Source organism: Copidosoma floridanum, unplaced genomic scaffold (genome assembly GCF_036245765.1).
Source record: "Copidosoma floridanum isolate Cflo_tuat_1 unplaced genomic scaffold, Cflo_Japanese_pri ptg000016l, whole genome shotgun sequence".
In the NCBI taxonomy this organism is placed as follows: domain Eukaryota; kingdom Metazoa; phylum Arthropoda; class Insecta; order Hymenoptera; family Encyrtidae; genus Copidosoma; species Copidosoma floridanum.
In genome coordinates this window covers 7296002-7584359 of record NW_028321893.1, presented here as the reverse complement: position 1 = coordinate 7584359, position 288358 = coordinate 7296002, and the positions used below count along the sequence as shown (strand labels likewise).

At 34.6% G+C, this 288358-nt stretch overlaps 2 protein-coding genes across 5 annotated transcripts; both read left to right on the top strand.

Moving 5' to 3' along the window:
- The first annotated feature begins 74712 nt into the window (after positions 1-74712).
- Positions 74713-111437, top strand: LOC106642401 (uncharacterized). Its single transcript, XM_089592412.1, has 3 exons — positions 74713-77620; positions 78068-78195; positions 111282-111437. The coding sequence occupies exons 1-3, from the start codon at positions 74713-74715 to the stop codon at positions 111435-111437; spliced, it is 3192 nt and encodes a 1063-aa protein (XP_089448538.1).
- Positions 95506-245804, top strand: Tim9a (translocase of inner membrane 9). Of its 4 annotated transcripts, none has more exons than XM_089592354.1 (4): positions 95506-95722; positions 147336-147535; positions 148628-148743; positions 245557-245804. In XM_089592354.1, the coding sequence occupies exons 3-4, from the start codon at positions 148699-148701 to the stop codon at positions 245776-245778; spliced, it is 267 nt and encodes an 88-aa protein (XP_089448480.1). In that variant the 5' UTR covers positions 95506-95722; positions 147336-147535; positions 148628-148698; the 3' UTR covers positions 245779-245804. The 4 variants fall into 4 exon arrangements, with proteins under 4 accessions (XP_089448480.1, XP_089448479.1, XP_014211679.1 ...); XM_089592353.1 differs by lacking the exon at positions 147336-147535 and adding an exon at positions 134661-134826; XM_014356193.2 differs by lacking the exon at positions 147336-147535.
- The last annotated feature ends 42554 nt before the right edge of the window (positions 245805-288358 follow it).

The window sequence follows — 288358 nt, the reverse complement described above, 5'->3', positions numbered from 1 at the left end:
GGGCAGCCTACTAGAGTTCCCACAAGAAATTCAGGAAGTCGTGTTGTACCGAGCCTTCCTAGCCGAAGACACCCACTAAGATTAGTAAGTGACAAGGGAAATTCCAGGAGTATAGAAGATTAAAGGACCAGGGATTCGGAGAGAGACAAAGGGAGGAGACAAGGTATAGAGAGAAGACAAGGGAAGGAGATAAGGTATAAATGGGAGACAAGGGAAGAGAACGCGGCCGAGAGGACACGGGGGACGCCGCGAACGCTGGCCGCGGAAACTACGGGATCGCAGGCGAGGCAAACCCGTAGAAGAGAGGACAGATATCGCGTGGACAAGAGGCCTACAGGGCCCACGTGAGTATAATTACGTACGTTATGGTAATCATTGCTTGGAGTCGTCGGTTGTATATCAGCTTAGAAGATGAAAAAGTATCTCCAGCCTAGGGGGGAAGAGTTTGTGACGTGGTAAAAGTAACGAAGTTACTTTTCACCCGTCCCACCGACGACTCCATGTGAGTCGACTAGTAGAAACGTATATATATATATAGTCATGCACTCGTGTTTTTCTCTTGTTTGTTGATACACATGTGGCTTCGAGGAAAGAGGCACGGTTGGACGAGACAAGGGCACGGCAGCGACAGACAGATATAGAAATGAAAGAATACATGCCCGCGTATATGCTGTGAGCGCTGCAGCGGCAGCGCCGCGAGAGAGAGAGATACCGGGAGTATGTTGCCGCGCGCGCGCTTGAGCCATTCCTTAGCGGGCTACTACGCCGAGAGGTTCGTTAGGAAAACCACCGAGTTTTTGCACAGTGTGTGTGTACGGAGAAATTTGCGCGTTGTCGGAGTGTGAGAGAAAAAAAGAGAGAGAGAGAGAGAGTAAATTGCCATCGGGGACAAGAGCGTCCGGAGATCGACCCAGGTCGTGACAACGACGGCCCCGCTGCCGTGCCACCTGCTGCCTTGCCACACCGCCTCCCGTCAACAAGACCTGCAGCAGAGGCCGAACGAGAGCACGCCATCGAGTCAGCGGGCCACGCCGAGTTCAACCGCCTGCCCAGCAGTCAGGCCCCGGGTACGACACGGCCCCGAGAGGTGACACCTGCCGCGGAGTCAGGGGAGAACAGAAGGAGAGAATTCGAGCCCCCCGAGAGAGCGATAACAAAGGGGGTTAACCAGCTCTTGTCGGGACGCGGCTCGTTCTCACGTGCGTACTTTCAGCCGTAAGGTACGATGTTTAGAATTATAATTGTTTTGACGTGGTGTTGAAGGAGAACCAGAGAGAGGTTGTTTCGCGGTGCATGTTACGAGAGAGGGATATTGTGTGGTCGTCGAACGTGGGGGGATGAGAGAGAGACAGCGATAAATAGTGGGCCAACGGGGGAAAAAGTGTATGGACGCGTGCAGGGCTCCCAAACGTGGCACCCAAAGAAGCGCAAAATTCAAATTGGCTATATGGAGCAAAACGCAAAAACCCACATAACTCAACAGAATTATCTAACATGATAAATAAATAAACCCCAAGCTATTAAACCCAAAAACCCAATGCTAAATAACCCAGTAACACGAAACGCCTACTAGCCACTTTTGAATTTAATGCTTTAAATAATAACAAAAGCGCCAATCACCACACAACCCGGGGAGCTTACTGGCCACTTTGTTAATTGATGTGATAAATAAAATAACACAAGCGCCAATCACCACAACACCTGGGGCGCTTACTAGCCACTTTGTTAATTAATATAATAAATGAAATAACACAAGCGCCAATCACCACACAACCCAGGGCGCTTACTGACCGCTTCGTTTATTAATGAAATAAATAAAACAACACAAGCGCCGATCACCACACAACCCGGGGCGCTTACTGACCACTTCGTTTATTAATTAAATGAATAAAACAACACAAGCACCGATCACCACACAACCTGGGGTGCTTACTAGCCACTTTGTTAATTAATATAATAAATAAAATAACACAAGCGCCAATCACCACACAACCCAGAGCGCTTACTGACCGCTTCGTTTATTAATGAAATAAATAAAACAACACAAGCACCGATCACCACACAACCCGGGGCGCTTACTGGCCACTTTGTTGATTGATATAATAAATGAAATAACACAAGCGCCAATCACAACACAACCTGAGGTGCTCACTAGCCACTTTGTTAATTAATATAATAAATAAAATAACACAAGCGCCAATCACCACACAACCCAGGGCGCTTACTGACCGCTTCGTTTATTAACGAAAAAAATAAAACAACACAAGCACCGATCAAGACACAACCCGGGGCGCTTACTGGCCACTTTGTTAATTAGTTGTTAAATTAAATAACACAAGCGCCAAACACCACACAACCTGGGGCGCTTACAAGCCACTTTGTTAATTAATATAATAAATGAAATAACACAAGCGCCAATTACCACACAACCCAGGGCGCTTACTGACCGCTTCGTTTATTAATGAAAAAAATAAAACAACATAAGCACCGATCACCACACAACCCAGGGAGCTTACTGACCACTGCGTTTATTAATTAAATAAATAAAACAACACAAGCACCGATCAAGACACAACCCAAGGCGCTTACTGACCACTTCGTTTAATAATGAAATGAATAAAACAACACAAGAACCGATCACCACACAACCCGGGGCGCTTACTGGCCACTTTGTTGATTGATATAATAAATGAAATTACACAAGCGCCAATCACCACACAACCTGAGGCGCTTACTAGCCACTTTGTTAATTAATATAATAAATAAAATTACACAACCGCTAATCACCACACAACCTGGGGCGCTTACTGACCGCTTCGTTTATTAATGAAATAAATAAAACAACACAAGCACCGATCAGCACACAACCCGGGGCGCTTACTGACGGCTTTGTTTATTAATTAAATGAATAAAACAACACAAGCACCGATCAAAACACAACCCAGGGCGCTTACTGGCCACTTTGTTAATTAATATGATAAATAAAATAACACAATCGCCAATCACCACACAACCGGGGGCGCTTACTGACCACTTTGTTTATTAATTAAATAAATAAAACAACACAAGCACCGATCACCACACAACCCGGGGCGCTTACTGGCCACTTTGTTGATTAATATAATTAATAAAATAACAAAAGCGCCAATCACCACACATCCTGGGGCACTTACTGGCCACTTTGTTAATTAGTATAATTAATAAAATAACAATAGCACCAATACAAACACGACCCGGGGCGCTTACTAGTCGCTTTGTTAAATAATATAATAAATAAAATAACAAAAGCGCGAATCAACACAAAACCCGGGGCGCTAACCGGTTGCTTTGTTAATTAATATAATAAATAAAATAACACAAGCGCCAATCACCACACAACCCGGGGCGCTTACTAATCTCTACGTTTGTTTATAAAATAAATAAAACAACACAAGCACCGATCACCACACAACCCGGGGCTCTTACTGACCGCTTCGTTTATTAATTAAATAAATAAAACAACACAAGCACCGTTATTAACACAACCAGAAGTGCTCACTGGCCACTTTGTTAATTAATTAAATAAATAAAACAACACTAGCACCGATCACCACACAACCCGGGATGCTTACTGTCCACTTCGTTTATTAATTAAATAAATAAAACAACACACGCACCGATCACCACACAACCCAGGGCGCTTACTGACCGCTTTGTTTATTAATTAAATGAATAAAACAACACATGCATTGATCACCACACAACCCAGGGCGCTTACTGGCCACTTTGTTAATTAATATGATATATAAAATAACACAAGCACCAATCACCACACAACCGGGGGCGCTTACTAACCACTTCGTTTATTAATTAAATAAATAAAACAACACAAGCACAAATTACAACACAATCCGGGGCGCTCACTCGCAACTTTGTTAATTAATATAATAGATTAAATAACACAAGCGCCAATCACCACACAACCCGGGGCGCTTACTGATCGCCTCGTTTATTAATTGATTAAATAAAACAACACAAGCACCGATCACCACACAACCAGGATCAATTACTGATCACTTCGTTTGTTAATTAAATAAATAAAACTACACAAGCACCGATCACCACACAACCCAGGGCGCTTACTGACCGCTTCGTTTATTAATTGAATGAATAAAACAACACAAGCACCGATCACAACACAACCTGGGGTGCTTACTGGCCACTTTGTTAATTAATATGATAAATGACATAACGAAATCGCCAATCACCACACAACCGAGGGCGCTTACTGACCACTTCGTTCATTAATTAAATAATTAAAACAACACATACACTGATCACCACACAACCCGGGGTGCTTATTGACCGCATTGTTTGTTAATTAAATAAATAAAACAACACAAGCACTGATCACCACACAAATTGGGGCGCTTACTGACCGCTTCGTTAATTGAATAAATAAATAAAACAACGCAAGCACTGATCACCACACAACCCGGGGCGCTCACTGACCGCTTCGTTTATTAATTAAGAAAAAAAAACAACACAAGCACCGATCACCACACAAACCGGGGCGCTTACTGACTGCTTCGCTTATGAATTAAATAAATAAAACAACAGAAGCACCGATCACCACAGAACCCGAGGCGCTTACTGGCCACTTTGTTAATTAATATGATAAATAAAATAACACAAGCGCCAATCACCACAACACCTGGGGCGCTTACTAGCCACTTTGTTAATTAATATAATAAATGAAATAACACAAGCGCCAATCACCACACAACCCAGGGCGCTTACTGACCGCTTCGTTTATTAATGTAATAAATAAAACAACACAAGCGCCGATCACTACACAACCCGGGGCGCTTACTGACCGCTTCGTTTATTAATTGAATGAATAAAACAACACAAGCACCGATCACCACAAAACCCGGGGCGCTTACTGGCCGATTTGTTAATTAATATGATAAATAAAACAACACAAGCGCCAATCACCACACAACCTGGGGTGCTTACTAGCCACTTTGTTAATTAATATAATAAATAAAATAACACAAGCGCCAATCACCACACAACCCAGGGCGCTTACTGACCGCTTCGTTCATTAATGAAATAAATAAAACAACACAAGCTCCGATCACCACACAACCCGGGGCGCTTACTGGCCACTTAGTTGATTAATATAATAAATGAGATAACACAAGCGCCAATCACAACACAACCTGAGGCGCTCACTAGCCACTTTGTTAATTAATATAATAAATAAAATAACACAAGCGCCAATCACCACACAACCCAGGGCGCTTACTGACCGCTTTGTTTATTAATGAAATAAATAAAACAACATAAGCACCGATCACCACACAACCCAGGGAGCTTACTGACCGCTGCGTTTATTAATTAAATAAATAAAACAACACAAGCACCGATCACAACACAACCTGGGGTGCTTACTGGCCACTTTGTTAATTAATATGATAAATGACATAACGAAAGCGCCAATCACCACACAACCGAGGGCGCTTACTGACCACTTCGTTCATTAATTAAATAATTAAAACAACACATACACTGATCACCACACAACCCGGGGTGCTTATTGACCGCATTGTTTGTTAATTAAATAAATAATACAACACAAGCACTGATCACCACACAAATTGGGGCGCTTACTGACCGCTTTGTTAATTGAATAAATGAATAAAACAACGCAAGCACTGATCACCACACAACCCGGGGCGCTCACTGACCGCTTCGTTTATTAATTAAGAAAAAAAAACAACACAAGCACTGATCACCACACAAACCGGGGCGCTTACTGACTGCTTCGCTTATGAATTAAATAAATAAAACAACAGAAGCACCGATCACCACAGAACCCGAGGCGCTTACTGGCCACTTTGTTAATTAATATGATAAATAAAATAACACAAGCGCCAATCACCACAACACCTGGGGCGCTTACTAGCCACTTTGTTAATTAATATAATAAATGAAATAACACAAGCGCCAATTACCACACAACCCAGGGCGCTTACTGACCGCTTCGTTTATTAATGTAATAAATAAAACAACACAAGCGCCGATCACTACACAACCCGGGGCGCTTACTGACCGCTTCGTTTATTAATTGAATGAATAAAACAACACAAGCACCGATCACCACAAAACCCGGGGCGCTTACTGGCCGATTTGTTAATTAATATGATAAATAAAACAACACAAGCGCCAATCACCACACAACCTGGGGTGCTTACTAGCCACTTTGTTAATTAATATAATAAATAAAATAACACAAGCGCCAATCACCACACAACCCAGGGCGCTTACTGACCGCTTCGTTCATTAATGAAATAAATAAAACAACACAAGCTCCGATCACCACACAACCCGGGGCGCTTACTGACCGCTTTGTTTATTAATGAAATAAATAAAACAACATAAGCACCGATCACCACACAACTTAGGGAGCTTACTGACCGCTGCGTTTATTAATTAAATAAATAAAACAACACAAGCACCGATCAAGACACAACTTTGGGCGCTTACTGGCCACTTTGTTAATTAATATGATAAATTAAATAACACAAGCGCCAATTACCACACAACCTGGGGCGCTTACAAGCCTCTTTGTTAATTAATATAATAAATAAAATAACACAAGCGCCAATCACCACACAACCCAGGGCGCTTACTGACCGCTTCGTTTATTAATGAAATAAATAAAACAACACAAGCACCGATCACCACACAACCCGTGGCGCTTACTGGCCACGTTGTTAATTAATATGATAAATAAAATAACACAAGCGCCAATCACCACACAACCCAAGGCGCTTACTGACCGCTTCATTAATAATGAAATAAATAAAACAACACAAGAACCGATCACCACACAACCCGGGGCGCTTACTGGCCACTTTGTTGATTGATATAATAAATTAAATAACACAAGCGCCAATCACCACACAACCTGAGGCGCTTACTAGCCACTTTGTTAATTAATATAATAAATGAAATTACACAAGCGCTAATCACCACACAACCCAGGGCGCTTACTAACCGCTTCGTTTATTCATTAAATAAATAAAACAACACAAGCACCGATCACCACACAACCCGGGGCGCTTACTGACGGCTTTGTTTATTAATTAAATGAATAAAACAACACAAGCACCGATCAAAACACAACCCAGGGCGCTAACTGGCCACTTTGTTAATTAATATGATAAATAAAATAACACAAGCGCCAATCACCACACAACCGGGGGCGCTTACTGACCACTTCGTTTATTAATTAAATAAATAAAACAACACAAGCACCGATCACCACACAACCCGGGGCGCTTACTGGCCACTTTGTTGATTAATATAATAAATAAAATAACAAAAGCGCTAATCACCACACAACCTGGGGCACTTACTGGCCACTTTGTTAATTAGTATAATTGATGAAATAACAATAACACCAATACAAACACAACTCGGGGCGCTTACTGGTCGCTTTGTTAATCAATATAATAAATGAAATAACACAAGCGCCAATCACCACACAACCCGGGGTGCTTACTAATCTCTACGTTTGTTTATAAAATAAATAAAACAACACAAGCACCGATCACAACACAACCTGGGGCGCTTACTGGCTGCTTTGTTAATTAATATGATAAATAACATAACACAAGCGCCAATCACCACACACTCGAGGGCGCTTACTGACCACTTCGTTCATTGATTAAATAAATAAAACAACACATACACTGATCACCACACAATCCAGGGCGCTTACTGACCGCTTCGTTTATTAATGAAATAAATAAAACAACACAAGCGCCGATCACCACACAACCCGGGGCGCTTACTGACCGCTTCGTTTATTAATTAAATGAATAAAACAACACAAGCACCGATCACCACACAACCTGGGGTGCTTACTAGCCACTTTGTTAATTAATATGATAAATAAAATAACACAAGCGCCAATCACCACACAACCCAGGGCGCTTACTGACCGCTTCGTTTATTAATGAAATAAATAAAACAACACAAGCACCGATCACCACACAACCCGGGGCGCTTACTGGCCACTTTGATGATTGATATAATAAATGAAATAACACAAGCGCCAATCACAACACAACCTGAGGTGCTCACTAGCCACTTTGTTAATTAATATAATAAATAAAATAACATAAGCACCGATCACCACACAACCCAGGGAGCTTACTGACCGCTGCGTTTATTAATTAAATAAATAAAACAACACAAGCACGGATCAAGACACAACCTTGGGCGCTTACTGGCCACTTTGTTAATTAATATGATAAATTAAATAACACAAGCGCCAAACACCACACAACCTGGGGCGCTTACAAGCCTTTTTGTTAATTAATATAATAAATGAAATAACACAAGCGCCAATTACCACACAACCCAGGGCGCTTACTGACCGCTTCGTTTATTAATGAAAAAAATAAAACAACATAAGCACCGATCACCACATAACCAAGGGAGCTTACTGACCACTGCGTTTATTAATTAAATAAATAAAACAACACAAGCACCGATCTAGACACAACCCAAGGCGCTTACTGACCACTTCGTTTAATAATGAAATAAATAAAACAACACAAGAACCGATCACCACACAACCCGGGGCGCTTACTGGCCACTTTGTTGATTGATATAATAAATGAAATTACACAAGCGCCAATCACCACACAACCTGAGGCGCTTACTAGCCACTTTGTTAATTAATATAATAAATAAAATTACACAACCGCTAATCACCACACAACCTGGGGCGCTTACTGACCGCTTCGTTTATTAATGAAATAAATAAAACAACACAAGCACCGATCAGCACACAACCCGGGGCGCTTACTGACGGCTTTGTTTATTAATTAAATGAATAAACCAACACAAGCACCGATCAAAACACAACCCAGGGCGCTTACTGGCCACTTTGTTAATTAATATGATAAATAAAATAACACAATCGCCAATCACCACACAACCGGGGGCGCTTACTGACCACTTCGTTTATTAATTAAATAAATAAAACAACACAAGCACCGATCACCACACAACCCGGGGCGCTTACTGGCCACTTTGTTGATTAATATAATTAATAAAATAACAAAAGCGCCAATCACCACACATCCTGGGGCACTTACTGGCCACTTTGTTAATTAGTATAATTAACAAAATAACAATAGCACCAATACAAACACGACCCGGGGCGCTTACTAGTCGCTTTGTTAAATAATATAATAAATAAAATAACAAAAGCGCGAATCAACACAAAACCCGGGGCGCTAACTGGTTGCTTTGTTAATTAATATAATAAATGAAATAACACAAGCGCCAATCACCACACAACGTGGGGCGCTTACTAATCTCTACGTTTGTTTATTAAATAAATAAAACAACACAAGCACCGATCACCACCCAACCCGGGGCTCTTACTGACCGCTTCGTTTATTAATTAAATAAATAAAACAACACAAGCACCGTTATTAACACAACCAGGAGTGCTCACTGGCCACTTTGTTAATTAATTAAATAAATAAAACAACACTAGCACCGATCACCACACAACCCGGGATGCTTACTGTCCACTTCGTTTATTAATTGAATAAATAAAACAACACACGCACCGATCACCACACAACCCAGGGCGCTTACTGACCGCTTTGTTTATTAATTAAATGAATAAAACAACACAAGCATTGATCACCACACAACCCAGGGCACTTACTGGCCACTTTGTTAATTAATATGATATATAAAATAACACAAGCACCAATCACCACACAACCGGGGGCGCTTACTAACCACTTCGTTTATTAATTAAATAAATAAAACAACACAAGCACAAATTACAACACAATCCGGGGCGCTTACTCGCAACTTTGTTAATTAATATAATAGATTAAATAACACAAGCGCCAATCACCACACAACCCGGGGCGCTTACTGACCGCTTCGTTTATTAATTAAATAAATAAAACAACACAAGCAACGATCACAACCCAACCTGGGGTGCTTACTGGCCACTTTGTTAATTAATATGATAAATGACATAACGAAAGCGCCAATCACCACACAACCGAGGGCGCTTACTGACCACTTCGTTCATTAATTAAATAATTAAAACAACACATACACTGATCACCACACAACCCGGGGTGCTTATTGACCGCATTGTTTGTTAATTAAATAAATAAAACAACACAAGCACTAATCACCACACAAATTGGGGCGCTTACTGACCGCTTCGTTAATTGAATAAATAAATAAAACAACGCAAGCACTGATCACCACACAACCCGGGGCGCTCACTGACCGCTTCGTTTATTAATTAAGAAAAAAAAACAACACAAGCACCGATCACCACACAAACCGGGGCGCTTACTGACTGCTTCGCTTATGAATTAAATAAATAAAACAACAGAAGCACCGATCACGACAGAACCCGAGGCGCTTACTGGCCACTTTGTTAATTAATATTATAAATAAAATAACACAAGCGCCAATCACCACAACACCTGGGGCGCTTACTAGCCACTTTGTTAATTAATATAATAAATGAAATGACACAAGCGCCAATCACCACACAACCCAGGGCGCTTACTGACCGCTTCGTTTATTAATGTAATTAATAAAACAACACAAGCGCCGATCACTACACAACCCAGGGCGCTTACTGACCGCTTCGTTTATTAATTGAATGAATAAAACAACACAAGCACCGATCACCACAAAACCCGGGGCGCTTACTGGCCGATTTGTTAATTAATATGATAAATAAAACAACACAAGCGCCAATCACCACACAACCTGGGGTGCTTACTAGCCACTTTGTTAATTAATATAATAAATAAAATAACACAAGCGCCAATCACCACACAACCCAGGGCGCTTACTGACCGCTTCGTTTATTAATGAAATAAATAAAACAACATAAGCACCGATCACCACACAACCCGGGGCGCTCACTGACCGCTTTGTTTATTAATTAAGAAAAAAAAACAACACAAGCACCGATCACCACACAAACCGGGGCGCTTACTGACCGCTTCGTTTATGAATTAAATAAATAAAACAACAGAAGCACCGATCACCACAAAACCCGAGGCGCTTACTGGCCACTTTGTTGATTAATATAATAAATAAAATAACAAAAGCGCCAATCACCACACAACCTGGGGCACTTACTGACCAATTTTTTTATCAATTAAATCAATAAAACAACACAAGCACCGATCACCACAGAACCCGAGGCGCTTACTGGCCACTTTGTTAATTAATATTATAAATAAAATAACACAAGCGCCAATCACCACAACACCTGGGGCGCTTACTAGCCACTTTGTTAATTAATATAATAAATGAAATAACACAAGCGCCAATCACCACACAAACCGGGGCGCTTACTGACTGCTTCGCTTATGAATTAAATAAATAAAACAACAGAAGCACCGATCACCACAGAACCCGAGGCGCTCACTGGCCACTTTGTTAATTAATATTATAAATAAAATAACACAAGCGCCAATCACCACAACACCTGGGGCGCTTACTAGCCACTTTGTTAATTAATATAATAAATGAAATAACACAAGCGCCAATCACCACACAACCCAGGGCGCTTACTGACCGCTTCGTTTATTAATGTAATTAATAAAACAACACAAGCGCCGATCACTACACAACCCAGGGCGCTTACTGACCGCTTCGTTTATAAATTGAATGAATAAAACAACACAAGCACCGATCACCACAAAACCCGGGGCGCTTACTGGCCGATTTGTTAATTAATATGATAAATAAAACAACACAAGCGCCAATCACCACACAACCTGGGGTGCTTACTAGCCACTTTGTTAATTAATATAATAAATAAAATAACACAAGCGCCAATCACCACACAACCCAGGGCGCTTACTGACCGCTTCGTTCATTAATGATATAAATAAAACAACACAGGCTCCGATCACCACACAACCCGGGGCGCTTACTGGCCACTTAGTTGATTGATATAATAAATGAAATAACACAAGCGCCAATCACAACACAACCTGAGGCGCTCACTAGCCACTTTGTTAATTAATATAATAAATAAAATAACACAAGCGCCAATCACCACACAACCCAGGGCGCTTACTGACCGCTTCGTTTATTAATGAAATAAATAAAACAACATAAGCACCGATCACCACACAACCCAGGGAGCTTACTGACCGCTTCGTTTATTAATTAAATAAATAAAACAACACAAGCACCGATCAAGACACAACCTTGGGCGCTTACTGGCCTCTTTGTTAATTAATATGATAAATTAAATAACACAAGCGCCAATTACCACACAACCTGGGGCGCTTAAAAGCCTCTTTGTTAATTAATATAATAAATAAAATAACACAAGCGATAATCACCACACAACCCAGGGCGCTTACTGACCGCTTCGTTTATTAATGAAATAAATAAAACAACACAAGCACCGATCACCACACAACCCGTGGCGCTTACTGGCCACTTTGTTAATTAATATGATAAATAAAATAACACAAGCGCCAATCACCACACAACCCAAGGCGCTTACTGACCGCTTCATTAATAATGAAATAAATAAAACAACACAAGAACCGATCACCACACAACCCGGGGCGCTTACTGGCCACTTTGTTGATTGATATAATAAATTAAATAACACAAGCGCCAATCACCACACAACCTGAGGCGCTTACTAGCAACTTTGTTAATTAATATAATAAATGAAATTACACAAGCGCTAATCACCACACAACCCAGGGCGCTTACTAACCGCTTCGTTTATTCATTAAATAAATAAAACAACACAAGCACCGATCACCACACAACCCGGGGCGCTTACTGACGGCTTTGTTTATTAATTAAATGAATAAAACAACACAAGCACCGATCAAAACACAACCCAGGGCGCTTACTGGCCACTTTGTTAATTAATATGATAAATAAAATAACACAAGCGCCAATCACCACACAACCGGGGGCGCTTACTGACCACTTCGTTTATTAATTAAATAAATAAAACAACACAAGCACCGATCACCACACAACCCGGGGCGCTTACTGGCCACTTTGTTAATCAATATAATAAATAAAATAACAAAAGCGCTAATCACCACACAACCTGGGGCACTTACTGGCCACTTTGTTAATTAGTATAATTGATAAAATAACAATAACACCAATACAAAAACAACTCAGGGCGCTTACTGGTCGCTTTGTTAATCAATATAATAAATGAAATAACACAAGCGCCAATCACCACACAACCCGGGGTGCTTACTAATCTCTACGTTTGTTTATAAAATAAATAAAACAACACAAGCACCGATCACCACAGAACCCGGGGCTCTTACTGACGGCTTCGTTTATTAATTAAATAAATAAAACAACACAAGCACCGTTAACAACACAACCAGGAGCGCTCACTGGCCACTTTGTTAATTAATTAAATTAATAAAACAACACAAGCACCGATCACCACACAACCCGGGATGCTTACTGACCGCCTCGTTTATTAATTGATTGAATAAAACAACACAAGTACCGATCACCACACAACAAGGATCGCTTACTGATCACTTTATTTGTTAATTAAATAAATAAAACAACACAAGCACCGATCACCACACAACCCAGGGCGCTTACTGACCACTTCGTTTATTCATTGAATAAATAATACAACACAAGCACTGATCACAACACAACCTGGGGCGCTTACTGGCTGCTTTGTTAATTAATATGATAAATGACATAACACAAGCGCCAATCACCACACACTCGAGGGCGCTTACTGACCACTTCGTTTATTAATTAAATAAATAAAACAACACATACACTGATCACCACACAACCCAGGGTGCTTACTGACCGCATTGTTTGTTAATTAAATGAATAGAACAACACAAGCACTGATCACCACACAAATCGGGGCGCTTACTGACCGCTTCGTTAATTGAATAAATAAATAAAACAATGCAAGCACTGATCACCACACAACCCGGGGCGCTCACTGACCGCTTTGTTTATTAATTAAGAAAAAAAAACAACACAAGCACCGATCACCACACAAACCGGGGCGCTTACTGACCGCTTCGTTTATGAATTAAATAAATAAAACAACAGAAGCACCGATCACCACAAAACCCGAGGCGCTTACTGGCCACTTTGTTGATTAATATAATAAATAAAATAACAAAAGCGCCAATCACCACACAACCTGGGGCACTTACTGACCAATTTTTTTATCAATTAAATAAATAAAACAACACAAGCACCGATCACCACAGAACCCGAGGCGCTTACTGGCCACTTTGTTAATTAATATTATAAATAAAATAACACAAGCGCCAATCACCACAACACCTGGGGCGCTTACTAGCCACTTTGTTAATTAATATAATAAATGAAATAACACAAGCGCCAATCACCACACAAACCGGGGCGCTTACTGACTGCTTCGCTCATGAATTAAATAAATAAAACAACAGAAGCACCGATCACCACAGAACCCGAGGCGCTTACTGGCCACTTTGTTAATTAATATTATAAATAAAATAACACAAGCGCCAATCACCACAACACCTGGGGCGCTTACTAGCCACTTTGTTAATTAATATAATAAATGAAATAACACAAGCGCCAATCACCACACAACCCAGGGCGCTTACTGACCGCTTCGTTTATTAATGTAATTAATAAAACAACACAAGCGCCGATCACTACACAACCCAGGGCGCTTACTGACCGCTTCGTTTATTAATTGAATGAATAAAACAACACAAGCACCGATCACCACAAAACCCGGGGCGCTTACTGGCCGATTTGTTAATTAATATGATAAATAAAACAACACAAGCGCCAATCACCACACAACCTGGGGTGCTTACTAGCCACTTTGTTAATTAATATAATAAATAAAACAACACAAGCGCCAATCACCACACAACCCAGGGCGCTTACTGACCGCTTCGTTCATTAATGATATAAATAAAACAACACAAGCTCCGATCACCACACAACCCGGGGCGCTTACTGGCCACTTAGTTGATTGATATAATAAATGAAATAACACAAGCGCCAATCACAACACAACCTGAGGCGCTCACTAGCCACTTTGTTAATTAATATAATAAATAAAATAACACAAGCGCCAATCACCACACAACCCAGGGCGCTTACTGACCGCTTTGTTTTTTAATATGATAAATAAAATAACACAAGCGCCAATCACCACACAACCCGGAGCGCTTACTGACCGCTTTGTTTTTTAAAATAATAAATAAAATAACACAAGCGCCAATCACCACACAACCCGGGGCGCTTACTGGCCGCTTTGATAATTAATTGAATAAATAAAATAACATAAGCGCCAATCACCACACAACCCGGGGCGCTTACTGGCCGCTTTGATAATTAATTGAATAAATAAAATAACATAAGCGCCAATCACCACACAACCCGGGGCGCTTACTGGCCGCTTTGATAATTAATTGAATAAATAAAATAACATAAGCGCCAATCACCACACATTCTAGAGCGCTAGATGATGATTTTGAAAAGTAATAAAATTTATATAGTAATAACACGAATGCCCATCACAAAACTATAAAGAGCACTTTCTAGTTGCGTAGAACTTTTTTTATCATTTGATGCTTTCTTCAAACAAACAATGCAACCAGTACGCGCCCCGGGTTGTAACACAAGCACCGATCACCACACAACCCGGGGCGCTTACTGGCCACTTTGTTGATTAATATAATTAATAAAATAACAAAAGCGCCAATTACCACACAACCTGGGGCACTTACTGGCCACTTTGTTAATTAGTATAATTAATAAAATAACAATAGCACCAATACAAACACGACCCGGGGCGCTTACTAGTCACTTTGTTAAATAATATAATAAATAAAATAACAAAAGCGCGAATCAACACAAAACCCGGGGCGCTAACTGGTTGCTTTGTTAATTAATATAATAAATGAAATAACACAAGCGCCAATCACCACACAACCCGGGGCGCTTACTAATCTCTACGTTTGTTTATAAAATAAATAAAACAACACAAGCACCGAGCACCACACAACCCGGGGCTCTTACTGACCGCTTCGTTTATTAATTAAATAAATAAAACAACACAAGCACCGTTATTAACACAACCAGGAGTGCTCACTGGCCACTTTGTTAATTAATTAAATAAATAAAACAACACTAGCACCGATCACCACACAACCCAGGATGCTTACTGTCCACTTCGTTTATTAATTAAATAAATAAAACAACACACGCACCGATCACTGCACAACCCAGGGCGCTTACTGACCGCTTTGTTTATTAATTAAATGAATAAAACAACACAAGCATTGATCACCACACAACCCAGGGCGCTTACTGGCCACTTTGTTAATTAATATGATATATAAAATAACACAAGCACCAATCACCACACAACCGGGGGCGCTTACTAACCACTTCGTTTATTAATTAAATAAATAAAACAACACAAGCACAAATTACAACACAATCCGGGGCGCTCACTCGCAACTTTGTTAATTAATATAATAGATTAAATAACACAAGCGCCAATCACCACACAACCCGGGGCGCTTACTGATCGCCTCGTTTATTAATTGATTAAATAAAACAACACAAGCACCGATCACCACACAACCAGGATCAATTACTGATCACTTCGTTTGTTAATTAAATAAATAAAACAACACAAGCACCGATCACCACACAACCCAGGGCGCTTACTGAGCGCTTCGTTTATTAATTGAATAAATAAAACAACACAAGCACCGATCACCACAGAACCCGAGGCGCTTACTGGCCACTTTGTTAATTAATATTATAAATAAAATAACACAAGCGCCAATCACCACAACACCTGGGGCGCTTACTAGCCACTTTGTTAATTAATATAATAAATGAAATAACACAAGCGCCAATCACCACACAAACCGGGGCGCTTACTGACTGCTTCGCTCATGAATTAAATAAATAAAACAACAGAAGCACCGATCACCACAGAACCCGAGGCGCTTACTGGCCACTTTGTTAATTAATATTATAAATAAAATAACACAAGCGCCAATCACCACAACACCTGGGGCGCTTACTAGCCACTTTGTTAATTAATATAATAAATGAAATAACACAAGCGCCAATCACCACACAACCCAGGGCGCTTACTGACCGCTTCGTTTATTAATGTAATTAATAAAACAACACAAGCGCCGATCACTACACAACCCAGGGCGCTTACTGACCGCTTCGTTTATTAATTGAATGAATAAAACAACACAAGCACCGATCACCACAAAACCCGGGGCGCTTACTGGCCGATTTGTTAATTAATATGATAAATAAAACAACACAAGCGCCAATCACCACACAACCTGGGGTGCTTACTAGCCACTTTGTTAATTAATATAATAAATAAAACAACACAAGCGCCAATCACCACACAACCCAGGGCGCTTACTGACCGCTTCGTTCATTAATGATATAAATAAAACAACACAAGCTCCGATCACCACACAACCCGGGGCGCTTACTGGCCACTTAGTTGATTGATATAATAAATGAAATAACACAAGCGCCAATCACAACACAACCTGAGGCGCTCACTAGCCACTTTGTTAATTAATATAATAAATAAAATAACACAAGCGCCAATCACCACACAACCCAGGGCGCTTACTGACCGCTTTGTTTTTTAATATGATAAATAAAATAACACAAGCGCCAATCACCACACAACCCGGAGCGCTTACTGACCGCTTTGTTTTTTAAAATAATAAATAAAATAACACAAGCGCCAATCACCACACAACCCGGGGCGCTTACTGGCCGCTTTGATAATTAATTGAATAAATAAAATAACATAAGCGCCAATCACCACACAACCCGGGGCGCTTACTGGCCGCTTTGATAATTAATTGAATAAATAAAATAACATAAGCGCCAATCACCACACAACCCGGGGCGCTTACTGGCCGCTTTGATAATTAATTGAATAAATAAAATAACATAAGCGCCAATCACCACACATTCTAGAGCGCTAGATGATGATTTTGAAAAGTAATAAAATTTATATAGTAATAACACGAATGCCCATCACAAAACTATAAAGAGCACTTTCTAGTTGCGTAGAACTTTTTTTATCATTTGATGCTTTCTTCAAACAAACAATGCAACCAGTACGCGCCCCGGGTTGTAACACAAGCACCGATCACCACACAACCCGGGGCGCTTACTGGCCACTTTGTTGATTAATATAATTAATAAAATAACAAAAGCGCCAATTACCACACAACCTGGGGCACTTACTGGCCACTTTGTTAATTAGTATAATTAATAAAATAACAATAGCACCAATACAAACACGACCCGGGGCGCTTACTAGTCACTTTGTTAAATAATATAATAAATAAAATAACAAAAGCGCGAATCAACACAAAACCCGGGGCGCTAACTGGTTGCTTTGTTAATTAATATAATAAATGAAATAACACAAGCGCCAATCACCACACAACCCGGGGCGCTTACTAATCTCTACGTTTGTTTATAAAATAAATAAAACAACACAAGCACCGAGCACCACACAACCCGGGGCTCTTACTGACCGCTTCGTTTATTAATTAAATAAATAAAACAACACAAGCACCGTTATTAACACAACCAGGAGTGCTCACTGGCCACTTTGTTAATTAATTAAATAAATAAAACAACACTAGCACCGATCACCACACAACCCAGGATGCTTACTGTCCACTTCGTTTATTAATTAAATAAATAAAACAACACACGCACCGATCACTGCACAACCCAGGGCGCTTACTGACCGCTTTGTTTATTAATTAAATGAATAAAACAACACAAGCATTGATCACCACACAACCCAGGGCGCTTACTGGCCACTTTGTTAATTAATATGATATATAAAATAACACAAGCACCAATCACCACACAACCGGGGGCGCTTACTAACCACTTCGTTTATTAATTAAATAAATAAAACAACACAAGCACCGATCACCACACAACCAGGATCAATTACTGATCACTTCGTTTGTTAATTAAATAAATAAAACAACACAAGCACCGATCACCACACAACCGAGGGCGCTTACTGACCACTTCGTTCATTAATTAAATAATTAAAACAACACATACACTGATCACCACACAACCCGGGGTGCTTACTGACCGCATTGTTTGTTAATTAAATAAATAAAACAACACAAGCACTGATCACCACACAAATTGGGGCGCTTACTGACCGCTTCGTTAATTGAATAAATAAATAAAACAACGCAAGCACTGATCACCACACAACCCGGGGCGCTCACTGACCGCTTCGTTTATTAATTAAGAAAAAAAAACAACACAAGCACCGATCACCACACAAACCGGGGCGCTTACTGACTGCTTCGCTTATGAATTAAATAAATAAAACAACAGAAGCACCGATCACCACAGAACCCGAGGCGCTTACTGGCCACTTTGTTAATTAATATGATAAATAAAATAACACAAGCGCCAATCACCACAACACCTGGGGCGCTTACTAGCCACTTTGTTAATTAATATAATAAATAAATTAACACAAGCGCCAATCACCACACAACCCAGGGCGCTTACTGACCGCTTCGTTTATTAATGTAATAAATAAAACAACACAAGCGCCGATCACTACACAACCCGGGGCGCTTACTGACCGCTTCGTTTATTAATTGAATGAATAAAACAACACAAGCACCGATCACCACAAAACCCGGGGCGCTTACTGGCCGATTTGTTAATTAATATGATAAATAAAACAACACAAGCGCCAATCACCACACAACGATGATAATAGCACGGTGTTCGAGTCTGCTGCCAGTGAAAGTGATGATAATATGAATGAAGATACTGATGAAATGAATAAAACTATTCAATATATGTCTAATAATGTTGAAATCAATGAAAACTTATCGAGGAACTCATATTTGCAAATGCTTGATAATGATCAAAAAAAGTTATTGGATTTGATGTATGGGGTACGAAAAGAAAATAGAACATATAAACTTGGGAATTTACCAATATATTTTGATAATAATAAAATTACAATGGACAAACTCGAATTTCCAATGACTGACGGATTAATGGAGCTACTCATAAAAAAACACCCGAATACAAATCTTACAACGGAAGAGGATATGCAAAAATATTATATGCTTTTAAAAATTTCGAGTGTTCATAGAAGAGGATTTGATAAAAATGAACCTCTTAGGCAACATAACAGTCACAAATTTAATAAAATTATTGCTCCTATGTTCGATTACGTTCCAAGTAAAACTGGAGGATCATTATTACCACAATACAAAATCGCTCGAAAAACACAGCATGTAGATTACGTGCACTGGGACAATCCCAACGAACTTGTGGATCGTTTACGATTACTCACAGCTGAAAGATCGGCAGGAAATCCAAGTCATGACAATGAAATAATATCAATTATTGAAGAGCTACGTGAGGCAGGGTATATATATTAAGGTGAGCAGTCATTTTGTTTCAGTATCACAATGAGTGTTGATGTATTTGGTCGTAAACTAGGTAGGAGTAAAGGCGGTACCCAAGGTCCTCCTGGGGTCGGATACAAACTTACTGAAGATGGACAGTATGACTTAGATAATAAAAGATTGTGCAATGTTGCAGCACCGAAACAACCTCGAGATGCTGTAAATCATGCTTACTTAACTGAAAAAATTATAAGTATTGAAAAAGAAATAGATAGCATTCGAATTTTCATATACAATTTACAAAAAAAATTCCCATTTATTCAAGCTGATTCAACAAAAATAAATTTAGACATTTAACACATGGAACGAGTTGTCGAGGAACTTCACAAGGCAGCAAGACGTAATTATCCTCGTCGAAAATTTGACGTGCGTGGCTTAGATGAGACTTGGCAAGCGGACCTTGTCGAGATGCAGCCTTACGCTAGTAAAAACAAAGGTTATAGGTATATACTTACTGTAATAGATGTTTTTTCAAAGTATGCATGGGCTGTACCGATAAAGAAAAAAACAGGTGAAATAGTGTCAACAGCGATGCAGTCTATATTAAAGGACGGAAGGGTGCCAGTAAACTTGCAAACTGACCACGGCAAGGAATTCTACAATTTTAAGTTTCAAAATCTAATGCAAAAATATAAAATAAACTTATACTCAACCTACAGCAACCTCAAAGCATCTATATGCGAACGATTCAATCGTACTTTAAAAGACCTTATGTGGAAACAATTTAGCTTACAAGGCAATTACAAATGGTTCCATGTTTTACAAACGTTGATCGAATTATATAATAATAGAAAACATCAAACAATTGGTATGAAACCAAAAGATGTTACTACTGAAAACGAAATTCAAGTCCTGACAAAATTTAAAAAAAGATGCAAACGTAGCAGCAAACCAAAACCAAAATTCAAAGTTGGTGATAAAGTACGCGTGAGCAAAATAAAACAAGTATTTGAAAAAGGCTATACTCCTAATTGGTCAACAGAATTATTTACAATCACTAATGTAGCAGGAACAAATCCAACTACGTATCGTCTCAAAGATTATCGAGATCAACCTATCTCCGGAGGTTTTTATGAGCAGGAACTGCAAAAAACAAAAAATCCTGATATTTACCTGGTGGAAAAAGTTCTTCGAAGACGTGGACAGCAAGTTTTTGTAAAGTGGTTGGGTTTTAACAACACTTACAATAGTTGGATTGATAAGCGTAAATTATGAAAAAATCTTTTTTCCATAACAAGTAAAAAATACTTTTTATATAATTGATCAAATAAATTATTAAAATAAAACTTTTTCAATTTTTAAAAAATGTGTTAAGAAAATTTTGTTCAATATGATGTATTAAATTGAATATTATATTAAGAAAAAATCGTTATAACTGTAACAGGAAGTGTATTCGAGAAATAAATACTTTAAATTTGAGAGAAATTGTCATTTTATTTACTTATTCTTAATCATAAGAAAATACAATGTGTTTCCCATTGTACATTAAATATAATCTAAACTTATTAACAGCATCCAGCAGTTCGTTATAAAAATCATCATTATCATACAGAGCTATGCATATTTTAAACGGTAAAAATATTTGAAAATCGTCAGCCAACTCAGCTACTACTGTTGGCCCAAATCTAGTGTTGACCTTCCTCAGTTTGGTCACCATATATTTCTTGTGTGGAATCATGTCGGAAATTTTTTTCTTCGGCAGAAAACCTTTGTTAGCGATGTTATTGAGTTGTGCAAGATCCATCTGCAACATTTTTTTTTTTTTTTTTTTTTTTTTTTTTTTTTTTTTTTTTTTTAAAGAAAAAAAATTGAAAAAATCATGCTAACCTGTGTGAAGTCTAGGCTTTTTACTCGGTGTAACCTTGTCAGAAACAATTACTGATGGCGACAGGGGCTCTTGTTGTCTTTTCAGTCCAGTCCTATTTGAACCTCTGGCTTGTAGTATAATGAGCTCTGCTGACTGTGACACTTCCTTATATGGAGCTAGCCCCTCCACTGTGGCTTGCCCCTCCACTGCAACTTCCCCCTCTATTTTGGATGGCTTTAGATGAGCAGTCTTCTCTCTTCCTGTTTCTTTATTCTGATTTGCTGTTTCGATCCCTACTTCTTCATTTTCGATCAGATTAGCTGTCTTTCCCCCTTCTAGCTCTTTACCTTGGTTTACTAATCCCCTCTCCACTATGCTGTAATGACCCCATGGTAGGGTGTCAGTAGAACCAGATTGAAAATAGCGTTTGTCATCATGTGCACTGAGCGCAATTTTTGTTTCTTTTTCAGTAAAGAGCTGATGATGTCGTGACCTGATACTTTTTTGCTCTCGAGTCATACTAGAATTTTCGCATAAGCACTTGATGTAATCATCAAAGTCTATCATAGCATTTACTACTGAGCTCTTGACACCCTTGGCTTTCTTCAATGGCTTTTGGTCTTGAATCCTTACACTATACATTTTGCTCCTCAATCCTACGAATTCCAACATGACTTTTCCATTGCACTCATCCTTCATAAGGCCAACAATTTTTTTATTACTACGAGGCATGTTAAAATCATTATTGATAGGATAGTCCCATGTGTCGAATTCTATGATATTTTCACGCATCACATTGTAGATATTGTTATTTGATATTTCATACAGAAGACTGTCGGTGTCTGTGTATAAAAGTTTGCATTGATCTGCCATTTGACTTTTCATAAAGTCATAATGAAATTGATATACAAGTGTCTTAGATAGGTCCAAGACACTCAATCCAACATATATTGGCTTCTTGATGGTGATTTCAGTGCGTAATAATTGTATAGCCACTAACTGATCATCAAATATGTCACAGCTGTGGAAATTTGGTCGAGCGATATAACTCTCTGCACCGTAACGTCCATCCCATTTGTTAATAAGCTTGACATCAATACGTTTGCGCTCATTCTCCATCGTTTTTCCATACACAGCATTATTAAATAATTTATATAACATTTTCTCAAAGTCATTCGTTGCATTCTTACGCTTTTCACTGTTAAAGTCTATATATTCCTTCAACCATGGACTTTGGTTGAACTGTAATACTCTATGAACTTTTTTTATGCGAAGACCATGGCTTACGGCTTGTTTGAGCGCGCGATAGTGGATCACATATCGTTGTTTATCGTATAGTGTAGTCATCAATTTTTTTTGCTTGGACGCTGGAGGTGCGATGTGCTCAGCACAGAAAGGTAGATCCTTATGGGCATCGTGAAGAGTCTTAGGATATTCAAGGTCCACTTCAAGTATGTAACCTATTTCTCCATCATCTGCCACGTTCAAAATACCAACTGGACTAACATTTTGAATCCATTTAAAGCCTCCATAAGGCAATGGTTTGGTCATAGCCCATCCATACAAATTATTAACATCATAATACATCAAATATTTATCACTTTTATTAGCTTCATAGCCTTCTTTCATGTACGAATTATTGGCCTTGGCATACCGATTGCAACATTGGCTTATACCACCACGAATTCCACGCTCGATGAACATAACCATATCTATGTCAGTCAACAGTTCCAATTTTACCTGTAATTATAATTTTATTTATATAAATTATATATGTGTAACGATCTTAATACTTTGCACATATTACGCACATTTGTAAATTTCAACATCGCGTCCCATGTTAGGCCAGGCGTTGTGTAATAATGAGCTGGATCTAAATGATATGCCTCAAGACAATTATTTCTAAAGTTTTCAAATATTTCAACTAGTAACAATACATCTGTCTTTAAATATAAGTCGGAATACTGCCCAAGTGTTTGTATGTTGAAAGTATTCCAAATATTTATAGCATGTTCATATTCTTCATCACTGATATGGGCTTCGAGTAAGCTGCTGTAGAAACTTTCTTTTGATGGCAGCCTACGTTCCTTAAGTTTTTGAAAAGAAGATGTATAATCGTAAGGGTACACACCTTTTTTTTTTAATAAATTTATTCGATCTGTAGTGTAATGATCATCATTTGAAAATACTGTTTCCAATATTTTTAATTCCTTTAAATAAGATGACAATTTATCAAGAGATGAAGTCATAAACTTGAAGGAATCAATAAATCGAAGACTGACATCAGTCCCTTCCACATATTTTGTAAATGAAATGTATTTTTCTTTTGTTTGTGGTAGAAGTTGGATTCTTCCCGAGAAGCATGTAGCAAGTTCTTTTACAAATAAATGTGAATCATATCCGCTCAAGTTGTGAAAAATTACGGGTATCATTCTTGAGTCTTGATAATTAAGATTGCATTTGTTATGAGCAAGACCACGGTATCTAAAATAAAAAAATATTGTACGCTTTATGATATAATATGTTAAAAAAAAAAGTACACTTACTTTCCAGTGAGATGACAGTGATCTCTAACTCTTATATCATCCAAGCTAAATGGTTGGTTGCATATGTGACACAAAGAAGCTTCATTATATTTAAACTGTTCTTCAAGTGTCAAATTTGTCATTTTTATAGGATTTTTGTATAATTCTTCTAGTTTTAGAGCAAGAAGATACAGAGAACGTACAAACCACTTAGCAGGTGTTTCATCATCGTTTTCGTCACTTTTTCTATAACTCTTATATTCTGATTTGCTATCGTCGTAAGAGCACTTAACAAAATAACCAATACTGAATGCTCTATGACTTTGATAAGCACGACTGCTCTTCGTAGGTTCTAGCAAACACTCAAAGTCTGCATATACAACGAAAGGTACTTTGTTTTTATACGTAAAATTTTTGAATTGTAGTATATCATCTTTCTGATTTCTATTGGGCAGTATAATTTTGCACTTATTTAGAATTTTGCAATCGACTTCATGCTTTTCTAACTTTTGTTTTGACGAAAAATAGTGAAAGCAACGATCACATGTATGTACTGCATGTCCATGTTTAGATAATTGTTTACATACCAAGCGGGATAAATTTTTTATCCAAACGTAATGATGTTTGTATTCTTCGTTTAAATGATTATTACCTTCATTTATATCATGATCTTCTTCATGATCTACATAGAAGCTTTCAAGAAGTAAAAGATTCACATGGACTTCTTTTTTATTTATTGTTAAGTGACTGGGAAAAACATTGTATACATCATTTCTCTTTTTTAAAAAATATAAATTCACCGATACTTTGTTTTGGTTTTCGAATTTCCTAATTTGCTTTGGGTTAACAGGAAAATCAATTCCATCAAAGTTTAACTCGTTTTCGTACTGAACATAGTTCGAGACCCGATTTGGATTTCTTTTTGTTGGATGTATTGCTGACAGAATAGCCCATTTAAAACACTGAACGTCTCTGTTCACTACATTTACACAAGCATTTTTGTTTTTTATGTAACCTGGCAAATCTATAAAAGAACTACCTCGCATAGGATTCAGTTTATTAATATTCACAACTAAATTCAAAATTGAAAGCAAAGACTAGCCTGATTCTTTGTCACTAAAATCATCCATATTTTTTTCTATTGGCTGTTGTATATTCACATCAAACCACTCATTCAAGTCTGTTGTCTGGAATATAGCTCGTGATTTTGTGTTGAAGTATTTTAAATCTACATTTTCAAAATTATCTTTAACTATTACATATTCAGCTGCCAACACTGTATTTACTTTTAACGCTTCATATTCACTAAGAGATCGATGGATCCGTTTTACAAACTCATGTTTAGCGTCTTTTAAAAACTTTTTCAGATCTAGGTGTTTTAAATTTACAATCAAAGCTGTCGTAATGCGTTTTTCAAATGCACTATTAACGTCATTTAAATTTACTGATCTATCATCCTGAAGAACGGGAGCTGCTGTCGCTTCTATCATACCTTCATCTTGAATGCTTGTTGTAGGGCCCATTTCTGTCACACCTTTACCTTGGACGCTTATTGCAAGGCCTGCTTTTTGTATACTTTCTGGTATAAAAATTGCAGGTTCATTTTCGAATGCCTTGGCTGCTGCTGTCACTTCTTGCTCACTGTCTGCCACAAAAACTTGAGGTTCATCTATAAAAATTCTCTCCGCCTCTACTATTTCCAAATGGTCATAAAGAAATTGTACGGTAGTTTTGAGTAAAGCCACAGCTGCCTGAAATTTTTGTTTTTCAGAGGTTGTTAACTTGCAACTCTTACTAAAAGTATCAGCATCCTTCAGTGTTACAAGACTACAATCTAACTGTCTTTGAATTTGAGCAGCGTTGACTTCACTTTCAACAACTTGTTGGTATGATTGCCACAGGCAAGTAGCCGAATCCTTGAAATGCTGTACAGTAGCCATGACTTCTTGCAGAAGGAAGCTTAGTAATCGAGTCACTGGGTTAAAATGAGCTGCTCTGTCAACGTTAACTCCTTTAAATACCTTCAGAGTTTAGCAAAAAAGCATATTTAAATAGGGGTGGGAAGCACGTGTGTATGTGTGTGAATGAGAGAAAGAGATGACTTGGGGTGGTGGTAAATACCTTACAAGTCAGTATTACAGGTATGATAATAATATAGTTATTAGAAAGGTATTAACATTAAACAAAAAGTTAATTAATAATTGTGGTAAAACTTTAATTTTAAAAGTTTTTTTTCTTATCTAAAAAGAAGTTTAACATTATGTTACAATAAAAGACTGAATATTAAAAAAATTAAATAATATTTATTACATTTAATAATACAGTTATATTCTTACGAAATTACAAATATAATTTTCATTATTCAACAGCTATAATTTTTTTTTTACATTAATATTTTTTTCTTCACTTTCTTCATTTTCTCTTTTTCTTTTCTTTTCTTTTGATTCAATCGCTTTGTTTTTTTTTTTCAGCTGGGCAGCTTGACGCTTCTCTTTTTCTTCTAATTTTTTCCGATTATTTTCGATTATTTTCAACCGAACTTTCATCATTTTGATGATTTCACCTGCCCTTATTTTTAATTCCTGCTGCTTTAGCAAGATTTGTACTCTCATATCCAGTTCTTTTTTATCAGCTTCTGTCCATTCCTCAATATTCTCTGGCAGCGGTTGAATTGACAATGGTGACTGCTGCTGCTGCTGCTGCTGATGTGATGATGTTGGTGGTAGTGTTGGTGATAGTGGTAGTGGCGGTGATTCTTTAAATGGTGATGGTAGAGTCGGAGCTGGTGGTAATGGTGGTGTTGATGATGGAGGAGGTGGTGGTGGTTGCTTGTACAGCTCCATCCACTCGCTCCATGATATAGGAGATGGTAGCGGTATATCCTTTACTTCTATTGTAGGTGGCATTAAAAGGACATCTTCTTTTATTGCTGGCACTTCTAATTTTTCTTTTGGTTGTGTTTGATTTTGATGAGGTAATTCATCGTCGTTGTCATCATCCTCTTCATCAAAGAGCCACCATAAAGGACCATCTGATTGAATTGGTGAAACTGGTCGTGGTAACGGGATGAAATTTTTACACACTTGTTCGAAGACATCGTCAAATAATACTGACATCTGCTCTGTAAAAAATTTTTAGTTTAAAAGTGATGTTAGATTATAACCAAGTAAAATTGGAAAAACTAAAAAATATCAAAAGATACCTTCTTCTATTTTTTTTGTTCCTTTTTCTTCTACTGATCGATCTTTAGACCGTGATGTTGAATTTTTTCCTGAATGATGAGTCAATATTGTCTTGACCATCGTAATGCTGTAAAAAAAATAGGAATACGTGAATGAACACTGCATTATGTATTATTTGAAAATAAAAATACTTTTTTCTATCTGAGAAATGGTTGAAATTTATAATATGAAGATCATGACCGCAGTAGAAAGTGAAAACATTCTTTCACAATACATCGTAGAAAGAAAAAATAAAACCAATCATTGTAATACAGATAACTTACCTTTGCTGCTGCTGGATGGGTCTCGTGGGATGCTTCAGTCCTTGTAACTTTATGGCACACTGCTTGCTGCTGCTTATCGTCCTAGCTATTTTCTTCCTAATGCTGGTGTGGGTACAGAAATTGAGTCAAGCTAAAACGAACAAAAATAATTTAAGTTTTGAAAAATAAAAAAAAATTTAAAGGCAGTGTGAATAAAACATATGTAGTAGATGTAACGAATTATGTGAAAGGAAAAGTAATTTTCACTTTGAGAATAAAAAATAAGTAAACGGTGAATGTGTCAGGAAAAATATTTTCACTCGGAAAATTTTTTCTTAGAAATATAGTTTTAGTTAAGCGCGTATAAGAAAAAGTAGAAAATAATTTATGAAAAGCAGTTGGTATCAAACCTATGTAGATTGATATAATAAAACTGAGAAAAAATATTTTTAGTTTGAAAAAAAATTTTAGTAGCTACAGTAAAATGTGTTGGGAAAAAATATTTTCACTACGAAAAGTCTTAGTCAAGCGAGTATGAAATAATTTTAGAAGTTCAGATTTGGTTTACTTTGTAAGAGAAAAATATTTTAGGATTTTAAAATCGAAGCACTCTCACCTTTGTTGCGTTAAATCGCGTACAAGAAAAGTAAAAATAATTTATAAAAGGTAGCTTGTATCAAACGTATGTAGATTGATATAATAAACTATGAAAAAAAATATTTTTAGTTTTGAAAAAAAAATTTTTTAGTAGCTTAATTTTAAAGTAAAATGTGTCAGAAAAAAAATTATGAAAAATATTTTCTTTACGAAAAGTTTTTCAGAGAGATAGTTTTAGTCAAGCGAGTTTTAGGAAAAAGTAGAAACAACTTTAGACATACATATTTAGGCAACTATGTAAGGGAAAAAAGCAAAAGATTTTATGATTTTAAAATCGAGGCACTCTTACTTTTGCTGCGTCAAATTTATGGACCACTTCCTTTACTGCTGCTTCTGTTTCGGCTACCGTTGATATTCTTTTTCCTTTTCCTTCTGGAATTGAGCTCCTTGTTTGCTGTTTTCTTCTTTCAGACTTGTTGCTTTCTTGAATGCTGTTGTAGAAGTGGGCAAATTTATTTTGCCACTCGAAGAAAATCAAGTGCATGACTAACTTGCGTACATACACATGCATGTATTAGGTGGGGGGGGAGTGTATTTTGGATGTGCCATTTCCCCTACTCATGAATTTTCGCACAATGATGGTCCAATGGCTACAAAACGCAGTTTTCCCCTACTCATGAATTTTTCCATGTATAATGCTGTTTACATTTAAAGAAGAGTGATAGATACAGTCATAATTGTATCCTTTACTAATACAATTTTCCCTTACTTATGGATTTCTGCTCACTGATGGTCCAATAGATGAAAGACGTAGTTTTCCCCTTCTCACGAATTTCTATATGTATAATGCTATTTGCATTTTAAGAAGAGAGATAGTAGCAGACATAATTGTATCCTTTTCTAATACTACAATTTTTCGGCGTAGCTGTTCGACTGCCTATTTAAACGAGGTGTTAGTCCCCCAGAAATTCATTCATTCATCGACATGGATTCTCGCCAAGTATCTTTTACACCGACGGAGCGTTTGGAAATGGAAGTCTGCAAGCAGTTGTTTGAGTCTTCACCAACCACCAACTCTCAGGATGCAGGACAAGTGATCGCTGACCATCAATTGCTGCTGCAACCACATGACTCTCAGGATGCAGGGCCACTCATCGCTGATCGCCTTTTTCCATCGCTGCCAGTTGAAGAAGAGCTGGGTGGATTAGTTGAATATTTACAAAGTGATGACCGCAACGACGATGATTTGTTTTGGCAGAGATTGGCCGCTCACCCAATATCACCGTTATTATTCGATGGACCCTTTCCACCGATAACATCAATAAGTCCTACTCCTTCTTTTACGAAGGAGTTCGATGAGCAGCGTGAAATCGCTAGACGTCAGACATCACCGCCACCTCCTGAACTGTCGCCCATAATTGACCTCACGTGGTCACCGCCACCTCCTGAACTGCCGCCTATAATTGATCTCACGTGGTCACCGGTATCAAAGGCAATGTTGTCAAATGTTGACCCTATACCACCAGTAATACTAAATATACGTTTGCCGTTGATATCACCATCAAGCCCAACTCCTTCATTTACGGAGGAGTTCGAAAAGAAGCATACTAGTCATCGGGCAACATCACCGTCACCGCGACCTGCATCACCACCAATAATTGATCTTACATGGTCACCCGTCAAACAATTGGTGATGTCTGAGGCAGCGTCGCCAATAGTTGGCCCGAATAGTGATGTACTGCAGCCTCTGGATTTATCAACTAAAAACCTCAGGCAGCAGGATAATATGCCATCACTACCACCCCCACCGCCACCAGTTGAACTTAAAAACTCGACAACCGTCAGAAAAAAAAGGAAGAGGAAGAGTACCATCAATGGAGGGAAGAAGAAAAAAAAAGTATGTCGAAGTATTATATAAAAAGAGAATGTTGAAGTATTATATACAAACTAAATTTTAATAAAATGTTGTAAAACAAATATTTTTATTACTTAAAAAATAAATGATAAAAAAGGTAAATAAAATTTGTTTTTAACGGAACTTATCACCTTATAATTTCAAAATTCCATCCTTGTCCCATTCGTGTTCGTATCTATTCAGATAAACCCTGTCTTAGAAATAAGTATTGGTTGTATTGCATGCGAAAGAGCATATGGCTGAGACACTTCGGTCATAAATAAAAGATAGTTCTGGCTACTGATGTATCCTATAGGTAAGTGTATCGTTGGATCTCTTAGTTATACGTAGAAAGGTAATAATACAAGATAACTCCTACTGCTGATTTTACCTGTGCGTAAACAGTCCACCAATAAAACACATTATACATAGGCTGGTAGTCAAATTCAAACGAAGGACCTGTCGATACACAAACAAGATGATTCCTACTGCTGTTATTTTCCTGATTCTATTCCTGCTGTGCATAAACAGTCCACCCATAAAAAAATCTATACATAGTCAAATTGAAACCAATGACCACTCGATCTAAATATACTGTGCTACATCATTAACTCTAATCCTACCCTATTACCTATCCATCATACATTTTAAATTAAAAATCTTTATAAAAATATATACATACACGCATCGTACGTAAGTATTTATCTATGTATGTAGATAAACATGTATATGTGTACACGTATTACCTTGAAAAGGTAACACTTATTTGTCACACCTCACACCTCACAGATATAAGCGTGTGGTTGGAGCTCTCATCCATGAACATACAAAACAACACGCTCTCCTACAGGCAAACCAGAGAGAAGGAAGCTGTGCACAACCCCTACCGCTTCGTGCAGAGTCGTAGCTGTCCGCGCACAGTCGTGCACGTGGGCAGGGAGGGGGACGTGTGCTGGATTCGGCGTGTGCTCGTATCGGCCTAGTTTATCTACTATTGTTTTTATTAATAAATAAAATAAAAGTGCGGCCAAGTAAGCGCTTTAGTTCGTTGGGAAAAAGCCGCTTGAGATTGTTCTGATTAATAAATAAAATAAAAGTGCGGCCAAGTAAGCGCACTGGGTCGTTAGGGATTAGCCACTATAAATTGTTCTGATTAATAAATAAAATAAAAGTGCGGCCAAGTTAGCGCACTGGGTCGTTGGGGATTAGCCGCTTGAGATTGTTTTTATTAATAAATAAAATAAAAGTGCGGCCAAGTTAGCGCACTGGGTCGTTGGGGATTAGCCGCTTGAGATTGTTCTGATTTATAAATAAAATAAAAGTGCGGCCAAGTAAGCGCACTGGGTCGTTAGGGACTAGCTGCTTGAGATTGTTTTTATTAATAAATAAAATAAAAGTGCGGCCAAGTAAGCGCGCTGGGTCGTTGGGGATTAGCCGCTTGAGATTGTTCTGATTAATAAATAAAATAAAAGTGCGGCCAAGTAAGCGCACTGGGTCGTTGGGGATTAGCAGCTTGAGATTGTTCTGATTAATAAATAAAATAAAAGTGCGGCCAAGTAAGCGCACTGGGTCGTTGGGGATTAGCCGCTTGAGATTGTTCTGATTAATAAATAAAATAAAAGTGCGGCCAAGTAAGCGCACTGGGTCGTTAGGGATTAGCCGCTTGAGATTGTTCTGATTAATAAATAAAATAAAAGTGCGGCCAAGTTAGCGCACTGGGTCGTTGGGGATTAGCCGCTTGAGATTGTTCTGATTAATAAATAAAATAAAAGTGCGGCCAAGTAAGCGCACTGGGTCGTTAGGGATTAGCCGCTTGAGATTGTTCTGATTAATAAATAAAATAAAAGTGCGGCCATGTAAGCGCACTGGGTCGTTGGGAACTAGCCGCTTGAGATTGTTTTTATTAATAAATAGAATAAAAGTGCGGCCAAGTAAGCGCACTGGGTCGTTGGGGACTAGCCACTTGAGATTGTTCTTATTAATTATTAAAATAAAAGTGCAGCCAAGTAAGCGCACTGGGTCGTTGGGGATTAGCCGCTTGAGATTTTCCTTACCAATAAACGAAAAAAAGTGCGGCCAAGTAAGCGCACGTGGTCGTTGGGAATAAGCCGCTTGAGATTGTTCTGATTAATAAATAAAATAAAAGTGCGGCCAAGTAAGCGCACTGGGTCGTTGGGGATTAGCCGCTTGAAATTTTTCTTACCAATAAACGAAAAAAAGTGCGGCCAAGTAAGCGCACTGGGTCGTTGTGGATTAGCCGCTTGAGATTGTTCTGATTAATAAATAAAATAAAAGTGCGGCCAAGGAAGCGCACTGGGTCGTTGGGGATTAGCCACTAGAGATTGTTCTTATTAATAAATAAAATAAAAGTGTGGCCAAGTAAGCGCTTTGGTTTGTTGGGGATTAGCCGCTTGAGATTGTTCTTATTAATAAATAAAATAAAAGTGCGGCCAGGTAAGCGCACTGGGTCGTTGAGGACTAGCCGCTTGAGTTTGTTTTTATTAATAAATAAAATAAAAGTGCGGCCAAGTAAGCGCTTTGGTTTGTTGGGGATTAGCCGCTTAGGATTGTTCTTATTAATAAATAAAATAAAAGTGCGGCCAAGTAAGCGCTTTGGTTTGTTGGGGATTAGCCGCTTGAAATTGTTCTGATTAATAAATAAAATAAAAGTGCGGCCAAGTAAGCGCCCTGGGTCGTTGGGGATTAGCCGCTTGAGATTGTTCTGATTAATAAATAAAATAAAAGTGCGGCCAAGTAAGCGCACTGGGTCGTTGGGGATTAGCCGCTTGAGATTTTCCTTACCAATAAACGAAAAAAAGTGCGGCCAAGTAAGCTCACTGGGTCGTTGGGGATTAGCCGCTTGAGATTTTCCTTACCAATAAACGAAAAAAAGTGCGGCCAAGTAAGCGCACTGGGTTGTTGGGGATTAGCCGCTTGAGATTTTCCTTACCAATAAACGAAAAAAAGTGCGGCCAAGTAAGCGCACTGGGTCGTTGGGGATTAGCCGCTTGAGATTGTTTTTATTAATAAATAAAATAAAAAAGCGGCCAAGTAAGCGCACTGGGTCGTTGGGGATTAGCCGCTTGAGATTTTCCTTACCAATAAACGAAAAAAAGTGCGGCCAAGTAAGCGCACTGGGTCGTTGGGGATTAGCCGCTTGAGATTGTTCTGATTAATAAATAAAATAAAAGTGCGGCCAAGTAAGCGCACTAGGTCGTTGGGGATTAGCCACTAGAGGTTGTTCTGATTAATAAATAAAATAAAAGTTTGGCCAAGTAAGCGCACTGGGTCGTTGGGGACTAGCCGCTTGAGATTGTTTTTATTAATAAATAAAATAAAAGTGCGGCCAAGTAAGCGCACTTGGTCGTTGGGGATTAGCCACTAAAGATTGTTCTAATTAATAAATAAAATAAAAGTGTGGCCAAGTAAGCGCACTGGGTCGTTGGGGATTAGCCGCTTGAGATTGTTCTGATTAATAAATAAAACAAAAGTGCGGCCAAGTAAGCGCACTGGGTCGTTGGGGATTAGCCACTATAAATTGGTCTGATTAATAAATAAAATAAAAGTGCGGCCAAGTAAGCGCACTGGGTCGTTGGGGATTAGCCACTAGCGATTGTTCTGATTAATAAATAAAATAAAAGTGTGGCCAAGTAAGCGCACTGGGTCGTTGGGGATTATCCGCTTTAGATTGTTCTGATTAATAAATAAAACAAAAGTGCGGCCAAGTAAGCGCACTGGGTCGTTGGGGATTAGCCACTATAAATTGTTCTGATTAATAAATAAAATAAAAGTGTGGCCAAGTAAGTGCACTGGGTCGTTGGGGATAAGCCGCTTGAGATTGTTCTGATTAATAAATAAAATAAAAGTGCGGCCAAGTAAGCGCACTGGGTCGTTGGGGATTAGCCGCTTGAGATTGTTCTGATTAATAAATAAAACAAAAGTGCGGCCAAGTAAGCGCACTGGGTCGTTGGGGATTAGCCGCTTGAGATTTTCCTTACCAATAAACGAAAAAAAGTGCGGCCAAGTAAGCGCACGTGGTCGTTGTGGATTAGCCGCTTGAGATTGTTCTGATTAATAAATAAAATAAAAGTGCGGCCAAGTAAGCGCACTGGGTCGTTGGGCATTAACCGCTTGAGATTGTTCTGATTAATAAATAAAATAAAAGTGTGGCCAAGTAAGCGCACTGGGTCGTTGGTGATTAGCCGCTTGAGATTGTTCTGTTTTATAAATAAAATAAAAGTGCGGCCAAGTAAGCGCACTGGGTCGTTGGGGATTAGCCACTAGAGAATGTTCTGATTAATAAATAAAATAAAAGTGTGGCCAAGTAAGCGCACTGGGTCGTTGGGGATTAGCCGCTTGAGATTGTTCTGATTAATAAATAAAACAAAAGTGCGGCCAAGTAAGCGCACTGGGTCGTTGGGGATTAGCCACTATAAATTGGTCTGATTAATAAATAAAATAAAAGTGCGGCCAAGTAAGCGCACTGGGTCGTTGCGGATTAGCCACTAGAGATTGTTCTGATTAATAAATAAAATAAAAGTGTGGCCAAGTAAGCGCACTGGGTCGTTGAAGATTATCCGCTTTAGATTGTTCTGATTAATAAATAAAACAAAAGTGCGGCCAAGTAAGCGCACTGGGTCGTTGGGGATTAGCCACTATAAATTGTTCTGATTAATAAATAAAATAAAAGTGTGGCCAAGTAAGTGCACTGAGTCGTTGGGGATAAGCCGCTTGAGATTGTTCTGATTAATAAATAAAATAAAAGTGCGGCCAAGTAAGCGCACTAGGTATTTGGGGATTAGCCACTAGAGATTGTTCTGATTAATAAATAAAATAAAAGTGCGGCCAAGTAAGCGCACTGGGTCGTTGGGGATTAGCCGCTTGAGATTTTCCTTACCAATAAACGAAAAAAAGTGCGGCCAAGTAAGCGCACGTGGTCGTTGTGGATTAGCCGCTTGAGATTGTTCTGATTAATAAATAAAATAAAAGTGCGGCCAAGTAAGCGCACTGGGTCGTTGGGCATTAACCGCTTGAGATTGTTCTGATTAATAAATAAAATAAAAGTGTGGCCAAGTAAGCGCACTGGGTCGTTGGTGATTAGCCGCTTGAGATTGTTCTGTTTTATAAATAAAATAAAAGTGCGGCCAAGTAAGCGCACTGGGTCGTTGGGGATTAGCCACTAGAGAATGTTCTGATTAATAAATAAAATAAAAGTGTGGCCAAGTAAGCGCACTGGGTCGTTGGGGATTAGCCGCTTGAGATTGTTCTGATTAATAAATAAAACAAAAGTGCGGCCAAGTAAGCGCACTGGGTCGTTGGGGATTAGCCACTATAAATTGTTCTGATTAATAAATAAAATAAAAGTGTGGCCAATTAAGCGCACTGGGTCGTTGGGGATTAGCCACTAGAGATTGTTCTGATTAATAAATAAAATAAAAGTGCAGCCAAGTAAGCGCACTGGGTCGTTGGGGACTAGCCGCTTGAGATTTTTCTTACCAATAAACAAAAAAAAGTGCGGCCAAGTAAGCGCACTGGGTCGTTGGGGATTAGCCGCTTGAAATTGTTCTGATTAATAAATAAAATAAAAGTGCGGCCAAGTAAGCGCCCTGGGTCGTTGGGGATTAGCCGCTTGAGATTGTTCTGATTAATAAATAAAATAAAAGTGCGGCCAAGTAAGCGCACTGGGTCGTTGGTGATTAGCCGCTTGAGATTTTCCTTACCAATAAACGAAAAAAAGTGCGGCCAAGTAAGCGCACTGGGTCGTTGGGGATTAGCCGCTTGAGATTTTCCTTACCAATAAACGAAAAAAAGTGCGGCCAAGTAAGCGCACTGGGTCGTTGGGGATTAGCCGCTTAAGAATTTCCTTACCAATAAACGAAAAAAAGTGCGGCCAAGTAAGCGCACTGGGTCGTTGGGGATTAGCCGCTTGAGATTGTTTTTATTAATAAATAAAATAAAAAAGCGGCCAAGTAAGCGCACTGGGTCGTTGGGGATTAGCCGCTTGAGATTTTCCTTACCAATAAACGAAAAAAAGTGCGGCCAAGTAAGCGCACTGGGTCGTTGGGGATTAGCCGCTTGAGATTGTTCTGATTAATAAATAAAATAAAAGTGCGGCCAAGTAAGCGCACTAGGTCGTTGGGGATTAGCTACTAGAGGTTGTTCTGATTAATAAATAAAATAAAAGTTTGGCCAAGTAAGCGCACTGGGTCGTTGGGGACTAGCCGCTTGAGATTGTTTTTATTAATAAATAAAATAAAAGTGCGGCCAAGTAAGCGCACTTGGTCGTTGGGGATTAGCCACTAAAGATTGTTCTGATTAATAAATAAAATAAAAGTGTGGCCAAGTAAGCGCACTGGGTCGTTGGTGATTAGCCGCTTGAGATTGTTCTGTTTTATAAATAAAATAAAAGTGCGGCCAAGTAAGCGCACTGGGTCGTTGGGGATTAGCCACTAGAGAATGTTCTGATTAATAAATAAAATAAAAGTGTGGCCAAGTAAGCGCACTGGGTCGTTGGGGATTAGCCGCTTGAGATTGTTCTGATTAATAAATAAAATAAAAGTGCGGCCAAGTAAGCGCACTAGGTAGTTGGGGATTAGCCACTAGAGATTGTTCTGATTAATAAATAAAATAAAAGTGCGGCCAAGTAAGCGCACTGGGTCGTTGGGGATTAGCCGCTTGAGATTGTTCTGATTAATAAATAAAATAAAAGTGCGGCCAAGTAAGCGCACTGGGTCGTTGGGCATTAACCGCTTGAGATTGTTCTGATTAATAAATAAAATAAAAGTGTGGCCAAGTAAGCGCACTGGGTCGTTGGTGATTAGCCGCTTGAGATTGTTCTGTTTTATAAATAAAATAAAAGTGCGGCCAAGTAAGCGCACTGGGTCGTTGGGGATTAGCCACTAGAGAATGTTCTGATTAATAAATAAAATAAAAGTGCGGCCAAGTAAGCTAACTGGGTCGTTGGGCATTAACCGCTTGAGATTGTTCTGATTAATAAATAAAATAAAAGTGTGGCCAAGTAAGCGCACTGGGTCGTTGGTGATTAGCCGCTTGAGATTGTTCTGTTTTATAAATAAAATAAAAGTGCGGCCAAGTAAGCGCACTGGGTCGTTGGGGATTAGCCACTAGAGAATGTTCTGATTAATAAATAAGATAAAAGTGTGGCCAAGTAAGCGCACTGGGTCGTTGGGGATTAGCCGCTTGAGATTGTTCTGATTAATAAATAAAATAAAAGTGCGGCCAAGTAAGCGCACTAGGTAGTTGGGGATTAGCCACTAGAGATTGTTCTGATTAATAAATAAAATAAAAGTGCAGCCAAGTAAGCGCACTGGGTCGTTGGGGATTAGCCGCTTGAGATTTTCCTTACCAATTAACAAAAAAAGTGCGGCCAAGTAAGCGCACGTGGTCGTTGTGGATTAGCCGCTTGAGATTGTTCTGATTAATAAATAAAATAAAAGTGCGGCCAAGTAAGCGCACTGGGTCGTTGGGCATTAACCGCTTGAGATTGTTCTGATTAATAAATAAAATAAAAGTGTGGCCAAGTAAGCGCACTGGGTCGTTGGTGATTAGCCGCTTGAGATTGTTCTGTTTTATAAATAAAATAAAAGTGCGGCCAAGTAAGCGCACTGGGTCGTTGGGGATTAGCCGCTTGAAATTGTTCTGATTAATAAATAAAATAAAAGTGCGGCCAAGTAAGCGCCCTGGGTCGTTGGGGTTTAGCCGCTTGAGATTGTTCTGATTAATAAATAAAATAAAAGTGCGGCCAAGTAAGCGCACTGGGTCGTTGGGGATTAGCCGCTTGAGATTTTCCTTACCAATAAACGAAAAAAAGTGCGGCCAAGTAAGCGCACTGGGTCGTTGGGGATTAGCCGCTTGAGATTTTCCTTACCAATAAACGAAAAAAAGTGCGGCCAAGTAAGCGCACTGGGTCGTTGGGGATTAGCCGCTTAAGATTGTTCTGATTAATAAATAAAACAAAAGTGCGGCCAAGTAAGCGCACTGGGTCGTTGGGGATTAGCCACTATAAATTGGTCTGATTAATAAATAAAATAAAAGTGCGGCCAAGTAAGCGCACTGGGTCGTTGCGGATTAGCCACTAGAGATTGTTCTGATTAATAAATAAAATAAAAGTGTGGCCAAGTAAGCGCACTGGGTCGTTGAAGATTATCCGCTTTAGATTGTTCTGATTAATAAATAAAACAAAAGTGCGGCCAAGTAAGCGCACTGGGTCGTTGGGGATTAGCCACTATAAATTGTTCTGATTAATAAATAAAATAAAAGTGTGGCCAAGTAAGTGCACTGGGTCGTTGGGGATAAGCCGCTTGAGATTGTTCTGATTAATAAATAAAATAAAAGTGCGGCCAAGTAAGCGCACTAGGTATTTGGGGATTAGCCACTAGAGATTGTTCTGATTAATAAATAAAATAAAAGTGCGGCCAAGTAAGCGCACTGGGTCGTTGGGGATTAGCCGCTTGAGATTTTCCTTACCAATAAACGAAAAAAAGTGCGGCCAAGTAAGCGCACGTGGTCGTTGTGGATTAGCCGCTTGAGATTGTTCTGATTAATAAATAAAATAAAAGTGCGGCCAAGTAAGCGCACTGGGTCGTTGGGCATTAACCGCTTGAGATTGTTCTGATTAATAAATAAAATAAAAGTGTGGCCAAGTAAGCGCACTGGGTCGTTGGTGATTAGCCGCTTGAGATTGTACTGTTTTATAAATAAAATAAAAGTGCGGCCAAGTAAGCGCACTGGGTCGTTGGGGATTAGCCACTAGAGAATGTTCTGATTAATAAATAAAATAAAAGTGTGGCCAAGTAAGCGCACTGGGTCGTTGGGGATTAGCCGCTTGAGATTGTTCTGATTAATAAATAAAACAAAAGTGCGGCCAAGTAAGCGCACTGGGTCGTTGGGGATTAGCCACTATAAATTGTTCTGATTAATAAATAAAATAAAAGTGTGGCCAATTAAGCGCACTGGGTCGTTGGGGATTAGCCACTAGAGATTGTTCTGATTAATAAATAAAATAAAAGTGCAGCCAAGTAAGCGCACTGGGTCGTTGGGGATTAGCCGCTTGAGATTTTTCTTACCAATAAACAAAAAAAAGTGCGGCCAAGTAAGCGCACTGGGTCGTTGGGGATTAGCCGCTTGAAATTGTTCTGATTAATAAATAAAATAAAAGTGCGGCCAAGTAAGCGCCCTGGGTCGTTGGGGATTAGCCGCTTGAGATTGTTCTGATTAATAAATAAAATAAAAGTGCGGCCAAGTAAGCGCACTGGGTCGTTGGTGATTAGCCGCTTGAGATTTTTCTTACCAATAAACGAAAAAAAGTGCGGCCAAGTAAGCGCACTGGGTCGTTGGGGATTAGCCGCTTGAGATTTTCCTTACCAATAAACGAAAAAAAGTGCGGCCAAGTAAGCGCACTGGGTCGTTGGGGATTAGCCGCTTAAGATTTTCCTTACCAATAAACGAAAAAAAGTGCGGCCAAGTAAGCGCACTGGGTCGTTGGGGATTAGCCGCTTGAGATTGTTTTTATTAATAAATAAAATAAAAAAGCGGCCAAGTAAGCGCACTGGGTCGTTGGGGATTAGCCGCTTGAGATTTTCCTTACCAATAAACGAAAAAAAGTGCGGCCAAGTAAGCGCACTGGGTCGTTGGGGATTAGCCGCTTGAGATTGTTCTGATTAATAAATAAAATAAAAGTGCGGCCAAGTAAGCGCACTAGGTCGTTGGGGATTAGCCACTAGAGGTTGTTCTGATTAATAAATAAAATAAAAGTTTGGCCAAGTAAGCGCACTGGGTCGTTGGGGACTAGCCGCTTGAGATTGTTTTTATTAATAAATAAAATAAAAGTGCGGCCAAGTAAGCGCACTTGGTCGTTGGGGATTAGCCACTAAAGATTGTTCTGATTAATAAATAAAATAAAAGTGTGGCCAAGTAAGCGCACTGGGTCGTTAGTGATTAGCCGCTTGAGATTGTTCTGTTTTATAAATAAAATAAAAGTGCGGCCAAGTAAGCGCACTGGGTCGTTGGGGATTAGCCACTAGAGAATGTTCTGATTAATAAATAAAATAAAAGTGTGGCCAAGTAAGCGCACTGGGTCGTTGGGGATTAGCCGCTTGAGATTGTTCTGATTAATAAATAAAATAAAAGTGCGGCCAAGTAAGCGCACTAGGTAGTTGGGGATTAGCCACTAGAGATTGTTCTGATTAATAAATAAAATAAAAGTGCGGCCAAGTAAGCGCACTGGGTCGTTGGGGATTAGCCGCTTGAGATTGTTCTGATTAATAAATAAAATAAAAGTGCGGCCAAGTAAGCGCACTGGGTCGTTGGGCATTAACCGCTTGAGATTGTTCTGATTAATAAATAAAATAAAAGTGTGGCCAAGTAAGCGCACTGGGTCGTTGGTGATTAGCCGCTTAAGATTGTTCTGTTTTATAAATAAAATAAAAGTGCGGCCAAGTAAGCGCACTGGGTCGTTGGGGATTAGCCGCTTGAGATTGTTCTGATTAATAAATAAAATAAAAGTGCGGCCAAGTAAGCGCACTGGGTCGTTGGGGATTAGCCGCTTGAGATTTTCCTTACCAATAAACGAAAAAAAGTGCGGCCAAGTAAGCGCACTGGGTCGTTGGGGATTAGCCGCTTGAGATTTTCCTTACCAATAAACGAAAAAAAGTGCGGCCAAGTAAGCGCACTGGGTCGTTGGGGATTAGCCGCTTGAGATTTTCCTTACCAATAAACGAAAAAAAGTGCGGCCAAGTAAGCGCACTGGGTCGTTGGGGATTAGCCGCTTGAGATTGTTTTTATTAATAAATAAAATAAAAAAGCGGCCAAGTAAGCGCACTGGGTCGCTGGGGATTAGCCGCTTGAGATTTTCCTTACCAATAAACGAAAAAAAGTGCGGCCAAGTAAGCGCACTGGGTCGTTGGGGATTAGCCGCTTGAGATTTTTCTGATTAATAAATAAAATAAAAGTGCGGCCAAGTAAGCGCACTAGGTCGTTGGGGATTAGCCACTAGAGGTTGTTCTGATTAATAAATAAAATAAAAGTTTGGCCAAGTAAGCGCACTGGGTCGTTGGGGATTAGCCGCTTGAGATTGTTCTGATTAATAAATAAAATAAAAGTGCGGCCAAGTAAGCGCACTGGGTCGTTGGGCATTAACCGCTTGAGATTGTTCTGATTAATAAATAAAATAAAAGTGTGGCCAAGTAAGCGCACTGGGTCGTTGGTGATTAGCCGCTTGAGATTGTTCTGTTTTATAAATAAAATAAAAGTGCGGCCAAGTAAGCGCACTGGGTCGTTGGGGATTAGCCGCTTGAGATTGTTCTGATTAATAAATAAAATAAAAGTGCGGCCAAGTAAGCGCACTGGGTCGTTGGGGATTAGCCGCTTGAGATTTTCCTTACCAATAAACGAAAAAAAGTGCGGCCAAGTAAGCGCACTGGGTCGTTGGGGATTAGCCGCTTGAGATTTTCCTTACCAATAAACGAAAAAAAGTGCGGCCAAGTAAGCGCACTGGGTCGTTGGGGATTAGCCGCTTGAGATTTTCCTTACCAATAAACGAAAAAAAGTGCGGCCAAGTAAGCGCACTGGGTCGTTGGGGATTAGCCGCTTGAGATTTTTCTGATTAATAAATAAAATAAAAGTGCGGCCAAGTAAGCGCACTAGGTCGTTGGGGATTAGCCACTAGAGGTTGTTCTGATTAATAAATAAAATAAAAGTTTGGCCAAGTAAGCGCACTGGGTCGTTGGGGACTAGCCGCTTGAGATTGTTTTTATTAATAAATAAAATAAAAGTGCGGCCAAGTAAGCGCACTTGGTCGTTGGGGATTAGCCACTAAAGATTGTTCTGATTTATGAATAAAATAAAAGTGTGGCCAAGTAAGCGCACTGGGTCGTTGGGGATTAGCCGCTTGAGATTGTTCTGATTAATAAATAAAACAAAAGTGCGGCCAAGTAAGCGCACTGGGTCGTTGGGGATTAGCCACTATAAATTGGTCTGATTAATAAATAAAATAAAAGTGCGGCCAAGTAAGCGCACTGGGTCGTTGGGGATTAGCCACTAGAGATTGTTCTGATTAATAAATAAAATAAAAGTGTGGCCAAGTAAGCGCACTGGGTCGTTGGGGATTATCCGCTTTAGATTGTTCTGATTAATAAATAAAACAAAAGTGCGGCCAAGTAAGCGCACTGGGTCGTTGGGGATTAGCCACTATAAATTGTTCTGATTAATAAATAAAATAAAAGTGTGGCCAAGTAAGTGCACTGGGTCGTTGGGGATAAGCCGCTTGAGATTGTTCTAATTAATAAATAAAATAAAAGTGCGGCCAAGTAAGCGCACTGGGTCGTTGGGGATTAGCCGCTTGAGATTGTTCTGATTAATAAATAAAACAAAAGTGCGGCCAAGTAAGCGCACTGGGTCGTTGGGGATTAGCCGCTTGAGATTTTCCTTACCAATAAACGAAAAAAAGTGCGGCCAAGTAAGCGCACGTGGTCGTTGTGGATTAGCCGCTTGAGATTGTTCTGATTAATAAATAAAATAAAAGTGCGGCCAAGTAAGCGCACTGGGTCGTTGGGCATTAACCGCTTGAGATTGTTCTGATTAATAAATAAAATAAAAGTGTGGCCAAGTAAGCGCACTGGGTCGTTGGTGATTAGCCACTAGGGAATGTTCTGATTAATAAATAAAATAAAAGTGTGGCCAAGTAAGCGCACTGGGTCGTTGGGGATTAGCCGCTTGAGATTGTTCTGATTAATAAATAAAACAAAAGTGCGGCCAAGTAAGCGCACTGGGTCGTTGGGGATTAGCCACTATAAATTGGTCTGATTAATAAATAAAATAAAAGTGCGGCCAAGTAAGCGCACTGGGTCGTTGGGGATTAGCCACTATAAATTGTTCTGATTAATAAATAAAATAAAAGTGTGGCCAAGTAAGTGCACTGGGTCGTTGGGGATAAGCCGCTTGAGATTGTTCTGATTAATAAATAAAATAAAAGTGCGGCCAAGTAAGCGCACTAGGTAGTTGGGGATTAGCCACTAGAGATTGTTCTGATTAATAAATAAAATAAAAGTGCGGCCAAGTAAGCGCACTGAGTCGTTTGGGATTAGCCGCTTGAGATTTTCCTTACCAATAAACGAAAAAAAGTGCGGCCAAGTAAGCGCACGTGGTCGTTGTGGATTAGCCGCTTGAGATTGTTCTGATTAATAAATAAAATAAAAGTGCGGCCAAGTAAGCGCACTGGGTCGTTGGGCATTAACCGCTTGAGATTGTTCTGATTAATAAATAAAATAAAAGTGTGGCCAAGTAAGCGCACTGGGTCGTTGGGGACTAGCCACTAAAGATTGTTCTGATTTATGAATAAAATAAAAGTGTGGCCAAGTAAGCGCACTGGGTCGTTGGGGATTAGCCGCTTGAGATTGTTCTGATTAATAAATAAAACAAAAGTGCGGCCAAGTAAGCGCACTGGGTCGTTGGGGATTAGCCACTATAAATTGGTCTGATTAATAAATAAAATAAAAGTGCGGCCAAGTAAGCGCACTGGGTCGTTGGGGATTAGCCACTAGAGATTGTTCTGATTAATAAATAAAATAAAAGTGTGGCCAAGTAAGCGCACTGGGTCGTTGGGGATTAGCCGCTTGAGATTGTTCTGATTAATAAATAAAATAAAAGTGCGGCCAAGTAAGCGCACTAGGTCGTTGGGGATTAGCCACTAGAGATTGTTCTGATTAATAAATAAAATAAAAGTGTGGCCAAGTAAGCGCACTGGGTCGTTGGTGATTAGCCGCTTGAGATTGTTCTGTTTTATAAATAAAATAAAAGTGCGTCCAAGTAAGCGCACTGGGTCGTTGGGGATTAGCCACTAGAGAATGTTCTGATTAATAAATAAAATAAAAGTGTGGCCAAGTAAGCGCACTGGGTCGTTGGGGATTAGCCGCTTGAGATTGTTCTGATTAATAAATAAAACAAAAGTGCGGCCAAGTAAGCGCACTGGGTCGTTGGGGATTAGCCACTATAAATTGGTCTGATTAATAAATAAAATAAAAGTGCGGCCAAGTAAGCGCACTGGGTCGTTGGGGATTAGCCACTATAAATTGTTCTGATTAATAAATAAAATAAAAGTGTGGCCAAGTAAGTGCACTGGGTCGTTGGGGATAAGCCGCTTGAGATTGTTCTGATTAATAAATAAAATAAAAGTGCGGCCAAGTAAGCGCACTAGGTAGTTGGGGATTAGCCACTAGAGATTGTTCTGATTAATAAATAAAATAAAAGTGCGGCCAAGTAAGCGCACTGAGTCGTTGGGGATTAGCCGCTTGAGATTTTCCTTACCAATAAACGAAAAAAAGTGCGGCCAAGTAAGCGCACGTGGTCGTTGTGGATTAGCCGCTTGAGATTGTTCTGATTAATAAATAAAATAAAAGTGCGGCCAAGTAAGCGCACTGGGTCGTTGGGCATTAACCGCTTGAGATTGTTCTGATTAATAAATAAAATAAAAGTGTGGCCAAGTAAGCGCACTGGGTCGTTGGGGACTAGCCGCTTGAGATTGTTTTTATTAATAAATAAAATAAAAGTGCGGCCAAGTAAGCGCACTTGGTCGTTGGGGATTAGCCACTAAAGATTGTTCTGATTTATGAATAAAATAAAAGTGTGGCCAAGTAAGCGCACTGGGTCGTTGGGGATTAGCCGCTTGAGATTGTTCTGATTAATAAATAAAACAAAAGTGCGGCCAAGTAAGCGCACTGGGTCGTTGGGGATTAGCCACTATAAATTGGTCTGATTAATAAATAAAATAAAAGTGCGGCCAAGTAAGCGCACTGGGTCGTTGGGGATTAGCCACTAGAGATTGTTCTGATTAATAAATAAAATAAAAGTGTGGCCAAGTAAGCGCACTGGGTCGTTGGGGATTAGCCGCTTGAGATTGTTCTGATTAATAAATAAAATAAAAGTGCGGCCAAGTAAGCGCACTAGGTCGTTGGGGATTAGCCACTAGAGATTGTTCTGATTAATAAATAAAATAAAAGTGTGGCCAAGTAAGCGCACTGGGTCGTTGGGGACTAGCCGCTTGAGATTGTTTTTATTAATAAATAAAATAAAAGTAGGGCCACGTAAGCGCACTGGGTCGTTGGGGATTAGCCGCTTGAGATTGTTCTGATTAATAAATAAAATAAAAGTGCGGCCAAGTAAGCGCACTGGGTCGTTGGGGATTAGCCACTAGAGATTGTTCTGATTAATAAATAAAATAAAAGTGTGGCCAAGTAAGCGCACTGGGTCGTTGGGGATTAGCCGCTTGAGATTGTTCTGATTAATAAATAAAACAAAAGTGCGGCCAAGTAAGCGCACTGGGTCGTTGGGGATTAGCCACTATAAATTGGTCTGATTAATAAATAAAATAAAAGTGCGGCCAAGTAAGCGCACTGGTTTGTTGGGGATTAGCCACTAGAGATTGTTCTGATTAATAAATAAAATAAAAGTGTGGCCAAGTAAGCGCACTGGGTCGTTGGGGATTAGCCGCTTGATATTGTTTTTATTAATAAATAAAATAAAAAAGCGGCCAAGTAAGCGCACTAGGTCGTTGGGGATTAGCCACTAGAGATTGTCATGATTAATAAATAAAATAAAAGTGTGGCCAAGTAAAAGCACTGGGTCGTTGGGGACTAGCCACTTGAGATTGTTTTTATTAATAAATAAAATAAAAGTGCGGCCAAGTAAGCGCACTGGGTCGTTGGGGACTAGCTGCTTGAGATTGTTTCTATTAATAAATAAAATAAAAGTGCGGCCAAGTAAGCGCCCTGGGTCGTTGGGGATTAGCCGCTTGAGATTGTTCTGATTATTAAATAAAATAAAAGTGCGGCCAAGTTAGCGCACTGGGTCGTTGGGGATTAGCCGCTTGAGATTGTTCTGATTAATAAATAAAATAAAAGTGCGGCCAAGTTAGCGCACTGGGTCGTTGGGGATTAGCCGCTTGAGATTGTTCTGATTAATAAATAAAATAAAAGTGCGGCCAAGTAAGCGCCCTGGGTCGTTGGGGATTAGCCGCTTGAGATTGTTCTGATTAATAAATAAAATAAAAGTGCGGCCAAGTTAGCGCACTGGGTCGTTGGGGATTAGCCACTATAAATTGTTCTGATTAATAAATAAAATAAAAGTGTGGCCAAGTAAGCGCACTGGGTCGTTGGGGATTAGCCACTATAAATTGTTCTGATTAATAAATAAAATAAAAGTGCGGTCAAGTAAGCGCACTGGGTCGTTGGGGATTAACCGCTTGAGATTGTTCTGATTAATAAATAAAATAAAAGTGCGGCCAGGTAAGCGCCCTGGGTCGTTGGGGATTAGCCGCTTGAGATTGTTCTGATTAATTAATAAAATAAAAAAGCGGCCAAGTAAGCGCACTGGGTCGTTGGGGATTAACGGCTTGAGATTGTTCTGATTAATAAATAAAACAAAAGAGCGGCCAAGTAAGCGCACTGGGTCGTTGGGGATTAGCCGCTTGAAATTGTTCTGATTTATAAATAAAATAAAAGAGCGTTCAAGTAAGCGCTTTGGGTCGTTGGGGACTAGCCTCTTGAGATTGTTTTTATTAATAAATAAAATAAAAGTGCGGCCAAGTAAGCGCACTGGGTCGTTGGGGATTAGCCGCTTGAGATTTTCCTTACCAATAAACGAAAAAAAGTGCGGCCAAGTAAGCGCACGTGGTCGTTGTGGATTAGCCGCTTGAGATTGTTCTGATTAATAAATAAAATAAAAGTGCGGCCAAGTAAGCGCACTGTGTCGTTGGGCATTAACCGCTTGAGATTGTTCTGATTAATAAATAAAATAAAAGTGTGGCCAAGTAAGCGCACTGGGTCGTTGGGCATTAACCGCTTGAGATTGTTCTGATTAATAAATAAAATAAAAGTGCGGCCAAGTAAGCGCACTGGGTCGTTGGGGATTAGCCGCTTGAGTTTGTTCTGATTGATAAATAAAATAAAAGTGCGGCTAAGTAAGCGCACTGGGTCGTTGGGTATTAGCCGCTTGAGATTGTTCTGATTGATAAATAAAATAAAAGTGCGGCCAAGTAAGCGCACGTGGTCGTTGTAGAGTAGCCGCTTGAGATTGTTCTGATTAATAAATAAAACAAAAGTGCGGCCAAGTAAGCGCACTGGGTCGTTGGGGATTAGCCGCTTGAGATTGTTCTGATTAATAAATAAAATAAAAGTGCGGCCAAGTAAGCGCACTGGGTCGTTGGGGATTAGCCGCTTGAGATTGTTCTGATTAATAAATAAAATAAAAGTGCGGCCAAGTTAGCGCACTGGGTCGTTGGGGATTAGCCGCTTGAGATTGTTCTGATTAATAAATAAAATAAAAGTGCGGCCAAGTAAGCGCACTGGGTCGTTGGGGACTAGCCGCTTGAGATTGTTTTTATTAATGAATAAAATAAAAGTGCGGCCAAGTAAGCGCACTGGGTCGTTGGGGATTAGTCGCTAGAGATTGTTCTGATTGATAAATAAAATAAAAGTGCGGCCAAGTAAGCGCTTTGGTTCGTTGGGGATTAGCCGCTTGAGATTGTTCTTATTAATAAATAAAATAAATGTGCGGCCAGGTAAGCGCACTGGGTCGTTGGGGATTAGCCGCTTGAAATTGTTCTGATTAATAAATAAAATAAAAGTGCAGCCAAGTAAGCGCACTGGGTCGTTGGGGATTAGCCGCTTGAGATTTTCCTTACCAATACACGAAAAAAAGTGCGGCCAAGTAAGCGCACTGGGTCGTTGGGGATTAGCCGCTTGAGATTGTTTTTATTAATAAATAAAATAAAAGTGCGGCCAAGTAAGCGCACTGGGTCGTTGGGGATTAGCCGCTTGAGATTGTTCTGATTAATAAATAAAATAATAGTGCGGCCAAGTTAGCGCACTGGGTCGTTGGGGATTAGCTGCTTGAGATTGTTCTGATTAATAAATAAAATAAAAGTGCGGCCAAGTTAGCGCACTGGGTCGTTGGGAATTAGCCGCTTGAGATTGTTCTGATTAATAAATAAAATAAAAGTGCGGCCAAGTAAGCGCACTGGGTCGTTGGGGACTAGCCGCTTGAGATTGTTTTGATTAATAAATAAAACAAAAGTGCGGCCAAGTAAGCGCACTGGGTCGTTGGGGACTAGCTGCTTGAGATTGTTTTTATTAATAAATAAAATAAAAGTGCGGCCAAGTAAGCGCACTGGGTCGTTGGGGATTAGACGCTTGAGATTGTTCTGATTAATAAATAAAATAAAAGTGCGGCCAAGTAAGCGCTTTGGTTCGTTGGGGATTAGCCGCTTGAGATTGTTCTTATTAATAAATAAAATAAAAGTGCGGCCAGGTAAGCGCACTGGGTCGTTGGGGATTAGCCGCTTGAAATTGTTCTGATTAATAAATAAAATAAAAGTGCGGCCAAGTAAGCGCACTGGGTCGTTGGGGATTAGCCGCTTGAGATTTTCCTTAACAATAAATTAAAAAAAGTGCGGCCAAGTAAGCGCTTTGGGTCGTTGGGGATTAGCCGCTTGAGATTGTTCTTATTAATAAATGAAATAAAAGTGCGGCCAAGTAAGCGCACTGGGTCGTTGGGGATTAACCGCTTGAGATTGTTCTTATTATTAAATAAAATAAAAGTGCGGCCAAGTAAGCCTACTGGGTCGTTGGGGACTAGCCTCTTGAGATTGTTTTTATTAATAAATAAAATAAAAGTGCGGCCAAGTAAGCGCACTGGGTCGTTGGGGATTAGCCGCTTGAGATTTTCCTTACCAATAAACGAAAAAAAGTGCGGCCAAGTAAGCGCACGTGGTCGTTGTGGATTAGCCGCTTGAGATTGTTCTGATTAATAAATAAAATAAAAGTGCGGCCAAGTAAGCGCACTGGGTCGTTGGGCATTAACCGCTTGAGATTGTTCTGATTAATAAATAAAATAAAAGTGTGGCCAAGTAAGCGCACTGGGTCGTTGGGCATTAACCGCTTGAGATTGTTCTGATTAATAAATAAAATAAAAGTGCGGCCAAGTAAGCGCACTGGGTCGTTGGGGATTAGCCGCTTGAGTTTGTTCTGATTGATAAATAAAATAAAAGTGCGGCTAAGTAAGCGCACTGGGTCGTTGGGGATTAGCCGCTTGAGATTGTTCTGATTGATAAATAAAATAAAAGTGCGGCCAAGTCAGCGCACGTGGTCGTTGTAGAGTAGCCGCTTGAGATTGTTTTGATTAATAAATAAAACAAAAGTGCGGCCAAGTAAGCGCACTGGGTCGTTGGGGATTAGCCGCTTGAGATTGTTCTGATTAATAAATAAAATAAAAGTGCGGCCAAGTAAGCGCACTGGGTCGTTGGGGATTAGCCGCTTGAGATTGTTCTGATTAATAAATAAAATAAAAGTGCGGCCAAGTTAGCGCACTGGGTCGTTGGGGATTAGCCGCTTGAGATTGTTCTGATTAATAAATAAAATAAAAGTGCGGCCAAGTAAGCGCACTGGGTCGTTGGGGACTAGCCGCTTGAGATTGTTTTTATTAATGAATAAAATAAAAGTGCGGCCAAGTAAGCGCACTGGGTCGTTGGGGATTAGTCGCTAGAGATTGTTCTGATTGATAAATAAAATAAAAGTGCGGCCAAGTAAGCGCTTTGGTTCGTTGGGGATTAGCCGCTTGAGATTGTTCTTATTAATAAATAAAATAAATGTGCGGCCAGGTAAGCGCACTGGGTCGTTGGGGATTAGCCGCTTGAAATTGTTCTGATTAATAAATAAAATAAAAGTGCGGCCAAGTAAGCGCACTGGGTCGTTGGGGATTAGCCGCTTGAGATTTTCCTTACCAATACACGAAAAAAAGTGCGGCCAAGTAAGCGCACTGGGTCGTTGGGGATTAGCCGCTTGAGATTGTTTTTATTAATAAATAAAATAAAAGTGCGGCCAAGTAAGCGCACTGGGTCGTTGGGGATTAGCCGCTTGAGATTGTTCTGATTAATAAATAAAATAATAGTGCGGCCAAGTTAGCGCACTGGGTCGTTGGGGATTAGCTGCTTGAGATTGTTCTGATTAATAAATAAAATAAAAGTGCGGCCAAGTTAGCGCACTGGGTCGTTGGGAATTAGCCGCTTGAGATTGTTCTGATTAATAAATAAAATAAAAGTGCGGCCAAGTAAGCGCACTGGGTCGTTGGGGACTAGCCGCTTGAGATTGTTTTGATTAATAAATAAAACAAAAGTGCGGCCAAGTAAGCGCACTGGGTCGTTGGGGACTAGCTGCTTGAGATTGTTTTTATTAATAAATAAAATAAAAGTGCGGCCAAGTAAGCGCACTGGGTCGTTGGGGATTAGACGCTTGAGATTGTTCTGATTAATAAATAAAATAAAAGTGCGGCCAAGTAAGCGCTTTGGTTCGTTGGGGATTAGCCGCTTGAGATTGTTCTTATTAATAAATAAAATAAAAGTGCGGCCAGGTAAGCGCACTGGGTCGTTGGGGATTAGCCGCTTGAAATTGTTCTGATTAATAAATAAAATAAAAGTGCGGCCAAGTAAGCGCACTGGGTCGTTGGGGATTAGCCGCTTGAGATTTTCCTTAACAATAAATTAAAAAAAGTGCGGCCAAGTAAGCGCTTTGGGTCGTTGGGGATTAGCCGCTTGAGATTGTTCTTATTAATAAATGAAATAAAAGTGCGGCCAAGTAAGCGCACTGGGTCGTTGGGGATTAACCGCTTGAGATTGTTCTTATTATTAAATAAAATAAAAGTGCGGCCAAGTAAGCCTACTGGGTCGTTGGGGATTAGCCGCTTGAGATTGTTTTTATTGATAAAAAAAATAAAAGTGCGGTTAAGTAAGCGCACTGGGTGTTGGGGATTAGGCATTTGGGTTTCATGTGTTCGGGCTTTGAGCGCTGTGTCTTTGAATTTTGGACGTTCAAACGACGCTCAGTCGCTCGGCCAATCAGAGGCCGGCTGCGCACAAGTGTGCGCGAGTTCTCAGCACGATCTCGGCACACTGCTTTGAGCTCGGATTTCTCAAAATTTTGACTCATTTGAAATATAATTCAGACTACCATTAAATTCAGTAGACTTTTATTTACAAGAAATAATATATCTCTGTTTGGGGACTTCCGCGAAGGAGCCCCCTTAAAATATAATTAAAAGCATAATTAACACAAAGGAACTCGTGAAAAAATATTGGTTTTTTATTTTTTATACTTGTATTATACTTTTTATTTATACTTAGTTGTTTCAGTGACCAAACGCACAATTAATTTTTATTTACACAGAAAAAACGGACGAAATAGGTAAATAAACATTTATCAATCGACGTATATGTATGGCTATATCTACATACATATATCTCGAGACATACGTATATGTAGATATAATTACTTTGAGGTGGATGCAATAGATAAGTTTTAGTTTAAACTTTGGCCTCTTCGTTTCATTGTAGAGGCACTTCAGCGCTGTAGTAATCACATCTTCCTCTAATATAGCGTCGCGATGGAAGGCGCAGAACCGAGTGAAAATGAGATCTCGGAACGCCACTCAGTCAAAAATTTATAGCTATTAATATGCCTATAATTTATAGCTATAATTATAGCTATAACTACCTATAAAACAGCCATAATAATGTATAAAATTTAGCTATACATATAGCTATAAACTGCAGCTGTAAATTTTTCACAAATAATGAATGAAAATTAGTTTAAAATCGGATTTTTTCAACATATATCGATTAGTACAGATGGTATCATTCGTATAACAGTAAAACTGGGGTCCTGAAGTATTTTTGAATAAGTAGAAAAAAAAACAAGAAATCATATACAGTTTCAAGTTTTTTAAAAATTGTTTAAAAATACTTGAGGCCCTCAGTTTTACTGTTATCACACGGATGATACCGTCAATACTGATCGATATATGTTGAAAAAATCTGATTTCAAACTAATTTTTATTCAAAATTTGTGAAAAGAGTACAGCTGTAATTTATAGCTATATTTATAGCTGAATTTCATATATTATCATAGCTGTTTTATAGGTAGTTATAGCTATTATTATAGCTATATTTCAAAGGTATTATAATAGCTAAAAATTTTTAACTGAGCACACCTTGTATTTTTACATTATGCACAACAACCAGATAATTGTTAAAGCTTACAAAGATGCTAAAAGTCATTAATTACATGGAAGTCACCTCAAAAACATTTATTTCGTGCCCGGAAAATCTTTATGTACTATAATATGAACATTTAAATGGCTAGCAAAAAATCGATTTGACAATGGTTAAAAAACTAAACCAGCCGCAACGCTCACCAAATTTAAACCTCCTTTAGATTTAATGAGATGCAGTATGTATTTGTCATACTTCAGAACAAGAGTTATGGTTATTAACGTTGTGCCATCACGTCCATTAATTAAACTAGCCGCAAGCTGCATTCATGGATAATTAATCAATTTGCAGTATTCAACGACAAATTCTATATGCAGCAAATTAATACATTACGCATCTAGGTCGCAAAAGTAATGAAAAAATCCGAGGACCATGAACGAACGCTCATCATCAGTAGAGCGTCAACTGTGGACTGGAGTCCCTTACATGCGCTGCGCAAACGCAGATTTCACAAGTGTACCAGCGTTGAGATACAGTGGCCTGGATACAGTTCCGGCCAGACTGCGGAATTCTCTAGGACCCAACCTCTCCGACGTGAAAAATCACTAGATCAAGAATAAAGTGCTGAACGTGAGGAGCGAAATTTAAGTAAGGTTCAATAACACAAGCACCTATCACCCGATGACCCGGGGTAATATACTGGCCACTCTGTCAAATAATTATTAATAAATAACACAAGCGCCTAATACCCAATGACTCGGGGCGCTTACTGGCCATGGCGCAGCGCAAGACGCTAGAACGGGACGAAAGAGAAAGGGGATAGCCCCCACACACTCCCCCCCGAAAAACGTAGTTAAATACTAATGAAAATTTTGTAGGTATTTTGACAAAAAACGTCAGCTTAGTGAAATAACATGTTTATGGCACACGTCAAAAAAGCAGGCAAATCTGATCTTCGTTGATGGTTGAAAAGCGCCACAAATACGATAAAGAATGTAAGTTTAATACACATTTATAGCAAAAAATATTGCAAATAAAACGCTTCAAAAAATTGGCGTATAATATGAACCTAGATCTTGAATAGTTGGGATAAAATTAGTTCGTAAGCATTGATCAGCCTCACCGGTTACAGTGTCGGGTACGGAAAGCACATAGGCTTTGTGACTACAGAATAAGTGGTGTGAGTCAATGTTAAAAGTTTATACGAACATCACAATCGCAGCATTTAAGGACTAACAAGGACTAAATTAACTTGTAGCTTAATTATAATCAGGTATCGCTGAGAGATTTACAAACTACTTTAGACTAATAACAAGAAAAAATGAATTTTTTAATGCCTTTTTGATTGGTATTCTTCTTAGGTTGATAAGTTTTTAAAATCGGAATAGGCCCTGGAGGCTGGATTTAAGAAACTAACAGACCGAGTCTTGGAGAGGCTAAATCATCCGGCAGAAAATGAGCTGGTTCGAGCAACTCAGATGAAACGACTTTAGGTACTCCATTAACGTCGATCTTGAAATCAAGATCGGAAACGCGCTCAATCACCTTGTGTGGATCAGTGTAAGGTCGTTCGAGCGATTTGTGAGCCGGAGTTCGACGAAAGACGTGCGAACAAGAACGCAGATCTTTGAAGAAGAAGGGACGAGGTTTTAGGCGGTGAGCCGCAGGAACTGGTCTCAGTTAACGCATGTGCTCTCGATAATCCTCAATAAATATTTAAGGATTGGCGAAGAAATTATCCGGGATGAAAAATTCGGCTGGGATGCGGAGAGTAGTTCCAAACAGGAATTCAGCTGGTGAAGCGCCAGTGTCTTTCCGAACAGCCGAACGGTCCAGGAGGACTGTGGACTGTAATTTGACCCAGTTAGCATCGTTGTGACACATCAAGGGAGCTTTGAAGCTTCGGTGCCAACGCTCAATAAGACCATTAGCAGCCGCATGGTAGGCTGCTGTTCTCTTTCTCTGACATCCGATGAAAGAAAGATAAGCGTTGAAAATCTTCGACTCAAATTGAAAGCCCTGGTCAGTAGTCAGGTATCTGGGAGCACCAAAACGAGCTACCCGGTGGTCCTGAAAAGCTTGAAAAACAGTGGAAACTTCGATGTTTTTAAGAGAGATAGCTTCTGGCCAACGAAAAAACGTTTAACTATTGTAAGAAGATAGGAGTAACCTTCACAGGTTTTCAAGGGGCCTACAATGTCCATATGGACGTGGCGAAACCTGTCATCAGAAGCCGTAAATTGAGCCAGCTCGTTTTTCACATGACGCGAAATCTTCGATTGTTGACAGTCAATACAGCCCTTGCACCAGGATTTAACATCTTGGTGCATGTCAGGCCAGACATAACGTTTTCTGATAAGCTGGTCAGTGACTTTGGGACCAGGATGCGCCGAGGAGTGAAGAAGATTGAAAACAAGCATCCTGGGAGTCTTTGAAATGTATGGGCGAATGATTTTACCAGTCAAGTCGCAAAAAGACGACTCTAATCATGACCAAACTCAATGCTTTTGATGTTCAGAGAGTGATTCGAAGAATCAAGCAATTCCTTGAGTTCGGTGTCGTCCTGCTGATGCTGTACCTGTTCAGGCATTTTAATTCTGTGGGTAGACAAAGCATATCAATGCGTGAGAGAGCGTCTGCGGCGACATTGTCAAAGCCAGGTAAGTATTCAAAATTCATAGTGAATTGAGAGATGAAACTGAGCTGTCGAAGTTGACGAGGTAAAGCCTTATCTGCTTTTTTGTTTAAAAGCGTAAATAAGAGGCTTGTGATCAGTGACAACCTTGAACTCTCGGCTCTCCAAAAAGTACTTGAAGTACTTGAGAGATTTAAAAATAGCTGTGAGTTCTCTATCATAAGCACTGTAATTGCGCTTAGCTGAAGATAATTTGTGAGAGAAGAAAGCCTGAGGTTTCCAAGCATCGTCAACAAACTGCTCAAGCACTGCACCCATTGCAAAATCTGAGGCGTCCGTTACCAATCTGGTCAGAGCCTCTGATGACGGATAAGTGAGTTGGCAAGCCTCGACTAAGTCGGATTTGGTTTTCTGAAAAGCTTGGATGGCCTCCGGAAACCAATCAATGATTCGTTGGTCATTTTTCTTGGAATTGTGAAAGTATGCGTAGAGTAGAGCTTGTACGGAAGCAGCGTGAGGAAGGCTTCGACGATAAAAATTAACCAGGCCTAAGAATCTACGCAATTGAGCCACAGTTACAGGCTGAGGAAAGTCCGAGGCCGCTTGAACTTTCTCGAGACTGGGTCTAGAGCCATTTTGATCAATTAGATGACCAAGAAAGACAAGCTCTGCCTTACCAAATTCACATTTGGAAATATTCAACCGAAGACAATGTTGCTTTAAACGGTCAAGCACTATACGAAGATGCTTCTCGTGCTCCTCAATAGAAGATGAAAAAATTAAAATGTCGTCCAAGTAAACAAAAATAAACTCGAGATCTCCAATGGCGCGGGAGATATATCTCTGAAATGATTAAGATGCATTCCTGAGGCCAAAAGGCATGAATACGTACTCAAAAAGACCAAACAGCGTCGTCACAGCAGTTTTGAGAACATCTGCTGGTGCTACTGGAATTTGGTAGTAGGCTTTGAGTAAGTCAAGTTTGGAGAAAACTTTTTTACCTTATAGGAGCATAGAGTAATCATGCAGAAAAGATATCGGAAACTTGTCAGGGACCGTGCCGGCATTGAGACGACGATAATCGCCACAAATACGCCAAGTGCCATCTGACTTCCTTACCATGTGAATAGGGCTGGCCCAAGGACTTTGGAGTACCTACAAGTGCCATGTCTAACCAAATTTTTAAATTCCTCTCTGGCCGCTTTAAACATAATGAGATTAAGACGCCTAGTGCGTTCAGTGATCGGAGGACCTGATGTTTTAGTAAAGTGGAAAATATCCTTCATTGCTATTGGCTAAGGAGGTTTTTCGTCTGTGACTTCAGGGAAGTCAGCAAGAATTTCTGAATAGCGAGAGGCAGGATTTACAATGCTCAGCGACGAGGAGCAATCAGCTAATCTAAAACACCCGATAGAGAACGTGTTAGAGTACGGATCGATGATCCTGCGTCTGCGTACGTCTATCAAGAGATCGAAGAAATTCAGGAAGTCAGCGCCAAGAATTGGGCTTGGAACATCTGCCGTACGAAATTTCCAAGGAAACAGACGCCTGAGGCGAAGGTTAAGATAGACTTCAACTTTCCCATAGGTGTTAATGACCAAGTCATTTGCCGCAAACAGTTTGAAACTAGATGGCTTAGCCCCAGCATTGGTATTAGGCAGTAACGAGATTTCCGCCCCGGTGTCAACTAAAAAATTTTTTCCTGTTTTAAGGTCACGGACATAGGAGCATTTGGTTTTAGAAGAAACCTTCTTCGAAGCCTCCACTCGAGGAGAAGAGATTAGTTTTCCAAAGTGGGCGACTTCCAGGAGCAATTACCCCGGCAGTATTAAGCTTTGTTGCCGTATCTAGCATGTATTGAGCACAGCTTATCACCAGTGCTGGCCTTGGATTGGTCCGAAGGATTCGGGGGGTTATTACCCGTCTGATTAAAATTGCGACCGCAAGAATTAGAACGACTGTGGCGACGGTTATTATTGCACCCTGATTGTTTACCCATTTCCGAAGTAAGTTGTTGAACATTGAGTGACAGTCGCTCGATTGCGTTAAGAATCGAGGCGTTCGGCGACAGCTCTTGAGTTTTGACAGACGAAATTTGGGAACTGTCGGAAGCCAGGGATTCGACAAATTGATTGGCGGCTGACGCGAAATCGGTGAGCGAGGTTATGTAATCGGCTTTGGTTGCAGACACTGTGATGCCAGCATTCATTCCTCAATGAAATTTCTGCAAGTGCGAACCAAGCTTGAGGGTTAGAGCTAATAAAATTTGCAATTTTTGGTGCTCGTGCAGCAGCAACCTGTAAAGGGGGTTGGCTGCCTCCCTCCATACCTTGAAAATTATTTTGCAAGTCTACTATTTTGGCATTAGCGGATGCCAGCTCAGAGCGTAGCTGCTCAAGATCTTCCTTGGTGCACATATCTAACAAAATATTATGTCAGCGTAAACTAGAAAACGGTCTAGCTTGCACACGCAGGAGCAGTACAAAAATTTTCAAAGAAAATAACGGACCGACAGTGACAAACTTCGTTAATTATAATTTGCAAAAGTTACGAAGAGGCGAAAAAGGTAATGCATAAACACTCATGCATCAAAAGATCTTTAAAGAAAAAACGCGACTCGATTCGGAGAACGGAGGGATAAACAAAAAAGAAAAATAAAAAAGCAACAGAATTCTTAACAAACTCGAAAGCTGTAAACACAAGCGAGAACCACAGGCAATTCCGAGAAATTTACAACGGTTGCCTGACAAGTTCGCGCCGTCTCCCCTCTCCTTTTTCTTCTTCACTATAGTGCTCATCCGGTCTTCTCTCTCAGAGAGGAGACTCAGACCAGATTTAGCCTTTGAGTCGTGAACTCCTCTCAAAAAAAGAGCAAGCATTCGCGCCTATCCTAAGTATTCGTACTTATAAAATAAGCATTCGTGCTGCATTCATATATTGAATTTTTAGGCGTCGCGGAACATCGTGTCGTGTCTCTCTTGTCGTGTGTGGTGAATAGTTACTGTAATCATTTTATTTTTATTATTTTATAAATAAACGCTTAATATATGATGCAGGGACCAAAATTGCAGCGCCTGTAAGTAATTTTGTGCGTCAAATATACTAAAAGTAGCTAAAGCCTTGCGTTTCTTATTTAATAAATGTTATTTTTGGTATATTTCTTGTTCTTAAGAAGTGTGTTATTTGTCCGCTCATATCCAAATCGCAGCGTAGGGTCGAGACATTTAAAGACAATTAGAAAGGGGCTATCCTTTACGGAAAGTCGCTTTTCGACGAAACAACGAGTTAGATAGTGAGGTTCGATTCTAATTGCCGTCAGATTGTGTTTTTTTTCTTGATTTTTTTTGTTTTCTAGTGAAACTCATTATTTTGTTTTAGTTTTTATTTTAACTTTCGTTTTAATTTATTAATGTTGTCAACACTTTTTTGTACGGGCACGTCAAAATCATTATATTTTTAAACTCGAGTCTATTAAATAATTTATATTTATGTTAATAACTCTTATTTGCAAGGCTATTTCATAAATTTATAATACTAAACAAAGAATTTTTAAGAATGTGAATAAAATTTAAAGGATTTAAAAGTTCCGAAAAATCATGAACATACAGTTTACGAGAGAAAACAGCCGAAAAATTTACTTTTGTTTTAATGCCACTAACAATTGTTACCATCAAATTTCTACAATAGTATTCTTTCAATTTTAAGAAGTCAATGCTTAATATTTTGATGCTGTCTGCGCACGGATATTAAAAACATATTCAAATTCTACAATTCAAATTACACTTTCATCTCTGGAAATCTTTCGATTAGTTATAATAATACCAAATTCCAATTTTCAAAACCATCTTACTAGTGGCATACAGGCCGCGTAGCCGTCTCAGCTTGGCCTACGGCCTACAGTTCATAGCGATTATGATACGTAAAAACATAAATCGTAGTTAAGGTGGTTGTTGAGATTTCAAAAAGTCACGTGACTCTCGCGATATATATAGCCAATTGGGGAAAATTATGAGACAGGCCATTTGAGTGCAGTTGGATTTTTTATTCTTTTTACACGTTCAACGATTGTAGTAAGATTCAAAGCCTATAAATAATATGTGTTTGAGAAGATGACGATACCTTATAAGGTAATAACTATAGTTATTTTCATCCAACTCAAAGTTTTGCGACTTATCATACGATTTACTGTATAAATAACCACTGTTACCAGCGTCCACGCTACAAAGTTGAAATAATTGCACTTTGTAACGTGAAGTCTATAAGCGACACACACATATATAGGTGTATATATATATATATATATATATATATTAGTGGGGCTACGCCCCCTCTGCGTGCTCCGGGCGCCAACCCTCCATTTTCAATTTTTTGTTTCATTGTAAGGGCGGCGAGGGGCGGATAGGGGTGGCTAGATACCACTGAATTCCTTACAAATATGTAATATAGGAATATATATATATATATATATATATATACACATACACTAGTCGGGCTTCGACCCCCTGCACGCGCCGCCCGCCAACCCCTCACACTGTAATGATTTAATTTTTTTGAAAAATAATGATTGATACTTATAAATGTTTATAGTATACAAAATACTCATATATAGTTTGGAAAAATTACAAACATCAGGAATACCTACTTTAATATATTTTCATAAAATTTGACTTAGGCAATTGTTATTATAATTTTAATTTATAATATTTATTTGTTTATTGACAGTAATATATTAAAAATTTTTTCTTGCACCTAATTCTTTTGAATATTGTCTCTAGAAATTAGAGTTTAAGAGGATTTAATCCTATCCCAATCACACAGTTAATCGAAAACCTATATATGGGGACGCTTGTAGGATTTTGAGGTTGGATTAAAAAATTCAACTGATTGAAAATCACAGAGAAAATAAACAATTTTTCCATTATTTTATGAAGGGTATTGAGGAGGGGCCGCGGGGGGGGTTGTCGCCTGCCCCCCCTCCCCCCAAAAAAACTATATAATATAGGAAGATATATGTTCGTATTAAACTAGCAGACGTTCAGATACAGCTGGGTGGTCATAGAGTACAAACAAACATAGATAAGAAATTATTTACGTCACAAGACTTTCAGCGTTCTAGCGTCTTAGCTTGAGAGCACGAAAAGGCACCGTATGTGGCAGCGTGATCAGAGTCAGAGAGACAAAGATAAATTCTTTTTATGCAGCGATCTTTCTCTACGCTGATCACGCTCCAGTCGCTCTCTCGCGCACTCTATTCTTATTTTCTATAGTTGTAGTAAGACCAACAAAAAAAACGAACAGATTTTTGTTTTTACCATATCCTTGGAAAAAAATAGCTGTCATAAGAACTTACGTAAGAAATTACGTAAGATCTTACGTAAGAACTTACGTAAATTCTTATGTCGATAACTGTACGTGAGTAGTCACGTCAGTTCTTATGTAAGAACTTACGTATAATCTTACGCAAGAATTGACGTAAGATCTTACGTTATAACTTACGTGAAAACTTACGTAATTTCTTGCGTAAGATTATACGTCAGTTCTTGCAAAGCATTTTTAGCTGGGACGTATGAAAAAAATAAAAATAGAATTGCACCCATAAGGCCTGTCTTATTTTTTCCCCATGTGGTTGTATGTACCGGAAGAGTTACGTGACCGTTTAGAATCCCAATAAACATACTGGGAACCTCAAAAAAAAGTTTAAGCTTAATATTTTTATCATACTACTTTCTTTGATACACCGTATTATACAAAAATCTAAATTAAAAAATAAATGCCTTGAAAGTCTGCGTGCTTACAATTGTAAGCATTACTCAGTCAAAAATTTATAGCTATTTAATATGCCTATAATTTATAACTATAATTATAGCTATAACTACCTACAAAACAGCTATAATAATGTATAAAATTGAGCTATAAATATAGCTATGAACTACAGCTGTAAATTTTTCACAAATAATAATGAATAAAAATTAGTTATAATAAGATTTTTTCAACATATATCGATCAGTACAGAGGGTATTATCCGTATGATAACAGTAGAACTGGAGGCCTGTAGTATTTTTAAATAAGTAGAAAAAAAACAAGAAAACATTTACAATTTCAAGTTTTTTCAAAGTTGTTTTAAAATACTTTAGGCCCTCAGTTTTACTGTTATCACACCGATGATGCCGTATATACCGATCGATATTTGTTGAAAAAATCTGATTTTAAACTAATTTTTATTCAAAATTTGTGAAAAGATTACAGCTGTATAATTTATAGCTATATTTATAGCTGAATTTTATACATGATTATAGCTGTTTTATAGGTAGTTATAGCTATAATTATAGCTATAATTTATAGGTATAATTATACCTATAAATTTTTAACGGAGTAAGTTGTACAATTTAATTTTCGAAAAATCATGTGGCTATAACCTCTCTTAAACTTTCATATGTTATACAAAATTGTAAAGTGAAAGAATAAGTCTTTTATTTTACAAACAAAACCCAGACGGCAGGCATATTCCAATAGAGTTTAAAAAGAATTCTGGTTAAGTATTCTTTAAGAATTATATAAAAATAATAGTAATATAATTGTTTAAGGGTACTTTACAAAATAAATAATTCATTAAAAGTTCTTATTTCATTCGTATAATATTTTCAGAATGCATCTAAAACTATACTATAAGTATACCAGCTACGACACCAAAATATAATTCACTTAAGTATGCATTTAGCATTGTGTAAATAAAAAAAATTACACATTAAAAATTTTCAACTGTACCTACCGTAGCTTAAGTGTCATTCATTAATAACGCATATATATTAAAAAAAAAACTCATTATGGAAATTTAACCATAATGAAAATGTCTGTTTCTTATTATTTAATAGTTTTATTATAACTTATTGACCATGCTTTCATTAAAATTATTTTTTCATCGGGTTTTCAACAGATTTTTGTATTAGTTTATAAATTAACTTATAAATAATATAAATAACACATAAAACATTTCAAGTATTAAAATTTTCATGACAAATATAGGTGTATAATAACTTGCATAAAACAAATATCCATAGTATGTAAGCAATGCATTAATAATGTTAATACAGTATCAAGGCAAATTAGCGTAAAAAATATTTTTAAACATTTGTGTTTACGATGATTTACAAACACAATGGATCATTTTACATAATTATTTTCGAGGATTCTTGAAATACCCACAAAATACTAAGGCTTAAGAATTATTTCAGAATGGTATTTACAACATTGCGGAACATACTGCGTACTAATGTATTTGTATATGTTCATATTCACATATACTTTCATCATTTCGTGTGTGTGTGTGTGCGCATGCGTGCGTGATACACTGATATAGCTAAGGATAACTGGATAAGAGGTTAAGAGTGATATTATATTTTCACCATACTGCGCCGAAAGAAGGTACTTTCGTCCCGCTACGCGGAACGAAAATCCCTTCTCTTGACGCAGGGATGGTGAAAAGTCGTATACGCACTACGGGAGGAAATAAAAAATTCTCAGATCACCCGTTTGCCACGGGTGATCTAGAGCATTCTTTACTTTTCCTCCCTTGGTGCGTAATATACTATAGCTTGGTAAGCGTTGTTTTACTAATCACGTACATAGTCGATGACTGAAGAACTGAAGGGCTGTACAACAGCAGTGTCAGTATAAGCGTGAAAACTTTGTAAGTTACTACTGTAATGATAACAACATTAAAGAATCTATGATAAAAATCTTTTAATAATTATGTTTATGTAATAATAAATGACTAAAATTTTTTGTTGAATAATTATTTACATATTGATAATGTATACACTGTCGCTGCCGTTGTGCGGTGCTTCAGTTCTTCAGTCATAGACTATGTGCGTGATACACTTGTAAAACAACGCCACGTCGCCACAATCACTCTCAGTCACGGTCAGTGGTGGGTAAATGACATGAAATTGAGGTTACCGACACATACATGTCAGCAGTTGTAGGAAATGTAAGAAAGTGTAATCTGTGTCATAAATGTCATCAACTGTAGAAGCTGTTAAGAGCCGACACCTGACTTCCGCAAAGTTCAAAACTATCAAAATAAAATAAATTAAAGCTAATTAAACGATACGATAGAAACCATTTATATGCACGATGCGATAGTATAGGTCTGTTCGTAAAGGTAAACTTTGTCCAAAGCACGTTCTTTAAGACGTTTTAAAGAAATCTTCAAGTCTTTAAAAATGTAAATCTATTGGATGTCATAAACGTCAGAATTGGTCGGAAACAAATACAAGCTAATCTACCAGTAGATTACCTGTATGAAACGTGGTATGTTTACCAGGGTAAACTACCTACCCACCCATGGTCACGGTCAGTAGTGGGTAAACGACACGTTCGGGCAGTTTCCGACACATACCGATAACAAACTGGTCAGAATGTCAGAAATGTCGTTTACTGGTAAGAAATGTCGGAAACTCAGGAGCAAATGGAGCAGACATACTTTTCTGCTCCAAACAGTTGCTTATCTATAAATTACATATTAGTATTTTAAATATGAATTATAAGAACTAATGTCAATAACAATTTGAGTAGTTATCGTTAATATTATAGTTTAGCCGGTTTTAGGAAGGTCAAACGTCAAAAGTATAAATAAATAGTAGCAGAATAGTGACCGTGAGGGAGTGTGAAGACACTGTTGGGATCGCTGTTGATTGGTCAGCCTCCATATTCGAGGCTCTAGGGACTTTCGTCAAATACTTGTAAATATGTATACATCCATACATATATATGTATATTGTGAAGTATATATATGCTAAATGCTGCATTTTCAAGCCCACGCCTTTCCCCATGAGCCGCACAAATGGTGGACGTTGTCTTCTCACTCCCTCCAAGCTCACTACGGCAAAATTAAAGTAAACTCGCGCCGTAGCATGTGTAGCATTGCACTGCAGTAAGCACTATCTCTTTTAAGATCTGGTACTGACTCAGTACGCCATTCAGGTGAATGAGTCGAGTCCCTTGCACCGTATACTCTCTATTCTCACAGAAATATAAGAAGAATTAGACAGCTCATTTTTAAGGGGGCTCCTTCGCGAAAGTTCCCAAACAGAGATATATTATTTCTTGTAAATAAAAGTCTACTGAATTTAATGGTGGTCTAAATAATATTTCGAATGGGTCAAAATTTTGAGAAATCCGAGCTCAAAGTTGTAACTATTAGCACGTGTTCCTATGGGGCAGCGTGAAAAACAATTTGTTTTCGTTTATAATAAACCTAAATTAAAAGTCCCAGCAGACTGAATATATCCGTTTTGTAGATGAAGTCTTCCTCTGTAATATGCTGTATTAAAAATTGTGGATAAAGGACCATTTTAGCGAGATATTTGTGATGGAAATAAATAAATAGTGTCCGGGAGGTCAGGAGGTCACGTGGGTAGCAGACGTACTTGTTCACGACATATATATACCATGTACCTATATATTACATCGCTATACTACACCAACACAGGTGGTCTGGTCTGGTGGTGTACCCTCGTATGCACTAGACTGGTCAAAACAATAATTAGTTTTTCGTACAAAGTTAAACTGCACACATAAATATCATTTTTCCCACTTCATACGTTATTAAAAATATCGTAATGATTTTCAGACACATTTGTTTATTGAAAAACAAAACTATTTTTTGTTTGTCTTTGACCTCAGCAGTAGTCGTAAGACTTGTGAAGTTGGCGCCCGTAAATATTAAATATTAATATTTTGCACCTATTCAGGGCTTAAACAATTCCTCCTTACTTGCGGATTTATCCTCCACTTGAATTTTTATTTGCGGATCAATAGTTTGCGAGATATTTGCAAAATAAAAAGTCGAAAATGGGTGCGGCGCTGAAGTATAAAAAACTTTGTTTTAAGTGCTAAATTGGGTTAAAATCCAATTCTACCTGTACGATTCGATTCCTCCTCATTTGCGGATTACGGAGGTATATAAATTAATGTAATTAAATGTCACAAAGTTTGTAAATAATGAATTTAATTATTGAGTGAGAGAATCTAGTAACTTTTGTCTAGTGACTTTTGGTTCAGTGCACCGTTCCTGTTGTTCGGTACATGTCGTTTCCTCCGTACTGCGGGTTTTACAAAATATTTATCAGAATAGAAAACTTTAGTAGGTATTAATCTATTAATTATTAGTTATAAGTTATTCAGCTTTTGAGTCAATACACACACACACACATACATTACATACTTGAAACTCAAAGAAAATATTATTTGTCAATAGATACAGATTTTTCATCTTGAGAATCTAATATCTGGAATCTATTGTGGCAAACACTGTGGACTAATATTTATTCATTACGCGCGAAATTTTAATATTTGTTGTTATTCAAAAAACAAATAACAACACAACTAAAAAGTAGCAGTACAGCTATCATTACAATACAAGCCACAGCTAAGTAAGCTCACAAGTCATAATTTTGTTTGGACAAGTTTTAGAAAACAGCTCAAGCATTCAAATTTCACGCGTAAATGATCAATCAGGCGAATTGAAGATCAAGTTACCGACCAGTGGAAACGGATAAAAGTGACACAGGCTGTGTTCGCCTAAGGCTCTGTTTGTTATTAAGTCTGTTAAGGTCACGTGATCATTTATCATAAGTGCGAGGGAGACAGCATGATGTCACCGTCTCACTCGCACTTATCATAAATGATCACGTGACCTTAACATACTACAAACGGAGCCTATGCAAACACAGCCCCAGTAATAAAAGTACTCAATTTAAAAAAATGTTTATTAAATGGGTTTACTCTAGATTGCATAGTCATCGAAAAATGTGTTTGTGTGTGTGTATTTACCTAAAGGCTGAATAACTAATAACTAATAATTAATAGATTAATACCTACTAAAGTTTTCTATTCTAATAAATATTTTGTAGAACCCGCTGTACGGAGGAAACGACATGTACCGAACAACAGGAACGGTGCACTGGACCAAAAGTCACTAAACAAAAGTTACTAGATTCTCTCACTCAATAATTAAATTCATTATTTACAAACTTTGTGACATTTAATTACATTAATTTATATACCTCCGTAATCCGCAAATGAGGAGGAATCGAATCGTACAGGTAGAATTGGATTTTAACCCAATTTAGCACTTAAAACAAAGTTTTTTATACTTCATCGCCGCGCCCATTTTCGACTTTTTATTTTGCAAATATCTCGCAAACTATTGATCCGCAAATGAAAATTCAAGTGGAGGATAAATCCGCAAGTAAGGAGGAATCGTTTAAGCCCTGAATGGGTGCAAAATATTAATATTTAATATTTACGGGCGCCAACTTCACAAGTCTGTAGTCGTAGGAGCCCCCTTCAGTACGGCACTCATCTAAAGCACAAGTAGAAAGAGACAACATTAAGCGTGGATATCTGTCTCTCTTGCACATTGTCAACTGTTTAGGGGGTCAGGCCTGTCAGGGTTTGTCACATAGAGATGATAGAAATAGAGTGTGAGCTATATGCCCCTGGAGTTTAACTAGCCACTATATTGAACTAACTGGCCACTATATTAAATAAATAATTATGAATCACGCAAGCGCCTGTCACCCAATGACCCACGGTGCTTACTTGCCACTGTATAAATTAATAAAAGGTTAATTAATAACCCAAGGGCCTATCACAAAGTGACCCGGGGCGCTTACTAGTCGCTTTATTAAACAATACATATTATTAATTTATAGCACAAGCGCCTGTCACCCGATGACCCAGGGCGCTTACTGGCCTCTCTATTAAAAAATAAAATATTAATTAACAGCGCAATTACCTATCACCTGATGACCGTTATGCTATTAATTGATAATATATATCGTTTAATAAAGCGACCAGTAAGTACCCCAGGTCATCGAGTGATAGGACTCATCGGATCCTAATGTGTACATATATATAGCTCACTCTGAATCGGTTGTTGGAAACGTTAGAAATGTTTTATACCGTATGAATCCAAAAATCAATGTATTTAATCACCTCCGGTGCTTCGGTTTTGTGGTAATTATAGTGGTACCGTATAGTCTGTTTTATTGACTAGCCGCAACTTACACCAATGGATAGCAAATAAAAAGTTGTTGCGTAGAAGTGCCATTTGCGCTACAATTAAAATGCATCTTGTACCCAAAAATCGATCTCCAAAAATATGGATATTGTATTCTTTTCTATGTTATCTATAACGCTTGATCTGTTGTCTTAAATGAGTGTTAGAGATGAGATCGTGTAGGGAGTCCATATTTTTTAAGGCGAATTTTAGGGTAAAAGATGTATTTTAATCTTGCCGCAAATGACACTGTCACGTGACAACTTTCAATTTTCTATCCATTGGTGTAAGTTGCGGCTAGTTCATAAAGAAGATTATACGGCACCACTACAATTACCACATAAATCTTCACCACTATTAAATATGACCGAAATATTTAAGATCTCCACAAATCTTAGAGTTCGTCAAATTTTGTAGAAGTGGCGGCTGGTTAAAATTTTGACCACCCTCCGGCCTTAGCTCTTGGTCTAGATATAGTTTTGCATTTTTGGCTTTGCGACGAGAGAGAGGGGATAGCCCCCACACTAAGACCTATATACAGCTACAGATCCTAGTGAGAAAAATGCAAAAGCTGAATAGGAGGAGGGAGGAAGCCAGTGGCTCTCCCCAAATGTGACTGGCAAACTTGCGAGGAATTCCAATTGCCTATATGGGGCAAAACGCAAATCCCTAAATAACTCGACACAATTTTATGCAAAACATTTTAAGGACGTTCATTACAGTTATAGAGAAAACGTAGAGAGTGCAGTATTGCAGTGAGGGGGGAGCGAGCATGCGGCAGCGCCGGCAACTATTTTGACTGCATTTGTATACCTATATATAGGCGTCTGACACTATTTTCTTTTATTTAAGTGCAAAAGTAACTGGTGAAAAGATCTCTCTGAAAATTGAAAATAAGACCAGTATTATGGTATTGCGTCATGCAAAAAAAATTGGAAAAATTCTACATACCATTTTCTTATGAATCTCATTTTTATGTAAATGCTCCATAAGATAACGTGTTTAGTTGAAGTTTTTCTAACATTTAATATTAAAAAAACGGTGTTGTAAAACGATTTCAAATTTTACATACTAATCTCAAGCTATTTAATCCAATAACCCAATAGGCCAATAAGTAACCTCGTGAGTTAAAATGAACAATAAAATTTATTTACGTCACTGGTGCTCTATAAGTGAAAATTACTACCCGCTATGTAGGCGGGATTTTTTACTTACCGAGCACCAGGAGACGTGAAATCGTATAAGGACCACGTTCGGAGGTAAAGAAATAACCTAGATTTCACATTAACCGCCCTCAGCTTCGCCTTGGGCGTTTATTTATGTGACATCTGCGACATTCTTAACCTCGCTCACTAGGTGCGTAATGTACTATAATTAACAACGCAAGCGCCAATCCCGCCACAAGACTCGGGGTGCTTACTACTCGCTTACTTAACTTATAATAAATAAAATAATAACGTATGCACTTGTCCCCTCATAATCCAGGGCACTTACTGGTCGCTTTGATTATTTATGATTAATCAAATAATAACGCAAGCGCCAATCCCCACACAACTAGAAGCGTTTACTGATTACTTTAACTATTGATTTAATAAAATAATAACACAAGCGCCAACCCAAACACAACCCGGGGCGCTTACTGATAACTTACTTTATTCATAATAAATAAAATAATAACGCAAGCGCCAATCCCCACACTACCCGGGGCGCTGACTGGTCGCTTACTCATTTTATTTTATCAATAATTAATGCAGCCAGTTAGCACTTCCGGTTGTATAGGGATTGGCACTTGCGTTATTATTTGATTAATTATAAGTAATCAAAGCGACCAGTAAGCACCTTGGGTTGTGTGGGGATTGGCGCTTACGTTGTTAATTAATAAATGTTATTGCTCATTCAAACTCATAAGGCTACTTATTGGCCCGTTGGGTTATTGGGTTAAATAGCTTGAAATTAGTTTATATAGCCAGTTTGAATTTCTCACAAGTTTGCCAGTCACATTTGGAGAGAACCATGGCTTCCTCCCTCCTCCTATTCAGCTTTTGCATTCTTTTCACTAGATTCTGTAGCTATATATAGTTCCTAGTGACAAAAATGCAAAATTGTATGCGCCTTATACCTCATACTGATTATGCACCCAGTGAGTGAGGTTAAAAGTGTCGCTGATATCACCTGAATAAACGCCTAAGGCAAATCCAAGGGTGGATAACGTGAAATCTAGGACATTTTTCAACCTCTGAGCGTAGTAGTGCGTATACTATTTTTCTGCGCATACTTTCGCCAGAAGAGCTAATCATCTGTTTTGGAGCAAGTCGGATATGAAGCAGTTTCGGCGGGGGTATGCAGAAATATAATTTTTTCTTACATTTGCACCGAAAGTTCGTGGCGTCTAACCCGATTTCAAACTAGAAAAAGTCTCATCAGTCCTGCCGTATGTGTGCAGGTATATATAGTTATACATTATGTGAGGAGGAATAGTATTTTTTCTTTGTGTTTCCATGAAAGAATGTACAAAACATCAGCATAAATTGACTTCTAAATACAATAATCGACTGTCACAAGAGCGTAGCCGCTGCATATACAGTGAAGAGATAGAGGTTCAAAAAGTATAACAAGTTAACTTCTAGAATAAAATGATCAACTATCACAGGAGCGTGAATGCTGCATACAGTGCAGAGGTACAGGTTTCAAGAACCATAAATATGATTACAACGAGGAGTACGAATTTTAGCAGAGCTTATTTTATTTGTCATTCTGCCGCGTGGACTCCTAAATTCTTAATTTTTTATTTTGAGGCTTATTGATCATTTCCGACACTAAAAATCGTGTTTTATCATTTTTGCTATTTACTTAATTGAAGCCTTAGCAGAAAATATTGTATACCTATAAGTATACAAAAAAGCCGAGCCCTTCCCGTGCACTCCCCCTCTTTGGCTTCTGGAACGTTCAATGCTACCACTGAACTGTCAAGAGCCTACCGTCAGAGTTAGGTGGTGCTAACGATTGACGCGTCGCCGTTCAATGCTGTATTGAACGCATATAGTGCAATCTTCTACCTGTATAAAGTCGAGCTCAGGACTGTTATACCTTACAGAGGTGGTTGAACACAAACATTCCAATCACCTAGGCTGTTTAAGTACCAAAATTATTTCTGTGCACTCTATTGAAGATAAAATGTGAAAAAGTAACACAAGCGCCTGTCACCCAATGACCCGTGCTCTTACTGGCCACTCTATAAAGTAAAAAATGTTAAATAATAATAAGAGAAAAATAAAACAAGAAACAAAGAAAAAAAAAACAAGAAATTAAGAAAAAAAAAAAAAAAAAAAAAAAAAGGAAAAAATTATAAAGGAAATTAAAACAACAAACCAGGGGGTATTAATGGGTCATGGGACCCACGGTCAGAACGAAGTTCTCTAAACATGAGATGAATATAGACACAATTTCTCAGGTAACAAGGGGGTCGCCAGACCCACAGGAAGAACGAAGTTCTATAAACTTTAGTACTGCATTCATGTTGTTTACTAAAACAAAAACTTAAAAAACGAATAAAAAAAAAAAAATAGCTTACTACTTACGATGATTGAACTTCGTGAGTGATGTATGTATGCACGACGTTCTCACGAAGTTCAACCATCGTGAGTAGTAAACTTAAGAAAAAAATTCAAAGTAAAATAAAAATTATTGTGGGAAAATAAAATTAAAATTTGTTCCGTCGAGGGACGGAATTGAGCGAATTCCTTTTCGTTCCGAATTCCAGAATCGCACGCACCTCATTTTCCCCTGGAGCCTTGCGCGCGCCCGCCTCCGTCGCTGATTGGCTCATGTCCCATCGGCACGGTGACGGGAGGGGCGGGACTTCAGGACTTGTCGGTTGCTTTTCGCTTGCACTCTCTCTCTTGCTTGGCCTGCCGAATTGGAAGCATCTTCACGCTTAGTGTTTTTTTTATCGCTTGCAGTCTGCACCGTCAGCAGGAGATTTCGCCGCTGTCATCGAGCCCCAGGACTCAGGACATCGACATCGAGACGCTAAGTTTTTTTTTATCACAATTCATTTAATTTGTATTTCATCTTCATCTTTCGTTCATTAACTCGACTTCTCATTCTCTCATGACTTGCCTCTTCATCACATCTCATTAAGCACGCGTCGTGCTAAGTCGGTACCGCTACAGCCTCCATTCTCATTTGCTCATCGTCATCCATCGACCCCTTGCTCGTCCTCATCGTCATCACAACCTTTTTTCCTCTCGTTCGTGCTACTCTTCTATTTTCTATCCAACCCTTCTCTACTCGGAATCACCTTCACAGTCGCTCTCGACTTATCCTTTTTCACCCGTCTACACGCCTACGCTTATCCCATCTGCATCATCTGCGCCCTGCTCAACACATATCTCGCTAATCATTTCACCTCACGTCAACGAACAGCTTATCCATACGTCACGTCACCCTACAACCTCTATCATCATCCGCTCAGTATCTCTGGCTACATATTTCCAACATCATTTTAGGTTAACTTCTATCCACGCATCCGCACTCAATCACACCATAACCTGCATCAATCATACGTCTATTATACCAATCACACGTCCGTTACACCATACTCAGTGCATATCGTCATCCCGCTGTCATCACGCCACGTCTCATCCGTTCAATCCCGTTTCTCGTTCCGGAATCAGGGTCCTCACCCGAATACGCCATTCACATAACATCATTACTGAGCTGCCGCAGGTGGTAGTTAATTTCGACTTTCGGGCGTCGGCCCGCTTTCACCAGCCTTGCGCTGACTCGTGCGACCGTGCAGGGCCCGCCGGTTCGCAGAGGAGATCACTCCTCCCTCATTCGCCTTGAATTCACACACACTGGGAGTCGTTACCACCAGGTCCTCCCGCACATCCTCACACATACCCATACTAACACAACTTAGGTTATTATTGTTTCCATTGTTAATTGTATAATTAGTTTAACTGTTTTTTCTTCAATTGTATTAGTTCTGATTCGTTTTTTAATAAATCTGGGTTTTTTATGCCATAGGCTTTTTCCCATTAATTAGTTGTTCTTATTGTGTTAACTTTCCTCTCCCTTTAATTCTATTTAATTTTTAATCCCTAATTGTTTTTTTTTGTATTATTTTTTTTTAATTTAACTTAAACAACCCTTCTATATAGTACAAGCCCCCCCCCCTATATCTATATCTCATTCCTTTGAATTCGAACCAGGCAATCCATGTGGGATCGGCTGTGTTCACACGCAACAATTTGGTGCCTCGTGTGAGGTCTGAAGTATCACCGCCTTATCACGTACACGTCAATCATCGTCGCTTCCAGCGCCGTCGCTCCCAAGGATCATCAACCTGCTCCCAGCTGCCAGGAGTCGTGGCAACGTCTTTAAACAGATAAGATTTGATTTTTCTCTTTTGTTTTTTCCTTTTACTTTTTCCTAATTAGGGATAGCTTACTTTATTTATTTATCTAACGGGGCCATAGGGGTAAAGATTAGGGGGTTTCAAGTTTATATACAGTAAGAGGGATCCTTAGCTCGACGCCATCAACATGGCAACTACACTTCCCAAAAGTTTATCGGTAAAGGTAAGATTATTTGCTGATAAGTTAGAAGGCTTAGAAAAATTTGTAGAGGGCGCAGACGTCGACAAAACCAGCGCGACCTTGCGTTTGGGGGATCTAACTAGGAAATTTCAAGTATGTGAGGACCTTATAGAAGAGCTTAGTGTTGCGAGCGAAAAGGTGATTGAAGTGCAGGCTTGGTCAGAACTCAGCACACGGTATTACCAGGTAGCCAGCGACATTGCAAGGTTAAACGCTCGCGATGGGAGGAATAACGCTTCTTTGGCAGGACAGGGAGGAGGAATGGGCTCGTCGACCTTTATCGAACAGCAGCGACTTTTGAAACTCCCAGTAGCAGAACTTCCTAAGTTTAGTGGGGGGCACGAAGAGTGGCTATCGTATAAAAATTCCTTTTTAAGCATGATCGACTCTCGGACTGACATCGATAATTTAGTTAAGTTCATGTACCTACGTAACACGTTGCAGGGGGATGCGTTAAGTAAGGTGGCGATTTATGACATAAGCGCGGGAAATTACAGCAAGGCTTGGAAGACTTTGACGGAGTCCTACGAAAGAAAGCGCATTCTAGTCTCGAAACACCTTGATGCCATTTTAGACATCGTCCCACTTGAGTCCCCAACATCTAGAGACATCTCTAAGATGGTTGATGAGGTGAAACAACACCTGAACACCCTCCAATCTCTAGGTGTTGAAGAACCCTCTCGTATGGTAGTACGTTTGCTTGAAAGGGCCTTACCGCCCTCTATTAGACAGAAATGGGAGGATTCTTTGACCCTAGATGAACTGCCCACCCTCGATCAGTTCTATAAATTTATTGACGGAGTAGTGTCTAGGTTATACACCATGGAAACCGATGTTCCCAGAGGAAGTGAGGCCGCAAGAGAAGGTTCAGTCGTTAAGCCCAACGTCGAACCTAGAAAGGCTAGAAAGGTCCAAGATAGGACACGCGTTTTTGTTACTTCTGCTGAGCAAATTAGTTGTCCCCAATGTAGCCAAGCTCATTCCTTATACCGTTGTCCGGGATTCAATAACTTGTCCAGTCAAAGACGATGGGACTTTGTCAGAGCTCATCGACTGTGCTTTAACTGTTTGCGGTCTCACCCCGGCAAATGCGTACTTAGCCACTGCAAGCGTTGCGACCGATATCACAATACTCTTTTGCACTCAGATTCAAAGGGTACAAACTCTCAGAAGTCTGACCAAGATATCAAGAATCCTCAATCCACAACGTGACTAGATTTTGAAGTATTCAGTGCAGTTTCTAGGTCTCTTACTTCCCAGCTATTGATGAGCGCAGTTGTGTTGGTTAGGACCAACAGAGGGCAGTTTTTAGAAGGGCGCGCCCTATTAGACACATGCTCTACAAATCATTTTATAACAGAAGGGTTTGCTCGAAAGCTCCAGTTGCAGACACAAACATGCGAAACCTCGATTAAGGGATTTGGGGGAATCGGGTCCACATCTATGGGGAGCGTTGACATTGTCATTCAGTCTCGCATCAACAAGTTCCAAAGGACGTTAAACTGTCTTATCGTCCCTAATATAACTAGTGCTATTCCTAATGAACCCTTTCCTCGAGAAGCAATCGACATACCTAATGGGATTCGATTAGCTGACCCACAGTTCCATGTTCCACGTTCCGTTGACATCCTCATAGGCTCAGGCGAAACACTCTCATTCCTATCCATCGGGCAACTTCATCTGTCAAGAAATAATTGCGATTTGTATTTACAAAAAACTCAGCTAGGGTGGGTAATAGTAGGAGGCATTAAGTCAAATCCAGAGGGCGTTGCTACATGTAATTTAGTAGAATTGAACGAACGGCTCGCGAAATTTTGGGAATTGGAGGAATTTAGTAGTCAGTCAGTTTCTACCACGGAGGAAAGTGCATGCGAGAATCATTATGTACAGAATACCAGACGTGATGATAGCGGTAGGTATATCGTTAGGCTGCCTTTTAAATCACCAAATCCAGAATTAGGGGATTCTCGTTCCAAAGCCTTCCGGCTACTGCAAGCTATGAGACATCGATTTAAGGGTAATCCTAACCTCGAAGTAGAATATACAAAGGTTATGCAGGAATATGTAGACTCAAATCACATGACACTGATAGAGGATAAGGGTGCCGGGGGATATTGTATGCCCCATCACGCCGTTGTCAAACCATCCAGTACCACAACGAAGACCCGAGTAGTTTTCAATGCATCTTCCAAGACCGATAAAAATCTTTCGCTGAATGACATGCTCATGGTGGGGCCTACAATTCAACCAAAACTCTTCAACCACCTCCTCAGGTTTCGCACTCATACTTACGTCGTTACTGCAGACATAGAAAAGATGTATAGACAGATTTTAGTAGATCCCCGGGACCGGCCCTACCAACGAATTCTATGGGTACATCAGGGTAGAATTAGGACTTACGAGCTGAACACGGTTACCTTTGGAGTATCATCCGCTCCCTTTCTAGCTATTAGGACGATTCATCAGTTAGCAGAGGATGAAAAGGCAAATTTCCCTAAGGCTAGTGTTATCTTGAAGCGGGATTTTTATGTAGATGATCTACTTACTGGGGCAAATTCTTTACAGGAGGTTCTACAGATTCGGGATGAGTTAATTCAATTGTTAGCTAGCGGGGGGTTTCCTATTAGAAAATGGGCTTCAAATCACGCTCATGCACTTGACGATTCAGAGGGGAGGGTCTTTAAAATGGATAGCTTAACAGAGGGGGATCCGATAGTTAAAACCTTAGGTATATCTTGGGACTCCCAATTAGATTGTTTTTCATATGTAGTTAAACGAATAGAAACGCCCCAAATAGTCACGAAACGAGTCATTCTATCCGAAATCGCAAAGATTTTCGATCCCCTAGGGCTTTTAGGGCCAGTCGTGTTCGCAGCTAAGGTCATCATGCAGGATTGTTGGAAGGCAAAGGTAGGATGGGATGAATCAGTGCCACAAGAACTACACACCAGGTGGCGTTTATTTGTAGAGCAACTAGATCGATTAGAAGAAGTATCGTTCCCTAGACATCTTATTTTACCCGGCGCATTAGCGATTGAGGTGCACGGATTTTGCGACGCAAGCAAGCGAGGATATGGTGCTTGCATATACTTAAGATCATTCGATAAAACCAACCAGGTCCTCGTTCGCTTAGCGTGCGCCAAGTCTCGGGTAGCTCCAGTCAAGCAAACCACCATTCCCCGGCTTGAATTGTGTGGCGCTCTAACGCTAGTGAGATTGTTTAGGGAGTTTCGGGAATCATTTGAAGTTTCGTTCCACAAGGTCGTGTTTTGGTCCGATTCAGAGATTGTTTTGCAGTGGATTAAAAAGCCTCCACAAGCCCTTAAGGTTTTTGAAGGGAATCGTGTCGCAGAAATCCAAGAGTTGTCGAGTATCGTTGAATGGCGTCATGTCTCCAGCAAAAACAATTTCGCCGATGTTCTTTCTAGGGGTCAAGTTCCAGCCGAGTTCATTCAGAATGATACATGGAGTTCAGGGATGAAATGGCTGTACCAATCAGAGGAAAAATGGCCCAAATCTGCGAGAGACCCCAACGTCGAACTTCCAGGATTAAGAACTCCAACCTGTCTTGCACTCACTGCTAATGAAGTTCTGCCTTCAAAGGTCCCTAGGCCCAACCCCTTGTCACAGGACCCATTAAGTTACAGGCGCTTTTCATCCTATCAGTCGCTACTTAATTCACTTGCGTATTGTTTGCGTTGGCGTTTTTCAGCTGATCGAAACCATGATTCACTCAGGGTAGCCGAGAGATCCAGAGCAGAATGGAGATTATTGAAATCGATCCAATACGAGCAGTTTGAAAGGGAAATTAGGCAAATCGAGAAAACTGGTTCTACAAAAAATACGAAATTAGCAGCGTTCAACCCCTTTATCGATCCCAACGGTTTACTTCGTGTAGGTGGCCGGCTTCGCAACGCGCAGATTTCTGATGAACAAAAATATCCAATATTGCTACCCTCTTATCACCACGTAACGGATCTCATTATTCGCCAAACTCATCAGTCGTTATTGCATGCAGGAATCCAGAGCACGTTGTATAGAATTCGTCAGAAATTTTGGTTGTTAGATGGAAAAAATCAAGTTAGGAGAATTGTGCGGCATTGCGTCACATGCGTAAAACATCGTCCAGTAGCCTTTCAGGGAAAAATGAGCGATTTACCCCAGGCGCGCGTGCAACAAGCTTCGGTCTTCGAACACGTAGGAGTAGATTACTTTGGCCCTATCAACATCAAGGAAAAACAGTTTAGGAATCGTGTTATTCTTCAAGCTTATGGTTGCGTTTTTATCTGTATGAACACAAAGGCAGTCCACATTGAGATAGCGAGCGATCAGACTACCGATGGATTTCTAGGTGCGTTCAAAAGATTCGTAAGCCGCCGGGGAATTCCATCTCACGTATATTCGGACAACGGGACAAACTTTGTAGGTGCGAATAATCAGTTGAGTAAGATTTACGCCTTGATTCAGTCAGAACCCTTTCGCGATGCACTTAGCGGATACACCCAACAACGTAACATTGTCTGGCATTTTAACCCACCTCTTTCTCCTCACTTTGGGGGTATTTGGGAAGCAGCCGTCAAATCCTTTAAACATCATCTTAAACGAGTTATAGGACAGCAGTTACTAACCTTCGAACAACTCAATACTTTATGCGTAGAAGTAGAGTCGATTTTAAATTCCCGCCCGATTAGTTGTATGTCAGCGGATCCAAACGATCCTGCCGCACTGACTCCTGCGCATTTTCTTATTGGCCGACCACTAACTATGTTACCTGATCATGACATGACTTCTATTCCAGATAATCGTCTTCCAGCATGGAAATTCATCGTCAAGGCACGGCAGGATTTTTGGAAACGTTGGCACACAGAGTACCTCAGCGAATTGCAAAAACGACAGAAATGGCTTGGGAGCAAGGGAGAAGTCAAGGTGGGCGCAGTCGTAGTAATCAGCGATAAGAATAGAGATTATAACCAATGGCCGTTGGGAGTAGTCATGGAGGTTTATCCTGGGAGCGATGGCGTCGTCCGAGTGGTGTCTGTGAAAACCAAGACAGGAATCTACAAGAGAAATATTACTCAGTTATGCCCGCTGTTAGACTGTAGTCAAATTTAATTGTATTTGGACTCAATATGTAGCGCCACTAACATGTTACACAGACACAAACACACTTCAAATCATTTTGCTCGCATACTCTCGCAACGGGGGGAGCCTGTTCCGTCGAGGGACGGAATTGAGCGAATTCCTTTTCGTTCCGAATTCCAGAATCGCACGCACCTCATTTTCCCCTGGAGCCTTCCGCGCGCCCGCCTCCGTCGCTGATTGGCTCATGTCCCATCGGCACGGTGACGGGAGGGGCGGGACTTCAGGACTTGTCGGTTGCTTTTCGCTTGCACTCTCTCTCTTGCTTGGCCTGCCGAATTGGAAGCATCTTCACGCTTAGTGTTTTTTTTATCGCTTGCAGTCTGCACCGTCAGCAGGAGATTTCGCCGCTGTCATCGAGCCCCAGGACTCAGGACATCGACATCGAGACGCTAAGTTTTTTTTTATCACAATTCATTTAATTTGTATTTCATCTTCATCTTTCGTTCATTAACTCGACTTCTCATTCTCTCATGACTTGCCTCTTCATCACATCTCATTAAGCACGCGTCGTGCTAAGTCGGTACCGCTACAGCCTCCATTCTCATTTGCTCATCGTCATCCATCGACCCCTTGCTCGTCCTCATCGTCATCACAACCTTTTTTCCTCTCGTTCGTGCTACTCTTCTATTTTCTATCCAACCCTTCTCTACTCGGAATCACCTTCACAGTCGCTCTCGACTTATCCTTTTTCACCCGTCTACACGCCTACGCTTATCCCATCTGCATCATCTGCGCCCTGCTCAACACATATCTCGCTAATCATTTCACCTCACGTCAACGAACAGCTTATCCATACGTCACGTCACCCTACAACCTCTATCATCATCCGCTCAGTATCTCTGGCTACATATTTCCAACATCATTTTAGGTTAACTTCTATCCACGCATCCGCACTCAATCACACCATAACCTGCATCAATCATACGTCTATTATACCAATCACACGTCCGTTACACCATACTCAGTGCATATCGTCATCCCGCTGTCATCACGCCACGTCTCATCCGTTCAATCCCGTTTCTCGTTCCGGAATCAGGGTCCTCACCCGAATACGCCATTCACATAACATCATTACTGAGCTGCCGCAGGTGGTAGTTAATTTCGACTTTCGGGCGTCGGCCCGCTTTCACCAGCCTTGCGCTGACTCGTGCGACCGTGCAGGGCCCGCCGGTTCGCAGAGGAGATCACTCCTCCCTCATTCGCCTTGAATTCACACACACTGGGAGTCGTTACCACCAGGTCCTCCCGCACATCCTCACACATACCCATACTAACACAACTTAGGTTATTATTGTTTCCATTGTTAATTGTATAATTAGTTTAACTGTTTTTTCTTCAATTGTATTAGTTCTGATTCGTTTTTTAATAAATCTGGGTTTTTTATGCCATAGGCTTTTTCCCATTAATTAGTTGTTCTTATTGTGTTAACTTTCCTCTCCCTTTAATTCTATTTAATTTTTAATCCCTAATTGTTTTTTTTTGTATTATTTTTTTTTAATTTAACTTAAACAACCCTTCTATATAGTACAAGCCCCCCCCCCTATATCTATATCTCATTCCTTTGAATTCGAACCAGGCAATCCATGTGGGATCGGCTGTGTTCACACGCAACAAAATTTGTTTAACAATTAATTGCTTGGGAGTGTAAGGGGGAATGGTGGGTAAAGGTGTGCAGAAGAGGAACACGAAACGGTTGGCAGATATACATATATAGTTGTGAGAGGGGAAGTGTATAGAGAACAGTAAGTGAGGGGGACGGGGTAAGGGGGGAAACTTGAGAGGAAGAGACTTCGGGTGAAACAACTTTCGTTTCAAAAAAAAAAATCTGTCGGTTTTAAAATTTCAGCCCCCCGAGTAACGCGACATAAAAAACTTCGTTCTAAATAGCCTACTACCTAAAATGACTCAGGGCGCTTTCTGTCACTCTGTAGAATGATGAAATGTTGAATAATAACACAAGCATCTACGATCCAATGACTCGTGCTATTACTGGCCACTCTATAAAGTAATAAAATGTTAAATAATTACACAAGGAGCTATCACCTCAAGACCCAAGATGCGGACTAGGCACTTTGTGGAACGATAGTACGTTAATTAATAAGGAAAGCACCTATTACCTAATGATCCGATAAGCTTAGTGGCCACACTTTTTATTAATATAATGTTAAAAAATAGCACAAGCGCCTATCACTTAATGACTGGAGGCGCTTATTAGCCACTATATAAAGTGATAAAATATCAAATAATAACACTTATGCCCTGTCTTCAACGATCAGGTGAGATCTTACCTAAGTTTTCAGCTGATTTCTCAGTTGAACTTTCATGCTAAAATCTCAGCTGAAAACTCAGCTGAGAAACCACCTGAGATCTTACCTGAGATTTTTGAAAAAAGTTTTCCTAGGAGCTTGTTATTTTTTCATTTTAAACAATTTCTACTCGGTTAAGATACATATTTTAAGAATTTTTTTTTAATTTTCCAACCCCATGCATCGGGACTTCAAAATTTTCGAGAATGAAAAAAAAACGTCATCTATTAATTAGTTTTGTTATAGTTACGGGGATGTTGTCTGATTTATCGCAACTACCCCTTTACAGATATATCATCTAGAGCTGTTTTATTCCTACAATAAGATGTGTGACATCATTAGAAAAATAAAATGGCGGTTGGTGCAATATGGCAAACGAGCGTTTTCTTCATGCACTCTCGAAAATATGTTTTAAATAAATGGGTTTAATATGTTTTATATTTAAGAATGATAATAAGCGAAACGCCAATTCCCATAAATAATGTGGTGATCTATACAAAATGGCGAATTACATATGTTTTTGCGACTCTCGTAATATGGGTGTCAAATAATGGGGTTTAAAAAATGGAGTACACATAACTAAATAGCCCTACGTTTAGTCCAATATGGTGGCCACAACAGTAATATAACACTACGTGACTAGTTTTAAATATTACCATAGTAAATAAATATTAATCAAGATTTCATTAGTCAATGTATGATTGAAGGATCAAGAGAGCATTGTCGTATGACTAATATTTCAATCGTCTAAAATCAAATAGGAAGAATAAGAAGAACTTGTGAGACTGAGTTGTCACACTTGTATTTTTATGACACCGTGTTCAGGACTTGATGACTGTTATTAATGCTTATTCAGAAATAGGGTTTTTACCTTAAATATACATCTAATCAAATTAAAAAATTTTTTTGGAATGTTAAAAGAGGGGCTTGCAAATATGGTTTAACATTACAGATAACTCATGAATAAATTTATTACTTTGTTTTCAAATATATATTAATGAACGGTCATGATATTATCCCATGTCTCGTACCGTAATTGTTTCATATATTGTGTATTACATATGATAAATCATAACAATTTATAACGATTTCCTTAGTATAACAAAATAAGTGAAAAAAGTGGTTGTATCTCATAAAAGATAAGGATTTGTCGTAAGATATAAGGTGTTTTTTTTAAACTTTGTTGTGCAGTAAAATACTTTTGAAAAACCACGTTATTTAATTATAACGGTATTTTTTGAAGAAATATGCGGTAATGTAAGTTAAAATCACTTAGTTTATAAAAGTAATACCACACAGTTTTAACATTAACCAATTAATTTAAAATGTTTGGTACTGGGCATAAATACATTAATGTAATATTACATATAACACTTTAACGGAGTACGCAAATCTTGTCGATGTCTTCTGTAAGAACTATTGCATCTGTTTCTTCAATTTGTTGTACTAATTGCACATTTTCACACAACTTATCAAAATTTTTTGTCTGTACTTTGTTGCTGCACAGTATTACTTCTAAATGTATTTCATGATCTATATTGAAAGCAACTTTTCGAATATATTCGCCATTTTTTGGTTTTGCAACTAAAAGAGTTGTTGGACCTTTTTTAATTTTTCAAGTCACTCGTACAAAAATTTTGTTTTTACCACGTTAGTATAAATATTAACCTGACTTGACAAATTTAAGTTGTTATATAGTAAAAGACTTATTTAGTTTTGTGTGTTCATTTTTTAAAGCCCTACTATATGACAACCATATCATGGCAGTCGCAAAAACATATGTAATTCACTATTTTGTATTAACCAACGTATTGAATAGGAATTGGCGTTTCGCTGATTATCTTTATTAAACATAATACATATTAAACCCATTTATTTAACACATATCATTCGAGAATGCGCAAGAAAAAGAAGCTCGTTTGCAATATTGTGCCATCCGCCAAATTATATTTCCAATGACGTCACACATTTTATTGTACAAATAAAGCAGCTCTAGAAAATATCTATCAAGAAGTAGTTGCGATAAATTAGACAAATTACCCGTAACTACAACAAAACTAATTAATAGATAACGTTTTCTTTCATTCTTAAAATTTTTCAAAGTCTTGATGCATACCAGGATAAAATTAAGAAAAAATTTGGTAAAAGTGTAGTTTACGACTCCCTCTGAGAAGTTAGCCACGATTGTAACAGTGCTGCCAACTAAGCGTAGCGCGCTAAATTTAAAAAGTAAGTGGCGGGATATTTGAATTTGTAGAACCTGTAGTATTACGTTTGAATTATTTGATTAGTCCTGAAAAGGACTGATTGAAAAAACTCGCACACTAGGCGTAAAAGGACTCAGGAATGAGTGGAGTAGATCGTTGAAAGCTCAACAGCGGTGAATAGCAAATAGAACACATGATCGCGACAGTATTTCGCGGGATATTCAAAATTAAAAAAAAAAAGAACTTGAAATTTTCCACAGTAATGGCTCGCTCGCTCGCTTCGCTCGCTCTCTCGCGCTGAAAATAATAACCATCCCTATACAGTACCCACAGTATAATTACTGACCGCATAAGTGTAAAATTTAAAAGTAAATAATAAATAAAATTATCCACAGTAATGGCTCGCTCGCTCGCTTCGCTCGCTCTCTCGCGCTGAAAAAAATAACCATCCCTATACAGTACCCACAGTATAATTACTGACCGCATATGTATCGGAAACATTGAACAAAATTTCGAATTTTGAATTACCCGCCATCCATACATAGTATGATTGTAAATATTTTTTCTAAATGTAAGGTTGGTACTATAGCTATAGTGGTTCACTCGGAGCCAACTTCTCGGAGGGAGTCGTAAACTACACATCCGCCAAAAATTTTCTTAAAACAAGTAGCTTAAGCAACTAGAAATTGTTTAAAATGAAAAAATTACAAGCTCCTCGGAAAACTTTTTCCAAAAATCTCAAGTGAGATCGCAGATGACTTCTCAGCTGAGTTTTTGGCTGAGTTTTTGACATGAAATTTCACCTGAGAATTCAGCTGAGAACTCAGGTGAGATCTCAACTGATCACTGAAGACATGCCGACAGGGTGCCTATCACCCAACGACACGTGCGCTTACTGGCCACTGTGCAAAATAATGAAATGTAAAATTATAACACAAGCACCTATCACCTAATAACCCAGAACGTTTATTGGCCACTAAATTCAATTTTTAAATGTTACATACTGACACCATTGCCTGTAACCCTATTACCTGTGAGCATATTGTCCACTCCAGACTCCATAAAATAATAAAATACGGGTAATAATAACACAAACGCCTATTAACTAATGACCCTAAGAGCTTACTAGCCACTGTATTAAATGATATAATCTTAAATAATTATAAAAGCACCAATAACCCAATGACCCATGTTTCTAATAACAATGCAGCATTATGTAAAAGCGTAAGTTGTGTTTTTTTTGCCTTAAATTTTGATAAGCTATTTTTCGTGTAGTTCCCTTAAGTTTTCATTTTAGTATTATGAATGCAAGCATGCAGTAATTAGATGCTTCTTAAAGGAAATGTCGGACATTTCACACTGAGCTTCAAAACGTACCAACAAAAACAAACAATCACCGTTGATCAGCTGGTTATGTTATTTCATTTCGGAGAGACAAAGTTCGCTATTGTTGCATTTGCGAAAACGACCGATCCGAAACTTTTTACGCCCGTGAGTGCGAGTGAGAAAGAGATACTTTAAATCTCTCACTCGCACTCACGGGCCAGCGATGGGATATAGTTCCGGCCAGATTTGGGAATTCTCTAGGACCCAACCTCTCTGACGTAGAAAATCACTAGATAAAAAAAAAATAGAACTGAAGGTGACGCGCGAGATTCAAATAAGGTCCAATAACACAAGCATCAATCACCTGATGACCCGGGGCGCATACTGGCCACTCTGTTAAATAAATAATTATTAATAACACAAGCGCCTATCACCTAATAACCAGGGGCGCTTACTGGCCACTCTTTTAAATAAAAAATTATTAATATCACAAGCGCCTATCACCTGATGACCCGGGGCGCTTACTGGCCACTTTGTTAAATAAATGATTATTATTAACACAAGCGCCTATCACCTATTAACCCGGGGCACTTACTGGCCACTCTTTTAAATAAATAATTATTAGTAAATAACACAAGCGCCTATCACCTAATAACAAGGGGCGCTTACTGGCCACTTTGTTAAATAAATAATTATCAATAACATAAGCACCTATCACCTAATAACCAGAGGCGCTTACTGGCTACTCTTTTAAATAAATAATTATTAATAACACAATTGCCTATCACCCAATAACCCGGGGCGCTTACTGGCCACTTTTTAAAATAAATAATTATTAATAAATAACACAAGCGCCTATCACCTGATGATCAAGGGCGCTTACTGGCCAGTTTGTTAAATAAAAAATTAATAACAACACAAGCGCCTATCACCTGATAACCAGGGGCGCTTACTGGCCACTCTGTTAGATAAATAATTATTAATAACACAAGTGCCTATCACCCAATAACCCGGGGCGCTTACTGGCCACTTTTTAAAATAAATAATTAATAATAAATAACACAAGCGCCTATCACCTGATGATCAAGGGCGCTTACTGGCCAGTTTGTTAAATAAAAAATTAATAATAACACAAGCGCCTATCACCTAATGACCCGGGGCGCTTACTGGCCACTTTGTTAAATAAAAAATTATTAATAACACAAGCGCCTATCACCTAATAACCAGGGGCACTTACTGGCAACTTTTTTAAATAAATAATTATTAATTAATAACACAAGAGCCTATCACCGTATTACCTAGGGCGCTAATTGCAAATCTAGTTAATAAATAATTATTCATAAATATATGTTAAGCACCTTCTTCCTGATGATCCAGGACACTTATTTGCAACACTTAAATAATAAAAAGTTGATCGATAACATATCAAACATATCACAATTTTGATTGCCTATCTAGTACGACAATGATCTTTTTAATTGGCGCTTTTGTAATTACTTGATAATTTAGTATTCAATAGTAGCTAGTCAGTACCCAGGGTTATTAGGTGATAGGCGCTTGTGTTAATAATAATTATTTATTTAACAGAGTGGCCAGTAAGTACCCCGGGTTATTAGGTAATAGGCGCTTGTGTTATTAATAATTATTTGTTTTAAAGAGTGGCCAGTGAGCGCCCCGGGTTATTGGGTTATAGGCGCTTATGTTATTAATAATTATTTATATAACAAAGTAACCAGTAAGCGCCCCGGGTCATCAGGTGATAGGCGCTTGTGTTATTAATAATTATTTATTTAACAAAGTGGCCAGTAAGCGCCCCTGGTTATTAGGTGATAGGCGCTTGTGTTATTAATAATTTTTTATTCAAAAGAGTGGCCAGTAAGCGCCCCTGGTTATTAGGTGATAGGCGCTTGTGTTATTAATAATTATTTATATGACAGAGTGACCAGTAAGCGCCCCGGGTCATCGGGTGATGGATGCTTTTGTTATTGGACCTTATTTAAATCTCGCGCGTCACCTTCAGTACTATTTTTTTTTTTGATCTAGTGATTTTCTTCGTCAGAGAGGTTGGGTCCTAGAAAATTCCTAAATCTGGCTGGAACTATATCCCATCGCTGTCACGGGCCTACATGGGCTTACGCATCGGTCTTTCCTGCACATAGGATCATACCAAACTTTGCCTCTCCGAAATAGAAACGTCTGCAATAGAGTCATGACATTTTCTGATTGTAAACAAAGCATATTGTGCTAGACGTAAACAAACACGCAGACAAAAAAAAATAGTTTCAAGTGCCAAAAACAAAAATGGAAATAACAGCTTTACTGCTGGCGGGATCGCGCGGGATCACAGCAAAAACGGAAATAACAGCTCTACTGCTGGCAGAATTGCGCGTGATTACAGCAAAAATGTCACGAAAAAGAGCAAGTAGACTGACGTCGTCTGCTTTACTGCTCGTGGGATTGCTGATCACATCACCAGTAAATCGACAGTAGCGCCACCAACCACGCAACGTTGTCACGTCTTACACATGTAACTGCTGGCGGCGATTGCGGATTACACCCTCTGATTGGCTGTTTCTATTGCGGACAGTCTATTGCGGAGCTTATTTCGTACCACGTACGGGACTGCACCCTAAAGCTGCAGTCACATAGAGCGCAATAGAGCAAGAAGGATAAAATTGTCCCCGTAAGCGACTGTGTTAAGTCTATTGCGCTGCAGGATAGCCCTATTGCGCGGCGCAATAGACTTAATACAGTCGCTTCTACCACCTACACCCTAGCCTGCAAAGTGTAAACAAAAATAAAAAATAAAGGGTCGTATATTTTCAATTGCTTTTACCACCTTTACATAAAGTTTCAATTGATTCTGTCTTAAAACAGCAAAAAAAAAAAAAAATATTTGAAATAACGTCCAATAGTGGAACTGTCAAATTTTGTATTTATTAACAAACAAAACGATGTTTCGGCCGTTTACATAATGTCCCAGCCCTCATCAGGTACAAAAATCTCTGAGTAATAAAAACTTTTTTACAATACAAATTTTGATAAATACAATAAACGCAAATCAAGTAAAGTGTATAATGAACTTCTGACTCGTACGAAGTGGATGTAAAATCGTACTGTAGTCAGAAGTTTCGTTGCTTTTATATCCTGCATATACACACATGCACAGTATACGCACATAATACAATCAAATAAGAATCGCAAGCAGTTCCTTCTGAGACACACGTAAACAGATCATGTTTTCTTATTACCACATATTGGGATTCCAAATGATCACGTGACTCGCGGTATATATAGTCACTTGGGGGAAAAATAACACAGGCCTTGAAGGTGCAATTATATTTTTATTTTTTTTACATAATCAACGATCGCAATACGATCAAAGCCGTTCAATAACATCCCAATTGAAAATGTCTAGTAAAAACTAATAAAATTTTTTTTCGTCCGTTTCTATTCGGTTTATGCACTAGGAAGACTACATAAAAAATAATAACTTTTGGAAGTTAATTTTTCTCATATCTATTTTTTTACTAGCATGAGATTAAACATAAGTAAATTGACAATTTCAGTCGTACCATCTGGATGGCAACACCAAAACAGGAGGGTTCAAGTATTTTACATAGAATCTTTAAAAAAGTAAGAAAAATACTTTTTATTACAGTTGCACGTAAAATACTTGAAACCCCCTGTTTTGGTGTTGCCATCCAGATGATAGTACTTAATTTGTCAATTTTCTTATGTTTAAACTTGTGCTGGTAAAAAAATAGATATGAAAAAAATTAACTTTTAAACGTTTTTGTTTTTTATGTGGTTTTTCTAGTGCAAAAACCGAATATAAACAGACAAAACAATTTTATCAGTTTTTATTAGACATTTTCAATTGGGATATTTTTGAGGAGATCCCCAATCAAAAACTTCAATGCTGAATCAATGCTGAATCGACGTTGATTTTAGCAATAAATCAATACTGAACCAACGTTGAATCAACGTTGATTACATGAATGACGGAACACTGAAATCAGTCGTTATTTACATTGTTGATTCAACAATGATTCAACGTTAAATTAACACTGATTCAACGTTTAATCAGCATTGAATCAACGTTGAATCAGCGTTGAATCAGCGTTGATATAAACGTTAATTTAATGATAGAAAAATATAATGTGCATTCAATACAGTTTAACATTAAATAACTGAACCCCCCTGTTTTGGTGTTACCATTCGGATAGTACCTCCATAACCGTCAATATATCTGCTCCAAATGTTATTATACTACTTTGTAATTTTTTAAAATTTAATTTTAACGTTTTGATCAACGCTGAATCAACGCTGATTTAACGTTAAATCAGTGTTGAATCTACAATGTAAATTACGACTGATTTAAGTGTTTCGTCATTCATGGAATCAACATTGATTCAACGTTGGTTCAGCGTTGATTCAACGCTAAAATCAACGTTGATTCAGCATTGATTCAGCATTGAAGTTTTTGATAGGGGATGACAATACCTTAACTATTTTTTCCCAACTCAATTAGTCTTTTGCAGCTCAAAACTTTCCTTTGAAAGTGCGAAAACGCACATGTAACCTTACCAAAATCCCGCTAGTTTTCCTCTATATAGTCGGGAACGGAAAACTTTTGTACTGGTTAAATTCGTGTTTTTGCACTCTCTTAAAGGAAAGTTTTAAGCTGCAAAAGACTAATTGATTTGGGGAACAATAGTTAAGGTATTATCATCTCCTCAAAAATATGTTATTGAAAGGCTTTTATCGTATTACAATCGACGAACGTGTCAAAAAAATAAAAATATATTTGCATCTACAAGGCCTGTGTTGTTTTTCCCCCAAGTGACTATACATATCCCGAGAGTCACGTGACCTTTTGGAATCCCAAAAGGGGCCATCAAATCATATAAATAGAGTTAGCCTCCTTTCTTAATTGATTTAACGAGAGATTTGTAACAATTTTTTATTTTTTCTGTATCTTGTTGTTTATCAATATTAATATTAAAATATTGCATATTTAACATTTTGGAAAACAGGCGCTTTTTATAATTTTGTTTCGTGTTTAAAATTTTTATTTTATCAAAATTATAGTTGCTGTAAATTCAATGCTACGTTGTGATGGTACAGATGTTTCCTTTTTTTTTTCTATGTCTCTTTTATGTTCTGCCATTCTGAATTTTAAAGCTCTTGATGTTTGACCAACATAACAGCAGTTGCAATTCGCACATGAAATGTGGTAAGTAAACGACATTATTATTATCGAGTGGCTCTGTTACTTTTTTTCCAAGTAAAAAGATCAAATTCAATTTATTGTTTCTGTACGCAAGATCAATGTGAAGCTTCTTACAAAAATATTTGATAGGACCGTGCAAGTGGGGAATATACGGTAATGATAAGATTACTTTATAACTATTATTGTTTCTATTGCAAATGTTAATCATGTTCATGTTTTGTTAGGTGTTTGTTCTTTTGTTGAAAAATTTATTAATAAATTTTTGAGGATAGTTGATAGCTAGTAAAAATTTATTGATTAATTTTAAATTATCGTTATGAAATTGAGTGTCTGCTAACTTAATGGAAAAGTCTACTAATGTGTAAATGATATCTATTTTATGTTGTATTGGATGGTGGGAGAGAAAATTCAAGTATCGCCCTGAATGTGTGGGTTTTTATGGTACAAACCCTACTGAAAAATATTTTGTAATAACATTTATAATTACATTTGTAATTACACTTGTCAAGCCATTTGTAGAGCTACTTGGAATTGCACTTGGAATCACACATGGGGTCTTAGAATGGAAATTCCAAAAGTGGAATGCCAAGTGTTTTTCCAAGTAGAATTACGAATAACAATTAAAGTTGAATTTTTTTCTTTTTAAAATAGTTTTAAATAGAATCGTACGCAGCGTAATGGTCATAATTGGTGTGACCATCAGTATAGTAACACCAAAACAGGGGGATTTATTTTATTTTGAGAAAACTTGAAAAAAAAATAGAAAATTCTATTTTCTCTAAATTCGTAAAAAAATACTTTAATCGCCCTGTTTTGGTGTGACTATACGGATGATAACACCTGTAATGGTCAGTACGGTGTGCACGATTCTATTATAAACTATTTAAAAAAGAAAAAAAAATTAATCACCAATCGTTATTTATAATTCCACTTAAAATTACACTTGGCATTCTACTTGAAATTTCCATTCTAAAACCCCATGTGTAATTCCAAGTGGAATTACAAATGGCTTGACAAGTGTAATTACAAATGTAATTACAAATGTAACTACAAAATGCTTTTCATTAGGGAATTAGTTAGCACTGTGTTGTTTTGTTGAATAATAATTTTTAAATCTAAGAAACTAATGCTATTGTTGTTGCATGTCTCAACAGTGAATTGTGATTCCAGACAATAGCTATTAAAAATGTTTATAGTATAGTTAATATATTTAGTAGGCACACAAATGAGAATATCATCCGCATACCGCACATACAGTGGGACATCAAAACATAACTTCTCTAAGCATGAAATTTCAAGTAAACGCATTAGAAGATCACACCCCTGTTAATGCGGTCCAATAAAAACCAATAAAATTTTACAATGGGATTTTTCTATTAGTTTCTTATCGGTATTTGCACCCGTAAATCCAAATAAAATCCGAAATGGTCAAAAATAGATTTTCTATATCATTTATTAACTAGGACATGATTGAACAAAAATAAATTCACAAATTTATGTCATACCATCCGGATGGTAACATCAAAACGGGGGGATTAGAGTATTTTACATGTAAATTGAAAGAAAAGGTAGTTATTAATTTTTATTAGAATTTTGTAAAAAATACTTTAGTCCCCCCGTTTTGGTGTTGCCATCCGGGTGGTAGGACATAAATTTGTCAATTTATTTTTGTTCAATCATGTCCTAGTTATAATAAATGATATAAAAAATCTATTTTTGACCATTTCGGATTTTATTTGGATTTACGGGTGCAAATACCGATAAGAAACTAATAGAAAAATCCCATTCTAAAATCAATGAATTTTTTATTGGTTTTTATTGGACCGCAACAACAGGGACAGTACTGGAGTACAGGGACTGCCCATTGGAGAGCCAAAAACTTGTTTCTAAAATTTCTTGTTGAAATGGAAAAAAGTTGAACTCAAAATCAAAGATACACCTGTGCAAAATTCATTGAGAGAGAAACATTGATTTTACTATTCAAGAATTTCCAAAAATGACTTATTGCATTTATGATTAAGGTTTCACTAGTATTAGTAAATAAACTGACAACATCTAGACTAATAAGAGTGTAACCAGGTAAACTGATGAAATCTTTTTAATTTATTTTTCAACTCATAACTATTTTTTACGTGTAATTTTGCCAGTGAAATATTCTTAATCAAGAAATCAGAAAGAAATTTTGAAATAATATAAATTGGTAAATTCAGTGTCGAGACAATGATACGGATGGGTAATTCTTTTTTGTGTATTTTTATTAGTCCGTAGCATTTAGATCAGTTTTTCTTACGAATATCTTTATTAAACTTATTTAATTCATCAAAAATACTGTATTGATTCCACTTGCTCACAAAATTTTTTGTATCTTTAATTAATTGCTTCAAAGGATTATTTTCTTGCTGTAAATTATTTATTATTTTCTAATGTGAAAAACCACAATTACAGTATCAATTGTATAAATAATTAAATTTCTGACATGGATGAAAAATAAATCGTAAGAACTTTGGGCAAATTGTGGAAAGTGTATATGACCTATGTAATGACCCAATATCGCAAAGAAAAAGTGCGAAGTGTAATGAAGCTGTATGAAATGTATTAACGGCTCTCAAGTAAAAAGAAAAATAGAAGTATATATTTGAAAACTTTTTTTTTGACATGTTCGCAGGTTAGAATTCACTTGCGTGGAGAACTTCGAAAGCTTTTTTTGTTGACAAAACAGCAGATTGGTCAACTCCCCTCTACTTACTTCACACTTATGCGATACGCGAGGCTTTTACGCCTTTCAAATGTGACCATAAAGTGGCGTATACCTAACCTTCCTTACTTTTACGCGATACGCGATCATTGAGACATTATAGATAGAGTAGGCATTTAGGCAAGCCACCGATTCTTCTGTAAGCGGAAACGTTAACACGATAAAAAGAGATGCAACATCGAGCTGCCATTCCATCTCTCTCTGTGATCTCTACTGATTGCCAATGCCTACGTATGCGTAAAACATCTGTAGCCAATCAGCAGCGAGCACAGACAGAGATAGATAAAAAGGTAGCTCGATGTTTCATCTCTTTTTAACGTGTTGACGCTTCCACTTACAGGCTTGCCTACTCTATCTATTCGCTCCGTGCATGACACGCAGCGCCGCCCTTGGTGTCAGAATCGCGCAATACCGTACCCCCGTATGATTAAATCGTAACACTGTTGCTTATAGGAGAAAGTATTATCTATTGAATAAGACGTTCACACTGCTATCGCGTAAACATCAGCACCCTAAAAAATGGATATGATTATCCAAACTGGCTTTAAAAGTATAAGTTGCAACATAGTTTTTAATAATGAAACGCTGAAAAAAGCTAAAAAATTAGAAGAGAGTGGGCACGTTGCCTACGTACAGGAATATGTAAATAAAGGAGTCGGTCATCTGATCAATTGCTATGTTGTGAGACAAACATCTGTCAGCTTAAATCCAAAGTAGAATTATCTGTAAGTACATTATTGTACAATAAAGTGAGAGCTACAAATTGCATCCTTTGATGAAGGCTGCCACAAACTGCCATCAGGACTGTAAAATTTTCATGATGATTTTACCTATAATCAATAATAATAATAAAAAAAAATGTAAAAATGTAATAAAATGAAATATGAAAAAAAATAAAACAAGAAATGGAAAAAAAAAACAAAACAAGAAATAAAGAAAAAAATGAAAAAAAATGTGATAAAATAAACTATGAAAAAAAAAACAAGAAATACAAAAAAAAAAATAAAACGAGAAATAAAGAAAAAAAAAAATAAATAAAAAAAAATAATAAAATAAAAAAAAAAAAAAAAACAAACAAGGGGGGATAAATGGGTCATGGGACCCACGGTAAGAACGAAGTTCTTTAAACATGAGATGAGTATAGACACAATTTCTCAGGTAACAAGGGGGTCGCCAGACCTACAGGAAGAACGAAGCTCTGTAAAAGTTGGTACTGCATTCATGTTGTTTACTAAAACAAACACTTGAAAAACGAATAAAAAAAAAAATAAAAAAAAATGGTTCAGTACTCACGATGGTTGAACTTCGTGAGAACGTCGTGTATAAATACAGTACTCACGAAGTTCAACCATCGTGAGTAGTAAACTACTTTTTTTTTTTTTTTTTTTTTTTATTCGTTTTTTAAGTGTTTGTTTTAGTAAACAACATGAATGCAGTACTAACGTTTACAGAGCTTCGTTCTTCCTGTGGGTCTGGCGACCCCCTTGTTACCTGAGAAATTGTGTCTATACTCATCTCATGTTTAAAGAACTTCGTTCTTACCGTGGGTCCCATGACCCATTTATCCCCCCTGGTTTGTTGTTTTTATTTTATTTGATTTTCATTTTTTTCTTTATTTCTTGTTTTATTCTTTTTTTTCCATTTCTTGTTTTATTTTTTTTCATATTTCATTTGATTGCATTTTTTTTCATTTTTTTGTATTTCCTTTATTTAATTTCTTTCTTATTTTTGTATTTAATCTTTTTTTTTTCATTCCCTTTTTTTTTTTTTTTTAAATTTATATAATTATGTGACATTGTAACATAATTAGTTAGTCGAATTCTAAGTCTTAAAATCTATTGATACGTTGTGCAACTCTATCGTATATGTTTATTTTAATAATTTATTTATAAAATAATTTATTTATAAAATAATTTATTTATAACAGTAATTATTAGCATTACTGTAATGCCAAAAAGAACCTCAGGTTTAATAAAAATCGGTCGGTATTTTATGCATCAAATGCATAAAATACAAATATTTAATGCGTAATAACGCGCCTTATTATGTTTAATCTACATAACCAAATTTATGCTAGTTAAATTTTTTTTTTTTTTTTTAACACAAACACAATTTATAATGAATTAAATTTAGTATCAGTGAATGCATATAAAAATGGAATATTATTGTTACGAACCGCACGATAAGTACAAGAAACCGAGTTTCTATAGCCGGCAGCGCTTGTAGCAGAGTGGGTAAGGTACTGGACTCATGTGCAGGAGGTCGAGGGTTCAAATCTTCTTCAATGGAAAATGTTTTTTTTTTTTTTTTTTAATTTTTTTTTTTTTTTTTTTTTTCTTAGAGTTGTAAAAAAAAAAAATTTAAAGTCAAAGAAAAATTATTGCGAGAAAATAAAATTAAAATTTGTTAAAAAATTTATTGCTTGAAAGTGTGAGGGGGAATGGTGGGTAAAGGTGTGGAGAAGAGTAACACGGCATGGTTGGCAGATATGCATATATAGTGGGGAGAGGGGAAGTGTGTAGAGAACAGTAGGTGAGGGGGACGGGGTAAGGGGAGAAACTTGAGAGGAAGAGACTTCTGATTCAAAAAGAAAAAATCTGTCGGTTTTAAAATTCCAGCCCCCTGAGTAACGCGACATAAAGAACTTTGTTCTAAAAATTCCGTAGTTTAGGTACGAACTTTTGTCTCCTAACTGCCCTAATCCACAGCTCCTTCTGTTTTGTTTCATGGGGTCTACTTGGGAATTCATACAGCACTACCCCTGCTTTTCTTTCCTGTTGCAATTAACAACGCAGCACTGTCTCGTACGCATTTCGTTACTTTGTAAACGTAAACACTGATTCAGATTATACAGCTAGCGGCAGCCTATGTCGACTGCTTGGACTTCTTGCTCTCACGTATACAACATTACAGATAAGTATGTGTGTTGTGTACTATATGACAGATGATATCTTATAACCCATTATTTAAAATTTCGGGCGATTTGAAGTGCCTAGCAAAATTATTTATCCGTATTAGAGACCCAGTTTGGCTAAATAACATTTTTTTCCGCCTTCGATTTCTCAACTAATTACTTTAAGAAATAATATTTTTTCTCATATAAGACAACGCTTACTGTACGATTCATGGGGATACGGGTTCGCCAACTTTGCTCACCTACAGCGCTGCAGTCGTTTTTTTTATCCCCTCCAACCTGATGCACGGAGCGAACAATATCTCTATGTACCTACGCAATACGCTTTACGCTTTACGCGGTTCCATGTGCCCGAGGCTCGGGCCCGAGCCCTTATGGGGACAATTTTATCCTGCTCGCTCTATTGTGCTCTACGTGACTGCAGCGAGTGCAGCCTAAGAATACCAAAAAAGATTCTGATCATTGTGTTAACAAGAAATGGTATGGTATAAGATTAACGTGGATTATGGATGCAAATCAGCCTGTATTCCTTGTTTTATGTATTTAGTTTGCAATACAATGTTTTAGGTATGTACAAAGTTTTTGATTAGGTATTCTTTAGTTTTGAAGTAATTTTAATTATTAATTAGCACTAAATACAAATATTACGAAAATTCAATTTAAAAACTGATATGTGCTGCTTCATTTTTTTTTGCTCATTGAATTTAATTCTACTTTGAGTTTTGTTCACCTTATTGCAACTATGTGCTCATCGTCTTAGAAATATAGGTCAATGTGTGTGTCAGTAATTTCTTGTATCTAATCAACTTCAGGAAGAAACTTGGGAGTCACCCAAAAAAAAAAAAAAAAAACAAGCAAATTGTTAGTGAAATTATGTAGTGCTTTCAAAATTTATTTAAATTACTAGTAGCTGTGTCATTACATATGTTGTACCATCTACATATGGTGAATATATGTTAAAAAGCTCAAAAATAATCAAATTCTTTTTTTCATCACAAACTACCTAATACTCAACAGCTGTTAAATGGTGGCTCGTCTGCATGTCTTATATTTATTTAATGACTTAGCATTTTTCTATCTGCCTAACCAAATAACCAGGAAGAGCTTGCATTTCCCCCAGCAGTACGAGATACTGCTAACGTTACCTTTTAAACTAGAGATAGAGATGATGAGTATATGAGTCACTTTATTATTTTCAGTCATGCACCATTTTTTTGCTACTTCAATTGATGACTGTGCAGAATTGTACATAATTCATTAATAGATTGATTTCTAATCCTTCCAGTTCGAGTGCAGTTACTCTATGTGTGTAAAGGGCAAAAAAATGGAAGTTATGGAAATCTTTATGTAAACTTATTGTTCCATGGAGGTTAATTACATTGATTTTAAAAATCAACACCAAAATTACATCAGCTTCTAAATTTGCTCTAAATATGTAAACCATAACAACAAAATATAGTTATTAAGTAGAAAATTAATTATTGCTCTGTGGTATCAAGCATCAAGGTTAAATAAAAACATGTATTTGGACATTTGTAAAACATTTGTAATCAATGTGGTATTATCAATATTTTTCTATCATTTCAACTTTTTGCAGCTTTACAGTTAATCTATTAACAACAAAAGCTACTATTATTGATAAAGAAACTGTGAAATTGCAGAGTTTATGTTACTGTTAAGGGCATTCAGTATATCATATAAAATTTGTACTCTACCGACTTTAAATAATAAGAGATTATTCTTGATAACTAATTATATAACTATTTAAACCCAAAATGACGAGAAGAGCCCCCAAGCTGGTACTGTGAAGAATCAATCAAGCCTTAATTCAATACAATCTGTTGTGAACTAAGAGAGAAAATTTACATTCCAAATTGTGTACACTGACCCACTCTTTTATGATCACGAAATGTAACTTTTGTCTCTTAGTTCGCAACAGATTGTATTGAATTAAGGCTTGATTGATTCTTCAATGTACCAGCTTGGGGGCTCTTTTTATTATTTTGGGTTTAAATAGTTATATAATTAGTTATAAACAATAATTTCTTATTACAGGCAAGTCGGTGAGGTAGAAATTTTATATGATGTACGGAATGCCCTTAAAAAGTTAATTAATAAAAAATTTATCAGTACTTCACAACTACATTTTTCTAAAACTATTCAGGACAATGCAACGTTACTACATATTGAAGTTGTATTTCTAATGTCATTTGTAGATATGCAGACAGTAAGAGTTAATAAAGTGTCCCAACTTACTGAGGATTATCAATCAGTCATACATATATTTTATATTATAGTGCCCTACGTCCGGCGCCTTTAATAAGGGCACTACTATAGGCACTTGGCACTTGGGAAAGGGACAAGGTAAGGGATGGGAGGCCTCCTATTACTGGGAGGGGGGTAGGGGAAAATTAGGCAATTTTTTGCTACTAGGAGGTCGCCTAAACCTTCCTCGAGGAGCATTGCGTGGTGCAAAAGCACATGTGAGAATCACAGAGGTACTTGCCCGAAAAGTCGCACTGGCCAGGAATCGAACCACGGTCTCCCGCGTGCCAATCCACGACCTAGCCAACCGAGCCACCGCGCGCTCTTCATATATATATATATATATATATAAATATGAAGAGCGCGCATATATATATATATGTATTTTTTTATTAGATTATAGTGCTCTACGTCCGGCTCTCTTGTAGAGGCACTACTTAGGGCACTTAACACTTAGGATTAAGAGGAAATTGGGATGGGATTGGAAGAAAGGAGGGGCCCTAAGTACTGTTCCACATTCGCCCATGACGTTTTGTCAAGTAGATAAGAAAAACCCCGGGGAATCTCTCGTAGGAAAAACCTGATCCGGAAACAGCCCGGTCTATCTGCCTTACTTCTGACCTGGTGTCCAAGCTGCAGACTTAGACAACGGGTCGGAAATTTGGCATACCTTCCACTTACTATGTCAAAGAGCCAGATAAACAGTCAATCAACTCACTAAGCGAACAGCAGCAGTGCTCGCGAAAGTGGCATCCAAAGAAGCGCAAAATTCAAATTGGCTATATGGAGCGAAACGGTTAAACCCACATAAATCAACAGAATTTCTAACATACTAAATAAAACAACCCCAAGCTAATCAACCCAATAACACAATGCTATTAAACCCAGCATCCCGTAACGCCCACTGGCCACTTTAAAATTTTATACTGTAAATAATAACAAAAGCACAATGACCACATAACCCGAGGCGGTTTCTGGTCACTTTGTGAATTAAAATAATAAATAAAATAACAAAAATGCCAATTACCAAAAAACCTAAGCCGCTTCCTGGTCACGTGGTTAATTAATAAAATAAATGAAATAACACAAGCGCCAATCACCACACAACCCTGTGCGCTTACTGGCCGCTTTGTTTATTAATGCAATAAATGTAATAACAGAAGCGCGAATCACCACACCACCTGGGGCGCTTACTGGCCACCTTGTTTATTGATAAATTGAATAAAATAACAAGAGTGCCAATCATCACACAACCCGAAGGGGCTTACTGGCCGCTTTGTTTATTAATAAAATAAAAAAAATTTTACAAGCGACAATCACCACACAACCCAAAACGCTAACTGGTAGCTTTGTTCATCAATGAAATGAACAAAATAACAAAAACGCAAATTATCACACTTTCCGGGGGGTTACTTGCCGCTTAGTTTATTAAAAAAATAAATAAATAACACAGGCACCAATAGCCACACAACCCAGGGCGCTTACTGGTTGCTTTGTTCATTAATTAAATAAATTCAAAGACACCAGTGCCAATCACCAGACATTCGGGTGCGCTTACTAGCCGCTTTGCTTATTAGTAAATTAAATAAAATAACATAAACGCCAATCACCACACAACCCAGGGCGCTTACTGGCGGCTTTGTTTATTGATAAAATGAATAAAATAATAAAAGTAGAAATCACCACATAATCCGAGAGGCTGCCCGGCCGCTTTGTTTATTAATATAATAAAAAAATTTTACAAGCAACAATCACCACACAACCCGGGGCGCTAACTGGCAGCTTTGTTCATCAATAAAAGAAATGAAATAACAAAAACGCAAATTACCACACTTTTCCAAACGGTTGCTTGCCGCTTAGTTTATTAAAAAAATTAATAAATAACACAGGCACCAATAGCCACACAATTCGGGGCGCTTACTGGTTGCTTTGTTCATTAAATTAATGAATTTACACACACAAGCGCCAATCACCAGACAAGCCGGTGCGCTAAATGACCGCTTTGTTTATTAATGTAATAAATTCAAAGAAACAATCGCTAATCACCTTACAACCCGTGGCGCTTACCGGTTGGTTTGTTTATTTATAAAATAAATAAAATAACACACGCGCCAATCACCACACAAGACAAGGCACTCACTAGCCGCTTTGTTTATTTCTAAAATAAACAAAATAACATAAGCGCCAATCTTTACACAACCTGGACTGCTTACTAGCTGCTAAGTTTCTAGGTTAAATGAAAAACAAAAACAAGCACCAATCACCTCACAACCCAGGGTGCTTACTGGCCGCTTTAATTGTTGATAAAATAAATACAATAACAAAAAAGCAAATCACCACACAATTTAGGGCGCTTACTGGTCTCTTCGTTTATTATAAAATAACTAAGATAATAAAAGCACCAATCAGTACATAACCTAGTGTGCTAACTGCCCTCTTGGTTTATTAATAAAATAAACAAATTAACACAAGCGCTAATCACCATACAACCCAGGGCTCTTACCTCCCGCTTTGTTTATAAGTAAAATAAATAAAATAACACAAGTGCCAAGCATCATGCAACCGGGAGCTCTTACTTGCAGCTTTGTTTATTAATAAAAAAAATAAAATAACACAAACGTTAATCACCAGATAACTCAGGGCGCTAACTGGTTGCTTTGGTAATTATTATAATAAATTAAATGACCCAAGGACCAATTACCTCACAACCCGGGGCGCTTACTTGCTGCTTTGTTTATTAATATAATAAATAAAATAACACATTTGCCAATCATCACACAACCTAGGGCGCTTACTGGTTGCTTTAGTAATTACTATAATAAGACCAAAGACGCAAGCACCAATTACCACACAACCTTTGGCGCTTACTGGCTGCTTTGTTTATTAATGAAATAAATAACATAACACAAGCACTAATTACAACAAAACCCGGTACGCTTAGTGGCCACTATGTTTCTAAATGAAATAAATAAAATAACACGAGCGCAAATCACTATACAACCTGGGGCCCTTACTGGCCGCTTTGTTTAGTAATACAGTAATTGTAACAACATAAGCTTTAATTATTATACAATCTGGGGTGCTTACTGCTTGCTTTGATAATTATATGATACGTTGAGAGACCCAAGCACCAATCACTACACGAGCCGGTGTGCTTATCGGCTGCTGTGTTTAATAATAGAATTAATAAAATGACACAAGTGCCAATCACCATACAACTGAAAGCGCTTATTGGTTGCTTTGTTCATTATTATAATAAATTTTAAGACCCAAGTGCTAATCACCTAACAATCATAAGCGCCAATTACCACACATTCCGGTGTGCTTGTTATATTCTTTGTTAATTATTAAAAAAAAAAAATTTTACAAGCGACAATCACCAAGCAACCCTGGGTGCTAACCGGCAGCTTTGTTTATTAATAAAAGGAATAAAATAAAATAAACGCAAATTACAACGCAACCCGGGGTCCCTACTGGTTGCTTTGTTAAATAATATAATAACTTCAAGTACACAAGTGCCAATTACCGCACAACCTGGTACGCTTACTGATTCCTTTGTTTATTATTATAATAAATAAAACTAATCAAGTGATTATCACCACACAACCCGAGGCGCTTACTGGCTGCTCTGTTGATTAATAAAATAACTAAAATACTGCTAGCGACAATTATAGCACAACCAAAGGGGCTTACTGGCTGTTCTTATCATTAATAAAATAAATCAAATACCACTCGCACCAATTACCTCACAACCTGGTGCGCTGACTGGCCAATTTGTTTATTTGTTAAATGAATAAAATTAGACAAGCGACTACCACTATACAACCCGAGGCGCTTATTAGCCGCTCTTATCATTAATGAAATAAATCAAATAGCACACGTGCCGATCACCACACAACCTGGGGTGCTTACGAGTTGCTTTGTTAATTAATATAATAAATTTAAAGACCTAAGCGCCAAATACCTCACAAACTGTTGTGCTTACTAGCCCTATTGTTTACTAATAAATTAAATGAAAGGTCACAAGCGCCAAGTACTACAAAACCTGTTGCGCTTACTGGCTGCTTTGTCGATTAACGAAATAACTAGAATAAAATCATTACACAACTTTAGGCGCTAACTGGCTGCTTCTTTATTGAAAAAATGAATATCATAGCACAAGCACCAATAAAAAAAAAACTTGGTACGCTTAGTGATCGCTTAGTTTAATCATAAAATAAATAAAATAACACAAGTTCAAATCACTATACAACCTGGGATGCTTACTCGACGCTTTGTTCAGTAATGAAGTAAATAAAATAACCTGAGCGCTAATCACCATAAAACCTGCGGTGCTTACTGGTTGCTTTGGTAATTAATATAACAAATTCAAAGACACAAGCACCAATCACCTAACAACCCGCTACGCTTACTGGGTGCATTGACTATTGCAAGTTTATGAATAAAATAATTTAGTACCACAAGCACCAATTACTACAAAACCGTGGTCGCTGACTGGCAGCTTTGTTCTCTAATGAAATGAACAAATTAACAAAAACGCAAATTATCACACAAGCCGGGGTCCTTACTGTTTGTTTTTTTAATTAATATAATAAATTCAAAGACACAAGCGCTAATTACCGCACAACCTGGTTCGCTTACTAACCGTTCTGTTTATTAATACAATAAATTAAATTAAACAAGCGACTATTATCATACAACCCGAGGCGCTTACTGGCCACTTTGTTTATTAATAAATAAAATAAAATGTCACAAGCGCCAATCACTACACAATCTGGTTCGCTCACTGGCTGCTTAGTTTATTAATAAAATTAATAAATAACACAAGCCTTAATAATTTAACAACTTGGTGTGCTTACTGGCCGTTCTGTTTATTTGTAAAATAAATAAAATTACACCATCGACTATCACCAGACAACCCTTGGCACTTACTGGCTGCTTTGTTTATACATAAAATAAATAAAATACTAAAAGCGCCAATTATAGCACAACCTGCGGGGCTTACCAGTCGCTCTCATCAATAATAGAATAAATGAAATAACGCACGTGCCAATTACTACACAACCTGAGGTGCTTGCGGCTTGCTTTGTTAATTAGTATAATAAATTTAAAGACCTTCGCGCCAAATAACACACAACCTGGCGCGCTTTTTGGCCCCTTTGTTAAGTAATAAAATGAATAATACAACTGAAGCGCCAATTATCACACAACCGATGTGCTTATCACACAATCGATGTGCTTTCTGGCCGCGTTAGTCATAATAACATAAATAAAATAACAAAAATGCAATTTTTTACACTTTTCGGGACAGTTATTCGTCGCTCAGTTTATTATTAAAATAAATGAATAACACAAACACCAATAGCCGTACAATCCGGGGTGCTCACTAGCTCTTTTGTTCATTAATTTAATACATTCAAAGACACAAGCGCGAATCACCTTACACTCCGTGGCGCTTACTGGCCGGTTTGCTTATTAATAAAATAAATAAAATAACACACGTTCCAATCACCACACATGACAGGCGTCTTACTGGCCGTTTTGTTTATCAATTAAATAAACACAATAACACAAGCGCCAATCACCATACAACTCGGGGCTCTTACTAGTTACTTTGGGAATTAATATGATAAATTCGAAAACACAAGCACCAATAACCTCACAGCTCCGTACGCTTACTGGCTGCTTTGTTTTTTAATGAAATAACAAGAATATCATAAGTGCCAATCATCACACAACACTGGGCGCATACTAGCTGCTTCGTTTATTAATAAAATAAATAACATAACACAAGCACCAATCACAACAAAACCTGGTACGTGTAGTGGCCGCTTTGTTTAGTGATACAGTAATTGAAATAACATAAGCTTTAATTATAACACAATTTGGGGCGCTTACTGTTTGCTTTGTTAATTAATATGATACGTTGAGAGACCCACGCGCCAATCACTACACAAGCTGCTGCGCTCACAGGCAGCTCTGTTTATTAATAAAATGAATAAAATGTCACAAGTGCCAATCACCACACAACCGGAAGCGCTTAATGGTTGCCTTGTTAATTATAATCATAAATTTAAATATCCAAGCGCCAATTACCTTACAACCTAAGGTGCTCACCGGCCGCTTTGTTAATTAATAAAATAAACAAAATAACATAAGTGTCCATTTTCACACAACCTGGGGTGCTTACTGGCCGCTAAGTTTATGAGTAAAATCGATAAGTAACACAAAACCCAATCCATCATACAACCAGGGGTAAGTACTAGCCGGTTGGTTTGTTAATAAAATAAATAAAATAACAAAAAACCAAATCGTTTCACAACTCAGGGTGCTTACTAGTTGCTTTGTTAGTTGAAATAATAGATTTAACTATACAAGCTCTAGTCACTATACCACCTGGGGCTTCTACTAGCTGCTTTGTTCATAAATAAAATAATTAAAATATCACAAGCGCTAATCACCTTACAACCCAAGGCGCTTACCGACCGCTTTGTTTATTAATAAAATAAACAAAATAACACACGCGCCAATCACCACGCAAGACAGGAGGCTCACTGGTTGCTTTGTTTACTTCTAAAATAAATAAAACAACATGAGCGGCAATCATTACACAACCTGGAGTGCCTAGTGGACGCTAAGTTAATAAGTAAAATGAATAAGTATCACAAGCACTTATTACCACAGAACCTGGGGTACGTACTGGCCCCTTTGTTTGCTAATAAAATAAATAAAATAACAGAAAATAAATCAACACACACCCTGGGGCGCTTACTGGTTGTTTGTTAATTAAAATAATAAATTCAAAGACACAAGCGCCAATCATCACTAAACCTGAGGTGCTTACTGGTTGCTTTGGTAATTAAAATAATAAATTGAATGACACAAGGACCAATTACTTTACAACCTGGTACGCTTACTGGCTGCTTTGTTTACTAATAAAATAACTAAAATAATAAAAGCGCTAATCACCATACAACCTAGGGTGCTCACTGGCCGCTTTGTTCATCTAAAACATAAATAAAATAACACAAGCACCAATCACACAACCCTAGGCGCTTACTGTCCGTTTTGTTTATTAATAAAACGAAAAAAATAACACAAGTGCAAATCACCACACAAGACAGGGTGCTCACTGGCCGCTTTGTTTATTTCTAAAATAAATAAAATAACATAAGTGGCAATCATTACACAACCTGGAGTGCCTAGTGCACGCCAAGTTTATAAGTAAAATGAATAAGTAACACAAGCACTTATCACCACACAACCTCGGTCACGCAGGTCACAACCCCTTTGTTTGTTAATAAAATACCACAACACAACCTAGGGCGCTTACTTGCCGTTTTGTTTATTAATGAAATAAATATAATTTTACAACCGCCAATCAACTCACAACCCAGGGTGCTTACTGGTCTCTTAGTATATTATTGAAATAAATAAAATAAGAAATATCCTAATCAGCACATAACGCGGTGCTCACTGACCGCTCTGTTCAGAGAAAAAGTAAATGAGATAATATAAGCGCCAATTATTACACAACGCGGGGCGCTTACTGCTTGCCTTGTTAATTAATATAATAAAATAACTCAAGCGACAATTATTTCTCAAGCTGGGAAGTTTATTCGCCGCTTAGTTTATTAATTAAATAAATAAACAACGCAAGCGTCAATCACCACAAAACCTAGCGACTACTAGCTGCTAAGTTTATGAATAAAATAAATTAGTAACACAAGCGCCAATTACCACTGAACGTGGGTTGCGTACTGGCCGCTTTGTTTATTAACAATATACATATAATAACAAAAACGAAAAGTACCACACCATCTGGGGCGCTTACTGGTTGCTTTGTTAGTTAATATATTAATTTTACATACATAAGCGCCAATTACCACACAACTCGGTACGCTTACTGGCCGCTTTGTTTATTAATAAAATAAAAAAAATTTTACTACCGAGAATTACTATACAACTTGGGGTGCTATCCGGCAGCTTTGTTCATCAATGAAATCAACAAAATAATTAAAACTCAAATTACCACACAACCCGGGGTATTTACTGGTTGCTTTGTTAATTAATAAAAACAATTCGAAGACATAAGCGCTAATTACCGCACAACCTGGCGTGCTTTCTAGCCGCCAAGTTAATGAATAATATAAATTAGTAACACAAGCACCAATTACCACTGAAAGCAGGTTGCGTACTGGCCGCTTTGTTTATTAACAAAACAAATATAATAACAAAAATGCAAATTACCACACCACCTGGGGCGCTTACTGGTTGCTTTGTTAATTAACATATTAATTTCAAATACATAAGCGCCAATCACTACACAACCAGGGCGCTTACTGGCCGCTTTGTTTATTAATAAAATAAATAAAATACTACAAGCGCCAATCACCACACATCCTTGGGTGCGTACGGGTTGCTTTGTTTATTAATAAAATAAATTTAAAGACTTAAGTGCCAATTACCACACATCCTGGTGTAGTTCCTGGCCTCTTTGTTTAGTAACAAATTAAACAAAATATCTAAAGTGCCTATTATCACACAACCGGTGCGCTTATTGGCCGCTTTGTTTATTAATAACATACATTAAATAATGAAAACGCAAATCACCAAACTTTCCGAGGTGGTTACGTGCAGCTTAGTTTATTCATAAAACAAATGAATAATACAAGCACCAATAGCCACACAACCTGGGGCGCTTACTGGCTGCTTTGTTCATTAATTTAATAATTTCAAAGACACAAACGCTAATTATCACCCATTCTGGTGCGCTTACTGGCCGCTTTGTTTATTGATTAAATGAATGAAATAACACACGAGCTAATTACTACACATCCTGGAGTGCTTACTAGCCGCTTTATTTATTAATAAAATAAATTAAATGACAAATACGTAAATCACCACACGACCAGGGGCGCTTACGGGTTGCTTTGTTAATTCATATAATTAGTTCAAAGACACAAGGTCCAATCACCACACAACATTTACTGGCCTCTTAGTTTGTTAATCAAATAAATAAAGTAGCAAAAGCGCCAATCACCACACAACTCCGTGCGCTTACTAGCTGCTTTGTTTATTAACAAAATAATTAATATAACACAAGCGCCAATTTTCACTCAACCTGGGGTGCTTACTGGCCGCTTCGATTTCTAATAAAATAAATAAAATAACACAAGCGCTAATAACCACTCAACCCGGGGCGCTCACTTGTTGCTTTGTTCATTTTTAAAATAATCCGAAGTATAAATTTGTTAATTACCACACAATCTGGGGCGCTTACTGAATACATTATTAACTCATCAAAAATTGAAAAATTACATAAGTGGTAATTATTAGAAACTGCAAGGCGCTTACATACTTCTTATTAATGATTTGTTAGTATATATCAGTGCCCTCCGGTGAATTTGGAAATTCAAAGTGATCAGTGATCCGTTGGGGGCGAAATGTAAGAAAATAAATAAATACAAGCAAAGTGTATTTAAATTTTCTTGCGTTGATTTATTGATGCGCAACGTTTTGCTGACAATATGCGTCAGCCTCATCAGGCGCAGGTACGCGAGAATTCGTAAGTTTGGTTGACTTACTCGTCACCTGTCGTGCTGTCAACTGACAATGACACTTTACTTGTATTTATTTATTTTCTTACATTTTGCCCCCAACGGATCACTGATCACTTTGAATTACTTCTTATTAAGTTAGAAAGCATTACTTTATGATGTGTGCTGTTTAATTTAAATTGTTTGATCGACTATTTTCAGCTCAACTGATACAGAAAGTGACCCTTAAGCGCCCTGGATTGCTAAGTAATAATTTCTTATCTTAATCTTTACTAAAACATAAAGTTACCAGTAGATGTCTTAGGTCGTGTGGTGTTTGGGGCTTTTGGTATTTTGATTATATTATTAATAAACAATCGGCCAGTAAGCGCCCCAGTTTGTTTGGTGATTGGCGCTTGGGTCTTGGAATTTATGATATTAATTAACAAAGTGACCAGTAAGTGCCCCGGGTTGTGTGATGATTGGTGCTTCCGGTGTTTTATTTGTTTTATTAATAAACAAAGCGGCCAGTAAGCGCCCCGGGTTGTGTGGTGATTGGCGCTTTTGGTTTTTTGATTAATTTTTAAATAAACATAGCACCCAGTGTGTGCTTTTGGTTTTGTGGTGATTGGCGCTTGTGTCTTGAAATTTATTGTATTAATTAACAAAGCTACCAATAAGCTCCTTGGGTTGAGTGGTGGATGGTGCTTTTCTTATTATTCAAAGCATTAAATTCCAAAGTGACCATGAGGCGTTCCGGGTTATTGGGTTAAATAGGATCGGGTTATTTGGTTTAACAGCTAGGGATTGTTTAATTTATTATGTTAGAAATTTTGTTGTGTTGTGTGGGTTTTTCCTTTTTGCTTTATATAGCCAGTTTGAATTATGCTCCACTTTCGATGCCACTTTCGGGAGCACTGAACAGCAGAGGTGAAACGGCGAGACTTGAATGATGACCCATCCTAGTACTTACCGCGGCAATTGCTGCTTAACCTAGGTGATCCACGGGACTGTAACTCTTCCACTGAGCCATCGTGTCGGTCTAGTCATATTTACATTCACTGGTGATACATAAGCAAAAAACGATAACCTACGAAGGTATAAGTACTTCTTTTAAAACGTTACAACATTATTAAAACAATGGTTAAGTGTTTATTTTGGAGGCTTATTGCAAAGAAAATACCTTAAACCATTAGGTTTTAGCTTTTTTTTGGTTAAAATTATTTTTTTGCGAAGAAAACTTGCAACTTAGGGTCATGCAAGTGACTCTTCTCACAAGGCCTGTGTTTAATTTACGAAGTTTGATATTGATTTATTTTAAAATTTGTATCGTTACCAGTGCTCAAGTTACAAGTATAGATTTATAATGATCTTATTTGTAAAACTTCAAAATGCAAAGACTGTAAGTTATTTTTTAAAAGGTGGAGAGCCTCTTACCAAAGATAACTTAGTACAACTTTTCTGTCCGTCTGATTGAGTCAGTTTTTGCACCCGTACTTATGAATAGAACCATCATTCACAGGTTCTTTAGTAAAAATTAATATTAGGTATTTTTTAGCAGGTACAAACCAATACAAAGTTTGTGAGGAAAATCTTATAAAATAAGAGATAGTCTAATACTATATGCTCCCATATAAATTGCACGTTTTTCTGAACAAACCTATACATAGTAGGCAATTAGAAAATTCTAATACACACTTAGAAAAAGAACTTATTGTATAAAAGCAATTCATATATCACATAACATTGTTTATACACAATATTGCAGTGCTCGTTTAGTCCTATTTGCTATGCGCTTATGTAAGGTGGCACCATCGAGTGAGAGAAGTTGTCCCTCACTGAGATCACCAGAATGTACGGAGCCCTATAGGAAAATTTTGTAATAAATCTAATAAAGGTTATTCAGAGTGACTTGACCAAATTAATCAGTGATTTGAGTGTGTATTATGTTAGTGTACAGTTATAAGTTTTGTTTGTTGTTGTCATGTATACTACAAGATTGTAAAAACAAAAACATGGATTACGACTGTGATAACACAGCATATATTAGTGTATATAAATGCTTACACTTATGCAAAGCTTGAAGGCACACAAGTAATCCACGGAAACTTAATATAAATGTGTAAAAGTTAACCTAACCTATCATGAGTGTATTTACTTTTCTTGAACACTGTGTTGTCAGATAAAGATAAATGTAAGCAGTACTTGTGTTTTTTAAGCTTTACACAAGTGCAAGCATGTATATGCACTCATATATGCTGTGTTATTACAGTCGCAATCCATGTTTTTATTTCCTCCAATCTTGTAGCACACATGAGAACACCAAAGAAAACTTATTACTGTACACTAACATAATACACGCTTCAATCAATGATTTATCTGGCCAATTCATTCTTAATACCTTTTTTTAAAATTTATTAAAAAAATTTTCTATAAGGCTGCATGCATTCTGGGGATCTTAGCGAAGGACACTTTTTTTCACTCGACAGCGCCACCTGACATATGATATTTAAAAATTAGATTTAGCTGAATCTGAATCAAATGAATAGTACAATCTAAGTTTTGAAGACTGCAATGATCTCAAGAAATTTTAAAGTGTTGCATGTTACAATTGAAAAATTATTTTTAGGAAATAGTTTTTTTTTTTGTATATTATTCTTTATCATACAAACGCATTGTTCATCATACAGAAATATATAGTTTTACTCTTTAAGTCGAGAAACGGAAAGTTGTGTTATTCTTTTTCAGTCCACGAATAAAAATTTTTGGATTTTACGATAAGTAAAGTGGAGTTCTAGTTTAATTATGTCACCTTCTGAACGTCAAAAAGTTTCTTTTAAGTACCACTTTTGTACGTAGTGCATGTAATGTAACTGTCAATCTTATAAGCAATCACGGTTCTTGAAGGTTAAAATTAGACCTTATAATGTAATTATCCACTTTCAATCTACATAGAAATATACATCTGTACAAAACTATATTTTTTTTCTAAACTTTTGCTTCCGTAAGCAGGACTTAAGTGTAAAAGGCATAATAAGTTCTCTCTATCTACCAAGTACTTGCGATGGTTATATTAATTAATATATAGGTATACTAAAAAATATCGTCCGATTCCGACACACGGAGCAGAACGCTTCAACGCTGCAGCGTTCGTCACGTTCCTGCTCTAACTGTGCGGAGTCTAAAAGTCGCCAAATCGGTGACAGTCACCGAAAATGACATCACTGGGTTATGGTTATGTCAGATTTCATCTCACTCTCGATATATCGAATACCCTGATTGAACCCCAGTGGCGGCGGCCATTTGCTCAAGCGAGAGATCGTTTGTCAGGAGCCGTACCATATAACATTTTCCGCTTCGCGGGCCTATGTTATAACATAGGCCCACAAAGCGAAGAAAAGTTATATGGTATGGACCCAGTTTTGAGGAGAGTGTCGAGCTGTACGCTTAAGTGCGAGCAGCGTTAGTTTTGGTGATTTGTGTGGGTTTTCGTGGTAAGAGTTAAGAGAGAGAGAGAGAGAGAGAGAGAGAGAGAGAGAGAGAGAAAGAGAGAGAGAGGAAGAGCTGTCAAGAAGGTGCATGGAGCGTTGAGAAAAGGTGTGCGCGCGAGTCTAGCAGCTGCTGTGTTCTCCCAGAACGACAAGGTCTCCAGGTTGAGGACTACGGAAGCCGCTAAGACGAAAAGAAGAGGGTAAGAGAGAGAAAGAGAGATAGAGAGAGAGAGAGAGAGAGTAGAGAAATCGTGAAGCCGTAGGACTTACGACCCGCTTGAGGACCTTAGACGACATCACACTTTGTTGGACTCGCAGAAGTTTGACCAGAAGGTGAGGCTAGAGAGAGAGAGAGAGAGAGTGTGTGAGAGTTTTCCAGCAGTTACGCAGACAGTGAGAGAGAGCGAGAGAGTGAGAGGCAGTGCGTGGGTAGACAAGGCGTACGAGAGACTGTGAAGTGCATGCTTGGGAGTGCCGCCATTATTCGCACGTATCGATGGATCTGTGAAAATAGATAGCATAAAGAACGAGAGGAAGAGAAAAAGATAGAGAGAGAGAGAAAGAGAGATCAGGATGACGAATTAAATCAAGGATGAGAGAGAGAAATCATCCATGGCTAATTTAATGAGGGACAGACCAAGTATCTGAACCGGGTTTAAAAGAAACAGATCCAGCCAAATGTGCGTAGTGGTCTTATTATGAAGTTTAAATGAAGAGTCAAAGCTTGCGACGCTCAATTCGGTGCTCCTGGCTAAACCTACGGATATTAAAAATCTGTACTTCGTTCTGGCATTAGTTAAGGTAGTCCAAAAATGACAATTGCGATCTTAGCTTAGATTCAAGGACCTGGACATCATCCTCAGGGTATTTCCGAGGAAAGGTTCAAATCAAGCAGCCGTTTGTACCAGGACTATCCAGACGTTGCAAGTGGAATCGATATTCATGGATGTACCTCATGAAAAAAAGGCCAATAAGACCAAACGCTGAGACATGTGTCTTGTGTTTTATCCTGATATTACTGGAAGAAAGTTTCGTCAAGTTCTGATGCACGAAAGGTCAAAGAAAAACTTTCTTATTATTGAGGAGTACGGAAGTAACGTTTCGAGCTTAAGAGTACTACTGTGGCTCATAGACTTAATGAAATCGATTTTCCACTAACAAAAAATCTGTTGTCAATGGATAAAACAAAAAAAATGTACTTACCTGTCTGAGTATAACGTCAGCAGAGTAATAGATCTAGAGGGACATAAGAGATGTATGGTGTAAGGATGAATCCAGAGAACGCTAGGACCGCCAGTCCTGATTTATGGATGTGATAGTGTACACGTGTTAATATTGTGAGTAAGGGTTCGTACATGCGCGTATATACACTAAGGCGTGTTCGGTCAATATCCCCAAAACTAGTACCGAACGTAAGCGCGATATTCAAATAAGGTCCAACAACATGAGCGCCTATCACCCGATGACCCAGGGCGCTCACTGGCCCCTCTATTGAATAATTTATTATTAAATAATAACACAATCGCCTACCACCCAATAACTTAGAGCGCTTACTGGCCTCTCTATTAAATGATGAATTATGAATGAATAACACGAGTGCCTATCACCTAACGAGCCGGGGCGCTTACTGGCTACTCTATGAAATAATTAATTATTGACTTATTAGTCCGGGCGCCAGGGGGGTTCCCATAGCCTTTTGTGGTCTAGGGTTCCACCGAGGTTTTTTTATGTAGTTTTATCTCCTGATTTAGAATTTCGAGGTTGGAACCTCGAAAAACTACGCAAAAAAAAGTTATTAACAATTTTCATAAACAATTTTTACAATTACGATTTTCAATTAAAAAATTTTTTTTCTTATTCTTTGACACATTTTAAACAAAAAACCAATGGGGATGTATTTATCTAAACGCCATAGAATTCGAGTAAAAAATTCCCAAAGTTTAAAAAAACGCGTTTTTTCATATTTCAACAGCGTGTTAAATAATAACCATATATTTTTTTGACTCTCTATAAGAGCTCAAAATATTCGTCAAACCTCGTACTTTGACAATACATAAAAAATTTTCCAATCAAAACTCTCCATTTTTTCTCAGAGAGCTTTAAATGTCAGGTGCTTTGACACGTATATAACATTTCTACACGGTGGATCGATTGTATATATATATATATATATATATATATATATATATATACATATCTGTATTATTACATTGTATTTATGAATCTTCTACGATTCCACCAAGGTTTTGTTTTATGTAGTTTTATCTCCTGAATTAGAATGTCGAGTGTTGAACCTCGAAAAACCACGAAAAAAAAAGTTATTTACAATTTTCAGACACAATTCTTAAAGTTTTTAAAAAGGGCAAAATTCGTTCAAACTTTAGATGACGTATAAAAAATTTACAATGTTTGAAAATTTTTTTTTTTTTTTTTTTTTACTTGCTTGCTTGCCTACTTGGATGTGACTAAAAATACCCGAATCGCACAATAAAAAGCTACTGGATGTTATAGTTGAAAAAAAGTATTTAACAAACATGGATTGACTAATACCTGAAAAAAATGTACAAACGATGAGTGATAACGTGATTCATGATTAAAAAATATTATTTTAAGGGTCATCATAACAAATTCTAAGCATACGTTTTTTTATTAAGCGTAGTAAAATGATGTTGTTACATTTGTAAACGTTTTTGTAAGTTAATTTTTATAAATATTTAAACAAGTTTTTTCTTTTTGGCAACCACAGAAAGAACAGCAGGGAATCTCAGAAGTTAAGCAGTAGCAAAATTTTGTTTTACTACTCATGCAGTTGCAATTAGGCACTTAATCTATTATGGATGGTAATAACATTTGTGCTTTTTGAGGTAAGAGAAAATCATTGTGTTTGAAGTAACCAAAAGCGGTGGGATCTAGTCTCAATGCTTTGCCGTTGAGACATTGAGTTTGACCATACACTACATAAAATGATCGTAAAATATGCAACCTTATAGTGCTAGAAGTGGGGGGTAACTCTTCTATCGATTCAAATTTAGAATATTTATATACCCAATATCGTTATTTGTTGAAAGTTTTACAATTCGTATTTCTCTTATAACCTAGGCACAAAAATTCTTCTGCCATTTTAATTTGATGTTCGATCTCATATTCTAAATAATCTGTAAAAAATGATAAATATTTATTATAAATATACAATGATAATTTTTAATACATTATTCAATTAATAATGCAACTTTTGTATAAACTTTTTTTTACCCGATCCAAACTCTGCTAAATATTTTTGCGGTTTCCCTTGTAGAGCTGATAATTCTGTACCAACTTTACTTGTATAATCAGATCCTGTGAGATGGTGAATTGCCAACAATACTGAGCATAATTTTTCTCCAAGCTTTTCCGCCAATAAGTGCAACGGTATGTCTCTAATACTGTCAGACTCGCCTGCTCGAATTCACAAATACTAAAAACACTTTTAATTATAATATAGTGATTAGTAACAATTTTCAACAGTGATATTAATAAATGAATAAAATTTACGTACTCGTAAACCCTTTTTGAAAAATTTCTTCATAAAATGTAAGATTAATACAATAATATCCGTATCTGATGCTATAATGTAAATACTATGAATCCTTGATTGATAACATGATTAATATGAAGAATCATTTTCAAATCAGCTTCTTCTACATCGTCCTAGGATTCGTCCTACATCACTATGAAATTTATGTGTCGTACATTCTATTTCATTAATTCTACTGAAAACTAATTATAAGTCTTTAAATTCTTTTTGCTTTTTTATGTAATCGACCATCAATTTCTGTAATAAAATTTTATTTTCCGACGAACTCCAAAATTTATCTTCTTGTTTTGGTAAACTCTTAGTTTCATTTATATCACTTTACTGTATGGAATTCGTCTCACACCGCCTGAAACGCTCAGATGATTTTAGAGAGTAGTCAAAATACGAATCAAAAATAAAGTCTATTCTTTCGATGTTGCATTGGCTAACTTTACCAAGGATGATTTTGCAAAAATTATCGGCAACATCTCCGAAATAACTTTTATTTTTCCAAGAAATCTTTCTTAAAACTAGCATACAATCAATCAACAAGTATGTTTCTATTTGTCTGTCAGGTAAGCCAGGATTAGCATTGACTAGAACTTTTTCCAATTCTCTAGTGAACGAACTTTTATTAGTCTCCTTTTTCATTAATTCACTTGAATCGAACAGCTTATTTTCCTCTACCAATTCGCATTTTCACAATTCTTCTAGAGAAAAATTACGTTCGTTTACTAGTGCAAAAATACGCTGTATATCTCTATGACTAACTTTTTTTTTTTTTATGCTGATGCATCAGAAACAGAAACAGTTTTAAAATTGAAAAAGTTTTGTCTCTTAATGACTGATGATAAAGGTATTGTTTTTTTAAAAATCTCTTTTCCCTGAATTTTTTATATAATTCAATTGCATTATTGAATATATTTAGGATATTATTTATAACATCACTATGTACAAGCTCTTCTGTAGGTACATATATTTTTTAAGGTTTGATTTTGCTGTGAGAATGGATTAATTTTTTTTCATGTTTTAATATTTTATTGACCGCAGATTCATACTTTTTGGTCTTTTCAGGAGAAAATTCATGATGTGCTAATATTAACTTATCATTTTCGTTGTTTAAATACGTCAGTTTAGAAAGATAATTAGATGATGCTAACGTTTCATAATAAGCTAAGTTCCAAACAGCAACAGTTTCTTTTTTTTTTGTGCACCCAATTACACCTTTCGTGATCTTGAATGTTAGATGAATAGTTTGTTCTAATGTTTTATCCGTTCGTATTGAAGAAAATGATGAATCTGTACGTTTCACCGTAAATCGTCCATTCACGAATTCATTGTAAACATCTGGCGCCTTTTTTTTCAATTGCAACATATCTTGCACGTAAAGAGAACACCATCGTGAATAATTGACTCGATCCATTATGAAGAAAATTGGTAGTAATTTTTGCATCGTATCCAAATGTAAATGCCAGTCACCTGTACGATTGGCACGTATCAGATCATTGACTAAATTGACCATGATCAAAAAATTATTCCAATAGCTGTATAGTTCGGAATTGTTACTTCATATTTGAACATAGTTATTAAATTCAGATATAATTTCAGATTTTTGCAATTCATGCATTAAACTATTATTCTCATCAAAGTTTTTTGTTTCAAAATTTTCTCTAAGTAATAAAATAGATATCAAATCATTTTCGTACTTCTTACAAACATTATTTCTAAGAAAATCTTTAATCTGTAGTCTCCTTAAAGCTTCGTATAAAAAATTAAAACCTTTTGAAGAGTGTGAGTAATGTGTTCCTTTAAAAACTTGATCGGTAACACTAACGCCAAATAAACCGGTTTCAACGAAAATATCTTTCGCTCCACTGTTTTCCACATATTTACCTACGCAACTAAGAGCAACTTTGATTATATGAAAACCTCCGAGACATAAAACTATGTTTTCGAATTCTTTTGGATTTTTTAGTGTAATATGCCTTGCGATTGTGTAAACACCCTCGTCGCAGAAAACGGGTAAACTTTTTTGATCTTATTGTTTTAACAAATCTTTAAAATTACATAGGCTCGTGTATACTGCTGAAGTATCTGTTGCAGGATGTGGTAGGACAGGTAAATAACCAGGAATCTGTTTTTCGCGATTATCTTCAAATACCAGTGAGTTATAAGGACTCCAATGGGGTAAAAATTGATTTGTAGGTTCAATGTTTATGTCGTTATCAGATAGATCCAATCTTGTCAGTAACCAAATAAAATCATTTATTTTTAATACGTTATCATAAGATTCATGGTCAAACATACATTTTGATTGTTTATGTAATGATCTCCTGGAATATTTGTTGTTTTAGATAATTTATTACAATTTTTTAATTCTTGACACAGAAATATATCTAAAAATGATCTGGCACGACAATCAATTGAAGTTTCGGAAAATTTTTTTTTCTTTGATTTTCTTCGTCAAAATCTTGAAAAATCACCGCTACTGTATCATGCGCTGAGTTTAATCCCAAAATCGTTGCTTCATTGTAAACAAAATTATCGAATGCCACTGTCACAAATTTATTTGTATGAATATGTGTAGGTAAAGGAACTTAACTTTGACAATTTTTAGTAGCGTAGGCAGCCAACCGTGTGCGAATTCTCAATATCTCGTCGTATGATATCGATACTACAAGTCTGTTTAAAACAGTAATTGAATTTTTACTTTTAGTGGCATTGTATATAAAAATACCAATTAAAGTGTGAAAAGGAGTTTTTTTATACCCATTTGTGATAACAAAAAAGATCATTTGATAAATCATTTTTATTTTTAATATTTTTATGGACCGTGATTTGCTGTTTGAATTATTGTCATTGTTAAATAATTCATTGGTCGAATCTTTGCAGTCAAACAGTATAGAGAAAAAGAGAAGAAACTCCTTTGGAATTTTCGCATTTTTCCATGCATATCGTAGATCGCTCTCATCGCAAAATCTATCATCTAAATCGAAATCATCGTTTTTTAAAGACGATTTTAATAAATCTGCACAACTATTTATAATGTTAATATTTTTCTCATAATCTAATAAAGCTGAGTCAGTGTGTAACAAATGAAAGCGCTGAGGTTCGTTGTTTTTTTTTTTGAATAAATAAAAGATATATCTTCGTCAAAATACTCAATCAAACGTAATAAAATTTTTTGATTTTTTACTTGTATGTCTAAGCCATTTTCATCTCGAATCATGTTTGATACTTTGGTTAATGTAAAATTTTCTCCCAATCTTAATCTTGCTTCTATTTTTTTAATAGCTTGTGTAATAATTGAATCTAAATTTGAATACGTGTTTGAAAACTCTTCTGATAATTTTTTAACTTCTCTTTCATACTTTTTTTCGTAAGAACGTACACAATGATCATAATACCATAATTTGAAAGCTAATAAAGATTCTGCAGAGCCTGACGTAGAAGTTTTATTAAAAACATCATCTTGAAAATATCGGCTTGCTTTAAAAAGTACTTGTGCCATTTCTTTGCTTGATACTTTCCGTAACTGCCGAATATTTTGTTTCATTCTTTCGGATCCACAAATAGTACAGGTTGAGAAAAAAACTTCTGATCTATGTGATAATCGATCGGACATTTGACTCGTTCTTAGGCTCTTAACAATATTTTCTTCACAATGATCTTCTGTATTATTTGTATCGTTTTGAAGGGTTAATTTTTTCAATACAGAAGCATGAGTATATTTCTTATAGCATGTATTACTAACATGATACTTAAACACATCTAAAAATTATGGTGTGCATTTATAAGTTTCAATTATTCTTTTCTTTTGTTACATAAATTATTTGAACTTATTAAAAAAAAAAAATCTCTTTCCAAAAAAAAATTCAATTCACGAAATATCATAAAATGTGCAAAAATATAGTTTTAAAGTTAAATTACTGAAGATTACCTGACTCGAATAACAAATTCAAACGATGGTACACTGCATCTCGACGCTTTTTGGCAAAAATTTTATGCGATTCCGTCCATTTTTGGTCGAAATCAACTTGACACTATTTTCACTTTGACACATTATACATAAATCAGCATTCAATATACTATACGACTATTAAGAAAATTATTCATGATGATTATCTGTCACTCTAAACATTCTAAAAGAACACGTGTATGTACTAACAATCACTTCTGGTACAGGTGATTGATTGTGTGGTGAAGAACGAGTACTTTATAAACGAGCACGAACTTGCAACTCGCTAATATATAGTGCTAAAAAAAAAAAATAATCTGCAGAAAATGGTGCGAAAAATTTTGAATTTAAATTATTACCATGCTTTATCAAAATTCTTACTGTACAAAATTTTTTCAGGAATTTGTTATTCCATGTTTGTTTAGTACTTTTTTTTACCATGACATCCAGTAGCTTTTTACGTAATTTCAAAACGTAAATTTTTTATACGTCATCTGAAGTTTTAACGAATTTTGCCACAGACCTTTTTGTTTTAAATAAAAGAGATGATTTGCAGAAGAATTTTTTTTTTCTGAAAAAACGTAATTTTAAAAATTGTTTATGAAAATTGTTAATAACTTTTCATAATTTTTTTTTGCGTGGTTTTTCGAGGTTCCACCCTCAAAATTCTAATTCAGGAGATAAAACTACACAAAAAAACCTTGGTGGAATCCTAGAAGGTTCAAAGTTTTTTTTTTTTTTTATATCATAGTGTACTGACCTACTATGAATATGTACACTTTCTTTATTCAATCAATATTTACATTGACTTTTAACATTGTTTATTATTCGCATATCATATCTTTTTTATTTCCCCGGTCACGCAGGACCGGTTATCGAGAGCTCTCAATTCTTTATTTTTCTTTTCATCTTAAAAACTGAATCTTTATCCTAAATCGGTTTTATGAATTCGATACCCGGCAAGAACCATCAGAAAAAATCTGAGTACCCCGACCGGAAATCGAACCCACGACCCCTTGAGCTGTGTTGTTTCGGTGGCGAGCATGCTAACCACTGAGCCAACAACGATCTCAAGGTTCAGAGATACAATGTATCAATACAGATATATATATATATATATATATATATATATATATATATATGTATACAATCGATCCTCCATATAGGAATGTTGTGTACGTGTCAAAACATCTGACATTTAAAGCTCTCTGGGGAAAAATATCAAGTTTTGATTGGAAAATTTTTTATGTTAAAGTACGACGTTTGACGAATATTTTGAGCTCTTGTAGAGAGTCAAAAAATTAAATAGTTATTGTTTAACACGCTGTTGAAATATGAAAAAACGCGTTTTTTTAAACTTTTGGAATTTTTACTCGAATTCTATGGGGTTTGGGTGTATGCATCCCAATTAGTTTTATGTTCAAAATGTGTCAAAGAATAAGAAAAAAAAATTTTTTAATCGAAAAAACGTAATTTTAAAAGTTGTTAATAAAAATTGTTCATAACTTTTTTTGCGTGGTTTTTCGAGGTTCCACTCTCAAAATTCTAATTCAGGAGATAAAACTACTTAAAAAAAAAACCTTGGTAGATTTCTAGATGGTTCAGAGATACAATATATCAATACAGACATACATACAATCGATTCTTTGTACAGGAATGTTTTATACGTGTCAAAACATCTGACATTTTAAGCTCTCTGGGGAAAAATGGAAAGTTTTGATTAGAAAATTTTTTATGTATTTAAAGTAAGATGGTTGACGAATATTTTGAGCTCTTGTCGAGAGTCAAAAAATTAAATAGTTATTGTTCAACACGTTGTTGAATTATGAAAAAACGCGTTTTTTTAAACGTTGGGAATTTTTTTACTCAAATTCTATGGAATTTGGGTATATACATCCCAATCGGTTTTGTGTTCAAAATGTGTCAGAGAATAAGAAAAAAATTATTTATTAAAAAAAACGTAATTTTAAAAATTGTTTAAGAAAATTGTTAATAACTTTTTTTGCGTGATTTTTCGAGGTTTCAACCTCAAAATTCTAAATTAGGAGATAAAACTACATTAAAAAAACCTTGGTGGAACCCTAGACTACAAAAGGCTACGGCAACCTACCTGGCGCCCGGACCATATAACACAAGCGCCTATCGCTCTATGACTTAGGGAGATTACTGGCCACTCTGTTAAATAACAAGACGGTAATCAATAACCAGATCAGTAATTACCAAAGATGTTTGTTAAATTAGACAAGTGTTCAAAATATTGCGTGCTGACATGTGTTATCAATTAACATTGTATTATTTAATAGTGTGGCCTTTAAGCGCCTCGGCTCATTAGGTGATAGGCGCTCGTGTTATTTATTGATAATTTATCATTCAATAGAGAGGCCAGTAAGTGCCCCAAGTTATTGGGTGGCAGGCGCTTGTGTTATTAGTTAATAATAAATTATTCAATAGAGGGGCCAGTGAGCGCCCAGGGTCATCGGGTGATAGGTGCTTACGTTGTTGGACCTTATTTGAATATCGCGCTTATGTTCGGTACTAGTTTTGGGGACATTGACCAAACATGCCTTAGTATAAGGGGACCCTTAGGAGAAACAAGTCTTTCCCTGCATACTTGTTGTAGGTCTGCTCTGATTGGCTTCGAAACTTTTCCAACAGAAAGTTCCAATAGCGGTGGGGGTATGCGAAGATCCTCTTCGCCAACACTGTTCACCTGGTAACCCACCAACCCAGGCAATCGACCGTTGCTTCGAGTGCCGTCTGTAGTCGTTGTTCGATAGCTAGTGGCCAGGTCATAACATGACTACAGTGACTATAACTATATACTTGCGCATGTACGAACCCACACTCACAACTTTAACACGTGTACACTATCACATCCATAAGTCAGGACTAGCGGTCCTGGCGTTCTCTGGATTTATCCTTACACCATACATCCCTTATGTCCCTCTTGATCTATTACTCTGCTGACGTTAAACTCAGACAGGTAAGTACATTTTTTTTGTATTATCCATTGACAACAGATTTTTTGTTCGTGGAAAATTGATTTCATTAAGTCCATGAGCCGCAGTAGTACTCTTAAGCTCGAAACGTTACTTCCGTACTCCTCAATAATAAGAAAGTTTTTCTTTGACCTTTTGTGCATCAGAACTTGACGAAACTTTCTTCCAGTAATATCAGGACAAAACACAAGACACATGTCTCAGCGTTAGGTCTTATTGGCCTTTTTTTCGTGAGGTACATCCATGGATATCGATTCCACTTCCAACGCCTGTAGTAGCAAAGAAGTATATTTTTTGTTGCAAGGCAGTTACGCTGACCGTCAAAAGATGGTGTTTAGACCGTCCTGCTAACCGTCCATGGGTGGGAGGAAATTTTTCTGACTGACTACCTGTTACCAACGTTAGGTTACTTTTGTTATGATCGGACTTCATTAGAGTATGGTCTAAATCGTTTTTTATGAGTGTCATTCGTGGGTTTCTTAGAGCTCATTTTGTAAGCTTTAATTTTTCTTTTTAGTTGGATAAAAATTCTCTGTTTAAATGATATGAGTATTTTAAATTAAGGTATACTTATATTAAAACAATTTAAAATAGGTTTTCTTTTAAATATTATGTACTCGAATCACTTTAACAAGGTTGGGTATTAATTGTATAACTGATGAATAGCTTACATGTATCACTGATTGTTGTAACTGCTGCTTCGAAGTTTCCTAATGCTTCTTGCAGTAATTTTCAGTGATTTCTTAAACGACACGAATGAGTTCGGAGCTGGTAAGGTGTTACGGCTTCTGCTTTCTTTGCTACCGCCGGAACCACTTTCGGTGGGCCTTATTGGTTATACTTCGCTTTTTAGTGTAGTCTATTACTATTGATGTTCTTAAAATGCACACGAGTTGCCTCAGCCAATACGTTATCTTTTACGTGTATAAGATACTTGTGAGTCGCGGGAGTCAAGAGTAGATGAAAATCTTAGAGGACAGGTAACAGACGTAAAAAAAAAGATTTGTTCTCTTCATGGTGGGTTTTTATAGTGTTAGAGCGAGTAAAAGAAACCTTTGATTGAATTAGGTCAACTAATGAGCGCCGTTTTTGCAGACAGCGTTGACAGCAAAACATTTGGCTTGCACGATGATAAATTATTCATTTATACATACATTAAAATTTAAGCATTTATACATGTAACGTACAATTTTAGTATTTACATGCATTCGAACAACGAGGCTGGTTGTGTTATGTGTCAGCACATTATGAAGCATTCACCTTAAAGCTAATACACGCGTACGCATATAAGTAAAGTATGAGCTTCACCAGTGAGTACCAATACGGAATGTAACACCCTTATCTTAGATTTTTGGCAACTGTAACCGGTAATCATTACAATATCTTTGTAGAAGCAAATTTCTTTTTTTTCCTTTTTTTTTTTAAACTAATTGATCAATTATTCTACACTACTGCTTTTGTCGTAAAGCAGTATAGTTATCAAGTTACTAATTAACAATGCGTGCGTAAGGTACTAATCACGTTGTATGCTTCTCTCTCTTTCTCTCTCTCTCTCTCTCTCTCTCTCTCTCTCCGTGAATGTAACAAGAGGAAATAAAAATAATATATCTTTACCCAGCACGTAACAAAAAACACAGATAGTGTGTGATCGAATACCGCCTGAACATCGTAAAAAATTATTCCTTCAAGATAGAGTAAGCCCCGGTTGGGTCCAATGCAGGTTCAATGATTATGTATCTCTAGTGCAGTGCTACAAATGTCGAAAGCTGGGTCATATTGCTACAAATTGCAAGGATGAGGTGGTTTGTGGTTGTTGTGCTGGCTCACATAGTACTAAGGATTGTACATCAAGGTTATCTGAATGTTGTACTAACTGCAAGAATAATAAGCTCCATAATACAAAGCATTGTGCATTTGACAAGATTAAGTGTCCTTCACTTCGTGCTGGTATAGAACGGAAATCCCACACTATCAACTATGGCGAACTACACTACAAACGTCAACACTAGCAGATTTGTTACAGGACACGTAAATGCAGAATCTATACCAGCTCACTTACATGACATAGAAGGACTTATCAAAGACTACAACATGGCCTTGTTTGGTATTAGTAAAACATTTCTCAAGCCTGTATATGTTTAAAGTCCGAAATTCTTAATTGCAGAAATCAAAAGCAAGTATTTCACTTTACTCTGTGTCGTAGTGTACAGCCCGCCTAAATCTGGATTCTGGGCTGATGTTGAGACTTCAGTAGTAGATAGTGCTTGCACATATGATCGGTTAGTCATAATGTGTAACATTGAGGGGAATGCTAGTTCCACTAAAAAAAAAATTCTCAAGTGTTCTCTGAGTTTTATGAGTATGGAGAGGTTACCTTTTAATCACACTCATCATAGTGCAGAATCAGACTCTACAATTTATTACATCTGGTTAATTGAAGTTCACTATGTAAAAACTTGTAAGCAACTAAAACAGCCATGAATTTCTGCACATGATGTTATCATGGTTGAGTTAGATATTCCTACATCTAGAGTACCTCCAAAGATTAAGAAATATCGATCCTACAAATGCATTGATAAAAATAAAGTGCTTAATGATTTGAGTGAAGTTGATTGTAGTTTCTTGCAAAATGTATGTCTTGAGGACAAAGCGAGTCTTCTTACACAAGAATTCACTAGAATAATGGCCCACCATGCGCCCTTTCGAACAGCAACCATGAAGAGTAGGCCCACATCCTGGCTTTCATCTGACATCAAGGAATTGATCAAAAAGCGTGATCGGGTATGGCGAGATTATTGACATTATAGGACTGATAAGTTTCATACTGCTTACAAACAACTGCGCAATGAAGTCAAATTGAATGTAAAGAATGCCATGCAGGCATATTATCGACGTATTTTTTCTTAATGCAAAACAACTGCTTAAACTTGGAACACCATTAGGTCATTGGGTTTAATAAGACACAATGAGCCCACTACAGATTTCCCTATACCTCCTACAGAACTCAACCAGCACTTTATTGAACTGCAAGAGTCTCGATCACTACCATTGTCCCAAGGACTGAGAATCTCACCAGACCATCGCTTTTACTTCGGTCACATTGAACTACCGGATATATTAGAAGCCTTCAGCTCTGCCCATTCTAATGCAACCGGAGTTGATGAACTATACCTAAGATTTCTCAAAATATGCCCGCCGACTATTTTCCCATTTTTAATGATACATTTAACTCATCACTCCAGTCTAGCGTTTTTCCAGACGCATGGAAACAAGCACTAGTCTTTCCAATGCCTAAAAAGATAAATCCTACTCTGGCAGGCGACTTCAAACCAATCAGCGTATTGTGTACTTTAGGGAAGATTTTGGAGGCGATTGCGTTGAAGCAAATAATTAATTATCTTGATGAGAATCATATACTCGATTGTTTTCAATCTGGTTTCCGAAGGTAGCACAGCTGCCACACTACACTGATCCTAATAGTCGACAGCATTAGGGATGCTATGGACAGGATCTGTGTTACAGTAATGATAAACTTTGGTCAATCACAAGCCTTTGATGTGGTCAATATTGACTTACTTGTTGCCAAACTTTTGACCATTGGCTTCTCTGATGTTGCGGCATCGTGGATCGGGTCTTACTTGACTGAAAGATCGCAGACCGATCGTGCACGTACTGGTGAACTTTCTCAGACACTCTTTCGTAGCTCGAGTGTACCTAAGGAAAGTTTACTTGGGCCATAGCTTCTTTAAATTTTTTTTAATGATATTTCAGTAAATTGTAGAGATTGCAAATATCATATTTATGCTAACGACTTTCGTTTTTATATACAAGGTAAAGCCCAAGAGTCCACAAATATTATACAGAAGACAAATAAGATTCTAGAAGATATTTCAGTGTGGTTGGATATAAATGGCCTTATTGCTAATGATAAAAAAATAAAAGTAACTTCATTAAGCACCAGAGGTATAAAAAGTCGTTAAATGCAAATAACTCTTCACCTGATATGTTATTTAACGGTGTAATTATTAAACCTACTGAAAAAGTTAAGCTGCTAGGAGTCACGCTTGATAGTACTTTGACATGGAGACCATATTTTACGATAGTTGCAAACAAATGTTACTCTGCATTAGCACAGATAAGGCGCTTTAAGGATAGTCTCTCGAGTAGCACTAGACTTCTCTTGATACGTACACTTATATTTCCACACCTGGATTACTGTGTGTCTCTCCTTTATGGCCTATCATCGGAAATGGAGCTTAAGATAACTCGTTGCATGAATGGTGCCCTTCGCCTCATTGATGATATTCGAAAATTTCAGCATATTACATTAGTTTATGAAAAGTATGGTATTATGTCATATTCTAACAGAAGAAGGTATGTTATGATGTGCCTTTTGCAAAAAATCCTTACATCACAAAAGCCTACATGTATTGCTGAACTATTTACATTCAAATCTGTCTCACCAAATGCAATCAACCACAGAAATTCGAATACTGCAGAGTTACTAGTGACGCGTATTAAGGAGGCTCCATCGCCTACTGTGGTAGTCACTTCAGTGACGATCGATGCGATGTCACTAGATGAAAGCTTCCTTTTATACTAGCAATATGTTGGTAATAAAGTTTGTTTTATTTTCAACTAAATCTACCTGCTATTATACATAGTTAACTACATATTTATACAGTCAGCTGTCGAATAATTTAATATTAATGATTGCCATAATTGACTGCGTTATTACCCAACAAATAAAAATTGAAAATTCATTATAAAAGTTTTCATGTTATTTAAAAAAATTAAAATTTTTTTTATTGTGCGCGCTCCCTAGACCAATATGACTAGCAGTGTTTGTCACTGCACTCATGGAACGTAACTGCAGATCAAAATAGTATTTTAGCTATCCAACTTTAGTAGCTATCTAAAGTAATCCAGCTAAATTTTTACTAATTCTTTTATTTTTTCCCAACCCCAGGTTTTAGCCCCATAACTCATAGAGTTTCCCACCAGATAGTCAAATAACATTTTTCTTCAGCTAAAATCATCCCTACACTTTCTTTCACCCAAACTCTATGTCATTCTAGCTGCCAGGTTTCCTTTTTTTTTAAACTAATTTATGTGATTGTTAAAATTGCATTTACTATTAAAAGTAAAATCTAAATACTTAAATTTATCTACCTCTTTGATTTTTTCTTTTTCCTAAAACCAAATTCCTTTTTTGCAATTGCCAGCCTTATTACAAACTAGTATCTTTGACTTTTTATAGCATAGAATCAATTTCCTACTTCTGATAAATAATTTTAGTGTGTTCATCATGTCCTTTAAATACAATATCGTTTATTTCCCATAAAATCCTCTATCAACAGTATCGAATGCTGCTTTAAAATCCACAAAAAAAGGGTAAACTTTTTCTCCTTTAACCTTAGTTTTCTCTATTACGTCATTCAAAATAGGAACTTTGCTCGATGAAAACAGTTTTTGAAAAAATCTGCATTTACCGGGAATCGAACCCACGACCCCTAGAACCGCGTTGTATCAATAACAAGCACGCTTACCACTAAGCCAACGCCGCTCTTTTATGAACGTTAGTTTATTTTTCTTTCCTCTTTTTCACTTTAAATAGGCTTTTTTAACATTAAGTTTTTTCTTTGAGCACTGCTTATCCAGTCAAGACTCAGTACGTAACTGCTATTTTTTTGTTTTTATTTCTTTTTTTATAATAGCCTCAGTGACTGTATTTTTTAATCCATCCCATCTTTCCCATACACTTATTTGCGTGCTCCCGTTGTCTTTTATACTTCTAGTTTTCTCTTTATAAATCTCCACACTTTCATCATTCCAAACGTAAATTGTTTTTTTTTTTTCGATGTATCTCTACTTGAAATTATATTAACGTTTCCGCCCCTTACTTCCAAATATACCCTCAGAAGCAACTGGTCTGAATCTATCCTACAATCTGTCCAAAAATTCTTTAAAATATCAGTATCTTCATGGTTAAGTTCATGAAGTCCCCCTTCACAATTTATATAACCTAATCTTAAATTAAAATCGCCTCCTACTAAAATCACTTTGTTTTCCTGTGCGAAATCAAATTCTTCAAGCAAGCTTGAATATTTGTTCAAATCTTCTAAATTATACACAGATAAAATGCATATATCATTTTCCTTATATTTTATTCTAGTTTTGATTAAACCAACCCCTATTTTTTAAATTAAAACACTGACCACGCCACACAGATCTTTTCTCACACTAATCAAAAACCCTCCTTTAGCCCTTCCTTTTTGCTTGGTCCTAACAGCAGGGATTATGTCCCATGTGAATTCAGTGGATAAATTATTTTTCATAAATTTCCAAATTTTTTGATTCTAGCCAGATTTCTAACAGGCTCACAAAATCTAAATCTTCTGTGTTATCTCAAAAATTCCTATCTTTATTCATCAATCCAGCCACATTCCAAAACACACATTCTCTTACACAGCCATGATTCCCCTCATACCGCCCTAACCTCTGTATTTTTCTTCGCTTCTGGCTTACTCAAAAAGCTCCTTAGTTTCCCCGCCTGATAGATCACTCACACCAACAAACTTCCCCTCCTGCCTTGTTTACATCATTTTCATTCTCATTTACATTCATACTTTTCGCCACATTGCTTGTATCTTGCTCTCGTTGGTTGCCCTTATCACCTTTGTTCGTAGTTTCTTGTAATGACGTGCCTTTCTCTACCTTTCCTTCCTACTTTACAATAGCCTCTTTCTTTTTTCTGTCTTGATAAGTCATATCGCTCTCAATGTACACTTTAAAGCCTTAAAGCTTCGCTTTATATCTCATCACGTCCTTCTTCTCTTCCCAATTACTCAACTTAATAATAAACACCTCCCCACTTTTTTTTGACGTTAAGCACATTTTTATCAACCCCTGTTATCGAACGCAAGAAATTTACGGCCCAGTCTTTCTAATCCCCTCCAGTCACACTCACATTCCTTACAACAATATTATTTTGTCTATCCATTCTCTCTATCATTCACCAACCTTTTCATTTTTATCACTTCCCTCTCCGAAAGCCCCATATTACTTGCCGTTGACACCAGACTCCACCTGGAACCTGCTTGGCTACTTCCTGCTGCTGACTTTCCATCATCCCGTGACATGAAAGCATGACCTCCGCGAGAGCTGCACGTTGCTCCTGCCGACTGCGTGTCCAGACCCCTCCATGCCTCTTCTCTTTTCTCCCATTCTTCTAGACATTTTTCCATTTTCTTAATTTTTGCAGCCCATTCAAGCTCTTTTTCCTTTACATCCACAGCTGCTCTCTCGATTTTAATCCACTTCAAACGAATCTTGCTTAGCTCCTCTCTGCAAGCCTCCCTGATTTTTTCGCATTCTGCTCTTTCCACTCTACATTTTTTTATCTCCTCCTTGAAATCCACATCAAAATCCACCTGCCTTGTTTGCTTAACCACACTCTTATCTAATGTGGTTTGCTTTATGACACTTTCAGATCCTTTTTTTGTTTAAAAAGCCGGTATACCTCCTTTGCTTTTATCTTGCGAGTGAGTTGAGAAGCCACTCTTCGTCGCGTTCTTCTCCGGTTGGGAATTTTTATTCATCGTTGTCTCCTTCCAGCAGAGCTGTTGGTTGACACGTGGGGTTATTCCAACCCTACTTTTTCACGCTTGCCTTTTTTCCAAATTCTGAACCGAAGATCTTATTTCACGGCAAGCACACCATGCACGTCTCCCACACGACTAGGCACCTTTCTTCCTCTGTTAGCCACTTGACTTGACAAAGGCGGAGAAAACTCAACAAAAACCAACACGATATAGCATGGGATGTCCGTATGCTACGGCGTCTTTCAACCGATCCTCGTGATATATCTTGTACTAGCAGCCCCCCGTCTCGGCTTCGCCCGAGACTTGCTAAATAAGACACCGTAGTGTGTTGACATGTAATGTAAAACGTTTTCAGTTAAAAATTTTACACATATTCCTGACACATCTGAAAACAAAAATTTTCTTATTAAAAACATATTTTTTCGGAATCCATATAGTTTATTTGGTCAAATAATAAGGTGTGAAAATTCAAAAAAATAATTATGCTGAAAAGTACCGTGCGTTCTTTATGCCATAAAATAATCGGTGGCCATAAAAAGCCGTTGATTTACAGTTTCTCCCGTGTAATTCACGAAAAGGGCTATTTTTTAAAGCTGTTAAGATTTTAAACCCCCCAAAAATTTATATTAAAAAAAAATTTTGTTTCTCATATCTCACAACTTTATTACTAGAGCAACAAAATCCTGGACCTTAAACCCTACATTTTTATTGCCACAAAAACACAAAAACATTTTCTACTTATTAAAAAATCTGAAGTAGGATCTTCAAAGATTTCACAGATTGATGTGAGGGTACAATGAAAAGCTAATCTCTCACGTAATGGATTCTTCATTTGTCGATTTTGACGCTGCTGTTTCAATCTCGATAAATTTTCTGCGTCAGTTTCTTGACGCCTACGTAAAATTGTATTTATTAGATACATTTGAAGTTTTTCTCCCAATTCACCCTCTTGCGACTTTTGGCATGCTCAAAATTTTTGTGACCCCTAAAGGCTGTTTTCTGTCAACTTTGTTAAGTTCTAATATATTTGTTGGCAAGGTAGTTTGACGTCCGATGGCCCTAAAAAAGACCTGTGAGCTTCTTAAGTTAACTCATTCTTGACTGCACTGAACAGCAATTGCGACTGCCTGGATACCTCAGGGTGATCTTCTCTGGCCTGCTGTTGAAAACCCAGACTGATTGGAAGAAAAATTACAAAGTCCGAAGCTTTGGGGCTAGTTGTAGTGCTCTTTCCCAACGTCTCCCGGTATAACGTCGAAGACGTTGGTGTCTAAAGCACCTTTTTTATTTGCAGATTCAGTTGTTTTGGTGATCTTAGATGGGGAGATTGGTTAGTGATACTTGTCCAGTGGAGGCTGTCCCGTTGGCTCAATTTTTTTTTCCTTCATAGCTGTTATAGGTTTGCCCAGCGTAGACCTTGGAGAGGATCAGTGATTCCTGGTTGAATGCTTAGAGTCGAGATGATAATATAGGGATGTCGGTCACCGGGTTTTTCAGCCTTGCGAAGAACAACTGCGCAGGTGACGTCTGCTAGTGAATGGCTGACTTGGTTTAATAGTGCCCGTCTTTAGTTAATACAGTCTTTTAGTCGACGAATCGCTTCTGAAAATGGTAGTAAAAATGTATTTGTTGGCAAGGTAGTTAACACTTAGGTGGCCCCTAAAAAGAACTGATAAAATTGATGGTTAAGTGGAACGTAAATACTTATAATGGCCCTAAAAAGCGCCAGTGGTGAAACTTCCAGGCTATTCTTTATTATTATTCCTGATGATGAAGAGCTGGCTACGGGTAGCTTGATTCTTACGCTGGGAGTTTCGATGTATGGAGACTGTGACGGAGGGAGGTACGCCGCTGACCAAAGAATATCTCGTCTTCAGATAACCAACCGCTCATCGTTAGACGGGAACATGTGGGTAAGCGCGTTGGGGACGCGGCGACTAAGAAGGTAGGCGTTGTGGCTGCCCGTGCCTCTCAGAGATGTTTTCCCGGGCTTACATTTGTAGCCAAAAATTCTATGACTGCACCAGGTGGGATGGTGGGACTGCCATACTTCTCTGAAGAGTTGGTGCAGATTGTGCTCTGGCTAGATATCTCTCCTGGTATTATGCCAGAGACGTCATCGGTTGGAATGAATTTTTTTTACCGCACTCGTCGAGATTCAGGGTAAATGGAAACCTAGGTCCCTTTTCCCTTACAGTAGAGTGTCGTCCGTAACCGGGATATCCAGCTGCAAGACTATCATCAGCATTCTCTATGCAGCTCGTGAAACTGCCGAAGCACGATTGCATCACTATTGAGACGCTCCGGCCTATTATAACTACACTTATTTAATTCTGTTGCAGGTAGCCTTGATTTTATGTCGACGCCACCTAGCGTATTTTACTGAACTAAAGTGAAAAGCTGGCGTATTTTTGCAAAACATTTAGCTCATTTATTGCTATTGTTATTAAATTTTTTAAGATAAAAACTATACCAAAACCATCTAGGAAGTATCATGAATCAGTGTGTAAAATTTCAGCAAAATCGGTTCAGTAGTTTTCGCGGTTAGCGATTACAACGGTTTTAGCGACTTTGCTTTATATGTTAGTAAGATTATTGTGACCTGCGTGTCGACAACCTTGTGAAAACTGCTTTCAGGGTCGTGTAAGAACTTAAGCCTTGGCTAATATGGACCGCAGGTCCTTCACTTAAATAAATACACCCTACTCTACACTCTTTATATGTATTTATGTATTATATAGTTATCTCGGGGAGCATTCCACACAACCCCCCCACAGACCCCCATTCACCCCTTATAGCCCCCACTGCCCTCCACAAAATAAAGTAACAACCCGTCATTTTCTTCCTTACTTTAACACATCGCAGTTTTCTTACAAAATCCCCACAGCAGCCCTCCACAGACCCCCAACAGCCCTCTACAGATCCCTCACGCATTTTTTCGTGACCTACACCGCTCCCCACCACCCCCCACACTAATTGTGGAGAACCTGACAGGGATTCTACAGTCTTTCTCGGACCTTGATGCGTATACAGACTTGTACGTGTCGTAAATGAATTTATCTATTATTTTAAATCTGCTTCATTATTAAATAACTCTTTTTTAAAATTAAATTACTCCAAAACTGTCTTATCGACATAATTTATCTCATCGTCAAAACAAAATTTTGAGTTATATTTGATCTATAGGGGGTCGTTGCGCAAAGCGTTATTTTAATTATGTATTAAATTATAAAGTTAACTGTTATATTATGTAGTTAACTGTGTGGGGCATTCCCAGCAACTTTTCACTATATGATACCATTTATATTAGTAGTTGAAAGATTATTCATTTATTCATGTCTTACTCAAAGTCTTTTAATAAAAATGTAATTGAATACATCATAAAAATAATATATCATATATATTTTTGTACTGCAAAAATGTTCATTTGTCAAGAATGTTAACTAATAAGAACATATTTTTTTTACAACAAACTTTTTTTCCGTCTATTCTTCACATCGCTCAAGAGGCAAATAGATAGACCTTATACATACGAATAATTATTAACCATTCCATTTATACAACTAAGAGTACGGTAAGAAACCAATTCATATCAATTGTACTCTAATTTATTTGTTAGTATAAAGTTCTTCGTACGCTAAGCTTTTTTTTGTTAGCATTTATGATAAACTGTGTGTGAAATGTTAATTGTTATGTGTATGTATAATATTATTTTGTATACGTGTTGATGAAACTAATTCATACATACATAAATTTAAATTTTATTCATTTTTTTACCATAGGCCTAAAGCGCAACTGCCGCTTTGCGCCCTTAGAATCACCTTAGGCCTACGGGCAAAAAAGTTTTTTGTGCCCTCCGGGCCCAAAGTACTTTCCTGCCCTAGAGCCCAAAGTGATTTACCAGGTACAAAGGTGCCCACGGGCACAAAATTGTACTTTGCGCCCTCGGTAAGAAAAACGTTATACGCGACTCGAGCACCAACATGCAACAATCTCGTGCTTCGGGCGCTTCTGTTTGTACTTTGTGCCCTAGTGACGTAATGTACCATTTCCGCCCTCGGGTGGTTTTGGGAGGCTGGTACTTCCTCGGGCGAAAAAGCAGTTTTCCGGAACTCGTTCGAAAAGTCTCCTTTACGAACCTAGTTACGTTCCTCGCCTTCGGCTCGGACCGCAAACCTCTCGGTTCGCAAAAAGAGACTTTTAAAACTCGTAGGAAAACTACTAATTTATCATTAAAATGAACCGTGGAAGTTTCGCATTAAGATGACTTATTTTATGAGTCAACTTATAAAGCTCCATTAAATTACGAAGACTTAAGTCTATTCCTATTCTGTTTTTAATTATTGTTGAAATTGGTACAATATATGAATACAATATACATTTATGGGATGTATTATTAGGTAACAAATTGCGTTCATACATATAATAATATTCAAATCATGTTGTTATTATAAGATACATTATAACTTATGTTCAAAAAATTTTTTTAAACCATATTTGTAACATCTAAAATCTTTTCTATATCGATTTAAACAAAAATTTCATTTTAATTTTTGCTTCTCGATAAAGCCACGTACAATGGACCATGAGGAAATAAAGGTTTTTTCAAAAATAATCCCACATTATCAAAACTTTGACCTTGAGACTTGTTTATAGTTATAGGAAATGCTACAACTAATGGGAACTGTTTTCTGTATAAAATGAAAGGTAATGATCAGGGTTTTTGGCATTTAATGTAATTTTTGGAATAAAAACTTGATTACTAATTTTTTCTCTCATGACTATTTTGCTTTCTACTTCATACTTTAACAATTTAGTAATTCGTAATCTTGCACCATTATATAAGCCGTCTGATGGACAAAAATTTCGAATTAACACTACTTGTACCTATTTTAAATTTAAGTTGATGAGATGGCAAGCCTACACGACTATTGTTTAACATTCCTACAGGAAAATTTACATGAATATTATCTGATTTATAACACCTTGATAGGTTGCATTATCGATGCTGTATGTCAAATACAGCATGTCGATTAAATGGTATTTCCTTTATTATTTCCAGTCGGAGATGTAGGATGGAGTACGTACGATGGACAACAATATTTAACAAGAGCAGAAAATCTTACGTTGCTTCAATATTACTTATATCGAACTCCTTATCAACCAAATAGAAAAATTTTTAATCCCATACTCTATACTGGAAGATTAGCGCAACAATTTTTTTTCCATGCATGTATCATGATTCAAAGCAATTGAAAAATCTCTTTCGCAATGACCAAAAAATTCTAAGAGTTGAATGTTATCGAAGTTTAATAAATCACATAATGCGTAGTGCCTCTAATACCTGTCAAAATTTTGAACACAAAAATGTTGGAAATATGTTTATTTTACCTTTAACATACATTGGTGGTACTAGGTATATGCAGAAATATTAGCAAGATGCAATGGCAATAATGCGAAAGTTTGGACGACCTAATTTTTTCATTACCGTACCATTTAAACCCAAATGAAAATAAGTAAAGCAAATTTAAAAAAACTTTTTTAAAGGTACCATTCCGAACGATATACCGAATATAACTGTTGGCTTATTTCATGCAAAATTGAAATTAATTTTAGACCATACAACTAAACACAACATTTTTGGTAAAGTCATTGCTTTTGTTTACCATTGAATTTAAAAAAAGAGAATTATCTCATTTTTACATAATTGTACCGTTGCATCTATACAATAAATTATATACTACTACAGACATAGGTAAATTTATTTCAGTGGAAATTCCACTTAATTCACAAATACAAAGATAAGTTATGAATTACATGCTTTATGGACCTTATGGTAAAGATAGTCCATGTCTTACTAGCCATGAGAAAATTTGTACAAAAAAGTTTCCGAAAAAGTTAACTAATCATACTTTTTTTTTACAAAAAATGGATACTCAAATTACAAAAATAGTGACAATAGATGTGATGATTACATATGTAGAATCACAAATAGTAATGAAAAAATTTTAGTTGATAATTCAATGGTAGTACCACACAATCCATTTTTGTTACATGCAGTGAATATAGCGGTGATAACTTTTGCTAATATTGTAGGATTGTGGCTCATGCACTACCAAAGAGAAGAGAAAGAAACAGCAGAGGGGCAATATGATTGAGTTTTTCATTACTGAGTTCCTTGTAGACTTTTTTGGCATTGGATCAAACATTCAAAGTACTTCTGGAAATTGAATGTTGTATTAATAACATACATTTACTACAGGTATGAGTAAAAAATATCTTTTCTTTCTTTGTTTGATATAGTATGAATTATGAATGTTTCGGCTACTTTATTTGTTTTACTCGGATAGAACGAAGGGAAGTTTTCATTACGTCTGTATTTTCGTAAGCTAGTCACTAAAGTGTTACATTTCATTGATGATTGATATTTTTTTTTTTGTCTCTGAGTCTTCTGGTAGGAAGAATTTTTCGTACCTTAGTTGAAATTGGCTTCTTGAAGTATTTGAAGTGTCTATTTCAAATAAATTTGTAGAATGGTGTGAGGGTCTCTGTCGCTATACGTGAGTTTTTGCGGTGTTGATGTTCAAAAAAAAAATTTGTGTTAGTACTTGTTAATTCGGTTTTTTATATTACGTATATGCAATACACAATACTTAAAATAATTTTGGACATATTACGTCAATAGGGCCACCTAAATGACCAAAAATCATCAAGTTCTAGAAAATTTTTTTTGGGCCTTATCTTTTAGTCCATCTTTACGCTTCAAAAATTGACACTTTAAAATACTCGAAATCGTGGATTTATTATTGCCGCCAACTTTCAAAAAATGAATGAATTTTCAATAAAAAAAATTACTAAAATATTCTGCATAAAATTTTAAGTAAAAAATGTCTCTTAAAAATTTTTTAATAAACTTGCCGTTGTCGAGAAACGAGAAAAAAAAATTTATGAATTGAAAAAAATTTTTTTATCATGTTGAAATACTCGATTTCGATCTCATATAGCGAGAAATCCAGAATTGGCATATTAAACAGACTCGTAAAATACTTTGGTGAAAGGAGGTTGCTTTTGATAAATCCAATATCAGATGTCAAGAAATTCAAAATGCCAGATCTAATATGGCAGCCAACTCTTCATGATAAACGAAATTTGAATAAAAAAAATTATATGATATTTTGCCTAAAATTTTAAGACAGAAATGTCCCTAGCTAATTTCTTGATAAAATCGCCGCGGCGCGGCGTTTTCGAGAAAAAAATATATGAATTATTATAAATTTTCTTGCTTAATAAAATTTTAAATTTTAGTCTTATATAGGAATAAATTGATAATTGGTAAGTCAGGCAAGTATGTGAAATACTAATTTGGTTTCAATATGGTGGCCAATTTTTTAAAACAAAATTCCAAGTTTCAAAAAATACCGTAGCATTTTTAACCTTTTCTATAATGAAGTTTATCTCTTTAACCGCAACGAATCCATCGTAACTCTATAGCTAGGAATTCAATGAATTTAAATTAACTAGAAGCTGTTCAATATTTTAGTAAAAAATTTATACTATGATAGTGGTTAGATTAATGCATGAGGATTTACATATCGACTTCAAAGTAAATTATATTATATGAATGTGATTCCTATGGTTTTGAAAAAAAACAAGCCAAGTATGTTTGTACAACATCAAAACGTTGTCTCCCGAGATATAGCTATTGAGGGTGTTTACTCGTACCTAACCTTTTTGACGCATAAGATCAGCAGTGTTGTAACCTGCGTCACTGTATATACAGATATAACTCGACCTACTAACGGTAGCTGTCGAAGGAGGATTATGTTATTTACTAATTTATTGCTCATTCCATGAGCCATAAGTGAAGATAAGACTGTAGCTACGTAATCATCAAGTTTTTAGCTATTTTCAAAAAAGTTTTTAACAAAATCTTGACGTCGATTATCCAGATATTGCAGGTTATGTATCAGAACAGTACTGATTCTCATAAGACTGCACGTTAAAAGTTCAATAATAAATTATCAATATCTCACATTATAAGCCATAAAAGGACTTGAAATTCGAATCGAAGGTTTTTCTTCCACTAATTGTTCTCTGTTAAAAGTATTATCAATATATTGACGTTAATTCTCTGAGCGAGTGAACTCCCTTGAAATTATATTCTCGCATGCCAGAAAGCAATGTAAAATTAGGCCATAAATGGCTTGTTTCCAAGATCCTGCGTGACCACCACTCACTGCGCGTGGCGTCTCATAGCGCTCTGCATGAACTGTCCTTTGCCGTCATGGTCAGTCCGCACCGATTGCTCGAACTGAAAACAGGCTGATTCGCAGTATGAGCTCTGTGCTTTTGAACAAGGCAGATAGTCGTTCATCACGACACTTTGTACTCTTCAATTGAATTTTCTGCGTGACTCAAAATTAAGTTCGAGTAATTCTTTCACTTAATAAATCTATCTCTTTTGTTCAAGCACCAAGAGAAGTAGCAAATACCTTTTGTTAAACCGAGTGTTATTATGTCCATTTTGTGTGTGTTCAAATATAAAATCAATCTTTGTTTTGTTTGAAGTGAAAGTGTTATTTTTTGCATAATCAACACCTTGGCTACTCCAAACTCCTACTCGCTCTTTCATATACGGCTCTAAATTCTACAGTCCGTTATTTTGCTCAATCTTGAACAATGTTAGATCATGACATCTGTAATTTTTTATTACAATAGAATATTGTCCTTAATAGTAATTGTACGCACAAGCTTTTATAAAATACTGTACAATACTAGCCGAGTGAGACAACAATAAATTATTCCGATTATTGATTTCATGCTTTTATTTTCAATATGTAAACAATATTAGCAGTGACAAGTGATGCAAGACATTTATTATGTACAAAAAATGATGTTACTGTGTAATTATGTCTTAGTTCAAAAAAAGAGTCAAATAACTCGTAATTTTTATAACTTCTAGTTCTGCATAATGCTCATTACTTTTGAGGCTGTAGAATACCTTTAAATTTTCAACTTCTTACGTTTTTACCAGGAATCACTATAAATGCATGTGCTTTGGATATATATATATATATATATATATATATATATATATGTGTGTGTGTCACTGCTGCTGGAACTACGGAAAACCTTTTAGCCATATATCTTTGAGTCTTGTCATGCTGCTTAGTACTGTAGTAATAAAGACTTGTATTGTTAAATTTTTTCACTGTTCACTCAAATAGCGATGTTGGTGTAAGCACTGCTTTTGTCCAACCAACTGAAAGGCTAGCCCGAGATGATTCTTTTTTAAAGATTAGCTCTAACGCCATCACATGCAGACTTACCGTATGCAGAAGTATGAAAATGCCATTCAGCTTTTATACAAAAATCTTTTTCATTGTTTACAAGACTACTCATTTGATACTTGTTTTTGTAATGCTGCTTTGCTCCATCACTAACATATAATTTATCTGTGGCTGCATTATATATACTGCAGTGGCATCATATTTAAGACAATCCGATAGTAGAATAAAACTTTTACGAGTGACAGTATTTTCTTGCTTATAATAAATATCAACTAGATAAACGGTGCACTGAGCATTATTGTAGTGAAACCCTTGTGATGCATCTTGTGTAACGTACGCATAGTTCTCCAAAAAGTCTGCATGTATTACCTAGTAATCTACCTAGTCTTCGTTCAAGTTATTCTTCAGATCAAATATATATTTACACTGCTCTTTTGAAATAAAGAGGTATGGTAATAAAATTTTTAATTTGGTAGACAATTCATGAACAAAATTATCAACTGAAAGAGACTCTTTCTTAAGAGTACAGTGGTCTGTCATTTGGCAAGTAGAAAAAATAATATCGAATATTCTGTTCTGTTAAAATGTATTTGAAATAAACGTGGAAAACTTCTCAATATCTGGACAATTTTTACAAGAGCCTAAGTAACAAGATGCTGCAGGATTATTACACAAAACAATCTTGAAAGAGTCTGAACACGGATATATAACTAGTGCAGTCTCGAGTCAATCGAGATAATTGAACAGTATCTATCATTGACTTAAAGTTTTGGTGCAGTATACAAACGCATACACTATGAGTACCGCTAGTGTCAGCTACCAGACACCATTTCGGCCGAAGTTCTGCAAATTTACTAAGACCAATTCCAAATGTAGGATTTTGATCTTTAAACTGAGTATGAAGGACCTTTAAATCAGATGATAACAATTTCTTCTGCATTTTTATTTTAGCATTACAGACTGTAACTGAGACAACATCCTTTTTACTAGGCATAACTCGGTTATTTATATCACTCTCATAAAAATCTGTAATTTTTTTTTACTGTATCATTGGGTAATCTTTTTTCCAGCTGTCATCTGAGGAGAGGTTAAAACACTATTAAGTTTTTGCAGTTTTCTTCCTTTTAAAACACTTCTTTAAGACTTACCAAATTCCTCTGCTGTCTGACGAACACTACAGCTAATTGGAGCTACAGTAAAAATAGTTGCACATAGAGCATCGTTCATTGGTAGACTTGAAAATTTGTCTTTCAAACTTCGTAACATTTCTTCCAGTGCGATTTTTCTCCATGGACGATTTGTTTTGGTTGGTGAGAGTCTCTTGTCATTTGAATTTTTGGATGTTAAAAAAAGAAGTGGTCTAACGTAATATCTATGCTCCGTACTTCTTCAGATTTATTCAATAATTGTTGATTATTATAATATAATTTTTTACAACCTTTATAGATTTTAGCATGAAGAGATGTATTCGGATATACTTCATGCATACTTTTAGAAATATTTCTCAAATCTCTGCCTACATGACCTTCGATATTATAAGAATTTATACATCTGCCAGTATAGACTGCATCTTGATTTTTGGACATGATTCTGACTGTATACTGCTTTAAATTTCAATAAGAGTCTGGAAGAGAAAAATAATGTTTGAACTTATACAACTGACATTCGATCTGCATCTGAATACTTCAATTTAATTCAAATTTTACAGAGCTGCAACGAAAGGATTTCTTTTTTCTGGTTATTACATAAATAAATAAAAAATTGACTTCTGTAATTATAAATAATTCAGTATTAGTTACCTGTAACGAAAAAGATCAAATGGTATGTATGCAACGAAAATACCTAAAGGTTATTCAGTATTTTATAAGTTATAAATTGTTTCAATCAATGTCTTCTTCAGTATGCGTTGATTCTGATTTCAGTTTAACAATATGCTATTTTTATTGAATAAACTCACTGCCATATTCGAGCTTTCACACGTATTTGATGAAAAGTTGTACAATAAACATAATACGTGTGAGTGTTTGATTATCAACGTTTGTTTTTGTAGCTAGCTTGTTTAAGAGTAGCGTGGTGTCAGTGTAGGTACATAGTTAGTACGTAAGAAACCGTATGTATAATGTAGATAATACAGTAAAGTTTAAATTAGTACTATTTGGTACAAATAATCCTTTAATTTGGTCCTATTTCTTTGTAAATAATCGAATAATACTTACTTATAAAATATGTGTTGAGTAAATGCTTTAGACTGCAATGAGCAAAAAGTAGTACTTCGTTTTCAAAAATAATACATAAAACAAAATCAGTAATGGCACTAATCTTAGTATAATCATTAAAGTTCACACCAGCAAAATAAATGTTTATGATAGTTAATACAGGTTAGGTATAGCTTTTATTATCTCACAGACCTATAATTTCAAGAAATTAATTATTTTTAACGTAATAATCATTAAGAAAATATTTTCTTTCTGATTTTAATGACCAATTAAAATGTTTTGACGAAAAAAAATACGGTTTACAGCTGCTTTTGAAGGTTAAAACTGAAGCATGACCGTAAAATAAAACGCTGATATTTCAATGATATATTCAACCTTACTTAAATAATCCACAAAATGTATACTACCATAATTTTTTGGCTTGTAATACGATGTTTCCAATATATTAGCCGATTTGAAAAATTTTTACTTTGTGTGTGTATTTTTTCAGATGGTGGGGAAGTTTTACAGGGAAGAAAGACGTCCAAATTGGTTGTCAAACAACCTTTTTATGGAGACAAAGGTTCTAATAAATTTTGGAGTTACTTCTATCAGATTTAATTTTAGAAGGATTGATAGAGTTTATTTAAAAAATAAATAGATAGATAAAAAAATTTTTTTTCGTATCATAAATCTAACTTTTTATCCCCCCTTTTTTCAGATATTTGATGTTAATAGTGCCGGATTGTACCGAAAGTTGGGTTCAGGAATTTATATTAAGTCCATAGAGCGGATTTTTTTTAATTTTGAAGAACGTGAGATGTTATATTGGAAAGAATATCGACGCGTCTTATGAGGAACTCGACGTAGTGAAACTGATGTATACAATTTAAAATTATTATTCGATGATTTTATTTTTTTTCCGACCTGTCCTGTCTTCTGTATTGATGGGCAATATGGATGGCGAGTTTTTTATATTGACGGATATCACCGTTTTGAATTTCAATCGGACGAATGAGGACCTTAATACGGGAGAAAAACAGATATAATCATTTTTTTTGTGTATGTCATGAGTATAATCATGAGTTAATTATTTGTTGATTGAAATTTAATGTTGATTCTAATGAAGTTTGTAAAAAAATCTATAGAACTTGTTTATGTTTATTATAAGTGAATTTTTGTAATTGTCTATTGTACTTGCTATAACCTATTTCCTTAACATCAATTGAATTAACAAATTTTTTAAAGTGTTAAAAGTACATCTAGAGCCATATTTTAGAAATCTGACCTCAAACTCACTATCAGCAGCTTTGAATACTTCTGAGGTAGTATTGTCAATGGCTATGATCTATTTCTAAATTGAAAAATTAAATTTCAATCATGTTTAATCGATTTTAGAATGAATTTAACTTTTTTTTCATCTGTTAGCCGTTCCACAGCCGCATGGCGAGTTTAACTTTTGTGAAAAAATTATTCCGACCATTGTTTTTCATGTATTTTTATCCGTAGAATTGAATCGTCGGGTCGAATTGATTGTATCTTTCTTTACTACATCTTAATTTCAGTTTTTCTGCGTCAAATTAATCCTATCTTTCTGTACACTATCTAATTTACGTTTTTCTGCGTTTTTCTGCAATTACTCCAAAAATCGCTGGGAAAGGCTATATTTTTTTTGGCAGATTTGGATTCAGCGTCAAAAAATAAATGGCAAAAATTTGGTCTGGTTGAAAGTACAGACAATCTTTTTATTTTTTTTTTGTGGACCTGTGTTATTATTAACCTATAAGAGTATATATTGTCAAAATTTGGCCTTAATTACAGACCCTTTTTTTTCACTAAAACTGGTGAATACGTAAAAATCGATATAATATTCTTGAAAAGGGTGTACTTATTGTTTTTTGTCAGATTTTTGATGAATTGATGGTGATCTTGTACCGGCAAGTAGTCATCTATTGTTCTGTTGGGAGTTTGTGATGCTAGATTTTTTACAATTTTTTTTGGGTATTACGTTGTGTTATAAAAATTTGAGGCTCATTGGATCTACTTGATTGAGCTCTATATACAAATCGTAGTAAATTATCGAACTGCTTCTTTAATTTTAAAATGCATGTAAATAAAATTGAAACAATGACTATTGTAACAATTAACTGTACTATTAGGCTTCCAAAAACTTGCTGTATTTCGATAATTAACTTGTTTTTTATTGCGATATCTTTTAAGGTTTCCTTTATTCTAGTTAACACTATTACTTCATTTGATCCTGCTCATTTATTTATTTCGATTTGTTCTCCCTCTTGTAGATCAAGAGTGAAGTTATTATTGTCGACTTTGATTGTCTTGATATCGGGAAAGTTTAATAAATTTGCTTAACTGTAGGAAAGCTCTGATCTATAGTAGTAAGTCTCTGTCGATCCATTGTTGTTACTTCATACACGGGGTATCCAGAAGAATGAGCTATACAGTTACTATTAATCGTTAGTACTTCTTTACCCTGTAATTTAATTTCACTTGATTGTGTTGTTGAAGGATTTTTTCCACACATTACTTGTATCGTGGTATTATTTTGTGTGGAGTATAACCATTATTTGATGGTTTTTAATCTTATCCAATAAATTTCTGTTAACTTATATAATGCTATTTAAAAAGTTTTCAATGCTTCTGTTGATGAGTTTATAAATAAAGAGAATTCGCGAGAGTTGTTTATATTATTTTGAAAAGTAGGCATGTCTGGTTGGCAATGTAAAATCTTCTTATTTTAAATACAACTATTTAGAAAATCTTCGTCGGTAAGGAAATAGTTGTGAAGATTCTTGCTTACGATCAGGTTACTATGTCGGGGCTCAATGCTGACACATCCTTTCAAATCTGAGTGTAGAATTCTCGAAACTGGAATTGAGTTTATAGCATAATAATTAGATTATTTTTTACCTTAGCACGCGGAAAACTAAGTTTAACTGCTAATTTACCTTCTATTACTACTGCGTTTGTTTTAGACAGTACCTGCAAGCATTTAAGTGTTACGGTTGAATCGTCCCAAGCTAGCGTATGCTTTTTTTTATATGCAGTAAGTTTATTGAAAATTTTTCATAGTTGTTCGTTTTCTTTCAAAAGTGGATGTAGGTGTTCTCGTGAAGTGCCTTTCACTGCACTGATAAGCGTTTTGTAAGAATTTAGTATGAAAAATAGGGATTTTTCAAAAAAGTTGGTTCATTTCAATACTTCTATTTTATATTCAATTTATTTGTTATCATTATACCATCGGCATACTTCTTCAGTTAAACTGTCCAATTTCATTTTTTATTTTTTCATTGCGTCTTTCATTTTATATGATATTGCTTGTGTTTAGTTGTAAAGATTGTTATTATCCGTATTTATTTTATCTCGATCATCTGCATCCATGGATCCGAACAATTTTTTCGAAATCCACCCCACAAATTGTAGTAGGGCTTGTCTTATTGTTATGTAGCTAAGAATAACTTTAACTATATTGTTGGAATCTGTTTCTTTACTACGTATTTGTATTTTAGGCGCAAAAAATAGTTTCAAATCTTTATATGTTGATTTTGCTAAACAAATCATATTATTTAATGTGTACCTAGGTATTAAATTCTTACGTTCTTGATTTTTAAGTACTCTTGTACATTGCTCAAACACAGCATCTAGCTGTTCCTGGTATAGTTCAGTTTAGTCTTCAATACTACGAAAATCTAACGTAATAGTAACGTGCCATTTAGTACGACTCAGTCGGACTTTGTCAGTGTACTCATAATATATACCGGGATTTTTTACTAATAGTATGTTGTCGTAGGATTTTGCAGGGATCTCTTCCTCACTTTTTATAATACTAAGCCTTAGCGTTAGCAGAAGCAGAAAGGCAATGTTTTCAGTCAACATATTGTTTGGATCAATCTGCAACAACAAAATAATTATTTTTAAGTTTTTTTTTTTTTTTTTTTTCTAATGGGTAGCAGTATTTTACTTTGTCAATATGTTTGTAAGTTATTCTTCCATTTTCTGATTTTAATATGACGTTATTATTACGATGTATTTCTTAAGTTTTCAAAATTCCGTTATAAAATCTATCTTATTTTCCTTTTTGGGGTTCTTTGAGCACATAGACTGTCATTCCAACTTCCAAGTTCTGTGGCTTTAACTTATTGTCATAACGTGTTTCTGTATTTTGTTTTGTTATTTTAAGTCTGTCACGAGCTATTTCTTGTATTGTGCGTAAACAGCAGGCAAGGTCACTAGCATATGAGCTGTATGTTTCTAATTGGAGTTCGTCTGGAGGAGAATTTGGAGAACATGTTTGTCTACCAAAGACAAGTTTGAATGTTGTAAAGCCTGTTACTCAATAAACTGAAGTGTTATAATCCTGCATTACAACGGAAACCATTTTATTCTAGTCATTTTTGTTTTTAGCGTTAGTTCTCACAAAATCGTTTAACATAGCGTGGCTTTTCTTCAAGAAAACATTCGATTGTGGGTAATATGCACTAGTGAGAGCTAAACGGAATCTATTAATTTTTCATACTTTTGTTAACACTTGATTAATGAAACATTTTGATCTGTCACTGAGAACGATTTTATTTCCAGCTTATTTCCAGACGTCCTTTGAGGAAAAGGGCCTACTGTATCTATAGCGACTTTGTCAAATACTTATGTTGTGTCTATAATTACCATAGGTTTTCTGGTTTTTGTGTGGACTAATTTTTGTTTCTTGCAAATTTAACATTTTTGTATGTTTTTAGCAATGTCATTGCGCATTCCTTTCCAATAATATTTTTCTTCCATTAGTCTAAAAGTTTTTACTTCTCTTTGATCTCTGAAGAAGCTAGTATGACTTTCAACTAATTTTTTCTTTCTGTTTTTTAGGGTTCGATAAGAATAAGCGCTAAAACAAATTTTTAATGTATAAAAAAGGTGACGTTATTCTTCGTATAAAATTAATGGTAATTCTCCTCTAAGGAGATTATCGGTGAGTTCACCTCTCCTACAAATACGTACAGTGTTGACTTCCATTACTGATATAGCATTTACAAGATTTTTAAAGCATGTTCGTTAAATGCTAGGCTTTATTTTGTTAGTCGAGTTTTTATTCACGACTATAAAGAATATGAAGGGATTTCGGTTTTTTCTAGTAATAACCTCTCCTAATTGTAGTTGGACATCTAATAATCATTTTTTCGATATAACTCCTATATCTGATAGTTGCTCTAGGTTTTTTTTTTTCGACCCTACAGTTTCTGTAATAAAATAAATGTAATTATCCTGGGCATAAGATAAATTTTCACAAGTACTTAAGAATGTTAATTTATTTCTTTTGTAAGTTAAATGAGATAAATTTCCAACAGGGCTTACACTTCTTGTTACCTTTTCGCTCAAAATTTTTCTGTATGGGTTCTAACGCTGCTGTATGGTTTGCTTGCCGTAAAATATTTCGATTACAAGTTTTCGTGGTATCAGTTTTATTTTCTATATTTTTCGATTAAGATAGGTTGTCGTCTTTTTCTTCACTACTATTTTGTTCAATAGGTCAGGTTACCGGCTCAGTAGTGAAATGAAAATATTGTAGGTCACTGATATTTCATTAATTTAAATTAACTAAAGTAGGTAAATTATAAAGTGTATAGCTTATACATTATGCAGTACCCTTCCTCTTCACACTAGTATTTTTTACTATTTAAAGTTCATAAACGATTATTATTTTGAAAACTATCATGACAACTGAGGTCCATGTTATGAAATACTGTCAAGTTAAAATGCCCTTGAAATGAAATACCTAATGTCCCAGTAGTTAAATAAATAAAATAGTTTTTTAATTTAATTTATTTTTTTTATTAAATGATTTATAATTATAAAAAAATGTTTAACACATTAACGGCAATGTAAAAACTGATTTAAAAAAATGCATATGCGTAAAAAAAAATATTTACAAATATATTATTGTACTATTTAACGTAGTAAGAACTAAGTATTTTTTTTATTTTTTCATTTTTGGATTTAATGCTCTCATTTGTTCTGCTATTTTTTTCTTCTCATGTTCTAATTTTTTTTTCTCATGTTGCAATCTTTTTCTCTCAGCAGCTTTTTCTTTTTTTAATCTTAGTTGTTTTTGCCTTTCTAATTGAGCATTCCACCACTCATCAGATGTTCCAGCTGCTGGAAGTTTAGGTTAGCTTTTTTTAGTAAGTGTTGTCTTTTTCTTTAGGTAAGTATTCTGTAGGTAATATAAATGCTTTGGTAAAAGTATTTTCAGCTATTTTGCCTATAAAGGTGAAGTTCTACATACAAATCGGGTACATATTTTTTCCTTTAGTTACTTACTTTCAGTGGCATGTAAATTAGTATCTACTTTTGGATCAGTATTATTAAAAGTAGAAGTCAAATCTGCGAGCATATTGATCGTTTCACTCTCATTATTTTTTTCAGAATTTACAACTGGATTTCATGGGGTTTTATAAATTTCAAAATTATTTTGTACAGTTACACTCAGTATCTTGAAGTCTTTCGTGACATCTACAATGTTTTATAATTAAAAATGTCTATGAGTTTGACAAATGGAATAAATAAATATACGAATCTATGTTACCTTTTTTGGAGTCTAAATTGGCACGTCTTTTATGTGACTCTAAGTCATAAGTTATATTTTCTTCCGTATTCATTTCTATACTTAAAGAACTATTTGTATTCAAATTCTCTGGGACTGGACTTTCTGTCGAACATTCGTTTAAAATGAGCATATTTTCATGTAATGAACTATCGTGTAAATAAATCACTGGTGCAGAAACATTATCCAAATTTTCGATTTCAGGTGCCCACTGAGTCGACGCATTTTCATTAATATTAAGTGAAACAACTTTAACTTTACAATTATTAATATTTTAAATGCTTATGATTCTAATGTTTTTACTCGTATTAGCATCTAAATTAATATAAAAATTAAACAAATTAGAATGGAAATTCATCAAAACACGTAATAAAAGTACACTTAAAACTATATAGTAAAATTATTGAAAAAATGAAATTAAAAAATAATAGTTAAAAATTGAATAAAATCACATATAAAATTTAGTAGCCAATACTAGATTTTTTAACTTAAAGCCAATATTGAAACAACGATGAATCTTCAATCTTGTTATCATTGTTATGAGTCAAATTACAGAACATGTCAAGGTAATTCATAAATAATAACTGTGGTATTAGATTTACAATAATTTCGAAGAAAATTTTGTTATTATTTGCATGTAGAGGAGTATAATGAAAGTTGAATTTTTTTTTTTCAGGTTAAAAAAATAATAGCAGATATATAAAGCTTAAAGCAGTAGGTTTATTTGAATACTGTGTGCTAAACACCATTAGAATTTTATCAAGGGGAAGAGAATTCTTCATACTAAGTGTATCATTAAATGTAAGAGGAAAATGAGATCAAAGAATACTATGACGGAACGGATATCAGGAGCTGGAAAAGTTGAAAAAATAAAACGTATATGCAAGCAGTGTCTTATTATTGCACGTATTCCGAGTAAAAACTGTCTTACATTGCACAAATATGTTATCTATGAAAACATGTTTTTTCTTATTTGAGAAAGCATGGAATAACAAATTTTTGTAAGGGCTGGCACTTGAAACGCGCAGAAAGACAAAGCCTCTCTAGTATATTCGTATGTGTACATTTTTGCTGTTTTTTGATACAATTACACAAATTTCTGTTTAATTACTAACAATTTATTAATCTCTCAACTTGGCGTTAATGATAAATAAACCCAAGTTAGGAAAATTAAGCTAGACAAATGAAATTTAGAGACACGTAGTTAAAATAAGACAGTATTAATTCGTAGCCTAAATCTTAATATTATTAATTATTCTTTTTAGTACAGTTATGTATTGTTATTTTGTTCCATAGCTAGCAATTTTTATTTAAGTTTTTCTATAAAACACAGTCTGAAAATGCGAACCAATGAACGCCTAAAAAGCCTTTTATTAAACTTTATGGAGTTTTATATTTAATAAACGTTGATGATTCGTTATAATACCAGCATCAGAGTAAACATAGAAAATACCTCCCAAAAAATTATTAAAATGATATTGAATTTCTTAAGATGATTCAAAAAAACTTATGTGTCAATGGGGCTTCGACAAAGTCTTCATTTTATCTTTTTGTATAGGTTAATTTGTACTGTAATATATTTAATATTTATTTGACTAGTTATCATTTTGTAAGTTCATGCACCTGGTTAATCGTTACTTTATTTGTTATCTATTAACTACTTGATTTTAACCGAACTTGTCAGCATAAATAATATAACTCTACAATTCATCTCTACTTATCCCTGTTCTTAACTCTGGCTCTTTAAGTAGGCCTGAGCTGACTATGAAAGAAGCTTTCCACGAAACAATTATAATAAAGTAACCTACGTAATCCTGTGAAACCGTAGTTTCAATTTAACTCTAATTCTCAATAACTTCGTAGTAACAGACGAAAAAATTATTATGGTTTAAATAATTATAAATTTAAAGTATAACTTTTAATACTACTTTTGTATATAAGTATTAAATATTTTATTTTATTTTTCAGATAGACGCTTCAGACAAATTCAGATTTAGATTAAATTAAATAAAAATAAAACTGTTTATTGTTAGGACACCATGAACATTCAAAGCAATACTATCGATGAAGATCAATTTAGATCGGTAAGGAATAAAAACATATGACAGAATCCATAAGTAATTTCAATTAAAGAATTAGTTTAATAACATATATGTTATGTCTTATTTTCAAGTCTGTCAACTGTCTCTAATTTTTATGTGTTATTTAATCTTAAACTCAAAAAATATTAGTTTCTGTATACAGTGCTTTTTGGGTTGCGCATCTTGCCACTCTTTCGAAAATAGTATATTACGTCCCTAGGGTGCAAAGTACAAACTTGAGCGTCCAAAGGACATACTTTGCGCCCGACAAATCACTTTGCACCTTAGGGCCGAAAAGTACGTCGAGCACGGAGGGCTAAATCTACTTGCAAGTATGGGCGTATTTAACACGAGCGCGAGGCTGCAGTAGACTGTTACTCATTACACTCAGCATATGTACACGTGTAGTTAACTATACACACTACACATAGAATACATGTGGACTGTACTTGAACTACTTGTATCATGCACGTGTAACCGTCATAATAAGTTGTCCCCTTGTGCAGTACAGACAACTGTATGTACGTGTAATAGTACATCGAATATCTTCAGTAACCGTACTAATTGCTAATAATATTATTGCATTCATTAAATCTAACTTTACTGATGTTGAATCATTGATATTAATTGTTAGCACTTGCAAACCTATTCAAAAATTTTAATAATATAAAAATGCTGTTAGACTAGAATTCAATTCAGTATTCTACGTGCTTTCTGATCTGGTAAAATAGTTGTTATGATAATTTCTTCATGCTTGTTCAGAACATGCCATCGCACTTCATCCTTTCATTATTACTTAATTATTTTTGCATCATCTTATGATAATATTACACAAAAAATGTGCAGTTGTTAAAGTGATGTTTTTATCATACGCCTCTTGAGAGTGTATTAAATCAACAAAGTATTAAATATGTATGAGGCTAATAATTGCACTTACCATAATGGGTATCTGTTTAATTGTTTAAGTGTGTTGAAATTAAGATGACAAATTATTTCCATACAAGATTGGTCTATTTTCTCTTTTTGCTATTCATATGTAAGTTTTTGTAATTCTTATTAGCACTATCAATTTATTTTCACAAATTTGATAATCATTTAATTTAGGAAAATGTTATGCACATATTGCAAACTTGCTGTGTGCACATTGTCAATAAAAATACGTTGTGTAAGATAATTGTGCACTTTTATTTATTTTTTCTATATACAACCGTAGTACGTTTGTTATCAAACATGGAGTTTGATATAGGAAGTGTCTAAAGGAAACTGGAGCGTGCGCAAAGGTTTTAAAACGCCAGATCGTTAGAGACGATTTCGCGTACGTTAACCAAGAAAATTCTTTCGCCAGTGCTACAACATTTTCCAATGTCAGCGTAACCGAGCTTTGACCAGTCAATGTGTTCGTGTACGCTATACCCAATAGATGTTCGCGTACGCTTTTCGAAAAATAACTTAAAAACGCGATCTAACAAACACTCGCGTCACGGTATTTTGCGAACAGTTTTAAGGACTGCTTTCAAAAATAAATGTCAGTCGTGCAGCCTTTTGATGATTTTCACGCGCGCTACCCACTTAACCAAATTTTTATGTCTGCTACAGGGAAAGAGAGAGAGAGAGATGGTATCGGTATATTTATAGTTCATGTTTTAGGGCACGTTTGGCAGAATTTCTTTCGCTAACGCCATTCAAGGTACTTACGTATAGGTGACTAAAATAAAAAAGTATAAGCAGATAAGCACAACATATTCATTTTCTTGTGTCAAGTTAGGTGTACATTTTTTTAAAACAGAAAGCATGAAAGCAGCATTGGCTTGCATATATACATATATATCTTCATATATTATATAGTTAACTCAGTGGGGAATTCCACACAAACCTCCCACCGCTTTGATTAACTTACTTAAATGTAAATATTGCTCGTATGTTTTTGGTAATAAGGAAAAATTAATGGATCATAAAAAGAAGCATTAAAATTTTTTTTTTTAATGTAAAGAATGTAACATCATCGTAAAATCAAAAAGTCATTATTTGCGACAAACATTGGAACATAAAAATGGTAAATTTTTACCATGTATTATCTGCGGAAAAAAATTTAAGAGACAAACACATTTACGACTACATGAAATGACTCATCAGTCTGAGGATAATATAGTATGCTCAGAATGTGGAAAAAAATTTTCAAGAAAAGATTCATTATTTAGACATTATAGAAGCATTCACAAAACTGTAAGTAAAAATATGTTCAATATCGTTATTTAACATGAATAGAATATTGCATTTTATTAAAAAAGTTTACTTGTTTTTTTTATTTCGGACAATAACATGAATATTTCAAGATAACTTAATGTATCAGGAATCACAAATTCCCACTGAAAATTTGACGTGGTGATATCATTTTCCAACAATTACTTTACTGTGTAACTAAAAAAGTCAAAAATAAATAAGAATAAATACACAAAAATTGTAAAAATGTTTTTCTTATAAAATATTCGAAAGTTGGGACGTTGGCGCGCATTGCGCGCAAGGGGGCGTTAGCCCCACTAGTATACATATATATATAGTAGGTAAACAGGGCGAGTTCTGGCCCAGGAGCTGGAACACTCTTGTGTTAGTCTCCTAGCACAGTTTAGGGCGAGTTCTGGCTCAGGAGCTGGAACACTCTTGTGTTAGTCTCCTAGCACAGCTTAGGGCCAGTCTCCGTCCGGGAGCTGGAACAATCTTGTGTGAGTCTCCTAGCACAGTTTATGGCCAGTCCCCGCCCGGGATCTGGAACAATCTTGTGTTAGTCTCCTAGCACAGTTTATGGCCATTCCTCACGCGGGAGCTGGAACAGCGCCAGCTTTGAGCCTTGATTTACGGGAGTTGCTACTAAAGTTACTACTGGTTGGCTTATGCGACATGTAGATCTTTACCCTGCGTTTGCTAGTGAAAAAATGAGCTGAACGTCTGACTGTAGTTTCTTTTATAATGATCCACTCCATTACTATCCTAAAAAGTACAGCTCCACTACATTCTACGTAAGTTTTTATCATTCCCACTCAATGAACTGTACTGGATAATGCGATCATACAAAATTTAGCAATAAGCTGATGCCTTGAGCCTTGATCTACGGGGACTTACATGGTCCTCTTATTCAACCGTATGTCCAGTATTTTCTCTATGCTATTCGAGCGGGTAGCACTGCTTCTATTGTTACAGTGTACACCCTCCCCCCTTCCCTGTAATGATGAGAGCCTCAACCACGCTTTCACCTGTGAGGTACAGCCATTGTTTTACCTCTCCATTAAATGTTTACTTCCGATTCATTAGCTCTACTGGTAGAATATAGTGTTTAACTAGCTCAACGTTATGTAGAGCACAATTTGTTTTGTATAATTCGTTATGATTTGTACAAACTGTGACAATTTTAATTTTATTCATCGGTGGATAACCAAACTCCATGATATTACAAACATGAAATTCAAATCGCTCTAACCATTTTTTTGCATAAAGCCTGCTACATTTTGCGTGCACTAACAAGATACTCTCTGAGGATTTTACCTATGGTATTATATGGTAGTTCACCTGTATCCCATGGTAGTGCATGATTAGTACATTGTAGTCAAGTGTTTTCTCTTTTGTATTTGTCAGTGAGCCTCTTCCAAGGAAATGGTTGCTTGAATGTAAACGCAATAGGTTAAACGTCTCCAGTTAATAAAACTACAGCTAACTCTTTCAACACAAAGTCATTGACAGGCTGTTGAAAACCCTGCATATTAACTATTTAATCTATTTATTTAAATTTTTCATAACTTTCTCGATCAGGAACAAATTTTTTGCTATCTGAGTACTTTTTGTCCACTAATTTTTTCATCCAAGATTTTTCTTTTTTATCATCACCATCCTTAAACGAAAGTTTTTCGTATTTCACGTTGCTACTTAAGTTACAACTGGTTGGCTTATGTGACATGTCGATCTTTACCCTGAGGTTGCTAGCGAATAAATAAGCTTATCGTCTGACTCTAGCTTCTTTTATTGTGCTCTACACTATTACCGTCTTAACGATTATACCCTTACCACATTCTACATAAGTTTCTTAACATCTCTACTTATTGGACTGTACTAGATAATGCGATCGTGTAGAATTAAGCAACAGGCTGATGTGTGGTTAGGAAAATTTTCATGAGATTTAAATTCTAAACGCACATCTACTGGAGCATTTTTTAGTGATTCATTTTGCTTGGAGCAATCAATGACAACAAAATGTATGTGGGTAAGAAACTGATATTTGCTTAACAAAGGGGCACGATCCTTACTAAAATATAAATTTTGAAAATCAGCGTACATATCACACAACAATGCATACTGATTGTGTCTTATATTGAGATAGAGATCACCGTGAGGGTAATACTGCGAATTAAGATGAAGTTTAACATTTTTTATAGAACAGTAATGGAAATTGCTAGCAGTACTAGCTCTCTGGTTCTTTCGATTCGTTTAAAAAGCTAAAATAACATACAGTGGCTTTTCCAACTGATTAGAAGTCTTGACTGTCCATATGTGTTTGATGTAGTAGGTAGTAGCGGATATTCATACAGCACCCAAGTTCGATAACTTATAGATACAAATTTTTTTTTTTTTTAAGATAATTAAGTAAGCGAATTTGATAAGAATCTGACATTACAACGTAGGGCATAAGCCATTCTAGCTTTAATATTACTATCTTAAACTCTTCCCAAGTTGCTGCAGCATTCACGTCCTATGCAGAAATTTGTGTTTGTATGACTGCATTTAAATCATTTCCAGATCTTGTGACTGCAAGTTCATGTTTTTCATTAACAACTATCTTGTGATAGTCTTTGGCGAAACCTAATATTATACTAAGAGGACGTAGAATATCAAAAAAGCTATTACTGTCAGTCAGATTTAAACCATCAGCCCCTCCTTTATCGAGCCAACCTGCATTCTCACTCAATGGATTTTTATCAGGACTTAGTGTTATTTAATTTTTTAATAAAGCAGTTATACTAACATTTATACATTTGTCTATCTCTATAGCGTTTACTTTTTTACCACTTAGGGTATTATTTTATTAATTATAAATTATTAAAAAAGCTAATTCTCATTAATTCAATCGTTTAACATGAATTCGATTTTTAAATGTCGCGTGCAGCTCTGATTTCAAAACTTTGCGCCTGATAGAACCACCTACCGCCCGCTAGGTAGCACCTACTAGTTTCTATCAAACATCGCAAGTAAAAAGGTAGTTTATAGTATATAAGAAGGGCTGCACGACGTCTTGCAAGGATCTCCCAGGATCACTCGATCTATACCAGTGCTAGGTTCTCGCTCACCAAGACCTGCACCATGGCAGTGGCTTGAGTACCAATCAATTTGAATAAAATACCTATGTTTAATATCACGTTAAACTAAGTGTTTTGACTCTTATTCTACCCAATCTCGCCATCATTATCTGCGCTACGTGGCACTGTTGTCCACCAACTGTGAGAATCTGACCATTATACTGGCAACTGGCATTCCTTGACTGCTGCTGGTCACTATCCTACCGCCCTCAAGTGGCAGCAACTCCAGTGGTGAAAAAGGATTCCAGTGAAAGTGCTCTACATCTCCACATCCAGACTCTAGCACAGGGTGCTTATTGTTTCTCAATCTCGACTGCTGATCGATATCCTCGAAGAAGACTTCAGTCGCCCTCAACTCTTCCTCTCTGTTCAAAGCCGCCAACCCCCAAAAAGGCCGCTCATAACAACTTCATATCTTATTTCGTCAAATAAATGACAGATAGCGTTGTTCACCAGTTTAGAATTATTCGTCACTGCATTATCATCTGCCTTAACTAATCTTCCATAAATATGTAATGAACTTCTAGATAGTAACAAACATAAGTCGAATCGGTATACGAATTTCATTACTATTACCATAAGTTGATGACGCGTATGGTTGATGAGCATGAACCTCATAATGTGCAATAGACTCATCAAAGGTGACAGGAGACTAAATGTTTGGAATCTCTTCTATGTTTAATACAACAAAAAAAAAAGAATACGCACTTTACTTTCCTCCACGGTCGCTTATTTTAAGTCCGAGACTTTTCAAAAACTCATTGTTTTGATGTGTTAGCTTTGGACGATATCGTTGTTTTTTTTCAGTGTGTTGGTAGTTTGAATGATTGTTAAGGGCTGAGCATTTAAGTACATTTAGAATTTCTTATATAGCTTCTATGATTATATACAATTCCCATTACACTGACGGTTTGATATGTAACCTTACCGTTATTATCTCTGAACGAAAATTAACTAAATCACCGTCTTGATCAACAATACGTAGTTATACATAGTCAATGATTCGGCTAACTAGAGGTAAATAAATAATTTTTAAACAGACTTCAATAATTTTATACCCTGGTGGTACAGCTGAAAAAAATTTATGAATGATATGTACTTTATGGATATTTATATAGGCTTCACTAGTGATGTTGCACTCAACTTGTAACGCGTTGACCTTGAAAATAGCTACAGGTAAGTCTGAGGTATGGGTAAAGATATCTTGGAGAATTCGTTACGTAAAACCTAATAGTCACCCTATAGAATCTTTTGGTCTAAAATCGATGGTGTGACTACACTTTATAACGCTGCGGAGCGTATTATTGTTTGGTTTAATAATGATACTTATATCTTCAGACTGTAATACTCTAACTAGAAATAACTCAATATCACTAATTTCATAGCTGCCCGTTGGTAATACAACCACTTTATCACCTACATAAAATTTATTACTTTCTTTATTAATATTTGAAACTGAATTTAACGTTAAAAGCTCAACTAGGCCAAGAACGTAGCTGTGTTTCGGGGATAACTCGACAGGTAGAAAATACTGCGCTTCTAATATGGAAGAAGTACCAGACAGACTAAGTGTCAATGCTTTTTCCATGACTATTAAAGAGCGAATGAATAATCACATAATAATGTTACCTTATATACTTTGACAACCTTCGTGATAGGAATTTCAAACAGAAATGACCACAGTTGTGAGAATAAAAATTTTGATGTCTTTCGTGGTTGTACTTTATTTCGTCAATTCCTAAGTACAGCATTAAATCGGTAGGTGGCGGTAGATTGCCAAAACTGTTGAAATAAACAATGTTATTACCATATTATCGATATGCTACATGCTACCCAATAAGTTCCAGGTCCATTCTTATCATCCAGATTTACTATTGCTGTTTTATAATATCGCGGCCCATTATAGGTAAATCGTTTAAATAAACTCCGCGGAAATGAGGAATTCTCAAAATTCTAGCATACTTTAATAAGTCAACGTTAGTTAAAGCTCTATGAGGTATTTTTACTTGAACATTTTTTTTTTAAACCTTTTCCAGAAAATGGCTCTAAGTAAACACCTAATCTAGTTTGATACTATTTTAGATATGGAACTTTCCCTAATGCATTATTCTCCATGGTTTAATTATGCCTTCGACTCCCTTGTAGCTGTTGCTTAGCTGCTTTAGCTGCATGAATACTTTTTAGTATTCCTACGACCCCATTTGCTAGGGCGCCAGTTGCACTCAAACTAGCAAACAAGGGTATCAGAGGTAAAGCACCTTCCGTTCTAACAGGAAGGCTCAATATACGAGGTATTTTAATGTATTTTTTATCGCCTGCTTTCTTAACTGCACTATAAGCACCTTTTAAAACAGAAGTAATAACTTTGCGTGCATTTTTGCTTTTTGAATTCATTCATTGTGAGGCAGCATTATTAATTGTGTTAAAGGCAACCTGAACCTTTTCTTAAACCTATACCTAATTTGTTTTTAAACTTCATAACACCTGTTATTGCTAGAGCAGCAGCTTTTTCACCAATACTTGAATCAGAAGCCCTAACTCGTTGCCAAGCTCTCCTAGGTAAAAGTTCTTCTGATAAATTTCTCGCTTCAACGTTTTCTCGATTCTGTGAATAAGCTATATCATGCTCTTTGCACGTTGTGTCTAACAAATTTATTTCTGGATCACCTCTTGCGAGACGTTTTACAAGTTTAGTACCTGGACCACAATACTGATATCTTGGTATGTAAAGTTCTATAGGCAAACTATTAAGAGCCTTGTTTAAAAGACCTTGTCCTTTCTTACGATGAATGATCATTGCTGTTCAGAGGTTGGATCATGACTAATCGCTAGAAAAGAGAATCATTGTATTCATAGCCTACGTGTAATCGAATTTTATACTTAAGTAGCCATAATGAAATGACTAATCATAAAAGCACTGTATTTATAGCCTATACATTAGTTGTAATCGAACCATCATACAAAGCAGATATGAAATTTAAAAAACAAGCTGTAAAATTATGGGTTTCAAACTTTGACGCTGTTGTGGAACAGAAAAATCATTCAAACCGACATGGTAAATTACTTCCTAATAGTATTTGAGCTGTATTCTCCATGGTCCATCTAATTGTGGTGAAGCAAACATTTTACTAGCGCTTATTGTAGATGCTAATGGATTGAGATTTAAAAATGTGTATGTATATTCTAAATCACTTAACCAACCAAAATGTAGGTTTGTGAAAGAGCTGTTAAAGCCTATAAATGACGTGCAATACTTCCCTTTCAGTGAACATGAAGCAGTAGTATCTCCAGATGACGCTCTACCTAATTCTATTATAATTTTTGATGACGTGGCATGTGAAAAACAGGATATTGTAAGAGCTTTACTGTATGGAAAGACGTAAAAATGTGGACTGCTTTTATCTCTGTCAGTCATATGCGCAAGTATTACAACACCTCGTAAGAGATAACGTTGATCTTATAGCTCTATTTCGCCAAAATAAAGTTAATCTAAAACATGTGTATGATAATCATGTGAACTCTGACATGTCCTACAACACGTTCAAAAATCAATGCTGTAACTGTTGGAATGATGACAAACATGGGTTCGTTGTTATTGATAAAGAAAGACAAATAAATAACGGTTGCTCTAGAGAAGGCGTTGACAATTTTGCTACAAATATAACACGTACGTAGCAGACTGTATTTAGTTTACTATAAGACGTTACAACATCAACATGTATGAGCAAAAAAAGACATTCTCAGTCAACTAGTGAAAGCAAGAAAAGCGGTTTAAAAAAGTATAGAATATTAAAAGTGGTAAGGTTGAAAGGGTACTTAATAAAACTTTTAAGCCTATCATAGATCCTCTTAAGGAAATCGTCACTGAAACAAAAAAAATTGAAACCATTTAGGGATTCATGAGTATTTTGAAAAACTATCCAAAAATAGTAACCTATCCATAAAAAAAACTGAAAAAGAGAAATATAGTGATGATGACGCAATTTTTGAGTCTGCTGTCAGTCAAAGCGATGATAATGATCAAATGAATAATACCATTAAAAATCAGACTTATAATGGTGAACTCGGGCTATGGGCTTCGAAAAGAAAATAAAATGTACATGCTTGGTGACTCACCTACACATTTTGAGAATAATCAAATCGGAATAGACGAGTTAAAATTTCTAATAACCATAGGATTAATGAAGCTTCTTGTAAAAAAACATCCTGATACATTTCGCATTACTACAGATGATTTGAAAAAATATTTTATATTTTTAATTACTTCTAATGCACATAGAAAGGGATATAGCAAAAATGGAGCTATCAGACTGCATAACAGTAAAAAATTTAATGAAATTATTGGTCCAATGTTTAATATTATTGAAAATATAAAAAAAAATGGGAGAAGATCATTGTTACCTCACTATAAAATTGCTTGAACAATGAACAACATACAACAAGTAGATTACGTGCACTGGGATGACCTGCATGAGTTAGTAGACTGCCTTTGATTACTCATAGCTAAAAGATTAGCAGGGAACTACAGCCATAATAATGAGATACTATCAATTATTAAAGAGCTACGTGAGGCAGGGTATATATACTAAAGCATTCAAGATACATTATATTATATTACACAGTATATTTTACACATTCAAGTTAGTATCAACATGAGCATTGACGTATTCGGACGTAAGCTGGGTATGACTGAAGGTAGTCGCCGAGGTCCTCATATTATGGTAAATGGTCGCTGCAGATGGACAGTATGATTTAGAGAACAAAAAATTGTGCAATATTGCAACTACTATTAAGCCTAATGATAATATGAATATTAATTCTTTCAATAAAGAAAATAAAGTTGTTATGGATGAGCTGCATTAAATAAATATAATGGTATATCATGTAAAAGACTCATTTATAGCAATAATAGTGAACTTGGAAAAAGAAATTAGTACTATTAAAGAGGTATTGTCTCAGATCTCTCATATTACTTCAGAAGACTAAATCGAGAAAAAGATGCTATTCCCTCCTTTTCACTGCATATAATAATAAATTAACTATTAAAAATCGTTCATTTACTAAGCAATGAGGATGGATCGTAAAAAGCAAATTGTAGTGGAAGAGCTCCACAAACCAGCTCGACGTAACTACCCACGTCGAAAGTATAGTATACGAGGGTTGGATAAAACATAGCTGGCTGACCTTGTTGAAATGATACCTTATTATCGAGAAAACAAAGGTCATAGATACATGCTTACTGTTATAAATGTGTTTTCGCGTGGGCTGTACTTATTAAACATAGAATGGATAATGATGTCACTGCTGCGATGAAATCTATATTTTTTCAAGGTTGTGTACCTAAGAATTTGCATACTGATAAAAGTAAAGAATTTTATAATAAACCTTTTAAAGATTTTCTTGAAAAACACAAAATTTATCTCTATTCTATATACAGTAATCTTAAAGCGTCTATATGTAAAAGGTTTAATCATACTCTACGGAACAAGATGTAGGTAAAAATTAGTCTGAACGTTAATTATAAGTGGTTTGATTTGATACATAATTTAATTAAAGATTATAATAATAGAAAACGTCGAACAACTGGTGTGAAAACCAAGAGACGTTACATTAAATAACCATGCCTATTTATTAAAAAAGTTTTGCTCACATGGTAAGAAATCTATAAAAAAGCTAAAATTTGAAGTAAATGATAAAGTACGCGTAAGTAAAGTAAAACAAGCATTTGAGAAAGGGTATACACCAATTTGGTCTACTGAGATACTTACAATTTATAAAATATCTTGCACAACACCTACTATCTACCGTTTTAAAGATTACAAAAATCAATCTATTGCTTGCGGCTTTTACAAACAAAAGCTCTTGAAAGTTAAATATTCAAATTTATATTTCATTAAAAAAATGTTGTAACAAAGTTTATGTTAAGTCGTTAGGATTTGACGATTCTTATAATAATTAGATAAGTAAATCAGATATTTAATGAATAATAATTAAAAAGAAGGGATGAGAGCCCCGTCAACCGCTCTCATCTGTGTGGTTCAACCACTATGTTACCACTCCGTATCTTTTTCTACCAATTTATTGAATATCATATCCACTTTTACAAACACGTTCATTTACAATTATATTTATCACATTTACATGTACATTTATAAGTTCAACTATGAGAAGTCAAATTTACCATCACCTTAATATTCAATGAATATACTTAGTCTATTAACCATCTCGCATAGTTCATTAAAGAACTTCTCATCATTTACAAGAGCTTTTGAGACTTGATCAGGTAAAAAGAGCTAAAACTATTTGTTGATAATAAAGACTATCTTGAGACCATACTTTGTAGTTACACGTTTAACATTAGTCACTGTGTACTTCTTTTTAACCTCTAGCTCTGATAACTTCTTCGTTGGTGGGTAGGTATTGCCCGCAATACGGTTAAGTGATGTAAAATTCATTTTCTAAGATAATGATTATTCATAAGTTTTAACGTTACCATAAGGTAATAAACATAATACCTACAACAAAAAGAGTGGTTACTAAAGTCTTGGATGCTTGCAGGGAGACTGTATGTCCTTAAGCTTGCTGGACAACTGAATGATCTCTGGAACTGAACTGAGCTGCTTATATTTATTTCTCACTATTTTACCCTCTGTATCATCTACCCTTTCCTCATTGACTTCCCCCACTTTTTTCCTATTCGTGGGTATCTAAGCATAGTTCCGTCTACGTGATGATATATAAATGTATGCCTCTATGGTAGGGTATCTGTAGTATCTGGACGTTTGTCATCTTGTAGGCTAAGAGCTATTTTCCGCTGTTCTGTACAGACAATGCGTAACCTAGATCGGATATTGTTGTGCTGACATATAACTGTAGACTTATTATAGAGACAGTTCCAGTAGTCTCCAAAGCCGATTTTAGTCTTCACAACAACTGATTTAACACCCTTTGCCTTCTTAATTAGCTTCTCATTTTGCACACGGATGCAATACATCTGACTTCTTAATCTAATGAATTACATCATAATATTGCTACAACATTCATCCTTCATCAGTCCAATGACTTGTTTGTTTACCAAGGGTAGATTGAACTTATTATTCACTAAATAATCTGATGCATCAAATCTCTCGATGTCTTGTTTTATGATATTGTAGACATTTTGTCCACAAATGTCATATATCAAGCTGTCAGTGTCAGTATACAGCAACTTACATTTGTCAAATCGTTGACTCATATATGAATAGTGGAAGTCGTATGAGAGTCTTTGATATATCGAGTACACTCAAACCAATATAAATTGATTTTCTTACACTAATCTCCGTGCGTGTAAGTTGAATAGCCAGAAGATTTTCTGCAAAGATTGAGCGACAGTGGAAGTTTGGTCAAGCAATGAGTGCTTCCGCACTATAGCGCCCTTTCTACTTGTTCACTAGCTTGACAGCTACTCATTTGCGCTCATTCCCCATAATATTACCATACATGACGTTAATCATAAGTTTAAAAAAGAGCTTTTCATACTCATTTTTACTCTGCTTCCTCTTTTCCGCATTGAGATCTACGTACGGTTTCAGCCATAAACTTTCTCGAAAACGTAGAACTCTACGAACTTTCTTAAGTACTATAGTCCATGTGTTATAGATTGCTTTAATGCTTTGTAATATATGACGTAGCGCTCTTTATTATACAAAGTCGTCATGAGCTTTTGCTGTTTGGAGTGAGGTGGAGCCATATGTTGTGAGCAGAGAGATAAATCCTTATGATCATCATAGATAGCTGTTGGATACCCTAAATCTACTTTCAGTATGTATCGATAACAATCATCTGGTACATTGAGAAAGTTTGACTCTGTGATGTGATCAACTCATGGGAAATTTCGTTTAGGTAATGCTTGCCCACCCACAAAAGTTGTTTGCATCAAAGTACATGAAGTATTTGTCCCTTTATTCAGGATTATAATTTTTTCTCATGAATTTGTTGTCAGCTTTGGCATAGCTGTTACAGCATTGACTTACACCTCTTCTGATGCCTTTCTTTACGAATAGGAGAATGTCATGTCGGTGAGCAGCTTTAATTCGACTTAAGTGAGCTTGAACATGGCGTCCTACGTTAGACCGGGTGTAGTGTAGTAATGCGCAGGGTCTAACTCGTATGCTGCCATGCAAGTTGAGCGAAAGTTCTCGAAGACGTCTAGCAACAATACAATGTCAGTCTTCAAATACAGGCCAGAGTACTCTCCCATCGTTTGAATTCTGAATTTTTCCTAACATTTTGTGCATGCTCATAGTCTGCATCAGAAATTTCACTATCGTTTAACTAACTATAAAAGTCATCTTTAGATGGTAGCACTCTCTTTTTAGCTTCTCTAAAGAAGTAATATAGTCGTAAGGGAATACACCCTTTTTTAGCGAGAGTTTTATCTGCTTGTCACTGTAGACACAAGAAAATTTACTGTTAGTAATCTCACATTTATCGAAATATGATGTCAAGAAGGAGGGCATGAATCGGGGCGAATCGATAAATCGAAAATTAATATCACTGTCCTCTATATGGTTCGTGAATGAAATGTATTTCACCTTATTTTCAGCGATGAGGTTGACTCATCCCTCAAAGTCTTCACTATTGGTCTGCTCTTTGATGATGAAGTGTGAGTCGTAACCTGTTAGGTTGTGAAAGATCTCTGGTAAAAATATTGAATTCTGATACTTAATGTTGCATTTTTTATGTGCATCACCTCTAAATTTTTTAGTTAGATAACAACGATCTTGTACTTTCTCCTGATTTTTTTTTAATGAGACTACAAATATGACAAGCTTTAGTTTGTCTAAACTTACATTCTTCTGCATGAGTCAAGTTCATTGGCTTTGGATTCTCAAATAACTTTTGCAAATATTCTGCACTACCTTTCAGTTCTCAAATAAACCACTCTGCTGGAGTTTCTGCATCATCTTCTCGTCGGTAACTTTCGTTAACTGATCGGCTGTCGTCAAAGCTGCATTTCATGTAATACCCTATACTATCGGCTTGATGCTTCTGAAATGTACGAACATTATTCTCCATAGGCTTAAATAAGTACTCATAGTCTGCATGAATGACACGAGGGACTTTTTCTGCTCAATTGAAACGTTTAAACTTAAGAACATTGTTTCCTCTACCTGGTAACTTTATTCGACACTTGTTTATCTTTTTGCCATCAAGTTAATGCATCTTGAGCTTATCTTCAGTGTAGAAAAAATGTAAACAAATCTCACAAACCCAGCATTTTCTTTTTTTCTTTGATATTTGATCCGCTACTAATCTTGACAGATTCTTTACCCATACATAGTGATTCTTTAGTTCTGGAACATTCTGATTGTCTTTTTGTTGATAATTTTCATCAATGTAGACATTTTTTAGGAAAAGTATTTTTATATGACTAATTTCTTTTTTTTAGAAGTTAATGTGACATGGTGATACTGTGTGCTTATCACCATATATCTGCAACTTATACACATTAATAGAGACAGGATTTTGTTTCTAAAGTTTTTCAATTTGTTTGAGAGAAACTGGGAACTCTATTCCATTGTAGTTAAGTTTATTCTCTTATGTTCGATAATGACTTACTCGCTGAGCATTGTTATCTATGGGATGTAGTGCGGTCAGAACTGCCCACATAAAGCACTTATTATCATTACTTTGTACATTCACACATACTTTTCTTATGATTATATCTTTTGGTAATTCAACATATGAATTTGTCTTCATTAGATTGAATTTGTTAATATTAACTGTCAAACTAATTATCTGCTGTAGTGTCCAGCCAGAGTCTCTCTCTTAAAACTATTTTATCTGATGCATGATAGGCTGTTTTATGTTTAAATCAAGCCAACCGTCATCGTCTATCTTAGTTGACCTTAAGACTCCAATATTCTTAGTATTAAAATGCTTTTGATCAATGGCTTCTACATCATTCTTTTGTATTATGTACTCCATGGCAAGTTCAAAATTAATTTTCAAAGCATTATGGTGTTCTAAAGCACTTCTAACTTTATTAACCATGAGAGCTGTGGTATCATTCAGAAAAAAGCAATGTTAATGTGTCCGCAATTTATTATTACACCAGTAGCTACACGGTTTTTAAATGCTGATGAAAAATCTTTCCACTCTACACTGTTCTGCACACTAGGATAATTTGCACTATTTTATTCACTATCACTGCACTGCTGTTGTTGTTTTCCTCCGGTCTTTCTTAGTCACTTGCTCAACTTGTCATGAACGCAAAACACACTGACCCAGATGGATCGGCAGGATTGCATTTTATCTTAGGTAGTAATGTTAAGACATGCTTTTCCAACGCTTCAAGCGATCGATGGGTCAACTCCAACCATCTTCGTAGATCTTGATCGTCTACTTCAGTAATCTACCTTAAGGCTTTTGGATGCAAAGTACTCAACGTTCATGATGTCTACAAAACGGAATAATAAATTATGAATATCGTTAGAGAGACAAAAGATGATGGAAAATAATTTAAATGTACATACCATATGATGATAAATAAATAGGTTAGGGATTTTGTATATTATCCTGAAAATAAAAAAAAATCCTTTTTATATAGTGTAATGACATCACAGTTCCAAAGTACATACATAAACATTAATTTACAATATTATATTTGCCTCCTTGATGATACCTTCCAGTCAGGTTGATGATACTTCCTAAGGAGGCTGTCCCCTTATATCCAGTTTTAGTTGAAGTGGTTTATATTAGAGCTGCAGCACTGTGGCTGCTTGCTTGCCTGCCTGCGATGCCTTGACTGATTTTTTCAAGCTACCCTTGCTTCTTTTACATCCATTAAATGGGGAATCCTATTATAACCTCGAGCCGGCATCTCCGCAGCCCCTACTATCTACTGCTGCGCTCGCATCTGTATGTCTTTGTAATATGCGAGGATATAAATTTAAGTAGCAGCGCTCAAAAATTTCAGTCGAATCCAAAGAGAGCTGGAGTACAGATCATTCTTTCTCTGACCTAGTGCTTTTCACGAAGAAGACCATGACGTATATCATTGATCTTCAAGAGTTCCTGAGGTCACCTTACAACTTTATCCCCAAGGAGCTTGCCATCATTTACCATGAAGAAGAGGATGCTCAACCTAGAGTCTACTACTTTCAACCACCATGTAAGTGGATAGATTCAAATACTGAAGAATGTTGTATGAATAATTGGTTGGAAAAAAATTATCATGGAATTGCGTGGAGTTCGGGTACATTCTCATATGAAAGTCAAATTCCTGTGCTACAAGAGGCATTAAAAATTACAAGTTGGATATGTGTAAAAGGTTCAGACAAAAAAAATGGATGAAAAAATTCATGCTCGATAAAAAACAAATTATGAATTATATTGTAAAAAATGTTTTTTTGAAATGTCTAATTGTTATTTTTTAATAGCATTATAAATATTGATGACCATGGTTGCTTCTCTATCAAAAGAATTCCAAAAGATGGTTCTGTGATGTGTTTAAATCATCCTCTGTGTTGGGATGGTACATGCGCTGTTAAAAATGTATATGGAATTAAATATTAGATGATTCAACGTGAGAAGCAGAAGAATGGAGAAGAAGACAAAGGGTTCAATGAAGTTGATATTCATAATTCCCTTCAAAATATGAACATAAATGTTAACAAATAAAAAAAATTGATTTAAAAAGAGAGAAATTTGGAAAGGAAAATTTTACAGGTGGAAGCGTAGGTTGGGCCTCCCATATTCTCTCTTTTTTTATTTTATACCTACCATTTTTATTTTCTCAAAGTGTTCAAGATATTTAAGTGAAAATATCATATTAACTCTTTAAGTTTAATGCTGATAATAAATTTAAAAGAAATTTTTTGCATAAAGGTTAATAATAAAAAGGTTCATTTAAATTACATCAGTTTATTTAAATTATTTTATTATTATACATTTTTTGTTTTGTTATTAAAATCATTATAACATTGAAAAATATTTTTTTTTTTTTTTATTGTTACAGGATTCATTGGTCTTGTTAGTATTCTTACAGGTAAATCATGTGTAATGCATTTAATTTTTTTTTGCTTTCTCTTTCTGCTTATTTCATTAAAATGTTTTAATAAGTCTTCTTTCTTCGCCTCTGTAAGTAGAAATCTACTTTTTGGTGGTGGAATAATACATTGATCTGTCAGTCGATGTCGCTCCCTTCGAGCATCCCGTTTTTGTACAACGCTGATTTCCTTATTTTCGAGACGAATGGGATGAATTCATGACTCCCACCAAGTTTTATAAATGCATTATTTGATTGGAGTAGTTTCCTGGTCTAAAAAATAAAAAAAAGCACAAGTTAGTAAAAATTTAAGTTGACGAAACAATCAATCATTATTCAATGTATAAAGTTACAACAATATGATGAAAATGTAAAATTTATAACGATTTAAATTTACCTGATACTGTAGTCCAAGCGGTCGGTTTTAGATAACTCGTACTGTGTAATACTTGTGCCATCAGCTCTGAGCCTAAAACTGCAGATGTTGATGGTAAAGGTGGTGGAGGTGTACGTTGTAGAAGTTGTAGTCTATTTGAAGCTGTACGATCTATAAAATTAGTACTTCAGTGTCACACATCAAAACTTTAATAATCACGTAAAAAAATTTTACTTAATAAAAAGAAAGTCTTGAATTCAGTTTACAAAAAAATTTTAATATACACACACCGCCCATGTAATGTGAGACTTACTTATGTTATTAGCTGGTGATGGAGCTTTTCTCTCTCTGTTGTTTTCGCTTCCATCTGTAAATAAAAAATTTACATGTAATAAAACATTTTAAATTTTCAAAGTTGTTTAAAGATGTATGCTCACCATTATCATTGTATTTTGGAGAACTGTCTTGATTCTCTCCAACAGAGAGGTCTCGAGCTAGGGTAGGGTCTGCTCCTCTTGCTTGATGGATGTTATCTTCTTTGACAATTCAAAAGAACAAAAATTAGCAATGGTCCAGCAGCGGTATTTATACCCCATTCTAGGTAGATCCCCAAATCATTTACATGGAATTCTGTCCAGTGAATCCCATCGAGTGAATCCCATCCACTACTACTCAACTACACCATGTATTAAAGTATAAAAAATGGTTTAGTCTATGGACACTATTAATGTACTGAGTATCATGTCTATATACCACTTTCTAAGAATCTGATCCGGTGAATCCCACCAACTACTGAATACGTTCTAGAACAATTTTTTCTTTAATACATACAAAATTTAATGTTTTATATAATTTATAATTTAAACAATTTTTAAAAATTTAAAAGCTTTATTATATCTCATAGCATATAACATTTAGAAATATTATAAACATACTTTATAGTAATAAATAGTTGTTAATCAAATTAAAGATAAGTAACAAATAGTTTATAAAAAAATTAATGTTCAATAGTTTTATCCCTCAGGTCAGCCAATAATGAAAATAAGAAAAAACTTCTTGTATTTTGACTTTTGAAACAGAAGTCAATAGATTGTCGTAAGTAAGAATAACCAGTCTTCTAACGTCCAGACAAAGGATAAGTTGAAGAACATACAAAAAAGAAAAATGCTGTCGTATAGACTTTTCAAAATAAGTCGATGAACACTCATAAACAAAGGTCCTTAATTGCTACATGAAATTGTATAATACATACTTTTCTCATAATATTTATCTCGATTCGTAAGACCTATTAGAGACGGTGGATGTGTATGTTATTCTTAATATCGTCTGTTTAATACTTCAAAGATAAAAGTCAATGGACTTTTTATAACATGAGAAATTCATTGTCACTTGCTGTCATCTGATATTTTCTTAATCATAGCTGATTACAAACACTTGTAGCTGTACTTGATCATGTGAGGTATAAGTGTGCCAGCTTACTCAAATATCTTCTCTACAGTGTAGCATTCACTGCACTCGTGCGCGCGCACACACACACACACCCCTTACAATATTAAAGCTACTAATGTGCATGCAAAAGAACTTTTAGGAATAACATATTTTAAAATAAATTTTATCTCAATTCATAATACTATTTGGAGAAAGTCGATATATGTGATTTTAAATATCTTCTGTGTAATACGTGAAAAATTAAAGTAAATAGACTCTTTCATAGCATTAGAAATTTATCGTCACTTGCCGTCATCTGATACTTCCCGAAGTAAAGCTGATAAGGAAAACTTGTATCTGTGGATAATAACGTGAGGTATGAGAGTGTGTGCATGCTCACACATTCTCTTCAGTGTATTATTCACTTGATGTATATGTAGATATCATACAGTAGTGTAGATACTACTAATACATGGTAGAAGCGCATATAACGCCAGTAAAATGCTATAAGGATGCTGCCCAGACGTTTAAATAGAAACGTTACTAAACCATATTGTTATTGATTTTTCTGAACAAAAATGAATCGTTAAAAATTTGAGTCTCATGGAAATTTTTACGTTGAATGTGGTGGGGGTGTGACCTTTAAGATACTAATGGGGTAGATCATTATTAAAGAAACTACAGTCAGACGTTGAGCTCATTTATTGACTAGCAACTGCAGGGTAAATATCTATATGTCGCATAAGCCAACCAGTAGTAACTTTAGTAGCAGCTCCCGTAAATCAAGGCTCAAAGCTGGCGCTGTTCCAGCTCCCGCGTGAGGACTGGCCATAAACTGTGCTAGGAGACTAACACAAGATTGTTCCAGATCCCGGGCGGGGACTGGCCATAAACTGTGCTAGGAGACTAACACAAGATTGTTCCAGCTCCCGGACGGAGACTGGCCCTAAGCTGTGCTAGGAGACTAACACAAGAGTGTTCCAGCTCCTGAGCCAGAATTCGCCCTAAACTGTGCTAGGAGACTAACACAAGAGTGTTCTAGCACCTGGGCCAAAACTCGCCCTGTTTACCTACTATATATATATATATATATATATATATATATATATATATATATATATACGCAAGCCAATGCTGCTTTTATGCTTTCTGTTTAAAAAAAAATGTACACCTTACTTGACACAAGGAAATGAATATGTTGTGTTTATCTGCTTGTACTTTTTTATTTTAGTCACCTATATGTAAGTACCTTAAATAGTGTTTGAGAAAGAAATTCTGCCAAACGTGCGCCAAAACGTGAACTATAAATATACCTATACCATCCCTCTCTCTCTCTCTCTCCCCTCTCTTACGTCCCTCTTGGACGTAAAAATTTGGTTAAGCGGGTAGTGCTCGTAAAAATCATCAAAAAGCTGCACGACTGACACTTATTTTTGAATGCAGTCCTTAAAACTGTTCGCAAAATACCTCGATGCGAGTGTTTTTAACATAGCGTGTTTAAGTTATTTTTCGAATAGTGTACGCGAATATCTGTTGGGTTCAGCGTACGCGAACGCATTGACTGGTCAAAGCTCGCGTAAGCTGACATCGGAAAATGTCGTAGCGCCTATTAAAGAATATTTTTGGTTAGCATACTCGAAAATGTCGTAGTGCCCGTAAAGCATTTTCTTGGTTAGCGTACACGAAATTGTCTCCGACGATCTGGCCGCTTTAAGACCTTTCGCGTACTAATACCTACTAATGCATATGTACAATCAGAGTTTACAGTTTTAAAAAGCCCAACTGTAAATGCTTCCAAAAAAGGTTGCCCACGTAAGAGTTTTGAAGAGGGCTGTGACAAAACTAAAACTACAAGGGTACAAGAGCTTGCTGAACCTCACAGTTCTATAAAACTTCCAATGGCTTTGGAATTAAATCAATCAATCTACGATATAGAAGATATCTTAGCTATGTTCACAGATTTGGGCTTTTCAAAACGAAAATATGAAAAATTAAGAATGTATAATAAACAGATTATGAATACTAGATATCGAATTTATGCATGAGTTATTAAAGAAAAAGAGTACTGTCATCCAGAAAATATCGAAGTATCTGATTATGGACCAAAAGTACACATCAGTTTACTCTTAGATCATGCAGTAAAACGTATCCTTATGACTTTAAGTGACGAAGAGCTAGTAACTCTACACAATACAAATCTACGACTTGGGGGAAAAACGAAGTATGGATGGAGCTTCCGATCAAATAAGCACCCGTCAAAAATGCTCAAATAAAAGTCACATACTTCAAACTGCTAGCTCAAAAGATTAATCCCAGAATAGTGATAGTCACAGCGATTGTGATACAACGAATTTAACTGATGCTCATGAAAGTCAATTAACAGATAAATCTGTTTTTATTAAGCAACGGTTTCTTGACAGCTAGAAACCGAGGATACAATAATCTGGGAAAATAAAACACCTTCTTCAGTTTATTATTGTAGGCCTACAGAATGCCGTTTTGTGAAGGAAAATTCTACACTGTCAAAAAGGTTGCATGATAAATACTCTAGCGTACTAAAAAAGGTTTGTCTGAATTTTTTCTGTTTAAATGATGTATAAGTACATGTGAGTTTCGATATGGAGTGTACAATAATAGACAGTAAAACATGCCATGCTTTAGCTAGAGAAGAGAATGAGAGGGAGATGGCTTCATGTCGTTGCAATAAATGTGAAGTAGGACCAAAAAAAGTTAATGACTTAAAACATGTTTTAAAATTACCATGCAAAGAACAGTATTATAAATTTGGCTTATGAAGCTTACATGCTTGGATTCGTCCACTTGAATACGTACTTCACATTTCGTACAATCTTAATTTTAAACAATTTCAAGCAAAATCTGAAGAAAAACAAAAAAAATATTAAAAACAGCTTGTACATACTACGTTAAAAAAATTACTATCGATATCTGTTGATGTTGTGAGACAGGAATCTGAAAAAAATTAAAAATTTTTATAATAATTCAAATATAGTCAGATTTTAAAAAAGCTTACAGATAACGTAGTATTTTTCAATTAAACTTGAAAAGAATTAAATAAAACCACTAAAAACGTTTTCTTATAAATATTGTAAGTTGAATATAAAAATTAAGATTACATTGGTTCTCAATTAAAAGATCTGCAGGATATTATTGAGACAATTTACTGACGACTATTTAAACAAAAACCATTCAAATAGTTTTAGATTAATATCAAGGGCAAATTCTTTCCAAAGAAAAACAATATTTCAAACATAATCATTATTTTTAAGGTTATAGTACAGTTAATCATCAATTTTCCTATCTGACTCCAACTGCAATATTAATTGTCAGATTACTTATCGATTTTAACTACGAAAACATTTGTTTTCTGAAGTAAAAATCACGATTTAGCAATGTTATATAGTTTTTTTTTTTTTTTTTTTTTGAAGGTTATGTTGGATTCAAATCCAAAAAGTTGCAGTGATACAGTCAAGCCAATACACTGACGAATATTTTAAGAGAAAAAAAATTAAAAAATCAGTCAAGATTTGTAGTGAAAGCAGATTATTTCACGCAAAAATCATCATTTCGAACATTCTTATTAATTTTACGATTATGGTACCATCGACCATTAATTTTTCTATCTGACTCAAACTGCAATAATGATTGTCAGAATATTTGTTTGTTTCAACCACGAAAACATCTTTTTTTTTCAAGTAAAAATCACGATTGAGTAATTTTCTATAGTTTATCATTTTTTTTTAAGATTATGTTAGATCTAAATCGAAAAAGTTACAGTGATACTGTCTAGTAATAAGATAACAGTAAGTTAGCTGTTGCAAATCATGTTGATACATGATATTAGCTGAGCTAAAAGATGCTCTTTGGCTAAATTAGTGACTACATTAGTGTGCTCATGAACAGTTGGACCAAACTAGAAAAAAAATGTCAAAATCAGCTACATTGTAATGATGTTAAGAAAGTTTTAATATCTTTTTCTTTCTACTCTGTGAGGAGATATTCAGAAAAAATTATTGAGAGCCAGTATTTTCAACTTGTTTTTGTAAAATTTCTCAAACAACCTCATAATACAGTTTTTTTTTTTCATTTGAAAAGCTGGTTTTTTATATCCAACAAATTGATCTCACACCTCGTTAATACTGTGTGTTAAATAGGATTATCGATATTATAGTTGATTTGTTTTATTATTTTGTTGAAATTTCAAAATTATTTTAAACCAACATTTTTAACTTTGACAAAAATAATAGCTAGAATTTTTTTTGATATTTATAAAAAGAAACGTTTAAGGATTTTGTCACAGCTTTTAAAAAATGGTAATTAGAGACAAGATAACAAGGGTATTTTTATTTGTTTCAAATTATAAACCACAAAAACTTTTTGTTTCAATTTTTTAATTTCTATGCATTAAATTATGAGTATTTAAACAAGAAAATATGAACGAATTATTTTTAAGTACCATTTTTCCACTACAATACTAACTAGAATTACGAATAATGAATAACTATTAATAGTAATATTCTTAAAAAACTCCAAAAATTCACAGATTTACAAAAAATATCGGCCTGTGATGATAGTCTGATTTCACTTTTCATCGTACGTTTTTCCGCTAAACACGAATCTGTAATAAAAAAATAGGGCTCTTTTCACAGTTAATTTTTCAGAATACTCATAGAAACCTGAAAATTCTTTCTTCTTACCTTATGACCTGTGAGAGAACTTGAGAATTAAATTTTTTTTTTACTTAACACAAATCTGCGATGAAAAATAAGAGTTTATTATTTAATTTTTGAGGAAACTTGGAAAAATCTGGAAAAATATTTTTGTTACAGTTAAACTACCATAAAACTCTATGCTTATCTGTGGTGAGGGTCTTACTTAATATTCAATTAGTATTGTATCTTTTTCTGCTCAATAGTTATCTGTAATAAATCTTATAAATCTTCCAATTGTTTTTAAAGAAAATTCGAAAGAACAGGGAAACTGTCTATTCAACCTACGTGATGCATTTATTTGCACAATGAGTTTTGTTGGTATAAAATGCTGTAAGCAGTGAATTACTTAGATAAGGGGGCGCTGCATACTTCTTAATTGTTCCTTGATGCTAGTGTAAACTCACAATCTGTTAGCGGTGAGTTGGCCTGTGGGCTTACGCCCCCCTGCGTGCTCTGCGGGCCAACCCCCCACTAACAGATCATGAGTTTACATCAGCATCAAGCAACAATTAAAAGTATGCAGCCTCCTTCTATCTAAGTAATTCACTGCTTATAGCATTTTTATCAACAAAACTTTTGTAACAACAATATTGTGCAAATAAAATACAATAAAACATTAGCATGAGCATTAACGCTCCACGTGCCAGCCCCAACCTGATAGGGATGAAACTTATGCACATTTATCGGTGCCCATGGTGTCGATCGTGTGAAACCTCGGATAAGCCAGTAATTTAAATTTGCTGCAATGCTTACGCATTCATGTATTTTTTTTATTTTGAAATTAATACTTTCTTAAGCATTGGAAGATATCAAAAAATGAGTGGATTGAAAGGCAATGACTTTCTTTTCAGCTTCCAAGTTTTGCCACTGACTAGGGTGCCATACCATTCTTGATCCTCATATAAACAAAAAGTCTTAGCTATTCTGACGAACTTTGCATTTAACGGCTCTGCATTGATGTGTTACTCTGCATACACATGCTATCAGTTATACATCATGTACATTAATAGTATAAAGTTATTAAGGGTCTGAATTTTTAATATTTATTTGCTTACCAAACATATCTACTCAAAATTGGACATGCATCAGAAAGAGATTATCTAAATATAATAGTTAAATCACGTAATTTAAGAGACATGTAGTGAGTGACCGGAGGAGAATAGACAGAGGGAAACCTGTGATCAGTGACTTAAAAAACCACAGAAACGAGGTGTGACTTGGGGTCTAAATTACATATATTTTAAAATCAAGGTGCGACTTAGGTACTAAATTACATGTGTTTTTCAAAATTCCAGAAGGTAAAGTACTTAAAAATATATGTATTTTTAGGAGAGAGATGAAGGAGGCGCGCGCGAGGGGCAGTGAGGGGAGTGGAGGGGAGCTTACTTGGATATAATTGGATCAAAAACTACGTGAAAACAAGAAAATTACTACGTAAATTGAGCTGGAGCTGATGGGGAGTAGGGGAAGGGGAAGCTGAGACTCTTTTTTTGTCAATACAACCACATTACAAATACATTACATAATTTAAAGTGGCGCCAAAAAACCGAATATATTTTTTTTTAAGTCTCGAGTGAAAAAATGTTAGTCTTTAATGTGCTAAGAACTCCTTCAAAAGGACAGCCCAAACAATTATTTTCAAGAAGTTGCTCCAAATTTTGAAAAATTTAAAAAATAGCCAAAAACCGAATTTTCTTTTTATTTAATTTTTTTTTTTTTTATTTCAATATGGTTTTATTGACCAAAAAATAATAAGCTCCTAAAAATGGGAGCTCAAAATTTAAATTTTAATAGGTTTTTCAATTTACTACTGCAAATATTACAAAGTCGTTAAATAAAATCTACAGTAATACACTATAAATTGGAAAAAATCACGAGTGGCTTTTTCAAGTTTCAAATTTCAAGCTGCAATTTTCAGAAACTCACTATTTTTTGGTCTATAAAGTTATATTGTAACGAGGAATAAATATTTAAATTGAAAAAAAAAATAATTCGGTTTTCAGCCATATTTGAAATTTTAAAAAAATTGGTACGACCGCTTAAAAATTTTTGTTTGATCTGTCCTTTGGAAGGAGTTTTAGCACATCAAAAACTAACATTTTTCACTCGAGACACGAAAAAAAAAATTAGATTTTTTGCGCCACCCTAATATATATATACATAGGTTTGTGTGTGCGTGCATGTGTTTGTGTGTGATTATAACCTAACCACATAAAAAAGTGATCACTTGAACTGCTCCCTTCTCTAATCTCTGCTGCTGCATGCATCACGTCGACAGTTTATCCGCTTACTTTGTGAATTTTCCGTAATCCAAGGTACGTCCGTACATTTTTATACTAACCGTTATTACTCTTTTAAGCGCTTAGTAGTATATATGGTAAAATTAGTCTTCCATGAGTAGGTGCAAGAGAGAGAGAGAGAGAGAGAGAGAGAGCAATGACAGGCTGGTCTTGATCAATCTCTCGTTATACTTTAGCATGGGTTGTTATTTCAATTCATACACGCAGTAATATAAATATACTTTACGTTGATCGGTATTCCTTACATTATAATAAACAATAAAAGTAGCACTCTTCAGTTTTTATGGTATTGTAAACATACCTGAATACACTACGTCTATGTATTGTCTATTATATATACGTCTATTATGGAATTTTAAACATACCTGAATATACTATGTTTATGTATGCATTTTATGTGTACTCTGTGCTGACAGAAACAAAACATATGCAGGTGTACAATAAACATAGATGCTTTTAACTTGGGCTTTTTCAAAGTAATGATAACATTTTATTATTAATCAACAGCTCATGAATATTGATGTTTAGATAAACCAGTTAAATCAATATTAGTACTAAAAATTGTAGTGTTTAAACAAATTTTATTTCTTATTAGATGAAGTTATTTTGTACTACTGTCCAATTTCTCAGGTCTGAATTACGTTTTCTGCCCAACCCGGGAATAAATGAAATTTAGACTCGTTGGAACTTAATGGTTAGCTATTGCTTTTACTCATTATTTTTTCTATTTCTTGGTAGTTGCATGCATTATCAAATTACTTGTATAACACATGTTCATGCCTACTTAATCCTCAAAAATTTTTTACCAATGATTTTAAAACAATCATTACTATAAAAGAAAATGAGTTTTTGTCGACCCACCAGTTATATGTTTCCTTCCATTTTTCTTTTTTATTTTCTTTTGAAACAGTAATTTTTAAAATATCCACATTGTTCTCTTATTAAAATCATGGAAGGTTTTTTGTTCATCTACACGTATAAACTTTTTTAAATGTGAAATATGCACTATAATTGAAACTTTTAAAAAAATATAGATTACTGTTGAATGATAAGTTAATTCAATTAGACACAGTAGATATTGAACAAACTTTGCACATCATTGGTGATTGCTGTAACCAACACATGCTTTTTTCATTCAACAATGCTGACTCTTACGACGCAGCAGCAATAGAAACAATTACCCTTGGAGTAGCTACAGTAACTTAATCAGAAACTATTATCGTTGGTAGATCATACCCTAGCCAGGCAGCTTTGCCAGCCATAGCAGATAATTATCCACTTACATTTAAAAATTTTAATACAAAACACAACTTGATTAATCGTTTTATGATTATTTTAATTGCACATAATACTTATTCGGTTGCAAAATTTTTACTTTCTTATAACTATTTTTTCTTAAAGCTTCAAATACAAAGCTCTTATTAAAAGTACGGTGTCAACATCTTTCTCATTTTTTAAAAATATACATTTTATTGAATGTAACCTTAAATCCTAAATATTTTTTATAAAAAACTATTCATTATTATTTAATTAGAACAAAGTACACGCCAATTGTCTAAAAGTTACGATAAGAGAAGCAATTACATTTATCAAGTTATCACTGAGTGTAAGGGGGCCCCTATCTCTTGAATCAATATGATCTAGAAATCAGTGCTGATTACCGCAACAAGCTCAAAGATCGTAACGTTAAAGAGTATTTTAATCCAAGTAGAGTAGCCTATTAAATTATTCACTATGAATTGGAAGACTGAGTTGCTACACGTAGGTATAAATACATTTTTACTATTTATTTAAAATTTAAGTATCAAATCTTTCATTTAGTCTTAATATTTTTAATTTTTTCCTCTCTGTATTTCTCTCAATAAAATCTTTCGATTTTAGTATTGAGCCTGATAAATTACTTTAGCTTGCTGCAAAAGCTCACTTACTGGATAAGAATCCTGGAAGTGCTTTTTTTAATTTACTTGTTGAGATCACAGAAAGGCACAATCTCTCATAAGATTTGTCTACACAATCTTTAAAGAGAAAAAGAAATGATGAAGTTTTATATTTTTATTTACGTTTCTGTCAGTAGTTATTTTAATTATTACTATTAATTTTTCAGACCTTTTTTTTGGAACTACTGACATTCATTGTATCTATTAATAATAGATCAAGATTATAAAAAGTTTTGATCAAGTAAAGCTAAGTAATAATATCACTTCTATATTTAAAAAGTTTCCTATTCTCAAGCTCGCTTTGGGATACTCCTTAGTAAGAATCACTTATGAATAATATTTTTTTAATCTGGTGTTGGTTCATTAAAAAATATTTTTAATACTCTGTAACCAATTTTTTCAACTTTTAAAAGATTTTAGAGTAGATTATAAAATAGAAAATAATGTTTTAAAAAAAAGCATGGCCCAGTTTCTCAAGCCGCTTGGTTGAGTACGCAACAAGTCGTACTGAAAAAAAATTAAAGCTGTTTTTTTAAAATATGCAATAAAAGATAAGCATGAGAATGTAATAGAAGATTCTAATGGAAAAGCAGTTTATGGTTTTTACAAATTTTATTTTTAAGCACTGCTACTTGTGACCACAGAACTCTGAAAAACGTTTTTTTTTACTATTTTTTTTTTTAGAAAACCCTAAATACTTAGCTTTTCTAGTATTACGTCATTAGTTTTCTAAAACAGCCAAGTTAACAAGTCGAAGTCAATACGGTAAAAACTGGTCACCAGTGCAATTGTTTGTTGTTAAAGTTTTCATTCAGCACTTAGAATCTATGAAACATCGTCGCATTTACGATGAACTTACTGTGAATACGTACTGTTGGCGCAAATATATCACTGACGACTCGGATAACGTTACATACTTTTGTTAATTTTTTCTACTGACTTGCATTCAACATCATTATTTTTATGACCAAGTGTTTGAGACGATGAACTGTAGAATTACATAATGAACATGTACCTTACTACCTTTCATTTAACCAGCTGCACATAGTTATAGTTGGAATAAATTTGGACAGTAATGACTGGGCCTACTTAGTGGTTGGTAATTGTCATTACCAGTTAATTAGTCTTGTGGAAGCAGTTGATAAATGCTTTAAAATTAATACGATCTTCGGCAACAAGTTTTCAATAATTGCGAATGTGTTTATTTCTTACAAGCTATAATCTATTTGTCTGGCATGTCTGTTATAGGTGGTGTTCCTTAATTGTAAAAATAATTAGCATCAGAAACGTTATAAATGTAACACTCACAATGCCAAATAACTATGCTACATAACTTATTAACTCATTTTTATTTGTTTCTATCTAATATCAGTGTAATAATGTATTAATGTATTGAAGTTATAGTATTCTTTTTTCAACTTCACGTCTTTTTTAAAAAAAAGTTCTTACTGTTAAAAGACTGAAAAAATATCCAATATCTTTTTTTTCTTGCTGTTTCAATGAATGTATTTTACAAGGATTCTATTTCTGTGACTCTACCTTCATTAGTAGTTACAAAGAAACGTGCAAATCGAAGAACTTACGTAATAACTTAAATTTCATCTTAAAAAATTTTTTTTGTTCAATAAAGGCAATTTTTGTCTCAAAAACAAATCAAATAAAAATTAACTTGAATTTTTACCAAAAATTTGAATAGTTTATATGATGATCCTCAGGGCAACATGGGTTCGAACTTCACTCGAGAATAACTCTTTTTTCATTCTTGCTTACCATTCATACTAAAGTATGTTTTGTCAAAGAAGGGGATTAAAATCGACACGAATGGTAATAAGTATGAAATTCATTTTAAGTGTGTGCTTATTTTGGGAGATAATCAGGGCCTAAATTCGACACGTCAAATTTTCGAAAATTTTACTGCAAAATATTTTTAGAGTTTTTTTGATGACTAATGATCAATGCAAAATTATGACACGAGAAAATATAATTCTAATAAGAAATCTAAGTATTTATGAAATGGCTATTGCAAGCAATAACTTTCAAAGTGTCAAATTGAAAGAAGAGTGTGTTTTCGATGGTTTGGATGATTTTAATATAACAGAAAATGTGACCGTTGATATGATGAGTAATAAAATAAAAATGAGGCAGTCTGCTGCAGAGTTACTGTGATTAGCAAGGTACTTAGGCTTCGTTTTAGGGTATAAAATAACTAATTTAAATGATGAATCATGGAAACTTTATTTATACTTAGAAAAATAATAGAAGTTGTAAGTTCTCTAATGTTAACGAAAGGTAAAATACTAACTCTTAAAAAATATGTAGAAAAGCGTAACTCCTTATATTAACGGAAGCTTAGTAAACTAAAACTTAAAATGCATATATCACTACACTATGCTAAATCATGCTTTCTAACGGTCCATCATTTAATTTTTCAGCTATGAAATACGAAAGGAACAATAGGCAGCTGAAAGAAATAATAGTTAGTACATCATCTAATCTTAATGTACCAATAACAGTTGCTATAAGACATCAGCTTCAATGAGCTTTTAAATGAGCATTTGTCGATGTTCCAATCAAAGACTATATACTTAGTAGTGTAAACCTTTCGAATGCATTCTCACAATAACAGCAGCTTTTACCAGACATCCAGAATAAAATTGATGTTAAAATCTTAAAAAACATTCAAATTTTAGGGAAAATCTCTTCATTCGGAGTAGATATACTATAGGGGTTCTGGACCCACCCTAGCTCCCCTCTAGGGTAGTGGTGGTGGAGGGTGTACAAGGGCATTAGGCCATGGTGGTGGGGGGAGAGCAATATTTCGCCAGTGGTGGAGGGGGTACTGTGAGATGAGCTATTAGATGGGGTCCAAGCGTTATACATATTGCTTCCAAAGCGCCTTCTTTTTCTCCTTGTGCTATAAGACAAGGATCTATGCGTTATCTGTCTGTCTCTCTCTCTCTCTCTCTCTCTCTTTCTCTCTCTCTCCCTCTCTAACACTCCCAGCATGGTAGTTTGGATAGTGTGATACTGCGTCAGTGGTAAAGCCTTGTGCTGTAAGACGGAGCCCATGCGTTATTTATCTACCTATATTATTTTTATACTGATCTTAGAGGGTCATTGGACACAACCTTCTTCAACCCTGGCCCCTTCAACCCCCCTCTAAATAAGGTAAAATTCTAGCAGTTTTTACGTAATTTTTTTAGGTAAAATTTTTTGTTAGCCCCTTCCGCCCCCCTAGCCCACTGCTTGATTTTAATAAGCCCCCTCAGCCACTTCTCCACCCCCCATCAGCCCCTCTTTTAATAAGGTAAAATTCTATGGGTTTTAACTACACTTCTATTGGATTAAATTTTTGTTTAGCCCCCCTGTCACCCATCATAATTTTATAACGAAATAACTGGATAACCCAATAAGCCTCTCTTACAATTTGAAAAAACTTCCTTCAGCCTATTATCAGCAGAATCTCTAATTGGAGTAAAATTATATTAGTAATCGTGTCATTGTCAGTTTAATTACTATTTGTACCGCCACTCTCAGCTCTCCTTACATTTAAAAAAAAAAACCTTACAACTCTCTTACAATTTTTAAGCAGCCACTTTGCACCACTCCTTCGCTCCATATTATAATTTCTCATTCGAATTTTATTTTATGTTTATTGGGTTAAATTTCTGTTGAATCCCTTACGTACCCCCCCCCCCCCCCCATCATAATTTTATAACACAATCACCAGATAATCCAACACAATTTTAAAGAACCCCCTCCAGTCACTCTTCAGCTGCATCTCTTAATGAGGTAAAATTATATCGTTTTTTATGTCATTTCTAGCTATTTGGCTATTTGCACCTTCTGTCTCAGCTCTCATTACAGTTTTAATGAAGCCCTTTATTTCTAGCACATTGACACATTTTCACACCACCGTTGAGGTAGTACTGTGGTGCGCTGTTTTTTTTTTTTTTTTCTTAAATTTTCTAAAAGCTTAATAATTTAATAAAAAAGATTTTAATTATAAACGACGTATCATGGACCATACGACAATTTAGCGAAACCACTGCGAAGCATGTTCTATGTTGTAGCTTTGGTAAGTGCCTAACCTGATGTCTCCGCGTGACGCTGAATGGTAACGCCGCGAGTCCCAATAGTGAAGGGACTCGCAATGGTGGCGAAATCAGGATTAGCTTTACCAATTTCAAGGTGATGTTGAAAGAATTGATTGACTAAAGGTAAAGTGAAGTGGTTATCCCTGATCGAGCTGGCTTGGGAGCAAGCGTCTTTGTTTCAGAATCCTCAGGGGGCAGTCATCAAAAATGACGGCACGGGTGTGGTAAGCCCGAGTGACCCTGAGCTAGGGAAAATGAGCGCCGTTTTCTCTCAATGACGGTAATCAAATCTCATGCTTCAACGACTTCAGCTAAGGCGCGAGCGGGAGAATGTTGCATGAAAGGAGACCCAGAACCGGTACTTGACCACCTGGTTGAAAGACTAAGGCTCTTTAACCTTTTTTAGAAAAACGAATCACATGAAGAACACTGCGATTGGGGACAGCGGGTTGTTCTGGTCAAACACCCGATACTTCGCGCAACTCTTGCTTCCATGAGAGCAGATGAACAAAAATCTGTCAGTGATTACAAGCAGGAGTGAAAGACAAATAAGCGTAAAAAAGTGCAAGGAGCAACTGACTGATTCTCGCATGGACCCCAACGAGGGTAGCAGTGTCCTTTGCAAGATTAGAAAGAAAATGACCCTACTGAGGACAAATAAGGACCACGGTCCAATTGCGATCGGAGTTGGGCTTGTCTCAGCTCAAGTTCTGAAGTGCAGAAGCGCCAGGCAAAGGTATATGTCGCCTTAAGTACACCACGGCCAGTCGAGTTGCTTCATTAGGATCGTGAACTGAAAAACGGACGATACGGAAAGCCTTTCTCTACTGAGATTAGGTGACCTAAAAACGAGTCCGAAGTAAGGGATCGAACGCGGGGGTAAAACTCGACTAGCAGGCTGGGTGTCAAAATTTTGAAAGCTCGATGAATGGACGTGTAACGTTCTCGTTCATCAAAAATGTCAAAGACCGACTTGACACGAGGTGGTTGAATTAGATTACGCAAGCACTCAGGCGCTCACTGGCCATGGAAATTTTAAAGCAAACCTGTACTGGTTTAGCTTAATAGACAGTGTTGTCTGCGATTGTGGGGAAAAGGAAACTTCTGACCATAGACTTACGAGCTGCTACCAAACGCATGAGAATCGAAAGCAATTCATGTGAAAGGTAGGACTCGATAAGTTGCCAGAGACCAAAGAATATTTCGTGTCAAGTCAAGAAATCTTGTCCGCTTTCTTGGAGCTCTGCAAATCTTGGGTGAAGAATGCAAGCCCTGCGTGAGTGAAGAGAGGAAAGCAATCAAAATAAAACTATTGAAAGACGAGTATGAGAGACCAAGTAAAAATTGGCCTTAGGGATTTGCGCCCCTACTCATTTATGGCAGACGACGCGGCTCCGGGCGGGAGCTGACGGACATGCCGCCTCGAAGTTTCCCGTGGATGTGGTCATCGTCAAAGCTGTCTGCGAACGGTTAGATCTGGAATGACTAATCAAGAGTCGGGGCAGCTGATGAGCGTAACGAAAGTGACTGTCCCGAACTCCAGGTGTATTGATCATAGAGACTCGATAATATTTACTTTTGGGTCTCCTTGGGGATGCAGCTGGTACGAACCAACGGGCGTCTAGATTTTTTCGAAGTCGGACCTGAGGCGGGTCTTGTGTGGTTGCAGATGGGTGACTTTCAGATTCCCTTAGTACCTTTCAAGAGACTGCGAGCCCCAGTTGGTGGCGATCAGTTTGGAAACAGGGAGCAGCGTCAGCCGGTTACCCCGGAGAGTATCGCTGTGCACTTCTTCGTTCGTCGTTTTCCTCACTGACCATACGACAACAGTGATTTTTTCAAATATAATCCAATATTATTAAAACTTTGACTTTCAGATTTATTTATTGTTATGGATAACGCTAAGACTATGCAAAATTGTTTTGTATATAAAATAAAAGGTTATAATGATGAATTTGTTGTATTCAAAGATATTGAGAGTATCAAAACATTTTTTTCAATTTTTTCTTCTGTTATAGTTTTGGTTTCAATATTGTATTTGAGTAGTTTTTTAATTTGTAATCTTGTACCCTTATATAAGCCATTAACTGTACTTAAATTTCGTATCAACATAACAATTGTTCCAATTTTCGAATTAAGCTCATTCATAGGTAAGCCTTCACGAATATTATTCAGAAATACAATTAAAAAATTTATACAAATATCATTATTAGATTTATGAACACCCACGTAAGTAGTATGATCTATGCTGTAATATGTTTTTATTTCTCTTTCCACATTATTTAGAATTTTATTATTTAAAAAGTTAGTATGTTTGTCATGGAAAGAAAGTACGACGTTAGTTATTGAAAAGTTAATATTTTCACCGAAAATATCGGAACAAACGTTAGTTGTTTTCCATTTATTTGTTACTTTAAACTATTAAATTTTTCTTCTCCAATATATTGTAAATTATTTTGAAATTTTCTTGTCAGTTAAACGAATATTGATATTAAAATTTAGAGTACGAAAGAATAACCAAAGATATGATGATTACTTTTTTGAATTATTACACTAGTATTACTATTTTAAGAACTGAAAGAGTCTATTTAAAACCGCTGTTTATAACAATGAGTTTATTACCATCATGAATATTTGAATCACATAAATCACGTAATGTTCTTTCAACTGTTTATAATGCTTTTTTTGTGATTATGGAAGTCTTGTTACCATGTAATGGAATTTACTTCTCTCAATTGTTTTTTTTTTTTTCAGATTCAAATTCTAAAAGCGAACTTTCTACATTGTTTAAATCTAATGGTGAACGAAATGTTCTATGACAAGTCATTCCTATTGAAAGTTATATTGATGCTTTACCAGTTCATGCTATAGATAAAATTTTTTTTCTACAGAAAAAATAAAATAACAAATAATCGTTTATATAGATACGTTTTTTGTAAACCTCTTGGGCTATTGAAAAAAAATTTTTATCTGCTTGTTCACATATATCTTTGAAAATTATGATTTACCATCAGAGAGATTCATTGTGGCCAGAGATTCTAAACACCATTTTCCTATTTTTATTACTTTGAATATTATTATCTGTACTCAATATTAAACCTAATTAAAATCCTATATTAGGATGTTCAAGTAAAGTAACAAGAATACATTAGATCTTTTTTTCGGAAACACTATGTAATTAATAAAAAATGAATAAAAATGTTTTTCAAATTTTATCTCCTTGAATGTTTTCTGTGATTAGAATTGAGAAAAAAAAAACTGTCTTATAAATTTATAAAAATGTATTTATCATATTTACACTACTTTTGTTTTGACTGTTATACTACTTTACTAAGATTTTTTTTTTAACTTAAGAAAGCAAACTAAGAAAATAAAATATTCAACTTATTTCAAAATCGGGGGTTTGGTGTGTTGAGCGCGTGGAGGGTAGAGCCCCACTTATATATATAATGTTTTATATTTATAACATTAGATACGAGAAAAATAAACTAATATTTGTTACTCTGAAAAAAGTAGAGTTTATTTAATAATTATTATACAATATTTACAATATTTACAGCGAAATTTTACCTGAAAAAAGTAGAGGAACGAAAATATAAGTCTATTATCTCTATTGTATTTTATATTTTACACTGAAGACTGTAATTTTATATTTCACTTGCTTCTTGATCCTTATTTATTCGCACTACCTTTCTCTCTGAGTTTATATCTGTTACTACTCCTTTTCCTCTCTCTTCTCTATTGTTTCACTTCTTACCTTCAATATCCTTACCCCCTCTATCAATCACCTATCAAAGGACACGCTTTATTTGTATTTAAAGAGAGTATACTTTCTTTACATCTCCCCCCCTCCGTATTAGTCGAAAATTGGAACATCTCATTGCATTTTGTTTTATTTACATTTCTTTCTCACTAAAATCGTCGTCATTTAGTTCCATATTCATTGGAACCAATTTTGTTACGTGAAATAAATCTGGTTTTCTATTTTTTTCTGTTTTTATTTGATATATAGACTCTGAAATTTTATTTATTATTTCATAAGGTCCAATTCGTAATCTATCCATTTTTCTCCTATTTAGTCTGTTTCCATTTTCTATATATACTAGATCTCCAATTTTAAATATATGATTTTTTCTGTTTTTATCAAATATTTTCTTGTTATAATTGTGCGATTTAATGGTATTTTCTATTGCTGTTTGTCTATTCTTTAGCCAGATGTCTTTGTTATCTATTGTTATTAATTCTTGAGGTGTTATGCTTACATCAGTCCCATCTAGTAAATATTGCGGTGTGAATCCTGTAACAGAATGTTCTGTCTCATTATACTTTTTTATACATTCATGAGCTATTGATGTCCTAGCTTTTTTATTTTGGTTTTCGTTTAATTTGCACCTAATTTTATTAACTATTGTTTGATTGAGTCTTTCATTTAATCCGTTAGAAAATGGCGCATTAACAGCTGTAAAAATTATTTTGATATTATTGTGTTCCAAAAAATCTTTGAAATCTTTTGAGTTTATTCCTGGGTACTGATCTGACAAAATCATTTCTATTTGTTCAGTATCTATTATTTTTCTTACTAGTTTAATAAAGTCACTTGCCGTTTGTGTCTTAGATGTTATTATATAAGCATACCTGGTAAAGTGATCTACTAGGAGGTGTAAATATTTTTTTGTTGATCTATTTCCTCCAAATCCACCAATGGTATCTATTGAGACAATTTCAAAAGGTTTTTTTGCTGGGCCTAAATGTGACATTTGGCCGTATTTAAGTTGACCTCTTGATTTATTTTCTATACATATTTTACATTCTCTACATGTTTTGATTATATTTTTTGTTAAATTCTTCGCTGTGTAGTTTGTGCTTATTCTAGTCATCATTTGTTTTATTCCAATATGAAACCATTCTTTGTGTATTTTTTTAATCAATTTTTTACTAAACTCTTCTGATAGTATTATTTTTTCTTTTTTTCTACTCTTTTTATAAAAAATTTCATTTCTTTTTATTAACATTTTATTTGATTTTTGTATTTCTTTGTTTTTTTCTTGATCTATTTTGATTTCATCTATTTCTATTAAATTTATTATTCTTAAAAATTCTTCGTTATTTATTTCTGGTTCTAATACCGGATTTCGGCTAAGACAGTCTGCTTCTATATTTTCTTTTCCTGGGATATATTTTATTGTAAAATCATATTGCGATAAATAGTAAGTTAAATCACCTAGTTCTTCGTCTGTTCTTACTTTAATATTTAGATTTTCTAATGGTTTATGGTCTGAATATACTATAAATTTTTTTCCAATAAGCCACTGCTGCCAATATTTTATTGCTTCTTTTATAGCCAAACATTCCAAATATATTGCTTTTTTTTTCTTTTGTGTTTCTGTTAGTTTTTTTGAAAAATATGCTATCGGTTTATCTTTTCCATCAAATTGTGTTTGTTTAAACACTGCTGCTATTCCTTCTATTGATGCATCTGTGTACAGTTTTATTTCTAAGTTTGGGTCAAATATCTCTAAAATTGGTTTTGAGCACAGTAACTTTTTTGTTTGTTGAAATGATTTTTCACATTCCTCTGTCCATATAAATTTTTCATTTTTCCTAAGTAATTTGTGGAGTGGGTCTAATAATATCGCACTTTTCGGAATATATTTATGATAAAAGTTTATTTTGCCTAAAAATTGTCTAATATTTTTTTGGGTTCTTGGTTGTGGAAAGTTTTCTATTGCTATTAAATTATCTTTTATTGGACGAACGGTATTATTTTCTATTATGTGTCCGAGATACTTTGCAGAATTTGAACCAAATGTACATTTTTTAAATTTTAATCGAAATCCTTCTTTTAATATTGCGTTTAAAACTTGTTTGATGTGTTCTATATGTTTTTCAAAAGTTGGTGAAAATATAAGTATATCATCTATGTAATTTTCTGCAAAATTTTTTAAATTATTTTTTTTTAAAATGTTGCTTAGTATTCTTTGGAATATTGCTGGTGCTGTTTTTAAGCCAAACGGAAGGCAAGTCCATTGGTAGTGTCCATCTTGTGTAATAAAACCAGTTTTATTTCTATCTTCAATTCTAAGAGGTATTGACCAAAAAGCCGAATTTATATCTAGGGTGGTGAAAAATTTACAGTTTCTTGTTTTTGTTATTAAATCTTCGATTAGTGGGAAAGGTTGTGCTTGCGGTACAATTAATTTATTTAGGTCTCTAAAGTCTATGCATAGTCTTGATTTCTTATTTTCTTCTTTTTTAAATGCTAGAGTAACAGGTGCTGCAAAAGGGCTGTACGATTCTTCTATTAATTTTTTTTCAAGTAATTTTGCTACTTGTTGTTCTATCTCTTTTTTATCTTCTATTGTACATCTATATGGTCTTTTGCTACAGTATTTTTCTTCTATTAAATCTATTCTTGCTTCATAATCTTTAACTGTCCCTATGTCATATTTGTTTTTTGCAAAGACTGAATTGTATTTCTTAATTATATTTTTTATCTCTTTCTTTTTACTATTTTCTAAATGTTCTAATCGTAAATCGCTTTCCTCTTCTGTCACATGCTCATTAAAGTTTATTTTTACTTCCGTAACCTTTTCTGTTGAATTCTGTTTTATATGTTGATCTTTTTCTTTGATTATTTTTTTCTTTTGGGAAATATTTAAATTCTCATCTTGTATAAGTCTAAATTTTTTTATCATATCTAAACCTATTATAATATCCTCAAAGTCTTCTCTTTCCACTATATCTAAGTCTATTTCTTCTTCTATTTCGAATATTTTTACTTTCACTTTTATTAAGCCTTTTGTTTCGCTGACACCATTGACTGACTTCAAATATATTTTGTTTACATTTTTTTCTTCTTCTTGTATTTTAACTATTCTTTTATTTATTAATGATATCTGAGCCCCGGAATCATATGTTCCTATAACCCTCAATTTATTATTTAACAATATTGGTATTTTAATCAATGGTGTCTCTATTCGTTTTTTTCTTCTGTATATAAATCTGCATTTATTCTTTCATTTGCCCCAACTACTCTTGTTTTATCTTTATTCTTAAACCAACATTTTTCTTCAGGATGGAATCTGTTGGATTTTCCTATTTTCTCACATATTTGACACGGTTTTTTTTCTTCATTTTTATGTTTATAATTGTATCTATTATCATTTTTCTTGCTTATAATTTTTTTGTTCAAACTTTCATGTTTTCTTATTTCATTTATTAATATTGTTGAATCTACACATTCTTCTTTATCTAATTTATTTCTTATCCATTCTGGCAGACCCATTACTATCAACGCTATTATTGTCTTTTTTCCCATGTTTGGGTCCACATTTATTAATAATCTTTCTTTTTTTATCGCATATTCTGTTAATGAACCTTCATAATATTTATAGGACAATGCATATATAGATGAATTCCAACTTCTATCTGCAAAAGTTTTTAGAAATTTTTCTTTCCATTCTTGCCAGTTATTATTTATTTTTAATTCTGTTTGTGCTGTATAATGCCAGTCCATGCAGGCTTTATCTAAAAATAATCTTAAAATTTCAATTTTTGTATTATCTTCAATAGTTTCAAATCTTTCACATTCTTTTTCAAATGTATTCATCCATTGAGTTATATTCGTCTGTTTTTCATTAAATTTTTCTAAAATAAATTTTTCTGATATATTTTTTAAGTTAAGCTTGCTATTATCTTTTTGTTTGTTTGTTAATAATTGTTCTATCAAGTTGTTTATATCTACAGGATTTTCTATTATTTTTTTTTCTTTTTCAATTTCGTTTAAATATACATTCTTAAATTGAAAATTTCCTATTTCATCTATATATACTTTTGCTAACTCATCATCTAATCCTATCCATAACTTCTGTTGTGTACTCCTTTTAGCGTTACTTTTAAATTTAATAAATACCTCTGTTTTCTTGACTTCTGTGTGATTGTCTATATTTTGATATTGCCGTGGTATAGCATACTGTATTCCTTTTTCCGTTTCGATGAAGGTTATATTTGTTATGTTTGTTTTGCTATCACTCGGTGAGGAAACAACTTCAAAATTAAATCTTAATTTTGGCATTTTTGTTATCTTGAGACAATATTTTCGTTCTATAATGTTTTATATTTATAACATTAGATACGAGAAAAATAAACTAATATTTGTTACTCTGAAAAAAGTAGAGTTTATTTAATAATTATTATACAATATTTACAATATTTACAGCGAAATTTTACCTGAAAAAAGTAGAGGAACGAAAATATAAGTCTATTATCTCTATTGTATTTTATATTTTACACTGAAGACTGTAATTTTATATTTCACTTGCTTCTTGATCCTTATTTGTTCGCACTACCTTTCTCTCTGAGTTTATATCTGTTACTACTCCCTTTCCTCTCTCTTCTCTATTGTTTCACTTCTTACCTTCAATATCCTTACCCCCTCTATCAATCACCTATCAAAGGACACGCTTTATTTGTATTTAAAGAGAGTATACTTTCTTTACATATATATGTTCACCTGCTTTGAAGGCATATGGTAATAATACGGTAGAATTATGTGGACGTCTGCATAATTCCTAATCTGCCCGCATAATCACCCCCCCTTCTCGCATGCACATGATTGTCAGTTTGAGTCATCTTTTCTAAACATATGCATACTAGTAAAGCTTCACCTGCATGCGCTCTCCGTGGGCCAACCCCCCAGAAGAAGCAACAAATCAATAAATTGTATTCTCAAATACAAGATAAATTTTGTAGATCGTTTAGCTTACCGATTGCTGTAAATATTCAATCAAAGGAAAATGATAATCTTGAGGAAATTATTATCACAGAACGTGTGAATGTATCTACGATAAAATGAATCGACATCAAATAAAATTTTCTAAGCCATACGTAATGAGAAAAATAGAATTATCTTTATTTATGGTCATTTTGGATCAGGAAAAATATTTCTATACAAAATCTTCATATATAGCTATATTTACATTTTTTAATAAATGTAATAGATGGCATGGATTTGTGTTGCCTCAATATTACTTTTTAAAGGAATGACTAGTCAGAGAACTTTTTGTTTACCATTAGAGTTAAGAAATGTTGTCAAATTAAAATTGGAAAAAAGTAAAATAAGTGGATAAATAATTCAGAATAAAGCTTTATTGATCCCAAAAAAGAACATTCTGAAGACAAATTAATAATTTTGGGAAAGATTTCCGTCAAATTGCGACAGCATTGAAAAAGAGTAATCAAAGTGTGATTGTATCCGCAAGTATTGAATCATCGTTTTTTTGGTCATATTTTGGTACAAAAAAATAATGTAATGATAGTTGTAGTGTGACGTACAGTATCTGAAACCTTTGTAAGTTCGCGCCCAAGACTCAACTTTCACGGCGCATGAGCAGTAGATACAGAGTATGATGATCACCTTTCGGCGGCGGGCCCGAGCGTTATCAGCTCTCCCGCGCCCTCGCTCTCCGATCAGCCTCCGAACCTAACGCCACGCACGCGACTGCTCTCGCCCTGAGACTCTAATAAACGAACATATACTTTCTTCCACGTGTATTCAATCCCCTTACACCCCGAAACTCCACAATTCCCACGTAACAGGAGGTTGTAGATAACCCGACCCCCAATTTTTGGCGCTCGACGTGTGGCGAGTTGTGTACGACAAAGTAATAGAAAATTTTTTTTTGGTTATCTTTCGTCGTCGGGAAGCACCCACAGTGCAGTGTAAGTGGAAATAAAAAGAATTATCGTGAAAAGAAAAGTGAAATAAAAAAAAAAAAAAGAATTTACAGAAGAAACAGTGAATAATAACAAGATAAGAAAAAAAATACAGTGTTAAGAAGACACACGCGGCGAGACACGTGAGAAACGAGCAGGTGTCAAGTACCAGCGTGGGCGCTCAGCAGCCATCCAGGAGGCCGGCACCGTCAGGAAATAAAACAAGGGAGAGCCAAAACACGAAACTACATCATACCACGCACCCTCTGGTAGCAATATTTTTCTTTGGACACTTTGTTTACGGACACGGAAATGCTTTGGATCATACTGCTTACAATACTGTCCAGGTAGATAAAATTTATATAAACGGTAAATAATATTACTGCTGGGCGATAAGTTTTATCAATTTGGCCCATAACAAACAAATACAACCAAACAAACAAAAAAAAAAAACACAAAAAAAATAACCAAGCGAATAAAACAAAATGCAGTCGGGAAAAATTGATAACGTTGTAGGTGGGGCGGTGGACCGCTTAGCAGACGCGGAGGTCGTAACAGACGACAGTTTATGGTTACAATTTTTCCACGATCCCGAAGCGGTCAAAGAGTTAGAAAAGTCGAACAAAAGAACAAAAGACTTAATTGGAAAAATTTTTAAGGGCATGAAGACGGTCGTACTAAGAGAAAAAAAAAAGAGGGCCCTAGGCAAATAATTGGAGGAAACGAAGCCTCAGAATCATATATAGAGCCCTTGCGTAGTGATGATAGTGGAAAGGAAGGGGATGAGTCAGATAGGGGGCCCGCTAGGAATCAGCTTGGCAATTGGAGAAGGGAGACAGAGTTGCCCCAGAGATGGCCAGAAAGGGAGGGGGGAGAATGAAAGAGAATTCCACAATAGAGATAGAAGGAAAGCTAGACCGATGCGGGAGTTCGAAAATTTTAAAAATAACCAGGAGAGGTGGGAGCAAACAACAGGTGGATCTACACACAGATCGCCGCATCACCGGGAGTATGAAAGGAATATAAATTACTTAATTAAAGAATTCAGCACAATAATCCCAACAATACCAATATTTACAGGGGACCCAATAAATTTGTCGGCGTTCACAAGGGTAGTAAGGGCAATAGGCCGACAGGTGGACGACAGAGACGTCCTATATTTTTTGGCAACACTATCCAGCAGGCTAAAAGGTCGAGTGGCAGCACATTTAAATGATAGAATCACACAGTTTGAGTCTATTGAAGAATTTCTCGAGGAGGTTACGGAAAGGTACGGGGCCATCAGTAGCACAGAGACAGTTATGGCAAAAATTAGGTCGGAACGACAAAGGGATAGGGAATCTGTAGAAGAATACTCAGATCGCATGCAAAAATTGTTAAACAGGGCTATGGGGCTTCAAGAAGCAAACCTTGAAGTTTCTGAAATGTTAAGGCAGGAATTTAAGAAAAATATTCAAAAAGAAGTAGTGACCCAATATATATTAGGCCTTAATCCCCCGTACAACCATGAAGTTTCTATGCATAGGCCCATAACGCTAACAAAGGCCATTACATTGGCATTGAAAGTCGAGGACATGATGGCTATGAAATCACCTCGAGTAGACAGCAATAAATATGAGAGATGGGAAAAAGAATTTAACAAAAAGGAAGATGAGGTAAATAAGTGTAACTATTGTGGCCGAATTGGGCACAAAGCAGAAGAGTGTCGTTCATTGTGGCATGACATAGAAAAGGGGCTGCTGGTGAAGGAAGGTCGCGGTGAGGAGACCAGAACACCGTACTGTACAAGGTATCAGGATAGGGGTGAAGAAAGAAGAGGTGGAAGATCATATAATGATAGTGGAAGAAGACCCGGAGACTACAGACATAATAATATGGCTCAGGCAGAGAATAAATACAACTACGGCAGATATGGGAGAGATTTTGAAAGAGGGTATGCTTATCGCGAAAACAATAACAACAATAATAATAGTAATAATAGATATTATGAGCCGAATGGCAGAAATTACGGCCAAAGAGAAAGTGGCAGGGATGATGGCCAAAATAATTATGATTGGAAAAGTAACGAGCGTTATGAGCCTAGACACACAAACGGGACACAAGACGCAAGGGAGGCTGAACCTAGACGGGGTGATATCTCTAGTACACAGAAGCCGAATTTTTAGAACGATGCTCGAAGTACTCCCCCAACATCGAGCATCGGGAAAAAGTGGCTACGTATTTTAAAGGACCAAAAGTAAACGATGTAAAAATTGGAGAGAAAGAAGAAAAACCCATACAGTCGGAGGTGTGGGGAAAGGAGGTAAACGAAAACAAAATTAATACTCGTCAACAAATCGAACCAAATTTAAAAAAAAATCTAAAAGATAAAAATATATCGATTGGAAAAGAAGACAAGAAAGAAGTCACGATGGTACTAATTAACTATGCAGCAGTAGGACGCAGACCGCCAACAGTAACGCTGGAGAGTGAAGATTTCCGAAATAAAAGATCAGATTTCTCTGCTGACATGGGTGCTAAGATCTCGATACTAAAAGAAGATTATATAAAAGAAAATTCGCCATTGGATAAGAATGTAAAAGTAAAAATAATTGGAGTAACTCATGGAGAACGTGAAACAAAGGGCACGGTGGACACAATGATCCATGGTATAAAGTGCACTTTCCATGTAGTCCCGCAGGATTTTCCGATCGAAGTAGACGGAATCCTTGGATGGGATATGTTTAAAAAATACAATGGCGAGGTGAGCGCAAAAACAAATACACTTAGCCTAGGTTGTGTAGAAACTCCACTGAAGACGGCAGAATATTTCGAGATAGCAGCGAGATCCAAGCAGGTTATATATGCAAGAGTCAAAAAAGAATTCGGAAAGATTCAAGTTGGATTTGTGCCACTTCAAGATGTGGGAGAACATGTGCATTTTGGAGACTTTTACGGCACTAATAATAAAGGTAAAATATATGCGGAATGCGTGAATTTTTAAACAAAAAAAGGAGAATTACAGTACCGGAAGTGGATCTGATAGAGTGCGAAGAAGTAAAGAAAATGGAAATAACTGGCAACGTGGGGGACGGCGCCAGAGAAGAAGAGACTGCATTTGTAGGCTTGCTCGAGGAAGTCAAATTGGAAGAAAAAGAAATAGAAAAAAAATACAGATTGAGATATAAAAGCGTAGATGGAGATAAAGAAATCGACACGTACGCGGAAAAAGACCGTGATATAAAAAGTGTCGAAGAAAGAATTGAAAAAATTATGACACTAATCGACACTGAGGGCTGTAACGAAGAAGAGTTACAGCACGTAAGAAAATTAATATCGATGAACCCGTTTGTGTTTGGGTTGGACGGAGAACCGTTAAAAACAACTCATTTAATTAAACACAAAATAGAGACTACAACAAATAAGCCAGTAGTGGTCAGAAGATATAGATACCCGCCCGCGGTGAAGGAAAACATCAGGAGAGAAATTCAAAAATTGATGGATTTGGATATAATAGAACCGTCAACGTCCCCATATAACTCAAATATATGGATAGTGCCTAAACCGCCAGGACAAAACGGCGAGAAAAGGTGGCGACTGGTCACAGATTTCAAACAGCTGAACGAAATAACTGTTGGAAGCTGTTACCCACTACCCTTTCAAAGCTACATATTGGAGCACTTAGCGGCCGCTAAGTACATCACAGTAGTTGATTTGAAGAGTGGAATCCACCAGATTAAAATTCAAGAAGAGGACGCGCATAAAACTGCATTCTCGGGACCCGACGGACACTATCAATATAAACGTATGCCAATGGGGTGCTCAGAGTCACCAAATACATTCCTGAGGGCGATAACGTTAGCTCTAGCCGATCTACAAGGGCGAGAAATTGAAATATACATGGATGACATCATGGTGTTCGCAGCAACTCTCGAAGAACATGAAAAACGCTTCAAAAAATTGATAGAAAGACTGGCAAAAGCAAACATGACCATAGAGCCAAAAAAATGTCAATTTTTGAAGAAGGAAGCAAAAGTCCTTGGTCACGTGGTTGAAAATGGTAAGATAAAGACGGACCGAAGAAGATCGAAGCCGCAAAAGAATATCCAAGACCGTCAAATACAAGGAAAATTAAGCAGTTTCTTGGATTCGCGGGATATTACAGGAAATTCATAAAAGATTATGCAAAGATAGCGCGACCACTCTCTACAATGACAAAGAAGAATACGGAGTTTAAATGGGGCGAAAAAGAGGAAGAGGCCTTTAAAAAACTAGTGGATGCGCTATGTTCGGAACCTGTATTAACAGCATCGGACTTAAGTAAACCGTTCATTGTTACAACAGATGCGTCGGATTATGCCATTGGAGCAATCCTTAGTCAGGGAGAGATAGGTAAGGATAGACCATGTGAATATGCGTAACGGTGCCTCAAGGGTAGTGAACTTAGATATCCAACGTATGATCAGGAGTTGCTAGCAGTAGTTTTTGCAAAGGAACAGTTTAGACCTTATCTGTATGGCAGGAAGTTCACGGTGGTTACGGATCACGAGCCGTTGAAACATTTTAACACGTCCAAAAAACCCGACGTTCGGTTCAACAGATTAAAGGCAGAGTTGCGTGGTTACGATTTCGATATAATTTATCGCCCAGGTATCTCAAACAACGCATTAGATGCTCTTTCAAGAAATCCAGTCGTAAAAGAGGGCGAAAAGAATCCAGAACTACCACGAATAGAACTGTATCAAATGGCAGATGAACAAGAGAAGGAAGAGGGTGTAGTAAGTGATGGCCCACCAGCGCGTATGTTCAAAATTAGGGCAAAATCAAAAATACGGATCGACGGTAAGTTAAAGAAGGTAGTAGTGGAATCAGACTCAGATTCATCACATAAAAAACCCAGGAAGAAAAAGACTGAAGTGGAATTGTGTTCGGAAGAAGAAGTTGAGGAAAAACAACAAACTGAAGAGAAAATCTTATCGCAGGGGCCACTAAAGAATAAATTAGAGTACATGAAGAAAGAGAAGGGCTGGATAAAAGGGGTACAAAAAACGAGCACACCTTATGTCGTCATAGACCACCAAACAAGGCAAAAGCAAAGGAAGAAAAGACAAAGGCAGCTCGACACTCTAAACAGAATTAGACAGAATTTTTCTGTCACTCCTGTAAAAAACACACAGACTGAAGAAAATATAATAGTGAATTGGGAAAAAAGACCAGAAATTAAACACAATAATTTGGAGGAAATTGAAATAGGCTTGAACGGATCAGAGCATGGGAAAGAGAGAGACGACAGTAGGGAGAGAAGCTCAAAAAGTCGTAGCACTTCGGAGGATCGAACGTCCGGGGAAGAAAAAAAATCAGAAAATCCACGACGAGAAAGGCAAAAAGAGTCTAACTATTTTGCAAAAAAGGATCCAAAAAAACTTAACGATCTTACCAGCACGTTACAAAAAAAGACAGATAGACTCAAAAAAAAAGTTTTTGTCGACATCAGAGAAAGAGAGGTAGAGGGAAAACCAGGAGTCAGAATAGATGTATGGAAGGTAGAAGATAGCAGCAGGGATTCAAGTAAAAAAGGTGATCGAAACAAAGAAAAAGAGGGAACCGTAAGTACGGAGGATAAAAGTGAGGAAGAGAAAAGTGAAGGCAAGACCAGCAGCGAAGGAGCAAATCTTTCGTGGGATAATCAGGGAGAAAGGCTATCCTTAAATCATGGTGAGACGTCTGGGGCGTTCGATAATTTGAATGATGAAGAATCAAGCAAAAACAACCAATTGATTTCAAACGATGCACTTAATGAGCAAAAACGTGGATCAGACGGAAATTGTGCAGAGCCATGGAAAGAGTGGGATTTATTAGATGTAAAGGGCGATGGTAATTGCTTGTTTTATAGTCTTATTGTACTGTTCGATCTGGACTTAATAGCAAAGCAGCTAAGAAAAATCTTACTGCGTTCTGAACATATTAAAAACTGCGTCGACCCGGAAAACACTAAGAGAATTTTGAGGAAGGATTACGAGTTTGGGGATGGAGAGTGCATTTTTGTCTTTTCTCAGGAGTTCAAAAAGAACATATGTGTGCACTACGTAAATGGAGATGGACCTCCAATGTGTCATCACTACACAGGAATAAAAGGAGATGAATATGAGCACATGCGGTATGAGCCGGAGCACTATCAGGCGCTCTGCGAAAAAGGACAAAAACGCTATAAATCAATGGATGAATTATATAAAAATTCAAGTGATGAAGACAGTAAGATAGTACGAGGGGCGAGACGAGCAACATTGAGGAAAAGGAATGAAAACAAGTTCCCATATACGAGACAGAAAATCAAGGGTAGAGTTAATAAGAAAACAAAGGAAGACAACAAAACAGATCACGAGACGAGTGATGAGTCAGATTCTGGATCAAAAGAAAAACGAATACCAAAGAAGCGCGATCCGCCACCACCTCCACCGAAACCACCGGATGAGCCTTGCCCAATAGTGGAACAAGAAACACCAAAAATATCAGATGACGACGTAAACAATGAAAGTCACGAAAAAGAAGTTAGCGATAATGAAAATGGAAAGGAGTTACTTAATGCGAACATGGTGGCAGGTGATAATGCCGAAAGCACAGATGATGGCGAAATCAATATAAGTATACCAGGTTTAGATAGGTACAGAGCTTGCCGGACACGACTACCAGTACAAAAACCACCCTGGAAACCAGAGGAAGATAAGGATATACCACCATTCCAAAGGCTTAAGAAAATAAATGAACACCCATTTAGATACATTGACAACTTAGCCTTCTGTACAATAACAGAAAATATACCGGACACAGAAGCCATAGACGCGCTTCACGAGAGAGGTTATATAAATCCAACAGCCATGAATAAAGAAAATAGGAGGGTTGGAGAGGTCTTTCTATCTAGAGCAAGAAAAGTATCAGTAATGCAGTTATACGTGAAAGAGCACTTTGACAGTGCGGGATTAAAATTGGATATTAAGAAATGCATATCGTCTTTAAAACAGCTCATGTTGTTTAACAAGTTGACGTCAGTAGGTATTATACGAGATCTAGCAATACTAAGCGTATCACAGTGGGACTATTTCGCAGAGCAATTTGAAAACACCTTCGAACACACAAAAATATCGGCAGTGTTGTACTTGAATAATTTAGTAGTACCACCTGTGGAGCAACGATTTGATGTACTCAAAGAATACCACGAGTCATCGGTAGGAGGCCACAGAGGTATGAACCAGACTTACAACAAAATTGCGAAAGACTATTACTGGCGAAATATGCGACCGGACGTACGTCAGTTCGTGTTAGGTTGTGAATCATGCCAGTCTAAAAAACTTGTTAGAGTAAGAACAAAACAGGCTCTAGTCGTAACAGATACACCAGCTAGGCCATTTGAAAAAATATAAATTGATTTTTATGGCCCGATAAACAAACCATCGGCTCATGGCAATAGTCACATATTGTCAATTCAGGACTGGCTCACGAAATATATAATTCTTGTACCAGTAAAGAGAGCTACGGCGTTAGAAACAGCAAAAGCACTTTTAAACAGAGTAATTGCATACTTTGGCGCCCCAGAGAAAATTCTGTCAGACAGAGGGGCACATTTCCAAAACAAACTGTTGGAAGAGTTCGCAAGGGTATTTAAAATAGACAAAATGGGAACAACAGCCTTCCATCCACAGAGTAACGGCGCAATAGAACGAATGCATCATACATTAACGGAATATTTAAAGGCGTACGTAAATGAAGATGACTTTTGGGACGATCATTTGGGCATGTGCATGTGCGCTTACAATTCGACAAAACACTCAGCAACGGGAATAGCGCCTCAAGAAGTATTGCTGGGCTACCCAGCCAGAATTCCATCTAGCTTCAAGAAAACAATGAATGAACAAACGTATGATGAATATGTAGAAGACGTAATAAAAACAATGACGCGGCTAAGGACAATAGCAGCCATGAATCAAGTTCAGGCGAAGTACAGGTCCAAATATTATTACGACAAAAAATTGAACACAAGATTTTTCATAGAAGGGGAAATGGTCTATGTTCTTAAAGAGCCGAGAAAGAAATATGAGGATCACTACGAAGGACCATACGAAATCGTAGGAATAAATTACAAAAACCACAATATAAAACTGAAACGTGGCAATGAAACAAGAATTACACACGTGGACAAAATCAAGAAAGCATGCGTTATAAAAACCCAATTATTAGATAATAGGGAACTTGGGGAATAAAGCAGGATAACAAAAACAAATCGCATAGAGTAAGAAGCAAAAAAAAAAAAAAAAAAAAAACGAGATATCAGAAACAACAAGACCAAAATAGTATACTTCTCTCGTAAGCGTGGCCTTCGGACGACTTACGAGATCAGCAATCAAAACGGTATGAACAAAAAAAATACAAATCTTGGGTTTCAGGGCTGGAACCATGCCGGATCTTTTGGATTTTTAAAATGGGGGGTCCAATAATACTTAAAGGTTTAAGAATGATTACAGGCGGACGGGAGAGGAATCGCGGAAACACCAACTCAGCACTACAAGACTTGTCAACCCAGAGGGCCATGGTTAATGCACGAGAGGTACAAGTGCTACTGGGCGAGCGGGTAGGATCAGAAGGCAGAAGACTACTAGCTCAGTTAACAACCAATCCGCGATGATCACTGAGATCGACGATAAAATAAAAAGGGTTATACATAAGATGTGTACAGATTTAAAAAAAAAAAATATATATAAATAATTAAAAATAAAAATAAAAAGAATAATTAAATAAATAATAAATATACAAAAGTAATGTAAAGAGAGCAGCGCAAACAAGAACAATTATGTATACACAAATAATTCACAGACAACATAACACAAATATACTCGCACACACGAACAGTATGGCCATCGAGGACGATGACCGCGTGGCCTCGGACGTGTGACGTAAAGTATCTGAAACCTTTGTAAGTTCGCGCCCAAGACTCACCTCTCACTGCGCATGAGCAGTAGATACAGAGTATGATGATCACCTTTCGGCGGCGGGCCCGAGCGTTATCAGCTCTCCCGCGCCCTCGCTCTCCGATCAGCCTCCGAACCTAACGCCACGCACGCGACTGCTCTCGCCTTGAGACTCTAATAAACGAACATATACTTTCTTCCACGTGTATTCAATCCCCTTACACCCCGAAACTCCACAATTCCCACGTAACAGGAGTAATAAACCAGAATTACTATAAATATCGTTACAAATCAGAGAAGGAACAATTATACTATTAAAAATTGATGAAACATGAAAAATTAATAACGTACGCTTTATAATTTTTTTTAAATGAATAAATTGCTTAAAACATAATGTTATTTCCATAATGAATACACTCAATTTTCAAACAACAAAATTCTTAATCATTTACCAAGAGAAATAAACACTAACTATAGCATAAATCATGGAACTTATGAAGGGGTTGAGAAGTCTGATGATAATATCCTACTAAGGTATGTGTCCCAATCATGGACCCTGAACTTATTATGGCCCCCCATAATACAATTTTTGATAATTTCAAGAAATAATTTAATTGAATTAACTGACAGTTTCCTAAAAATTTCGTAATTATTACTCGGTTTACGATTTACCGTTAGCATGTAATATAAAAGCACGTAAATATTACTACAAATTTATCCAATGGATTAAATAGTTACGACAAGTTTTTTACGGTTCTATGCATCGACTCTTGTGGAAAATTGTAAGAAACTCATCTTTTTGAACAGCTATTGTAAACAATAAAAGAGGTATTTAACTATAAAAAATTGTTGATTTGTTAAATAAGAGTAAAAAAAAAATAATAAAAACAAAATAGGGAGATTAAAAATTTATTTAATAATTATTTTTAGAAGGGCCACAATACCGGCACTATTGACGGCTTTGTCTCTATTATGGCCCCTCGATCTCGCCGCACCTTAACCTTTATGTCAGCAACCACTATCCTACTTATTGTTTTGATCTCAACAGTGCAGTTCTTTATAAAAGCCAAATCATGAGTAAAAATCCAAAAAAGAGATGTAGTTATGATAGTGATAACTTGGACAAAGCCGTAGCTGCAGTACGTGACGGAACACCTTTAAGAACAGCATGCAAATCTTTAAATGTTCCGAGATCGACGGTACGAAACAGAATTAAAAATCCGCACGCTAAACCGAAGCCTGGGCCTTCAACTGTATTGACCCCTGAGAAAGAAAAAAGTCTCGTGAATTGGATATTTGAAATGGTGTCACTGGGATGTCCCATTACAAAAGATCAGTTGCTTGACAGTGTTGCTATGCTTCTGAAATCCAAAAAAAAGGAAAATCCTTTCACTGATAATAGACCTGGACGTCATTGGTTCAAAGGATTTAAAAAGAGACATCCAAACTTAAAACAGAGATGGAGTGAAAATGTTTCACTTGCCAGAGCCACAGTAACTGAAGATTCATTGAAAAATTGGCATGAAAATATTGCCAAGTATTTGGACAACTTAGGATTGCAGAATATAGTAGATGGTTCTAGAGTGTTCAACACTGATGAAACATCTGTAATGTTGAACCCAAAAGGTGGTAAGGTTTTAGCAGCCAAAGGTAGCAAAAATGTGTACAAGGTAGTAAATTACAATAAAAAAGAAAATCTTACTGTGCTAGTCACTGCCAGTGCTGCTGGAATAATTGCTCCTACACTTATTCTTTTAAAGTATCAGAGAGTACCTAGTCATATATATATATGAAAGTCTTCCAAAAGACTTTGTTGTTGCAAATTCAGAATCAGGTTAGATGTCTTCACAGATTTTTTATGAGTATGTTGAAAACAAGTTTTATCCTTTTCTTGTAGAGTCACAAAATGCTTTACCAGTTTTGTTGTTTGTTGATGGCCATGCTTCTCACATAACTCATACACTCGGTACTTTCTGTAATGAGCATGGAATTATTCTCATAGCACTTTTACCAAACACAACTCACATAACTCAACCAATGGATGTTGGTTTCTTTTCTCCATTTAAAAGTTATTGGAAAAAAGCTGTAAATAACTATAGAATTGAAAAAAATGCACTGAGTGTACCCAAGCATGATATAGCTATGCTGCTTAGCCAAGTATTTTCAAAAATAAATTTAAAATCAATTTTAAGTAATGCCTTCAAGGTTTGTGGCTTGCATCCCTTTTGCATGCAAAATATTGATGTATCAAAAATATATATTAGATCAGAAAACCAGTAGACTCATGCATGTGAAGATCAGACTGATGAACAAGAATCAAGTAATATAACTCAATCAATGCTTATAGATTCAGTAGAAAAGTACATTAGTCCAGATACACTTAAGTTATTCAAAAATCATGCAGAGAGTAAAAGTGAGTGGACTGGCTCTTCAGATGAAAAAAAACTCTTTTAATTATGGGTTAACATTTGTGGTGATCAATTTGATTTAAACGCTAGAACTAGTATTTCAACTGAAACTGAGGTGAGTTAATTGTAATAAATTAGTCCTTACAATTTCATTTATAACTTACTTACAATTAACAAACATGTATTTACCTAACAGGCTGAAACAAATCTGCAGTCCATTGAATATAATACAATGTGCAACTCTGAAATATTACCACTAAACTTACGTGAAACAGTAAATTTTTCGATTGATGGTCAAGGAAACATTTATAATATGACTGAAGGAGTGAGTTATGCAGTTACAAATGAGCAATCACTCAGCGGGGAAGTAAGTGCTGTGGTTTCTCATTCAAATGAGCTCTTACTCGTCGATGGAACAAGTTCTGCAGTACTTCATTTAAATGAGCAAACAGTCATCGATAAAACAAGTACTGCAGCTTTGCATCCAAATGATCTCTTACTCATCGATGAAACAAGTTCTGCAGTACTTCATCCATATGAGCAACCAGTATTCGATGGAACAAGTACTGCAGCTTCGCAACTAAATGATATCTTACTCATCGATAAAACAAGTTCTGCAGTACTTCATCCATATGAGCAACCAGTATTCTATGGAACAAGTACTGCAGCTTCTCATCCAAATGAGCTTTTACGCATCGATGAAACGACTGCCTCAGTACCTGATCCACATATGCAATCATCCTTCGATGAAAAAAGTCACACTGTACCTGACCAGAATGACAAGTCACCTGCCAGTGCAGAAAATTATACAGTAGGTGAAACAAGTGAAAATCAATCTTTAATTGCTGATTGTAGTAGTGATAAGAAAAATTATTTTTTTTAGCCAATGGAGCAGGCTAACTCAAAGAAAAAAAGAAAGATCTAACCGAAATGTCCATCAATAATGTCTTCAAAAGAAGGATTAGAGTAGTTTCAGGAACAGGAAAATAAGAAAAGAAAAATTTCAGAAGAAAAAGAAATAAGAAAAAAAAATTAGAGAAGCAGCAGCTACAGTTAAAAAAGAAAGAGTGGAAAAAATGAAAAAAGGGAAAGCATTGAAGAAAGAGAGAGAGAAATCAAAAAAATTACCTGTTCCTAAAAGAACCAAAAAATCTAAACAGTCCTAATAGATTTACAATAAATACAAAACTTTTCTTACAAATAACAAATTTTATCACAGAATATATTTTTCATGAAATTTATAGGTAAACAATAATAACTACCTTGTTGTGTATTTAAAAAGCATTAAGAACTAATAAATAAATCTAATTTTCAATTAATTGGTATCCAGCCTGTTTCATTTTATTCCAGAAAATCTCAAATACAGAGAAACTAGATAAAAACAGGGTCCATAATAGGGGGGGGGGGCTAAAACATGGACAGGGTCCACAATATGGGGGGCCAAAATGTGGACATGGACCATTATAGGGGGGGCCACAATATGTTCAAAATTCCCTGGGAGGGTCCATAAAACAGACAAATTTTTTATTTTTTATTTAATTAAGTATGATGAGAAAAAACAATTTTTTTATATTGAAAAAAGTGTATTTTGTAAAAAAAAGGTTAAATTATCTATGCGTTACTTTTTCATGGTTTTAATTTATTGACTTGTACGTATAAAATTCAATTGAACCTCTAACTTCACTTAAAGGGGCCATAATTGGGACACATACCCCTAATATAAAAGCAAAGTCGCAAAAACCGTTGTTATCTCTAACCACAACAATTACTTAACCGATCGTGCTCAAATTTTACACACTTATTCTTAGCACTTTATATGTAGTTCCAAATTAGTTTGTATCTTGGATAGATTGATAACAATAGCAATAAGTAAATATAAAAATTTGCAAAAATACGCTAGCTTTTTACTTGAGTTCAGTATGATCGTTTTAGGTGGCGTAGAAGTAGAATCGAAGCTACCTGCAACATAAGCGAGTGAATCTTGTTAAAATATCCCCAAGCAAATTATTGATTACTATAAACTTTTACCAGTAATGCATTTTAAATAGAGTTGTAAGTCTGGTAGCTGGGTATCCTGGCTACCGATGACAATTTTGTACAGTGGACAAGTGATTGACGTCTAATTTCATCCCGAATCTCGAAGTTTAACGAGTTCCACGAATAAAAAGCTTTCTGAACGCCAAATTTTTTGGCGTAATACCAAGAAACGTTTAGCCAAATCACAATCTGCCCTAATAATGTGGGGTTTTGGGGCTGTTCTTGCAGCCAATTAGGTACTACAAGAGCAGATTTCGCTATAACAGCAACTCAGGGACAACAACCTCAAGTATTTCGGGCAGCCACATCGGCTCATCAGCCTCATTCTTAGTAGTTCATCCCAACACAGAGGTATATTCTCCAGGCCAACTTCTCCAACCAATGGTGAGCTGTTAGTTATTCAGGGAATCACCTGAAGACGAGATACTCTTCGGCTAGTGGTGTGCCTCCCTTCAGCATGGTCTCCATACGCAGACACTACTAAGACAAAAGTCAGTCTACCCGCAGGACAGTGGTCCAGAAAGCCCAAAAAGCGGTCAAAATTCTTGATTACCCTGGATTTTCCCTCTATCCTCCTGATTTTGGTCTCATTTTGTTCGTAAGATAATAGGCTTCAAGGATCCGTTTCCCTCAGAGGTTGGAAAATTCGATATATGTAGATAAAAATGGTATATACATGTTATATTTCGATAGTCCGATTACTCAGGGTATGAGGGTACCTAAAAACGTAGTGAAAATGAACGAATTTGGACCAAATTTAGTATTCAGGGGTTTTTCGGGTCACTGATCACGAATACGGCGTTTAATTAGCCAAATTCAAGATGGTGGCGAAAATTATCAAAAATCAACCGATTTGTACCAAATTTAGTATTCAGGGATTTTTTGGGTCGCTAATCACGAATTCAGGGTCAAGTAAGCCAAATTCAAGATGGCGGACCCAAGATGGCGGCAATATTTATCACCGATCAAAATTTACCGATTTTTGTCAAGTTTGGTTGACAAGGTGATTATGGATCGCTGATTACGAATCTGGGGACCAATTAGCCAAGTTAGAAACGTTGGATCCAAGATGGTGGCAAACATCATAAAAAATCAAACAATTTATACAAATTGCAGAAAGATTCAGTTCACTTTATTCCAGAAAGCCCAGAAATGGCTAAAACTCCTACTTTTTACGAATTCTCACTCCATCCACCTAATTTTGGGCTTATTTTGTTCCTTAGATAATAGGCTACAAGGATCCAACTCTCAGGGTTAAAAAAATCTGTTCAGTACATGCAAATAAGGTGTATGTACATATACATACATAATTATGGTGAATTCGGAAAATCTACAGACTTTCTATCGATAAAGACAGAATGTAATATGAGTACATCTATATCTTGGCTTTTTTCTGTTGAATTTTACTTATAAAAGCACTTCTTATTTTTTTGGCTGTCAAAAACCTGAAGAAATATTGTATTTCGGTATTTGGAGCATTCCTCTCCATTTATCGGACAGCAAATAAAACTTATTAAAATCTATAGTCTATTTGATTATAAGAAAAACGTATCAGATTTAAGTACAAATCTTATATTTTCTTTCGTTAAATCGATGAATAATTTTTGTTTAGTATCTTACAGATCGCCCTTCCTTCCCCTTTAGAACGTTTTGATTGTTTTTTGGACGGATAAATTTAAAAAACTTTTTAGATTTTGTTTCTATAGCCTTTAACATTTAAAGCACGATACATATAATTAAATGACAAATTTATACTTTTCCATATATTGATGCAAACCTTCATATGCACATACATTTGGCATTACACAGTAACTGTACAGTTTCCAAAAATATCTTATTTTATTTTTTATAACGTAAGAAAATCCAAATCAACGGCCCTTTAGAATCAACAATTATTTAATGGTGTAAGAAACGCATGGTACTTTTCAGCATCACTTTCTGTAGCTTATTATTTGACCAAATAACTGCATGGATTCCAAACAATTATATTTTCAATAAGTAGTTCAGTTGTTCCAAGAAATGTCAAGAATAGATGTGAAAATTTTAACTGAAAATGTTTAATATTATATTAACACCCTAAAGTGCTCCATTCAGTAAGTCTTTGGCATGGCCGAGACGGGGGGTACTAGTATTTACATAAATTTAAAGTTTGAAATGATATTTGTGAAGGTTCTCCACCAGATAAGCTGTATTTATAAATCAAAGCGATCATAATGCTGATCGAAAATTAAAGAATTTCTAACGGTTGACGTAATAGCATAAGGTTACAAATTACAAAATTATTTAAATACAGCATTGCAGCTGAAATTAAAACAGGTGAAAAAAATTGAAAAATAAGCTTTAATTCTAAAGATAATTTGCAATAGTGGAATAAATTGAAAAATAAATTTTTATTTCCCTTCATTCTGTAGCAAGTACGATTTTCTGTAGTATCATTATGTTACATGACCATTCATAATGAATAAATCAATCTTAAGGCCGGAGTTTCGACAAAGTTGGTTCATATAAAAAAAAATTCATTCTCGCGTAGTCAATTGTATGTCGCTTTATCAAGATGCAAAAGTGAAAATGGATAATCCGTATTACGATGATGAACAAGAAATAAAAAATATTGATTTGGAAGAACTTTTTTTTATTTTATAAAATTATAATTAAAGAAAAATTTTACTAAATGATTTCATCTTCAAACTTTTTTCAAAAATATTATCAAAGTTCAAATGTAAAGCAAAACGTTTCCTTTTTAAAGTCAATAATTTAAACTTATAATTAAGTAGCTTCCGACAAATTTATAGTCTAGTATATGAACTGCTTTGGGAAAACAAAGGAAACGAAATAATTCAGGAAGCTTTCTTTAATTATTTGAAAAGCCTTTTCGTAAAAGAAGGACAAACGGCGAGAACCTGGATTTAGATATTCAAATAGTTTATTAATTGCATACTGCCTTGGTATGATTTTTTCGTGTGGTATCATGACACTTTCTTAATAATATGGTAAATGTACTTTTTGAAAATCTAATAAAAAGGCACTAGCAGGACATTAGCATTACTCCATTAGTAGTATGAAAGTTTTCGATGTATTTTATTCATGTGAATTGTATATGATCATTTCATTTCGGATAACGGAAAAATGTAACGAATTCCTAATGAAAGTTTGTATCTATTGCGTAGGGCATTGGAAACTTTCTAAAAAAAAGATTTTACAATAATAAGGAAAAATATTATCTGATTATGCAGAGCGTTGGTAGAGGCTCATTGATTAGTTTTTTTAAATGTTCAGCAATGCAGTAGGAAATCTGTGAATTTTTTTGGAAAATTGTGGTGCTTAATAAGGACCTTTAGAGTTTTTCTAAGAACTGTGGATGGTCAATGATTCCAAAGAAAGCTTTAGAAATAGTGGATTGAACATTAAAACTTTTGTGTTATAATAATTTACCTTTGAAAGAAAAATAACAATATTAAGCGGAGATTTCAGACGAATTTTACTAGTTTTAAAACATAACTTACTATCAGCTATTGTAGAAGAAACAATAAAATACTCTCGTTTAGGGAAACTTTGTTGTATTATTAAATTTAAAAAAATCAAATATCACCAAATGAAAAATTATTTTCATTTTCATTAGATATAAGGAAAAGTACAATTGATTCGTTTATAATACCATATGAATGGAAAACAAAAGATTTTTACGATGAAACTTTTGATGAACAAATATTTCTTTCATTAATTGAGTTATTTCAACATCACATAGCAAATACACTTAATTATTAAACAATAAAGTACTAAGCACTATAGAAGGAACTAATGTATCCTACTACAGTACTGATTAAGCAGCAGCACAAGGAACAGATAAATCAGACGAAAATATAAAGTTTATTTTTCAAGTTAATGTTTTATTGGCAGTTTATCGAGGCTTACTACCTCATAAAATAAAATTTTAAAAAAAGTAGTAGTGATAATAACAAATTTAAAGATGATGTAAAATCTATGTAATATAACTCGTTTACGCATAACAAAGTTATTTAAGTATACCATTAAAGCTGAAACCATTAGAGGTAAAAACAAAGGACAAATAGTATTTACACCTAGAATCACTTTAAATACCGGGGATCATTCTTGTTTACCATTTATTGTACATATAAAACAGTTTTCATTGTTTCTGTTTTTTTATGACATAAAATAGATCACAAGGTAAACGATTTAATTCTATAGGATTATATTTAAAAAAACCTTTATTTTTCCCTGGCCAATTACATGTAGCTTCATCTTTATGCATAAATTGAAAAAAATTTTTTTTTTTTAAATACTTTGAAGACAAATCAAAAATTAAAACTATTGTCTAGCAAAAAATTTTTGAAATCTATCAATATTCGTGATAAATACTAATATCGTCATCATATCATTGTATCAAACATCAGTATATTTAAAGAAGTATTATTGACATGAAAATTTCATTTTCAGACATTGAGTTTTTAAATGTAAGTATTGCATGTTAAAGCTTAAAGATTATTTTGTAGTAACAGAACATGTACGAATTCATACAAAAAAGATTATACATGTCACTTTTTTAGAAAAATAATTAACTATGAAAAAAATTCATCAGAACACTTTAATGATCACAAATTTTAAAAAATCTATACATGTGACACCTGCCACAAAAGTTACAAAAGTTGCTTCGCAAAGACGTTTAAATTAACAAAAAATCAAATAAGTGATTGTTAATTAATATACTTTGTCAATTAAATAAATCCTTTAAACTGTTGTGAAATATGAATGTTAATGTATCATTTAAAAACTAATTAGTTTATGTGCTATTTTATTTAGAAACAAAATTATTTATTTAGCAAGTAAAAATGTGTGGGGCAGCTAGGGGAAGGGGTGGGGCAGCGTGGGGAAGAGGTGGGGAAGCATGGGGAAGGGTAGGGCAGGGTGGAGCATGATGTCAAAACACAAGGTGTGGCGTTGCGCATCTATTGTGATCAACCAATCAGGAACGCTTCCATCGTGCCGCCATATCTGTCTGCGAATTTCAAAAGCTTTCAAAATATAAAGCATATTAACATCAAGGAACTCGTAGAAGAATATATATTTCTTATTTCAATATTTTCATTCCAGTTGTTTCAGTGACCAAACGTACAATTCGTAAATATTCACACAGAAAAAACTGACTAAATAGGTAATCATTCATCAATGGACGTACATGTATATTCATACGTATGTCTAAATCTATATATATATGTATGTCTCACTTCGAGGTGAATTCGAGGAATAGGTTTTAGTTTCAACTTTGGCCACTTCGTTTCATTGTATAAGCTCTCCAGCGCTGTAGTAGTCACATCTCCCTCAAATATGGCGTCGTGATGGAAGGCGCAGAATGGCACAAAAATGAGACCTTGGAACGCCACACCTTGTATTTTTACATCATGGGGTGGAGAAGCAAATCTTAAGGTAGAGTGAAAACAACTATATAATATAGGAAAATGGATCTCGCCGTTTCGCCTCTGCTGTTCTCTCCGTGGAATGATGAACTGTTTCTCTGTCTCTTCGACGTCGTGAGCGGGAGGTGTGAGAAATTTCTGCCCCGTTTTCTAAGTCTTCAGCTTGGACACCAGATCAGAAATGAGGCAGATACACTGGGCTGTCCCGGATCAGGTTTTTCCTACGGAAGATTTCCCGGGGTTTTCTTAGTCCACATGACAATTGTCATGGAAAAATGCGGAGCAGTTGTTAGGGCCCTCATCCCTTCTAATCCCAAGTGCTAAGTGCCCTAAGTAGTGTCTCTACAAGGAAGCTAGACGTAAAGCACTATAATAATAAAAAGTATGCAGTGTTTGATTTTAACATAGATATTTATTAAACATTTATTTTTTATTATTTAGACTATTTATAACAGAAATTATACATTAAAATTTTTAAAGAAAATACCTGAGACCTTATCAAGTTTATCTGGCAATCGCTTTGTCCTTTTCTTCACTGCATACCTTTTTTTACACACAGCCTCTGGTGATGACTCTGATGCTGGTTTCGGAGATGTTCAGTCAATTTCTAGTACCTGCTTAGAAGAATTGAGCATTTGAGGCGATGTTATAATGTCAATTACTTGTAGTTGTTTGATAGCATCCAAGATAGAGAGATTTTTTAATTAAACTCTGCCACTGACGGTGACCACGGTTCCGACGATGTATGCCGCCCAAACTCCCTTGTGTACAAGAGTGTTGCAGACGCAGGTGATTCTGCTGACAATTGATGGGGGTATATATCAGCGGAAGCTGACATGAAAATTAAAAAATTTGTATTATCCATCAAATATAGGTTTAGAGTCTTACATATTTACAACAGTATAATGATAATTAAATTTACCAAAGATTTCACATTAATTTTTACCCCAAAAACTGCATCCTGCTTCTGGGGATTGCTGCTCCAGAAATTCACCCATTTCAAGCCCATCAGCAAATAAAAAAGTAAGAGAAGCGGGCAGCATTATTGACGACTATGGATAAGAAATATACGATGGATCCAAGTGAGCTGGTGATAGAGACATCAGAAATAGCGGACTCATCTGGTGATGGTTATAACGGTATAATCTCTCCAGAGTTATTGGATGAAACTGTATAATTTCACATCGATAAATCGAGTAGGTCTAAAAAAAATTTTTTTAATGATTACTAAAAAAAAAAAAAAAAAAAATTTAGATTCATTTAACTACAGAGGTCTCATACGCAATAATAGTGGTAAAAAAATTGTTAATTTTATTAGAGTATGGTGATTGATAAGAAATATCTTTCTCATTCCTAAAACTGCAGACTGCTTCTGCCTCGCTCAGTTTTATTTTGCTAATGTATCCTCGATGCTCTATAATTCAGTGCAACGATACTACGAAACGGCTGATGGTTTTCAAATTACTTATTGCAAGCAATCTGCTTGTATACTATTTCGAGTTATAGGTTTGAGGTGGTGGAAGAGTAGGACAGCCAGTTGGGTGAGGTTTTTTCCAATGAAAATTCTCCAAATCTTTAAGTAAGTCTCCCTCAAGTGTTGTTAACGTTACACTTAACGTATTGTCTCTAACTTGTTTTCTTCATTTCTAATAAATACAATGTATACGTGACTCGAACGATTTCAAAGGTGAAAGCAATTGAGGAGAAAATGTAAAAAACACACTATTCCAACTGATCACAAAGGAATTATAAAAACTCACAATGCTAGTGTATGTGTGAAGCTAAACAGGTCAATACTTGTCGTTTTACAAGTAGCTCACGTACATAAGCATTACCTTATGTTTTAACACTTTTATAACTGATTAAATAATGTTTAACAGTAGAAAAATCTTACGCATACATGATTCCAGTCGATCCTTAGAGAGAAAAAATATTAAAGGTAAAAATTACCTGTCATGTATTTATCTTATCTTTCTGGGAGTTTTTTTTTAACCAATAACCAATAACCCTCTTTTTTCATAGACAGACTAGTAAAAATAGTGTAAACTAAATTTAAAAGCTGTGTCTGGCTTATCTGAGTAAGTTCAGTCTTAGCATCAATAACATAAAACACCTTTTTGAAAACTTTGCTACTACTGACTCAGTGAAGCGTTACGTAATTTTTTGCGAAATAGTGTGAATAGAGCATCAGTGTTTATTGAATGGTGAAAATATGACCAACATTTCAGATTTAATCGATATCTGTGTAATAGTGCTTGTACGCATTAACAGCTACAAACCATCAGTAAAATTGCTTCCACACATTAAACAAAAGTTGTTAAATATTGAAGGTCTTCTATTGACTTTTTTGGCAACATTTTATAAAAAGTTAAAAGTTAAAGGCTTTGGACTTCTTGCAACATCCAACCATGATGAGACTGTAACGTGGAAAGAACTTAACAGCGTATTCAACCATCGTATAAAAATAACTGTTATTGCAAATAGTGCACACTTAGATGCTGTAAAATTTCTATAATCTGCAGAAAAACAATTTGTTAAAAAAGTGCAACAAATTCTTCCTCAGCAGCACGCTTTAAAAATAAATACAGAAACAGACTGTTTGAGTTAAACATTTCAATACTGAATCTATGTGCGTTTTTCGTACGACAGACTTGTATAATTAGTTTAAAATAAATGTGCAAAATCCCATTACAACTGACATTAAGAAATTTCAGAAGCGTAACTCAGGATGGAAACCGCGTACAATTTTAAACTAAGTTATAAATATAAATAAATATCATGCAGTAAATAGAACTTCTTACATTAAACTTCTCACTTCCACTATGAAAAAAGAGCTTGTGTGCATGTGCAAAATTCAGATCAGCAATGCTTCAAATGGGCCATTTTGTCAGCATTTTATCCAGTGAATTAACATGCAAATCGAGTGTTAAATTATACAAGATATGAAAACAATTACAATTCAAGAGGACCTTTCTAGTGCAACCACATTAAAAATCTAAATTTGAATGGAGATTCAAATCTCTTTAAAAACTGTTTCTTTTTCGTATCTTAGCTGTAAGAGATGCGCAGCTCAAACAGCAGTATAGGTATAAAAAAACGCTAAACAACGCACCTATATATATATGTACATTAACTGCAGCGTCGCGAACCATAGTGCTTATACGGAGGAGAAAGCATTCTTAAAAGCTTGCTATAAGCTTCCTCAATTAATAGAGACCGTCAAATAATAAGGCAAGCGTCAATTACCACACATTCCGAAGGGCTTACTGGTCCCTTTACTAAAAAAAAAAACCGTGCGTGCTCAAGTACCTAAGTAAGAAGTAATATTTTTATAAAATTATAAGGCAGAAAATATAGTTATAAATATAAATAAACCTTCCATGAAACGATATTGTGTGTACAAAGGTGGTGCAATTATCTTTAAAATGCATATACCTAAGTTAGTTAGGTGTGGTTTCAATACACATTCTTATATTTCATAACTAAAAAATTAAAAACAATATATTATGGCACAAAGCAATATCAACAATGCTCCTTCCGGAAGTTCATCACGTATAGATTTTTTTGACAGATATTATTCAAGCATTAAAAGTATACTAAAAATGCCATATGAAATACCCAAAAAAATTGCAGATTATTTAACTGTACCCTCTTCCACATGTTCAATTTTAAAAATTTGCAATTTAACATGTAACATTATGAAAAAATCACTAAAAACTACACTCATAAGATCTGTATAAACCCCTCCATTTTTGTTTGTATGAGAATTTACTTGTAGATAAACCTGTTTCATTTTGAATTAGATTTATATATTTTTTTTTCTTTTTTTGTGCAATAACACACGAAAGAAGTGGTCGAATATGCGTGGAAGCGTAAACGTAAGCTGATCCATATAAGAAAAATAATTTCCAGCGAAGCTGCATATATTTGCGCTCCTTCCACCTCACTAAATTTTGTGAAATAAGAAAAACGCAATAAAAATCAATTATAGTAATTATACAGTACCAACAACTTAATTTGTAAATATAGAAATTTTAAAACAATGTAAAAAACTAAATAAACAATTGATAACTTTTTTAAAAACAAACAAATGAATAATAAGTAATTAAATGTTTATTCATACATATGAAAGCTGCTCTGCTAATATGTACTAATTTCCAAATCCTGAAAAAAAACCGGTACCAAAAAATGTGTATCAATAAATAAATTATTTAACTATATGATAAATAATAAAACCAGAAGTAAACATAAACTTACATTAGACATGTGTTACGAATTTTTCGATAAAATTAAGTGATCGATCTTCCCATGTCCGGCTCGCTCATAGCAGCGTAGGTAAGATGCTTGCTAGGTGTGCAAGAGGACAGGAGTTTAAATCTCTTTGAGAACTGTTATTTTTATTTTTATTTTTTTTCCTTATTTTCTTAATATTAAATAGAATAAAAAATAAAAAAAATTTAAAATGTATGGGGTGACGGGGGACAACAAAAGCAAAATCCACTTCCGATACACTTTTTCTCATGGTCACTAATCTGAAATCATTGATGTACTCCATAGGGCAAAACGCGCCTATAAAAGTATAACTTAAAAAATAAAAAATGAAAAATAATCAGGCAAGCGCCAATCCCCTCACAACTAAAAGCACTTACTGGTCGCTGTAGTTATTATAATAAAACATTAAACATTAAGGCAAGTGTCGAGCACAACACAACCCGAGGCGCTTACTAGTAGCATCATACATTGAAAAAAAATTGATAAAATAATAAGAAAAGCGCCATTCAACACACAACTAAAAGTGCTTACTGGTTGCTATATTTATTATTAAAAATCATTATATGTCAAGGCAAAGGCAGATCACAATACAACTTCGGGTGCTGACTGGTCATTCTGGTTATTAATATAATAAATAACATAACGGAAATACCAACTATTTCTCAACGAGCAACTCTTACTGGTTACTTCATTTATTGACAAAACTAACAATATAACACAGGCACAAATCGCTAAAAACCTGGGGCACTTATTGGTCGCTTAATTAAATGATAAAATACATAAAATGACAAGGAAAGCACCAATCACTACAAAACTAAGGGCTTTTTAAGATTACTTTGAATATTAATAAAGATCATTATATAATAACGCAAGGGCCAATTACTACGAAATTCGGGGTGATTACTGGTCACTTTATTCATTACTAAAAATTATAAAATAATAAGGCAAGCAACGATTACAAGTTAACTCAAAAAGCTTACTGGTCACATTATTAACTAATAAAAATCATTATATAACAACGCAAGCACTAATCACCACAAAACCCAGGGTGCTCACGGGTTGCTTTATTTATTAATAAAATAAATAAATAAAAGCAAGTGTTAGTAACCACAGAACTGGAAGCGCTTACAGGTTGCTTTGTAAGTTAATAATAATCATTAAATAGTAACGTATTGGCTAATAACTTTACAGCCAAAGCCGCTCATTTGTTGCTTTATTCATCAATAAAATGAATGAAATAACGCAAGCACCAATCACCAAACAACCTATAGCATTTACTGGCTGCTCTATTGATTAAGAAAATTTATAAAATTATAACACAAGCATAAATTTTTACACAATCCAGTGCACCAACAGGTCGTTTTATATTTAAATGAAACCTTTTAAATAATAACGCAAGGGCTTATCACCACACAATTTGGATTACTCATAAATTGCTTGATTTATTACGTCCAGATATTCAATAATGAAGCAATCACTAATTGTCACAACTTCTGGGCCTACTGGTTTTCCTAATAGATTAAAAAAAAAGTTGTACAAGTACGCAATATATGAGCACTACAAAATCCAGGGCTTTTACTAGAAGCTCCGTTTATCAATAAATTTAAAAAAATTACGCAAGCGTTTAATATTACACAACTTTGGGCACTAGCAGGTAATAATATAATCAAATAAAAATCTTTAAATAATAATGCTAGGGTTGATCACCTCACAACGGTTTTATTAATAAATACAGTGAACAGTAAGCGCCCCAGGTTGAGAAGCAATAGGCACCAACGTTTTCATTTTATGTTTATTTAAATAATAAATACAGCGACCAGTAGGTGCCTTAAGTTGTGTGGTGATTCGTGGATTTTGAATAATAAATAAAGCGACTTGTAGGCATTCCAATTTGTGTGGTGATTGGTGCGTGCGTTACATTTCACAACTTTAATTAATAAATAAAGAGACTTAAACGCAACCTTATTTGCGTGGTGCTTGGCACTTGCGTTATTATTTTATATTTTTAATTATAAACCGACCGACCAGTATGCACCCCAAGTTGTGTTGTCATTAGCACTTGCCTAATTATTTTATTCGTTTTATTAAGAAATAAAGCAACCAGTACGCATTATTCGTATTATTTAATGATTTTCATCAAATAAATGACACCACTAAGCACGTCAGATTGTGTGGTTATCAGCGCTTACGTTATTATTCAATTATTTTTATCAATACAAAAAAGTGACAAGTAAGCAACACAGTTCGTGGGGTGATAGGCGAGTAGGCTCTTATTTTACGATTTTGATTAATAAATATAGTCACCAGTAAGCACCTGGCGTTGTGTAGTTATTGGATTTTGCCTTAATATTTTAGGCATTGTTTTAACTAATAAATCTGACAAGTAAGCGCCCTGTGTTGTGTGATTATAGGCATTTGCGCTATTAACTAATAATTTTCAGTCATAAAATAAGCAACCAGTAAGCACCCTAGGTATTGTAGTTATCGGCGCTTGCCTTATTATTTTATATATTTTATTAAAAAATAAAGCAAGCAGATAGCACCCCGGGTTGTGTGGTGATTAACGCTTGCGTCATGTTTCAAAAATTTTTTTTAATATCTAAAGCAACAGTAAGTGCTCTGAGTTGTGTGGTGCTTGGTGCTTGCCTTGTTATTTAAAGATTTTTAAAAATAAATAAAGCGGCTAGTAACGGCTCCTGATTGTGCAATGATTGGCGCTTGCAGTACTATTTAATAATTTGCATAAATAAATAAAGAAACAAATTAAATGATAATGACTTATTTGTAGTTGATCTTTACTTTACTTTATTCGTATCAATACGTTACTTGAATTGGTATGAATCAAGACTAGATGTACACACTTCTGAAGAAGGTACTGTGTACTGAAACAGCTGTAATGTATTCATAGGAAAAAATTAAAATAAAGATTGATTACAAATAATTTATTATTATTTAATTTACCTTGAAATGGATCTTTATCAAGTTACAACCAATAATATCAATTTGTTGAAATAAAGAGACGTTTTAAGAATTATGATCCAAGAACCAAATGGGACGGAAGTAAGTTTTTCATTTTATTTCCCTCTCAACCAGCCCTGCTTCACTAGAACACGCTAGTACTTCTACCACCAAGCTAATTCTTTCATGAAATAAGCTTAAAGTGGTCGAGTAAGTGTAAAAGTTCACATATAAGTACATCCATATTGAGCAAATTATTTTTGAGCAAAGCTTTAGAATTCTGCTTCTTTTACCTCTCTGGACTTTTCACCTACTAAATTAAATGAATAGCCTCGAATAGAAAAACTAACTCAGTCACAAATAAAAAACTTGAGAAAAAAATGAGACGCAACAAAAATTGACAAATTTATTAATAGAGCCTCGCAAAAATAAGCCATCATTACAAGAAAAATAAAAAAAAATAAATAAATAACTCAGAAAAATTTGAAACAATCAAAAAAAAAAACATACAAAAATGGTATGAACCATTTTTCATTTACTTATAATTTATCAAATACGTGAAAAATAAGTATACATTTATTATAATATAAACAAACAATATCTAAAATTATATAAAAGAAATCCGTTCATTAATTAAAAAATTCATTTACTAGTATAGTTTATAAGTATACTTAATTAATTTTTAAAAAGTCAATAAATATTTTCAATAAAAATAAGTAACGAACCACACTATCAAAAAAATTACACCTTCCTCACACTGGGACTGCTCGTATCAGAGTGGATAAGGTACTTGGCTCGTGTGCAGGAGTTCACTGGCTCCAATTCTGAGAAAAGAAGTTTTTTTTCTTAATGGATGGTATAAATAATATGGAATAAAAATTTGTATAATTTCAAATGTGTGCTGTGCTTTGGTGGTGTGGCATGACGAAGAGTGGAGGAAACCGGCACGGGGTGATATGGTTAAGGAGCAAAATTACCTTACGTCACATATTTTCTCAAGGTCAGAATTCTGATATCATTGATTTACCTCAAGCACAATGTGCCTATAGAAGCATAACTTAAAAAAAATACTATATAGATTTTACTGAATCCCTTGACACGTGAAATCGTTAACTGATACGTTGTGCTATCCTGACGTAGAATTTTTCTCTCCTTGGCTGCTGGCACTGACTTTAAAAGTGTAACTGAAGCATGACACAGGTCTAGAGGTCACTTTTCAACATAATAGTAAAGGTGCAAAGCGATTTCTTAACAGTTAAAGACAATTGCATCAGATGGATCGAGTAAAAAAGAATAGTTGTCCTTTTCTCATTTGCCTATTGGCTCAAGTGTTTAATGCTACAAAGAAGGTTCTGTCCTTCCAAGTCACAGACCTTTGATATTGTAAATATATCATGGATTATACATAGTTATGCCATTTTTTAGTACCTTTATTTGCTTGCAAGATAAAGATTTTTATCTTCTAACGTCATGAATTTTTTATACTGTGCACAGTTTTTTTTTTTTTTTTTTTTTAATCATATCAAAAATGATAAATAAAATTCAACACTAACTTCATCATCATCATTATCATCATCTCTATCATCTTCATTATAATTGTCAACGTTATCATAATCTCAATTATTATTATCATCATTATTATACTTAACATCATTATCTTCAACATCATCATCATTATCAACATTATCATCATCATCATTATCAACATCATTACTATCATTATCATCAATATCATCACCATCATCGATAGTATCATCATTATTACCATTAACGTAAGCATTATCATTATATTTAATTTCATTATTATCACTATCCCCATTATCACAATCATTATCATCATTATTATGGTCATCATAATCATCATAATAATCATAATCATCATCATTATCATCATCAACATCATCATTATCATCATCTGCATTATCATCATCATCATCATCATCATCATCATCATCATCATCATCATAACAATCATTATCAATATTATTAATATTATTATTATCAATATTCTCACTGTCATCATAAGCATGAGCATTATCATCATTATTAATTATCATTATCAACATTATCATCATTAATATTATTATCATCATTATTATTACCATCAGCATTATCATTATCATCATCATCATCGATATTATGATTATTAAAATCATCCTCATCATCATAAGTATGATCATTAGTGTAATCATTATAACTATTAGCATAAGTATTTTTATTATTATTATTATTACTATTATTATTATAATTATAATTATTATTATCATAAACATCATTATCACAATCATTATCATCATCATCTGCATCATCAACATCATCATCATCATCATCATCATCATCATCATCGTCATTATCATCATGATTATCATCAATATTCTTATGAGCATTAATCTTATCATCAGCATCATTATTATTATTATAATCATCTTCATAATCATCATCAACATCATAATCATTCTCATCATCATCATAATCACCATTATGATTATCATCATCTTTATTATTATCATCATCATCATCATCATCATCATCATCATCATCATCATCATCAACATCATCATCATCTTCATCATCAACATCATCATCATTATCATCATCTGCGTTTTCATCAACATGATCATCATCACAATCATTATCGTTACCATTACTGTTATTATCATCATGATTGTCACTATCATCATAATCATTAGCATTATCATCATTCTTACTACTATTAACTTTATTATCATCATTAAAATTATTATCACAATAATTATTACCATCAGCATCATCATTATCATCATAATCATCGATATCATTGTCATTGAAATCATCATCATTATCATCATCATCAGTGTCACCATCATCATCGTCATTATTACTATCATAATCACCATAATTTTCATCATTATCATTATCATAATCATTATCATTATTATTATCATCATTATTATCATTATTATAATCAATATCATTACCATGTTCATCAGCAGTATCATTATCATTAGTATCAATTTTTTTATCATCATCTTTTTTATTATGGTCATATTTTTCATTAATACCATGAGCGTTAGCATTATTATCATCATTTCTATTATCATTTTTATCATCAACGCTATAATCATTATCATTATTATCATCATAATTATATTCAGTATCCTAAGAAGCATATTGCCATCATCTGCATTATCATTATTATCATTATCATCATCGGCATTATCATTATTATCATTATCATCATCAACATCATAATCAATCTTATTATCATAATTAATATCATTATTATCATGATCGCTATCATTATTTTCATTATCATTATCTTTACTTTATCGTCACAATAATTATTACTATTACTATCATCTTAATAATCATTATTAAAAATGTTTTCACCACCATCATTAGTATTATCATCTTCATAACTATAATTACTATTGGCATAAACAATATCATTATAATTATGTTTACTATTATTATTATTATCAACGTTGCCTTCATCATTATCATCTTCTGCATCATAAACATCTACATTATCATCATCATTATTATCATCATTATCATCATCATCATTATCATCATTATCATCATCATCATCATCGTCATTATCATTATAATTATCATTATTATTCTTATCAGCACTATTTTTATCATCAGCATCATTTTTATTGTCATTATCATCTTTATAATCATCATCGACATCATAATCATTATCATCATCATTACTATTATTATCATCATTCTTGTCACTATTATTATTAGAATGAGCATTATCATTATTAATATTGTCAATATTATCATTATTATCATCTGCATTTTCATCATCATGATTATTTATCATCACAATCTTTATCGTCATCATTACAGTTATTATCATCAAAATTGTCACTATCATCATAAGCATAAGCATTATCATCATAATCATTATCATTATCAACATCATTATCATCATAATCATCGATATCATTATCATTAAAATCATCCTTAATATCAATAAAATGATCATTATTGTAATTATTATAACTATTAGTATAAGCATTATTATCATTATTTTTATAATTTTAATGATTATCATCATCATTATCATTAGTATCACCATCATCATTGTCATCATTATTATCATAATTACTATAATTCTTGTCATTATCATAATCTTTATCATTATTATCATCATCATTATCATCATGATTATCATCGTCATCATTATCATAATCATTATCATTATGATAATTATTATCATCAATGTCATTACCATGTTTATCTGCATCATATCATCATCATTGGCATGAGCATTATCATCATCATCGCTATTATCATTATAATCATCATCATCATAATTATCATCAGTATCCTTCGAAGCATCACTTTCATCATCTGCATTATTATTATGATCATCGTCACAATCATCATTATTATTATCATCATCATTATTTACCTTATCATCATCAGTATCTTTAACAACAACATCATCATTAACATCATCATAATCATTCTTACTACCGTTAACATTATTATCCTTATTATCATTTCTATTATCACCAGCATCATTGTAATTTTCATTATTATCATAATCAGTATTATCTTTATCATCATTATCATCATCGTCATTATCAACATCATCATCATCATTACTTTTATCCGCATCATCATCATCATTGTTATCATCAGTATCACCATCATCATCATCATTATCATCATAATCATTATCATCATTATTATTATTATCATCAATATCATTACCATGCTCATCAGCATAATTATTATTATCATTAGTAGAGCATTATCGTCATCATTAGTATTATTCTTTCTATCATAATCTTTATTATTATGGTCATCTTCATCATTATTACCATAAGCGTTAGCATTATCATCATTTTTATTGTTATTGTTATCATCATCGCTATCATCATTATCATCATCATTATCATTTTCATGATCATCATCATCATTATCATAATAATTATCAATATTATTCTTATCAGCACCATTCTTATTATCAGCATCATGATTATTATCATTATTATCTTTATAATCGTCATCAACACAATAATCATCATTATCATTATCATAATTATTATTATAATCATCATCACATTATGATCATCATCATTATCATGTTCATTAATATGACATTCATCATCGATTGTGTTATTATTATCACCAATAGCGTAAGCTTTAACATTATATTTAATCCCATTATTATCACTACCACTATCATCACAATCATTATCATCATCATTATAATTATTAAAATCATCATCACCATCATCAGCATGACCATCATCATCATTATCATTCTTATTCTCATCAACGTTATTGTCCTTATCTCCGACATGAATATCATCATCGTTTGTATCCCCATCACTATTATCGTCATTATCTTTAATGTCATCTTCATTACCATTATTATCATCTTCATTATCATCATCATCATCATCGTCATCATTATCATAATCATTATTATTATTATTATTATTATTATTATCATTATCATCAATATCATTACCATGTTCATCAGCATCATATAATCATCATTGGCATGAGCATTATCATCATCATCGCTATCATCATTATGATCATCATCATCATCATAATAATCATCAGTATCCTTCGAAGCATCACTTTCATCATCTGCATTATTATTATGATCATCGTCCAATCATCATTATTATCATCATCATTATTTACCTTATCATCATCAGTATCTTCAACAACATCATCAACATCAACATCATCATAATCATTCTTACTACCGTTAACATTATTATCCTTATTATCATTTCTATTATTACCAGCATCATTGTCATTTTTATACTTATCATAATCAGTATTATCTTCATCATCATAATCATCAACGTCATTATCAACATCATCATGATCATTACTTTTATCCGCATCATCATCATCATTGTTATCATCAGTATCACCATCATCATCATCATCATTATCATCATAATCATTATCATCATCATTATTATTATCATCAATATCATTACCATGCTCATCAGCATAATTATTATCATCATTAGTAGAGCATTATCGTCATCATCAGTATCATTCTTTCTATCATAATCTTTATTATTATGGTCATCTTTATCATTATTACCATAAGCGTTAGCATTATTATTATCATTTTTGTTGTTATTATTATCATCATCGCTATCATCATTATCACCATCATTATCATTTTTATAATTATCAATATTATTCTTATCAGCACCAGTCTTATCATCAGCATCATCATTATTATCATTATTATCTTTATAATAGTCATCAACATCATAATCATCATTATCATCATTATAATTATTATTATAATCATCATCAACATTATCATCATAATTATTGTCATCTTTATAAATATGATATTCATCATCGATTGTGTTATTATTATCACCAATAGCGTAAGCATTAACATTATATTTAATCTCATTATTATCACTACTACTATCATCACAATCATTATCATCATCATTATGATCATTATAATCCTCATCACCATCATCATCATTACCATCATCATCATCATTCTTATTCTCATCAACGTTATTGTCCTTATCTCCGACATGAATATCATCATCGTTTGTATCCTAATCACTATTATCGTCATTATCATTAATGTCATCTTCATTACCATTATTATTATTGTCTTCATTATCATCATCATTATTGTCATAATCGTTATTATTGTCATTAACATCAATATCATCATCATAACTAATGTAATCATCATTATCATCATTATCATCATTATCATTTCACGTTATCATAATAAAAATTCTTATCATCATCATTATTTTTTTTCTCATCATCATTATAGTCTTCAACATCATCATCATCATCAACATCATCATCATAGTTATCCTTATTATTGTCAACGTTATCGTCCTTAGTGTCATTTCTATCATCACCAGCATCATTATCATTATCACTATTATCTTAATCATTATTATCCTCATTATTATTATCATCATTATCATCAATACATCATCATAATTATCATAATTATCACCATTATCATCATCATCATTATTATTTTAATTTCTATAATTCTTATTATTATCATTATTATCACCATTATCATCATTATCATCATCATTATTATTATTATCATCATCATCATTATCATTATCATCATTATCATTATTATCATCATCATAATCATCATCATCATCTCCACCATCTTTATTATCATCATCATTATTATTATTACCATCGTCATCATTACTATTATTATCATCATTATTGTCACTACTATTATTAGCATGAGCATTATCATTATTTGTATTATCAATATCAACATTATCATCATTAACATTATTATCATTATTAGTATCATTATTATTATTATCTTCCTCATCTTTATAATAATTGTCGTGTTATCAAAATAACAATTATAATTATCATTATTATCATCATAATCATTATTTTCCTTATCATCGTCATTATTTTTAACATTATCAGCATCATAGACATCATCATCATAGTCATTCTCATTATCATCAACGTTGTCGTCCTCATAATCATTTTTATCCACATTATCATTATCTTTATCATCGTCGTCATCATTGTCAGCATTATTATTGGTATTATTATCAATATCAATATCATTGAAAACACTATCATTAAAATCATCACCATCATTGGAAGTATAATAATTATTGTAATCATTATAACTATAAGCCCAAGCATTATTCTTAAAATTATTAAAATTATAATAACTATAATCATCAACATCATCATCATTATCATCATCCGCAACATCATTATCATTATCATCATCATCATTATCATTATCATCATCATCATTATCACCATTAGCATCATCATCGAGTAATATCATTATTATTATCATCATCATTATTAACATCATCTATATTATCATCATCATTATCATAATTATTAACATCATCATCGTTATTATTATCATAATTATTATCATAATTCCTATCAGCGTCATTCTTATCGTCAGCATCATTATTATTATTATTATCTTGTTTATAATTATCATCAACACCATAATCATTATGATTATCATAATAATTATCATTATCATCATCATCATCATCATTATCATTATTTTTACTATCAACATAATCATTATTATCATCATCTGCATTATCATTATTCTGATCCTTATCACAATCATTATAATTGTCATTACTGTTATTATCATCAATATTGTCATTATCATCATAAGCTTCAGCATTATCATAATTATTATCATCATTATCAACATTATTATCATTAAAATTAGTATCATCATCATAGATATCGTCAAAATAACCATCATCATCATTATTTTTATCATAATCATTATCATCATTATTATTATCATTATCAATATCATTACCATGTTCATCAGCATTATCATTATCATAATTGGTAGAACATTATCTCCATTATCAGTATCATTCTTTCTATTATTATCTTTATAATTATGGTCTTCTTCATCATTTATATCATAAGCGTTAGCATTAATCATCATTTTTATCATTATTTTCATCATCGCTATCATCATTATCATTATCAATATCATTATCATGATCATCATCATTATTATCATTATCGTCGTTATCATTATAATTATCATTATTTTTATCAGCACCGTTCTTATCATCAGCATCATTATTATTATCATCATTATCTCTGTAATCATCGACAACATCATGATCATCGACATCTTTATCATAATCATTATTGTAATCTTCATTAATATTATAGATTTTATCATTATCATGTTCATCAATATCATCACTATCATCGGTAGTATCATTAATGTCACCAGTAGTGTAACCATTGTCATTATATTTAATCTTATTATTATTACTACCACTATGATCACAATTATTATTATCATCATTATTATGATCATTGTAATTATCATAACCATCATCATCATTATTATCATCATCATTTTTAACGTTATTATCATCATCATTTTTAACATTATTATCATCAGTATTCTTACTATCGTCAACGTTATTTTTCTTATTACCGACATTAATGTCATCATCGTTATTATTCTAATCATTACTATCGTTATTATCATCAATGTCATCTTCATTACCATTATTATCATCTTTATTATCATCATCATTATCATCATCATTTTTGTGATAATCACTCATAGTGTCATTAACATTAATATCATCATCATAACTATTATTATCATCATTAATATTATTATCATCATAACCATCATCAACATCATCATCATCATCATTATCATCATCTTTATCATCTTTATCATCATCATTATTATGATTATCACTATCGTCAATATTACTATTATTATTATCATTATTGTCACTATTATTATTAGCATAAGCATTATCATTAAAATTATTATCAATATCAACATTATCATCATTTACTTTATGATAATCATCATTTCCATTATTATCATCATCTTTATTATAATTGTTAACGTTATCATGATAACAATTATTATTATCATTATTATTATTATTATTATTATTTTCTTTATCATCATCATTATCTTTAACATTATCATCATCATCAACATTATCATCATAATTATTCTTATTATCGTCAATGTTATCGTCCTTATTATCATTTATATTATCACCAGCATTATTATCTTTATCATTATTATCCTCATCATTATCATTATTATCGTCGTCATCATCATCATCATCATCATCATCATCAATATTATTATCATTAATATCATCATCATTGATATTACTATCATTAAAACCATCACTTCTATCATAAGAATGATTAGTATTGTAATTGTTATAACTATAAGCATAAGCATTATTATTATTTTTATTAATATTATAATTATTATAATTATCAACATCATCATCATCATTAATATCATCCGCATCATTATTATTATCATCATCATCATCACCATCATCATCAACATCATTATTATGATTAGTATTATTATTATCATCATCATTATGATCATAATTATTACCATTATGATTATAATTGTCATCAATATCATCACTATGTTTATCAGTATCATAATTATCATCAACATTATGAGCATTATTATCATCATCATTGTTATCATCATCATCATAATCATCATGAGTATCACCATTATCATCATCATCATCATTATTATGACTACTATAATTCTCATTATTATCAGTATTATCATTATCATCATTATCATCATCATTATCATCATTATTATCATCAGCATCATCATAATTATCATCAGTATCACCATTATCATCATTATTATTATCATAATTTCTTAAATCCTCATTATCATCATCATCATCATAATTATTATCATCATCTTTATCATCTTTATCATTATCATCATTATTATCATAATCATCATCGTCATCATTACTATTATCATCGTATTATCAACATCACTTTTTTATTATCATTTTTATCTTTAACATCATCATCATCATGAACATTATCGTCATTAGCTTCATCATTATTATTATCATCATCATCATCATTATCATGATCATCATCGTCATCATCATTAATATTATTATCATTATTATTGAATAATTACTATTTAAATTAGTATTATTTTTATCTTTATAATCACGAGCTATATCATTATTATTTACGTCATTATTATCATTATCATCATTATTACCATCATCATCATCATCATCATTATCATAATCATCATCATCATCATCATCATCATCATCATCATCATCATCATCATCATCATCATCAACATCTAACTGCAGCTGCAGAGTAAAATTTTTTTGTAACTTTACAACGCAGCACATTAAAAAAATTAGACATTGCTATTTCTTCGTATAGTTTTACAAACCAATGTTGGATATCGAATTTTTCCCCACGTTGGTAGTAAATTAAAAAATAACGTGTGCATATCCATTTGATTTGCATCAGTATTAAAGACTTTATGTAGACACATCTGCGGGACGTAGGTGCACCAGAACAGCTGTAACATATTTATACGAATAAAGTTAAGTGAAGATCGACTACGAACAAATCATTGTTATTCAATTTGTCTTTATATTTATATATGCAAATTATTGAATAGTACTGTAAGTGCCAATCATTGCACAATCTGGAGCCGTTACTGATCGCTTTAGTTATCTATAAAAATCTTTAAATAACAAGGCAAGCACCAAGCACCACACACCTCAGGGCACTTTTTGTTGCTTTAGATATTAAAAAAAGTTTTTAAAACATGACGCAAGCGTAATCACCACACAACCTGGGGTGCTATCTGCTTGCTTCATTTTTTAATTAAATATATAGAATGATAAGGCAACCGCCGATAACTACAATACCTTGGGTGCTTACTGGTTGCTTATTTTATGACTGAAAATTATTAGTTAATAGCGCAAATGCCTATAATCACACAACACAGGGCGCTTACTTGTCAGATTTATTTGTTAATACAATGCCTAAAATATTAAGGCAAAAGCCAATAACTACACAACGCCAGGTGCTTACTGGTGACTATATTTATTAATCGAAATCGTAAAATAAAAGCCTACTCGCCTATCACCCTACGAACTGTGTTGCTTACTTGTCGCTTTTTTGTATTGATAGAAATAATTGAATAGTAACGTAAGCGCTGATAACCACACAACTTGACGTGCTTAGTGGTGTCATTTATTTGATGAAAATCATTAAATAATACGAATAATGCGTGCTGCTTGCTTTATTTCTTAATAAAACGTATAAAATAATTAGGCAAATGCTGATGACAACACAACTGGCGGTGCATACTGGTCGGTCTGTTCATAATTAAAAATATAAAATAATAACCCAAGTGCCAAGCAATACACAAATAAGGTTGCGTTTGGGTCACTTTATTTATTAATTGAAGTTGTGAAATGTAACGCACGCGCCAATCACCACACAAATTGGAATGCCTACAAGTCGCTTTATTCATTATTCAAAATCCACGAATCACCACACAAGTCAAGGCACCTACTGGTCGCTGTATTTATTATTAAAATAAACATAAAATAATAACGTTGGTGCCAATAGATTCTCAACCCGGGGCGCTTACTGTTCACTGTATTTATTAATGAAACCGTTGTGAGGTGATCAACCCTAGTGTTATTATTTAATGATTTTTATTTGATTATATCGTGACCTGCTAGTGCCCAAAGTTGTGTAATATTAAACGCTTGCGTAATTTTTTTAAATTTATTGATGAACGGAGCTTCCAGTAAAAGCCCTGGATTTTGTAGTAATCATCTATTGCGTACTTATATAACTTTTTTTTTTATCTGATGAAAAAACCAGGAGGCCTAGAAGTTGTGACAATTAGTGCTCGCTTTATTTTTGAATATCTGGACGTAATAAATCAAGCGATTTATTAGTACTCCAAATTGTGTGGTGATAAGCCCTTGCGTTATTATTTAATAGGTCTTATTTAAATATAAAATGACCTGTTGGTGCACTGGATTGTGCAAAAATTTATGCTTGTGTTATTATTTTATAAATTTTCTTAGTCAATAAAGCAGCCAGTAAATGCTATAGGTTGTTTGGTGATCGGTGCTTGCGTTATTTCATTTATTTTATTGATGAATAAAGCAACCAATGAGCGGCTTTGGCTATGAAGTTATTAGCTAATACGTTACTATTTAATAATTATTATTAACTTACAAAGCAACCTGTAAGCGCTTCCAGTTCTGTGGTTACTAACGCTTGTGTTTTTTTAATATTTTATTAATAAATAAAGCAACCCGTAAGCACCCTGGGTTTTGTGGTGATTAGTGCTTGCGTTGTTATATAATGATTTTTATTAGGTCATAAAGTGACCAGTGAGCTTTCCGAGTTAACTGGTAATCGTTGCTTGCCTTATTATTTTATAATTTTTAGTAATGAATAAAGTGACCAGTAATCACCCCGAATTTTGTAGTAATTGGCCCTTGCGTTATTATATAATGATCTTTATTAATATTCAAAGTAATCTTAAAAAGCCCTTAGTTTTGTACTAATTAATGCTTTCCTTGTTATTATATGTATTTTATCATTTAATCAAGTGACCAATAAGTGCCCCAGGTTTTTTAGCGATTGGCGCCTGTGTTATATTGTTAGTTTTGTCAATAAATGAAGTAACTAGTAGGAGCCGCTTGTTGTGTAATAGTTGGTATTTCCGTTATGTTATTTATTATATTAATAATTAGAATGACCAGTTAGCACCCAAAGTTGTATGGTGATCTGCCTTTGCCTTGTTATTTAATGATTTTTAATAATAAATATAGCATCTAGTAAGCACTTTAAGTTGTGTGTTGAATGGCGCTTATCTTATTATTTTATCAATTTTTTTTCAATGTTTGATGCTTCTAGTAAGTGCCTCGGGTTGTGTTGTGTTCGACCCTTGCCTTAATGTTTAATGTTATATAATAATAACTACAGCAACCTGTAAGTGCTTTAAGTTGTAAGAGGATTAGCGCTTGCCTCATTATTCTTCATTTCTTATTTTTTAAGTAATACTTTTATAGGCGCGTTTATCCCTATGGAGTACATTAATGATTTCAGATTGGTGACTATGAGAAAAAGTGTATTGGAAGTGGATTTTGCTTTCGTTTTTCCCCCTCACCCCATACATTTTAAATTTTTCTTATTTTTTCTTTTATTTAATATTAAAAAAATAAGGAAAAAAAAATAAAAATAAAAATAACAGTTCTTAAAGAGATTTGAACTCCTGTCCTCTTGCACACCTAGCAAGCATCTTACCGACGCTGCTATGAGCGAGCCTGACATGGAAAAATCGATCACTTGATTTTATAGTACACTTCGTAACATATGTCTAATGTGAGTTTATGTTTACTTCTGGTTGTATTATTTATTTTATAATTAAATGAATTATTTATTGATATACATCTTTTGGTACCTGTTTTTTTTCAGGATTTGGAAATTAGTACATATTAGCAGAGCAGATTTTATATGTATGAATAAACATTTAATTTCTTATTATTTATTTGTTTGTTTTTAAAAAAGTTATCAAGTGTTCATTTAGTTCTTCACATTGTTTTAAAATTTTCAAATTAACAAATTAAGTTGTTGGTACTGTATAATAACTATAGTTGATTTTTATTGCCTTTTCTTCTATTACAAAATTTAGAGAGTTGAAAGGAGCGCAAATATATGCAGCTTCGCTGGAATTTATTTTTCTTATATGGATCAGCTTACGTTTACGCTTTTACGCATACTTGACCCTTTCTTTCTGTGTTATTGCACGAAAAAAGAAAAAAAAATACATAAATCTAATTTAAAATGAAACAGGTTTATCTACAAGTAAATTTATATCCAACAAAAATGACGGGGCTTATACAGATCTTAATAATGCAGTTTTTAGTGATTCTTTCATAATGGTACATGTTAAATTGCAAAATTTTTAAAATTGAACACGTGAAAGAGGGTACAGTTTAATAATCTGCATTGTTCTTGGGTATTTTAAATGGCATTTGAGTATACTTTTGATGCTTGAATAATATCTGTCAAAAAAATCTATACGTAATGAACTTTCTGGACGAGCATTGTTTATATTGCATTGTGCTATAATATATTGTTTATAATTGTTTAGTTATTAAATATAAGAATGTGTATTGAAACCACACCTAACTAACGTAGGTATATGCATTTTAAAGATAATTGCACCACCTTTGTACCCACAATATCGTTTCATGGAAGGTTTATTTATATTTATAACTATATTTTCTGCCTTATAATTTTATAAAAATATTACTTCTTACTTAGGTACTTGAGCACGCACGGTTTTTTTTTTAGTAAAGGGACCAGTAAGCCCTTCGGAATGTGTGGTAATTGACGCTTGCCTTATTATTTGACGGTCTCTATTAATTGAGGAAGCTTATAGCAAGCTTTCAAGAATGCTTTCTCCTCTGCATAAGCACTATGGCTCGCGACGCTGCAGTTAATGTACATATATACATATATATAGGTGCGTTGTTTAGCGTTTTCTTATACCTATGCTGCTGTTTAAGCTGCTCATCTCTTACAGCTAAGATACGATCAGATAAATAACGCCTGGCACATAACTTCACTTTATCTCTTCGAAGTTTAAAAAAAAACATGTAGTAAAAATTGGTATCCTTTACTATTTTTCCTTTCTACACATACATTGTGACGAGGATTTTTCAGCTGACGAACAGCCACCCTGATCCTGTCCTCCAGGAGATTTGCCACAGGTATTCCATTCGGGAACGCCAAATAGTTGTTAAAAGAAACTTAAAAGGGAAAAATAGGGCAATAATTACCATTAAACAATATTACTAATTGACGTTCACAGTCCTCCTGCGCTATTTATTCACTCTCTTACATACTTAATTACAACTCTATACTTTCTTTTTCTCTCTTTCTATCTCTCTCTATATAAATATGTATATGTGTGTGTATGTATGTGTGTGGGCGGCTGGTGCTTATGTTACTTTTACACAAACACACACCCTTAAACACACCTGGTACCTGACTAGTTTACCTTGTTCTTATATAACACCACACACACTGACTCTGGCTCGCTTTGATTGTCCTTAACCCTTTTGTCCCGATATATATACCCAGTGCATTTTACACAGTACACCTACCTTATCCCTATCCTCGTTCTTACCTGCTGCTACCTGGAACTCGCCCTAATCCTCGCGGTAGTTAGGCGGCATGGTTGTCTTCCGACGGATCAATCAGCGGTTACTCCTCTCTATTATTCACTGACTACACATTTTGTCTCCCTTTTGATTCGAAATCTTGCTTCACTAATAGTTCTCTTCCTTAATCCCTGCTAATCTTCTTTTTGCTTCTCACCTGTTACTTTTCTTGTATCCCGATAACTGTAATAACACAGGTATATAGTGTCTTGATAGTTTCAGCTACCACGTCACAATCCCTCCTCCTAGGCTAGACATTCTCTTGAATGTCTAAAGCCGTACATCATCGATGACTACCTTATTTTAAAACGAAAAGACTCTTACCTGGTGTCTCTTCAGTGATAGTTACTTCTCACCCCTCCTATGGATCCTTTGGTTTCTTGAAATAAATAATTATCAGTCTTGATCAGGGTTTTCCCTGTTTAATTTTTTTTTCTTTTTACTGGTTCTGGTTCCTGAAAATAAAAATTACTTTTTCTCCTCTGGCCTCTGCAAGCTCTCGTGTTCTAAAAATTACACAGTTCTTTATTACTTTACTTAGGCCCACTATCTCTCTGAAATTTTCTCTTTTGTTAACTCTACCCCTTTTACTCTTGATCTTCTTCTATTCTCTTAATCTTCTCTTTTTCTCTCGATCTTCTCTTTCTCTCTTGATCTTCTCTTTCTCCCCTGTATATGGCTATCATTCCATCCTCGTTGCCATTTTCCCTTTCCTGCAAAACAAAACAAAACAAAACGAAACCAGCAGAATTTTTTCCCGGGATATCCTACTACACACATGCACTCTTATTCTAGTTGTTTTCACGTTTATGCAACTAACACAGACGTTTACACAATCTTTAAAAAATTAATGTTGTGACATAAACTCTCAGAATAAGAATCACATTCATTTCTCAAGTGAGATGTCAGATAGATTTAAAATAACAATTTTTACGGGTTTAATAAAGGTGATCGAGGTGCGCAAATAAAGAAGGGTTGGACCACGCAGAAACGAAACTTCAATTTTCTTTTTTTTTTACTGTATCTTGAAAAGAACAAGTCAAAATAATTTTTTTTTATGTGGCATTTAAAAAAAATTCAATACAGGCGTTTACAAAATCTTCGAAAAACTTTTGTAGTTATATAACGTCTTGAAATTAGACAAAGAATCGTATCTCAAAAGTGAAGCCAGTTAGGAAAAAAATAGCTCCACGTATAGAAAATATGTATTACGATTTAAAAATGTGTGTTACATGGACTTTGAATACAAATAATCGTAATAATTCAAAAATTAACAAAAGTTTTATCTGAAAGAGAAAGCTACACCCTACCTATCCTACCTATAAATTGGCTTTATCTCTACTATCTATCATGTGTTATGAAAATAATTGTTACGTGACCGAAACCTATATTTTTAAAAATAATTTTGAGGTTAGTAGAAACGAGTAAAGCACGGGTCAATTTTGAAAACGAATAAATAATTATATAAAATGAATTGAACAAAAAATTAGAACTTTACAACGAAAAATAGCTATGTCTATTGTTTCCCTTAATCTCAGTCAGATGCAAAGTATTATTATCCTTTTGTAGTAGCTAAAATAAAAAATAAAAATATTTGTCGTATACAAAGATGCCAACATGAATTGATTATACATGTATAATGTTATATCAAATCCATAAATAGTACATAACACACTTACATAGGGAGCAAAAGCAAAGTAAGTCTCAGGTCTTACGTATAGAGTTGCCCGAGGCATAGCCAAGGTTGACCATTAACTTGAGATCTGAGGCTTCTTCACCTAATTCCATAGGGTAGATACGATTCTTTATTGTAACAATTCCTACATGTATTAATACATCTATCACAGCGTACATGGAAGTACTTAAAATGCTCGAATCACGTGTGACATAAATAGTATGTTGAAGTATATATATTTTATGCGTGTGCGTGCTCGAATACGTAATAAAATTATATTTTTACTTTTTAATATTGGACTTTTAAAGACCTATTGAAATGAGGTGTACTCTAATTTTTTCGGTTTTTGTTATACCGAGTTTAATAACATACGAGTTGGAAGTTTAACTTCTGCAGGGTGTCCCATGACCCGCACCTGGTTTTTGTGTTACAATGTGGCTTTGGTATGGACGGTCACATCTATCGCTGGAAAATTTTCTTATTCTACCTACTTAAACCCCAAAAAATATAAGGAAATTTTCGTGTTTTCTCAGTTATTTTAAAATAATAATATTTTCGATGAGCCACACATTCTAAATACGTATAATACTTATTTTCATAAAGACTAAAGGTTTGTCATGGGGTATGTCTCCTCAGCAATACTCCTCAGCTCCTTCTAATTTCATTAAAATAAAAATATAGAAGATTTGATTAGTATTAAACGTATACGAAAAAAATACAGATGTAAATATCTTTAACCTTTGATATTTAAATCACACCTTTTTCGTGTCTTGTTTAATCTATAGATCCTGTTCAAAGCTTTTACGTATGATACATTTAAACTGCTTTTTGATATTTTGTTCTTTTAAAAATCAAAAATATTTTTTGAGTTCTGAAATAAGAAATTTGCAAATATCACGTATATGAGCAATTTTTTTACAAACTGAATACTTTTTGACTCACTTATCTCCGATTTCTCTAGGTTATTTTATGGTTTCTATGTGTAAAAAATGAGAGATACGTATTCTGGCTTTTTTCGCATGATTTCGATAATGTATGTGTTTCAAAGTTTTCAAATCAAGTGATTTTCAGCTTTTTGGCTCATTTTCAACAGTTGATAATAAATTGTTATTAACAATTTATATTTAAAAATATTTTTAACGATGTTAACCAGCTTACTAACCTTTCTTCATATTTTTATCGTATTCTGCATCAAACTTTCTACAAAAAACCGTGAAAAAAAAAATTGAGAAACTTTTATTTATATGAGAAAAAAAAAAATTTTCTTACAGCGTGGCACATCAGAAAAAACGGTTTTTTGCTTAAAAAATAAGACTTTTTGCACATTTAAAAAAAAGTTAAGTTTAACGTAAAAGCTGTAGACAGTTGAAAGATTTGTTGACTGCGTAAAATGAGTACAAAATCTTATTCTGTTACCTTGGATATTTTAATAAGGTTTGGGAGTATCATTCAGAGAGGTGAGGAACGGGGAGTCCCCCTTGCTCGCTTCGATGTGCCCCTTTTACCGCGCACCTTCTCCTGCACTCTACAAACTTTAAGCTGTGCGACTGTAATAAATTTTTTTTTTTTAAATGCCTGGTGAGCGTGATTTTTGTTGTTGAGCATCTTCCTTTTGTACTAAAGTGTCTTGAAAAAAGTTTTTTTTAAATCTAACACATTTATAATGTGCCCTAATTTTTAATTAAAAGGCAACTTAACCTTGTTCTCTTACGAGAGACCGTGTTAAAGTGTCAATATTTAACAATTACTTTCTTGAAAATCTCCCTCCGTGAAAAATCTGAAAAAATTCATGTGCAGTCCTGATAAGCTCAAGTATAGCATACTTTTTTTTGGCTTGATTCTATATTTCGAACTTTTTCCCCGAACCTCCTTAATTTCCCGCATTATTTGGTGCCTTTTTTGAGAGTGCTGCTCAATGACGCAGCTACAGCTATTTAATTTGTAAATTTTTCATGAGTTTCTGAAAGTTTACATCACAATACTATTGCTTTTAACGTTTTTTAAAAATAACTTGTTGATTTTACGGAAAAAAATAAATTTTACTATTCATTAATTTGAACTATTTATTTGGGTGAAAAAAGCTCTGCCAAATATAACGTGTTGCTACTCGACAAACAAAGATTATGCAGAAGTGAAAAAAGTATTAGCAAAGCGTTTTCAAAAAGTGGTGACGATTAAAGGTGCTTTAAGGTATCACTGCATGATTCCATCCTACAGCAATTAGAAGCGAAGCAGTTCTCATCACAACAACAATAAACTTTAGTGAAAATTTTTAAGTAGATTATGTTGTACACTGCAGTAGTATATAACAGTTAATAAATTATTTTGAAGTGTCCATTAACTAACATAATATTCTTCATTTATTATTTTATTTCCATTAATAACGCTCAAACTAATAGATTTAGGGACTTGCCGTATGAATACTTTTATTCAGAATGACCTAATAACTACCATTGCATCTTTTTTAACGATGTAAAGCAAGAGAATGAGTCGTAAAGTGTGTCTAAAGCATAATGGGACAAGCCGTATGGAGTAAATTAATGTTAGATTTGCAAACAAATTTCTATTTGCATTAAGAGAATTTAAGAAAGAGAATTTTCAAAATTATTTGCAATTTTTACGAAAGTTTTAAGATTATGGCAAAACACACTTAAAAGATAAGTTATAAATCAGTTGATTTTCTACAATTTTCTCGGTTTTTTTTTTAAATAGGCAAAAGATTTAATTTTATCAGCAAACAACCGTTTTTTCTGAGGTGCCGCCCGCGCTGCAAAAATTCTTTTGTTTCTTGTATCAATAAAAGTATCTTAATTTTTTTAAACGATTTTTTGTAGAAAATGTCACGCAGAATACGATAAAAATAAGGTTAGAAAACTAGTAAACAATGTTAAAAAAGGATTTTAAAATTTAAACTGTTCATAATAATTTCAATTCGTTCGAATTTTTTATTAAAAATATCTCATCATTCAAATTTAATCCTTCAGCTACGCAAGTCTAATTAATGACAATTTTGTAGCTCTCATGAATACGGAGATATCAATTGATGAAGATGAGTTGAAAAGCCGAAAATCACTTGTTTTGAAAACTTTAAATCAATTATATTATCGAAATTATGCGGAAAAAAGCCAGGACTCGTATCTTTCATTTTTTGATGTAGAAACCATGAAAAAAGTTTGAGAAAAATCGGAGATCGGTGCGTCAAAAAGTGTTCAGTTTTTTAAAGGATTGCCCATGTACAACAACTATCTGTGGATTTTCTAGCGTAAATTAAGTTTTCTGAAAGTTGAAAATTTGAATGTACAACTCTTACATGTAAACAGTTTAGTACCAATGAAACAAAGTTTACTTTTTTCAAAGTAATGTTGCAAAATAATTTAACTTTCCTTGAACCTATTTCCAAGTTATGTCTAAGAATCAAATGAGTCATTATAAGTTATAATGGTTACAAATAAAATTATGTTATTAAAGTTTTTTTTTTTTTTAAAGTCAAAGACAATTTTACAATCCGATGTTTCAAAAAAAAAAGTTGCTTCTCTCATAATATATGAATGATTTTCACACCACCTATAAAGTACTGCTGTGTTATGTTAAGCCTTTTTATCTTAAGTTTTTAATATTCAGTAAATCATTTATGAAAAGTAAAAGACTAATTTCTTTTTGGTAGCATACTTGTCCATTTTTATTTTTTTTTATTATTGATTAAAGTTCAGTGTCTATAATCTAAAAACTAAACTTGTTATTTAAAAATTTTTTTGAGTTACTTCTATGAAAATTAGATTACAAGAATTTTTTTTGCATACGATTACATCAAAGAGTGAGTAAAAAGAACATTGAGTCATTAAAAATAGTGTCGTTCACTTAACATAAAGAATTCTTGTAGTAACTATCAAAATAAAAAAAACACAAATTGTGTAACTCATAATCCAAATGCAAATAGTGAAAATATCTTGAATTTAATAATTACTTTTGTGATTTTAAAAGCTTCAAAAAAAACTTTTGATTTTTTTTTAAATATTTATGTTTGTAGTATAATTACAAGGAGCCCTGAAAACTATGATGCAGATAAATTTGTAACTTAGATTTTTTTTAATGAGCAACAGAAAAAGAGAAAATTTTTATTTAAAAAAAAAAAAGAGAATAGTTTGTTAAATTTCTGTCAGTCATAAAATAATTTGAATGAAAATTTTTTTGTGTTCAATATATTTTATTTTCGATTTTTTTTTTACATCTATGTGAATAAATATCCTTTTTAAATTTTTAAAGCTAGAATGTATCATTCATAGTAAAATAAATATTTTCTTAAGTATAATCTTACAGAGTCATAACTTTGACTTCAAAATTTATTAATTGTTATACAGAAAGCTGAATTTTCGATAGCTTTCCGTACAAAATAATAGGTAATAATGATGAGATGCTTGTATTTAATGTAATCCGTTGGATGACAACCTTGATTTCCTGTTTTTCACTAGTCATAGTTTCTGCTTCTATTTTGTACTTAAATAATTGAGTTATTTCTAAACCTTACCATTGGAAAGATCTTCTATACTTTAATTTCTAATGAAGGACGTTCATCACAGTTATCTGCGGGAAAACTAGAGCTTGGTGACGAGGAAGTGAACATGCGGCAGTACTTGCATCTGTTTTTTATAGACAAGTGAACCTGTAAATGAACCTGAGCCTTTTTTTGTGTTATTAAAAAAGAAACTTTTCGATTCCTCTCAAAATTTAATATATTAATTTCATGGTATTACGTCGTGCAAAAAAGTTGGACAAATTCTGTAGACCGTTTCCTCATAAATTAAATTTTTGTGTGACTCCTCCATAGGGTTACTTGTTCAATTGAAGTTTTAAAAATATTTTTTATTTAAAAAATGGTGTTGTAAAACGGTATCAAATTTAACATGTGACTTTCTAACATCCTGTTGGAATTTAAGACATTATTGTACATAAAACGTTATGTGTTATGAACGTATTTTTGCTACAGTAAATTTAGTTTATGTGACTAAAAACATCTACTCTGCTATTTAAAAACCTTATTGGAAATTTAATGTTAACATTATCATCAGCTTGATTAGCAATATTATGGGTCGCGTCATCCACGCTGTAGTAAATTACAGTTCCTCTTATATTATTTTATATTTTGTTGTTGAAAAAATATGCGTATTTATTATAAGACATTGAAAAAGAAGTAGTTTGATATTGACTGTAGTGGACCGTATTAAGAGGTTGGCGTGGTAGTGATTTAATAGCTTGGGACAGTGACTTGCACACTATCAGTGAATAATTGCTCTTCGTGCATCCGAAAGTACATAAAGCAGTAGGAACAAAAGGCATGGATTCTTATAAAGATAAGAAAGTAACAAACTTGTTATTAACGTCAAGCCTCCCTACACATCACGAAAAATATGTATTGTGAGATGCTTTAGCTGCACGTACTGAAGGCAGACTGATACAAAACTATTTTGCAACGCAGCGCACGACGAGATGTATGTATGTGTATCAGAAAAAGTAATTACTTACAGAAAGTTAATACAAAACGATATCAAAATTTAAACCAAGTACAAGTAGTACTCCGGGAATGCAGTCAGGAGTGAAAACTTGAACTTATGGCACGTTGGGCACTTTTTTGGGTGAGCATTTTTAGGTGCGCTGGCGACATGAGAAATTGTACATAAAAAATCAAGTTTATCAAAGCAATGTGGGCACTTTTTAAATGGACATGAAGTATAACAATATAGAAACTATATTCGAAGGAAGTGGTTTTACTTAAATGAGTAAATATTAGTAAGTAGTAAATACAAAATTTATCAATTTTTTTAACACAATACTATAGCAGCAACACAAGTCAAATGAAATATTTAAATAAATAAATTTTCCGTTTAATATTCATTTATAAAATAAATATAAAAAACTCTCAATCTCGTCTGTCGCGAGGGCACGAACGAATTCCCATGTTAAGACTGCGTATCAGCGTTGGTCTGAGCATTATTCCACGCTCACAGTTCATGATTGATCGCACATAGTGCCGCTGACTGGATCCCACAGAGAACTACTTCGCGCAAGAATTCGAATTCAAAATCGTATGATTTTTTCAACAGACAGTAGGCGCGGAAATTCAAATTCAAAAGAATTCTTGGTATACTATTTATGTATGTAATCATACAACATTTTTAGGCATTAATTAGCCAATATGTACAAAGATTTCTTTCGAATTTGAATTTCTGCGCCTACTGTCTGCTGAAAAAATCATACGATTTTGAATTTGAATTCTCGCGCCAAGTAGTTCGTGGTGAGATCCAGGCAGTGACGCTATGTGCGATCAAGCACGAATTGTGATCGTGGAATAATCCTCAGACCAACGCTGCTGCGTATAGCATGCAGCGCTCTCGCATACCTATACACTCTGAGTATACATATAGGTATGTAATCTCGTCTGTTGCGAGAGCACGAACGACTGCCCATGCAAAGAGCGTGTATAGTATACATATATTTTAAGAATACACGCGGAGTATATCTGTGTAAAATCTCGTCTGTCGCGAGAACGGCTGAAAATGCTCACCCACAAAAGTGCCCAACGCGCCATAAGAAGTTTTCACTTCAAAAAACTTACGAAAAGATAAACATTGTTTTAACGTTAGAAAAAGTCTCTGTTTATATTTTGCATGGTAGTATTGGCAGAACATGTAACTGAAATAAGGACATAAATGTAACAATTTAGCGATCAACAATGAGAATTTAAAAGTGTATAGCTAAATAAAGAACAACTGCTCTCGTGACGTCTGTCAGTGAATGACTAACTTGGTTTAATAGTGGACTGCTTTACATAGTCTTTTAGTCAATAAATCGTTACCAAAAATGGTAGTAAAAATGTATTTGTTGGCAAGGTACTTAAAACTTAGGGGCCCTTAAAAGAACCGATGAGATTAATGGTTAAATAGGGAACTTAAATACTTATAGCGGCCCTGAAAATGGCCAGTGAGAAAATTTCCAGTTATTCTTTATTATTTTTCTTGATAATACAGAGCCAGCTGCGGGTTGCTTGACTCTTATCCTTGGAGTCTCTGTGTAAAGAGACCGTACTAGAGGAAGGTGCGCCGACAAAGAATTACTTGTCTTCAGGTCGTTTCCCGGATAACCGACCGCTCATCGTTAGTCGGAAAAGTGGGCCTGAAGAATACCTTTTCTGTAGGTATACTGTCAGGACGACCACTAAGAAGGAGGCCGTTGTGGCTGCCTGTACTTTCCAGGGCTGTTTTCCCTGGCTTGCATTTAAAGTAGAAAATTCTCGGACAGCACCAGGCTGGATTGTTGAACGGCCATAAAACTCTGAAGTGTTGGAGCAGGTTGTGCTCAGGCTAGACACGTCTCCTGGTATTTCGCCAGAGACATTGACGTTCTCAATGCCCATGTTTCCGTCACCCGGTCATCTTGACGATCTGGGGTAAAAACCGATTTACTTGGCTTGTCCACGAAAGAGAAGTGTCATCGGTAGCTGTAATGCCCAGCTGCACTACTAACAACTCTGTGCTTGGTGTAATGCCAATGAACGACCATGATAATCGACAACTCGATGGGCCATCTTATAACTACTCTTTACTATTTTTGACTGTGAATGGCTTCAGTTTTACCTCGGCGCTACCTAGTGGATTCTACTGAACTCAAGCGAAAAGCTAGCTTATTTTAGCAAAACTTTGAGCTCATTTATCGCTATTGTTATCAACTTTTTCAAGAAAAAAACTACGCGAAAACCATCTCGAAATCATCAAGAACAGTATGCGAAATTTCAGCAAAATTGGTTAAGTAGTTCTCGTGGTTAGCGATTATAACGGTCTTAGCGACTTTGGTTTATATATTAGTAAGATGATAACGGCCGCAGCAGCTGATGAATTATTGTGGCAACAATAAGTACGATAATAATAATGGTAAATAGTGATAAGATTACTATTCTTATTAAAACTAATAAATATAATAAATAAAAATACATATAACACTTCAATACAAGTTCATTCAATAATAATATCAGTTCTTTTTAAATCATATGAACAATAGCAATTATAATTATAATGTTAATTGTAGTGTTAATAAAAATATTCATCTAAGAGCACATACTCCTGGAGAAAGCATAATAATGTGATACGATTACAATGTAATAAGGCTGACTAATTTTTTATAGTAGCTGTCTCTTTATAGCTAGAGTATAAGCTCTTCAGAAGAATAAGCTCTTAGATATTTACTAGTTTAAGAAGAGAAAGAATTCAAGAAGGAGCTTCCATTCTCTTGTGTTGGTTGCTTGATTCATGGTGTTTTGGGTCCGCCTGCTCAAGTGTAGGAGAGAGGAAGTACGAATAATTGGTGACTAGGGTGTGTGGCCTATTTCCCATTTGTCCAGGGTACGGTCTGTTATTATCAGCGCTTGTCGCTCTCTTGCGTCATTCATTGGTGTTTCTTGCTTACGATTTTTTTTTATACCGGAAAATAGTAGACTGTTTATCTCGCAGAAACTTGAGAAATATTTGGCGTTCTTTATATTCGTCGGTACTCCAAAGTTGGCGAGTGCTCTTTTTTTTACATAAAAAGTAGGAGGTGTGGAGGGAAGAAAGGATACAGGTCTTAAGCAGAAAATCTTTCTTGTTGCTGACGATACCTTTTTTTTCAAATGCAGCAATTAAAGGATGTTTGTTTTGTTAAAGTTAAATTATATAAACCACAAAGTCTCCATGCCAAGCAAGATTAACCTGTTGAAGTTCATAATTGGTGTCTTCCTTGGGGAGGGCCGAGTGCAGGTGAGCGAATGGGTTGAGGAACGGCAAGAGGGTCGATGACTAAAACTGGTTTTACAACTATATCATACGTGATCGTAAGTACTAAATCTAGCAATTTTCTTTTAACTACTATCACAGAGGCTGGTGGAGGGGGAGGGGCGTATTCTGCGATGCCGCAAGCAAACCGTAACTTAAATGCGTTTGTCAAAGTCTCATCACACCATGAATCTTTATGTACTCTTTATTCATCAAAGCGATTGGATCTTTATTTAGTATACTTGTATGAGAGCCCTGTACAATCGAGTTTTTTACTGGTTGATGAAGAGTTTTCACCTTCTGCTACACTCTTACGATGCATTTGGTTTGCAATTTTGCAGTTTTTGGTTGAATCCCAGCCGGCTTTCTCTGGACTGCTCAAATAATTTTATTAATTTTTGGTAATTATCACCCAAGTTCTTAGTCTCATTGTCAGTTGCTCGAATGCTTTTATTTAATTGTTGTAGTGGAGAAATTATTACAGGATTACAATTTATGAACGTCTCTGATGTGTTATGTGCTTTTTTCACATTATCTATTTGAAAAAAATTGATTAAAGCAATAGTAATATTCACTACAAAAACTGAAGTATTATAAGCAACGAAATCTCCAGTTACATGTTCAGCTAGACCATATACTCCAACGATGTATTTTGTATAGCAATAGATATTGGAATACCTATCAAAATAGTTGATGAATGAAAGTGTTACTAATATTTAAAATTTATTACTGAAAAATTTATCTAAAAATATTTCGCAACTTTTAAAATCCCTACTAGATGGCAGGAGCTCTTCACTGCTGTCATTTGGAACATTCAAAATTGTTGGGAAATCACTAATCATTATCACATATTTGCACTCCAAAAAATTTTCATTAACGATTTCCATGATGGAACTGTCAGAAATAAATGAGTACCATTAGTCTTCAAATTTGGAGTATCTATTTCTGCTGATAAATTTCTGCCATTATTAATAAATAATCAATGACTACAGTGATACAGTGTAATAATTTTTAGGAATGGTGCTAGAGATATGAATAATCACTAAAAATGACTGATCATGCGTGGGCTTACTTTTTATGCTTTAAATACATTATTTGTTTTAAAAATAAAACTACCACTCCTCACAGTGGCCTTTCTATCACTTCATTTTCTTGAAAGTGTAATGAAAGTTGAGTTGATGAACAATTAACAGTTATCTGAGTTGTAGCACCTTATGCATAAGTAGTTAAATACTTACGTTACTGCTTAACATCAACTAGCTTTAAAACATAAAATAAAAAAATATTGAAATATTTGCTACAAAATTTTGTTACACTAATATTTCATAATAAATCTTTTTTATACATGGCACGATGTGTAATAGGGTCCTAGCATCCAGTTTTGTCAATTGACATTTCGGATTTACGCATTTCTCCTCGTTTCATTTGCTAGGAAATAATACATCTGAAGCACTTGAATACTTGGTCTGAAAATTTTTTGTAATTTTCTGCAGAACACCCTGGCACTTTGATACAATTGTAACACAAAAAAAAATAAATACTAGAATATTCTGCTAGTGCACATATAAACTGAAGCGAATAAATATTATTTCTCTTAACAATGCGGTGCTATTATTAGAATGCCATACCACAACAGAGATTTTGATGTAAAAATATACAATAAACTTACTTTAAGACATAAGTACAAATTATTTATTTATGCTGCTCTCTCTCTCTCTCTTTCTCTCTCTCTCTGTCTGTCTCTAGTGCTCTTCTATTTACAGTCTTCTTCTGTTTGTAACAAACATTATCATAGCCAATTAGTTACTGTCCCGCATTTTGCCACTTACTCCCTTGGAGCTCACTAATTAAAACATATGTACATACATTAGAATATTGTGCAGAAAAATAATAAGTGATTTTAAATTGTATGAAACTTGCTTTCGAAATTCACAAACTTTTTTTTTAATGCAATTAGGCATTTCAAATATCGTATACAGTCAATTGTGTAATTTTGTATCCGCTTATGAAGATGATTCTTTACTTGTCTCGTTTTTATTTCTTTAAATATTTAATTAAACGCATTTTCTGAGTATTTTACTAAGATAATTATAATTATCTTTCAGAATTTGATCAGATGTAAAGAATATACAACGATCATTTATTTGATCCTCACGTAATCGTTGATCAATCCTTACATCTGAGTTTTCTCCGTTTCTGTGATATTTGTATTTTAATCATAAAAATATAGCCAACAGTTAAACTGTTTAATTGTAAGCGAAATTCTTTTAAAATAAAACATGTCTTAGCAAAATAAAACATATTTTAATAAATACAGTCAAAAAATTTTGTTACACATGCTTTGTTGAATAATTAATCTGTATTCATGTTAGGTGTATACCATATTTCATGTTTTAAATATTTTATCTTTTGAAAATTTTAAAACTATTATAACAGTAAAATTTATTACGTAAGCATTTTCTTTTTTCATAAAGGCTGATGAGAGAGTTATTCTGACAGTAGTATTGAAGCGGGAGAAATTTTCATTTTTATTAAGAAAAGACACTCGTTTCTAATGAAATTGTTCCGAAAAACATTTAAGAATCAAATTTTATCCCCGTTTTCTTTAGAGTTGATATTAATAAGAGGGATCATGGTTTCATTATTATGGAATTTACATAGATATAACTTTTAATGATAATTAGCTAATGTCTTAGAGAAATATATTTTTATGAGCATATAACCTTTTGCAAAAATTAAAAAAATAAATATTTTTCAGTTCCAGGAGTTTTTGACATCATACAATAAACTGTCAGAATTATGTTTTATAGATTGCATATTTGACTTTACAAGCCGAAACATTCAGAAAAAGGAAGAGAAATGTACTGTCAACTGTATGGAGAAATTTTTAAAAATTAACCAAAGAATATCCCAGCGTTTTCAAGAATTTCAAATGATTGCAAATGAAAATACTATTTCAATGGCAAAACGACTCAAATGATTCAATATAATGATTATCTAAACACATTGATAAACCTAATAAAGTTTTTTTGGTATTACATGTAAAATTATACGAACACATGTATCATAATCTAAGTACTGAAACGGATTTCTTACTACATTTATCGCATATCAGAGATAAAACTTAGTGATTGCTGCAACAGCTTGACACAACACTTTTTTTTTTAATTTTCCTTTAGAAGCCGATCCCTCAAAATTTCAACTTAAAATTTAGTGTAGCCCCTTAACAACTCTACACGTTACGCACAGAACGTTTTAACACACCGTTATCTCAACAAAAGTCACTCAACACTATTATTTTCATTTGTGTAAAAACACAAATCAGGCATGCACAAGTGTAGAAGCACAATTGTGTTAAAAAATCTTGTGCAAAGTACGTTGTATTTTATTGTTTGGTATTTGTACAAAAATAAATATGTCTACACCAGTGCAAACTCAAAGCATAACTCTCTACAAACGTATTATCAACCACCGTTTTCACACAGTCTGGCTATTACTACAGAAAAATAGATGTCTTTAAATATTTTACTTATTTTATTTAAAGCACATTATAATGGTTTTTCCGAGTAATGGCGTCTTAACACTAATACATTATCCTGAATTCGAAGAGCCGACCAACCTCCTTAAAGTAGATATATCTGGTAACGGTTTACTACCTCAGTAAGCTGGAGTTTTGCAATATTATTCTAAAAGATAAGTTCATCCAAAAATTTAATTTGTTGTAGTATGCGATACCCTGACATGCTTGCAATAAATTCTCCGTCGAGCTCCCAGGATACAGTGCAACCTTTGGCTCATAATATCTTTTTAAGTCTCACTCTCTTTGCCATTCCACTAGTTAGTGCTACAGAAATAATCTGAAGTCAGAATCTTGTATCAAAGTTAAAAAAAACTATCCTAACTCATATTAAGTGTAACTTATTCAGGAGAGATGGGTCCAGATATACACTAAAAAGATCTACACAAAGGCACTTACACGAAATTGACTGTACAGTAGATATTTATTTGCTACAGTGTAGAGGTACGGATATTCCCGACAGACGTGTACAATATTTAAAAAAAAAAAAATTTTGCGAGGATAAGTTTCGCAAAACTACTTGTGCAGTCTTAATAAAAACAATACAACTACGATCACAAAGTGGTTTACGCAAGTGTAAAATGTTTTTGCTAAGTGTTGATTTTACATTGTGCTGAGTCAGTTTGTGTACAGCAATTAATGCAAGTGTAGACTTTGCTTTATGTAAAGTGATAGATATGGGCACAAACAAATAACCCAATAACTAAACGTCTCAAGCAAGTTGTATGTTTTCAAACCTATGAAGGTAGGTAACAACGTAATTATCCGAAAGCAATAAAAAAAATCGTTTTTCTGTAAAAAATTTTTTTTCCAATTGTTCAAATCATCGCGCGCGTTAGGACTAGTACTTTACCAGCCTTAACGCCATCTATGATCCATTGAGAGGAAGCATTATGCTTTGTTGCGATTTAGTGCCTGAAAAGAATCGTTTTAATTCTGTTGTACAAGTATGTTTTTTTTGTAATTCATCAAAAACATATGGAAAACAAAGGATGCAAAAATATTTCAGCGAATAATTGAACTCAATATTAATTTTTTTTTCTTTTTTTAAGATTAGGATAAAAAAATTACGTCTAAATGGCACAGTACGAAAATATTCAGCTAAAAGTTATACTTTTTTCTTTCTAAAAATTACAAATTTTTTCTCAATTAATTGAAAGTGTTGAAACTTTGTACTATTAAAAAAAAAATTAAAAAAAAAAAAAAAAAATTATGCTTTGAAAAATTTGTACTCGGAAATCAATAAAGTTGAAACAAAAGTTACATCTAAATAGAAATAAAATTTTTCTTTCGATCGGTGATTGGTATACAAAAGCAAAAAGTAATCGAGATTCATTGTAATTGGTCGAAGAAATCCTAAGATTCGATTGATTACATACATACATGTGCCTCCCTCTTTCCATACACACAGGTAGAAGTTTTTCCAGAACACTCTAAAACTATTGCAGTCGTACTCCAGAAAACTTACTTATATCACGTTAAGTTATCTCAACAAGTGATTCTTGAAATATAAGTACAACATATTGTTTAATTTACAAATAAACTTTACGATAGCTTGTCCATCGTTTTTTATAAAAATAAGCTAAAGTAGAGATCTTAATAATTTAAGAAAGTTGTGATATACAAATTCTCTCTATATGGCCAGGTGCACGGCACTGTGGACAATAATGAAGTCCTGTCGTGGGATCGAGGGCATGAGATGAACGTGAGTTAGCAGGATCTCAAAGCCTGCACAGGTATACGTGTTTACAATCGCTCATCGCGAAGGATATTGGTATGCTTTCGTCCCTGCATACAACGCATGCGTATATGGGTAGCTTTGTAACGTCAACCAACTGCTCTTTCAATAGCGCTATTTCCTTCTCCTTTTCCACTGATGCACGAACTGAAAAAAAAGTAGAGTTGAGGTACATTGTTTGTAGTGTATTCAATGTTAAACAGTATGGTTGAATTATCCCTTTTAGTGCAATATTGTGCAAACATTTGTATCAGTGGGAGCACAAAATAATGTGCGCAGACAGCAAAAAAAACGGTGCGAACGCGCACCTGATTCCGAGCTGCAGGTGCCCGCTCTTTTCCCGTGCAAGCCACTGGAACTTCGACCGAGTGGCTCCAGTAAAGTTCGACACTTATTTATTAATGCTAATTGATCTATGTAACTTATACGCATACATGCATATAAGTTACATAGTTAGGCACCTGCAGCTCGAAATCAGGTGCTCGTTAGCACCGTTTTTTTTGCTGTCTGCGCACGTTGTTTTGCGTTCCCACTACGCACGCTGTTTTTGCCAGCAGCACTGCACTGCCTTTAGCTGTGACCGAATTTCTCCATGTAGGCATATAATGTTGTTTCTCAGCTGATAAGGAAATAAAAACGAACAATATATTTCATGCATCTTTTGCGGATGAAGCGTGAACAAAAATTTAAAGACTTTTTACTCTAGTTACAAATTTAACGACGCTTGCAGTGAGGCCAGGGCATTGCCCTTTCAATCCAGTTTTTATAACAAATCATGCCCAGGGGTGAACTCTGATAACGGCGGGTAGCACCCTCCAGAACTCTAATTAACAGCCTGTATAGAAAACCATTTGTAGAAAAATATTAAGTTCATCAACGATGAGTGGGTAAAACAGTTCTTAAAGAATTTCAAGTTGGTGTAAATTGTCTCAGACCATCGAGCATACATTACCGTCTAATTGAGTTTGAAATTACCGATAGTTCAAATTATTTTTTTTACTATTCTCATGTGTTTTTTATCCTTCGGTGAATAAACCAAAACAAAAAAAGTATAGCAATCAGGATCGTTAGGTTTGAGCGTACTTTTAATTTATTTAATTATTTATTTATTTGTCTATCGAGAGATAATAGACGTATAACAAATTAGTTGTTATATTTAGGTGTGCTTATTTGTTTGATTTGTTATGCGGCATGCTGTCAATAAATCGACTGTTCGCTCATTCGGTGGTGTTTCTCCGGCAACCATACGCAAAAAAGCAAATTCAACCAACGCCTAATCGCCTTTACAACCTTTGCCCTTTTTCTACATAGCATATTTAAGATCTCGCTGACGACGTGTTTCGTTCAAGGAATTTTTATCCACAATACGGTGCTCAATGCACTTCGATAGCTACGTTCCAGGACTGAAAAATTTGTATCCAGGTACATCTCAAATGGTAGCTCTTTGAATATAAGTAAATTTGAAATTACGCGCGCAACGCTGGGATGCTAGGCATTGAGCATGCGTAAGAGCTCTCGATTCGCGTGATTGATACATGTTCGATGACGATAAGTATATTCAGTGTATAGATAACTGTTGCTGAGGCAAGATGCCTTATGTTTGATATGAAATGTTAATTATAATAAATTCAATTATATTATAGAAGATATGTTTAAAGTATTTATTTTTCCAGGCTTATTTATTTTTAACAAGGTAGCAGAGCGTGGTTTGAGTTGCCTGTTTCGTTTTTTTTTTTAATTTTTCACTTGTCTCTTTGGAGACACGTTACAATTACTTGTAAGTGAGGCTAAAATTTAAAATGGATAAAAAAATACGTAAAGTATTAAAAAGATGGGTATAAAACGTGTTTAGTGTTATGTTCCACAAGTGTTTCATCGCAAAATTTATTGAGATGCAAAAGGATTAAAAAGTTTTGTAAAAGAGAAAGTTCGGCACGTGTTAAGTGGAAAGAAGTATAATATGAAGGCAATGTTCAAGTATAGGTAAATAGAAAATATACAAGGAACAGAAAGAACTCTACAGATCAACAATGAGCGAATCTTAAAAGAGATAAACAGTGCAAATTTTGAATTAAAAAAGGAAGACAGACTGTGTGAGATGAAGTGTTTTAAAAATTTTAAAAACGTGCTGAGTATATTAAAAGTAGTCAAAATCGAAAATGTAGCAGACATGACGAACGATATTAAATTTATGTTACCAATTTTTGATGGTAGTAATTATATTTTGTGGAAAAAGAGAATATTGATGTATTAAAGGTTGAGAAAATGTGAAGATGTAATTAATCAAAAAACAAAACAGAATCAGCTTGGGAAGATAAAGATTTACAAGCCATAAATTGCATATGTAGTGCATTAATTGTACATCAATTGGAATGAATACACGAGGAAACAAGCTCGTATGAAATTATTTAAAAAATTAGGTAAGTTATACTTAAAAGAATCAAGAGTATTGCAGATATGTGTGAGAAATAAATCAAGTTAAGGGATTTTAAAAAATTTAGTGATTTTTTAAGCAAATTTCATAAAATAATAGTTGAATTATAAAATGCTAGAGTAACGCTTAACGAAAAAAAAGTAAATTATTTACTAAAAACATTACCTCCCACATCGGAACACATTGGTGATTTAATAGACGTTTTGAAAGAAGAGTAACAAATATTTGAATATGTTCATAACGAAATTCAAATGAACGCGATACAAGATCAAACATACAAGAACAAAAATAATAATAGAAATTCAAGTGTGTTTACAGTGGAGAAGAAAAAAAATAGAAACTGTTACAAGTGTGGTAATTTAGAATATTTTCAAAGTCAATGTTATAATAACAACTATAATCAACAACAAAACACATCGAGAGGATCGTGCACTGAAATTTCAAATATAAACAGAGGAAGAAGTAATCAACAGCGAGGAGGCGGGCGAGGTCAGTTCAGCTACACACAACAGCAAAACTCTCACAACGACAACAGAGGCCATGGCAGAGCACAGCGTGGTCATGGTAGATATCAGCAGTGGCAGAATCAACATCGGCAACAACAACATTATCAAGATAACAGTGTTAATTATGGTAAAGCGAAAGCGGAAATCAAAGTACTGACAAAGACTCATTTTGTACAATTTTAGATAACTATGTAGGTATTGTAAGAATCAAAATCTTGCCACTTGCGAAGCGAATAATTGTAGTAATGATATTCAATTTGGGATTTTGGATAGTGGCTGCACTGATCATATTTTTAAAAACTCAAATTATTTTTCCGAATATACAAATCCAAAAAATCTAATCAATATTGAAATAGGTGACGGAGAAACTTTGAAAGCAAAAAAAATAGGAAATATAAATCTGTTATTGAAACTATATGATAAGATTAAAGAAGTCCATACGAAAAACGTTTACTATGTTAAAAAAATAGATACAAACCTAATGAATGTTGGTAAAATAACAAATTATAATAAAATTATCATGAAAAATAATACTGCAAAAACATTTAATAAAAAAAATGAATTGCTTTCACCAACATACAAAATGACCGATGTATACAAGATTTTTAGCATAGTAAAAAAAAAAATGACATACGATGTCGCATGTAACATAATTGAAAGAAAAGATCATAGAATGCTAGGCCATGTTAATTTTGATCATTAAAATATATTGCGTAAAAAAAAGTTAGTTGAAGGTCTGCCTAAAAATTGAGAGGATGATTATTTGAAATGTGGAATTTGTATTGAAAATAAAATGCATTATATTAAATTTCATAACGATAGACGTAGAGCAAATGATGTCTGACAAATCTAACCTATGGATTTGAATGGGCCGCATAGAGATAATTATGAAGATAAAAATTCTTTTTTTTTATTATTGTTGATGATTACAGTAAAATTGCTAAAGTGTGGATAGTTAAGTTTAAGAATAAAACTCATGATTATTTAGTAGATTATATAAATAAATTAAAAAACTTAATAGGGAAAAGAGTAAAAAAGTTGAGATGTGATTATGGGAAACAATTCCTAAACAAAAGTATTTATGAATGTACAAAGCAAAAAGGTATTATAATAGATATATGCCCTTCATTTGTGCATGAGTTAAATGGAACTGCCGAAAGATACAATCTACCGATCATGGATGCAGCAAGGTGTCTATTATCTGACGCAAAGTTAGATATAAAATTTTTGGCAGAAGTAGTAAAAACGGCAGTTTACTTTAAAAACAGAACTATAGCAAGTACTTTTGAAAAGGAAACTCCATATTAAATTATAATGGGAGTGAAGCCAAATTTGAATAAAATAAAATTGTATGGAAATAAAATATTTGTAAGAGTGCTAGAAGTTAAACGAAATAATAAATGTGATAAAAAGGCAAAAGTAGAAATATTAGTAGGGTATGAAAGTAATGGTTATAGAGTATTCATTAATAATAAAATAAAACCTGCTAGATACGTTGATATTGTAGATGAGGATGTTAAATTAGTACGTTTAAATGGTGAAGAAAATGAAAATTTTTACAGTAAAGAACATGATAATGACGATAGTAGCTTCAATGATTCGGTTTTTGATAAAAACATCAAAATGTAAAGAGTAATGAAACTATAAATAAAAATAATAGTACAATATGAAGGTCTACTAAAACGCGTAAAGAACCAGAAAGGTATAAACTGGAAAATTATGCAACATGTATTTACGTAAATTATGTTAGTGCAAACACTCAACAAAATTATAATGAAGCAATACGCGATAAAGAGTGTGTAAATTAGAAAGAAGCTATCGACAAGAAAATAAATTACATTATCAAAAATAAAACTTATGAATTAGGAGATAGACCAGAAAATGAGAGAATCGTTGATTTAGATTGATTGTATACCCGGAAATCAGACAAAAGATATAAAGCTAGAATGGTTGTGATAGGTTTTCAACAAAAAGAAAAGTATGACGACATATATTCACCTGTAGCCAAAACACAAACTTTCAAAATTTTATTGGCTTATTGTTTACAAAATAATCTAATTATTAATCAAATGAATATGAAATCAGCTTTTTGATGGCAATGTAAAATCTGAAGTGTATGTTAAGCAACCAGAAAGTTAGAATGATGGAACAGGCAGGGTATGTAACTGAAAAAAATCATTATGTGGTTTGAGAGAGAGCTCTAGAGCGTAGTATAAGTGTTTGGATACATATTTAAAAAATTTTAATTTCAATTCAAGTGAGAATAATTATTGTTTCTATAATATACATGATAAATATCGTTAAATTATGTAATTATCTTTGTGGATGATTTATTAATATGTAGTAAAAGTCAAAATAAAATTAACGAAACTAAAAGGGTGTTAACAAATAAATGATGTTAAAACATATCTTAGTATCAATATTGATTACGATCGTAAAAGTGGTATCATGACATTAGATCATGAACGATATATTCCTTAGCAAAAAAGGACGATATACTAAACGCAAAATTATCGGAAACTCCAATAGAGCAAAAATTTAAGTGTGAGTTCCCACGGTCAGCATCTGAATTTAAAAACTACAGAAATTTGACAGGAACACTATCATACATAAGCTCAGAAACCAGACAAGATATCAGTTATAGCATAAATTATTTAAGTAGATTTTAAAACTGTTCAAATCAAACTCATTACAAATTTGCAATAAGAATTTTAAAATATTTGTATTTAATAAAAGATAATAAGTTAACGTATGAAAGAAATTTCAAAGTAGATATCTTGACTTGTTCTGTGGGTGCAGACTGGGCAGGTGATGCAGTTGATAGAAAATCAACTACTGGTTACGTTATAAAGCTGTTTAATAATGTAATATATTGGAAATCTAAGAACCAAGGAAGTGTAACAAAATCTTTGACAGCAGCTGAGTATGGGGCGTTGTCTGAAAGCGTATGCCAAATCTTATGGATAAGAAAAACATCAAGTAAACTCAGAAGATAATAAAGCAAAAATTCTTACTAAGGCATTAGGGTGAACTAAATTTGTTAAGCTTAAAAAGGATTTAAGATTCATTCAAAATGAAAACATGAGTAATTAAAATTTGTAACATAATACAATTTGAAATTTAAGGAGACGTGTTAGAATATAAGTAAATTTGAAACTACGTGCATGACGCTGGGATGCTAAGCATTGAGCATGCGTAGGAGCTCTTCATTCGCATTATTGATACATGTTTCATGACGATACGTATATTTAGTGTTTAGATAACTGTTGCTAAGGCAAGATGCCTTATGTTTGTTATGAAATGTTAATTATAATAAATTTAAGTATATCATAGAAGATATGTTTAAAGTATTTATTTTTAACAGTAGAAAGTCGATTAAAATATCTAGAGCACTGTTTTTTTTTTTTCACAAGTTTTACTTCTGTTTCTTCGCCTTGGTAACTTTTCCGCTCAATCGACGCTATGCTCGTTCTTGTTTCGACGGAAGCGCAACTTTAAAAAAATTTTTTTTAATTTGTTGGTGACGTTGATTCAGTACCACTTTCATCAAGAAAATTTTCACAATTTGACGCAGTTATGAGACTTTAATTTGGTGATTTGTATTTATCGTCGTCGTCGTCGTCCTCGTTGTCGATCAGTAATTTCTTACTCAAGCGTTTCTAACACACTCTTGCGGTATGCTTACCATATGAAGTGCCACTGCAAATCAATCACGCCTAATTGGTGTGAATTTTTTCCTGTCCCTCAAGGCGTTTTTGACCAGATCAACGATGTTTGACTGTGGTATGCTAGCGCTACCTATAATAACGATTCATTTCTCCACTCAAAGTTACCAGTAACGCGCAATCATCGTATGATTTTTGCAAGAACCAAGGATTTTCTGAACACACTTGTCTCGAGAGATGTTGTATTTGTGCGTGATCTTGGAAATTTTTTAAGATAACAATGAATTGCGTGTTTTGAAATTAATCGCGCTCACCCTCATCTTGATGAAATATATTTTGCGTGATAAAGATCACACTTAAATTGTTATGATGACTACCTTTAGTAAATAAGTTGACAATACCGCCACTACTGAATAATTCGCGCATCAAATCGTCAATGATGACTAGTTTTGGTCTATGGTCGCCCAACTAATCGCTATTTCGTGGTAATCCAGCGTGGAACTCAATATTACTTCTGAGATCGCGGTAACCAGACTGCCACTCATTGTAACAAAAAATGACTCGCTCGAAACGAGTATTACTTATACAGTCAATGTGTCGCAAAAATCGTCTGACTAACACGATCTTGCCGCAACCTGTAGGTCCACTTAGTGTACACGTCCATGGTTAGTGCTATCGCGTATCCATACTGTCAAACTGAACTCTCAAAAAGCTGTTTAACCGCTGCGCACAGTAGTTAGTAAAGCTCAATAAATTCTCAAAAATCGTGCTTCTCCCGAATTTTAACTCTACGGTGACCTTTCTGGGCTCATTTTAATCCTAAGATGACTTCCTACAAAAGTTTTAGTCCCTTAGATATATAAGTGAGTATTTTAAACTTCCGAACGAGAATCTTTTGTTTACTGTTAAATACCATTTTTGTATCTAATATTATTTGTAAACAAAACTTTTTCGCTCGAAAACTGAAAATACTTACATACATACGTATATATACATTTATATGTAGCTACCCGTCCAAGGGACTGGGATCCATGTAAGAAATCATCTTAGCAGTAAAATGAGCCCAAAAACATTACTGTAGAGTTAAATTTGAGAAAAGCACGATTTTTGAGAATTTTTGAGCTTTTTCAACCACTGTGCGCTGCCACCGCTATCGCTCATGAATGGCTTGCGTGACCAATCGGCTTTTAATGTCACATCAGTTAGAGCACCCATTGCGTGTGATCAAGATTTCCTTATAAAAAAGTTTCCTTCTTATCCGTGGCAGTTTTAAGATTTAAATCCCACGAGTAACTGACATTAAAATAATCTTTTTTTTTCAAGATTGAAGATTCGTAACAAAGAATTTGCTGATCTTACAGTTCTCGAAACATGTATCAAGTTTAATTAAACATCTGTCACAACGGTTTCACGAATGCACTGACACAAGTACAAAGTAATCAAATACATTTTTTAGTACGTAAGTACAATCCTTTTTTATCATGGTCATCTTTTTTTGGAATATGGATCATATTTCATGAAACATCCGTCGCAACAGTGTCATGAGTCTAAAGTACTCAATTACATTTTTAACCACTATAAATTAGCAATGTAATTGATCTAAAAACGGCTGATTTTTGAAATTGGATTATCTATCATTCATGACTTCATATCCATCTTTTTTCGCATTCAGAAAAGTATTTTGGAAAACGTATTTGTCATTTTTATTCCACATGATTTTTCTATAAGCAATGTTCGACAATCACCATTGTCGTTCCTAAAATGAGTCAATGTAGTGTCTGATTTACTATGTTTCGAACCCGTCTTGTTGTTTACTTGTTCATGCTTCAGCTGTACAAAGGGAAATTATCAAACCAACAGCTTTTTCGTACCTTGACCAAGTGATTAGTCTTTTCCCCTACTGTAATGTATTATATTCCTTTTCCTGCGGCTTCACGTTTCAAACTATAAGGAAAATTCATAGTCATGGTTCCAAAATATCTTTTTTCATAGACTGGTTGATATATTTTTATTTCCAGTCGACACTACATCGTAAAAAATTGTGCAACGAATGGAAAAGTTCGACAACGTTGTTTTTTCACCATGGGCCCGAAGTGCAGCAGCCGTTTTGCGTTCTCGGGCCATACTTTGCAACCTGCACCAAAATTGCACTTTGCGCCCTCGGCAAAAATAAACATTATACGTGACTCGGGTACCAACATACAACAATCGCGCCCTTCGGGCGCTCATGTTTGTACTTTGTGCCCTTGTGACGTAATGTACCATTTTCGACCTCAGGCGTTTTTGAGGATCTGGTGTGCTCTTGGTAGGAAAAATTATCTGACAAAAACTACTATTTCGTAACATCAGTCATAACTACCTTATGAATCATATTAAAATTTATATTTTGACTATTGCTGTAATTTAATTTGAAACCTTTTACTGTGCAAACATTATCTTTACTACTGTCGGATTTTTAATCTCATATGCGTAAAACTTTAGTATGCTGGAGAAAAACGGAGAAATGTATGTGCCATCTTCTTTTTCGGCCAATTCGTCAGTGAGACTGCCTCGTGTCGTGCCAATGGGTAAATCGTCCAGTCCCCGGGAAACATAAAAAACGGAATCTGTGTCGTAATAGAGAGCACGTTCTTCTAGAAATTGCAGATGCTCGAAAAACTTTAAGTGTGCTTATGCTGTCATAAAAGCGGCAACCACAACGTTACTTGATGGTAATGATGTCAATGTTTCAGTCTTATAATTCCAGTTAACGTACAATGTATCATCGTTGATGGGTAAAACACTATTTACATTGATTTCTGCACTCATAAATAATTTCATTAATCTTTCTGGAACCGTCACCACCTCAGTCTTTGTCAAATTTTCACGTTGACCAAATTTAAGCCACAAAAAATTGAGTAACAATTTGTTGATGGATCTTAAGCCAGCATTGACGTTGTACGTGGGTACGCCGAAGCTCGTGTTTTTTGTTCAAAAAAATTTGTTAATACAATGTGCAAATAATCCTCCTTTGTCCGTTTTTTGATTGTACTGTGTTACCTCATACTGATATATTTTATAAACTTTTTTAACGATGTAACAGACTCAAACAGCCACATTGACTTCTTCGGATATCCATGTACCTCGTCAAATGTGGTCACTTTCATTGTCGTGGGTACAGTGCTCTTAAAGCAAGGAAAATTGAGCTTACCGTAGATTTTCACTGGTAATACAGGATGATAGAAATTTCTAGGTAGTAGCACATCACACATAATTAAACCGTTTGCTTGAGAGATATCATTATTGTCACCTACTATTTTTTTACTCTTTGTTTTATTAAAGTTAAATGCTGAATGACCAACGGAAAATATACCTCGTTTGTCAATACATGGATATAAAGAGTGTACATCAACATATTTGATTTTTTCTCCATCCCAACAATCATACATTCTTATAGTGTTTCCTTTTCAACCACCAAAAAATTCATCACGTGGATTAAATGGTTTTCTACTGCAATAATTTTCATTTTCTCGAATAAAATTTGAAAGCTCTTCATTTTCATGTATTTCTTGGTTCAATTCGCATTCCCATTTTTCTATTAACTCGTAATTGGATATTCTCAACTTTTCGTTAGTTGTGCAAGTTTTCTCATATTTAATATCCATTGTATCTTCAGTCGTCAAAATAGTATCTTGGTTTATTTGGTAACCCCGTGGGCAGCGATACCAAAAGCAATCTTGAAATTATAATACGATTCCGCGATGATCATGCATACCAGATAGAGGAGTACAGGATCATCGACGAGGATACCTTCTGAAAAGCGTCTCTTCTGACAGTGTCCAACGTGCTCGATAAATAGCTGGAGAACGTATTTTTTCATCCAATAAAGCGATTTTATTGGTATTTTGAATTTATTACTCGCCATTCTGGTTTTTTTGTGGTATTATACCAATTTGATTTTTTTTCAAAAATTTTTTTTTATACACTTGCATGCTAGTTGAGGCGATCGTTGTGCATTCCAAAAGGGTTCACCTTGAATTTTTCAAAGGTTTTTCGAAAAGCTTAGAAATACAATCTTAAAATTCTTACGTCTTGTTGACAATATCTTATAATTTCATTTTTAAAGCCAAATATATAACTATTTTCTACTAGTTCATTGTTCCATTTTAAAAACTGATCTTCATCTTTCTTATGCATACTATCGGGTGAATATACGTCAAGCAGTGGTAGAGGACCTATGGTTTCGGGTTTGTTAAAAACATGTGGAAAAATATCTTCTTTAATATTCGACAGACCGTACGACTTGGGTGAGCTGCTTAAAGGTACATGAATGTAATTAAGACAAAATAAATTTTATTCTCATGATTTCCATTAATTTTATTTTTGATATGTTCATGATAACAGGTAGTACTAAGTGTTCACCGTGTTTTTCCTCTGTGTACAAAAAAATATCATTGCATATATGTAATAAGAAATTGAGTGTCAAATCCTTGTGCATTGTAAGTTATGAAAATGACCTTGTCAAAATATTTTTGGTAATATGAAGTAAAATCTATACAATGTTTGGTTGGATTAGTTAAAAAAATATAGTCTTGAACACCGCAATGATCGCAGCTTATCGAAATATCTTGTATATTGCTACAAACATTACAAACTTTTTGAATGACCCATAGATTGACTTCGTGAATTTTTTTTCTCATTACCCATCATGGGTGTCGTCTGTTCAGTTTCAAAATCGTAGAATAATATTTAAAAAATTTTTTTGCTGTTCAATTTTAACGGTTGAATGTAACATTGATGATTTACGGGTAAATATTTCTTGTTTGATATTCGCACAGTTTTGCAACATAACGGGTAAATTTTTATTTTTTCGCAAACGATGAAAGGTTTATTATACGAACCTTTTTTTCAATGATTTTCAAAACACGTGAAGTTAAAAAATAATCTGTAGCATGAATCATACTTTTTTGATGGATCCATCACATCGCAGAGAGGAGATTACACACACTTATAACATTTGTTTGAGTATCTGTGATCCTCGATACGCCAATAACTCTTATTTCATGGTACACAGTATCTGCAACTACCGCTTGCACCGATCAAATTCAGTTTAGGCTCGTAATGCTCAGCATTTTCATAGCACATTAATCGTAACGTATGAACAATTTATCCTTGAGTCTTTAAAACTAAACAAATATGATCGTACAGAGGTCTATGACCACGACCGAAATTTTGAGACCAATAAACGACAGTTGCTGTCTGGTGAGTAGAAAATTTTTTTTGAAACTCGTGAACTTCTACGAGATCGAACCCTTAGGTACACAAACTTTTGCCAATCGCAAAAGCTCTCTGGCAGCTATCTTTTGAGTGGATTCATTATCGCGTCTTATAAGATATCAATAGTTATTTAGCAAACCTGTGGGTATTTGTCCCTGGACAAGGTAAGCGTAAATTGCTGCTAGAGCTCGTGGTAAACAAAGGTTATCATTTTTATTGATGGTTCTCAATCAAGACTATATGTCCTCTTTCACTGATACCACTTCTAATTCCACCATTAATTGACAAGCTATCATCGACTTTAAAGTCAATCGAGCTCTGCATGGCACTAAACAAAACATCCCATTAATCTTAAACAACAAAATTTTGAGTAGGTCTAAAAGATACACACAATGAGCCGCGATGAAACATTCAGAAACGTATAGCGACACCTATGAAATCCGTAGGATAATTTTTTTCAACCAAATGATTATGTAAATTATTCGTACAATCCTTCAGCCATGCTTACATATTAACATTTGGGGGGGGGGGGGGTCTCGCCAATCTATCTTGAGTTTCTCATCCTTCATAATTAAATCAACGATAAAGTTAAGTTGTTACGTTTTCGATGATAAAATGTGGACGTTCCCGTCTACCATTCCGCAACGGTAATTCTTAAAAAACATCTTGAGTATTTGAAAATAACTATAGAAAAAAATGTATCTCATAATATTCACCATCATTCTCGCTACTACTGCTAATACTTCTACTGCTACTGCTACTACTAATGCTACTACTGCTACGAGTACTACTGTATTTTACGTCATCACAATCTCCTTTTCTGCTTGCTTTTTCCGTATCTAAATGTTTTTCATCATCACCACTTATATCTTCATATATCGGTCGATTTAAACCGCTAATCGATGGTTGTGGATTCTCCTCTGTAAGAAAAAACGTAAAAATTATACCTGGTCTATACGTTTAATAATACAGTCTGCTTATCATGCATAATGGCCAGAGTACATTCCATGCTTGTATCCACATTAAAAACTTATTCGTCCCCAATCGTATCATCATGCATTTTGCTTATCACAAGGTATAACGAAATTTTTAATAACTAAAAGGAAACAAATATCAATAATTTTCAAGGTATGTTTACGGTAACAGCGCACGATATTTTTTGCCAATGGACGATTCCGATCGACAAATTTTCGAACAGCTTTTACAATAGTTTCCTGAACGACTGTATTATTAAAAATGCTTCGCCTGAACATATCACTCACGGTTCTTATTCGACAATGAAAAACAAAAAATTACAATTTATTGAAAATTACTACTCCAGGCGCTACCACGCATAGTACGAAAATGTGGTTCACGAACGAGTGCAATGAGTAGCAAACATCGAAGCACGCTTATTAAATGAACTTTTGAAAGACTTCACATTAAATACAAACTGATCTTACTTGACATATTAAATAGAATGTATACCTCAGTCCAATTGCTGGACCCATGGAAAAAAACCTCCGTACATTTTATAAATAAACCGCATGTATATGAAGTGCGCCCCATCGATCTTACGTCATTTATTAGGAAACTATTTGGAACCTTAGTTAAAAACAGAATGCTATGGTACGTAGAACACAACAAAATCTTACCGGAATCGTAGACTGGTTTTCGCAAGGGACACAGTATTATTGATAACCTGAGTATTTAACCCTTTAAATTGAAGAATCACCTAACGAAAAGGAAGACCTTCTTGCGGTTTTCTCGGACGTAAGTGGAGCATTTGACAATGTTAACTCATATATCCTTATTTAGAAACTTGCTGATTTTGGTTTTCTACTTAATATAGTTAGATTCGTTAAATTTTGAATCACGGTAAGGGAGCTCTATACTGAAGATTCTGGGAACACCGCTACAGTGGCAAACAAGGGTGTACCACAGGAAGGAGTCTTTAGCCTTTTATTATTTTGTATATATATAGAGCAGATTAATAACAATCTACCCAAAAGCGTCACTGTTTTTAAATTTTCCGATGACATCACTCTACGGTGTAATCACAAAAATTGTAAAAATTTACTAGAAAGAGCTATGAATTTAACATACGATGACCTATATTTATTAGGCTTGGAAACTAATCCACTTAAGACTGTCTTTGTACCTTTCAGCAAAGTTTCTGCATCAGAAGAATCCATCTGTATGAATCTTTAAAAAAATATAATTAAAAACAGTTCAGCCATTCGTTTTCTTGGCATTCACTTTGACTCAAAATTAACTTTCCGAAAACATATTGACACAAATCTTGAAAAATGTTTGAAGTTCATGACTATCCTTAAGTTCTCTAGACAAATTTGGTGGGAAATAAGACAAGAAAATTTGCTGATTATGTACAAGAGTTTCATGCGACCCATTATTGAGTATGGATACTTCATTTATTATCCTACTCAGGCAATACAAATAGAAAAGCCTTAAAAGATTCAAAACACCGCTATCAGAGTATGTATGAGATACAGAATCTCTACCCTTGTGAATATTCTGTTAGCTGAATCTAAGGTAATGACCATAAAAGATCGCGTACAGTTCTTGTATGAACGCTACTTACAGAAGATTTTTTCCAACAGTGAATCGCTTATATGTAAAATTGCTTCTGAACTTAAAAGGAAACTAGATAATATAAACCTCGTAAAGTGCAAAAGACTTATCACTATGAAACTAAAAGACTTTGATATAGAGACGTTAAATTTATACTCCTGTCATAACTACCCAATCTTTCAAATAGACTACAAGACCTTTGTAAGCAGCTTGGAAGTCAACACTGAATTTTTTAACAATCATAAAAGCAAAAGCCTATCTGAACTCAATGAATCACTAAAAGATTATATCAACACTGTCAATTCGACCTGCATATAAACAGATGGTAGCAAATCTAACGACTGTGTCTCTGTTGGTTGTGCATCTGTTTGCCCAACATTAAATAAAACTGTTACTTGTAGTATCCATAAAAGTGCATCTATTTACACTACTGAAATTATCACCATATTGGATGCAGTCAAACAAGTATCAACTTACCAGAATAGAAATTTTATTGTATTAAGTGGCTCCCTCAGTTCGCTAACATCCCTTAAAAGTACCAAATTGAACATAAAAGGAAGCCCCTACATTTTTGAAATTAAAAAGAGAACTCTCGAATACAATTAATATTATACTAATGGCAGCAAAATAAAATTTCATTGGGTGCCTGCACATAGAGGTATCCTCGGTAACGAAAAAGCAGACCTGAAAGCCAAGGAAGCATCTTTACTTGAACCGACATCGCCCTTTCGTATTTCTTTGACTGATTTGAAACAAACCGCTCGAGAAAAAGCCTTCGAAAAAACTATAAATTTTATTATTCAAACTAGTACTCAAAATAGAACAGATTGTTTCTCTCATTGTTACAAAGATCCCACCAAACCATAATTTGCCTAAAAAGACCTAAAAAACGATGTAATCAGTTCAATAAATAGATGTCGTGCTTACCATTACTCTCTCAACGCTTCCTTGGCTCGCATTGGTATTATTAATAATTCAAAATGTGAATGTGGCTATAAAGAACAATCCTTAAATCACGTAATTTGGCATTGTCCCTTATATAATGATTAACGCACAAAACTTACGTATATTCTACAGAGTTTAGGGTTAAACCACCCTATACATGTGAACACTCTTCTTACTGAACCAAAAACCAAAATATGTAAAGCGATTTATAATTTCTTTACCGATTGTAATCGTAAATTATGATTCTCCAAAGATGTAGCAAAATAATCTCGATTAGAGATTGAAATTGCTTAAAAAAAAAAAAAAGCTTTTGTAATAGGTTACATTGTGAATATTTTAACGATACTAAGGGCTGGACGTCTTTCTTGTGATATTATAATATTTTTGCAACAAATTGAGATCACTTAATTTTTTCCCCTACCTTTTGTAATAGAGGTTGTGACGACAAAGAGGTCAGAAATTTTGACGAAACAATTTAGCAATATGAAAGAACGAAAATAATTTTTTTATTATAAGCTAATACGACGGTTATTGTGATTATTTCAGTAGACGCAAAAGTTTTTGTAGTGTTATCTCGTTCTCAATTTCTAAGAATCACGGACAGAAATTTTGTCAGCAAAAGAGAAATTGAAATTATTTCAGGATGGTTTTATGCGGTTGAATTTAAAAACAAAAGACAGAGAAAAAAGTTTTTACATGGTAAGGGAATACAACGACAGTTACAACTCCTTCAGTATACGTAAAAATTTCGTAACAATTTTTAAGATTGTTGAGCAAAAATACGGTCAGCAAAAGAAAAAAAATAACATTGGTTCAGAAAGGGGCAGAGTGTGCGAGGGCTGATCTCATGCAATTTAAACCCAAGACACGAGAGAGAAAAGAGTCTAGATGAAAAGCATATAAACACAATGTAATAACAGTTGGTATAAGAAAAAAAGAGAATTCAATTACATGTTTGATATCAGAGTATCGTCACCGAATGGGACTTGATATAATCGTATGACTGTCCAATTTACTCATCTGTTACGTGAGAAGAACACAGCGTGTATTAGAAATGACTTACGAATAAAGATAAGATGGAGTTTGATGAGAATGAGAAAACTGTGCAGCGTTTTTCGATCTTCCATTTTATGCTGATAAGTGGTCTAGTATAAGATCCTAAGTTTTCTTTGTTATGACTACAGTAAAGAGTTCATGTTTCAAAGAGTAACAATAGATAGTGAAGAAAACTTTTCACAGCATTTCATCTCGAAAATTTAACATTGTATTACAATTTAATATCCATATCTACATTTAGCTTTTCTGATGATTTTGAGTATGGTGGACATCTCTACAAAGCATCGTTTTTAAATTGGAATCAAGCCGCTTGTCTCCAAGAAAAGTTAGAAGTAAACTCATGGTGTGCTCTTTTTATGTATCAGTGTGTGTTGTGATTACTATGGAAAAAGACAACTACGACTACAACTACGATGACAACTTGGGTTTTAAAAGTGAAGTGTATTTTATTGACGATTATGAGAAGCAAGATTGGGACAGAGTTGGTGAAAGTATGTGGCACTTTCCCGATGGGCAGTGGATGCCCAACCCTAGTCATAGACCACAGTGGTAAAAAATAACAATTTTTTTTTAACGACGATTTGAAATGTGCTGTAGATTTTAAAATGATGAGTGACATACAGTTCTTGTTACCGTTTAAAAAAAAAAGAGCTTACGAGACTCTGTGAGTGTTTTTTTATTGAAGTAGCTATCTTGGTAAAAAGCATAAATCTATAAAGTACGAGACTAGTTTCATAAACAATTATATAGAAGACAATGTTGCGATAAGTGTAAATAGTGATATTTCTGTAGGTAACGAGTTCATAGTGAACTGTGATTTTGATTACGTGAAATATTTTAATAATGTGTCAAATGATGGTAGTGACTTTCATGTGATAAATTCTGATTACAGAAGTGAAAATAGTTAAAGTTATAGTGTCATCTCCGTAAGAAGCTATTTCAACAATAATAGTGTTTGTGATAGTGATTGTGAAAGGTTTTAATTCAAAGGTTTTTCTATTGACGAGCAAAATAAATAAACAACTTTTATATAAAAAATTTTTCGATACTTTTTCGAATGATAGTAAGCAGCCGTTAAAACTAAAGATAAGACTATATGGCAACTGACGAATAAAAAATGTTTGTAGAAATAAGTGCAAGGTTTGTGGTGTGATCTATTGGAAAAAAGCCAACAGTAAAAACATTAAGTAGCCATTTTATTTAAGTATAAGTGGCTGAATATGTCCCAGCTGTATTCTGACATATTAGGATTAGCAGCAGCTTTCGATAAGGTAAATGTATTTTCATTATTTAAACCTTTCATCTTGATTATAATGGGGTAGATTTCTCCACGTCTCCAAGATTTCGTATGTCTCTCTCTCTCTCTCTCTCTCTCTCTCTCTCTCTCTCTCTCTCTCTCCGTGACAAAATTGTTCGTACTTCCTCCCCACCCATCTCACAAATACTTACATCCAACACTTTAACTCCGTCAAAACAGACCCCTACCCCAGTGGTGGGGGTTTGTTTGACAGACCAAAGTGTTACAACAACTACTTGTGTTAACTGATTTTTTCAGCGCAATCGAAACTAATTCAGTACGCTTCTCAAAAATTGCAATAGAGGGTGACTTACGTTCTGAAATACTTTGTGAAAATTACCATGCACGGCATTTACGTCATTTGATACCTATAAACTTGTTGCATGTGGTGCCCTCTGATGTGACACGTCATCGTCCGTTAGAGTTAGACGTGATGGTGAAAAGTTTGATGCCTGTCGCAAATTTCAGTGAGCAACTCAGTGGGTATCTATAATAACATTAGTTTATGCCCTGATCGTTAATTGTACTGAAATCAGAAGCTCCACCAAGTTGCACACTGAAGTTTGCAACAAGTATAAAACTTTCCACCATCACGGCTAATGCTATCACCTGTCACATAATACGTAAATTGATGCAATAAAGACTAATTTAAGTGAAGTGAAACGCCCTGTGTGGTCATTGCACGTGCCAATTATCTATAAACGGTTATGATTTTCCGTTCATCGATCATACATTAACAGTACCACTGGTATTAATTATACTGTAACTTCGTGAGTTTCGCTATTTTTCAAGTTGGCAAATTCTCTGTAAATGTATCGTTTAAATTATCATTAATTGTCAGGATGGATCTGGACGGTTTGTTAGTACGTTTTTGAGATATCTTGATATCAGCTCTTAATGCTGATGTGCCACTTGTCGAGAGTTGCACACTGGATGGTTGTCTGTACCGGATTGCTAGATGTACGGGTGATGTGGATTGCCTTTAGCAGAACTAACAAGTGCTAGGGCATACTTCGTAGATTGAAAATAGTGGATGAGGTACCTAGGTTACTTTTGTATGTTATTTTTTCAATAGCATCGGTTGAACATTTCTTGGCCACATCTTGCGCTTATTTACCGTGCGCTATCTAAAAATTGAAGGGTATCTACAGGAATGTACTAACTCAGCGAGGGGTTCTTTTTTGCCTAAATGTTGCATATAAAGGTATATCAAGCAACAGCGCTCTGCATAATTTGTTTGCGGGGTTAAAGTTTTAACGGGTTGTCCCTTTCGTACGTCCGTGGTTTCCATCCTGTCACAGTGGTACTCCTTACCAGTCTTTTCAACCACTTGTTTGCTTCTTCTAAATATCTAGGAGTTTAGCAAATGATCTACTATTGTCCTGCTCTCCAAGATAGTGTCGAAAACTGATCCTCCTGATGTAAGGGTCCTTCTGGTGTTCGGTCGCAAATATGGCGTATGTTACGAAGCTTTAGAATGGACTTGTGGCATGACAGGTAGTAACATTTTTGGAGTGTTGAGGACTGGTTTTGCCTATGCGATCAGGATTTTGCAGGTTTCTTGGTACTAAAAAGGTACTTCTCAAATTGACACACAATGTTTGCTTGATGATGTATCAGGGGCGGTTCACGTATTGGTGCTTTTTATATGTATGCATGCATTCAACTCTATCCATCATACAGTCTTGTTGAGGACTATGCATCAAACATACTGTTGTCCAGATGCCGTAATGTCAATTTATTCAGAATTTGTCAAATCAGTCACAGGCTGTCCTTGCATAGGTGAAAGCTTAGACCAATTTTCTTCCTTGTAGCTCATTTGCTTGTGAAAGCTTATAACTCTTACAGAAGCCTAACTAATAGATCTATAATGTGTAGGGATAATAAAAAGGCATAATAGTTCTCAAAAAGCATCTTTTCAGAACCTTAAAAAAAATAACAATGACTCTCACGCACAGTGTTATATGTCTAGATCACAATTTTGTACAGTTAGGACAGCGATGAAATAAAAGTGTGATAACAATACTGAGATTTCTACTTTTGTTAAATAAATATACAAGGAGGTAGTGTATGGATAAAATTACTCTTGTAAACACTCAAGTTAATATATTTAACAATAGAACTAAAGATTGAACAAGATTACAAGATCTCCTTTTATAATACCAAGAGACTCGACGAGAACGTGCGTGCGTGGCAACGGTCATGTTCTATCTGCCTAACTATATCACTATGCAAAGTACATATACATATTATCTTTTACTCATAGTGTTTATGCCACATAATAGATGTCACTACTTACACATCTCATATAGATTTACTCATATTCTAACACGCCTCCTTAAATTTATATTACAATCTTAATTTTGTTATCTTAAACAACTTACATTCAACATATTTCTGAAAATTTCGAACTTTTTTCTGCCTAAGACTTTGGTTAAAATATCTGCTATATTTTCTAAATCAACTTTAACCATATCAATTATGTCTTTCATATAACTTCCGTTTACAAAGCAATAATGAGTTTTAATGTACTTTGACTTTTCATGCTAATATCTAAATAAATACTTATTCTACCTAAATCTTTCATGTGAAATATTTCACTTAATAGTCTTTTAACAAAATTTTATTTTTTCTTTATTCTTAGTGGAAATTAGGAAGTCATCCACAAAAAGAATTAAATATGCTTCATCATTTTTGTCTTCCAAGATACATAAGCTACAATCATTTTTCCTTTATTTAAAATTTAAACTTTTTAAATAACTATAAAGACATCGATAACAAGCTCTTAGCCTTTCTTTTAATCCATACAACGCTTTATTTAATTTTAATACCTTATTAGAGCCATCATTATAGCGTTGTTGCTGTTTTACATATACTTTAGAATTGACTTCACCGATCAAATACACTATTTTGACATCTATTGGTTAATTAATTAAGTTATTTTAAAAACAATAAGAAAGTAAAATTCTTAAAGTGTGTTCTTGCAACTAGGAAATAACTATTATCAATTAAATCATTTTACTGGTAACTTCTTATTACTAACCTAGCTTTAGAAGCATGTACAAACCCATTTTAAAACTAAATTTTTTTTCATCATTTGGCTTATTTACAAAAATCCAAGTTTTATTCTTATTTGAACAATCTATTTCTCTATCTATCGCCTCTTTCTTATTTTTAAATTCTTTATTATTTATTACATCATTATGAGCAATGGGTGTCTCAGCACTTGTATAATTTTTATTCATAATAATACTGTATACAAAATTTTTATCTCTATTTCTCAGACTGTTTTCTTTTTCTAGTTGATCGTCTTAAAATCAAATTTTATTTCCATCATAAACGTTTGTATTTTAATCGCCATTTTTATTTTTAACTTTGTTTTCTTTTAACATACTTTCTGCTACGTCATTGATTGATTTTAAGCCAATACAATCTGCCATTTTCGATGATGTCGACATGTCTTCTAACTACTATTTTATGACTTATCAGACCTCTATAACCAACATTTTCATAACCCAACAAAATTTCTAAGTCTGCTTTTTTGTACCATGTTGAATTTCTTTTTATCTCTGGTATTCTCACAAAAACTCTACTTCCATAAATTTTGAAATTTTTCATATTAGGCTGTTCCACAAACATAATTCCAAAAAGTTTTTTATTTTTTTTAACAATTGTAGTGATAATTTTATTTTTTTAATAAGCTAACGTTTTAACTATTTCTGGATAAAATCTATTATAGACCCTTGATTTTTTCAGTAAACATCTAGACACATTCATGATATCCCTATTATACTTTTCTGCCATTGCATTGAATTCATGTATGCAAGGTGGACACGGTATAATAGATATAACTCTTTCTCTTGCAAAATTACTAACATAATTATCAAAATACTTCTTGCCATTTTCACATCTAAATTTTTTCATTTTTTTTCTGCCTTACATTTAATTTAATTCACATAGTCCACAAAACAACTATAAACTTGATCTTTTAGTTTAATACAATGAACTTTCGCTATTTTACTATCCATATTTTCTACTTTAATCATTCATAAAACTGAAAAGAAATTTCTCGCCATTTAAACTAGTAAATTTTAATCGGAATGGACAATTTATAAAATATCGTTTGCCCTTTATCTGTCATTATTAAATAGTGAACCATGTATTTTATTTTCCAAACAAATTGCACATGCTCAATAATCAGTTTCTAATAACCTGGGTAAACTGTCAAGCATTTCTTTATCACACACTGTTTGCAAGCCATTAAAATTTACGTGCCCTAATGTCCTATATAATTTTTCCTTTTTTGTTAACTGATTCTTTGTCATAAGAGCTTGAATGGCTTAGTAGTTTTTGTGTTAGCCCCCTAGCTGGAGATACAATTCTAGTAATGTCTGAGCCAGGGGCTCCCTTTTGAAGGATAGCCGATAGCTGGCCAGTTTGCCTGGTAAAAAGTCACTGTTGGTTATAAAAAACTCGGTACAGTGAAGGAGATGGCTTATTGAAAAATGTCTTTCTATTAAACTTGATAATAGCTGGGGTGTGCTTAAGACAATCGCTGTACCTGGTAAATATTACCCAGTAGGATGGATAAACAAGTCATCTGAAGGGAACTTTGTAAGGGGCCCGCACAAAAACCTCGCATATTGTGCGGTTAGGCAAACAAGTTGAAAGCAAAAATGGTCCCTTATATGGCAAAAGCTGAAAGAGAGTCCTGGAAATCAAAATACCAATACTAATACTTTGTTATTAAATTTGATTTGCTAAGCGTAACTTCACTTGTCATATGATTCATACCATTATTTTTAATAGCCAACGCAATCAAATGTTCATTTTGACCGAAAAGCTTTGAAATATTTTCTACCAATACAATTCAGTTTGCTTTTGTTGTTTTACCACAACTTATCAAATTTCTTTCCATATCTTCAACAAAAAAAACATTTTTCATTATATTTATTTTACTTTGACCATAAACATTAAATTTATGCTTAATATAACTAACTTTTGTTGCTTTTAAAGACTTTGCACATCCTACTTTTACTTATAGACATATACAGGCCCTTGTAATTTCACAGACTCATAAAAATATAGATTATTATTTATAACATGATCTGAGAAACCGTCAAGTAACTATTCAACCTTACTAGAACAACTGTTTAATTTAACAAGTGATCCATTAGATCTTTCCTCGAATTCCGTATTAAAACTCCTCACACAAAGTGTAAACTATATCTTCGTTTTATGCCCTAGATTATTTTTCTGCCAACCACCTCCTCGACGATGTTCACTAGAGCCTTTACCATCTCTACAATCTCAGCCTCGGCCGCCGACCATGCCAACTCGATGCTACTACTCCTGTTGTTAATGTTGTTGGCACCCACCTTATTGCTATTCTGTCCCACCTTACTCCCATGAATTATCACTTTGTCTCGTTCTCGTACATTGTACCTTTATCTTTTAGTTGCCGCACTTGAGCTGTTTTTGCTTCTATTGTCCTTTCTTTTTTATTTAAACAACTGTATGTTACTTTTAACATACTCAAATATTTAGTCAGATTCTTTTAACACATTGATTAAGTCACTAATATAACTTAACGAACTAAAAAGCATTTTTATCATGTAGCCTAATTTTTTTCTTTCAGTCACATTTCTACCATCATTTTTCAAATCATTAATTAATACTTTAAACTCAATAAAAAATGCACTTAAATTTTCAAAGTCTTTTAAATTTAATTTTTCCAACTTGTCTTTTACACAAACTTGCAGTGCAGTTGACTCTTTCTTGTACATTTCATCGAACTTTTTTATTATTTCATACGCCGTTTCTTTGTCTTTCACAAACTGCAACTGGTAATTTAAAATTTCACTATATATTACTTTGATTGTCTTCAAGTCCTTTTCGATCCACTCTTCTTCTTTATCCATCATTGTTATGGCTCTCGTTGCTACTACATCGAATTTCTTTAGTTTTGGAATCATCAATTCTCCTTATCTAACACTCAAAATCTTGTCCATCAAACACCGGAATTTTTACTTCATCGGACATTTTAGCTTTTCCTTCTTCTTCGTTCGAATCTTCTAAAATTTTTTTTATTATAGGTAATTTTCTTGTTATTTTTAAGAAATTTTTTCTCAATTCTCTATTAGTGTTGGATTGACACTTTCTTTTAATTTAATAAGTGTTGGAATTACACTTTTACTTGGACCCATAGTTAATGATTATCAGGAGCCGCCGGAGCAATACGTAAAATAAAAAAATATCAACACTAACCACGCTGTGCTACCATGTTAAATAAATATACTAGGAGATAGTGTATCAATAATCTTTCTCTTGTAAACACTTAAATTCATATATTGAACAGTACAACGAAAGATTACTTAATATTTCAAGATTTCCCCTCATAATACTAAGAGACTCGACGAGAGCGTGTGTGCGTGGCATTGGCCTTGTTCTCTGTATCACTACACAAAGTACATATACATATCATCTTGTATCCATAGTGTTCATGCCACATAATAGAAGTCACTACTTTGATATCTAATATAAATTTACTTATTTTCCAACACCTCTGATTGGTGATTAATCTACTTCTTAGATGCGTGAATTTGAAGCAAGTGTAGGACTTTGGTGAGTGACTAAAATGTCTGAAAAAAGCTTGAACAAACCAAGATACTGTCAAAAAGTAAATTAAAAAGGAACAAGAAAGAATCGGCTGTCGACTTAAGTTTTGACCAGTATTGGGTTAGGCAGACTCAATATCGGACATTTTTCCCTTCTAATATTAATAAGTGTCTATCCAATGACCCGGAGCGCTTACTGGTCCCTTTGTTAGACAATATATTATTAATTAATAGGTTAGGCGCCTGTCACCCGATGACCTGGAGCGCTTACTGGCCGCTCTACTACATAATAAAATATAAATTATTAACACAAGCGCCTATCCCTGATGACCCAGGGCACTTACTGGTCGCTTTATAGGCACGCTGGGATAGGCACTTGTTTTACTAATATTACAATTTTTAATTTTCGTGCGTTGCGGGTACCGTCTTTAGCAATGCCCCTTCACTGCTGTCTGCTTGGCGGAACATTCTTCTTAGATCGTATAGCTATATATATATCATATAGCTATATATACAATCTAGGGAAAAAGTTCCGATATTGAACCCGTCTAATCCAATGCTGGTTTTGACTTTAGAAGCAGCAGCCTTATTTTTATCATCGCCAGGAGTACTCTTAAGTAGAATTGTTAATATATGGTTGTGGTCAACTTTGCGACTGCGTTCGAGCAAGTAATGGTTAACCAATTATCATACAAGTAAGTCAAGTTAAGAAAAGTTTAAACTTGATGTACCATTGGAAATGTGCACTTGAAAATGTATAACTAATATTCTTGCTAATTCAAATTTTTTTTTGCCTCACTAAATTTATTAAATCATCAAATAAGACATTTCTTAGTTGTTGGTTAATTTTCTTTTAAATCAAATTGTATCAGGATTCAAAATTCCAGTGAATGAAAGCAAAGTTTTAGCTTCAATTAATAAATTGACTACACAGCAACAATAAACAGACGAACGTATGACAAAGATCTTTACAAGAACGTCAGATAAAAATACTAATCAAAGTACGCAACTGCTGCATTACAGTAGACAGAAATTCACACAATAGGTCAACGTTAATTTGGTGTATGGCACGATTGCACTACTTCATATACGTCACTTGGTGAAACCTAATACTACAACACTAGTTCAACAATTTAAAGACAAGCATACTGTTTAATGTAAGTAAGAGGAATTAAGGCCATCAGGTCGATGGCTGGTTCTTGATAAATACAAATAAAATTTCTCTGTTCGTAGAACAAATCTACCAATTTTACTCTTCACTTTGAAATCAGGACGTAACAATACGATAGGAAAAATTAATGCTAGAAGATCGAATCGTTCAACTGTTTTATATTATCTTCTATCATTATACGCGCAGACATATGCGACACACACAAATATTAGCAGCACCTATATAAGACTTGTGCAAAAAGTCTTGCATACGTTATTTAATTGTATGTATAATTTGTTTGTAAATAAATTATAATTATATAAGTTTTTTATACTCTTATACAGTTTTAAAGTACTCACTAGCTCACAAATATAGCAATTGTAAGAAAAAAATTTTTTTTGGACTTATTTAATTTTAGCATAAAATAAAAGACATGCTTCTAATTATTTCTTAATGTGTTTTAATGTATCTGTGTATAGAAAACTGTTGCAGCAGTCATAATTCGATAAGCTTCACCGATTTAAGTGACTTAGGTTGTGCTTACCACATTTTCGCAACATAGCTTTCTCTAGATTCCATCAGATCCTGTATTTTAAAAGATTTTGTTATTCGTAGTCCCGCTTCCCCACAGCTATCCAAATACGCTCTTACAGCTTGCTTACTTAATAATTCGTATTTAAATCAAACCCACTAAAACACTTTCTGTTACTTTTACTTTACCCTTAAGACAAAGAACAAGGAAACAATTATGGATGATCATCAGAATTTTGGTTCAAATTTCTATTCAGAACTTATTTGTACATAAATTGTTAAAAAAATAAGTTCTTACGCTATTTATAATTCAAAAATTCTTAATTGTCCAACTCATTATTATTACTTATTCATATACTAGTGGGGCTCTAGTTTCTGTGTGTTTTGTATGCCCACCCCGACAATTATTTGTTTTTTCATACTTACTTGGGTGATAAAAAATATATTTACATGAATATTTATTTGTACAAAATGAGCCAGTACTGCGATCCTGTTCTTCTTCCGCATTGAACAATATTCTCGGTATACAGAAATCTTTTACTCTTCAGAAAATTTTGATGGGGAGCTGGTTTTAAATAAACCCACTGCTTAGAGTTTTGACACATGTTTTTAACTTTGAAATCATTAGAAAAAAGGACTACTTTAATTTCATTCCGTTCTTCATCAAACAAAAATAATGATAAAATTTTTTCATAAAAGTGTATGCATCTAACAGCACAATCAATATTCATCAAACAACTTAGCTGGTTCTGTAAGTTGAGTCATAACATAAGCCTTCTTAAGGTAGCTGCCTTAGGAAAAGCACCAAAACCAGACGTATACCATTAAATAGATTTTAATCCACTGAATCCAATGATATCTTTATTCATACCTACAATCGGCTAAAATCTCGAGAAGTTGTAACTTAAAGCTTCTACAATAAACATGGGGTCTTATGGAAGAGTGTTAGACAATGAGTTATGCGTGTATTTATCTCAAAGAATTAAAATTGCACTGAAGTCACACTATAATACACTTATAAAAAAATCCTTCTTCTTTCCAATGCCGTTGCGCAAAATGAGGGTAATCCGACGTTTTCTCGAGATGTTTGTGAAGAAAAAGAGTAAAAATTAGCTTGACGATTATGTACCAAGTATACTTCGTAGCGTCGTGGAATATATATGACAGCCTCGTCGATCGTCTGCTGCAGTCGGTTATATTTGCTTGAGAGTGGTCGCGGTGGCGCAACAGTAGAGTTGCAGTTCCGTCGATCTCCAAGGTTAAGCTGCAATTAGGCGCGGTTAGTACTTGGATGGGTGACTGCTTGGTCACCATTCGGGTCTCGCCGTTTTGCCTGTGCTCTTGATTCTCGAAGGTCGATTAACCGTTTCTCTGATGCTTCGTCTACGTGATCATAGGTGTGACTGAGTTGGTCCAGATGTTTATATATGTATATGTATACACACATCTGGTCATAACTTAGGTGCACCGGTGGCTAATTAACACTATGCTTGTGTAAAAGAATGTCATGTCTGAGCCTACGGGCGATGATGAATAAAAAAAAAATGTTCGCTTAAGGTTATATGACCATCAAATCCCGAATATATATATATATATATACATCTTCCTATATTATATAGTTGTAAGAGTTAGAGCGAAGTTTTGCTCCCCCTCAGCTCCCCCCCCCCAAATAAGGTAGTTATTCTTTCATTTTCTTGCATTTTTCGAGTAATCCTACTTTTTTGCTAGCAGAAAAGCATGAAAAACTGTGATAAAATGTAATATTATTACAAAATAAGTATTATTTACTTTTCAAATTGTTTTTTCGGTATTTTTAAGTTTGGATAAAAACATAAATACATTTTATGAACTAACAACAAAAGTAGTAAAAAAATAACATTAAAAAAAAAATGTTAATGATAAAAGCAGGATAGTAGTAGTAATAATAGTATGAATAGTAGTAATAATAGTAATAATAGTATAAAGTAGTAGTAGTAGTAGTAATTATCAATTTTCTCACACAGATCTATCTCTAACTTTAAATTTAGACTTCAAGTTCTCGGTAGATGTGAAAGAAAGAATTTTTTTTTTTGTTGCAATTTGAGAGTCTAATTCACAGTCAAATTTTCGTTTAGAGATTTTGTAACTTTTTAAAACGAATTTACAAAGTAAAAGTAAACGAAGAAAAAAATACCAATAGGCCATAATTTTGGTTGTTAAAATTTACCAATGAGCCAAAATTTTGGTTATAAAAAATTAAAAGAAAAAAAAACAATCAACTAACGATACTGTTAAAACAAAATCAATTTGTGATTCTAACAATATCGTAATTTTGTAATTTTTGACGATATTTAAAGTCTTTCAATACGTTGTCGTTTTAAATATATAAAAATTAGGCATAAGTCAGAGAAAAAAAAAAGTAATTGTTAAAAATTCATGTAATTAATAATGATTAATATATATTTTTTTCATATATAAATTTAAAGTAACAAACTGTATAATTCGGGTTTTTTTCTATACTTCGTAAATCTAATTTGCAATTGCGGGGGTTGGTGTGCAGAGAGTGCAGGGGGCATATATAGTTATAAGAGCTTAAAAATATCTATTGTCACATACAGGATAGACTGCTCATTTAAAAACGGGAGCCACTAGAAGAAATAATAAAGCTCACCAACAAAAAGTCAAGGGCACATCTCTCTGTCTATATAAACTTTACCACTTGTATTTGAAATTAGCAGATTGTTCTTTATATTTTCTTAAAAGCAGACCAGTAATTATTCCCCAGCGTAGAAAATTTATTCCCGAGTATTTTCGAAAAATGCCATAGTCTTCTGAATTCTGTAAAATATACTTCAACATATTACTTTCATACTAACAATTAATTTTATCATTTTTTAGGGCTTTAAAAAATATTTATACAAACCTTATTTTGAAAAAATTACACTTATAACAGAATAAAAGGGGGGGTTGGCGCGCGGAGCGCGCAGTGGGGCGGAGCCCCACTAGTATATATACATACACACACACATATATATATACACATATTGACAAGGGAGCTACCTTAATAGCACAATACTTTTGTGGTTAGTACTATTTCATCACTGTGTGTTATTTAAATTTACGTTTTTATTAGTATCATGTCATACAAAGACAAATAAAAAAGTTAAATTTTTTATATAGTTCATTACCAATATTATTGAAAAATGCTTAGCACACTAAAAATCTTATACTTATGTGTAAGGTATAATAGAATTATTTTTTATTTATTTATGATCTTACTGCTAATTGCATAAATAAATTGATTATTAATAATTTGTGCGTATAACGGCAATCTATTTGGATCCTAAATAGTGAGGAAAAAGTGTATGAAAATACGTATCTGAAGAGTAAATATTGAAATATGAATAAAGTTAGTGGAGGGTGATGGGGTGTCGTGATAGAAAATAATGTAAGGCAGAACAACAAAAATGCCGCGATGGCTACTCACGTGTACTGTGCCATTATAATATACGTTACCTATAAATAATATGCACTTATGAATAAACGTGTACTTGTATGTATCACCTCATTTTTTAAGTTTATGTTCAATTTTAGTTTTATAATAAAATAAATTTTAAAATGAAATAATATGCATACACATATAAATGTGGTGAGGTGCTGGGGTCCGTAACGATAAGTAGAATATCAGTAAGATTCAACAAAAATTTTTTAGGCGCAGTGATGAATCAAGAAAAATTCTGCTGCGAGAGGTACGTATGTTTGAGGTTACTGGTGGGATGTGAAGGGGAAGGGAGGCGTTGTGGGTCTGGACTAAAAAAGCGGAGAAAAACGACGTTAATCAACCTTATTTTGTAAGTGGATATCAATGTAAGGGGTTTGCATACAATTTCCTACATAAAAAACTACCATGTATATACTATTGGGCCTCTGGCCCTCTGCGTGCCAACCCCATACTAACAGATTGTGTCATAACTCTAGGTTTTTTGAAATAAGCCTTAGATTGATGTTTTATAAGGCCTTAAAAATTAATTATTTAGTAGGCAAATAAAAATATCTTGGATTGGGTTCAACCGAATTTGGAAGACTACGGCATTTTTCAGAAATACTTGAGAATCGATGTTTTCCGCTGGGGAAAGATTACTGAGCTGCTTCTAGGGAGATATGAAGAATAGGCTGCTAGTTCCAATTAAAAGTGGTGAAGCTCATGTAAAAAAAAACATGTGTTTTGTCCTTTTTTTTTTTTTTTAGATGAGCTTAAGTATTTCTCCCAGTGCCCCCTTTTTGAAATAAGCAGTTTATCTTCAAGTGTCTACAGATATCCCTAAAATTTATTTTTTAATCGAGTACTCCTCGTTTTCTTTAAACCGTAGTTTACATGCCGTCCGTGGGTCAAAGCATACTACAATACATTGAACATCCTTAGTATTTTAAGATAAGAATACATTTATAAATATTTAGTTGTACTTTGTTTATTATTATTATTTTTTTAAGTCTTACTTCTAGTTTCAATTTTTGTACTTGAAAATGGAACACGTTGTGTGTTTTTTAGTTAATAGTGCTGTTGTTGCCACTTATTAATTGTAGTTGACTTCTACTGATATAAATAAGCAGAAGAAAATAAAAATATTTGTATAATTATTAATGAAGGCAACGAGTTGCGCTTACATTATCGGAATCAAGCAAAAATAAAAGGTGGTGATACCAGCGCCATCCTAATGGAGTAATTTACTTTTGGTGGCGTTTTTACGTAAAAAACGGATATATGCACACTAGCAAAATTCTTCACGGAAACAAAATGTAATGAAATATTAGGATGAATATACATATTATCTTCCCCCTCGTGGGCTCCGGTTAGTCACTTTCTGCATGAGATAAATGTCAGCTGTATGCGAATGTTAAATTTAATTCAATTTTAATAACTACTACTATGTGCAAAAGATTGAAATATCTATGTGTAGCTCTTATTTAATATTATTACAAAAAAAAACGTTTGTACTATAAAATTAAACAGCTTTGATAGGGGTGAACGGTACGATTATTGACACTTTGAGAGTGATTGACCTCTTGTGTAACTTACATTTATATATTCACTCCATTGCTCCATTTGGAAAATCACGTAGTGGTCAATAATCATCGGGGGTCAACAACTGTACCGTTTACCTCTACATAACGTCACCTCGAAGGAAGCAAATTAAAACTCAGCATTTCCAACGTTATTTTAATAGGAAAACCTGAGTTGTGCTTTTCTTCTTCCATAGCGCTTGTTAACTATTTAAAAAAATTCTAACTGTTGCGAAGAGTTTGAAAAAACTGTAGTTTTGAAATGTTTAATTTGAAATTTATATTTCAAAGTGCCAAAGTTAGTGTATGACATAGTCAACGTCTTTGAGATAGAGCATTCATACCCACCCATAGAGCCACCTGTGTTGCTCAACAACTGAACTCATATCTTCCCACAGCAATGAAAAAGCCACAACGCTGATTTTTTTCTCGTATATATCACCTATTTTGTTTTTTATAATGAAACACTAAATAAAATACTAAGAATTTCTCTCACTAGTCACATATTTATATGAATATTGTTTTCAATGTCAATAAAAATGTACAAATTTGTAATATAATGTAATAATATCAACTCTTTTGATTTCCATTCTAAAATAAAAAAAAAGTTTTCAGTATTGATTTAAAACTTTTGTTTACTTACATTTTTATCAAACTTTTTGATATTTCGTGTGAGAGAATCTTTTCTTGAAAAATTTTTTGCCACATTTGGCAAATATTATCATTATTTGAATTATGCATCTTTCTGTGGTATCGTAAATGTGTTTCTTTTTAATTTTTTTTTTTTTACAACTAATACCACTAATAATTTTACCAATCTTATGTTTTTTTTGGGGCGTATAATGACTTTTAATTTTATAATGATGTTAATAATATTACATTGATAATACTGATTTAAATGTGTTTTTTATGCATTTTAAGTCCATCTTTATCACCAAAAACATAAGTGCAAAATTCACACTTAAGTAAATGCTTCTTTCTGATAACTAAAAACATATAACTTCTAAATATTTTGTTTTTGTAGGCCATGAATTTGAGTTAGAAATGTATGGCCATATTATGTACGCTCAGGCCAGAGGATGCTAGAATCCACCAGTCCTAAGATAAGTATGTATTAGTATGTGTGCAGTGCCGTCTTTAAGGGTGGGTCTACGGGGCCTAGGCCCAGGGCCCCATCCTTTTAGAGGGGCCCCCAACAACCAAGAAAAAAATTTTTATGAACAAAATAAAAAATTGAATACTCGGAGTAATAAATCGGAAAAAAATGATTCTACAAAAATTCAAATTTATCACTTTTACTAAACTTATAAATAACCAATTAAAAAACTTCTTTGTGACACTTTTTGGATGCCATCGGGATAAAAATCAGTGATTAAATCATCAAAATTAATAACATTTAAAAGTAATGATTCAATATTCATTAAAGCTAAGCTGTTTAATTTAGATTGACTCATTGTGCTTCGATGCTCTTTTTTATGAATTTTAGTTTTGAAAATGAGCGTTCCCCTTCACAATTCGTAATCATCATACATAAAAAGATTAAAAAATATGTATAGCGCGCAATTCAAAAGTAGGTGGGTGAGTCCATGGCGCGAAAGTGGAAAAAAAGGAAAAATAAAAGTTAATCCATAGATTTTTTCCGAGGTTTCAAAAATATAACTAATAATCATCTAATTTTAGTTAAATAATTAAATATTAAAAATGTTTATGAAAATTTTTGAATATAGCAATTTTTTTACATTTTTTGGGCCTCTGCTTTTCTTACGATTAGATAAAAAATGTAATAAAAACAAAGCTCAAAGGTTTGTGGGATTTCCTGTTTGGGTTTTGAAATTTTTAAAAGGGGCTCTTTACTTATTTTATTGGGTTATTTTGATTCCCTTACGGGGGCCCCAGCTTAATTAAGCCCAGGGCGCCCTGTGAGCTAAAGATGGCACTGTGTGTGTGCGAAGTACGTCGTGCATGAATACTATATACGTGTACGTAAAACGATAAAGTTGGTCATCGATTTTATCAATGGTGTCGACCGTCGGTACTCACATTCGCTTCTCTATCCTACCAGACACATTAATACATACTTTTGCTGCAGTCACATGGAGCATGCAATCCGCAATACGGGATTACTTAAGCCCATGAGGGTGAGAAAGAGATCTCTTCGATGTTACTTCCATGTATTCTTCTCTATATGCGTACTCCGTAATATGACCACGGCCTTAAAGTAGGATTGGTAGGTCCTAGCGCCCTTTAGCCTGAGCTTCACACCATACATTCTCAATTGTTACACCATTCAAATGTTAAAATATGAGAATAAGGAGTCAATAGAAATGATGTACTAATTCTCCTTCTTCATGATTTTAAAACTCAAAAATACCAACTGTAAGGATATCGAGTGTTGTCTTTGAAAATCACCACGCTTTTGTGTAGATTATGTGAAAAGCAAGAGTATAGTTTATGTTACAAGCAGCTTAATTATGCATATGCTTTAAGACAGCACTACTCATATTCGAGAGTAACTTACTATTACCATAGTAACTATTCAATAACAATTTTCGTGTGCAATTCTCATATAAAACGTAGAAAATGTTACATTTACCCTAGTTTACGAATAATAAAGAATGGATGGATTTCTAAGACTTTGTAATTTGTACTTTTTAAAAATCACAGATAAATAATTAACAAAACTATTTTATAAAATGACCAGGAAGATAAACATATACAAATGAACATAGCATTATATATTCATACTTCAAATTTGTTTGTATGACAATTTTCATAACCATTTTAAGAGTCATAATTCTTGAAAGTTTTAAACACTACTTCTTTATTTCCACTAATATATAATGTCCAAAAAATTACTTGACAATATTTTTGAAACACAAATAGTGAAAAAAATAAGAATATTTCATTTACATCTATAGATGATTTAAGATCGAAATTCAAAATTAGTGATAAATCAGCGTAAATGTGTAATAATTACATGTGTAAAAAATATATTCTTCACTGCATTCTTACCGCTATGATTAACTAGATTAAATAAATTTTTTGTTGAATTTTAAAATTTTATTCCTACGTATGTGATGGAAAAACATGAAAATGTAGAACTATTTTTTTTTTAATGTTATGTATTTGATTGAAATATTTCCTTATGTGTTCATTTAACATGTACGTTGATGATGATTAGAATTGCTTTTGTTACCAAAAGATTTTTTACATTTATTACAATTATAATGTAATGTTTTACATAGGTTTTTGTATGATCAACAAGGTACCCTGTTTATAAATCTCACCTGAGTTATAAGCTGGTTTTTGATCTGGTTTCTCAAGTGAGATGTCAGGTGATTTCTGATGCCAAAATCCCAGGTGAGATCTCAGCTGAGAAATCAGGTGGTATCTTAAGTGAAATAAGCCTAAAAATATTAAAGAAATTGTTTCTGATGTAGCATTAAATGACGTGTAGTAGAGTTTATTCAATTTTTAGTTTTGTAGATATAAAAAAATGTGTTGTTCACTAGAATAAAAATGTATTTATTATTAATTTTCATACAACATACTGACATTATTCTTTATTTATAAAGTGATCTTAACTTATTTTTGTAAACAATGGTTTCTTTAGAATTACAAGGTCGATAGCCTTAATCTAATTTTTTGTTGATAATAAATGTATAAATTATTGCAGTATATAGTTAATAGTATACTTGAACAGTAATTACATGTCACACAGTATCACTTGCTTTATGATACCATCATATGTTTATGTGGATTATTTATAAGTTATACTGTTGTTTAACCGATGACTATTAATCATTCTGCATGGCCCTGGATTCTTCTTTTTCTTTATCGGTTTTTTCCAAATTTCTTATTAAGCTGCTTATAGCTTCGGTTGAGTCAACCATGTACCGTACTTTTTTCTCGGACTATAGTCTGAATATTAGGGAGAATCCCTCAAGTAATCATCATACAAAGCTGTAAAAAAATGAAGTCATCTTTTTAATTAAAATCCATAATGCGTGTAGCACAAAATCAAACAAAGTACATAGTTACATAAAAATTGCATAAAAAGTGCCCAGTTCTTCTTCTTACAACTTGCTATGGGCTCCTAGAGCTGCAGCACATTTTCCTCTTGTAATGTGTACAAAATCATGTGTATTAATTCTGGGAGATAGTTTATTCAACAAGCAACGTAAGAACCAAATTGTGAAAGTTGTTATGGAACAGAATTGTAGTTTTAAGAGAACAATTATACAATATTTCAATTATATACAAATTTGTTTCCATAGAATTGGATATAACAAGAAAACTCTATACTATAGTTTCATCTGCTCCGCTAAATTAATCACAGAATTCATCTCACATTTGCCTCTCACCCAAGCGGAAATAATTTTATTTGATAAGTTGGTAATAATTATTTTTAAAAATTAGTAGAAAATATACAAAAATAATAACAGATGTTAATGTCTAGACTTAAGATAAGTAATAAGACTTATTATTCACAATCGTCTGTCACAACTTATTATTAAAACTTTTAAACCTTATGATTACTAATTTTTTTGTTGTTCACGAAATCAAACAGTAAAACCGTGACCTTAAGGATTATTATTTTTTATTATTTCTTTTCATGTGATAATATATATAAAACAAAAAAAATGATCTACTACTTACAGTTGTGAACAGTTATTAGTTTTTAATAAATCTTAAAAGTGAAGTACTAAATAGTGACCATTCATCATAAAAGTTATTTCTTAGTACTACTGTTTTCAATGTTTCTATAGTAAAATTTATGGCAAAAAAAAGAAATAATAAAAAATAGTTGGTAATAATAACCCTTATTAAACTTTATTAGAGTCTCAAATCTGGACTTCATAAGATATTATTATTAGTTATTATTTTTTTTTTATTTCTTATTCACAAAAAAGTTTTCCGCTTGGATATGACAAATATTCGGCTGATCTGATACTTCATTGGCTTGACCGCGCTAGGGGTGCAATGTTCAATGTATAATGACTGTAAACACTAGTTTTGGTGACTCTATCAGATAATAGTAAACTGTTTCGTATATTCATTTATTAATGTTCAGCAACCATCAATTTTTTACTTTAAAATTAATGGTTATTTATTGTAAAAAAAGTTCACATAATTTGGATAACGTAGTACCCAGATATAATTCAAGCTTCTTCGGGTTGCAGATTTTAATTCAAATACCATTTTTTTCTGTTTCTTTTAACTTCTCTGGACACAAGCATAATTTCGATAAATTTGTTTCTTCTAAATTATTTGGGGCAGAGCTCTTAAAAATTTTGTACGCCAAAAATTGAATAAACTCTATTACACATCATTTAATGCTGCATGAGAAAACAATTTTTTTGATATTTTTAGTCTTATTTCACTTGAGATAAAACTTGATTTCTCAGCCAAGATCTCACCTGAGATTTTGGCATAAGAAATCACCTGACATCTCACTTAAGAAACCAGATGAGGAACCAGCTGATAACTCAGGTGAGATTTATAAGCAGAGTAACCCTTACGTTTAAATTTTTTCTTACAAAATCACATTCAAATATCAAATTTTCAAAGTGCGTAAATATGTGATTTTTCAGATAATTCTTTTTCTTAAAAGTTTTATCGCATACATAACAAGAATACACTTAACTGTCCGCATTACTTTATCTGTAATAATGACACGAATGTTAATAAAGACATACTTGTAACGCAGGTACTTTATCCCAAAGTTCCAATCGCAAGTTCAAAAATCTGAATGATTACACAAGTAAATAGTCAAGGCCGGTTCTTGATTCAACCTCCCTAGGGTGGTAGGGGCGATGGGGAGCTCGTGCTAAAGTACGAGTGCTTTTTACCGTGGTGGTGGGGGAAGAGGTATAGTGCGAAAGCTTGCCGACAGCTCGCGCTAGTGTATGAGAGCTCCAGGGCATGATTAAGGGGGAAACCACATAAACAAGTTCTTTTGTCTCTATATCTCTCTGATGTAAGATTCGTAGATGGGGACACTGCATGCATGAGCTCTCTCTTCTCGCTCTTATCTTAGGCAGAACGTGCTGTTGATCGAGGGTTTCAGGACACAATGAAAAAGAAAACTACGTGAACAAGTTATTTTTCATTCTCGCTCTGATGTAAGGTTTGTGGATGGGGACACTGCGTGCATGAGCTCTCTCTTCTCACTTTTACCTTAGGCAGCTGATGCTGTTGTATGGTATGCGTGCACACACAAGCATACGTTTACACACACAATTGTACGCGTAGTCACGCGAGCGTACGCGTGCACCATGCGCAAGCTTACATGCGTGCATCACGTGCAAGATTACAGGCGTGCACCACGCGCGAGCGTACGGATGCACGCACAAGCATGCAAACTCTCACACGGGAATAGCTTAGTGTATTCATAATTTTTAATTATTATACAGACAGCAACATAGCTCAGCATTCAAAAAATTTGCAAATGTACATGCCATTGTTGCGGAATGTAGATCTCACTCGTGCTCTATAATATGCAAGTCAGCAATAGCTCAGTTGGTTAAGTATCTCATTGGTACAAAACGGTTAAACATAGTGATACGTTGAAGACTTAAACTTTTAATTTTTTTATTAAAATTCATAAATTCATAAATTAACTTTTTTGTATAATTTTTGTTTTAAGCAAGTAAAAAGAAACGGTAGCATACAGGTAATTTGAATAAAAATGAAATGAGTGAGTTCGAAACATTTATTGGTTATAACTTTACTTTAACACTCATCACTATCATACATCGAGATTTTCGAGGATAAAGTCTTGATAAACCATTTTTTAAGGAAGTATGCTTTACGTAAAGCATAAAATCGCTGTCTGTTCCCGAAATGCTGTTGTACATGTGTAAGATACATTGGTGGAGAGTTATCCGTAATCATTTCCAAAGAAGAACAAATTGTTAACAAATCACAAACTTCACGTGCTAAGAGTGAACTAACGTACTTGGTTTCACCATTACCACACATATGAATTCTTTTGCGATTCTTAGAAGAGTAGCAAGATGATACTTTAAATGGTTTATTGTAATATCACCATCATACCACTCAATACAATGCACTTCCAGCATCTGATAATTATCATATAATTTTACATTATGTGATAATTCATTGTAAGCGCAAGTTGGCTTGATTATCCAATCCTCAAAAATGTTCCCTTGTAATGATACCACTTCAACTTTTTTTGGTATGTTATTTTCATCCACACCGCAAAAGCCTTGAATATCTATGATGAAATACATAATGGTAAAACTACAACACTCTTTCATAACCTTTATTTTCAGAAGAAGATTTTATATTCAATGAGTATCCATCGATTGTAATTTTATTCAAAAACGATAACAACAATTCATTTTACTTCTCGTTGTCTTCACTGTTGATGATAGACTTCTTCTTCTCCTCTTTGCTGTCGATCTTACCACTTTTCCAGATTGCAAAGAACTGAGGAAAATATGTTGAGCATTTCCTGTTTATAAATTCTCTTTACAAGAGCTAGTGACATTTTCCCATTTCATTTGAAAATGAAATTTTTTCATTCTCTTAACATTGTGAATGGCACATATATAGATTTATATGGACCATTAAGATGTGAGTATGTGCTTGCCAAAGCTGATAGCTCAAATGGCGAATAGGCTGCCATATCAGTAACTTCAAAATTAAATCTCTCCAGCCGTTTTTTCTTTATCATACCGATCACAAAAATATTTGAAGCATTTTTAAGATTCTCTCGAAGCACGTTACCAATTTCTGTGTAATTTTTATGTAACTCGGCTGAATGTTTAAAATTTCTTTCATCTTTAGAGCAGTGCAGATAAATTTTAGCCAACGATTATCTCGAAACCTAGGCTTTTAAGGAGCTTAGCGTTTTGATGTGTTAACGCTTTGCTTATTCGGTGATGACTGATTGTCGACATGTTGATGAAATTTATCCTGTGTTCGCTTGATCATATACCATCCACCAATTTTGTGCACATCATAAATAGTAAGCATATTCAGATCAACTGTGTTATGTAAGATCTTATTGTTATAGTTTCTCTCCGAAAATTAAGAAAATTTCTATCCTGATCAGCAATACGCACTTAAAGCTAATCTGTAGTCTTCACTGCAACAGGTAATTAAATTATCTGTGATGGAACATTAATGATTTAATAGCTTGGTGGAACTACTGGAAAAAATTCATGAATCGTATGAATTTTATGTTGATTAATACATGCTCCAATTTTTATGTTGCATTCAACTTGAAATGCATCTATTTAAAGTATGTCATGAGTTATGTCTGATCTGAGTAAACGTTTTGTGAAGCAAAATACTGACCCTAATAAGTCATGTGGTCGAAAATCAATCGGATGACTGCTGTTGATTAAGCTGCAAAGCGTATCATTATTTTGCCTTAAACTTATTGAGATATTTTTTGGTGTTAGTTTATTGATAAGATAAGTTTCTATGTATTCAAGTTCATAACTTCCTGTTGATAGAGTAATTATGTCACCACCACGGTGCGACGGTTGCCAGAAAAATGATAACTAGACGTATATTTATAATTTATATAGGTTTGCGGTTAAGGCACTTACATAAAAATCTAAGACATAGATGACCACAGTTATATGTATTAAACTTTAAAAATCTTTCGTAATTGTACCTAACATAATCCACTTTGAGGTATAAAATCTAGAGGGGGTTTAAGATCACCAAAACTATCAAAATATGTAACATCATTTCCACGTTTTTCTGTAGGCAACCCAGTAAGTTTTAGAACTGTCTTGATTATCTAGGTTATCAACAGTTAATTCATTTTTAAGTGAACTACTAGATGGCATACCATTTTTCATGTACACTTCTTGAAAATATGGGATTTTAAAAATTTGCGCGTAGTTACCGATTTCCCGATTTGTGAGCGCTCGATTGGGTAGTTTAACTTGAAACTTTTATTTAACTTACTCCTGGTTTTGAACTTTTTTTTAACTTATTCCTTCTAATCCTTTTTATGAAGTTTTAAAAAAAAAACCTTTACCACTTAAAGTAGCTTCGATTTTTTCATTAAGCCTCACACTTTCTTTGAGCTGCTTTTTAGCTTATTTGGCTTTATTAATTGCCTTATATATACCACTCGATTCATTAGTAATAGCACGTGTTGCATTTAGACCTGCAAACGCAGGGACAACA

What these genes read in the sequence shown, in the direction of transcription:
- Tim9a (XM_014356193.2), top strand. Translation starts at nt 148,699, where the DNA reads ATGAACATTCAAAGCAATACTATCGATGAAGATCAATTTAGATCG. An exon ending in ATGAAGATCAATTTAGATCG is followed by an intron (nt 148,744 to 245,556) that starts GTAAGGAATAAA and finishes AATATTTTTCAG; the next exon opens with TTCCAGGAGTTTTTGACATC.
- LOC106642401 (XM_089592412.1), top strand. Translation starts at nt 74,713, where the DNA reads ATGGGGAGCGTTGACATTGTCATTCAGTCTCGCATCAACAAGTTCCAA. An exon ending in GACTACCGATGGATTTCTAG is followed by an intron (nt 77,621 to 78,067) that starts GTGCGTTCAAAA and finishes CTTCTATTCCAG; the next exon opens with ATAATCGTCTTCCAGCATGG. An exon ending in GGAGCAAGGGAGAAGTCAAG is followed by an intron (nt 78,196 to 111,281) that starts GTGGGCGCAGTC and finishes TTGCGATCTTAG; the next exon opens with CTTAGATTCAAGGACCTGGA.